Source organism: Limanda limanda, chromosome 21, assembly GCF_963576545.1.
Source record: "Limanda limanda chromosome 21, fLimLim1.1, whole genome shotgun sequence".
NCBI lineage: Eukaryota > Metazoa > Chordata > Actinopteri > Pleuronectiformes > Pleuronectidae > Limanda > Limanda limanda.
This window is the reverse complement of record NC_083656.1, coordinates 11,737,773-12,021,995: the sequence shown is the minus strand read 5'-3', so window position 1 is coordinate 12,021,995 and position 284,223 is coordinate 11,737,773. Positions and strand designations below refer to the sequence as shown.

Genomic DNA, 284,223 nt, shown 5'->3' with positions numbered 1-284,223 from the left:
TGGAATGCCCCATGCCCTGAAACGTCCCCTCCCGGGTTCACTTGTGTGCGTGTGTTTTAATGTTTTATATTCAAAGATCATTCTGCCTGTTGTTTGTCACTGCTCTCGTTTGCAATGGTTATAATGGTTATCAGTTTTTTTTTATGGAACTATTGTGAAATCCCCTCTAGGACTACTCTCACCAAAGCGTATTCTTCTCCACGGGGTGATGCACAACAGTGGTCTGTGTGGAGGCGGTCAGGCGTGCCCCGACACTAATTAGACACAAATAGAGGAAACAGAAAAACCACAGTGCCTTCACTGCTCCACTAAGCAAAGGAACTGACAAGCGTTGCATCTGAGTTCAGTTTAATGTAACCATGAGCAGTATTACATGATTCATCATCATTGATAATGTTAAGAATTACATTTTTAACACAAAGGCTAATATTTGAAATATGCATTAAAAAAATCTAAAATAAAGAGTCAAATAAAATAAATATATTATATCTAAAAATAAATCTTTCAAGTCCATTTTAAAGTGGACTGTTTTGTTTTGTGAGAAGTATACACAAATAAAATGCAAGTTGTAAGACCAATGCAAGAAGACAATATAATAAGTCAGCAGGTCAAATTTTAGATATAATATGGAACAATTCTTTATAAACATGTCTATGCCAACTACACCCATGTTTATAAATAAAAAATGTCAAACAATGTTCAAACCCAGAGAATAGATCACGATTATTCATTGCCGTTTGCTACGTATCGTGAATAAAACTTTATTACATTAACTCATCCGTGAACATGACTTGCTCACTTCACTCGCATGACTTCATTCAAATCATCTTACTAGGTCTTTTGTTATTATTTTGACTCAGAGACCCATAGCGGGGGGGGAAATCACAAGTGAACTGAAATCAAAGTCACCTTTTAGTTTTTAGGTTAGACCTAGGAATAGCCAACAGGCTCTGCTCACAGGACCTGAGGGGCCTGGCACTGCTCTGCCGACAGATATAGGCCATGGGAAGCTTCCACAGCCTAGTCGATTCTCACTGCTCTGGTTGCTTTGGCTGTTAAGAGTCTTTATAGGTGATTATTGTACTGTCAGTTTTTTCACTGCTGAAGCGACGACTTATACTAATTCACCGCTTATTATAATGGTTAAGTAGGTATGGCAACAGGACGACAGACGCTCAGTCAATTCCCCAGTCACCCCTCAGTTCTCTCACTTCGCTCTGCAGAGGTGTTTCTGAATCGCTGAATAAAATGTATTTCCTGTGAACTGTGATGGCCCTTTGTCAGGAGAAACACTGCTTCTTCTTCCCCAGCTCGGGCAGAGCAAATCTACTGTTTGGAGATGTTTTGCAGAGATGGGAGTTGGGCTGTGACTTGATTTTCACATGCTAAACTTAACATTGCCGTGTTAACCACCATTCAGAAGGACTGGCCGCTGCCCTCCTCTCACTAAATACAGCTGGGTTTATCTCACCAAAACCCAGATCATAAGTCACAGGGGTTTTTCAGAATGAGCATTAGGAGTTTCAGCCCTCTCAGCCCTCTTGAGATGCAGCTCAGTGTTGCTAAGCAGATCAACTTGTTTTTATGTGTAACTGATATAAAAAAAACTGTAGAAAAGAGAGGCCGCACAGTGCGCACACACACAATGAACATTTCTGTCAAATGACCACGTTTGCATTGTGCGCTTACTTTCTCAAGGCATAAGTGGGCTGAGACCACAGAAACCTCACCCCACATGCTCTCAGGCTCCCTCCCAGCCAATTTTGTCAGTGATACACGCCTGAAATTATGGCTTAGTGTAATTTTGGGATTGACAACCTTTGACTTGGGGTATTATTTGTGTAAATAGGTTTTGATTGCTTGGCGCCACCAAACATTATGTAGATGCACGCACGTATCTAACATTTCCTAGGTTAGGTCTCAGGATCCCAGCTAACTATTTTTACCTCTTAGACAACAAAATAAGCAGGTATGTGCAGGTTTTGTAAACACTGGTAAACCCGCCGAAAAAATGTAAAAACAACCGAGGACGTGACTCTCTGGCCAAGTTAGAACATTCACCTTCCATCACTGCAGATCAGAGCCAGAGTCGATTTTAAGATCCGTGCCTACTGAAGAGTCAGTCGACCCTGCAGTGAATACCAATTGAAGCCTTTCCCATTACAGACAAAAGCCAGATGTTGGTGGGTGTTGGTGAGTTGGTTCACCAGTGGAAAATGTGCTTCAGTAAGCATTAACGGGTAAAATATGGCAATGAATCCTCACAGGTGAAGGCACTTTGAGTACAGATCAGATTAGATCTAATTTCGCATCCATCAGGAGCTAATTCTCAATACAATAATAAAGTTGATCCAAGGTGCATTGTTGATCTTTTTTTTATTCCCTGGATCATGTTGTTTCTCAAGCACTCATTACCTTGTTGCCAGGTTACTGCCAGGACTGTAGGAAAACACTATATGTAGGTGCACTTACGTAACCCAGAATCTCTAACATTTCTCTTGTTTTTATTTTGGTTGTCTCATCACAAAAAGTATATAGTACCCTGACTAAGCTTTAACATCCTTGTAAACACACTATTGCCCTGCATCCAATAAAGTCAGAAACACTTGACATCTGCAAAAGCTGTTTTCCTCAAGAGGTCAGATGGGTTTTATTGGTGACTTCTGTAATCAAAATATCCTTGAATTTTATGTTCTGCAGTTGAACCATCATGTGAATGAAGTCACTGTACGACTTAGTTCTCAGTAGTTCTCTGTGGTTTACGCTTAGATTAAATGCTGCTTTGTTCCCCTGTCTGTGGTTTGCTTTTCCACTGGAGTCAGTATGCAAACATTGCAGCGAAGTCATTTTCCCCGTTGCGTGGAAGACTTCCCATTGCATCATTCATTACATCATCAAGGAAACCTATTTTTTCTCTTGCTTTGATTAAAATTGGATTTGAATGTTGCGTTTCTTTTATCTTTCAGGTGAAGGATCTGACCAAGTTCTTGGATCCCAGTGGTCTTGGGGTGATCAGCTTTGAAGACTTTCACCGGGGGATTTCTGCAATAAGCAACGGAGGTAAATAATCATGCACTAATTTGCACTGTAAGAGTGTCCAAACTTTACATTTATGCAAACCAGCTTTGTCACACTTAGTAAGGAACCCTCCTCCATTTATTGTTCTTGACCTATTGTCACCTTTTTGTGGACTCAATCGAACTGTTGTCTAAGAGTCTGCAGATTCTTCATTTCATGATTTGTAAAACCTTTTATATAAGCTCACCTGTCGTTAACCTAATTCAAACTGCCTCAGCAGCAGATTCTTCCACCTGCATTTAGTCTCCAGCATCTGGCCCAATCTCTACATTCCCCATGGTGCCAAATATTTTTGTCAACACAGTATGTTCACATTCAATACTCAGCTGAGGTGAAGGATTTTGAAAGGAAATATGAAGACTGACCTAATTCTTTGTAACTAGACTCAATATGCTGTTATTCACTCTTAACCATTTTACTGCCCCCCTGTTCCACTTGGCAAGCTATTCAAAAAGGCTCCAAGTTGTAAGGAAACCTATAACTATTTATCTCTCTACAGTTATTTCACCAGCTTCCTCAGGCCCAATCTCAACTGTCAGTCTCATCCATATCTTGAATTGACTTTGAATTTAGACAATTTTCTATGGTCACAACAGTTAGTGTAGGCTACACAATGGATCTGCAGTTTACAGCACACATTGGCTGTGTTGACAAACTGTACAGGATGTGGTGATGTCACCGCAGTAGTGCATGTTTGCCTCCATCCACCCAGTGTATTGATTTGTGAAACTCTTACCCAAGGCTTTCTGGGTTGCTCAGCTCCAGTTTCTCAGACCATTAATAAGTCATGCACTGGAAAGCATGAGATGCACAGACACGTGGGTTGATTGGCGAGCTTTCGGAGCAGTGGCATAGGGATGGGGTTTTGGACGGAGAGTCCTATTCACCTCAATTATTTACTCTCCTCTCTCTGCCCTGTCCTTTCTGTTTCTCTCCTTCTGGTCACCACAACAACGGTGTGTTGTCAGATTGATGAAACACAAACATGGCACCTATGTACTGGCAAATATTTACTAGTTTGTCACACAAGATTCATTTATATGCTGTATATCCCTTTACATGCTCTGTAACCCATTATACAGAATTGACAATGTGTCAGGACATCTAGAGTATGTTCTGTGCAAATACATTTCCTACTGCTAGTTTCCCAATCGTATATGGAAATAAGGCCCAGACTGTAACTCAGTCTCTCACAAACTGCTGACAGAATTACAGTCTGCTCATAAAGGCAGCAAACACTTTTTTACAGCTAAGCTATCGATCCACTTGGTCCACGTCATTATCTTTACCATTCTGCCTCCACCTCTTCTTTTATCAGTGTATAAAACCTTTTCCACTAGCTCATAAGCCGCTGTCTAGTTTCAATATAAACTCAACGCACTCCACCTTCTCCTTGCTTGTTTCACTTTGGCATCATTTGCTCGTGAAAGGGTACATTTTAATAAAGATGTGCCTGCCAGCTATGGAAATGCCTTGTCCCCTGTAGTGGCTCTGGTATGTCTGAAAGCAAAAAACAGTAGTTGGTCTAGAAAAATGCATGTCCTCTGCTATTTGTGCTGTAGGCCAGGGAGGCTGCAGGTGTGTGGCTCTAACAGAGGCCAGCATCTCCGGCATTTCTCTTAAATGGCTTGCAATGTGTGTCCCAGAGCAACGAGTTAAATAAAACCAAGGGGAACAAAAACCCTTGGGTCTACTGGCAGCTTTGGAGACCACAGTTTGTGTTCCATTCTCTCACTAGGGTGCTATTCACAGCTCTGTTTACTAGATACAGGAGCTGAAGTGGCCGATGGGACTCCATCTTGTTGGTCTGTCTCAGGTTACACTGCTCGTTTGTAGCTGCTTTCAAAGGAAGCCTGTTTTGACACATACATTGTGGTTTCTTGTCGTGTTTATTGTTTTATTTTGCCCATATCCCTCAAATGTTTCTTTCTAAAGGCCTTGAATTGCAGAGTGTAAAAGTTACATAAGGTTTGCTGTCACATCACGCGTAGCTTGCTGACTGTAAATATGTCGGAAGGGCACCTGGGACACAGAGTCTTGATTGTGCTGATTACATACTTAGGTAAACACATTATAGGCAAAGAGGTGTGTTCTACACTGTTAATGGAGTACTATTTGTCTCCAAAATAAAGAGACAAAAGGTTTTTCTTTTCCATCGAGGTCAAATACATATTTTTTATGTTAAGAAAATGTAATATAAATTTGAAAAATATACTTAAACATGGCAATTCATTTTTAAGTTAAAACATATTTATTAAATCAGATCACAGCCTGAAGTGTCCGAGGTCATTTTTAGATTATATTCACAGGCACCTCAGTTAATATGGTGAAGAGAAGTCATCTTAGTCCCATTATAGACCTTTTTTGAGTTTGGCAGACACTTAAAGGAACATTATAGGAGAAAATAAGTTTTCTGTGTCATTATCCTGTAATGTATTGCAGAAAAGAATGCTCAGGAACTCAAGTTAATTGCATAAATGCGTATTTGATTAAGAAAAATGTATGTGAATTTTCAAGCATGCACTATTTACTTGATACTGGAATTTGATTGTTTAAACGAGGTCGCATTTGTAAGTAGAAATTGTAGACCAAGTTTTGTCTGCACAGTTGATCTTGATTCATAAACCCACTGCGACACCCTCACGCATTAATTCTGTCTCATGGCTGTTTATTTGTTCATGGACACTGGTACTATACACTGGGAAATGTAAAAAGCTGGATTTAAGTATACCAAACCATTTTTCGGGAAATCGAAGTGAACATAAGATTGTGTTTATTGTGAGCAACTTCACATGAACTTAGCATACTTTGCAAAAGAATGTGAGAAGTGTATAATTTTAAATACTATGCACGTGGTATACTGGAACTGTAACCGTAAAAAAAGTTAAATGCACTATTCAATTTATAGTGTTTGCATAGACATTGCACACACCAACCTTGTGTTTGTCGAATCTCCTTTGCTGTTTGACTTGTTTGTTGACATTAAACCTGTCTTTCCTCTCATATCTGCAGGTCCAGAGCCACAGCTCTACAATGTAAACTACAGTCCAGGCGATGGAGCCGTGGGCTGTCCAGAGGAATATGATGAGGTGAGGTGCCACTCAGGAGGCTAAGCCCCCCCCCTTTAGTTGTGTATGTGGTCCAGTTGTTTTGTGTTCAGTTCCTGTTGGTGCACACAACAGCCCAGTGTGAAGGTTACACGCTGAACTCCACGTGCACTCTCACTCTTCCCACTGTAATTCAGCGAGTGGCTTGCAGAGCTATCATTACAACTCTGTGGATGTTCCACCAACTGAACACCCTGGTTTGGCTGATGCTAAATAGCATCTGGCACGCTAGGTTTTTGAGTATCCTTTGACAAATATTGGATCAGCTGGAATGTCCTAGGTTTTTAATGTGTGTGTGTGTGTATGCAGACTTTTGTTTTTACAGTTGTGGTTAGCATATTTGGAATTCCTGTCTCTTCTTGTGCTCGCAACTTGTATATTTAACCATCATTGTTGCTGGCCTCTGCAAAACTGAATCGTTTCTGCTATTGTGTGCACTTTAAGCACTGCTGCCCAGTGCTGTGTATTGTACTGTATTAGCACCCTCTCTTGGTTTAGTTGACCAATGCAGGTCTGTGTACTTTGTGCAAATGGAAAACTTTGGCAGCACATGAAGGAAGCCTTTTTTACAAGGTGTTTGACATACAAAAAAATGTCCCTTTCTTAGATTATAATTGATAAAGCACCTTAAAGTTGTGGATGAAGATTCATATGATGGCGTTGCAGTAGGTGTTAAATGCTCTACTTGTTAAATCACATGTTTCCAAATTAGTGAATCAAAATCTAGATCTTCCTCTCCTGTAAATGATGTGCGATTCATTTAAAAAATATGTTGAGACAAGGTTTTTTAAGTAAGTGTTAGACTAATGCCCAACTACAAATCCTGGGTTAATTTTTTTTTACATGATAACCTTTGATAAAGTGCATATTTTGGTTAGGTTCCTTAACTAAGGATTTGTTCCTTACAGTTTGTTTTTTATATCGATAAGGTCTCTTATTTAAATATTAAGTTTCCCAGTTAAGATAAAAAACACAAAAATAAGAAATGGAGCAAGAGAGAGAGAGAAAAATATATCAGTCTGGCTCTAGAGTGTGACGTACCCAGCCTTAAAGTATTTTCTACACAAAATCCTCTTGTTTCTGCTGCTGCTGTTTACTGGAAACCTTGAAAGTGGAATTTTGGGGGAAGTTTGTGCATGTTTGAAGTAGCTGCCACACCTGTGTCCCTTGCCTTGTTTTTCCCTCGGGTTCCTGGCAGAAAAGGGTTCCTCTCTGTCAATGGTTCTGCTGTTCGAGCCGTGTTTGCTTTCAAAACAGGCAAGGTAAGGCTGCGGAGCTGATGCATGGCATATGAGCAAGCAAGCAATGCCCTGTGTGCCCCATTTCAGCCTCGATAAATATTTTCTACAGTTTCTGAAGGTCACATTTCACCTCCCATTTGAATTTTTAAATAGAAATCTTACAGCAGCATCGTGGCATTTCCAGTTATAAGAACCTGTTTTGTTGTTGCTGTACCAGAACTCTTACATGTGCTCTTGCTGCCTCACCAGTTTTACAACATAAGAGCACATTAGTTTTCTGTTGGCACACAGTCAAACAGTCGCGGCAGGTTGTTGTGATGTACAGTGTAGCCCTTGTAGGTTGTGCACCCTGAGACATGTCAACATGGCTTAAAGATTTATCCAGTCACACTGGGCAGGGAAATGAAGCTCCCAGGAGCCAGGAAAGATTAAACCGTTATTCAGCTGATCGTGTGCTGTTTTAACTCTGGGGGGCTAAAGGCTGGCAGTAGTCGATTGAGCATTACAGCTGACTTCTTGTTACTCTTTGGACCTTGTGTCTGTCTCCACCCCTCTGACCACCCAGTGGAGCACAACGAGGTGTTGCAGGATTTTCCATTTTTCCGACATGCACACGCTCTCTCTCGCTCTCTCTCTCACTCTCTGAGAGTAAAAGTGAGGAAGCAGTAGTAGTGAGTTATTAGGAGGTTCTCATGGCAGGCCAGCATTCCTGTCAGTGAGATCAGACACAAAGAATGGTTCTGGACATGGTGGATAGCCCTCTGGGCCTTGGGACTCCTGATGCTTCATATCTAATGGTACGTTATGCTTGCCAATATGACTCACCTGTTTCATCGCTGCTTTATCGCTCTGATACCTGATTATGTGTCTCTAGTTGCTGATAGCTTCAGATGTGTTTTTTTGGCACCATTCAGACTGTGAACATTTGGTTTTTAGTGCTTATTTTAATTGAACTTGTTGCTTAGAGGTGTTGATGCAGCAGGTTTTGCTTTGAACAGCCATCTGAATCACAGCAGATTGTCTCTGAAGTCATTTTATGTGTTGTTTGGCCGTTGGTGATATTGGCATCATGACCGGCTGCTCAGGTTTTATTCAAAACAGACCATCTTTCAAATAGCTCCTGCTTTTCAGTCTCTTTAACCAAACTATAGGTTTGTTAGGTCAGCTTTGTATTTGTCTCATAATTGCTAAATAATCCACCTAATGACATTTATACATATTCTGTAGACGTTGTTGAAAGAAGTTCATAGTCTTGTTTGTTTTTAGAATGAACACTACTTCTGTGTTTGCGCAGTGTCGGTTTCTAAAGCCATGTTATTCTTTTTAATCTGAAAATTCAGGATCTATAGGGTCTTCTCTCCATTTATGACTCACCTGTTTCATCGCTGCTTTATCGCTCTGATACCTGATTATGTGTCTCTAGTTGCTGATAGCTTCAGATGTGTTTTTTTGGCACCATTCAGACTGTGAACATTTGGTTTTTAGTGCTTATTTTAATTGAACTTGTTGCTTAGAGGTGTTGATGCAGCAGGTTTTGCTTTGAACAGCCATCTGAATCACAGCAGATTGTCTCTGAAGTCATTTTATGTGTTGTTTGGCCGTTGGTGATATTGGCATCATGACCGGCTGCTCAGGTTTTATTCAAAACAGACCATCTTTCAAATAGCTCCTGCTTTTCAGTCTCTTTAACCAAACTATAGGTTTGTTAGGTCAGCTTTGTATTTGTCTCATAATTGCTAAATAATCCACCTAATGACATTTATACATATTCTGTAGACGTTGTTGAAAGAAGTTCATAGTCTTGTTTGTTTTTAGAATGAACACTACTTCTGTGTTTGCGCAGTGTCGGTTTCTAAAGCCATGTTATTCTTTTTAATCTGAAAATTCAGGATCTATAGGGTCTTCTCTCCATTTAATCTTGTTCTGTTTCTGCAGCAAAATGAGGTGACAGACAGTGCATACCTGGGCTCGGAGAGCACGTACAGTGAGTGCGAGACCTTCACTGATGAGGACACGGGGGCCCTCGTACCCCCTGAGATGCATGAGGATGTGGAGACGGACAGCGGCATCGAGGCCACGCTGCACGACCCCGAAGATAGCAGAAATAGGTTGGTATAAAATACACCCTCAGCCATACACACAGTGTCTGTTTTAGCAAATGCTCCTATTTCCTTGGACATGTCATCTACTCTGTGGGGATGAGGAGGCTGTCTGTGACCCTGATTGACCAACATCCTACGTCATTAATTGTAATCCACTGGTCATGTGAATCAGATCAAGGGTGTAATGCTGTTGGAAATCGTTGCTGACCACAGAATTTACAATAAATGTGCGTCAAATCACCCGCGAATGGTTAGCCCTTGAGTTGCCCTGTGTTGGCCTTTCACACAGATCACATGGTTTTTCGAATCTTGTGCTGGATCACTCGGGTTCTATTTGGGTCAGCAGACAGGCAGATTAAACAGGAGCAATAGACAGCTATAATGTTACTGACCCACAGTGTTGAATTCTTCTGATAGTGGGTAAAAGTCAGTCAGACACAGAGTTTTACAATGATTCTATTATATACTCCGTGTCACAGTTTGAGGTAACATTTCACACAGTCAGCAATGACGTTCAATGTTGCTGTTTTCTGTGCAGCTGTACAAGGGAAGCTCACTCAGACATAACTTGAAATGTGCACAGCTCAAAAACACGAGAAGCCTTGAACACAAAGTCCTTCCACCATTCCTCACTACTGTCGGTATTTCCAAGTGGATGATCTTTTGTATCGGCTGAAAAGAAGCTGAGATCTGCTCATCTTCCCTGAATCATCAGCTTGTGGCCTCAGCTGCTAATAATCAAAGTGCCGGAAATATTTTGAAAGTGTTCCTTTCTCACTTTGCAGGAAATTAACAGCATGATAAGGTTTTGTGTTTTGTTTCTTAGTTTTGGATTGAAGTTGGTGTTTGCACTGAACAATGCCCAGTTATAATTTTTTATGTCAGTATTACCAACTTGAAGTTACTACTGTCTTGCAACTGGGCCGGTGTGAAGAGTGTCTTTTTCTGTTGTCAGTGGGAATGTGTCGCACGTTTGTAGTTAGTAAATCAATAATGAACTGGATTCAAGTGTTTGAATGGATTTGGTGGAGTGTTAGATTTTATTCATACTGACTTGAATAAAGACTGTACATGTATATTTTGATAAGTTAGAATAACCCTCATAGACGTGATGCTGGACTGAGTGAGCAGCCGGTTTCGATTATAGTTACGGTCTCAAGGGTAAACAGAAGGGCAAGAATTGAGCTGTTTGAAAATTGATTTTTCCAAATCATCATTTTATTACTGCTACAGTGCTGAGAAAATGTTGCTTTAGTATTGTCTGTTTTGGAAAATATACTGTAGAGACACTGGAATTTTAAATACATGGTGAAAGACACAGTACGATCTTTGTTAACTGTTTGTTTTCCAATAAGTGGAATGATGAGCAAAGTGTTGAGGCCAGTAACGAACAGAGAAACCTCTGCCAAGGAGGATATGTTTACACCACTGTCCACGAGTGTGTGCAGTTGGGTGGATGCAGCTTAATTGAATTCAAGTTGTCTGTTGGGCCTTGGTGGGGGTATGCAACCTACTGTGTGCCATTGCAGTTTGAGCAATTTGATCTAAAGTCGGGCAACTGCTGCAGATGAAGCCCATGTATCTGCACGAGTGTTCGTGTTGACATAGCATGTAGGGCAAACACAAGGGAGGAAATGCAGAACAGTGAGACCTTATCTGCTGACTGTGTGACCCGTCTGTCCGGCTCGATGACGGATCGGAGCAGTCTGCCTGACATGGATGTGTTTGGAACTTCCCATTCCATTACTGAATTCCAGGAAGTGTTGAGTTAGCTCTTTTTTTTGTTGTTGTTCTTCCCTTTCTCTGCTCTTTGGAAAAGGGCTGATCTGTTTGTCTCCCTTCGACTCAGTTGTACATCTCATGCTGACTCACCTACTAGAATGGAAGCACAGCTTTTTGTCACTGACCTTATCTGCCAGTGAATATCTTGTCCATCTGTAAATCGAGTCAAGTTCATATAAAAAGTATGGTCATGTTTCTCCAGCTAGAAACGTTTAATTTAATAATTTAAATGTTCAGGTCAAAAACACTATGCTGTTTACAAGAGCCCGGCCAATACATTGGTATCAGTGTTTACGTTTATACATTTTTTTATTTTACAGAGTAAATGGTGCAGAAAAGATGTATTCATGTTTACATTTTACATTAAAAAAAAACAAGTTTAAATGTTTGGTTGTATTTGTTTATATGGTAAGTTTATGGTTAAATTATAAAATATCAAGCCTAAATTACATTTCTTTGATATTGACATCTAAGAAGTCCTTGTACGTATGTATATCTGCAGATATAATGGTATCAGAAATGTTTTACTCCCTATATCATAGTCTGCTTCTCCCTCCAAAAATCCATATTAGTCGGGCTCTAATATTTAGAGGGATTAAACATTCAGTGCAAGTAAATGTCCAAAAAAAGGTAAGATGCTCAACAAGGTTGTTTTTTTGCAGCCTGGTTAGCTAAATGAAACCTGGAGCCACATAAGACATAGTCAGAGTAGGAGAATAAGTACTGGACTAGGGATTAAGAATCTAACAGGATTAGCCTCCCCCACCCTCATCTGTCCTACCCCTGTGTGCCCGCACACATTCGGTCCTTGGAAGGTCAACAGGACTGTCTGTTGGCCGTTGCTTAGCCTCAAATCTGATTAACCCACTCACAGTCAACCCTCTGTGGTACCTGCCTCGATTCTTTTGGGTAAATGCACCACCAGTCATGTGGCACTGCAGATTGGCAACTCATTAGGACCACAGACTTGGCTGTTTTTTTGTTAGTTTTGTTAGATCAGACTCTGGAGAGTGTCATTTTTGTTTTTCAATCGGTGTAACCTGTGAAACTTCAGGATTCCACTCTGGTTGTCTGGGGTTTTGGCTCCAGTTGCTCCGCGGCGTTCACGCCAGGGCAGCGGAGGCCGTTCAAAGATGCGTTCTCGCTCTTCTCCGGCCATTTGTGTGGGGGACCTCAACATGGGGCCAAGTTGTAAGAGCCAGGGTAAAGGGTAAGTGGCTTCAAAACATGGCTTCAACCAGTTCAGGCTAATGTTTAGGGCATGACTGAAACTGCAATGTTGTTTTTGAACGATTTCAGTCTGCTTATTTTTGTGTAATGGTTTGGAATATTGTGTTTTCACAGTGTAAATTAAAGCAATGGTTTAGCTTCAGACAGATTGATGGTGTTCTTTCTCGTAAACAAACACGGGGTTCATCATGGTGTGCTGAGAAAGCAAACTTTTCTGCTGATTTGAACATCCTCATCCTGTGTGTGCTGAAGACATCTAGTATTTCCTGTTGGCCGGCAGGGAAGTGTAGTTTTCCTGTTAAATGAAGATCAAGGCGTTGAAGCTTTTGTTGCTCTATCAATTTCCCACCAAAGACTTCCACATTCACCCGACAGCTTTCTGTTCAGTTGTGTAAGATAACCAGCCAGTTATGCAAGCTGAAGTCATGGCCCTATGTCCCAGCACAGTCAGTCGTGGTTTTGCCTTACCAGCGGGGCACAAGCCATTTTGTTTTCCAAGGCAGCCTTTGGGATTAATGTGAATTAACAGATTACCTCTGAAGACAAGTGATCATTGAACTTGTCCAGATAGTAGGTCTTCCTGGGGGGAGGATTAATTATAGTTGTGGGATTTACAGTTGGCTCCAGTCATTTCCTGGATTCTGGTTCAAACACCCCAACCATCAACCAGCCTTTTTACAGCTTGTTACAATGGTTGTTGCATATTTTTTGAAATGGAGTCAGAAGATGAGACTTGTTTGGTTTGGGTAACTTTGAGGGTTTTTTAAATGGATGGTTCTGTGTCTGTTTATACCCAGTTGGTCGTTCATTTTTATCTCTTCCAAACCTTTTTTTTTTGGCTCGGACCTAAAGTTAAATACGCTGTTGTTGTATACAAAAGTGAACACAGGCACACACTAACACAGCAATCCATTCTTGTTTGTCCCTCAGGTTTTCCCTTAACTCTGAGCATCATAACCACTCTATAGTGACGGTCATCAGTGGAGAGGAGGAGCACTTTGAGGACTTCGGTGAAAGCAATACCTCAGAGCTGCTACTGGAGAGCAGCGTGGAGGGGACCGAGGGGGAATGTGACTCGCCTCTCGCTCAGCCCCTGGAGCAGGTCAATGGCTCCTCACTTCTGTCTCCCAGGTACGAGCCCGACTTCCTTCCACGGGGTCAAGATGTGATGAATAATGACATTTCTACTCCGATTGCTTTGTCATTCAATACTAGTCAGCCCAAAGGTTATTTATTTGACGTGAACATTAATGAAATGTACACCACACTGTGAAATCACAACTTTCTTTTCATCCTCCCCTTCCTGATAAGAGAGTTGACACAGACACATTAGCAGCTGCATTGTCCAGGCCCCAAATGCCTCCCGGTACGTTCTACAGAGAAAATGTTCCTCTTTGAACAAAGACACTTTGTTCAGGTCACACTTTGAAAGAGCTATCTGGAGACGGCCTTCCCACCCTTATCTGCCTCCTTTTCTTGGTGAAGGGCGAGATGCAATCTTCATATTTGCAGGCTTACTCTCACTGTTGCAATGATATATTGAAAATGTAGATAAACTCTGTTCTAAAACGGTGTAAGAGTAAATGTTTGAAGGGTGGAATCTGTTACCAAAGAGTTCTAAGACAGGCAGAAGATGTTTTGTTGCATTGAGTTCAAACTCAAGGGTAATTTTAACTCAGCCTTTGTGCTGCGGCAGTACAGATACGGGTTGTCTGTCAAACACCAAAATACAGCGAACACACTCCTCTTTATAGCACAGTTCATTTGTGGTGAAGCCCTTTTTCCCAGTCACCTTTTTCCTCCCTCCTCCTCCTGCTCCTCTGTTTTCTTCTAAGACTCTAAGCCGGATAATTCATAATTCCCACTTGGGTGATATTTCTGTGATTCTCTTGCCAGTAAGTACTTTAAAGCCAAGTCCTTTTTTAGCCCATTGACAATATGGATATAAGCCGATCATTGAAGTACATCCTTAAGTTTATACCTACTGTTTTGTAGGAGTCACTATTAAAATCACAGGAAGGCTAACATAGCAACAACTACTGGATTATATAGAATATGATGTTTGGATATTAACTTCAATGATCCTCACATGTAGGTTTTTGTTCTGTCACAAATTATTAAATGGACACCAATAAATTCAACAATATAGGCAGAGGTACGATGATGCCATTTGATGCTATATTTATATAAAAGTTGAAGCTTTATGTGACGGATTACATCTTATACAAGTTGAGCAGGAATCTTTTCACTTGTTAAATTGAAAAAACGACATACAAAAAAACTTTCCACCCACGAGCTTCACCCACTCGGTGTGAATGCGTCACGGTTTCGAGTCGCTGTTGGCTCATGTAGCAGCGCTGCCTACACACACCCGCTCATTTACCCATCTACATGTAACAGCGTGAGCGCACACACATGAAGGCTGCCTCTCTTCTGCACAGACACACATCGCTGCAGCCTTTCTTTAACAGTCATTCCCCAGGCTGCCTGTATAAAATGGTTCCGTACTACAGTGCACATGACCATTCAGTGACACTCGCTCAATGTTTGCCATGTAATGCAGCGTTTTCTGCTGACTAAGACAAAACACGGTGCCAGTTTGTTGCATAATTCAGACCTGACCCCCTTCCTGAATGAGCAAGCAGCTGGTAGAGGTGGTGTGAGGAGAGGGTACAAACTCCCAACAATGACCTAAGCATTTTTGTTTTATATTAGTTATTTTGATACATATATAAAATGAAATAGTGAGCATATTGTTGGTTATCTGAGCTCTCGCCAAGGATAAATAGACGAGACTGTTTGGCAGCAGGGGGAAAACATCTTATCAGCTTAGACGAGATCAACACATTCCTTCTAGGATGTTTTGTTTCCTGACACTGTCCTGAAAACACATCACAACCACACTGCACAGTCTGTTTCACGTCTCCCTCCCAGCGAAGGCTTCACACTTTACTCCTTCTAACTCTGCTGTGGATTTCACTAACACTCCCCGCACCTTCAGGCTCTGGTACTAACAACCGTCTCAGGTGATCCGATCATAAGTGGACAGCTCAAAATACAGATGTGAACGCAATGAGGATGCATTTGAGTTCCCATCACTCAGAAGTGGTGTTTGACGCATTTCGCTGTGGGCAAATGCATCCAGAGCCACGTAAGATGAAGCTCCCACTCATCTGAGATCCTCCAACTCGCTACAGTTTCATAATGAACCAGAAGTAGTTTTACACCTCTCAGCTTTTCACATAAACTGAATTATTTGTGGCTACTGCACAGTATCAACACTCATCGCCACAACTTGAATTATCCATTCATCCTTATCCAAGGGCCCAGGGAAGTGCAGTGTCGAATTTGAAGCGATTTGGACACGCGATACACTCAATATTTATAAACTTTGAATAAACAGCGCTCTGTACCAGTGGAGGCTGGGACTCATCAATATAAGTGACGTTGTTGCAACAACAGCTTGTTCACGACAACTGCATCGACGACTGACTCTCCCGTTTTGTGCAGCAGCTGTGGCGCAGCTTCAGGGTTCTGTGGACCCTGTCCTGCAGCCGGTTCTGCCCAATTACAGCACGTCGATTTTAAAGTTTCAGAAAAAAGCTACAGCTAGAATTAACATAGGCCAAGCAAACAACACATTACAAACAGACGTGTGTACAATGGACACTGCCCTAGTTTATTTTCAAATGAGTAAAATATAATGTAATTGTAAAAGCTGTGCCCAGTGCATTGAGTCACTCAGCCCCTCCTGGCGCTGCTCTCTCTCCCTCTCACACTCACACAAACACATTGACAATGGATCTCTCTGAATAGTCAGACTGGCTAAAAATATAATTTGTTAGTTTGAATGACGTACGTGTTTAATTGCACATCGTGCGGTGAAGTGAGACTGAACTGAAACTTGGAGCTTCCCACTTCTCATTGAATCACCTACGAGCGATGTTAGACCAGGTGTGACCAGGACCTCAGAGGTGTCCTTTCCCACCTCAGTGCACCCCCCCCCCCCACACCTTTCTCACCTTCTTGTCCGCCACTCACCACTTCCTCCTCCTCTTCCTCCTTGTTTTCCTCTTTCCAGCGCACCTGCTCCTCTCCCTGACCGCTTTCAGAGCTTCCTCAGGGAGGAAGCGCTGGACTTTTTCTGTAGCCAGTGTCACAAACAAATAAGTCGTCTCGAGGACCTCTCCACCCGCCTCAATTTCCTAGAGATGACTAGGTAACAAATCATTCACAACCCGCAACCATTCCAACCTGTGTGAATGTGTTTGCAGTGCTCTATAGAGGTGTTCTCATAATGCGTGCATGTTGAAGTAGCAACAACATGGTGTGTGTGTGTTTTGTTATGGACTGCACATTCTCACGCTATCACATTGTGGTGTATTTTGTGGGTTGTTTTAGGCCCTTCATACATCACACTGTTTCGCAGTCTGTTTATCATCTGCACCCTGTTTTTGCAGTGTTAGCATTTATTGATGGAAAACCTCACTTAAGGAATTTCAGTGGCTACTTTGCACCTTTTACATGGTGTATGCTGGTTCCTTCCCATTGTTTCCATCTTTATAAATTATGATTTGTCACCCATACATAATAAAGTGTTCATTTTGAGATGAATAGATCATTTATACCTGTTAGTTAGTTTGAAGGATGTTGTAGAAATAATAAATTATGGGTATCCCAGGTAAGTAATGTAGGTATTTTTGGATCTTCATTTCATTACCTTCATACTTTATCCAAGTTGCCAGCTTGTAGTGGAGTAAAGCTTTAAAAAAAAAAAAAAAAAAAAGCTTTTATTGGAACAACTTGCTGATCCAGGATTATTGACCATTAGCTGTATTACTGAATGTTATTAACAGTGAAATCCGATTTCATCTATTTACCACCTTATGTAAATCTGAGCGAGGGCATAGGTCACATCAGAACTTAAAAATATGAGATAACTAGCATAAAAAAAATGAAATCTATCAAACACCAAATTGAGATACAGTTTTCGAAGTTTGTATGATTCAATCTGTCACAGGTCAAACTAATCCTAGATCAGACGTTGTGTGTGTTGGATTGCTGTGATGTGATCATTTTGTAGAGGATGTTTTGTCATAAATCTAGTACCCAGCACAAGAGGGGCTCGGGGTGGATAAGAGGACCATCAGGAGATGGTATCTCTTTCCTCTATCCTTTTTCTCTTCCTGACCATCTTTCCTGTTGTTCTATTTCCCCGATCCAGTGCTGGTAAGAGGCTGTCCAGCAAGAAAGTAGCAAGGTAAAATAAAAAATTGCTCTGATTCCAGTCATACTCACAATATGAATACTTTGAATAAAATGTGAATGCAGTGAGAAAACCACAGTTTATAAAATGTGAACTGGCTCCATGGAGTTAAGTGTTTTTTTCAATCTCCACTTACAGAAATCTCCTCCAGAACAGCTCCATGACTCTGGACACCATGAGCGACTTAACGCGGGACATCCTGGAGCTCGCTGACAATGACATCACAGACAAGGTGACAAAGTGAACCTGCCTATGAATCCCACCGGTTACATACATTCATACATTACAGTTTTCACCTGTTAAATGCAGGAGGATAATTTCACATTGGCTGCAACACATTGTAGTTGAGAACCCTAATAACACCTTTTCATTTGTCTTTCGCTAACCATGAAATGTCTACCTTTCCCAGGTGCTCCTCCTCGAGCGTCGAGTGGCCGAGCTGGAGAAGGAGTCGGAGGCCTCGGGGGAGCAGCACACGCGGCTGCGCCAGGAGAACCTTCATCTAGTGCACCGGGCCAACGCCCTGGAGGAGCAACTGAAGGAGCAGGAGGTCCATGCGGACGAGCAGCTACAGCAAGAGACCCGTCGCCACAAGGAGGCGCTGAGCAAGCTGGAGAGGGAAGGAGGGCTGGAGGAGGAAAACCTGCAGGCCAGGTGGGCACTTGAGAGGCGATCTGAATGTTTGCACTATGTCTTTAGAGGCAAAGAAATTTTTTAAAAACATATTCATTCATTGTACATAAATCAAGTGCCATTCTTTGCCTGTGCCACATGGTTTATTAAATACAATTCTGTCCCTCTGTATGAATACCATACAAAACAATCCTGTCATTATCAGCCATTTTGACGTTTTTAAAATGTAAGTTTCTCCTTTAAATGTGTTAAGGTTTTGCTTGTTGATGTGTTTGATTTAATGATGCCTTGAAAACCCATTTCTGATTGTGATGCCAGAGCTTGACTAACTGGTTGTTGGAGGAGTAAGGCCTCCATACTGCCACCCTCTGGCAATTACCTGCCACTGATCCTAAGCTGTTTTTTTGGGAATATTGTCAACCTTTAACAAACGGTTTCAGATATATCAGTAGTTGCACTGTAGCTAAGATTTATGTTTTTGTATATTAGGCTGCAACAGCTGGATGAGGAGAACAGTGAGCTTCGGTCCTGTGTTCCTTGTCTACGAGCAAACATTGAGAGACTAGAGGAGGTAAGTGCAGTAATATCTCATCTCATGGTTTGTCTTTATTTTAGGCTCCTACTACAGTTGTTCTCATAGGTTACATGGATGGCTCCTCCTCATCCACACCTTCTTTGTTTTTCCAGGAGAAGAGGAAGCTACAGGATGAGACGGAAGCCATGTCCGACAGACTGCAAGATGAGACGGAGTCCCGCAGGAAGATGGGTGACAAGCTGAGCCACGAGCGCCACCAGAGCCACAAGGAGAAGGAGTGCACGCAAGAGGTTGGGCTGGTTCCTCTATTTGCAAAATAAACAACATGCCGGAAAAAATATTCAAATATAGTCTAGTTACACAGTGACTGTGCCTTTGCCCTTTACCCCTCACATTATGATTCCTAATGACTCAACCAACTGACGTCTCCTTGTGTGTCTCTGCCACAGCTAATTGAAGATCTACGTAAACAGCTGGAGCATCTACAGTTGTACAAGTTGGAAGCTGAAGCGAAAAGAGGGCGCACACCTGGTGCAGGGCTGCAGGAGTACCAGTCCCGCACCCGCGAGGCCGAACTGGAGCAAGAGATCAGACGACTCAAACAGGTAATATCCCAAGAATAGAATAGAAAGCCTTCATTGTCATTTAATTGTAGAAAACACAATGACATTAAGAGTGCTAATTGGTTGGTGCATACAAGTTAAAAATAACAGATTCTATACAATATATGACGCAGTTAAAACAATTTTATAGAGAGAAAAGAAATAAATGTAAAGTTCCATCGTCCCATGCCTCTTTACACGTGTTATGTTGTCTCATTATATCACTATTCGGTTTTGACATGGAAGAATGATGTAGCATCTCGCCTTCAATGTTTTGTGACGCGTTCCATTTGCCTCCACCTCTGCAGGACAACCGCAGCCTGAAGGATCAGAATGACGAGTTAAACGGCCAGATCATCAACCTGAGCATCCAGGGAGCCAAGAACCTGATGTCGGCCTCTTTCTCCGACTCCCTGGCAGCTGAGATCAGCTCTGTGTCTCGCTCAGAGGTAGGTTATTAGAAAACAAACAGGATGAACATATCCATGACCGGTTCCCCTTTTATTTGAATAATCTCCACTGATTTCTGTCTTTCTGTTTTCTAGCTGATGGATGCTATCCACAAACAAGAGGAGATCAACTACAGACTCCAGGACTACATCGACAAAATCATCGTGGCCATCATGGAGTGCAACCCCTTCATCCTGGAGGTCAAATAGACTCCACACAGCCTGAGGGCCACTCGGAGTGAGGTCACTGGCTGTTTAAAACATACTGGAAACTTTGCTGAAAGAGAACTACCCGGAGAGGATGTAAAAATATTTGGACGTCGTTTTGGTAGAAATAATACCACAACGCACTCAATTCATCCAGCACCCCCCCACCTCAAAAATGAATAATTTATCAAGTCCATGGCTGTCAGTGGAAAAATAAGCTATTTTGAGTTAAACATCCCTTAAGTCTGTTCTTATTTGTGAGTAAATGCGTTTGCCCTCCTGAAAACACTTGGGTTCTGGTGACTCCCATGTATTTGGCTAGAGGGACCTGATTCGAATGAATGTTTGAGAGGTTAGTGATGAGAGAAGAAATCTACCCTGCCCCCTTCCCCCCCGAACCAGTGTTGATGTTTGATTGAGCTAAAAAACAAACAAACAGGACAATTATACTTAAAGGCCTTAAATGAAAGGTGATACATGAATTAAACACACCATACTCGCCTCAGTTCAGTCAGTGGGCTGAGATCTCCTGATCCAGGCTGAGTCGTGTTTTCTTCACAAAGAGAGGAAGCCGTATGAAGCTCTGATCAGGAGACGAGTAGGTTTGGTGGTTAAAACGTTAAAAGCTTGCTGTGCTGCCTAATAGTCCCTATAACACTGTGTTCTGTCCACCCAAGCTCTTTCCAGTGAACCCAAGCGAGGGAAGTTTCTAGGGGTTGAGGTAGAGAAATCCCCGAGGGTATCGTGTGTGTTTGTTTGAGGTGTTCTGTGTTACTTAAAGGTTTTGAAAAAGCTCGGTGACACGAGAAGCATAACGAGAATGGCCCAGTCGTTCTTGAAACTCTCCCAAATGAAGGAACGCGGTGGTTTTATAATGTGCTTCATCGTCTCATTTATCTTTTACAATGAAACAGGGTCCCGGAGCTCAGGTGGGCTGTGAGCTTCATGTGGAAAATTGACTACGTCTCCCCGTCACTCCCTGGCACAAAAACCTATGTCACTAAATCTATAACGACTGTAACTGACATAATCTTACCACCTCATCACTTTATAAAACTCTGCAAACACTTGAATTTAGCATGAAGGGAAACTGCTGAGTGATTCTGGGAGTTGTAGTTAAAGTTTTCTCAGCCCACCTGATCCCAGTGTTGTCTTGTTGAGTGAAAGCGACGGAGAGCATTCAGGTTACCAATGTTTTTTTTTAATTTTCCGGTCTTTGCTGCACAAGCGGTTTATTGTCAGTAAAAATGTAACGCGTGACTGAAAACTGCTGACATCCTGGAGGTTGTACTTTGCACTAAGTTTTGTTTTTGATTTCTTTATTGTTGATAAAAAAAAATGTTTTATTATGAAGGGATCAAATGTCAAATTGAATATATTTGAGGCTGCGTGAAGATGATAGAATGTTGGACTTGTTGCTACAGACACACCAGAGAAAGTAAGGGGCTGGTGGGTGTGCTGCAGGAGAAAAAGAAAGCCCATCACACTATTCATAATGCCATGTTGGAAATATTAGAGAATACTACAAAAATCTGTTTTCACTCGAATCCTATTTTTACAGTCTTCATATGAGCTTTTTCCCTGACTATCGGCCAGTTTTGTTGTTTTTCGGACCTGATCTGCTTAGTATTGAAAAGACAGGCGGACTTGTGGAGTAATAATCCTTGACGAGAACGTTGACATTAATGCAAAGCAGGTAAAACAAACCTGCTTCTTTATTTCCTCCTCTGCTCAAGCATCATCTGCATATTTGGAGTGACGCCGTGCTTGAGCGGCCTCGATTCTTCTGGACGTTTCTTTCTGACACAGAAACTGGACACTAAGTGTCGGATTCACCCACCAGATATCTTGACGGAGTTATCACCTCGGAGGTGGTTTTTGTCCAAACAGTATGGCGTTCAGCACCAGTATGCTAAAAAAGGAATTCCTATTTTCCACCCTTTTCACCTACGGAATCCTCTCTCACTTCTCCTCTTCACCTGCCACTCCCTTGAGAAAAAATGGCCTTGGATGTAAATTACTTGTACATGTAAAGTTTTTCTACACTCATTCTAGATTCTAGGTATTTTTATAGCCAGAAGAGGAAAGAACATTTCTTCTTCTTGTCTAATGCTGAGAGACAGCTGCCTGTATTCTTCTCTAGCATGTAGCGTGTACAGTATCTGTTTATTTTTCTCTCTCCTTTTAAAATCACCCGCAGATATTTATTCATCATTCGACACAAACACAACTCACGACTCTGATCTGTTCCGCCGAGAATATATTTGTACATTTTTTGAATTTCACAAGGGGAGATCACTAACTCATGGTGAGCTATTCTGTGGGAGAATTTATTGAATTAAGAGACACGTTTTGAAGTGTTATCGTCTCCATCGAATGAAAAGGCTTGAACGTGACCTGCTCTTGAAAGGTCGTTTGTCGAGGTCGTCGCACTCTTCCGTTGCGCTGATGCAGCTTTGACCTCATCAGGGTATTTTTTTTTTTTTTTTGACAAATGGCAGAGTATGCAGTTTCTACTGTTGTCTTCCCAGACGGAGTCAGGCACTGCATGGAAATCGATTTTTATTGTACTTCTCTGATTCCGTTGTTTGACCTATGTTTTGACTGACAAATCATATGCTATAATATCCCATCAGTGGAGTTGTCGGTTGTGAGACTTTGTGATATCTGCACATGACACTGAAAAACCTCATATCCAGGCGCGCTGATTTCAGCTTCCTGCCTTGTAGTGCACTTGGAGGTTCACGTTTAACGCTTCATTTTGTTAGAGTAATGAATCTTTTGTGCTTCTCGAAGAGGAAACACGTGGACACCTGATCACAGCAGACTATATCGCAGTTATTCTTCTCCCTGCTTCATATTTTATTGTCAGCTTTTGACAGATAGTTTGAGGACAACTGGCAGCAGACTAACTTGACATCAGATGAGAGCACAGGCTGATAAAACCATTCCCTTTGAGCAGAGCTGAAGGGGACTGCACTTTAACCAGATCCAGTTTCTCTCTATCGCTTTCAAAAATGACCAAAGACGAGATGTTTGAGCTTAAACTGATCATTTAATCTATCAGGGTCCGTGATCACACTTTTGGTAACACTTGTTCTAATCAATCACAAATTGACAGACACTCAGCTTGCTCTAAAAAAGAAACTTGCCTGCTAGTCCAAACACTGTGCCTCTGTGTCTCAAACTTTGCCTCTAAACTAACCTGATGATGAGCCCGGGGAAAAGCACTGACCACACGACTGTCAGTTCGTTAAATTATAACAATGAAAACCTAAACTGTAAATATGAATTGTCATTTTTCTTTTTTTTTGTGGACTTTTCTTTTCTCTCTCTCTCTCTTACAGTCACTTCCAGTGTCCAAAGAAAGTTTGCTCAAGGCACAAACATCACTACTACAGTAGTGCATGGCTTGGGAAGATAAAAAGAGAATCATTGTAGAAAAGAGAAATTATGAAAGTTAAATTTATTCCTATTTTCGAAAAATAAATGTATAAATTATAAAGGTATTGGTTACAGCTGTATATTATTTTTGAAGTTCCCGATCTAATCCTAATTGTTACTGGGGAAATAGAATTTCAGTCATTGTAAAAAGAGAAAATTTAAAGGTTAACAGTGAAAGTAAGATTAGAAAAATAAATGGAATAAAAGCACTCTGTTTGTTGTGTCGTTTTTTACAAGTCAAGTTTACATTTGACTGTTTGTCTGCTGTGTGCATGGACTGTGTAGATCCTGGAGCTTTTCACATTAAACAAATGAGCAATTTCAACCGTACAATTAATTTGACAGACAATTTCAAATGTACAAGGCAAGATCTCACAGTCATTTCCAGTGATGTTACTATTTCTGATTCATGTGTAAGCAAGCTGACCACCAATCTGATAATGACAGAACTGTTTGAACTACAGTCAGAGCCCGGAGGTGTTCAGCCTCCCTCAGCAGGTTTGTTAAACCTTATCCCTCAACAGATATCTGCCTGCTACCTTTCAGCTCCACCTGCATGAGTACTCAACCACTCCTTGTCCTTTTTATAAATTATTATCAACATTATATTATGTAACCTCCTGCAACAGCTAGATTGAAGGACTGAAGCATACGTGTCTTATATTTGTTACAATGTGAGTACAGGTGTACAATACTTATTTTGTATTTGTTAATTTTTTACTTGTCAATATTCAGTTGGTAACTATTGAGTTACCAACTGAATATTCCATTCCCTTATTGCCAATATATCTTTTACAAAAATATTATTTTGTATTATTAATGATTCAAACCAGGTATTTGTTACCACTTGAGCTAATGAGCTGTTGCATTGTATAAAAACAAGTTAATACAATTTCAATAGGGCCTCACTGTCTGTCAGTGCCCGTCAGTGCCTGTCGGTGCTCGGGCCCTAATTATGGATATGTGCAAAGCAATTGAATTGAGTTGCTGTTGAATACAATATTATTTATAAAATAAATATTTCTGAGAAAGATGGGAATAAAAGTGATTGATATTGGTTGAATTCACAATTTGCATGATTTAGCATAAAATTGTAAAAATATCAGTCATTTCCAAAAATATTATTCAACTATTAAGATTATTGACTGGCTTATGATTCTTTTTTAAAGTTGCATATTATTTGAAGTCATTACCTTATATAAGATTGAACAATTGGGAAACACAACGAACATAACGAAATGTTACAAAAACTTTGTCTTCTTGAACGCCACACAGGGAACTTCTGTACCCGGAACCATTTTACGTCTGCTCTTTCCTCACCACGGACGTATTTTGACGGAGGACGCCAGAGGACCAAGCGACACAGCGGGGACAACATGTCACACCAAGACGTCACAGACGCAACCGAGCATTTTACATCGAAAAGAAAAGTTTGACTCTCACAGCGACTGTAAATAATATAAATATATATATCGTCTGATACAAATGCTAACGACAGGCCCTCAGTTATTCGCCAAGACGTGTAGGAATGTGCTTTTAGATTATTTTCATTGACGAATTATGTTTTAAAACGTTATTACCGTCAGCTACAGGATAAAAGGGAGAGTTCACCTAAAATTATACTGAACGTAATTCTTCATTGCACCAGTGAAGGTCCAAAAGGTAACGATGCTATAAGCAGCTTCATGACAAACATGCTAACGGTTCATCACTATAACTCACAGATTTATCTATGAACTGTTAGTCTCATATGTGTGCTGTGTTTTGAGCTAGCTATTCAATTGTGAGTTATAATAATTTGAGTTATCTATTATTGTTGAATCATGTTTCTTAATTTACAGCTATTTTTGATCAGCTAGTTTCTTCTGTGTGCTGTTTTTAAATGTCCCTTTGCTGTTATTTTCTTCTCCCAGATGGACTCACTCCCCCCTGACACCGAGGTCCGTGTGGTGGTGGCCCAGTGTTTCCGCACACTCGCCACATCCACAGACGACAAAGACATTGTTGCTGCTCTTCAAACGCTCCACTCTCACCTGGACGAGGGATCAGAGAGCAGGACCGGCTCAGCTCAGCGGGCGGAGTTCAGGAGAGCTCACTACACTCGCACCCTCCAGTGCCTGGTCAGCAACATCCAGGCCGACTGGGTGCACAGCCTCCCAGCAGCCCAGCGCACAGACCTGTGGGACGGCCTGTTTCTCCAGGGGCCGCCGGAGCAGGCTCTGTTGGTGCTGATGGAGGGAATAACAGCTCTGAGGTGAGAACTGCTGGAAGAGAGAGACACATATTTGATCATTGGTCGATTCCACAATAACTATGTTGTCCATGCAGTAGGGACGGGAATCGGCAGGGACCTCCCGATACGATACTATCACGATACTTAGGTGGCGATATGATATGTATTGCGATTCTGTGGGTGATTCTGTGGGCTATAGCCCCTGTCAACTGCACACAAACTTAGAGATTAAGAAATGTATGCCACTTAGGCTACTTTTAAACAATAAATAAAAGGTAAATTAAATAGAATGAATAAAAGTTAACTTAAAATATAAACTTTGAAATAAACAAAAAGTAGGCTATTGTTGTTTGCATGTAGGCGATACAAAGCTAGTGGCCAACATGCTCTGGGGTGATGTTGCTCCCTCCCATATATCCCCCCCCCCCCCCACATAAACCAATAAATATGTTTTAAAAAAAAAAAAAAATCGATTTGGGAGGCAGCACAACGTTTTAAAATCGTCATTCACAAGAATCGCGATTTGTAACTGAATCGATTTTTCCCCCCATCCCTACCATGCAGTCCCAGCACCAATCTGGACCACCTGGTTAGCATCACTGAGAAGTTCCTCCAGCGTGGACGCCTCGCCGACCTGCTCTGGTCGCACTGTCTGGAGACGGCTCCCTCTGACTCCCCCCAGCTCCGGGAGACACTGCTGGGGCGCATCGTGGCGCTGCCGGACCTCACGGCCAACAAGCTGCAACGCAACAACAAGCCACTCTTTCTTCCTCAGCAGTACTACCCGCTACTTGCCACAGAGATGCTCACTGCCCTGGAGCGGACCTGCCAGGCTCTGAAAGGTGAGAGAACGCCTTATTGGCGCTTAACAACAATCAGAGATCTTGTAAAGATGCATTGTGTTTGTGGATAAACTGTAACTGTAATTGTTTGTGTGTGACAGATGGCACAGACTGCTCCTTAACTTTCGTGGCTCAGACACTAGGAAAAGTGTGTATCCAGGGGCACAGCGGTGAGTTTTAACTACATAAAGAAAAGTTCTAATCACGGTAATAATATATGTACCAAAAATACAATCTATGAATACAACAAAAAATTTTAACAATTTATCAACTTTACTTACATATTCTGGCAACTCCGAGCATAGTATTTGTCCAAGCCATTTCTTTTTTTACAATTTTTGTGTATTTCATATAATATTATTACATATATATTGGGGGTTTGGAATATGTCACCTTGAGCTCAGGAGAACTGTAATGCAATTTTTTGAGAATTAAGCAGTTAATGTAATAAATAATTATAAGAAATGAGAAATAATCATTAATTGAAGCCAATATTCTTTGAAAGTGTAATAGACAATCTTGATGAAGTTTGATAGGCATAACTAGCATCCATGTTATTAAATTTCATGGATGTTGACACCTGATTATGGTTAAATAATCAGTTTAGTCATACCAAACGATTCCTGTCTCTTGTAGTTTATTGAATGATGGTTTTCTCATCGAAAATATTGGACCTCTGATTATTTATTGCCACACAATCCCTTATGTTCTTCTCTGGTTTGCGTTTTTTTCTCTCCACAGATGTGTTCCTGGCAGTTCTGGCTCCTCGGCTGTCCGCCTGCACACACTCGGACATGGTGTGGCAGAGGGTTTGCTGGAAGCTGCTGGAGAACGTTCCACAGCGATGGATAGAGAGTGTGCTCACCGGACTGGTGCAGGCTGTCAGGGGGTAAGCTGGTTATAGTCTCACTCAGGCTGGGACACTCATGTGTATTTCAACAGCCAGCAGTTCTTCTGGCTTGTACTGATCCAAGTCTCTTTCCTCCTCATTTCAGGCCTGAAGCTTTTGGACGGATAATTGGGAATCTAGTGTTGAAGAATAAAAAGGCTGAGTTCGTCATCACTCATAAATTGCTCTTACTACAGTATAAATATGAGGTAAGATGTTTGCTAACAGCGTGATAAGAAATCATATGTGCATTCTATAAACACAGTATCATGTGACATATAATTGTTCTTTCCCCCAGACTAAAGTCTTGAGAATTGTTTTGGGTTACCTCGCAGCAGACAGAGAGCGAAGGCCACTGCTCATACAGGTGAGTGTACAGTATAGTATGTTCATCAGCTTAATAATATGCATGTATAGAACATTTTTAATGTATATGTGTTTGTTTGTCAGGTGTTGCGGTCGGTGTCCCAGGCCTGGGCTAACCCCAGTGCAGTGAAACACACGCCTCTCGAGCAGCAGATGTATGTGAGCAAGGCCTTACTGCTGAGTGTGAACCTGATGAGAGACTCTGAGCTACTGGAGCTACGTTCAGGTACGCGATCAGGCATCACCTGAAACACAAGATGTAGCAGCAGCAGTAATACGTTCACACAAACAGAAAGAGGTTGTTGCTTCACTGATCTCTCCATTTGCTGCTGCGTGCCTCTTTCCTCAGAACTGCTTCAGTGTATGCTCGGTGGCATGCAGAGCCACCTGGACAGCAATGTGGTGCAAATCCGGCGTGTGGGCATGGTGGTGGGGGAGTGCCTGAGCGCTCGCATGGATATCCATGGAACCAAGCTCAAATTTGAGGTACAGTTGATTTGACATTAGCACAAAACAATGATGTAGCATATAACCAGGGCTGCATTTGAATTAGAAACATCCGCTGCATCAAAGCAAGCACTCCTACTTTCTCCCACAGAATCTAAAGAACCACATAATGTTGCATTATCTTTGCTTTATCCCTCAAACAGTGACATATTCAAAACATTTGATCAGTGACTTGACTGAAATGCCTTTATAAGACCTGTCTCTGACTTTGTGTTCCCTTGTGTTGTAGTACGATCAGGACGAGGAAACTCGTGAGCTGCTTTCTCTAATGACTCCCACCATCACTAGTGACGAACCAGAGCCTCTACCTGTACATGGGTAGGTGTTCTACATCACTGTGACTCAGACATGAACAGAAATTTGCTGCATTCTATTTGGGGAAAGCTCCAGAAAACGTACAGTACAACTAGTAACCTTTAAGTTTTGTCTCATAAATAAGGGGGGGAATTTGAAATTAAACCATCAGTTTAAACATTTTTAAGATTACTCACCTGAAATTCAACTTGTACTGCATCGTGGGAATGATAATTTATAGTTTTAATGTAAATAAAAAAGTAAGAACTATTTTAACTTAATGTTGAGTTTTATAGTGTTGTAAAAAACAGTGTAGACAATCCGAGCATCTAGTAATCTCATTGCTTTAAGATACAATTGGCCAAATCAAATAAAACCATGTCCCTTTTTCTCTTTGGGCTTTGACTTAATGTGATCTGTCATCTGCAGAGTGGATCCTCCAGAAGAGACAAGTGAAGTGACTCCATCTACTCAGAATACATCAGAGCCTCAGTCATCAAAGACAGACCAGGACTCTGACTTGGATAGGTGAGTATAAGTAAAGCAAAACTGTTTAAAGTTTTGGCCGTTTGTTGTTTGTAATGAAGCGATTACTTTGCTGTATTTCTGACCTCGAGTATTTTCTCGTTCAAGTGACGATGAGCTGACTCCCTACGATATGTCTGGAGATCAAGACATGTGTAAAGCGGCGCCGCCACGCTACCTACGAGACTGTCTGGAAAGTACGGCTTCACAGATATTATTTCTTCCACTTAAAGTGATGCAGTGGTTTTAGAATGTTTTGAGACTTATTTCCTCAACTCTCAACCCATCCAGCTTTAATATCATCTGAGGAGCCTGTGCGTGTGGAGCTCAGTCTGAGAGTTGCTGAGAGCCTGGTGAAGAAGAACGCCTTTGCCACCAAAGAGGTGAGACTGCATGACCAAAACCATGACAACACTAAAAGGAACCGTGATTTCACATTGATATTCCTATTTATTTGTTATTCTGTTTCAGATCAGCGTCAAGATGACTAAAGTTCTTCTTCACATTGAGGATAAATACAGCATTAATAGCTTCCTGAGGCTCAGACAGGCAGCGATGGTGGCTCTCGCTGCCACTGACTCTATCCCTGTATGTTCTTCCCCTTCACTCTCAGCACTGTGTAGCTTCCTATCAGAAGTATTTGATCTGAAGTCCATTTTTGAATATCTGTTCTGTCTTGTTGCTAGGTGACGGAGTACTTGACTGCAGAGTTTTATTCCTTAAACTACAGTCTTCGCCAGCGGCTGGATATCTTGGAGGTAAAAGTAACGCCTTCTTTACTTTTAATAACTGGCGTGTACTTTCACCAATCTTTTGATTACTGCTACAAGTGCGTTGTTGTACTTACTCTTGCTTTGGCTTGTTAGGTCCTTGCTCTGGCCGCTCAGGAGCTCTCCAAACCAATCACTGAAAAAAGAGTTCCATCCATAGGCTCTGCTGCCTTCGCTGATCTGACTCCTTACCCCGGTGACAACCCTGTCCACTGGCGACAGGTAGTGGAGCAGCGGATTCAGAGCAAAACCAAACGCCTCAGCAAGGTACTTGGAGTAGACAGACATTGTTATCTGCCTTTCCAGTAACTGAGTGAAGTCTGACCCCTGAGCTTTCCATTGATTCCTCATATTAACTACAGGGTGCCACACAACCTCCTGCTAAGGCCACTCCGAACCGTTATGCACCTGTTGCTGGACACTTCTTTTTTCCTCTACTCAGGAATTATGACAAGTAAGTGTGTTAACTAAGTTGTACATTCATATTTTCATGCTTAAGTATTGGCATTTAAAAAAAATATTAAAATATAATTGTTTTCTGCAAGGCCTCAGGTGACCTTTGACCTGTTGGGCAGTGACCACCTGGTGCTGGGAAGGTTGATCCACACCTTGGGCCTCTTCGTGCATCTGGCAGTCAACGCACCGGTAGTTTTTAACAACTAACAACGATCCATGCTACGATGACCTGTTTAATCATATATAACTAGAGCTTGATATCTATGTATCTCAGCTGGATGAGCTTTAGTCTAGAAATTTTAGCTTTTCGGTTTTCTGAATAGTATGTTATTGCTTTTTATGATCAGTGTATCTGTGGCCTGTATCAGGTTTCATAGTATTAATTGGTAAAGGACAAAATATTGTGATTGTTGTGGGTGATCGTGTTTATCTCAATATATTTATACATTATAATATTACAATAATGTAACCATGTATGTTTTCTCTCATTCAGGTAGCTGCGCAGATGGGTTGTGCTTTGCTTGACTTTGTGTGGGCAGTGCGTTACCATGCTGACCAGTAAGTATCCTGTATAATCATTCTTTCTGTCAATGTACACCAGTAGCCATTAACAACACTGTAGCGTATTAATCCTAATACACTCGAGATGCTGCACTCACATGCTGTTTTATTATCTTATTTCAGTCTGAGCTTAAACCTGAAATGTGTCTGTGTTGAAGGGTGGTTAGACGAGGTGTCCTCTTCGCTGTCTGCTCTGTGTTTCTGAGCATGCCCAGTCAAAACCTGCTGTTGGACCTCAGCGATCAGCTGTTTGAGACCAGGACCTGGCTGGCAGGTAAGAAAAAACTGCTGGTGACAAAGAAATCTGTCTTTTTCTTAATGGAACGTGGATATAGAAATGAGCAGATTATGGGCAATACATTTCATTAGTCTGTATTTATAAAGTAAAAGTATTTTAAAATACATTCGATCTTTCTCAGTTTTTACAGGATGACAATTTTGAAAGTTAGTGTTGAATTCAGAGTTTATATATTAATAAAATGTAGTTTACATGTTACTTAAAATAGATCAACCATAAAACGCATGGTTCTTATAAATGGACTTGCACCTGCATAATGTCATCCTGTCAGGATGTCCACTGAATTACTCATATCCACACACACACGCACGCACGCACGCACGCACGCACGCACGCACGCACGCACGCACGCACACACACACACACACACACACACACACACACACACACACACACACACACACACACACACACACACACACACACACACACACACACACACACAGCTGGACTGAACATTTCTGGGAAGAAGATGAGGAACCAGGATGTCCTGTACGCAGACTCCCTGTGACGTGATTGGCTCATCATCAGCTGGATTTAGTTCCTTTTCAAACCCTCTGAGGATAAAAGTAGTTTCACATTGGTAGGAGGGACATGTAGTATTGTTAACTTTGCAAAGAAAATGACAGAATTAGAGTTTTAGTTCTTGAGATGTAAACATTTTTTGGTTCCCACTATTGATCCTTATTTTAGGGCTTCCACACATTCTTGTAATATAATCTGAACTTTAGCCCTTAAAAGTTTTAGATACATTAAAATATACAATGTAAGGTCTTTAAAAGTTTAGGTAGACTTAAAATATGTAAACATTCATTTGGCGCTACTAATCTCTTTTCCCAAGAGAAATGTTTTGGCGGGAATGCATCTTTTGGATTTGTAGTCTACAAACCCCATGGTCAGAATTGATCGCAGTACAGTACAGTGGGAAAGTCTCAGTAGTTTGAGAGATAACGTGAGATATTGAGTGTATTTCTCTTCTTGGCACCTTCAAATCATCTTCAATTATGGGGAAGTGTAAGTAATTCTGGGACTTTGATATTCCCTCCTATCAGACGGGATTGACATTAGTATTAAATTAACCCTGTTATTTATGTTGTTTGTGTTGACAGACGTGGCCGAAGGAGACCCGGATGCAGACTGCCGCAGTCTGGCTATACAGAGTCTGGTGCTGCTGGATAAAAGCCTGAAGAAGCAGCTTCAAGATCCACAAGCAATTAGTCTGGAATCATGATCACAGCATCAGGAATGAACAATAAAATGTCTCCTTGATGTGGGTGGGGGGGGGTGGACTGTACCTTCCCTCTTTCTATCCCTCTGCCTCACAAAGCTTGCCCAGGCTGTGGAATCAGGACTCCCTGCCCTGCCTCCTCTTCTCTTCTGGAGAAGCTCGTCCTTGGTGGATTTGGTTGGAGCTCCCCCACCAGCTCCTTGAGAGCCGCATTATCTTTTTCGAGCAACTTCCTGCTCACATTGGCACTTGGTTGTCTCCTTTTACAGAGGCTTGTCATGGACTGGTTGTGATATTCTTGTTATTTGGGATGTGGACCAACATTGTTTGAAAGTTAAAAAAAACCCGTCAGTATGAGAAAGTATTGTACTTATATTTTCATTTAATAAATTCAAGAATAGAAATACACCGAGATCTTTTTTATTGGTTACAAGATGTGAACATATTTCTTTTCTTATTATTGGCCATAGTATTGATATATATAAAACACATATTAATAAGGGGTTTGTTGTTCAGTTAGTTTGAATAGTATGTATAATACACATGAACTATCCATAGATATTTGTTACATAAGTAATTTAATTTAATATCAGGTTGCCTTGTAAAAACTGACAATAGGGACAGATGATGAAATGAGCTTGTACGGCGAACCCTGGCTCATAACTTTATTTTGTCTGGTCTTTAATAAGCACTTTCCAGATTTACTTAATATTAATAATGAAAAACAGATGAAATGAAAGCAACAGATGGAGTCATTCCATTTCTGTGGATATAAAATTTGAACACCGCTTTGATCAACCACTGAATTATATTTTATATATTTAGATCTTATAAAACGTACTGAATTAAATCAAGTCCATAAGAATGCATGGTACCCATTTTCTATAAATAAATATATATATATATATTAATCGAAGGTGAGTACTGTGAAAAATATGTTTAACCCTAAAAAAAAATGTTTCAAGTTGGTTTCAATATAAACTCTGAAATGTATACTGTCTTGAGACATTTATATTATTATCTTTGACACTCGACGGTAGTAGTATTAGTAGCAGATACAGATTTTTAATAGAACTTGTCACATTAGGCCATTTCTGATGAGATGACTTCAAATCTAACGTTATTACCTTCGGACACGACTCGGGTTGTGTTCGTCGTTTTCCGTGGCTCCTCCCCCTCCCCAGCCTTCAGGGGTTGTCAGGGGCAACTGGCAGAGACGCTCCACAGAGGCTCCACAGAAACACTGGAAGTTCCTGTCGAGGTTTGAAGCCGCTTCGAGCTCAGGAAAGTGACTCGACGTCGAACTGAGGAGAAGCGACAGCGACGTGAGTCTTCAGAGCGCCTGACACGACACTTCACCTCATTCTGCGGCTGTGGGAGCCAGTAGTGAATGCTAACTCTGGCTAGCTTAGGCTGCTCAGCTAACGCTAGCCGATATAGCTAACCATGTGTCTTATAATGACAATCACAGCGTTCCAAATGCTTGTCACTGTGGTGAATGCACAGCTCCGTTACCGTCGTTATTGTGTAGCTGTTCCCATAAAGTAAAGTAACGTCATCTACGTCCAGGAGCGTTACATATGGTGACATGATGGATTGTGAATCACTGAGTTAACTAGTTGTTGATTACCTTGCATGTAGAACCCTGGTCAACCAGGCTCTAGCCTCATTCAATATCTGCTACACGGCCATTAACCAGAAATCCAACACTGTCCTGATGAATAACTATGTATCACTTTGGAGGTTTCCATCCAGCTGATATCTTCTTATTCCCTTTTCTTCTGTAGAGAGGAGCTCTGGGGACATGGCGGTGTATTTTGATCACCGGATCGAGGCTCCTGAAAGCAGCGCTGTGCCCTCTCATCTGACCTGGCACTCGGCTCTCCCTGTGCTGGCTGTGGCCTCCAGCAGCCCCACCAATGAGGGCAGCGTTGACCTCTACCTGCAGCAGGTATAACACTGGGCGTTAACAAAGAGAGAGTGTTTCTGTTTGGTTTTATTGTCAATTGTATCTGTGAAGATTCTCAGTCGTCCAGGTCATGGTGTCCTCAGGGGATGTGGATGTGTACCTAGGCAACTGGACCTGCTTGTGTTTGTTGAGGATGCTCTCACCTCTCATCCAAGAGGCTTTTTCAGTTCAGTCCTCAGACAGCTCATTACCCACCCACACCCCAACTCATGTGACCCAAATGACAAACAACATTGCAGAGGTGCTCTACCCTAACCCTAACCCCACAGCCATTCATGCCTTGCTGGTGGAGGTTTCAACGTGGGAACAGATCCACATTGGTTACATAAGACCTTGTTCAGACCTGTTTAACATCAGCTCTGATGTGACCTGATCACAAGAGGACAGACCTAAGTACAGTCTGAACGCACCCAAATGCACCTCAATGCGTCCTGAGGTCCGATCACTCAGACCACATCAGGAGGGGGTCTGGGAGGCATGTGATCATGTTTATTTTGCTGTAACGCCTACTAAGCTGATGTCCTGTATTTTTGTGCGTCTCAGTGCCCAGAGCCTCTTTAATGAGAGGTGAAGAAGAATAAAAAGCAAGTCCAGTTACCTATTTCCACTTGTTCTAACCCTAAACCTACTTAAAATCACCGCTGTCAATACGCAGGGAGAGCATGTGGAGATCTGCCACGTAGGACGTCCTCACCAGCCCACAGTGCTGCGCTGGCATCCCACAAAGCCAGTGCTGGCACTGGGTTGGGAGAATGGAGAGGTAATGCTGCTGACACACCCTTCTGGAGATCAGACCGTCCTGCCCAACACACACACAGCCGGCATCACACTGCTGGAGTGGAGCAGCTCCGGCAGCCGCTTGGTGACAGGGGATCAGGTGAGTGTGTTGCAGTGACTGCACAAACAAACACTGTGGAACATTTATCTGTGTCATATCTTAATACTGATAGATGTCTAGCATGTGGATATGCTGGTGGGTCTAATTAATACACACATTAAACATGCATTTTCTCATCATCATTGTGGCACAAGCATTACCAGGGTAATCAAGGAATGTATTAGATTAGACAGATAGCGTTCATCTTCTTCTCATTTATCTTGTAATGCATGACTGTAGTGTAATTGTTCATTGCCAGACTGGAGCTCTCGCGGTCTGGAAGGTCGATGCCAGAGGGAGACTTCAAGGAAACCATTTAGTAAAGCATGAATACAGCAAACCTCTAACGTGCTGCATCTTCAAACCTGCTGCACCTGGAGAGTAAGTCATTAAGTTCTTCATATTAAACCCATATTGAAAACATTGTATAATTGTGTTGCTGATGGTAGGACCTAATTGTTGTTACAGTGATGTGGCAATGCTAGCACGAGCATCAGTGGGTGGAGATGAGAATGCTCTGGACATGTTCAGCTGGAAGGGAGCGGCCCTCAAGATGGGTCCGCAGGAGGGACTTGCGTTCTTCGTCAGCACTGCAGATGGTAAGTGTTTATTGCCACCATGTTTTCTTAAAGACACATTGTGTAGTTACAACATTTTCAGCATCGTTGGATATCATTCTCACACTAGTTTTTCAGTCCAACAAAAAAGTTTTCATTTGTTTGTCTGTATTTTTAGAAGAAAAAATTGTCAAAGGTCACTGTGATTCTGTAAGAATCTCCATTCATGCTACAGATATCTTATTATTTTTAAGTTTACCCCTTTTGCCCCTTGTCTATAGGTAAAGTTCACAGTGTGGATGAACAGTGTAAGACAAGCACACTGCTCAGTGTGGAGGGGGCAATCAAGAAACTGTTCTACCTCAACAAGAGAGAGGCCCTCGCTGTGATCACAGAGACCCTGATGCTTTCACAATACACTCTGGGACCTGAGGGAGGAGCTCAGGAATACATGAAGGTATAATTTCTTTTAATTTTTAACGTTTTTTTTTTACTTATTATTATATAGCACTGGTGAGGGGAAATATATACTGTTGAAAAACTAGAATCTGGAAAAACTGAAGGATTTAGACATTGGGGGCTTATAAATCCCCTCTAGATTTATAGATCTCTAAATTCAACATTAATGATTTCTGTATCCTATCCTATTTCAAATCAGCTATACATAATTTTCTTCCTGATGTCAGACACAGTGAGATGATTCTTTAAATGTTCTGTATCCTGTACTGCAATGTTGAATCTTTTTCTATATATTTATATTTTATGTTTTTTTTCCTCATGACAGGTGAAGTTGAGCAGCAAGAGCGGTCAGAATTTCGACATCGTCTGGACAGAAAACAGCCTCCTCATCACAGTGTCGGGGGAACAGGTCATCAGGTCAGTATACACATACCGTTTGTACACACATACACACTCATCTGTAACTTGAATAGTTTTTCTGCCACTCTGTTTTCGTAGGCTGTGGGACCTGGAGCGGGATGACAACTTTGTTTTGTCACTGGACGAAACGCTGGGGTTTGAGAGAGGAGAGATGATCAACTGCGTTTCATACTGTGCAGCAAAAGGTAAATGTGAAATATTTCTTCTATAGAGCAAAATGCTTACTCCTCTCATACCTGTTTTTTCCAGTTTACTACCACATTCTCAAATATTGGGTAGACTGATAAAGGTGCCTCATCGACTTTGAAACCTCAACACTCAAAAAGTCTCATTGCTTTTGTGTAACATTGCTGCCTTCACAGAAATCCTGGCAGGTGGCACTAGCCATGGGCGCATAGCAATGTGGAGGATGGTGGCACAGCCAGGCAGTAGCAAAGGTGACACCAACGCCCAGTGGAAGCTCCAGACACCCACTGAAATAGAGGGAAATGTCACTCATATTCAGGTACTGTCTGGACCAGCATTTACACAGCAGACGCCTATATCGTGAGAGGATATGTAAATGTATATAATCCTGTTCCCTCATTTCAGTGGGGCTCCAGCCTGAATCTACTGGCTGCCAACAACTCAAACACGGTGCTCATCCTCTGCGAGCATGTGATGTCTGCCCATTTCGGCCAGCAGGTGGCAGCAGTGCAACTTACCCCAACCCAGCTCAGCATCACTCAGTTCAACACAGGATCGCAGCTTGCTCTGCAGTCTGACACACACATCAAGGGAGTGTGTGTGACCAAGGTGATCACAAGGGGGGAAAGGCAGATTTGATATCCACAAGAGTTTGCTCATGAAAACAAATAAGATTCAATCTAATCCTCGTTTTAACTGCATGTGTGTTACACCAACAGGAGTCAGTGACAGTATGGAATGGAAAGCAAGTTACTGTGTATGAGCTTTCGGGGACAGCTCTACGTAATACAGGTACAACACTGGCCAGAAACTCACCCTGCAAACCATCACTTCAGAAACTGTCCGTTATCTCACCTCTTTTCCTTTCCCTTTCTCTTCTTTCTCCACCTCCTCTCTATCCCATTTTCCAGGAGCGTTTCCTTGTGACTCCCATGCGGTAGCTGTACATGGCGAGAACCTGTACACTGTGGAACCGAACAGGGTACAGATCCGCACTCCACAGGTCTGTATTTCCAACTTGGAACTTGGTGGACTTGACACATTTTGAAGTGTGAATGTTGAAAAGGCCTCTTTGAAACTATCAATATCTATCGTCCGAATTAGAATTGATTTTACAAGAATATAAACATAGTGGTATGAATTTGGCTCCTCTCTTCTCTTCAGGGCACTGTGAAGCAATTGTTGACCTTCTCCAAGGCAGAGGGCAACCCTGTGCTGCTCAGTGTGTGCCAGTTTTACCTGGTGGTTGGCACAGACACGGCACACATCCGAGTCTTTGACCTCTCCAGAAGGTATGATGATAATGTGGATGTTGGTTTCGTTAGATAAGACATATCAATCATCAGTTAGCTTCTGTATGTTAAATATGTCAAGATTATTTACAATTTTTCATTGCAAAGTACTTTGTTGTCCAACCATGCCAGTGTCGGTGTATGTTTTCTGTAGAGATGCCAAAGCTCAGTGCGCTGCTAAGAACCTGGCTGACCAGATTGTGGGTTTAGGAGCCCTGAGGTCGGTCAAGTGTAATGCCAACGGCAGCCAAGTCAGCATCCTCATCTCTCAGGTGAGAGACTCACACTCTCTTAATGTGGGTTATGAAAGCTGTCATCAGTATAATTTGACTATGATTGTCACTCTTTCCTCTCAGGTTAATGGGCGACCTGATCACAAAGTATACTTCTATGATGTGGAAATGGACACTGTGACACACTTTGACTTCTTCGTTGGCAGACCGTCCAGTGGTATCTCCCATTGTGAAGACAGTGAAAGGTAACTGAAGCTGCTTGTGTCTGGTGTTGTTGTTGGTATTTGTCTTCTTCCCATGCAGAGCTTTCTGTCTGTGTTCTCAGGCAGCAGCTTCAGGGGACGGAGCTCAGCGGTCGCTGCCCTGTCTCTCACTTCTGGGATGAGAGTGAGCCTCGTCTTTTTGTTTGTGAGACGGTGCCGATCAGCTCCGATTCATCATCCGCTAGTTCCGTCGATATGGTAAAGACCCTGAGATAATCCTGTACAGCTCTGTGAGCAGAGCAAGGAGCTAAAACTGCTGGTAGCTTTGACTTCTCCTGGGTCTCACTCATGCTTATATACAACCCTTTTGAGGAAATTTGAGAACCAGGAGGAATATATATTGCTTCTTTATTCTTTTATCATAGACAAGTAGTCAGAATGTAAATGCTTATCTAATACCAGTGCATTGTCTTCCCTCCGTTAGGCGGACGTATCAGTGGTGACACTCTTCTGTACACAGGAGCACGGGCTACTCCTACAGGACTGCTATCCCAAACCTGCAGGCCTGCAGGCTCTTCTCGCTCTGGATGTTCCCTACTATTATTTCAGCTGCAAGGTGAGCATGGAGAACTCTTCGGTGGGGTCTCTTACACAGCAGGATTTTTCTTAACTTTGGTTTGCCCTCCTAACTGTTCTTATGTGAAACTCTGTGTGTTTGGTCTGACACACCCCAGCTTTTATTTTGGAGGGCTGGTGTCTTTCGACCAGAAGTAAGTATCTGTCCCCTATAGTCCGTTCAGAAAGCTTGAATATTCGTGACTCCCAACTTCCAACAACTGTGATCGTGTTTGCCTTGTGGCTGAGCAGAAGCAGGACAATTCCGGCTCCTCAAAACCAGCAGCACAAGAGCATCCCTGAAATATTTAGAGCTCAATAATCTTTGTCCACTTCCTAAAGCTTGTCTTGATGAAAAGATGATGTTGTGTTAATGTTTGTTTGGCTCTGTGTCCCACCTATTCCCCAAGATTTGTTTTATTGTTGTGATCCCTCTTCACAACGTCTTCTTTTATTACTGGCCCTGAATTCTGTTATGTCCAATATTGAGATCATTATGCTCCAATCCTCAACAGCCTGGTGAGAGGGATCCAGGGTCAACAGAGGTTTCAGACACAACATCAGCTCCACCAAATCAGACCCAGCCATCCAAAGGGGCGCCAGTCCAGTTCCCCCATATGGTTTCTAGGCGAGCTCTCAGGGAATTTGTGGGTTTGGAGACCTGTGAGAAGGCCACCCGGGACGCCATGCTCAACTTCAGCTTCTACCTGACCATTGGCGACATGGACGAAGCCTTCAAGTCAATCAAGCTCATCAAGAGGTAGGGCAAAATGAGTATGTTAACTCTGCAAATAGAGAGGACATGCAGGATGGCATACACACAGTGGACACACCCTCCGATTTGATCCGTGTCATCACATTCCTCAACAGTCCTTTCCACAGGGGTTTTAGTTCAGGGCCAACGGTGAAAGCGCTGTCACTGGAATCCTGATACTTCACAGAATGCTCTTCAGTGCTTTACAGTGGGAGGGCTGTAAAAATGAGGTCTTGACTTATGTTGAGAATAGGGCATTGTCGCCGCTTCACCTCCCATCTTATTCAGCACCTTTTATTGCTCTGCTCAGACCACCACTGTAGTTCTGTATCTTTTTCTTGAAAACGTTTTCTTGATATCTGAGAGGTGATCCTGGGACTAAGCTTTTGATATTTTTTGTGCTCTTATTTCTAAGCAGTTAGATGCGTTTAAACTGAAAGTCTCTTGAGAGACTAAATATGTCCACCATGGCTAACTCCATACCTTAAAAAGGTACAGAATGTAGGAAAAAAAATCCTGGATCTGCCAGTTTATCTGAGTCTGCTCCAAAATGTAAAGCTCCGCCCCTCCACAAAATATCATGGTAATCAGTTGTGTGTTTTGCGTAATCCTACTTACAAATAACAAACACTGATGAAAACATAAGCTCCTTGGAGGACGTAACCAGACACTTGACATGTCAATGCATTAAGATTGCCACACCAATGACTCTGTCTTTGTGAAGGCTAACCAGTTGTATTACCTATCCTTTATTTGATAGCATGTAGGTCCAAACTCACCAGTTTGATTCCAAGCATGATACAATGATCAATTAAGCTCCACCTAAGTCAGACTTTGATTTGTTTATGTAGGTACATGGAATAGATTCTAAACACAGGACATGATTAAGGACTTTTTTTGTGTCTGTGCTGAGGGAAGGAACTCTTCACTGTGTATACATGTGGCTGTTTCTGTGTGTGCTGAGGGGATGTACTTTTCTAACCACACTGACTCACACACACACACACACACACACACACACACACACACACACACACACACACACACACACACACACACACTGCCCATTTGGCCCGAAAGGAGTGCCCTCTCTATTCTTGCGAACTTTGAGTCAAGTCACTAAAAGGATGTGCGTGTCCGTTCCTGTGTGTGTGTGACATAGAGAAACGTACAGCATATGAGATTTAATCAAAGGTGTGATATATTCTTTAGCAAAATACGTGATTCAGATCACTCACCCTGAATTAGGCTCCTGTGATGCTTGTGCAAGTACAATTACGCAAATGGGAAACTGCATCCACCACTGGCCGGATATTCCTAAGGGTTTAATAGGCCTGATGACAGCTTTACTAAGTTCCTCCTTGATGGTTATTTTTACTTACTGCTACATTTCCCCCAAAAAAGGAACAGTATTGTGTTTGATTCTTATATATCTCCACCCACAGGAATATGCGTTTCCTGCAGCGGTAACCTGTATCTGCTGGCACTTCTTTCTATAGGGCAGATTTTTGAATCGACAAAGGTTCTCATACCTAGGTCAGAGACTAGCTGGCGATCCTGCAGCCTAGAGCATTTATTACTTGTCTATTACATGTATTTAAGATCATTTGGGAGACAATGCAGCCATTTCTCCCATGCACCTTAAAGGGTGAGTTCACCCCAATAGCAGGGTTGTAGGTAGAGTTCTTCACAGGTCAAACCTTGTGCCCGAACCGAACCCGACATAAACCCGTCTATCTTTTATTTAAAATGAATGGAGTGGCGAGTGTTGGGAATCCTTTAAAAGAGGCTTTAGAGACTGATTTGTGTGCATCAGTGCTGCTCTATTCACCCTCTTGCCTGGATGTTGTGGATGAAGTAGAAAAGAACATGTTTTACTTCCCTTTATCAAAACCCGATATTCTCAGTGTGAAAGTGCCTTTAACCTCCCAAAGTCAGATACAGGCTGGAATGTCTTTATTCAGTCCAGACCACGCCGTTTCCTCTCATTCATGTTGTCCTTGACTTTAGGTGACACGATTATCTGCCCCTATGACTACAAGCCCTCTCTAACTGTCTTTTTACATTTGGCGGTTGAAAGCAAAACTCTCCCCCTTTCATCAGGAACAAAAACACCAGAGGAAGTGTGCGGGGTGAAGCAGAGATTGATGTATGATGTTGTAGTCATCATATTTGGCTTTGGTTCATGTAAACCTCATGCTCTCAGTTGAAGCCATTTGTCATGGGAAAGTATGTTGTTCACTTCATGTCGCCGTGACAGATATTAGATATTAGTCCCATATTCAATGTAGAATGAAATATATGAAAATGTAGTTGTTATAAAATACGGTATTTGAAACGTTTTTTAATTCGTTAGGATCTATATTGCCATTGTCATTTTCAGGTGTAGTGTTTGACACCAAATCAGGAACGGCAACAATCACTCCATTTGAATATTTACCAATAAATTTATTGAATTTATATGATATATTATTACTTTAATGTGCCTTTATGTTTGGCAACGATGAAGACCCACAGACAGCCTGGAGTTCTTTGCAGAAGTATGATATGTTCACAATAATATCACAACTCATGATAGCACAATTCTTTACACAACTATATCATATTAATTTAAGTATACAGTATGTACCACAAGCGAGCAGTTTCATATGTAAAGCATCATGAATAATTAACGCAAGTGTTTCAAAATGCAGTACATCGCCAAAACATCTGTTGCCGTCAGTTTAACAAATCCTGCTTCTAAATCAATTCACATACATTAATTAGCAATTTCTTTTTTATTTTCCGCCCAATCAAATGGTTTGCCTCTTCTGCTTTTATTTTGTTAGATTTACTTATTTGCAACATCTATTAATAGCATCAATATGTATTAAAACTATAATAACCTTTATAAGGACAAAAACAAATATGAGGTATTCTGGTATTTTCAACATCTTTCATAATATCCAATTTATAATTATGTCGGAGGCCATTTAAGAAGTGCACATATAGCAAAATAGGTCAAGTTCCAGCTTGATCTTTTCACAAGAAGGATGCTTCATAAGACAGTGCCAGTCCAAATTGTTTGTTGAACCACCAGTTAGCTCGGCGAGCATGAATAAATGAAACATCAGTATTTGACTACGTTTGAAAGTTGAGAGTTACTTTATACATTCATTTTCAATCTTCAATCTGCGGATTTTGTGCAGCAAAATAATCTTGGTATCTTTGTTTATGGTGGGAGGAGTTTTCAAAGGTAGTTTTACAATTGTAGATACATGTGAGTCCACAGGAAAGTGAAAAGGCACCAGTTGCAACGTAAAACATTAAACGTTGAGTTCAGTCTTAACTTGTGAGCTCACGCGTCTCAGCAAGGCGACTCCACATAGTCATTGTCTAAACGTGGATGGAAAGGTGACGCCAGTGAGCGACTGATGATTATAACTCGAGGGGCGAGGCAGTCATCGCGGCGGTGTAAAATGTTCCAGATAAGCATGGCCGCAGCCATCGTGGCCAGCAGGCAAGCGGCTATGTCCAAGTAGCAGGAGTAGGACAAGTGGGTGTAGGGTCCGATCCTGTAGAAGGTCACAAGTCCAATCACCAGCACAAAACCTGCACGGGAGCACAGAGAGACAAGGCCTCAGTCAGGGAAAAGGAACTGCCATTCTCATTTGCAACTCATTGTAAGAAGATAAATAAATTAGCTATTTCAAATGTTCCTGTTTAGCGTCATGGTTAACTCGTATTTGTGTCTGTGAAAGGCTCATATCAGCTCTTCTAACAATCCCATTGATTGTGCTCATTACAAAAAGGTAATATTTACCACGTTCACTGTGTGCTAACATGCTAACATTGGTTAATCAGCTCTTAACACAAAGAGTGTGTCTTTATTTTTGCCCAGTATTTGTTCATAAACTGGATTTGTCACCAAATTAAAACTTTGACTTGGTGGTTTTAATTTGACAAAAGGCAACATTATTGTAATTGATCCTGAGGAGTGTCAAAAAATGGTACAACATTTCATGACAGTCCATAGCAGTTATTAAGACATTGAGACATTTCAGACAAAACAAAAAACCGTGAGGCTCATTATGGTGGACATTTAGATCTCCATCCCTGTATCCATGTGGTTCGCAGGTCAGCAGGAGCTCTGCGAGGGGCCTTTGAATTTGAAAATCTGTTTCCTCTTAGGGGAAACTTCTAAAGATCTCAAGATCAAAGTTCTTGATAGCATAAAAATATCAGCGCATAAATATACGCTAGGAAGAGCCTTTGAAAACTCCCGATTTCTTTGATTCACAGAAGTTTAACTCACGCGATGAGGAACTGTTTGCAAGCTATAAATAAGACATCGCTTTCAGTTCATTCTTTCCTTAGGTTATTAGAGGTGTGGATGAAAGGCTACATAGAGCTATACCATTCAAGTCTCCCTTAGTCCTCATTTACCGTATAAAAGTGAAGTCAGGACCCATTCAAGAGTTCAACAATACATGTCTGAAATCTTGCCTAATCCAAAGGGGTATAAATACAGGGACCAAAAATAATCACTGGAAATAGGGATGTTGGTGTTTTAGGATATGAATCAGTCTGTTTCCTGAAGCAGTCAGTGGCACCGGGAGGTGGGGTTGGCAACAGGGTCGGTCGGTCTACCTCTACACTAAGATGGCCGTTATTGTTTAAAGTGAGGATGTGAACAATTGTATCTGTGTATCATTGCGTGTCTACCGCCGTGTTTACCCGTAAGAATGCAACTGTTTGCTTGCTCCGTTAATGTTTAACCTGTCTGGCTCCTTATCCAAGAAATAATGAATAATCTCCTTTTCGGGTTCCAAGCAGGCTGGGCTGTGTGAACCTCTTTTCTGGCAAGGACTTATCTCTCAAACTTCCTTCCCCCTCTTCCTCTTTCCATCCTTCCTTCCTTCCCTCCTCTCCACACCCTAACCTTCGAGGTTGCTGGACATTTGACACAAACTGTCACAGAGAAATCTAAGCAAATTTGATCTAAGGCCAGGTCTTGGAAACTCATTTAACTGCTGTGTTTTCCCACCAGATACGAATGTTTTGGTTTATTCTCAAAGGGCACAAAATTGATTAGGATAAAAAGCACTGCCTCAAATCTGTATTCCTCTCTTCTTACATGAGGATCTCGATTGCCAGACTTGAGGAAAAGTCTGAGCCAGATTTAATGGATCAGAATTGAGGCCCACATTTGCAGTTTCTTGAAATAAAAGTGTTAGATTTACACTGTCAGGACAATTTGGCCTGCTGTTGTAACTTTTTGACATAACAGAGCTGTGTCCATTCACAAAACACATTCCTGAGATGTCTCCAGCAGTGAAATGGGCCATTATTTTGCTTCCAGTCTGGACCTGCCAAAGCTGCTCAGATTATACTGAAAGGAACTGAATATTGTTATTCCACACTCCACTCTGCTCGCAATAGCTGGACATTTTGGCACGTCTGAAAATGAAAACATTCCTGAGAAAGAGGGTGATGGGTAAAAATATCCTCATTCATTCAGGGCTGAGGCTCATTCACTGACTCAGTGGGGGAGCTCTAATGCAGGAATGGGGAATGGAGTACTGAATGATAAAAAGCAATACACCTAACTGTACCTAAGAAATTAGTCCATTTTACTTAAATATGATTTTCTATTTGTGCAAGTTTTTCTTGTAATTATTGGATTATAAAAAGAAGCGAGGCTGCAGCTAAAACACATTTTTGTGTTAATTTTCTCAGTCTAAATAATGAAATTTATAATTTTTGGTTTATATCCAAATACTAAAACAAATTTTTCTGTTTTTCTTTCTAATTTATGACCGACCACCTGCAAAAACAATGAATTTGAATTTGATCCTCACTACACTCTGTTTTTACTGCTAATCTGCAAATGCTAAACTAAGATGGTTAGCATTCCTAAGACTTAGCATGTTAGCATAGTCTCTGTGTGCATATAATTTAGCTTAAAGCACCAACCTGTCAGTAAAGCTGCTATAGTTTATGAAAATATTTCACTATGATTTCATTAAGACTTCTGGTTGTGGTGTTGGTTAAATAGTGATTATTGACAAAGACACTGCTTTAGATACTATAAAATACAAAACTACTCCTTCTTAGATCAGGAGTAAACTTGATGCTTTGTGTGTAAGATCTATTTGCGTTGATATTGAGCGAAAATACATATGATTTTGTTAAACAGCTTTGTTGGTTGTGTTGTTTAAAATTGGGTGAGTCTCGATGCTCACTTCAAGATAGATCAGATGAAAGCCCCCATCCCTGCTGCAGTGTGAGATAATAATGCTATTGGACATTTTATAAACGCAGACATAAAAGCTAAGCCAGTTGATCTGGACAGAGGCAATTCCCGCCCTGCTGTCAGGCCACAGGACATTTCTCTTCTAAAACAAACGACAAACACACAATCACAACACACACACACACCGACATATACAAAAATGCACACGCATAATCCCTCCTGCCACTGCAGACTCAAACACACAGTCCATGTCGAAACTGTCTTTCCCGTCCGTTCCCCCCCCCCTTCTTTTTCCTTCTTCAGCTTGGGGGTTTTGCATAACAGGTAGTCACAGACATTTCCTCGTCCTGAGCAGGGATATCCTGGCGCCTGACAGTCGCTCCCTGGCTCGCTGCAGCTCTGGCCCATGGATTCTGGACTGGGACTAAATTTAGACCCAGAAAAGACCCCCTTCATTCTGCTCTGCCACAATGATAGCGAGCGGCCGAGCGGCCACTGCACACGGCGCAACACACTTCCTCAGAAGGGGCACTGGGACAGGCCCGGCAAGCCAACTCTTTAAAGTGGCACAGTGGGATGGATGTGTGTGTGTGTGCGTGTGTGCTGGGTGTGGAGGAGAGGTTTTGTTACCATGACTGCAGTAAGTCATGTCCCACAAGGAAACCACTCTTTCAGCTTTCGGGTTTCCTGGTTTCCCCCTTTAACGCCCCAAAGTTTGGCTGCTTAAATAGTTAATTGTTTTTTACTATAATTTATAGTCTTTCTTCACCAAATCAAAAATGCTCAGAATCTAATAAAGTTATGACGCATATATTAATAATATTAATTCATGTTTGTATTTGTATACTTTATTCCATTGATTTATATTTTTAAAATGATATCTGGCTTTGGTACATATTCTTGTATCTGAGACTTTTTGCATAGAGTTCTTGCAAAATGTGCACTCTGTTGCTGATCTTTATAATATGAGAGTTAGCTGTGATTTTACCCTCCTCCGTTTGGAATCCTACCAGATTGATGTGCACTTTGCTGTGCAACATCTACATTTCTCTCCATTTCAGAGTGATGCATGAAAAAGAAGCTGCAAGGATACTTAGCGTTTTCCTCAGAAAGATCCTTCTGTGGTGCAAAAACAACTTAAGCAAACAAGCATTGGGAACACTGGTACTCACTGGCTAACTGGAAGAGGGCAGCGATGGCTTCCTCCCACCACTGTGACTCCTGCGTGATGAAAGGCAGCTCCTTCAGGCCGAGGAGGAAGATCAGCTGACCGGCAGTCAGGGCCAACGTCGCCATCAGGTTACATGCTCGCATCATGTCAAACTGCACTTGGGTGACAAGAAGGAGAGTTTCACATGAGTGTCACGTTTCCCGTTACGTGACTGTTGTTGAGCAGCATGAAACTATATTGTCTACATTTATAGGAATAAATATATACATAGATAGACAGAAACTCCTGAAATTCACTCACAGAGTTTCAATTGTTTTAGTTTGACAGTTTGTTCAAGGTGACACAGTCAGGAATACTTTTTGTTATGAATGGTGAGGCGTTTCTCTGCCAGGCAGTGCTGCCAATTGTGCCCAGTACAGTTGGTGAGTGACCGTTAAGCATTTCCCAGTTTTGTTCTTGAATGGAAATGTCTCAATGAAGCTTTGTAAACACTCACTCTGCTTTAAATGTCCTCGAGACTATGCTTAGACTCTAACCCTGCTGGCAAAGATGAATTTGGTATTGTAAATTCTTGGTATTCTCACCTGTGACTTCAGTGTGTTGGTTTTGGCAGATACATTGATCATTGTTATTAACAAGCAACAAAAATAACTAAAACATGACACCAGGCACTTTGCAGTTGGCAAATATTCATTGTCTTTGGAAAGGAGACATAAATAACCGTGTTATTGTTAAACTTTAGGTTTAAATTTAAGTAAAAACTTACATTTGACAGTGCTGCGGGACTCTTGATAGCCTGCAAACTCAGAGCCCCATCCAAGGCTCTCACACTGTCTCTGAGCCCCTTGCCCCTTTCTCCCAGTCTGGAGGTCCCTCTCCCCACCGGTGGGACACATTCTCCAGAGTCCCACGCTCCGCTTGCGTCCGTCCTCCAGGGCTTGGAGGACCCAGCTGGGGGTGAAGGCTGCGACATTATTCAGGACCAGGGACAGCAGGGCCACCGCCACTGCCGCCGCCACCAGCCTCTGCACGGCCATGCGACGCCGAACACCCGCCACCTCGCCTCCTCCCTCGGGTCCCTCCTCCGGACCCTGCTCCTCCTCGGTGTCCTGCCCGCTCCCGTGCCTCTCCTCTGGGGCAGTAGCACCAGCAGTGCTCTGGGCCCCCTGGCTCCTCTCCTCCACCTCCTCCTCCGCCACCACCACCACCTCCTCTGGCGTGTGTCGTTGCAGCTCAGAGGTGTATTCAACCAGAGTGTTCTCTTTAGATTTAGCTAAAGAACATCTCCATTCATCCTCATTCAGGGGCTTTTCGTCGTTGCAGCAGATCCTCAGCCCTCCTCCTCAGAAAGCACTGCTGGTAAGCGAGGATTAATCCAACTTGCACCTTGGTCCATTCCACTGGCTCTGGCTGGATGCAGCTTGACTCTGGGATCTCACCGTTGTTCCCTTGGTTCTTTATCTTCTCTCTCTTTCTTCGGTGCTTTGCTGAATGCACTGACTTCTGTATACAGCTCTAGATTCTCTGTGCAAGCATTAGATAGTTTTTTTCCCCCTTTCAATCACTTCACATTGCTTTCAGAAGAGTATTGATGCCAAGAAAGCAGTGATTCTCCAGACACGACGCTCGGAGCTGACTCGTTAATGGATTTGTTTAAGGTTACCAAGACTGTCTCTGAACAAGAAGAGCCCCTGCTGCCTGACTCGAACAAGAAGTACTGTAATCCACCTCCCTCTGCTTCTTTCTCTCTTCCCCCCTTTCTCTCTCACGCACTGTTTCTCTGCAAATCCTTGAGGTCAGAGTTAAAACGTGGGGGAGTTGCTGTTCGTCACAGTCCGAGACATCAGTTCACACATGCAGCAAGCCTAAAACAGACAGCCCCCTCCTTTAGGATCACTTTAAAATGTGTGTGTGTGTCAGTGTGTTTGTGTGTGAGAATTTACAAAAAAAACTCCTGTTAGACGTCACTGTTGTGTTTTCTTTTGTCTGGAGCCCAGGGGGCGTTCACTAAAGTTCTCTCTCTCGTGTGCAACAAACATATTGGCCACCGCAGTCGGGCAGCAACAGGATGTGTTTCCTGATAGGAAAAGAGGATGGGAAGAGAGGCCAAACGTAGCCCTGTTCCTTCTCTTGTCTTTCCTTTTCTGGCTCTCTAGATCTTGCCGCTCGTTCAGCAGCAGGCTTATTATTTCTCAGTTGTTTTATAGTGTCTCACTCTCATGTTTGCTTTTTTTTTCTGACCATATACAGCAGGATTTTGGCAGACGCTAGCGGTCTTGCTTTCTTTTTCTTCACTTGGCCTTCGTGGCCCCACTTAAAGCAGGGCCCCTAAAGATTTGGGGTATTTCCTGTTGCCTAACTTTAATAAACAGCCCACATCTGTATCGGCCTAAGCAAGGAGGTGGGAGGGGCCACAAATAGAGACCAGATGGCTGTGGAATCTTAAATTTGGAAATGAAGCAAAAAAAAGGGGAGTAGGGGGGGCTGATTTGCGTCAGCAGGACAAAAGAATAAAGGAAAGAGACAGAATAGCACAGCTCTTGTTTTGAGTTAAAGTCCTGCACTTATTCTTGCACCATTATGGTTTTGTCAGTGTTTGTGTGCAGGAGATAGTGGTGGATTTAACTTTAAAATAATACCACAGTACTTAAGGTCTAGTCGGTTAGACATGAGGGTTTTTACATATTTGTGTCACCATTTTCACAGGCCCACTGATTAGGTCTGAAATATAAACTGTTCTTTTCAAATAAGAAATCTTCTGAGATGTACTATACATAGCACATGTGTACAACTGCTTTCACTGGTGAATAATAAAATACCAGTACAATGAGTCACACATCACCCTTGCAAACAAGCCATTTCTCTTCTCTCTGTAGTAAAGCGGTATGGGAAAACATGGCCCGGATGTGTGTGAAAACCTGCCGCCTGGATGTGGCACGTGTGTGTCTTGGGAATATGGGAAATGCCAGGGCAGCAAAAGCACTGAAGGAGGCGGAGGCCGAGCCTGAACCAGAGGCCCAAGTGGCGATGTTGGCCATTCAGCTCGGCATGCTGGTGAGACATTCAAGTATTACAGTATAAAAGATTGAGGGGACATGGCTGACTCACAGTCTGGATGTGATTGTACTGCATTTTTCTTATTACTTTTCTCGGAAAAGATGTCATGTACAGCTGAAAGTAAACCTTCAGCTGTACATGACTGTACATGACATATTTTCCGAGAAAAGTAATAAGATAAATAAAAATGTTGAAAAATAAAAATATAAGACTAAGCCATCTCTTCACTCCAGTCAATAAATTCAATCTCCATATTTTTTCTGTTCTTCATATATCATTTGGCCACATCTTACAATAACATGTCCTCTTTTTAGGTCTCAGCCTTTCACCACACACAGAGCTCGGGGGCTTTCCGCCCTAAAAACATTCATCTTTCCATCATCTTTCCCTTCCTTCCAACAGGAAGATGCAGAGAAGTTGTACAAGTGCTGTCAACGCTACGACCTTCTGAACAATTTCTACCAGGCCTCTGGCCAATGGCAGCAGGCTTTGGACACCGCTGAAAGCAGTGATCGCATCCATCTGCGCACCACTTACTATAATTACGCCAAATACCTGGAGTCCATGGGCAACAAGACTCTGGCCCTCGTATAGTAAGACATCTATTGTGGTTTTATGTTAAAGATATAACAGACATCTGTGACAATCAGTGAACACTGAAAAACAAAGTGTGATCTTTATCGTTTCTGTTGCAGTTATGAGAACTCAGACACACACAGGGCTGAAGTGCCCAGAATGCTTCAGGATGACACATCATCTCTTGAGATTTACGTTAACAAAATGAAAGACAAGTAAGTCTTATACAGTTCACCTCAGACATCTCATACTTCTGTACATAAAGGCACAAAGTTCCATTTAAACATTATCCTATCAATGCAGGAACATCTACAAGTGGTGGGCCCAGTACCTGGAGAGCCAGTCGGACATGGACTCAGCGCTGCATTTTTATGAATGCGCTCAGGATTACCTCTCACTGGTTCGAGTCCACTGCTACATGGGGAACATCCAGAAGGTGACTCACATTTGTAGCCACTTAGTTTACTGAAAATAATTTTATTTGTGGACATTATTATGAATCTTAAAAGTCTAAAGTTTAAAAGTATAGGAAAATATTTTTTTGAAAATACATCTGCGTATGTACTTTTTCTGTGATGATTGTTGGATACTTACTTTACTTAATTTCTTACTTTATTTATTTATTCATTTATTCAATCTTTATTTATACATCCATCCATCTCTAAAGAGGAATTGCAGTGGTAATGATGAAATTTGTTTTTCATACTCAGGGTGCAGATAAAATATAACAAAATTAACAAGAATATAATTTATACAAAAGAATAAAAGTGGTAAAACAAGAGAGATAAATGCTGTAATACTGTAATTACACTATATATCAATGTATTCATACATTAACCACTAGATAAAAGTAGAATCATGATATTACAGTTTGATTACAGGAATGGAGTTTTATCAGAAGGTACGATACAAGTTTCTCTCTCTCTTTCTCCCAGGCGTCTGCGATAGCCAATGACACAGGAGACAGGGCAGCATCGTACCACCTGGCCAGACACTATGAGGGTCATGATGATATCAAACAGGCCGTCCATTTCTACACACGAGCCCAGGCCTACAACAACGCCATACGACTTTGTAAGGTACGGTACTCCACTGTATACTAGAAGCATGTGTCTATGAATCAACAGAGCTTTTTATTGATCATGCGATTCACTGTGCTCACTTGTTGACTTTATTAAATGGTTGGATTGATCGTTCCACCATGGGGCAGTATTGCAGCACATATCTCGGCTGAACAATATGGATGAGTAAAAAAAAGAGGGGAATCTTATTTGTCCTCAATAAACTCTAGTACATCCAGAACTCTGCAGCTGGACTGTTCCCCCACATCTGATCCCGTGAACCCATCACCCCCCCCCCCCCTTCCTACAGGAACTTCACTGGCTCTCCGTACCTCAGTGGATCCGGTTCAAACTCACTCTGATTACTAGAAAAATCCCTAAAACCCCTTTTCAGAACTGCTTTTAATGTTGGATTATGACTTGTATCTTAACATTTACAGCTCCTCACAAATAAAATGTAATGTTGTTATTATCATTGAACAGGAGAATGGTCTGGACGACCAGCTGATGAACCTGGCTCTGCTCAGTAACCCTGAGGACATGATGGAGGCTGCGTGTTACTACGAGGAGAAAGGCAGCCACATGGACCGAGCTGTCACACTCTACCACAAGGTACATCAGATGTATGCAGGCGAAATTATGCCACAAGGGGGAAGTATTGCACCATATATTTAAGATGAACAATATTGTTGATGGATACAATTTTTACACAAAGTATGTGCTTTATTAATTTCTCCCACTGTAGGCTGGTTATGTCTCCAAAGCTCTGGAGTTGGCCTTTGCCACCCAACAGTTCTCTGCACTTCAGCTGATCGCTGAGGATCTGAATGAGAACTCCGACCCGGCTCTCTTGGCGCGGTGCTCTGACTTCTTCATCACACACTCCCAGTATGAGAAGGCTGTGGAGCTACTGGTAGCAGCCAAGAAGGTACCTGTGTGTGCCACGGTTTAACCTTAACAAGGAAGTATCTGTTCATATGTGCTTATGTATGTGTGTGTGTGTTTACGTTTGTATACCCAGTACCCTCAAGCGCTGGAGCTGTGTGTGACCCAGAACTTGACCATCACAGAGGACCTGGCAGAGAGAATGACTGTAACCGATTCCAAAGATTTATCTGATGATGCCCGCAAGGAGGTGCTGGAGAAGATAGCAGACTGCTGCATGCGACAGGGCAATTACCACCTGGCAACTAAGAAATACACACAGGCCGGCAACAAGCCCAAGGTAAATCTGAAATACTGCCATATATTCTGTGCAAGCTCAGAACATCTCCGAGGTGTCAGGGGAGAGTGTGAGGGATGACTCCAGCTCGTCTGTCAGTCTGACGTCATGTTACATCATTAACATCTGCAATAAAGAAGCACACAAACACATGTGAGTTGAATTATGAAACCTTGGAAATATTTTATTTTATTTATTCTGAAACAGGCAATGAGGGCACTCCTGAAGTCGGGCGACACAGAGAAAATAGTCTTCTTTGCCAACGTTTGTCGTCAGAAGGAGATTTTCATCATGGCCGCCAACTACCTCCAGTCTCTGGACTGGCGGAACAATCCAGAGGTCTTGAAGACCATCATCGGTTTCTACACTAAAGGACGAGCACCGGACCTGCTCGCTGGCTTCTATGAAGCCTGTGCTCAGGTATGACAAATACACAAAGAACACAGGATGAGTCTGTTCCTTTTATGGACGTGGTCTTAAATTTGAGAAATTCAGAAAGCATTGATCTGCATTTTACATTTAGCGATATATAATTTATATTACAGTAGTTGCAACACACAACAGTAGTATTTTGTTCTTGGTTTCGAGAGGAAAATGTTTGTTGTGGCTCATGGTGTCAGAATCTTTGTAATGCTCCAAGTTGCATTTTTGAAAACCTGATAAATTTTACTGTATTTACAAAAAGTTTAATACAGAATGAAGAAGTAATAATATAATCTTGTTACTCTTGTGAAGGTGGAGATTGATGATTACCAGAACTATGAGAAGGCTCTGGATGCTTTGACTGAAGCTGCCAAGTGTCTGTTGAAAGCAAAAGACTCTTCAGGTGAACAGCAGGAAGCGAGAGTAGCCGACCTGCAGCACAAGGTCTCGCTAATCAAGAAATTTGTCCATGCACGCAGGTAAGAATCCAGCTCATCCTTCTTCTCTTTTCTATCTTAATGAGTTCCTCTTTCTTCCGTCTGATGGTGTTGTCATGACCTGATGTTTGATTCTGTTCTTTGTCTGCAGGTTGTATCCGGAGAACGCTGATGAGGCCGTGCGGTTGTGTGAAGCGCTGCTGGAGGAGCCAGAGTTGGACCCTGCGGTCAGGATTGGTGATGCGTTTGGTTTTCTGGTGGAACATCACTGTCAGCAAGGCAACTTAGAAGTGGTAACTGTCATTTTATCTTCTTCAGTTATGCTGTAGAATATGAATCACGAATAGTAAAATGAAGAACGTTTTGGTCACATCAGTATCACAGTATTATAAGTATCAAGACTTTGAAAAGATGGTACCAGACACTTTGTCGTTGTTGGTTTCTTCAACATGGCCTTAATCCTTTATTACTGAAACTACACTTTAACACATGTAAGTAGTGAAGTATGACTCTTAACCCTAGTGAGTCCTTCATCACTCATCTCTCTGTCTTCTCCCATCCTTCCCCTCCAGGCGTATCGTAAACTGGAGGAGCTCCAGAAGCGGCTCCCGTCTCAGAACGTGAGGTACTACATTAGCCAGACCAGTTTAGAGGCGCTGCAGAAAGTGATGGGAGTTCCCATAGACGGTGATGACCACACTGTGAAGGAGGAGGATGAAGTGGAGGAGGACCTGAATTTGTCTTAAAAGAGTCTTATATATTATCATTTATATAATGTCTTTCTTTATGTGTGTATGTAGAGTCTGCTTTGACAGGAATGCTTGAGGGGACGTTTAATGTTCTGCAGGTAATTTTTTCTGACGTATCAAAGTACAAACGTACGTTGTGGCTCAGGAACAAGGGAAAAACTCCAAACTACAGGTTCTAACTGTAGAGCTGTAACATGTCTGTGGTCTTTTTATTTAGATTTAATTAAGAGATAATGGACATGTCACCCAACACAAGATTCAGTCCCATGTAGAGATGGTACACGGTTAATGGGCTGTATTTATGTAGCACTTTTCCAGTCTTATTGTCCACTCAAAGCGTTTTACAAAACAAGTCACATTTACCCATTCACACACATTCCTCCAGTGCTTCTACTACAGGTAACCATGACTCTGCACAGTTTGAAAACATGAACATTTTGTATTGTGTAATGCAGCTCTTCTGCTCCACATCAAAGGGTTTAAAGGACTGGTTTGCAGACTGGTGTCAATGAACTATGGCCTTCTTCGAAAAATCAAATGTATTTGTTATGCTTTGTTTTGTCTTATATTTATCCCCCGGTCTAAGTGTGTGGTTTACAGGCATTTTGTCACAATCGATCTTTTTTTAATTTCACTTGATGTATTATTTGTAAATATCCTCTATGTCAAAAATCATATTTCTGTAAAATATTTTGCAGCTATTTTGATAACTTTTACCCAATTTATACCCTGCACGTTATATATTGAAAAAAAATGTTTTTCCATTACAGTGCAATGTAAAGTTCCTACAATAAAACATTTTTAACATTAAATTTCACTGTACGACCTTTTATGTTATATAGTGATTTTCATAGGTCTGTTACACACTTAAAGGACTGAAGAGAAAAAAACATTTCTCTTGTTTTGCACTGACATACCTAAGTAGAAGTTTTAAAAAATAGCCTTGGGACAAACGGGGGACCCGGTAGTATTTTCTCTCTTTTAAGGGGTCCATGGCCTGAAGTTGTCCCAACTGTGGAAACAAGAGGGCGCTATAGGCCTTTTAGTAGATGAAGATAGGTGTTACTCTTTACATTCATTGAGTCTGTGAAACCTTTAGTGTAAAAACGTATGTGTTGACCCAATATTTCATGTCAAAGTATACTCTGTCCATTCAATTCATTTTACACAAGAAAAGCTGAAGCTGGGCCTTGTTTTTTCTTTATCAGCTTGGAAAAATAAATGGAAAAATCAATTCCTACACAATCTGTATTGTTGTGATACAGCGGAAGACAACAGCGTAAACTAAGTTTCTAACTGTCAACATTTTGAGTCCTCGACAGGATTAGTTTAGTGTGAAGCTGGTGGGGAAAGCAGATGGTTTGTACTGTAGCATTTTGTGTTGCTGTTGTTTCAATAAATAAACTGAAATGTTTTGTATGAAATGAAGTACGAAGGCAGACCAGCTTTGTAAAACTAAATAAAGATGGACACTCAGGACCAGCAGCCTAATTCAAAAGAACTTCAAGAGAAAGTTTGAGTTAAATCTGTTGTCTTCATAATGTGCACTTTGGTGAAATTGTATTAACGTGAAGGTTTCTGATCTGTGCCTTGCTCTCAGCAGATTTTTGTATTTCTAATTAAAACACATGAGATTTTACACATGAACAGACATATGTTACTTTGCACTTAGGTTGAGGCAGTTTTGTTTAACAGATGAAGCAACTCAATGTGTTCAGGAGGACGTCTCACTTGGAGAATTAGAACCTTGTTCACCTGATCTCAGCGGCTGTGAGGCTCCTGGATCTTTTACAGCTGTGAGGTCAGAAACACATCGTTAGTCCATTCTCCTCTGAACAGACACTTTTATTACAAACCACCAACACTGCAGGGAACAGTCCTGAAAACAATCTTCAGCACAAAATGTACACTATCTAATCTACAGAGGGTTTACTAGAGTCCTGCAATGGGTCAGGTTCCTGTGGGGAGCCTCGTATCCATTGTAATAAATATGGGCAGTAGTGTAGACAAGGCCTTATCGAACATTTGTGGCAAATTTGAAGAAATTCCCTCGAGGCATTCCTGAGATATCGTGTTCACAAGATGGGGACGAACAGATGAACAGCCTGAAAACATAGCGCTTCTCTGACTGTCGCCGGTGTGGACCAGTACAAAGTGGACCAAAGGTGTTGGGGGAGTTTTATAAAACTGGACATGTTAGTAGTGTCAGCTGCTGGGCAAACATGAGGTGATGTCCTCATAAAGCATGTTAGTATAAAAAGAAATCAGAATAGAAATAGAAGTTTGACTTACCAGGTGAGATACCTTGGGCTGAAATAAAAATAAAAAAACAAATTATTTCAGTTATTACAGTAAAAACACAAACAGGTGTCATGTTTTTCCCTGTGTTTTTACGCTGTGTGCAGAGCTTTTTGTAAACAGTCTATGGTGCAGAGGGAAGTTAGAAAACTTTGTGTGAACTGTTGGGACATGGTTTTTGTGGATGGTTTTCGGCCTTCATGGGTAGTCATGGGCCTGAAACTTATTAATTATTATAGCAAATTATTGCACAACAGAACCCTGCAGCTCTTGAAACAGATATTGGTGTGTGAGGAACTGAAGTTTGTTTCGTGAGGTTTGATCTGAATGAGCATTAATTAGAAAGTCTGAAATCAAAACACCAGAAGAATATTGGACAAAGCTTCTGTGTTGGTCTCTCACCTTTCTTCTTCCTGTACACGATGAGTCCAATGACAGCGATGACGACAGCGAGAGCGATCACTGCAGCGATGATGATGATGATGGTGGTCACGCTGATGGGCTTCTCTGTTGAGCGGAATAAAAAAAGTATCACAACCTGAACAGATGAAGCAGGTTGGACGACAAGAATCTCCCTGAATCTTCCTGAGACACAACGAACACACACAGACACTGCTGTTGTTTTCTACTTTCAGTTTTCATCTGTACATAATGACTGTATCTGTGCTTATTCACACTGGTTTGACTTCAACTTAACTTCCAGTAACTAAATCATTTCATCGACTCATCTTCTACAACAGAGCAGCAGACGAGTCTTAACAGTGACTAAAATGTTTACATGTTGAGATCATAGACTAATGGAAATAAACACAGACGACACGTCTCCACTTCCTCCCACTTTCCAGAAATGGAGCTAAAATATCCTGAGACACTGTTGCAGACACATTACAATTAACATAATTGTTCAGGGTCACATGATGATGAAGGTAGGGCACATGCACTGGTTAAACACTGATCTAAATTTATTCATATACATTGATGAAAGAAAACTTCTCCTGCTACACATCAGCAAACATGACCTGCAGGACTGTTACTGTAGATGAAATGTGTGTTTCCCAGCGTCACCACTGGTTCCAGTCTCACCTCTGTTGGACTCGACTGAGTCTTTGTCCAGTTTGGTGACGATGTAGTCCTTCACACCAGAGATCTGGAACACACAGTCGTACCTCCTCCAGTCTTCAGGGGAGATGGATGAAACCTTCAGATCAGCGCTCATCTGGAAGGTCCCGTCATGGTTGGGGAGAACCTCTCCGCTGTACACGTCCTCATGAAGATCCTCCCCATCTTTCCTCCAGAACAAAATGGCACTGTCGGGGAAGAAACCTGTAGCGTGGCAGGTGACTGGAGAGGAGGGAGACTTCTGGAGGAGAGAAATCCTGGGAAGCTCTGGGGAGGAAAAAGAAAGACAGTTTATGGTTTATTATAATGTATTGCACACTTATACAAATATAATTTCTGTTCGATTCCATTTATTTTGCATTAGTCATGTCTGTTAATATACAAGACAAGTGAACAAACTGTGAGATGTGAGTGAGAGTGAGGGCTGAGCTGCTGCAAAGACACTGGGGTGGACGATATGACATTAAAGTTATATCACAGTATTTATCAAGTACACTTCCTGTAGTGGACAGGTCCTGATCACTTCTGATTAATGTTGGTATTTTCTGATAAAGTGCAAAGTGATTGCAGGTCGGTCGGGAAGTGAGGAGGGAGGCAATCCGGCTGGGTCTCAATTCAGGGACGGCTTCCTTCAGAGGACCCGGTCTAATCCATTCATCAGTGACTCCAAGTGAACTGGGCTATGCTATTATGTCACATTCACAGAAACATGAGGTAACTTCGACCTTGACCTTTGACCTCCAGGCATCGTTGAGTCCATGTGACAGTTTGTACCGAATCTGAATCTGATATTATGATATCATGTTCAAAAAAACATAAACATACCTTGTGCTGCTACCGTGACCTTGACCTTTTGACCCTTGTCCAACAAAATGTATTCAGATCATTTGTGAGTCAAAGTGAATGTTTGTCCTAAATTTGAGGAAATTCCCTCAAGGCATTCTGGAGACATCGTGTTCAAAGCAATGGGACGGACGGACCACCCGAGAGCATGATGCTTGCAGCCAGAGAGAGAGAGAGAGAGAGAGAGAGAGAGAGAGAGAGGAACATTCAGTTGATGGAGGTTCTGTGTTCTGTCACCTGTTCTCAGCAGAGAGCTCCTCCCCTGCTCCAGGAACATCTTCAGCCAGGAAGGACACTCCTGGGTGTAGTAGTACTTAATAAATGCGAGATTAGCTTTATCCTGATCCCACTCCAGTTTGGTGATAAAACTCTTTGGTGTTGGAGCGATCCACGTCTCTGTCTGCAGGTCCAATGATATGAAGTCTTCTCCATCATAACCAAACTGCATAAAACCTTTAACATCTCCAGTCTCATCGTTCCATTCACATCCAGACATCCGCTGGTAAATGTGAAGACCTGAGAGAGAGACAGAGATCTGAGCTGTTATCACATCTCCACCACACACACACAGAGAGAGAAACACAAGTTTGAGTTCTTGTGAGAATTTCGCTCGACATGCTCCGCGGCGCTCACAAGCCCCCGCCGCGCCCCTCCCTCCTCCTCCTCCCCCTCCTCCTCATGCAGTGCTGAGCGCCAAACGGCTTCAGCCACTTCTTCTCTGACCTGCAGCATCAGACAAACAGTAATGACGGTGTGTGTGCAATCCCCCGAAGTTGTTTGGTGATAAATTAACCACAACATTAGCGCCGCTGAAAACATTATGTCGCAACTGGTCCGACGTTTCCTAAAAAATAAACAAAAAAAGAAAACCGTGATTTCAAAGCCTTGTCCAGCTTTTAACTGACGTTTGTCATGTTTAATGAAGAGAGAGAGAGAGGGAGAGGGATACAGACAGACAGACAGACAGACAGACAGACAGACAGACAGACAGACAGACAGACAGACAGACAGACAGACAGACAGACAGACAGACAGACAGACAGACAGACAGACAGACAGACAGACAGACAGACAGACAGACAGACAGACAGACAGACAGACAGACAGACAGACAGACAGACAGACAGACAGACAGACAGACAGACAGACAGACAGACAGACAGACAGACAGACAGACAGACAGACAGACAGACAGACAGACAGACAGACAGACAGACAGACAGACAGACAGACAGACAGACAGACAGACAGACAGACAGACAGACAGACAGACAGACAGACAGACAGACAGACAGACAGACAGACAGACAGACAGACAGACAGACAGACAGACAGACAGACAGACAGACAGACAGACAGACAGACAGACAGACAGACAGACAGACAGACAGACAGACAGACAGACAGACAGACAGACAGACAGACAGACAGACAGACAGACAGACAGACAGACAGACAGACAGACAGACAGACAGACAGACAGACAGACAGACAGACAGACAGACAGACAGACAGACAGACAGACAGACAGACAGACAGACAGACAGACAGACAGACAGACAGACAGACAGACAGACAGACAGACAGACAGACAGACAGACAGACAGACAGACAGACAGACAGACAGACAGACAGACAGACAGACAGACAGACAGACAGACAGACAGACAGACAGACAGACAGACAGACAGGCAGACAGGCAGGCAGGCAGGCAGGCAGGCAGGCAAACAGGCAGGCAGGCAGGCAGACAATTTAAAGGCAGTTTTACTGTTCTACAAATTAGACAAGTTCACTAGTTTTGTTTCATTTGAAATCGTAATTATTGAAATAAAGTCTTAAGTCTTAGTCTTAAGATGAGCTACATGACAGTCTAGAGAGGTATATTGTGGTATATTATTAGTGTAATGCTGCTTATGCTTCAACTCTGTCAGAAAACAGTAAAAAAAAATGTATGTGTACTGTGTTGCCAGCTTTATAGAGATTATGTAAATCACTCTTGATTATTATACACAACACTGATTTATCTCATTTACAAAATTTGCAGCATAATGCCAACAAAAGAGAGATTCCAAAAGCAGAAAGACAGGGAACTGCAGCAAGCAGCTCAGGGTAGCAGCTCTCTTTTATCTTGGATCAGGCCATTAACTAGTAAAACAAATGAGGGATTGAGTAAGTTAGTTAGTTTATTAACAAAAATAAATATATAAGTTGAAAATATCCTACTGTGTTTTTTTATTTATTTATTATTATTATTTTTAATTTCATAAATAATTTTGGTGAGTCTGCGCAGACACACACACACACACTGGAACCTCCCTTAGTGGAGTACAAACCTCCACCAAGGCCCAACAGTCACTCATAAACATCAGTCCTCTAAACGTCTTTTATTTGTTTCATCGTGATTAGCGAGTTTCTCTCTGAAAATCGTGGAAAACGTTGAAAACCCTAAAGAGATAAAAGCTAATCCTGGATCAGCCCCTGATCTGCTCCTGAGTTTCATGAGTTCTTCTCTGACCAACAACACATCTTTCCACTGAGTTTATTGATACAAACTCATTCACAGTTGTTGATCTTTATTATTTTCTGCTGATCAGGTCATAAGTTAAATTTTTCAGCACTACAGTATATAAATGTCTTCTGGCTCTGACTCTGTGTTTGGATGAATCTAATCTAACGTGTAATTCTCTGCTATGTTTATTACTTTGTGGCCACACTGTGGTAAACACAGGGACGTTCACCTGTTGTTCTACTGTTTATTTTATATATTTAAGGTTCAAACTTATCATTCTTGTTGATCTTGTATTTTTAAAAATAATCAATTACTTGTTTAAACTGAAGAAAATATCAGAAAGTAGTGAAATGTATGTGACTGTTTTTAATTCATCAAAAAGTACGAAAAGCAACAAACTAATATTTAAGAAACAAACACATTAATTAGTAAATATTTGGTTCAAATCTAATTCATGAAATGTCTGTGTATATGTGTGTGAGTGTGTCAGTGTGATGTGTGTGTGTGTGCGTGCGTTTGTGTGAGTGTTCATTTGATTGTGTGTGTGTGTTCATGTGTGTGAATGAGTGTGTGTGAGTGAGATTGTATGTGTGTTGTATTATTATTAGAGAGTGAAATGTAAACAAACCTTGAGTTTGGTTGAAGCGTTCCTTTAAGATTTCCATGTTGACTTTGAAGTCCTGCTGTGAACCAAAAGCAAGCAGAGTGTGCCTCTCCCAGTACTGTTTATCAGTTGCCTTTAACATCCAGTCCTGTTTGGGTTCTACTTTCTTTGTGTTGCTGTCATAGTATCCGATCGGAACTTCATTAACCAAACCAACACCCACAAACTCTGGAAGGTTTTGGACTTGAGAGGACCCAGTGAGGAAATCCTTCAGAGAGTGAATCCCTGCAAGAAAAAGTTCAAGTCATGACTTTAGTTTTCAGACTGTTTTATAAATCACTAACAACAACTTCAGCTGTTGTGAGGTAAACAAACACAAAAACACATTCATAGATAAAATGTCTGCTCCAGAGTCCAGACACTTTTTACTTTGAATATTCAATTACCAGTTACTCGATGATACTTTTATTCTTAGAGTCTTTAAAAAATTGATTTCTCTCTCTTTATATATATTTAGTTATCCCCATAAACACATATATATTTATACTGTACCCAGTTAACAAAACAAAGTGGGACATTGTTACAGGAAGGGTTTGAATATTTTTTAAATGTATAGACTCAGACAATATTTGACAACAATAACAATATGACAACATGTTCATTAGGTTGTCAAAAACATTGCTGATTCAGATCAATCGACTGAAAATAATTCATCTGTGTGTTTGGCACTGATTCCTAAGATGTCAAAGTCAAATACTTATGACAAAGACATGTAATTGAGACTTGTTTAAATGCTGAACATAAGCTTCATTTTAAATAACTTGGAATCTAATAATGCATCCAAACAGAACTTGAATTCAGAAAATTAACGTGTGGTTTTTTAAATATTTTTTTTAAATGTGAAGATAAATGCACATCTTCTTTGTTTATCTGTAAAATTACACTTGGTGCATGTGTGCAAACATAAAGGCTGAAACCTTCATATCTGTGACAGACTCACATCAAGCAGTCCGGCTACAGTGCAGATGTTATCACATTAGAAGGTATTAACAGACATCCGTCATTTATTCATCATGGAGGCAGCCTCGTCCTGATTCTTTGTCTCCCTGCTTCTTTTCACCGACATCATTTACATTAGAGATGAATTTGTGTTTTGTGTTTATAACAATGTGTGTTGATTGTATTGGAGTAGACTAGAATATGCGTCACTAGCATGAACTTTCAAATCATGACTTTGAAACGTTATTAAACTTCAAATCGACTAAATACAATAAAACAAAGTAGAAACGTGGACTTTAACTCACTTGCCTTCGCGCTGTGTGCTCCTGTCAGTAGAAGCAGGGAAAGTACAGTGAACATGGTGAGCGGTGGTGTATTCCTCTTTGCTGGGCTGAAGGTAAATGAGCTCCTTTCTCCACATAGAGACGGAAACCAGGTGAGTCGAGGACAAACTGTGAGGCGGGGACATCCTCTGAGCCAATCGGAATTTAGGATTAGCCTCTGCGTAGGATTCAGACTAAAAGTGTACGTAAGCAGAAAAGACGGAAATGGCGTACGCAAAGTAAAATCCTTGTCAAGACACTGTCTAGTCAAAGTTCCTGTTTCAAATGCTGAATCTTAAGTTTCATTATGATGTTATCAATGCTGTGATCAGATGATCTGCCTGTCCATGTGTGCTGTTCATGTTTTTTTGTAAAGTCCCTCTGAGTGTTTTGCGGAACTTGGGGGGCCTTCATAACTGCCATTTCCTGAGAGACTCATTGCACTCTCAAGCAGACAGCCTTGCTCTCAGTGTGATTGTGTCCGGAGCTTCTTTATTAAAGACAGGCTAACTGTTTGTTTGATTCACTCTTTATTCCTGATGACGACGTAAAATTGCCATAACAAGTGCTAGTAGTAGCAGTGGAAGTAGCAATAGTATTAGACGTAATGCACTGACATACATAAACAGAAGTTTAAAAAATAAATAGCATTGGGACAAAGGGGGGGTCCCCATAATATTTTCTCTCTTGTAATGGGTGCATGGCCTGAAGTTTCCCCAACTGTGGAAACAAGAGGGCACCAGAGGTCTTTTTAGTGCAACATTCCCTATACACACCCCATAAAAGTTAGATTTTACATCTTCATGCCAAAAGTGCATAGTTGCACAAACTGTGGCAGCAAGGGGGCGCTATAGGCCTTTTTAGTAGATGAAGATAGGTGTTACTCTTTACATTCATTGAGTCTGTGAAACCTTTGGTGTAATAACAACTGTGTTGACCTAATATTGCATGTTAAAGTATAGTCTGTTCAATTAATTCCTTTTACACAAAAAAAGCTGAAGCTGGGCCTTGTTTACTTTTTTCTCTATCAGCTTGGAAAAATCACATTTAGACTTTAACACAGCAGTCACAGTTTCCTACACAGTCTGTATTGTTTTGATACAGCGGAAGACAGCAGTGTAAACTAACTTTTTAACTGTCAACATGTTGAGTCCTCAACAGGATTAGTTTAGTGTGAAGCTGGTGGGGAAAGCGGATGGTTTGTACTGTAGCATTTTGTGTTGCTGTTGTTTCAATAAATAAACTGTAATGTTTGGCATGAAATGAACTACGAAGGCAGACCAGCTTTGTTTGTGTTTTTGAAACCATGGCAACATACTGTTGGTGGATACAGTGAGGGCCACCGGCAGCACACACTGAATAAAGATGGACACTCAGGACCAGCAGCCTAATTCAAAAGAACTTCAAGAGAGACTTCAAGCTCTGACCGAAGAAAATGTGAGTTAAATATGTTGTCGTCATAATGTGCACTTTTTACTTCCGAAATTTTGGCCACATATTTTGTTCGTGGCCAAACACTTTTGGCGCTTATAAACAGGAAATAAACTTGTAATAAATGGCTTCAAACAATAGCTGTAGGCAGATGAAAGTTTATATATATTTGATATATTTGTATTTGTCAGAAACTATAGCGCCACCTGTAGGCTGCTTGAGGTGGAGGCTGCTGTATAAACCAAAATGAAAAATAGATACAGATAAAAAGACACAGCACTAAAACACAGCCACATAATATATAACATGTCTTAATATGACTTTTTAAAATATCCTTGTGTTTATTATAAACTATTTATCATTTCATATACTGCTTAGACATGCTTAATAGGTGGCTTAAAGTAAATTGTGAATTAAGATGGGCACTGATTTTTAAAAGGGAACTGCACCATTATCACTTCACCTCCTCTCAGTTCCAGCTACGTGAGAAGAATGAACGCCTCTTTGCCAAAGTGGGCTACCTGGAGAGCAGACTGGGCCACCTGGCTGGCTCCAACACAGACCTGTCCTGCAGGCTGGTCCGGAGTGAAGAGGAAAAACTAAAGGTAGAGAATACGAACTATGTGTTCTGCATTAATTAAAGATTCAATGTTCGGTTAAGCGCCGGAGGGAGCTGTCTTCCCTCATCTCGTTCTTTCAGATATCGAAGGAGCTGGTGGAGGAAAAGATTCAGACCAACAGGATGAGAGAGCGATTTGAGGAGGAGGCGTTTGAGCTGAAAAACAAGGTGAGAGTTGGTTTAAAGTGTAGAAATGAATTCAAAAGTGGGTAAACTAATGTTTCACCCTGTTTATACAGCATAAACTCTGAAATAAAAATCAAACTAACCAGAAGAATTAACACTTCAGTGTGAAGACGTACCTTAAAATTTCATTTTATTTGATTGTTTAATACCTATACTGCAGCCAGCCTCCAGGGGGCGATTGAGACACTTTGGCTTCACTTCTGGGGAGTCGTAATGTCAGCCATCTTTGATACAGTCTATGGTTAACACCCCTGCTGCACTTTCTTTGCCGTCTTTAGATATTGAACCAAAACAGCGTGATAACAGAGCTGGAGCTGCAGCGAGACAAACTGTCCAGGGGACTTCAGTCGGCTGACGCTCGTCTGACGGCCGGAGAGAGAAGCGGCCGAGACCTGACGGAGGACTTCGCCGCTCTGAGGAAGAGCTACCAGGTTCTGGCCCAGGCCCACGACAAAGAGCTGAGCCAGGGCGAGGAGCTGAGTGTGGAGCTGCTGGCTCTGGCCCAGGCCCAGGACGCCCTCCGCAGGCAGATGGAGGAGCAGCAGCGGAATGTCACGACCAGCACGCAGGGGCTCCATGGAGAGCTGGACAGGGTGCGGGCCTTGATCAGCCGCATGTCACAGAACAGAGTCAAGGTGAGACAGTGGACTGGTGGAAAGGATGGTGTCCAACAGTTCAGGTGGAATCTCTTGCTTCACCTATTCTACCATTACTAACAATAACTCCTTCATTTCGTTTTGTCATCACTGCTCCCAATAAGACATTTTCTTATTTACAAATACTTAAAACATTGATGCAGTTTTCCATTATGTTACAAACAGTTTCTTTAATAAATTTTATAAATATTATGATTTTGCTGATGCATTCAGTTACACGTTGTATCTATTGTACTTCTGTCCGTCCTGCGAGAGGGATCCTCACATGTGTGTCTCTCTGAAGTTACTACGTGTTTTCGTCTTCTGTTAATAAGGTTTCTTTTGGTAGTTTTTACTCAGTCTTGTTGAGGGTAAAGTAAAGGAGATGACTTTTTGAGAACTAAAGACACATTGTGATTTGTGAATATGGGCCATACAAATAGAATTTGATTGGGCTTTTATTATGAAGAGGTCTGTTTTATTATGAGGAGCTCTATTAGCAGTATTGAAAACTTGTTAATGCTTTTTTTAGGTCAAATCTCCAATTCTATGTTATTTTCTTAACAGACTGAAGATTTGGCAGCGTTGGACAAGGAACAAAAAACTATGAAAGAAACTGTGAGTATTTCAGTATCAAAGTCACTATGATTGCTTTTGGCCAACCGTGACCAGCTCCACATGTTTTACAGGTACCAGTACCTAACCACAGTCCCAGTAACTGCTTCTCCCTGTTTTTTCTCTGTTGTCACGTAGCTTCTTGGCAACCAGGATGAAATGAAAGAGATGCTGGAGAAGCTGAAAGATGGTTACATGGAGCAGCAGAGGAACCTGGAGGAGAAACTGTGAGGCCCCACCGATGTTTGTCATTTACTCGTGCACAAGCTTAATTAAGAGGAAACATCCTCATCTTTCATGTCTCCAGTCATCAAACAGCCAAACCCATGTTGGGATTGGTTTTACCCACATGCCTCTGCTCTGCGGTCCCCTCTTTGATTTTTTGTTTTGAGCTGTGGTTCGATTCCCTGTGTGTGATGTGGTCTCTCTACTTCCTCCTGTGATGTGGTCGTCTGTGGCATCGGTCGCCGCTCTCTTGTGGTCTCGCCTGTGTCTGGTCATCAGGGCGGCCGTGAGCAAAGAGCACCAGGAGAGCAGGGGGGTGATCCGTGACAGCCGGGTGAAACTGTCTGAGCAGAATGCGGTGAGCATGAACGGTTCCAGATTCTGACTGACAGGACGCTGGTAAAGCTGCTGCAGATACTATCACTCATTTTGCTTCCATTCAAACACATACTGGCCTTTCAATCGTGAACATTTGGGTCCCGATGGTAAATGATGCAGGACAATTACTTCACTTATCCTTTCTTATGGTAAATCACTGAAAATCTCCTTAACCCACAGGTCATACTCGGAATAAACAAGAATAAAATTAAAAGTATTATGATGTTTGTCACATTATATAGACACGTACATGTTTTAATCACTATTATCCTTTCATAGCTACTTAGCTTGACGTCATATTCAGACTTTGCTCTGTAACATGTAAACAGGAATACGAATGGAATAGTAAGTCATGTAATCATTGTAATCAGGTAAATAGTCCTAATATTGCTGTCTGTAGACACTGTTCAACATTCAGCTTCTAAATTACTCTTAATACTAATTTCAATAGGAGGTTAAAACAGTGTAAATGTGTTCAAATTGAAATGTCTGTATAACTTTCCCCCCCAAGGCCCTGATGTGCTCTCAGAGCCAAGCGAAGGAGGCAGAAGAAGAAAACTCAAAGCTGCAGCTTCAGGTCAAAGAGCTGAACGAGGAGTTCCGGTCCCGGCTGGTGTGCTATGTGCAGGACTTGGCGGTGAGCAGTGAACACAACATGGCGACATGACAAGTCCCAGGACAAGTCCCTCATCTTACTGTATCACTCGTCTTGAATCCAGGACTACATTGATGGAGTCGGAGATGGGAAACCTCCCTCAGAGGGAACTAAGATGAGGGTGTTTGTGGAAAACCTGCTGCAGGATGTGCGTTCCTCCTACCGGGCCAGAGAGGAGCAGCTGGCTTCTGCTGCTCGCTCCTACAAGAAGAGACTGCAGAAGGTCACTAAGACCCATCATGCACTGCTCATCGCATACAGGTAACACGCAGTCTGTTTGTTTGTCAACAACTAGTTCGGTAATCAGTCAAAACTTATAGAAGGATCCATTTATCATTGGTTTTGGTCTTTTAATGAGATTTGTTGACACTAGAAAACACAGAAAATCACCAGACTCTGTAGATTTTGCTTTTAGGGTTCAGAGGGAGCAGGTGTTGGGCAAACCAGAGTGCGGACTTGACCCCGGACTTCCAGAGGCCAGTTTCAGCCTGGAGCTCACTGAGCTGAGGGAGGAAAGCGAGAGCGAGCTGCAGCGTGTCCGTCAGGACAAGGCGCGGCTGGAGGCTCAGCTGCAGGCGGCCCTGGAGCAGGTAGAGAGAAAGAAAGATGGCTGCTTTGAAGTGGATCGATGTGCTTTTGTTTTGTCTGCTGAATGTTTGTATTTGGGTCTGTGGGGATTCTTCTTTGTGTCCTATTATAAAGCCAAATAGCAGGCGGTGAACTGTAATACAGAAACATAAGGGATGATTGTTGTAGAGGTGGATTTCAGATCATGTTACAGCATCGATGGATGTAATGTTTGTTGATGTTAAATATTATTTGATTGTCACTTTATTTTACATTTTCTTTTAAAGAAGTTGTTAGATTTTAGTTTCAGTTTCAGTTAACAGAAGGTCAACGGTACAAGGAACTATGTTGGACAGCTCAGCAGAAAGGGCAATGTGGCAAGAGAGAGAAAAAACTCATTTAAAAAAAAAAAAATTAAGAAGAGCTAATTTTAACGCAAAGCAGAAAATCTTATTCAATTCAATATATGTTAAACAAATTGCCGAGAAGGTTCTCAGGCAAGAAAAACATTGATTGGTACAGATTTAGTTTATTAGTTTACATTGACTTTGACATTTCTGTGTTTGTGATGATTCACTCTGTCTTTCCTGTTTCCAGGTGGCCGCCCTAAAGATGCCTGCTCAGAATTCCAGATGTCTGGAGTGAGTGACATTTTTGCACTTTATCATATGACAAAATAAAAAGAGAACAGCTGTGGGGTGTGTGAAAAATATGCAAACTGTCACTTTATCAGGCCGGTGAAAGTGGAGCAGACATGTGAGGAACCCTGGACGGTCGTGAGGACACAGCTAAAGGAGATCACAGACTCTACGCTGGTAAACAAGCCTCTCTGCCATTTCAATTTCAGATTTTAACATTTGTAAAATAGTGAAAATCTTACAATCTTTTTTATGATAATGGTGATTTGAAGCTTTTCTCTCTAACAGGTAAGCTTTGAGAAGGAGCGAGCTCTTCTCATCACCAGGGCGACAGTTGCAGAGGCGCAGGTGTCTGAGTTGCAGGACTACGTCAACAACCACCTGGGCAGGTCAGGAGGTCACTGATAGGGATAGTTCACGGAAAAATGAAAATTCACTCATCATCTACTCGCTACTGTGCCAATGGGGGGGGAGGGGGGGGGTTTAGAGTCCACAAAACAATTTAGAAGTTTTAGGGGTGAACCAGTTTCCAACCCCTCCATTCGCATAGTGTTGAGTTGATAATGAGTGAAGTTTCATTTTTCGGTGAACTATCCCTTTAACGTGTAAGTCATGTAATGTTTCATTTTATAAGAGCATTGTACTGAACATTGATGCAACCTGCAGGTATAAGGAGGAGATCACACATCTCCAAAGACTGCATGGCAAACAGGAGGGAGGGCGATCCCAGAGTGCTAATTCATCTCTCCACTAAGGAAACTGGAAATCCCATCTTCAGATAATTCAGATTGCACAGTTTTAAGTTGTAGATCTCACATCTATATCATCTGTAGTTTTAAACATGTATTCCCCTGATATCACATGAATCAAAAGCAGTTTCACTAATTCTGTTTCCATATGAATCCATCTGGATAACCGGTTTCAAGTGTCTAAACATGGGGTGTGACTCCCTGCTGCGTTCACACACCATCACTAGGTGGTGCTGCTCATTCTGCTGCTTTTCTCCATGAAAGGCCCCCAAAGAAATCCGGCCTTGTGAAAAAAATGCCTGGAATGTTTGTAAAGCTTATGTCAATTTCACGAGCTCGGGAGAAGAAAGCGCGGTGACAGCGAGGGGTCACCCTGGTGAGAATAATGTCATTACATGTTACCCAGACACGTACACGCCTGTGAATGCTCTCCCCATCAATGCCCGGCTGAGAACTGCGGCGCACAGCAAGCCAGGCTCTTTACAGAGGGAGGGTTCATATTTATAACCTTCAGTGTTTGTGTGAATAGGCAACTATCCCCTTTAAACCCCTTTAACTGTGAAAGGGTCTCTCTTTTTTTTTTTAATAGCGTGTTTTGGTTGCCTGGTTTCATGCTATGTACAACATCTGATATAACTTTAAAAATAGAAAGGACTTTTAAATGTAGCATTATTTAAAAAGTTTCAGAGTGTCAGAAAGTTTGAGTCAAAGTTGGGTCGAAAGCAGAAGTAGTCGGGGGAATGATGGGAAAAGTGGAGGAGATGGAGAGGGTCATAGGCATGTCACCCCAATCCCCTTTTCAGGGGGCATGCCAGCCATTGGGAGGGGGGGTAACAGGGGTGTGAAAGTCTGAGAGGAATGGGAAGTGGGATTTTGTAAGTAATGTATTACACTCCCAGGGCCCTGGGAAAAGGGGTGGGGGGGTGTTCGGCTTGGGCACCGTGCCAACATAGTCACTGTGCCAGAGCGCTGGGTGCTGGAGACCACTCCTCTCACCGGCGGATCTGTGGGAAAATTAAAACCAGGTTGTTCTCTGCTGCCAAGCCAAACAAACACAAGAGGAGAGAGGTGATGTGTCTGCAGAGGCCTCTGCAAACCAAATGAAATCCAACAAAAAAGCAAACATTTTCAATTAAAAAAGTAGTAAACGTTTGTCTGAAGCGCAACTGGTCTCCAAGGCAATGTGCCAAGTATTTTTTTTCTCAACATTTTTGAAGAATTTGACTCCTTGGACTGTGACCAGCTATTAATTGAACACACTATGCACTCAGTATTATGGTAAAAATAATAAACATAATAAAGAGTAGAGTAATATATCTGAATTATGTTGAAAGGATGGTTACAGATCTTACTCATATATTCTGGAATTAGCCAACAAATCTTAGATGTGTTCAAAAAGAGATTGGAAAAAAAGTTTTGGTTGTAGATTTTGATTTAGATCCAAACACATACATACTGAGTTAAAGTTCTGTTATAGAATTCAGAATGTGATGGATAGAAATCATGATGTGACTCGTCCAATGCATTGTATGTCTGTGTTATTTCTCTATGTCTCAGACGTGAGAAGAGCCCCCAGCAGGATTATATCCTTCATGTAATTAGCAGTTTGTTTTTCATGAGTCTGCTAGGTTCAACCAGTTTATCAACTTGTCTGTTCCCGTCCCACTGAGAGTGGAGAACTGGTTTTTCTACCATAAGCACACAACCCACTAAAAAGAACAAACAGACATAAAATCTGATTTACACCCAACGAAACCTGGACTGACAGACTCACACATCACTGTTTGACACCAGAGCGTGTTTGCAACTTTAATAACAGATTGAATTGTTCCATAACTCATGTCATGAATCAGTTTTTTCTCTAATCCTCTCAAAACTGTATTAACTTATATACTGTTTGTACAACCAGAGAATACTGTGTAAGAGTTTTGTGTCATTGTTCTTTATTTCTGTCTGGAAGATGGCACATTAATATCAAATATAAAAATGCTATTAAATGGTTTTCATGTGATGTACACAACAATTCAAACTTCATCGACGTTCCCACTGATCAACCTTTTAATCTAAGGAAGTGTTTATTTCAGGAGTATTTCATTCTTCCTCTAATATTGTACAGATGTAGTTCAGCAGGACATTAGCATTCTGGTTCATGTGAACTCATCAGTTCTGCTGATCCTCAAGACCATGACCTCATCAACATTACAACTGCGTGTAAACTTGCTTGTTCAGTTTTCTCCGCTCTCGTCTGTTTTGTTGTCACTTTCGGGCCCAGATTTTTTTGTCAGCAGCACAGTGGGAAGAGGGCTGGATGAATGTGTCGTTCTGCGGATGGGAAGCAGGGTGGACCGGTGCGGAGGAAGTACCTCACATGGGCCGCGATGGGCCGCTCGTCAAGAGGCCCTTTGTTTTAGGAGGTTAATGCCTAATTGATACAGGCTTAATGAGAACGGGCCTGTGTGTGCAGAGGGTGTGAGCCGGGGGCTGGGCGGCCCTGTCGTAATTGGAACGGACAAGCCTTGTGTGGAGGAGTGCACGGGGAGAGGATTTATGGGAACACAAGGAGAGGAGAGAGAAAGAGAGAGACAGAGAGCGAAAGAGAGAGAGAGAGAGCGAGAGAGAGAGAGAGAGAGAGAGAGAGAGAGAGAGAGAGAGTGGGAACCAGGAAGAAAAGGTGACAGGGAGTGGGAGGAATGTGGAGGCAGTGGGAGAGGAATCCGATGTGGTCGTCAGAGTATTGCAAGATCGTGCGAAAAAAAGAAGAACTGACAATGGAAAAGTGAGCAAAGAGTGTAACCAGGACGTTCCCATGCATGTCTGCTGAACGCTCCTCCCACGGCACTGATATGTGTTGAGATACTTTTTCCACTTGTTGCATCTAGTATGAAATATATACTCCACACAGGTTAATAAATGCATGTTTTTTAGTTTTCTAAAAAAGGCAACGCTAACTGTCTGCAACTCTCTGCCGCACAAGACACCTGTCTGTTCTTTTCTGATGAGCTGTCTTTTCACCCCCTCTCTCAGTCTGACAGCCTCAGACTATTCATGCAAGAGTCCCCAGCAACCCTCCAGACAAGCTTTCAGCACAGAGGCTGGAGAGGCATTAAGAGGGAGGAGGGCCGGGGCAGCGGAGGCGAGCACAGAAGAAACGTGCACTTCAGAAAACCTTGAAGAATCAGGCCTGAAAGCTGTGGAGACTGTGGGTGGCTGCGAGAAGGGGAGAAGGGGAACGAAAAGAAAGAATAAAAAAAATAAAGGGGATCAGTGTGCATAATTATGAAGATGAGAGGGGGAAACAATGAAAAAATGGAATCTCGGGGTATGAGGGTTTACAGAGTGGGTTGCTAAAAAAGTAAAAAAAAGGATAGAAAATGGAGCTTGGAGAATATAGGGTGAGAAAAGAGGGGAGGAAGAGTTACAGTAAGGGAGAGAAGAACAGGGGAGGGAGGCAGCGTGGTGAACAGGAGCGAGTGGAAATGAGGCTGAGAGGGAGTGAGAGGGAAGGAGAGAGGGACAGACCCTCTGCTTTCCCACACTCGGCCGGTTCCCACAGTGGACCCGGCTAATCCCTGTCTTAATTGGGGGAGAATTCCAGCGCACATGTTCCCCCTGGAATGAGCGAATAGACTGAGCGACAGGGAGAGGAGAGCAGAGGGAGCTTCTGACACATCACACAGAGCTGGGCGGCCGGGCCTCATGCACCATGCGCCAGTGCACTTTGTCAGAAGATAAACACGCAGCACGACTGTCAGCACGTCTGATGCATAAATGGCCTCCTGAGTTCCTCTTTCACCAGATCCAGCCTGAGAAGAGCTCTCAGCAGACACTCAGTCACATTCCACCGAGACCAGAGTCCTGTTTGCAACTGGAAGGTTTCATCTGATTCATGAGGAAGAAGGACAAAATACTCTATAAAACACTACAAGACTGATAAAGGCTCAGTTCACCTAAATAAATAAAAAACTTTTTACCACTAGTGCTAAAAGGCCTTGAATAATTTATGTGCTTAGGTTTTAAACTATTCATCTCCAGCTGAATAGCTTTTTGTTTATGGTGCTTAAAGAATTGGAAATGACATTAAAATGGAATTTCACCTGAAAGATGTTGCTTTAAAATCTGTTGACAGATCATTTTGAATGGTGACAGTCTGAGTTATACTTTGTATTCTAATGTTTTTGAAGCATCGGAGTGAATTCCACATTGAGGTCACAGCAGAAGCTGAGGTGGACATTTCAAAAGCTCAGAACTATAACTTGAAATAACTCCACCTCGAATAAATAATAAAATATTGTTGTGACTGCATCTGTAACTGCTCTATGGGTATCTTAGTTTTTAAATTTTCTAATTCAAAACTGGCCAAAGACAGAGACAAACACCATATCAGGATATTTTCCTTGTAACGTATAACTTTCATCTGATTTTCGTCAAGGTGCACCATAAATTATTTCTATACATTATATTGTTATTCAGCTTGAAACTCTTTAGCACATGGAGAATTGTGTGATTCACTTCCAGACACATTAAGTCAATGACTGAATAGATCAAACAGGTCCTCACTTCTTCTGAAAGTAATTCTGGGAAATGTAGGAAGTCAATCGATTATGTAGAGATGTTACCAAATGATAATCATTAACAACTGGCACTCGGTATATCCTTGTTTTAACTTTTATTTATTCTTGTAACATAGGTTGTATTGAAAGGTTTTTGTGTCTCCTAACCTGATGTTAACGTTTGGTTTTACTTTAATCATTCATATGTTTATTTACTATATATATTGTAAGTTGTCCTTGGCAAAGGTGCCGTGAGATCAAGTCCCAACTGTCCCTGTATCAAACCACATTTAGATCTGGACCCAAAGAGACGTATCTTTCTTTTGATACTAACAAATGAATCCCTGCAAGAGATTCGTAATGAACTTGGCACAGACTATGATCTCGTCTTCACATATTTTGCTGCACAGTTCACCGGGAGTATCTGTTGACAAATCTTGGCCTGAAGCTGCAAACTGAGGGAGAAACATGCGAAGAGATACTAGTAACCTAACAAAACCAGCGTGAGTGGCAGTTTCGTTCCTGCCTCCCTCTTTCCTTAATAAACATCTCGGAACAATGAGCCCAGTGCAAAATGTCTCTGAGGAGGAAACTTGACACAACCTCTCTGAGGAGAAAGATAACAGGCAAAAGGAAGAAAAGAACAAACCATGTCGAGGAGGGGAGGCTGGGCCGGGCCTCAGTCCTGCAGGATTAGATCTGAGACACAGAGAGGTGGGTGGTAGGTAGTGAGGGAAGAAATGAGGTTTCTCTCCTTTGTGCAGACGATCAGACGGGTTTTGCGAGTAAACCATAATCCTGCTGGTTAATTGGCAGGCTCGGAGAACTTCTCCCAAAAACAATTCTACTTCCTAGTAAGACTCAGGCTGGGGTTTGGTATCCAGAGGGATGAGGTCACCACAGGAGGAACAGAACTGTGTCGGAGGAGGAGGAGGAGGAGGAGGAGGAGGAGGAGGAGGAGGAGGAGGAGGAGGAGGAGGAGGAGGAGGAGGAGGAGGAGGAGGAGGAGGAGGAGGAGGAGGAGGAGGAGGAAGAGATGAGGATTGAGGCACTGGAGGAATTGTAAGGCAATGCAAGTTACCCATTGAGATATTCAGGTCTCAGGTCTTTTAGCGTGTGCACTCGGCTGCTGTGAGGGTTTCCCAACAAACTGAACATGCACCAACATTGACCTCTATGGAGGCTTGGTTAATGTACATCTTATCTTATCATACACAGCTTTTCTTTAGCTGTGGTGAGTGAAGACCTGCAGCGGGACTCAGAACCCCATTGTTGTTGTGAACATGCCCTTGTCACATCATTTAGTCAGATGAGTCCCAGTTGCCTATTTATTCCACCTTTATTAATACTTATAGGTTGTGTGTCCAAATCCCCCCAAAAATTCGACACTGCACTTCCTTGGGCCCTTAACAATATACACGTATGAAGCCGATATGAACAGTTCTTGAGACATTTGAGCCACAAACACACAGACAGAGGTTTCTTTAATTACTAGAACGATTAACGAATACAGTATTTCAACATTCAGCCAAACTTTGTGCATGGATGGTCTGTTGGTTTGTCACTTTAAAGTTTAAACCATTCTGAAGTATCAGAACCACTAATGAATGAATTATGATAACACTTTTGTCGAGATCCAGAGAATGAATCCTGCTCTCTCTGATAATTGCCTGACTTTTTCCTATTCACGTCCATGTGAGCCGCGGTGAATGTCCCTAAGAAGCCTTCTTACAGTGGTTTCTGTGGTTGTACCCCCTGCGGGCGACGTCAGCCCCAGGACACGGTGAGGAGGTGGCAGCTGTACTGAGCTCAAACCCAGGGGTAGCGGCAGCGGGCCTTCGTTTCAAGGGGGCCGCAATTCATTCCCTCTGTCTGTCCTGACAATACTTTTTTCTGGCGGGAAAGCACCAAAGACGCTAGTTTGACCCAACTTGAGTTTCTTTGCGGGGACCCCCTCCCTGAGAAAAGTGTCGCCCGCCTGCACACTCATGCACCATGTCCACCGAGTCTTGATTGATTTTCAGTGCGCATTTTGGAAGGGATTACAGCCATCTGCAGGCTCTTGAGGAACAAAGGGTGCTCGGCGCTCTCCTCCCCTCACTACTTCAGAGGGATAACATGGCCAGATAAACATGCTCTCGCCCCACTCCACACTTGTTCTCTATTCTACCTTGACCTCTCGACCCACCCAAACTGCCCACTCCACTTTATGGCTGACCACGGCTGTTTCTCTCCCTGGCCCCTGAATGGCGATCGCTCCCGGCAGTCCGTGCACCACAGAGAGCTTTGGCCTTACACGACTTTCGTCACCGAGGAGGGTCAGGTAGTAGCTAGGCATGAAGCGTGTGATTTGACTGGCATTCCCCCGGCACAGCGGGTTGTGGTGCGTTCTCAAACCCGAACATTCGCTTTCCATTTGGGAATCATCCGAATCGCCAGCTGTGCGAGGGTGTTATGGGAACCAGGAATTGTCAGCTGGGTGAGTGGGATGCCACAGTGTGGTCATGCTGCCTGTCAGCTGGTGCTGAGCTGATGGAGCGGCAGCAGGATGAGCAGCCACTGACATTTGGTAGCAGGGAGTTGGATTACCAGCTTTTGTTTATGGGGGAAATAAACGCTCATGAAATGCACAGCTGTTTCTCCATCACTTCACACTTCTTATATGTGAAGAAGCTGCAGAGGAATTCCCTCGTATTGTCTTTTCCATCTGTGGCACTTACAATTATATGGAGCCAAGTACACCAGAGCAACTGAAAGATATGTTAGAAAACACAAAGAGCTGTTCAGATAAAGTTTGGATATTTCACAGGAACCTTGGGTCAGAAACCTGCATTTGCAATTTTGCAAACTCGCACCCGTCTGGATCTACAAAGCTCCGTACTGGACCCGACCCGATTATCTCTGGAGAGATCCAGACCCTCCTGTTAACATATGACCCGACCCTTCACCTGGGAACAAACACGTGCTACATACACAGTCCCTCACATCCACTGGGTCATCCTGGCCTCCTTGTCCCCCTGTTGTGGTGGTTGAGTTGTGTTCCTGGAAAAGTGTCTGTCAATTGTAGCTTGTGGCTATTAAACACACTGTGGAAAGGGCGGTGTTGTGGGCTTTCACAATAAAACAAAATCCTTGCAGTCGACTCAGTCTTCATAAAAGCTGATTTAGATGTTAAAAATACAGCACGATCATTTCAATTTCTGATTTCTCCCCCAAACTTTTTTGCCGGTTACCCGTCGCCCCAGTGCAGGACTCTATACGTTAGTTCAGTATGTTTTGTGAGGGGCAATTAGATACCTAATTATCAAAGCACCGGTGTAAAACATTATTCTTGTTCAATCACCACAGAGGAGAAAGATTTCTGGAAATGAAAAGCATGAGAAAAGCTTCTGCCATTCAGTCATTCACAGGCTTCAAGTATCTTTTGGCACAAGGTGAGAGATTTGAGATGAGGGTCAAGTGTGTGTCAGAGCCTCACAACCACTGTTGTTGGTCCCACAACAGAGCAGCACCCAGCAGCTGTGGACCAGGATGTGGGAAAGTTTCCGTGATGCACCCCATGAAAAGAGAGATCCAGTAGAGAGAGAGAGAGTGGGAGAGAGTGGGAGGTGGGAGAGAGTGGGAGGTGGGAGAGAAATCCGACCACAGAACAGGTTTAAACAATTACGTTTACAGGATGTCAACAGTATAAAACAAAGCTAATGGATGTTCTTGACTTGGTCAACAGTTACCTAACCAGCTGTTGTTGGTGGAAACTTAACCTCCTTGGCAGAAGAAACTACTTCCCACAATTTAAACTGTTTACCAGAAGCAGTGCAGTCAGGCTCACCATGAAACCTATGACGCATCACTGATGCATAATTCCAAGTTATTACTGGTTTATATAACAAAAAAGGAGAAAAATAAACAAGAAAATTTAAAGATTGACAGTTTTCCCTGTGTTTTTCCTGCTCTGTGTCTGTCTGCTGCAGTTGCATCTTCATGAGGACAAACTCATGAAGTGTGTGAGTTAAATAGATCATTTTATTTACAGCAAAAACATTATAACTGTTAATTGCCCCTCACATGTGCATATTGGATAACAGGGAGATTTGCTGCTGCTGTAAAAACAAGGCCTGTGTGCTGTAGGTGGGGTTTTGTTGTGCCGGACTCCAGGGGAGGGTCCAGGAGCAATTTGCCCCTGCGTGCGCTCTCATCTCTGGAGCTTTGTCTCTGGCTGCCTCCCCTCAAACTCCCCCAGGGAGTGACGGAAGTCCACACCCGGCGACCCTGTCCCATCGCTTTGGATTCCACTTTCCTGAGGGTTTCCCGCTTTGCTGCAGCCGGACCTCACCTCAGCCGCACAGCGGGACAGAATAAAGAGAGGAGTGGGGTTGGGGGTTGGAGGAGGGTTTATTGTGTGTGCAGCTTTCTACAACAACAACAATGAAACCCGCTCAGTGTTAAGGGAGTGCATGCTTCATTACCTGTGTGCAGCATAATCAGACGATGGAATTCATCACAATAATGTGTTTTCAGCTCCTTGAAAACACACATTCTACATGGAAAAAGTTATTTAAAACTTTTCTGTGCTCCCAAAGCTTGATGTGGATTGTTGGCACACTCAAAAAGTCATAATTGTAATAGCTTTAATTCAGCTTGTGCAGAATCAAACTGTGTCATTGTGGCCACACAGACATTACTACTGCAGTTTCCCAGGGTTCATGCTGGGGTCACAGAGAAGGGGCAACAATTCAGGAAGCCAAGCTTTTTCTAAATGTCACATGATGTATTGGTCGAGGGAGTAGAATTTGAGTGCTCTTTGTTTTGGCTTATCAGGCCCGCAGCAGTAACCTCAGATGGACATGAAGGGAGGAGGGGGCCTGGTTAGTGTGTGTGCAGGGTCGAGCGGCTCGGGGCCCCCCAACTCCGGGGATGTTTCAAAGGAGCACTGAGGCAGTAAATAGCCAGGGAGGTTGGAGGTTCGCTCACATGAACTAGTGATGCAGTGGCAGAACCAGTGTCGGGGTTTCTATGGGAGAAAGCTGCATGGCCAGACATGGGAAGCATGTCGAGCTTTTGTGATTCTTTTCCATTTAACCCCAAACTTCTTGTTAATTCCCACAGCTGCTCTTTTTCAAATGGATTTACTGCGTGTAGTAAATCTGAGATCGCACCGAGGTGCTCTGCAGTACATGTTGTGCAGAACTTTTTAAGATGGAGAAACAGGTGCTGAGTTTATCGTTCAGACATGAATTCCAGAGAATGTCTGCGTTATTGGGTCTGGACATTTTTTTCCGAAGTTTGCCTTTCACATATTGAGAACGCAACAGGAGATTGTCCAGCGTTGACAATGACAGGAACATGTCTGGTACATTCAGGTGAGGGGGGGTGCCTGGGTGGATCATGCAGGTGGAAGATCATGATGTGTGCTGCAGAAATCCATCCACACTGGTGTCGGACCTCATATCTTGCCGTTTTATTACTTTGATAATAATCGGAAATATCTCCTGGATGTGGATGTTTCCGTCTTATCTACCAAACAGATGACACGTAACAGACATGTGACGGTATAGATGAAATGCTAGTCGAGGTAGGAAACAAAAGTTTGCTCCAGGCTGCAGGCGTGCGGCCTGAGTTGAGTGGAAAACAGATCTGGTTTGATTGTGTCCTCATGCACACGTGGTCAGGACAAAGTGAGCGACTGTGTGGCACCTCAGTCCAGCCGAGGCCGCCACGCCGCTCCCTTAATCGCAATTTATTGCTTCCTGAATCCTGCAAATGGGAGCTGAGGACAACAGAATTCCAGACGCTGTTTTCTACCTCCTTCCCTGTCCGAGTGCCCTCAGGGTCCTAAACACTCCTTAAATCTCTCCGCCGTTAAGGCCCCCTCGCTTTCTCCGGCGTCTCCATTTGTTCCCGGCTTTCAGGCGTCTTGATTCATGAGCACTTGAAGAGACTTATGTCTGAGAAAAGTTTACCGTGGTCGAAACCTTTGGAGCCACATACTCTAATGTAGATTAAAGTGTGTGATGCGTTAGGTGAGAGGACAAAGGGGCATGAAATGAGCCTGTTGAATTAAAAGTTCAAAGTGAATAAATGTGAAGCTTTAAGAAGAAAGTAAAAAACATCCGTAAACATCAGGTGTGTTTTCTCACGTAAAATTTTTAATAAAACAGACAAACATAGAAATAATCCACAATTCGGAAACAAAGTTTTTTTTCCAAAGGCATTTTTCGTGCCGTTGTTTCTAGAATTTCTTATAAACATATTTACATTCACATTTATATACATATAAATTCACATGACAAAAATGACAAACAGTAAAATGGCAGTGTACGCTCTTAAGACATTTCAGCTCATCGTGGTCATTTGGTATGAACCCCTTCCTCTTGTTGACATAGTGCACATCAGAAATGAAATCGTTTAACAGAAGTTATATAAATGCAAATGGAGCATTGGGTAGAAATACATCTTTCCACTGAGATTATTTGAGTCTTTCTTGCACATGACATCAGATTTGTCTTCTAAAAGTCAGTTTGTTGGATCGTTTTCAAACAGGAGAGAGCAGCCAAGACTGCATCTTCCCTTCAGAAACAAAATCTCTGAGTTGGCCCGAAAAAATGAAAAGTGCACATGGAGCTGTGGAACCTGCTCAGGTCGCCTCAGCCGTGTGTCACTGGTGTACGTGCTCAGATCGTCTGTACATATATTAAATTCTCAATCGCTCCGCTATTGCTACATATAGTTGCTTCTCTTATTTGGTTTTCAGTGCTTGCAGCATCACACTTTCCAGATCATTCCCTTTCTTTAATCAGTGCAAATATTCTCTTAACATTAAATTTTCTTTTTTTTATAATCTCCTTAATAATAGTAACACTGAGAATGACCCCATTGGAGGGGGAGTAATAAAAAACCCACATCACTGTCCTCTGATTGGATTTTTTCTGAATAGAAAAAACCCTGCGGTAAAAAGGCAGCCATTTTGAAACTGTAGACCAGCGCCTGCGGTTCATCCTCACCAGGATATCAACTACAAGGCAGGAAACTTTCTGTCAAACTTCTCATAAATGTTCCTGAGTTTCTGAGCAATGAGTCTGACGAGGCCTGAATTAATGGCTTAACGTAATTTATCCCCAATGTAACGTTTTTTCAAAGACTTTCTCTGAAGCCGCATCACTGTTCATACAACTTCCCAATACCAAATGCTTATAATCTCCATTTCCCACCATGTCACCGCTCCACTGGGTCTTCTGGACCTGGGGACTGTGTATTGCACTGAAACAGGGTTTTGAAAAGTCCATTTCGCTCCTCAGCCCTTTGGGAATATCCGTCGGTGGCTCCGCGGCAACGTCGGCAACGGTCGCGCCTCGTGGCTTCTTCCGAAACGTGGAACAGGGCTGACTTTGGCCTGGCTTCGAGTCCAGCATGGTTCTGTCTCATAGACTAAGCTACCACACCAGGTTGAGCTCAGTCTACAGCCAGTTCACAGGGTATCTGCTGGGCTGCTTTGGCTATCGTGTACGCCCGCTGGAAGTCCTTGTACCGGGGGGCGCAGCCCAGCCAGGCCTCGCCGAAGTGGACGCGCCCGGTGAAGAGGAAGCTGCCGCGGCCCGGTTTGACGCCGCACTGCATCAGAGTCCTGATCTCGCCCTTGCTGGTCAGGCGGCTGTTCCCAGTGAACAGGGCGTACTTCTGGCGAAACACGCGAGTGGCGCTGACCTTGATCACCGCCGCACGCAAGTTGTCGTCTTCCATCACCGACCAGATGTTACCACGCACCACTGTGGATAGAAAAAAAACAATCAGGTTACTTTCTAGGTAAATTCCTGTGGTCATCTCCCAGCATGCACCTCTGACTAACGTTATTACGAGTGTTTGTGCCGTCTAGAAAATGTCGCATAGACCTGTTTCAGTTAGAGACATGGTTTTCTGTGGGATACAGACGATAAAACTGTCCCAGGGCCCGGGCCGGCTCACTAATCCCTCTAACTTTTGTTGCCAGCTGAACTTCTCCCCACTTCCAATACAGCTCAATCAGAGGCCTGCAGATAAGTCCACTGCTCGTTCTCAGGGGAGACGCAGGGATTTCACTTTTAGAATCTGACTCCAAATCATTTCGTTCTGCGGCTTTAGCGCGGGGACTACTTGACTTGTTTGGTGGTCCGGTTTAATATGTTAATCCTGTTTGTATTTGGACGTTTGGTTTGCTGTGTTTTTTTTTTACCGAGGTGAGAAATGCAACTCACCAAAGTCACTGGTGCAAACGGCCATCAGAATCTCCGTGTTGTTGCAGGGTCTGCAGGCTTCTGGGGAGAAAACAGAAAATCAGTTAGTGACCTCGCAACACTCTGGACAACACCTACATGCTGATACTTCTACTGAGGCTCTGGAAAGCAGAGGCGGCGTTTCCAGTTCACATGCACAGGAATGTGAGATGTGAATCCCGACCTCGAACTCCGTGCAACAAAGGAGGGACCAACCACAGAGTCCTAACAGACAGCTGCTACTTTTACAGTTGGCAGAGGAGGAACCGGCCGAGTTTGAAGGTGGGAGGCTCGTCCACTGCAGACGATTTAAAGGCCAAATGAAACCCCCCCCCCCCCCCCTTTAAGCCTTTCAGGGTGTCTACAGTCACACCTCATCAAAGCCTTCACACGGGGGCCGAGGAGAGGGAGCGGGAGAGGACATCAAAGATTTCAAGAAGGAGCACAATCCCACTTCCCAGAAAATTCCTTGCCGCCCCCCTTTCACCTAAGTGCCTGATAAATTTTCTTTTTTTTTTTTTAAATGGAGTGCAACTTCCTGAAATTCACAGCAGGTTTTACAGATGGCCACAAAAGGATTTAAAAAAAAAAACCAACAACCCAGTGAAGTTCTCACTGTCTGCTGTGACTGAATTGTGGTGAGAGAGAGAGAGAAAAAAAAGTCCTGGAATTTTTTAAGTTCTCCTTGTGGTTCTTTGGAGGCCCCTAGCCCACCCCACACATTCTCCTCTTTAGTGAAAACCTCTTGATAAATGAGATTCCTTCCTCTCGAGTCCACAGCAAACCCCCTTCCAAACCTAATCACTGTGTGTGTGTGTGTGTGACACAGAGAGATGTGGGGGGGGGGGGGGGGGGGGGTGAGCTGCCACAGACAAGTCTCCCCACAGAGAGGCAGCTCAACAAAAGAGGGGAGCATCTCAGCTGGGCAGAGGCCTCCCCGTCGCCTAGGAGACGGCAGTAATCCCAGAATACTCATGCGGCACCCATTCAAAGGGCTCTGGACTCTGGAGAAAGCCCCACATACTGAGCTTTTGTCCCCCCTCCCCCCCCTCCTCTCCTTCTCCACACTCCACAGCTCCCCTTCTCCTGCTCCTAACCAGCACGCCTCTGGGGGAAAGTTTGGCCACTTCCTCTCTCCGTGGCCGTGGAAAGTCCAAGCAGCCCACAGAGGCCTGCTACGAATTATGAATTATCTACAGGGAGGATTATACGGTGTATAATATAAATCGCTTGTGGTGCAAAACTTTTAGGGGGGAAGAAAAGGTTGCGACCAGAGTTTGGTCAATTTTAAAAGTTTTGGATTTAATTTAAGTTTATGAAATGAGGAGAGGGTAACCTACATAAAAGTGGCCAAAACTTATCCTGTACTTCCTTGTTTTATTTCATTGAATATTAAAAAAAATGTCACCATGCCTCCTTAGATTTGACCCCAAGAGGCCTCACTCCAACCAACATGGCTGACGAATTATGAATTATCTACAGGGAGGATTATTCTGTGTATAATATAAATCGCTCGTGGTGCAAAACTTTTAATGGCCACACATTTTCAGGAGGGAAGAAAAAGGTTGTGACCACAGTTTGGTGGATTTTAAAAGTTTGGGATTTACTTTAAGTTTATGAGATGAGGAGAGAGTAACCTACATAAATGTGGCCAAAACTTCTCCTGTACTTCCGTGTTTTATTTCATTGAATATTAGACTAAATGTCACCATGCCTCCTTAGATTTGACCCTAAGAGGCCTCATTCCAACCAACATGGCTGACTCATGCACCATTGCCTCACCTTCACTGCTGATGATGTTGGTGTCCAGCGACAGCCGAGCGGTCCAGTCCCCCCTCAGCTCGTAGCGGAACGAGGCGGTCCTGCGGCTGATGTCCTGGTGGGGCGTGGCCTGCAGGTACAGTGCCACCCTCTCCCCGGGCAGCCGGCTGAAGCACCTCACCCTGGGCGGGGGTGAGGACTCCAGGCGGTCCCCCACCAGCAGCTCCAGCACTCCGTCCCTCTCCAGGTAGAGCTGGGCCCCGTGGAACTGCTCCGAGGGCTTGACGCAGGCCGTGATGAGGCCCGAGCTGCTGCCGCCGGGCCCCACCGCCACCGAGGGCAGCCGGGGCGAGAGGCTGAGGCGCAGGGCACCTTTGGGATACAGCCAGTCCAGGGTGCCCTCGGAGCAGTGGAGGGAGATCTGCTCCACGCTGCCCTGCTGCTGGGACAAACCACTGTGGGGAGGAAGGAAGATGGAGATGAGTAAAGGTCGGACTAACACCATCAGTGGAAACTTTGCTGAAGCACAGAAACTACAAACACACATCATTGCATTGATTGGTAGAACAGGTATAACAAAGATAACATTTATCATAGAGACATAGAGAAGTACAAATCCAGCTTCAGCAGAACTTCGGCAGTTTAGGGCCTATTCAGAGAAGGCGCCACCTACTGGCAGGTGTGTCAAAGCACTGGCCTTTAACTTAATCTTAACTCAGTCATTTTTTAATGTTTTCTGCACGTTTTTTCTCCAATGCACCATGCAGAGGCTGCACCTCACAGCCGCATGCACATGGTGTGTTTCCTGCAAGTGTCCCTGTTAATCCCTGAGTCTCCTGCCTGTCTGGACCCTGCCTCCCTCCTGCAGACTGCCCGCAGGCGCAGCCGCTGCACCGCGGAGCTGCGCAAACATTTTAATTGCGCGCTAATGGCAAGTCCCGACATGTTGCATGCAGACGTCGTGCATTGTCTTTTAGAAATACACAAGCAAACAAACACACGCTGGAGTATCCCCCAGCCTCATGCCTGCATCGTCTCCCCATTTAGCCAAATGCAAATGCAAAAAAAAACCCCAGCACAAATGGAATTAGAAATACTTGCCTTCCTCTCCAGCTGCATTGGTCCTCCGAATAGTTCGAAAGAGAACCGTGAAAAATGGCAAAAAGTAAAATCCAAATTGCGTTAATCCAAATCCCCACACGGCCCATTTTCAACGGCGCTGGATGCAAAATTTAAAAAATAAAAGTCAGAGGGAGACTATTCCGATCCTCAAATGTCAAGTCCTAGAAAAAACTTTATAAAACGACTCTTTCTCTATGTGTGGCCAGCTCCATGCTCCTGTTTCCCTCCGCCTGCTGTGTGAGATCAGAACACACCAGCTTCTCTCTCTGCTGCTCCGGGCTGCTGTGCGTCAAACAGCGCACCAGCTCCGGAGTTTATTCCCCCTAGGAAAAACTTCAGCGACCAATCAGAGCGCCCGGAGATAAACTTTAAACCACTCACACGGAGGAGGGGGGGGGAGGGACGCGAGACAAACCAATGTTGCCATTCACTATTGTGTTGGGCATGTCTGCTCAGAAATGACTAATTAACTTAACTCAGAACTAGAGTTTAAAGATCCGAGCCTCACTCCAGACTCTGCATGTTCTAAGATATCAGAACATATCTAGTTATCTGAATCTGATGGAGTTTTCCTCCAACTAAAAAAACTCCTTATTTCTTTATTTTAAGATTCAGGATGGAAACAGACACTTGATGTAGAGTCCAGTCTCACTTGAGGCTTTAGATTTCCACTATGCACTGGTGTAAACTGGGTCAGGATTAGTTTCTAAACTGGTTGTGATGTCAAGAAAATACTTACTTGACCAATAAGGTTTCGTGGAGACCCACTGCTAATACCAATATTCAGACACAAAACAATTCTAATCACGATATATTGACTGATGTATGCTTAAAAAAACCTTGTCAATTAATCAATTAGTTTTATAATTCATCATTAATAATCATGAATTAATTATTTTAAAAAATGCACAAATACTAAAATTTTGCAACATAGGGGGGAAACAAACACATATATGCAGATTAGGATCACATTGCTTGATTTATTATATTTTTATAATATTTATCAGCCAACCCATATATTGTTCAGGCTTTACAAAGGCACAGGGTTCAGTATTTTGTCCAAACCCGACCAAGCCCAAGAGAAAACTAACTGAGCCGGACCCCAACCCAATTTTATAAATGTTGTCCGAACCCAACAAGTCCTGACGTGTCCCGACGGGTTGAGTATCACTGTTTAATATATTCATATGTTAACTTGGCTGATAAACTCAAATTGTAGGTCAGGACATATGTTCACCCTTCAGCAGGTGAATATATGAAATCTGCCTTCTGGAAAGAAGAGGGATGAAAAAAAGAGAAGTATGTTTTAGTTGAGAAAAGCACCAATTACAAGTGTGATTGCTGCTTAGTCATGCAGAGAAATCTTGGTTTTCCAAATATTCTTTAACTTTTCTTTCTGGCACTCTCTGTTTAAATCATGTTGGTTTGATTTTAAAAACCACGTAAGCGATTCTTCATAATTCTCGTTAACTGTAGTTGCCTTTTTTTGTTTTTACATCCCAATTCCACTGAGCTTGCTTATAAAAAACTTGTTCATGGATGTGATCAGTTCACTGCTCCACATCAGCCTCATTCCACAATAGTTTATTTTTCAAACACTAGCTTCATGTATTTCACAAGCTCCAGAAATGTTGGAGAATGCTTTTTTTATGTTCATGAGACGACAAAAGAAGAAGAACCATAAAGCAGTGGTCACAGTTTAAAACCCCTAACCTGATTGTCAGACATGATGATAGCGATGATGATGATGATGAAGATTCCGTCTCCTCTGGCTGCCGTGCCCTCTGCCCTTTCTCCCGCTGAGCCTCTCTTTCATGTCGCGGTATTTATAACCAAATCAAATATTCTTTTGTGGCAGCACTGCCATGCATCTCCCCGAGTCAGTGACTTCCAGTGTGTGTGTGGTTTTGCATGGGTGTGTGTGTGTGTGTGAGTCCAGGCCCCTGCGATGGAGTTATGACAAGACCTCAGACCGACACAAAGGCACATGTGCAGAATTCCAGCTGCTTTATTGTCTGGAGCAGCACTGAGTATTGTTTTCTGCAGAGCTGGAGGTGGTGGTGGTTCTTTCTTCAACTTAAACATGAATATATAAATGGACAAACTTAGTTATGGACTTCAGAGATGTGTCAGCGCATCCCTGTGTGCACAGTGGAGTCAAATGCACTTTTACACACTTTGTCGAACCCGTCAGCGTGCATGGATTCACACGTGTCCGTTAAAACAATAGCACACACTCCTTCTGACTGTGGCCTGACCTGAGCTACAGTCCAACCCGGCCTGGATCCTATTTACTGACTGCATGTGGTTGTAACAGTGCACGGGACACCTCCTGTTTCAAACACAAGGAGATTATAGTGGTTATTCTCAGAGTTTTCAACACCAAAAAACAATTAGAGTACGAGAGACAGTCATATACAGAGTGAAGTCAACGACTGTGTCATTGCAAAGTTGATGCTTTATTGGTGCAGGACATGTTGAGTTATATTTTTGTCTTTTCACCCCTGTACTACTGCAGTTTCCTTATAACATGCATCAGTCAACCCTCAGTGCCTCGGCTCTTGCTTTTGCATTTTAACCAACACCCAGTGTAAAGGGCTCATATCGCTCCAATTCTTACCTCCTGCATTTTTGTCTCGCAGTTAGATTAAGAATGGATTTTAAGAGTGTTTTAATAACTTTTCAAACTCAGCATGGTCTGCTCCCCGGACATATTACAGAGCTACTCACTCAATCCTAGGATCTTAAGGCTGGTGACCAAAGCTGCATTTAAAAAACAGGAACTTTGCCCCGCGAACAGGGAACCTCTGCAGGAACTCAAAGGTCTCAGTAAAGTTATGAGTAAATCTTTTTATCCTTCCAAAGTCCCAGGTTGGGAAGTTACTGAGTGTCCAGGCTTGTACCATCAGGTCCAGAGGCTTAAGTGAAGCCTGTAAAAGCCTGCTTTTGAACTGGCTTTAATTAATGTTGTCTGTTTTTGATATTGCTATCATATGTGCCATCTTTCTTATTTATGTTTTGTTCTGTGATGTCATGTATTTTCAAAGCACTCTCTTTTTCTTCTTCTTCTTCCTCTCCATGGTTTTCTATGATGAAATAACTGTATCTGTTTATTGAAAAGTAATTTATTCTATCCTTAGAATCATCTACCTTGTGAGTGTCCCAGGTCTTTCACACCAGACTCTGCACATGAGAATAAATCACATCAATGTGTAAACCTGCATACAAACTGTTCCTGCTAAAGTTCAGTGTGAGTGTGTGAACCATCGGACCTGGTCGTTCCTACGTTTCCATCTTTGACCTCATACTTGAAGCACTGAGTCAGATTCCCGTAAACTCTCTCTTTCTCTGTTTTTCTTTAATTTCTCACCGGCCCGTCAATGAGAGCGTCTTCAAATGGAGCTGTTGTACGCATACGAGAGTTTGCATGCATGTTTGTGGCTGTGTCTATTTACTTGTTATATATATACCCCTCTGTGTGTGTGTGTGTCTGTGTGTCTGTGTAAACACAGAGAGGATGTAGTGACAGTGTGGTGTCACTGATATTTATGGGACCTTGACATTGTGTGTCTCTCTCGCTGCCTCTTCTCGCCGCTTCACACACAGAGAGACTCTTTTCAAACTTTTTCACACATACCAACAATGTCTGTTTACATGGTTTTATACAAGGGAGGGGAATCCAGCAATGTTTGAGATGCTAATTTTACTTTGATTAAAGAGAGTCATTGTATGATCTATTCAATGTTGGGAGAATTTTACGGTTGTGTGGGCTGCAAATATCATGCAAATTTCATAGAATGGAATATATTTCACTCCTTTTAACCAAGGCATTCTGATAATACCATGATAAAAACTTGAAGTAGAACAAGAAGCTTATAAATATTCAAAACGCTTCAGCTTTTTTCAAAGATTTGGATACAAAAAAGGAAAATACGTTTTGGTGGAAAAATAAAAAGACATTAATAAGTGTTAATGCACGGCAAAGATTAAAAAAAAAGCACCTTCACGGTTAATGCACGGCAAAGATTTAAAAAAAAGCACCTTCACATTGCGGCATGCTGGTCTTCATCAGATTTGCCACTCTGTTGCACCTTACCTGATGAAAATTCATTAAAATATCTACAACGCTAATTATACAGCAGTATTATTCCATTTTTCTTTAACTGCTATAATTACACAAAATCTTTGTACATAGCTTTTACCTGGCATGTTTAGGTGTGCATTGTCAATGTGGAATTTTGATAAAGTTCTGTACCCCTACGTCCACTTTCTTGGAAAGGTTGTAGTGTAATATGCTGGCTTAATTGTGTAGTTTAATTGCGCAGGGGCTCCATGCAGATAGGTACAAAATTGACCAGAGGATCGATGAACGCCACCAGTTTCATAAATACCTCACAGAGCTCATAATAAGAGAGTTAACTCAGCCTTCAGCTGGCGTCGGACTGTGTTTAGATTCTCAGTTTTAATAACATAAGTTTGGTGTGGCAGCTGCTCTATCTATCATCTGTGCGTCCCAGCTGAAACACCAGAGCACGACCTGACCTGGGTTGAGAAGTCGCGACGCCCTCGTTCCCAGACTCCTCTGCAGCTTCCCATGGCACCTCGGCGCTAATCCGGCCGATCTGACATCGCTGCTGTTTGTTTTCCTGCACAGTGTCATCTATCTGCTTGTAATGAGATCTGAGACCTTGACGGGACACTCTGATCGTCGGCCTCGTCGTTCGGGGAGGCAGAGAAGAGGCTCTTCCCGCCACGTGGATTGTGTTGCGTCTTAATGTTTCGTCTGGTTGGTTTGAGGACAGTCATGGGAAATGATGAAGTGGCTGTGGAATCAGTATCTCTAAACCTTGAATGAAGAATTTACTGGGGAAAAAACAGTTTTCATTTAGTCCTCAAGCTGAGAACAAGGAAAAAGAAAACATACTTTGGATTATTTGGATAACTGCATCATATCAAGATTAGAGCTCAGATGGCTCTAAATCCTTAGCATTCTTTCCACAATACCTATAATCACACTGTAACTTCAAGGTCCTGAAAGCATGTTAGGCTGTGAAAAGTAGTTTTTGCTGTGTGTTGAGTCAGTGGGAGAACTGTGATCGACACTTTCCCGCCTCCCCATGCAGGTGAAGAGGCTGGGGACCAGAAGCTTTGAGAAGAACCAACGCTACAGTCTCGGAAAAAAGAAAACAACAAAAAAAAAACTGCTGCATATTTACCCTGCGAGCCCCCATGAGAGCTTCATGTGAAAACTGACACCTGCTCTCTCATTGCACTTTCTTAGGATCCTGGTTGTGTATGTGTTTGTTTGTATGACAGTAAATTTCGCCCTGCGGCCTCTCATCTCACTTTGTGTAGCTTGTGTGTGTGTGTGTGTGTGTGTGTGTGTGTGTGTGTTGGTGTAAAGCCCAGTTGGAAACCAAATAGTAGAGGGCCCTATACCAGATAAACAGAGTCAGAGGGGCTTGATAGCAAACGCAGCTGGAAACACGCGGAGACACCCTGAGAATGCTCTCTAATGCTTCTCTAAACATGTAATAGATCACTTAGCTGCACTGTCACAATACTCTCATACGAGCCCTGTGTGCTTTAATCTTCTCCGTCGAGATCTCACATCAATTTTGCAGGAAAATATCTCCAGTGGGTCGTTTCACAGAGCTGATTTATCTCAAGATTTATTAGGAGCGACACAAGTCAAGAGAGATCTGTTTATGGCAGCTGGGGTCGAGCCTCAGGCTGCGTCTATACGACTGGAGCTGCTTTCAGACACACACTGGACCCTCTTTCTTTCTATGGACTTTAACCGCTTGGCCTCCTAGGATAAAGTCTGAAGAAATCCAGGAGCATTCGATGTGTGAAAACAGGGGGGGGACTAAAATAAAACAAATGTCTCCCGGTGAAAAAGAGGTGACACTGATGTAGAAGACATAGAGGAAGATGGCAAGAGAGTTTATGGTGATAAGACCCGACGGCGGTGTCTGTCTGCTGCTCCGCCCCTCACCTGGATAATAGAGAGGATTTGCTACCGTTGTGAACACTACCCTCTGCATTGTGCCACTGTGAAAGACAGACTGTGGGTGGACTTTGTAGCCAATTCCCCAGATTTGACCTGCAGGTCATGTCTGGAAACGGCTTGTGTTTTACAACATTTACAACTGAAAACAATCTATGTTCACACAAGCACTTTGGCTCAGAATCAGTTCAAATGCCACATGTAACTGTAAACAGGAAGGATTTGGTTATTAGTTGCAGAATTGTTGCGGATTACTCGAATAATAGCTTTTCTCCAACGCAGACAAATCATCGTAAAATGCAGAATTCAACTGCACAATTCTGATGTCAGTTGTTTTCTTCTGAAAGGGTTCATGTGATAGGAGCCTGACCAATCAGCGAAGGCTATGCTGTTACTGAAAAGACACAATATGCAAGCGGTCGTGTGAGTCTATGTCATCGTGTCCAAACATCTTGTTTGTCCAGATCTCAAATGCAGCACGGGATTTTCTAAACTAAAATAGGGCCACCACAGTTCCAGACGAATCCCTTTTAGAGATTCTGCAACTCCAGAGTAGTTCGGACACCAGACATGTCCTTAGCTGAGTTGGTGCGTTTTCAAATAAAAACTTAGTAGTGTGGATGTAGCTTCAGTTTATACATGCTCTGCAGTAATCTCTCACACGTTCACAATAACTCTCTTCTCCTTTATCTAACTGTGAGTTACACATGCACACTTGGTCCTGTTTTAGTTTCTTGTTTTATCCAGTCTGGTTTTGTCGTCATTGTTGGTGAGTCTTTAGAGGCACTTTGAAACAAATCAGTTTCTTTAAAAGTGCATTTAAGATATTCTTTATGGCTCCACACTGGTGCAATTCACTTTTTCTTTTGTATTCAGCAGCTCCAAATATAACCTAATTATAGTGTCTGGGGTCAGAGGTCACAGCTGGGTGCCCTCTGGACTTTTCACTCACAAAATGGAGGGAAGCGGCTGCAGGTGTCTGAAATGAACCTCTCTGTGTATTGTGCCCAAATATGTGAAGTCATTTAAATTAGATATGCTGACTTGCCCGTTCAAATATGGTAAATATGCAACATGCAATGTGTTAATAATAGACACTGTGACATTTAACACAACTTAAAAACGTATATTAAACTACAGATTTGGTATAAGTATATAACCTAAATGCATTTACTCAGTGGTACTCAAACATTTAACATAGGTAAAAGTACAATTAAAGAGATAAACATGTACACACAATGTACGTGTAAGTAGAAGCAAAAGTACCACATTAACTTTTCCACTTGAAAAAAAGTATTTATGACTTGCCTTTAAGTATACTTAAAAAGTCAAAGTACTTGCAGAGTGTGGCCTATTTCCATAATGCAAAGGTCTACTTCATCAGGCTGAGTCTCAGCAGGCTCTAATCTGCCTGCTCTGATTGGATCAGTGAACTAATTCTGCCCTCATCATTGATTAAACTTAAAATATTTAAAAAACCAATGTGAACATGTCACACAATTGATTGTAAAGATGTAATGGAGTAGAAAGTACCCTCCACCATGTTTCACAGGTAAATATCTATTTACCTGTATATATATATTTACTTTGCAGAATTTTCTTTCAAACCCTTTGATCAGCTTATATTAAACGACCCAACAGTGTGTAAACTTAATGTTACTTACACCATCTCTTCTTCTTACAACAACTGACTACAAATTACACTTTTATGCATTTGTTTTAAAATTCCAATAATGTAATACATAACAATTTATGTATTTTAGTTTTTATATTTCTATCTATACCGTTGTGTTTTAACTTAACTACGATTTTGCAGAGTTTTTACTTGCAATGGAGGGTTTTGCTTTTATGTCATTATTTACTTCTACAACCATTTGTGTTTTCTGAGGCGAGCAGCAATCTGTTTCAACCCTGATATTGTTTATTGATGCATCCTCACATCCTGATTAAGATGGCAACGTCTCTCTGCCAACCATCGTCTCCATCTGCAGACACACAGTCTCCCTTCGCTCCTTTATTTACGCAGTCCGTCAAAATTCATTTCCACTGTTTATGAACCTCACAGCTCCTCCAAATTGTTTCCCACTCTCTCTCTCTCTCCTCTCCTCTCTTTCTCCCACGGAGCACTGGTGTGATAATCATCCTTGAAGCCTGATAATTATCGTATCTCTCCCCGACTCAGCAGTTAGATCCCATCTCTTATCTCTGCGTACAAAGTTAATGATGGTGCCATTGAAGTGAGGCCGACTTTACACAGCGACAGTGTCAACAGTGCAGCCAACCTTGATGTGCTTTGCATTGATTCTCACATTCCTCCGGGCTCGAGAGCACACAAGGGAATAGATAAGCTCGTGGTTAAACTGGCCGCTCTCTTTTTAAGTGGTTCTTCACACAACGCTGCAACTGCTAACTCTGAAGATTCTGCTTTTTTTTTCTTACAGTCAGACAAGGATGAAAGAGCCGATTGAAAACACGTCGCAGCGGCCGCAGAATGCAGAGGAGGTTTCCTGTGGTACGTGAGCTTTTAGGGTAAATTTAGTCGACCAAAGCCACCACGGAGTTAGATTGCAGCCAGATTGCAGCAGGCATGTGTCGCGCTGTTTTTATGGATGCTGCATTTCCTCATTAGACTGTGGTGATGTGGCAAAATGAGTCCGCATGTGAATGCTTTGGTCGGCCTTGTTGGTTTTTTTGGGAAGGGAAACCCACTTTAGTGATTTAGAGAACGACCCCCCCCCCCTTTCACTTCCCATTTATGACTCTCATTAGGTGCAATTAACTGCGTCTCCCTCTTCCACCACTCGTAACCCAGATGAGGGTATCGTCCTCAGCAGCCCAGCGGTGTTGTCCTGGGCCTGGTGGATTTTGATGTTGGAGTCCAGCTGGGGGGGGTCGGTCAGAGGTTCTCCGCTGTCCGTCTTGTTTGCCGGACCCCCACCCCCACACACTGCTTCTAATTGGCTGTATCAATTTGGAGGGAAACTCAACAAGGAGCAGGATCCCTCCAAAATTGACAATAGGTATAGTGTTTTACATACGTCCATAGGAAAGACAGATGTGGTCCCTCTCGACCACATCCACATTAGAATACCCTTATTTAGGTTCAATGGGAGAGGATACAATGGGACTTTATTTTGGCGGTCAAGCAAATGCATAATTTTTGGCGGCTGAGACGAGGTCGTGATCTTAAGGTTGCTGCGATGGATAGTTTTGATGCTGTGGAGTGGGTAGATTTTAATTCAAGTAGCATTACCAGCATTAGAGCCTGCATATCTGTGTGAGAAGTTTTCAAATTTAAGACATTCTGATCCTGAATATTTGACATTCTACAGTGTTACCGCTTGACACTGTGGTGAATTTCTTTCTTATAGCTGACAAAATGACTTGATTAATTCATTTATTAATCAAGAAGTATCAAGATGCAGGGAGGTCCTAAAATAAAATGCTCCTGGGATCTCCCTGCATCAAGGATAAATAAAAGATAATAATTTTGTAATTTATTTCAGCATTATGGAGGGAATGGAAACTTAAAATATATTATTTTCAATATCTATATAGATATAAATGATATACTGCATCACTCCCAACTGTGATGAAGTTGTTTCTTAAGATAACAAAACATTTACTTGACCAAGAAGGGATCTCCCTGCCTCCAGGATATGTCAAAGATAACACATTTAATTTTCAGAAAATAAATTACAATAAATAAATAAAACCAAAATACATCTATTAAATGTATCACATAAATACTGTTCATTTACAGACAAAAAGCAAATACCTTTAATTAGCAGCTGGTTAGCTTAGCTTAGCATTAACAGTTGAAATAGGGGAAGACGCTTTTATGACTCTGTCCAAAAGTATGAAAACCTAAAAAGTTTACAAAAAAGTTTTTTTCCAAAGCATTTTCCCTTTTTAAACCAAGCTTAACTAAGCCAAGCTTGTTATCCATTTTATCTTGCCTAATTATTTACCAAAATGCTCCTTTAATGGCGCGATATGTAAGTTCTCTCTGCTGATATCTACTAAACTTGACTCTCTCTTGCTTCTCTTACTTTGAAAACGAACATGCACAAGTCACAGTTTAAAGGAGAAACATTAGAAACTCATGCTTGAAAATGTTTCAAAGTCAAAAGGCAAAACAATAGATGGTCTTTTTTTTCTTTTGTTGCCTGACTGCACTCGATCTCCTCCTCTTCCTCCTTCGTCCTCCTCCACCTCTGCACTGCATTCCGCTCCATCAATTGAGTTTGGTCAGCCTTGTCCATCCTGGGCTGTGCAGAATATAATTAGTCTGCCTACACACACACACATAGAGACTTTAAACTTTAAACCCCCTATACAATGGCCCCCTCGCACAATAGACACATGCCAATACTATGACCCCCTTGGCTATAACCCCCATGCACAAAAAACTCCCTGTCCATCCCCAGCCCCTCCTCCCTCCTACCCCCTGCTCACTCAGCAGAATAATGAGACTGATCACGTTTTTTACATATCGCATTTCACATCATATCATGGAAATAACAAAGAGCTTAACAGGTGCTGAATCTCAGCTGTTATGGTGTAGATCTGAAATCTGGCCGGTGGTCAGGCTTACGCTCCTAAATGTCTCCACGTATTAAGTTTCCAGTGATAAAGTTAATAACGTGTTACGGTTTCAAAGCTGGATGATGTAACCAAAGATGGAGCTGAGCTATACCATTAAAAGTTAGGGCATGAAGTCATCGCTTGAGGCATTTTCGAGGATTTAAGACTGCTGCATGGTCCACGACAATTGCAATGATTTTCATTTGCAAAAGTTGCACAACGATGATTCTCAAGGGATAATAACAAGCGGTTTAATGATCATTCCTGCAGCCTTAGCTGTAATCCAAGAATCTTTACATCTCGGCCCCCAGATGACAATTAAACTCTGTGAATAGACTCAGTGGGACCATAATTGCACATGCACCAAATCCCAAACCCCACAGCGTCTTTCATGTCCAACCATCTCTCACCAACTCCATTCAGTCTCCTTGGTGACCTGCAGCTCGTCCCTGAATCCCCTTTTGATCTGTTTTTTTTGTGTGTGGGTTTTTGGGAGAAATGCCTTCGCTCCCTCAGCACCTGCAACTCAGTGTCCTGCGGCCCATCAGTGGAACCTGTCTGTTTAAAAAACGGATGCATCTGTTGCAAATGAGGTGGCCTTTGTCTTGGTGAGAGAAACCCTTGAGGGGACCGCCAAAATTTGGTGTCTCCTTGGCTCCACCATTGAAAGAGCCCCCAACCCCCCAGCTTCTCTGACCCAACCACACACCCACACCTCCTACTTCAGGGGTATCATATCACCTACCCCTTGGGGTATAGTGGTGTGCGAGGTTGGATGTTCTCATGATAACAGGTGTATTTGAATGTATACAACAGGTGGGATAAATGCTAAAAAAGTCTGGCCGTTGTTTTCTAGGAGTTTAGTATTGTGTTTTATATCCCACAGTGCAATTCATTAACATTCAGCTATATTTATTACCTCTGCTAAGGAGGTTATGTTTCTATCAACATGTTTATGGCAAGTTAACAGGATTACAGAAACCTGCTGGATGGATTACCACGAAACTTGGTGGGAGGATGCGGTTTGGGCCAGGGATTAAATTCTAGGTGCGGATCTGACTGGTTCAGGGGACAGATTCAGGGGGAAAAAATGTACTTACTTTAACTTTTTCCTTTATCTCTCAGAGATTAATTCATGCATCCTGATGAAAAAAATCAGGCACGAAATAGATCTCTGGATCTGGTGAATTTCAATGTGGTTTCATAAGAGGACTTTTGGGCCTTGGCGGAGATACTCAGTCTACTTTTAATCATTTCGTTTCAGGCTTTTACGGCAGGTTTGTGGTAGTGAGCGGTAGATTTAGTTTTCATGTCCATAAGTAACTCTACAAAAAATACCAGAGGCAATAAATATTTATTTCCCTGCTCCATTTGGTTGTTTGCCTTCATTTCCTTCATCTGACCCTGTGACTGGTGAACAGAGGAAGCTGATAGAGGGGAAACAAGGAGGACAGACAAAACCGGGTCTGTCCTCTGACTGAGTGGCTATTCAATGGAGGTTGTTTCTTTCTGCAGTGAACTGTGTCGTCCTGCAGACGAGCGAGAAAGCAAGGGAGAAGGTGGGAACAAGGGGAACTTGCTGAATAACTAGAGCACGGAGTCCTGAATTGCCTTGCACATTCATGCATGCACACATATGCATGAGTGCAGAGACTTTTCCTCTCTATGACATACTCTGCACACACACACACACACACACACACACACACACACACACACACACACACACACACACACAGACATTCATACACAGGGTCCAAGCTCAAGGATTTTGGGCCTATCTGCACATGTATGCTGGCTAATCAGGGCCTCTCCACAGACAGAAAGCAAAGGGTCACTCAGGGTGAGATGTTTGTGATGGAAATTTGGACGGCAGGCGTAGGAAAACAAAGCTACAGACAAGGCGTCCCAGAGACGACATACTTTACACATGAGATAACACACACTGAGGAGATGCAAAAAAAAAAAAAAAAACGTTAAATAGGATAACAAAGCCTTTCTCATTCATATGACTAATGAAGATCGCATTGCAGACATGAAATTATAAAGGGATGGTTGGAAAAAATGTTGCATTAAAATGTTAATTCTGAGAGCTGGTGTAGAAGAATGAAAACTTAGAAATAGCTTTACAAACACACCTTTTTTGACCACTTGTGAATTATTTAAAATTGGCTGTTTCCCAGAATACTTCATGTTACTCCAACTTACTCCATGAAGCATTAAGGACACTGATTTGTCCCCTGACTGCGTAAGATTCCAGTGGTGAAGGTGTCACGTCACCCTCTTCATTCCGTCACCACTGGAGCTCAGGACATACAGACCTGGCTTTAACTGGGCACACAGAGCATGGATCAGGGGCATCCGATGGAACCGCTGCGCCTCACTGAGAAATCACACAAAGATGGGATTTAATGGCCCTTCGATTGAGCGGTTCTGAAAAGCCAACCTCTGACCCCCAGCCTTGACCCCAGGCAAACCCGCCCATCCTCCAGGGTCCAGTGCTTGTCACTGGTCATTTGTCAAACACTGATCTGATTAACGTCCAATTTGGGTTCTGCCGACTACACACTTCTCAGATCAAGACAAGCAGCTTTCAGCAACTTTACATGACAACAAATAGCCGGATTGTTGTGGGGAGAGAAAAGCGACGAGTATTTGTTCCATTCGGGGTCGGCAGACAGAAAAAACCTGGAAAAGACTGCACCCTTGGAATGTCAGAATGGATGGTTTGTGTTAACACTAGTGAAGAAAGTGCACTGTCGTCATCTTATCTAATGAATCACAGAATAAAAATAAAGTGGATTATGGGAAACAAGGGAGGAGAGTCAAAAGAATCATCCAAACTAAACATGTCCTATGTTGATCTCAATCCAAATCTAATGATCAACAGTATCCAGACACAGGAATCCTCTGTGTTCATCCCAGTGCTCATATTAGTCCAAAAAAGTGCATTTTCCAAAACCCAGTCGTACACTCTGTCATTTTGTCTGAGTGTGAAGTTTTAGGAGTAAAATGTATTTTTATAGTCTACGCGGTCTCCTCAATTCCTCAATTCATTAGCAAATCTGGTTTGGAGCGAGTCTGGTTTTGGACACAGTCATCCACAAGTCTTTATGAAACAGTTGGTGTTCAAAATGCTTATGGTTGTGGGGAATGCTTCCTGGAAGATGAGAGCTGGTGAGACATGGGTGCCCGCTGGATAACTTTTGGCATGGGTTCCCACTGTCAGTCCTCCTGCAGCGTGTCTGGCTCTTCAATCATTTTTTTTTTCACGACTACAGAGCAGTTCACTACCTCCCCCTCTGGAAAAGTTTAACTAAGTTCCACTGACCAGAAGGTCGGTAGTTCAACACCCGACTCCTCCAGTCTCCTGACGACTAGACGGGCAGAAAGATCCTGTAATACTCACCGAAGAATCCTTGAACAAGACACTAAACCCCCCAAATGCTCCCGATAGATGTGGATGGTGTGTGATAGTGCCGTGTGCAGAAGTGCTGTGTGAATGTATGAGTAGGTAAATGGTTGATAAGATTAGAAAAAGCACTATAACAGTTGGTTTATGATCAGTGTCAGCTGCAAGTTTCCTCTGACTCTTTTGAATCAGTCCTGAAGACTTTCTTTCTTTCCAGGGCCTTATTAAATCATTATGTATTTATTAAATACAAAATAATACGATGTTATCAAATATTCTCAACAACTCTATTTCATTTATTTTTAAATGCTTCCTTTATATTGTCAGAATTTAAGAGGATGCCTTTTATATTTTCTGTTTAGCATTTAGAATTCCCTTGCTGTGGAATGTTCTATACAAATAAACTTGCCTTGCCTAGAATGAATGTGTAACTGGGTCTTTGAGATGGGTTCATGCTTGTAAACTCAATCAGCAAACATAAGTCATCCCTTTTAAATAGCTACAAAATGTCAAATATACATTCATGCGCTTTAGGTCTCTAGCTACTGGATGTATATTTATGGACTTTGCCAAAAATGGATGCAGAGCAATGCAGTACAAACACACTATGTGAAAGTCTGTAGCTTGAGGCTGTAACAAACCTCTTATCGCGAGCATCATCTTCAAAACAAACACACACAGAACTACACACACACATACACACACACACATACATACACACACACACACACACACACACGATTAGCCCATAGCTCATTATATGTCTGCCACAGCTCCTTTGGATAGTGCTGGTTTGGGAGGGGGCTTGGGTTGGGTTGGTGACCCTGGAGAGTTTGACCTGAGGGGACACCGGGGAGTTGCCCTGTCGGGGGAGTATGAGTGAGGAGAGGACAGGGGGGGGATGGGGCATGAGGGAGGGAAAGTCACTTCTTGGTGCCCCTGCTGGTTCCCTTCTCTGTGAAGATCCCCACTGATTTCTTTTAAATAGAAAAATACACTGATTAGTCTTCAGCACAGTAAACTCCTCCAGAACAATTGCTTTTAAAATGACAATGTGGGAGGGAAAAACAAAGCTCATTATAATTATAAACAAGAGTCAATCTTGTTTTCTTGCAGCCTGCAGTTTATAACAATCAGTGAACAAGCAGTTTCCATCTGGGGGAAGTTGTGAGTTTTAGTAGAGTGATACTTTTTCATATATATGGAGATGCAGCGGTGGAGGAGGGAAGGATGATTTTCCCTCCGCATCCCTAAACAAGTCGGAGGCTGGAGTTTTGATTTCCCTCCAAAAACTCTATTGTAAAAACTTCTCCCCCTCAACTTATACGAGCTACTCAGCGGACGCCTCCACCCCCAGCCGTCACACATCAATCCACGGTGTTGTGTGTGTGTGTGTGGGTTTGTGTGTTTTGGGATGTGGGGGGTGTCTCAGCCAGAGTGCTGTTAACCCCCCAGGGTGTAGAGGATTTCTGGACTAACACTGCAAGCTTCAAAAACAAACTCTTTGATTTTGGTTTAGTCAAGGCCTCAAACTGACAGACGTGTCATTTGAGTCGCGTTCTTCTGTGTAAAGTGGCTTAATGCACATGTGCGGTTTTTCACTGTTGCATTGTACAGACTATCTTCACATCCTGTTATTACTTTGCCCAGGCTTTGTTCGGTTGTATTTTAAAATCCACATTTCATTGGCTCCCTGTATGAGAGCACGTGCCTGTAGTGTATGAATAAAACCCATGGATGCATCTTTTAGGAGGTAAATTTAGTTTTTCTACTACTTCCCCCCCTTTGTCAGAAAGCTTAGTCAGGCCTAGTGTATATGACCTTTGAGCCCTTGGGTTTTGCTGGCCTTTCTCTTGCCTTTAGGGTAGCATCAGGCTATACCTCATTTAACTCTCAACCATTTAGACACCAGTGATTCAGAATTATGGAATGTGCATACACATCACTTCTTAAACCCTGACTGGGACGCACGCTCGGGTGATGACAAATTGTTTATAGATGCACTTATATAACATTATTGAAGATTTATTAAATAAGTTCCTGGCCAAACAAAATAACACTCTTAACTGTACAATATTTACTGTGATATATTCATCTATATGCTATATATTCAACTGTTTATATGCTATATTTCTCTGTCTGTGCAATATCAAGGGTTCATGTGCAATCCATTCACTGTACATATTCTCACAGTACATGTATTTTCCTGTTTTTACACTGTTTATATTAGTTTAACTCTGTTCATATTATTTATATTTCTTACACATAAGTACTGCATGTTACTTATTACTTACTGATACCTATTTTGACTCTTGCTGCTGTAATATTGCAAATTTTCACATTGTGGGACTAATAAAGGATTATCTTAGTGATGATGAGCAAAGATCTTTAACCCCCTGTCAGACCATACAGGTGGATGCTGGGCTGGTTGAGAGGTTGAATCGACAGGCAGCCATACTGACGCAAGGCAGCATAGGCATTGACAGGCAAAGGGAGAGGTGGGGATCTTTGCAGCTTAAATCGAGCGCCAAATTGGGAGGGAGTCTACAATAGAGGATTATGGAGATTGAGCCATGTCAAATGAAATGTCATTCAATTTTTCCTGGGATTCATTTCTTCATGGTGAACATTTTTGCCTGGTGCATTCAAGTGTTTAGAAAAAAGTGTCTCTGCTCAGGTCAGGCAAAGATTTCTTTAAGCAGTGTTCATTGTAAAAGGAGAAAAGATAGAGACTGGTCGGAGGTTTCATTTTATAAGGTACATTTAAGAATGCGGATCAACCTGGATGAGAACAGTGAGCATCTTTGAAAACCTTTTGTACATTTCACTTTAAGTACATCTGTTCCAATACAATAGTAGATTAAATGCCAGTGTATGTAAAGTGGGAATTGTGATTGACAGCTGGGCATGTGTGTGCACGTGTGCAGTTTTCTTTGGAGTGAGTGATAGTTCATTAAAGAGTGTGTTGTCAGGCATCTACGTCCTGTTGTCCTCCATTTCCGTCTTGTTACAGTTAAAACACGGGAACTATTCTTTTTACGTTTTTGTACATGAAGCATTCAGAGCCTCTTCAACAATCTGCAGTAAGTCCATGAGCCTGCCCCCTTCTTAAAAATGAGCGAACCCACCAAACAAACGGCAACCATTGTGGATAAATACTGCTTTTGTTTCACCCATTTGAACCCGAGGTATCACTTAACGCCGAGGGGAGTGTGTCCACCCTTTTTCACTTTTCAGGGTCTTTGGCGCTGAATAGCGGGGACCACTGCCAAATGGGAAAAGGACTACACTGGCAGAAAGAAAGACCAGAATCAATCAGGAAGTGGCAGCTTTTCAGCTGTGCCAGAGGAGCCGGGCAACTTCCTGGTCCTGTTGCCAAGGGGACTGGAAGCTCAGCCAGCTGGTGCAGCGGGCAGCAGTTTGGAATTGATGGAGTGGGGGGGCGGCTGGCGAGTGGCGGCGGATGGCAGTTGGGATGTTGGGCAGGAGGAGTGGGCAGAAAACTGGTGAGAGAGGGAGAGGAAGTTTAAATGTAAGCAATCAACCAACAGCATTGAACCCTCACAATGTGAGTGTGTGATGCTCTTCTCTTTCCACCGCCTCTGGTTTCTTCACACAATGTTTCATTGAAGGATTTTGTATTATTTATGATATTTTCTTGTGGCATTTTCATGTTTTTTTCCTCTGAATTAGTTAAGATCATGGCGACTGTATCTATCAGACGTTTGAAGAAGAGCGTTGCACTTGAACTGTCACCAGAACAAATACATCCTCCAACAGGAGCTCCTGGCTGCGTGAATTTTCTCCTTTTTTCCAACACAACCAGACTTATGTTAAATCCATAATGACAAAGGATGCAATTATAATAGACTGAGCTGAAAACCCTTATTCTTTTTAAAATTTGTTCTATCTTAAGTTTGAAAAATGCTAAATAGTTAATTTATTAAGTGTTTGATAGAAAGTGAGATAGTTTCTCATCTTGCACATATTTCTCTAAAATCATCTTTGAATGTAAAGCTTTTAAAGGGATGGGACTGGGGGCTGTTGAGTGTATGACTGGGTGTTCTGGGGGGGATCAGGGGACCAGACTGGTGGAGATATAGGTAAACACAGCTGGGGACACACAGGGCTGGTGGGTCTGCAGCTCAGTGGCCCCCTTCACTCATTTATCAGTGTGTTTGCTCAGGGGATGTGCCTTAATCTTCACATGCCGATCTCAGAGCGGAGCCTTCACAGAGCCCCAACAGGCCCGGGGATGAAAGCGACCCTGACCACTGTCGCAGCCCTGCTAATTCCCCCACGGCCAAACTTGAATGTTATTATTAAAGGCCTCGGGGTCATCGATGGATCTGCCTGCGTGATGCTGAATCTCTCTGTGGGTGGGATGGCCCTGATAATATATACTAAACTCTTGATCATAATCTGATGTTTCTCTGAGCAAGCCTCCGACTGATGAACAGGTCATTGTAATGGGGTGTCAGGCCAAACAAGTGTTATCAGTGACACAGAAAATATTTACAATAGGCCGACTTACATTTCAGATGAACACAGGGAGATAAATCCTGATTGTCAGGGGTTCATTTGATGCATCTAAGACTAGTGCTTAAAAGAGTTTCTGCATTCCTCAAAACAATCTATCTTTCGATCTACCTATCTATCTATCTATCTATCTATCTATCTATCTATCTATCTATCTATCTATCTATCTATCTATCTATCTATCTATCTATCTATCTATCTATCTATCTATCTATCTATCTATCTATCTATCTATCTATCTATCTATCTATCTATCTATCTATCTATCTATCTATCTATCTAGCTATCTATCTATCTATCTATCTATCTATCTATCTATCTATCTATCTATCTATCTATCTATCTTTCTTTTTTCTATCTATCTATTCTAGAGGTTTAATACTCTGGTTATAGAGCACCACCTGCTGGTTATTACTAAATGTTGAGCTTCTCTAATGATGGTGTTGAATGCTGCAGCTTGCTATAAGTATGAGCAGTAACTCAAACTTTAAAGATATAATATAGAGAGCAGGTTAAAATGTATTATAAGCGTGCAATTCTGTTCACAAAGTGAAATTACAATTAAATCTAAATATTTTAATGTATGTAGGGTATATGTATTATTTTTACATATTTTTCAAGTACAGTTACATTTATGCAGGATGACTCCTAAATACTACTTTTCTGAAACACGCTTTGTATATTCTATAAAATAGAAAATTAAAGCCCTCAAAAAGCCAATTAATTTGCCTGAATAATGTTAATAAACAGGGATGTGTTGTTGTTGTAGATTCGTGCAGTAGTGAGGCCTCACCTGGTCTGTGCATGAAGAGGAAGTCAACCTGAGAAGCTAAACTTGAACGAGGACATCCAGAGGGGGACAGAGAGACAGCTCACCTTCAAAGTAAATGTTCAGGAGGCTGGAGGTGTGGTTTGATTAATGTGTAATGAGTGACCCTTACTCCTTGTTCACCGTTGATCACCGAATATAAACTAGAAGGTTTTGCATAAATTTTCAGAATTATATTAAATTAAATGTGTCCCACACTGTGATTCTTGTAAGGCGTCAGAAGCCAAGGTTGGAAACTACTGGGTTATTCTCTTACAATAGGTTTTTAAAGCATGGTAAATCATATAGTTTCTAAAATCCAAAAATATAAAAGTAACTTTTAAGTAAGGCTGTCAATTACATGTAGTAAAGTAGAAAATGTAATGGTTTTCTCTGAAATGTGTATCAAAAGCACCATAGAATGACACAGACACACACAAAATAATTTGTCCATCTTCTTAACCCTTTGATACACAAGCTATGCAAACCCCTTCTAAGGCAAAACATGGGTCAAACATGACCCGTATTGACCTACAATGTTATTTTATGCACGGCTGAGTGTTTCTTTGATATATTTTTAGAAATCAATTTATTTCATCATTTAACATTCAAAGTATTCATTAAATATCTTATTTTTGTTTACCACAAATCATTATTTTCATTTTATCTTTCTCAATTTATGAACTAAAATATTTTTTGTATTTTTACATCAAGTTTACACATGGGTCAAAAATGACCCAGGTATGCAAGTGTGATAAAAAAAAGACATACTGTAATAATGATTTTGTTAAAAAATATTATTTTAGCAATGATTTGGACCAACGAATAACACATTTAAAATTTTAAATGTTTATTTGTCACTTTGTCTAACTTAGTAAAGCATACACCATAAACGGACAACTTTTCTGCCGTTAAAAAGCAGCACGAAAACGGACAACTTTTCTGCCGCTAAAAAGAGGCACGAAAACGGACAACTTTTCCGTTAAAAAGCAGCATGAAAACGGACAACTTTTCCGTTAAAAAGCGGCATGAAAACGTACAACTTTTCTGCCGTTAAAAAGCAGCACGAAAAACGGACAACTTTTCTGCCGTTAAAAAGCAGCACGAAAACGGACTACTTTTCTGCCGCTAAAAAGAGGCACGAAAACGGACAACTTTTCCGTTAAAAAGCAGCATGAAAACAAACAACTTTTCTGCCGTTAAAAAGCAGCACGAAAACTGACAACTTTTCTGCCATTAAAATGCGACATGAAAATGTTGAACTTTTCTGCCGTTAAAAAGCGGCACGAAAACAGACAACTTTTCTGCCTTTAAAATGCGGCACGAAAACGGACAACTTTTCTGCCGTTAAAAAGCGGCATGAAAACAGACAAATTTTCTGCCGTTAAAAAGCGGCACGAAAATGGGCAACTTTTCTGCCGTTAAAATGCGGCACGAAAATGTTCCATTTTTCTGCCGTTAAAATGCGGCACGAAAATGTTTAACTTTTCTGCCGTTAAAATGCGGCACGAAAACGGACAACTTTTCTGCCGTTAAAAAGCAGTACGAAAACGGGCATGTTTTCTGCCGTTAAAAAGCGGCATACAAACCTATCTAGGAGAGCTTTATTTCTAGACACGCCCACAACTCCAGCTTGACCCTGTGGCACACAGTCTAGGTCATCAGCATCAGAGATGACAGACTCAGAATCAGGATTAAAAATGGCTTCATCTTCATCCTGTTCTTCATTTAGCATCTCTATGACCTGTTCAGCTGTAAATATGGAATGACTGTGACGAGCCATACTAACACTGTGGCCAGTATACTGTTCTATTTCAAGTTGTATTTTGTTGACCTAGCTGACATTAGCTAAATTAAATCAATAAATTAAATCAAATTAAATTAAAAGAATCCCGCACAGAAGTCCACCGCCCACTTTTTTTTTATATTTCATTTTTTTCATATTTTCAATTTACATTGAACATGTAGGATATTATGCAATGAATACAAATCCCTCGATCTTTGCTGCTTAATTTCCAAGCAGTCTGCTGCTGACGGTTTCCATGTGATGTCCTGAGGCTGCCCCCTGCTGGCTGCTGGGTTCCTCTGCTGCTCTTGCTTGGTTTGTGCAGCTTGTGATTAACTAAAGTTGTCCATAAAAGAAAATCTCTTGTTTATTATTTGTATTTATCACATTTATTTATTGGTTAATTTCATGCCCACTGACTCAGTTTAAACACGCAATCTGTTTGTCTTCATCCTCTGTTTGTGCAGCCAGTATTTATTTTGTGAAATAAGAGAAACTGTCATGCCTTAAAATGGAGTTTGGTCAGAGAACTGGTGTTGTTTGTTAAACCTGCACGTTAAGGGAAAGTCACAGCCACTTTCTAATTTTCTGCAACTTTTGGTAAGAATTTGAGCATGTTAAAGCCCTCAAAAAGCCAATTCTTTTGCCTGAATGATATAATAATCCTTACAATTTCAATAGGACCTCACTGTCTGTCAGTGCCAGTCAGTGCTCGGGCCTAATTATATTTAGTGCATGATAAAAGTCAAACGATTAAATAAAGTCCTATCGGCTTCCGTAAAGGTCGCGTAAGCGTTTGACGTCAGCATAACAACAACCTGTCATGACAGCTCGTTCGGAGGAAAGAAATAATTCGTTCAGCTCTGATATGAGACTATTTACGACCCAGTCCACCCGCATGTAAGAGCTCCTCTGTCAGGTAAGGACTGGACTCCGTGAATCTCACAAAAAAACACTCACTTACCGGCTAACTGCTAAGATGGAAGCCAGTGTTGGCTGGGTAGCACACAAGCTAACCTAGTGTTAGCCACTCTGTGTTTTACGGTTGCCTAGCGGCGTTGAGGTAAACGTTGAGATAAATCCCTCAAATATTTTACTCTGGTCAGTTATAGCTAAACTTTTTCACCATCTGCTGGTTGCATTTATACATGTGTGACTGAATATTGGGTTGATATCATGCGTATTAGCGTCCTGCCCGGCGACGCGTTTATCGTCAATGTAGCTGAACGTGCTAGCTCAGCTAACTAGCTAACAGCTGAGAACCGAGCTCCTGTTTGATGTTAGCTGAAGTTAACGGCGTTGTCAGTCGTGTTTCTGTGCTCGCTGCCACAGTTGATCACAAATGTACGTGTGTGGGTTTATTTATTGTTGCTTGTTCACAACCTTTAGCTTCCATTGGGTGTCTGTGGTATAGCGTTACAGGACTGTGGGGAGGCAGGGTGAGCTGCCCGGGGATGTTAGCTAGCTGCGCTGCTCGTACATTCAACGCCGATGTCCGTCACATGAATAGTTAATTGCTGTGCCCACATCACCGTGTTGCTCAGCGGTGAGAGCACCGTCAGCACCGTCAGCTCAGTGAACGGATGCCCGCCTGCATCGAGAGCCGCACGCGATCTCCCCCCCAGGACGGGCACTGCAGCAGCGGCACGCCTGTGAACGTGGACGCTAACATTACATGCACTGTGTCTCCGGTGCAGTGTGTGAGATCCAGGAGGGACCGGGCATTCTCGGACCAGTCGGTTAGTCAGCCGAAGAGACGGGGAACAGGATCGGGAAGCAGGGCGAGGCGGGCCCCGCGGAGCCGGCGGAGAAAATGGCCGGCAGCCCGGAGAAGAGTTCCACCGCGCAGGAGCTGAAGGAGCAGGGGAACCGGCTGTTCCTCTGCCGCAAGTACCAGGAGGCTGCGACCTGCTACAGCAAAGCGATCGTGAGTAACTGTCATTGTAGAAGAAAGAGCATCACAATGAATTGACTCTTCATGAAAATTCGTTTTTAGAAAAACCAAATGGGTGATTTTCCCCTCTGAATGTCTAGTGCCATGATTTCACTGTGCATGTGCATTGTCCTGTCTCCTAGAACCGGAATCCATCCGTGGCAGTGTACTACACCAACAGGGCTCTCTGCCACGTGAAGCTGCAGCAGCATGACAAGGCTCTGGCAGATTGTAAGCACGCCCTGGAGCTGGACAGCCAGTCGGTCAAGGCCCACTTCTTCCTGGGCCAGTGTCACCTAGAGCTGGAGAACTATGATGAAGCCATCGGTAACCTGCAGAAAGGTAATAACAGCCTCCTAAAGCACGATGAATCCTCTCATACAGTTTTGCAATAGGGTGTGAAAGCAGCTTGCTCATGTTTTACTATTCTACTTCCTCATTTATGTTCAAGTTCATAAGTTTACTTCAATGCTACTTCACATTCTTCCATTCCTGCTGTTGTGCTGACTCTAGAATAAGCTGATACGATCTTTGTTGATTGTCATAATCCTATTGATTATACAGTTACTCTTAGATCAAGTCTGCAGGGGTATATTATATTAAGCTTTGTCAGGGTTTCTATCCCTGTAAATCTAATATTCTATATTGTTACATATAGAAATGGGTTTTCTTGCTGACTTGTCATCTATTCACCAGAGATGACAGAGGAATCTCGAGGAAAAAGCCCACTGATGCTGTAATGCCGTTTCTCCTTGACAGCTTATAACCTGGCCAAAGAACAGAGGCTGAATTTTGGAGACGACATCCCCAGTGCCTTGCGCATTGCCAAGAAGAAACGCTGGAACAACATTGAGGAGAAGCGCATCAACCAGGAGAATGAGCTGCATGCTTACTTGACCAAGCTCATACTGGCTGAGAAGGAAAGGTGAGGCTGGGGAGGAGGGTAGGAGTCACATATCCAGCATTGTAATTTTTTGTGTCTGATAATGAGCTCCTGGCGATTACTGCTACTCACTGAAATTAATCAGTGGTTATTATTTTGTTGAGGAGGGGGGTGTAATTTTTTTAATAACTTTGTGCTTTTGTGCAGAGAACAAGAAGAATACAAAGAAAAAGAGGACGACAATCAAAATGGGGGCGATGCTTCCAAGATTGCATCAAAACACGTATGTTTTTGAATACGTTTGCGGACTTAACTTGGCTGTGATGCTTTTGAGTAAACCTTCATTATGCACTTAATATGAAATGTGACCTACTTAGGACAAGTATCTAATGGACATGGAAGAGCTCTTCTCTCAAGTGGATGAAAAAAGAAAAGTAAGGATGATATTTAATCTTTCAAATTGTATTTATTCACCCAGTCATTCAGGTTATCTCATCATGCATTGGGCAAAAAATGCAAGTTAACATCCCGCATATGTCACCAGTCCATTACAAGGCACGTTTTGATCACATCCAACCACACAAATGCACGTTTGCTCACAGTACACCTACTGTACTTCACACCATCTCCTCTGATCGTTGACATAGCAACAACAGAAATAGACTCACACGAACGTTCAGAATTGCGAACACCTTTATGATCTGTTTCGCTTTGTGTGAACATTCTCCCTGGACCTTTCCTGTGCCATCATTCAAGCTTCATGCTACACTCGTCACTACATCTGCACCCATATTATAGAAGGATGTTACTATGTGTTTTTAATTTCCACTTGAAGCTGTTCCTGCAGTAACTGGTTCTCCAGGCTTGTAGTGATAAATGATCAATTCTATAGATATATGTCGACACAACTGAGGTAGTTGTCATGTATTGTTGTATTGATGTTTCTCTTCTGGACGTGTTAGAAGGCGTGAGAAAGCTACGTTTAAGCGTAGATGGGTAACTGGAAAATACAGATGAAAGACAAATACTGTCATTATTCTAATATATGTGCCTTTAACAGTTTGATATTTTTAGTATGAGCAGTGTTTTTTTACTGAAGCGTTTAATCCAATCATGGAGTGGCTGATTTTGTTCTAGGAGAAAAACAAACCTTGATGTGGATTTGATTGCGAGGCAGTACTTTGTCATTAAACTGTAAAGATCTTTGTAAGAGCAGTGAACGACAGGATCATGTATCGTTTAACATTATCACATCAGTGTGACTCTTGCTGTGTTTTGTTGTTTGTTCAGAAGCGGGATATCCCAGATTACCTGTGTGGGAAGATCAGCTTTGAGCTGATGAGAGAGCCCTGCATCACTCCCAGTGGAATCACCTACGATCGCAAGGACATTGAAGAGCACCTACAGGTAAAACAACAGCTACTTGTCTTATCACTGCAGATTTAATTTTCTTGAGGCAAAAACACAGAACATGATGCTCAGAAATTCATGAATTCTACAATAAACAACCAAATAAACTGTTAAAATAATCATTAATACTAGCTGCAGTTCATCTGGCACCTCTTTGGGTACTTTGTTCAAAAACACTGTACTCAATAAAATCATTAATTTTACTTCCATCAAGGAGGTTGCTTTTTCAGGACATCTGGGCTATTTGATTATACAAATCAGGAATGTGTATTTTCAATACACATTCCTGTAATTGGGGAAATCGGGGGTAGCTTATTTTTTCCTCGGGCTCAGACGGGTGTACACAGAAAACCACGGCCTGAGCCGGACTCAAGTTTTGTGAGTTCATATTGTATTTGTTTATTAACCCTATTTCACTTGCAGCATGTTGAAGATAAAATGAAACAAAAAAAATGCCCATCTTTTAAATTAAACCAAAGTAAACACATTATCATATTGTGTGATTGTCCCAAAATACATAGACTGTTTCTTAGGACTATATATTATTTATGAAACTCGGCTACTAATGCTAACACTCTCATTTAACTTGCTCTCCCTATAGCGAGTGGGTCATTTTGACCCTGTCACAAGGAGTCCTCTGACCCAGGACCAGCTGATCCCTAACCTGGCAATGAAGGAAGTCATCGATGCCTTTATCCAGGAGAACGGCTGGGTGGAGGACTACTGAAGTGCACCCCCCCCTCCCATTACTCCCATAATGCCCCGAAACTCCAAACAAAGCCTGGACAACTCGAGACTTAAGAGAATCACCCCTTGCCTCGACATAAACTTTACACAAGCAGGAAAAGCCACGCGATGGACTACCAGATGGGAGCCATACATCTTGCTCTGCCTTCCCTCCTCCTCATCCTCCTCTTCCTCCTTCTCCGCCCCCTCCTCCTCACATTTTATCTTTGCTGTAAAACATCCTGCTCTGACTCTCTTAGGCTCGGCGGTCATGGCCTGCTGCTCCCTTTAAAAAGCCCCTTTCCATTCAGATATTCTCTACACTTTCTCCTTTCCTCCCTGTCGTGCTGTTTCTAGTATTACAAGCCTGACTCCTTTCTACACAAAACAAGGGGCCATGTTCTCAGGTCTCCACCTGCTCCCTCTCTGTCCCTCTCTTTCTCTGAGTGCCACAATCCTTGGTAAGCATCAGCATTGCACACCAGTGTTTCAAAGAACCCACCAATTTACAAACTGTTACACTTTGGTGGCAGATTTAATTCAAACATTGGCCTTTTATTTGGCGTTTACTCCTGTATTTCATAGGCGGTTATTTTTTTTCTTTTGAGAACGGAGCATTTGCCGAAGTGGTTACTGGAATGCCAAAACTCTATTCTCAACAAGGGTGACTAGTTTGTATGCAAGTTTTACACAATGATCATTTAATAATTAGTCAATAGTAAGTTTGTCACTGAGTATTTTAACCCGTTGTGAGTTATTTGGCATGAGTGTGGCGCTCCATGTCGCCATACTGTAAGACTTTCCATACATTTTTCTTTTTTTTTTCCAATCATCAAACCCCCATTACAGACAATTGAATTAAGTTGAATGTATGCAAAGTTTACTCTATAGGTTTGACCTACAGTAATTCAAGATGTTTCTTACCAGGACAATGTGAGGTTTCCATGAAAAAAAGGCCTCGAAATGGACAATGGAAATGACTGCTGCATACGAAGAAAAAAAAAAAAAAATGTTTTAACGTTGCTGGATAATTGTTGAAAGTGTTTGAATTTGGATAGATGACGTGAGCTGTAACGGGCTGAAGCTCAAATCTGCGTCGGAGAATGGTCTGTGCTGTCTGTGTCGTTCATAGAAACAAAATCCTGTGCTCGGACGTCGTGTTTGGCTTGTGCTGTCTGCCTGGAACGTGTGTGTGGCCGCTTTCCTCATGCATGAAGTGAATTTTCATTTTCTTTTTGCAAAAAACAGAATAGGGCGGCTGTCACTTCCTTCGCCTTTTTTTTTGCTGTTATTTTGATGCACCTTCTCCTCCCAGTGTCCCAGTTGTAAAAGGCGATGGTTGCATCGGCTCATGTGAACCAGTCGTCGTTGTGAAACTAACTTTTTCAGTTGGTGAAAATCATGTTACGAGGTTTTCACTAGAATTGCTGTACCAACCTCCTCTGTGTTAGACATGCTGGAAGAGTTACGACCATCTTGATCTCGTCCATACCTCAGTCCCATCCTCTTAGTTTACAGGTTGTTCTGCTGAATGTGTGTCCGTGGTGAGTTAGGCCTGTCGGTGGGTTGTGTTAAGGTGCAGGCAGTGTAAATAATATGCTTGTGTATCTCAGATTTTATTTCTTTACTATATAAGGTCCTTTTTTTTTCTCTTGAGAAATCCTATAGAGCTTGAGAAACTGTATTAAATGTAGATATGTTGATAACATAAATGCCTGGTTCTGTTTTCATTTGTCCAAATTAAGTTTCTCATTAAAGAGATACCAAGTATGATGCTCGTTGGAATCAAATCTCTTACATATCGTTTTTTCTTGCAGCACAATTAATAACACCAGCCCTTCAATAAATTCTCATTTTGGTCAATTTAATGTGTTGTTTTTCAAATCTCAGACAACTGACATGACATGTTTGAGTCCATAGTTTGGTACAAACAAGTCTCATTTGATCAAGGATGATTCAGTTTTGCTGCATTAGGCATTTCTCCATGTTTCTTCCTGCCCTGTTATATCATTTTGACCCGTGTCTGCTGTTGAGGCAGCGAACAGCCAACCACCCTCATACTGTGTGTTAAAGCTAAAATGTTTCTATTGAAATCTCAAATTTTGTCTTTCAGATCTGCACTAAAGCAGACTCTAACTGTCCTAGCTGAGCCTGTAACTGAATAAATCAGTCAGTATGATATACTGTTTTGGTGTATATATATATAATACTATGCGTTTTCTGCTGTGAAATTTCCCACTGAAGTATCTGCATTAAATAAAAAAAACTAACTAGTCAGGTTTGATCCTAAAAATGAACATCCTTTCATACTGTGGTTCAGGTAGCCAGTCAGATTGACCCTTAGCCTCAGCGTGCCCTCAGGCTCGGCTTTTAACATTATTGTGATTAAAAAACCTGATGACGCCAGGGTTCAACCGAAGATTATTATTTTCAACATAACAACCATTCTGAGGGAGCTTAAACGAGATGGTTACCTCTCTCCTCTCTCCCCCTCTCTTCACCTTGACCCCTCTCTCTCTTCTCTTCCCTCTTTGCCACCCACCTGACCTCTCTTCCCCTTTTTTCTCCACTCACCCCGACGGATCGAAGCAGATGAGCGCCCACACTCACTTTGTTTTTTTATCTCCACAGTTCTTGCTCATTCTGTGAACTGTTGGGTTTCTCTACCATTTCTTTTTTTATCATTTGTTCTTTTTTTTGCCATGTATTTTGTGAAGCACTTTGTAACCTTGTTCATATAAGTGCTATACAAATAAAGTTATTATTATTATTATTCATTATTGAATCTGTTGAAAACCTTTTAGGTTAACCAATTTTCTTATCGCACTTGTTTTTGTTATCGTCCACTCCCTCAAATCACAGAAATGTCCTTTTCTAAGACAAAGTTTTCTCCTTGAACTTCATCTATTTAAATGGATAAATGGGCTGTAGTTGCTATATCGTTTTTTCTTCTTAACCCCTCTAGTAAAACACCAATTCATTGCACTTATTTGACACTTATCATCCACACACTGAAACCCCAGTGTCTTGCCCAATGAATCACTGTATGTGGACTGGAGGAGCTAGGAATGGAACTACCAACCCTCTGGTTAGTGGATGACCAGCTTTACCTCCTGTAAGATAGTTAACTTAATTATGTTTATTATGATTTACTGTCCTGCTTTTTATGGACTATCTTATGTGATCTTAAAAAAAGTGGAAAATATGAAAACACAAACACAAAACATGCAAAAAAATGAAAGAAAGCAAATAAATATTGACATAGACACAAGGTGAAGGGTTTTTGAGGTTTAGTCAGAGTGAGTACAACTCAACTCTATAACTGATACTATAACTTAACTGGTCGACAACCGAGTACACAATGTCCCGACACACAATATGGGCCGTGTCTGTCTGTGTTGAATGAAAAGTGTCTCCAGGTTTGTCTATAGTAACCAGGACCAGGGATGAGGTTTCTGGTGAAGTGTTATTTAAAGCTTGATATCAGAAAGAAACATCTCTGCACTTTTCTGTCACGTGACATGTATACACACACACACACGTACTGTAGGTGCAATGTGTCTACATCAGTCACACGCACAGGACAGAGTCACGCAGGCTTCACACACCGGGCCTATTGTCAGAGCAGCCATCGCAGAGCTGTCGTCACTGCCCTGTGCTAGGAGGGAAGAGGACTGTGCACGGAGTGGGACTGAGTGAGCACCGTCGAGCGACAACAAAACAACACAAACATGGTAAGAAAAGATGTTTTTACTCTTGTAACTTTGGACTTCATGTGTTCTTTGATGAGACTGAAGGGTTGTGACCTCGGGGTGGTTGTTGGATAATGGCTGATTCTGGATGTTCTGTGTGTGTTTGCAGAAGTTTGCTGTGGTTTCTCTCTGTGTCTTTGGATTGTCTATCGGTCTCAGCTCAGGAACACAAGGTAAGGAATCAAGAAATAAAGGGTCTTCAGTTTTCTTTCTTTCTTTCTGTTTTCTTTCCTTCCTTCCTTCCTTCCTTCCTTCCTTCCTTCCTTCCTTCCTTCCTTCCTTCCTTCCTTCCTTCCTTCCTTCCTTCCTTCCTTCCCACTTTCTTTATTCTTTATTTTGTTCTGTCTTTCTTTTTATTTCAATTTTCCTTCCTCCCTTCCTCCCTTCTTTTATTTTTTCCTTCCTTTCGTCCTCCAACCCCTCCCTGCTTTCTTTCATTCTTTTTTCTTTCAATTTTCCTTCCTCCCTTCTTGCTTTCATTCTGTCCTTTCCTTTTTTCTCAAATGTTTTCCTTCCTTCCTTCCTTCCTTCCTTCCTTTCTTCCTTCCCGCTTACTTTCATTCTTTATTTTGTCCTGTCTTTCTTATTTCTTTCAATTTTCCTTCCTCCCTTCCTCCCTTCTTTTATTTTTTCCTTCCTTTCTTCCTCCAACCCCTCCCTGCTTTCTTTCATTCTTTATTTCAATCTGTCTTTCTTTGTTCTTTCAATTTTCCTTCCTCCCTTCCTTCCTGCTTTCATTCTGTCCTTTCCTTCTTTCTCAAATGTTTTCCTTCCTTCCTTCCTTCCTTCCTTCCTTCCTTCCTTCCTTCCTTCCTTCCTTCCTTCCTTCCTTCCTTCCTTCCTTCCTTCCTTCCTTCCTTCCTTCCTTCCTTCCTTCCTTCCTTCCTTCCTTCCTTCCTTCCTTCCTTCCTTCCTTCCTTCCTTCCTTCATTACTTCCTTCTTTCTTCCATTTTGTCCTTCCTTCCTTCCTCCATCACAGCTTTCATTCTTTCCTTGCTACCTCCCTCCCTTCCTTCCTTCCTCCCTTCCCTTCTATTTTCTCACACTGCTCAACCTTTGACCTCTTATCCTTTCCTTCTTGTCTTGGTCCTACAGTGGGTCTGAGTGAGAAGGTCCTGGTGTTCCCCTATGAGACGGACTTCAGCTTCGTGGCCCTGCTCCCTCAGAAGGAGATGGGCCTGAGGGCCCTCACCCTCTGCATGCGTGTGGCCACCGAGCTGCCTGACGAGCGGCAGGTCATCCTGTTCGCCTACCGCACGGCCGACTACGACGAGCTCAACGTGTGGCGCGAGAGGGACGGCCGCATCTCCTTCTACATGAGCGGCGATGGCGTCCTGTTCCACCTGCCGCCGCTCACCACCTTCCGCACCAGCCTCTGCCTCACCTGGGAGTCGCGCACAGGCCTCACAGCCTTCTGGGTGGACGGCAAGCGGAGCACCTACCAGGTCTACAAGCCCGGACACACCATCCGGCCACAGGGCACCGTCCTCCTGGGGCAGGACCAGGACAAGCACCTGGGGGGTCTGGAGGCCGTGCAGAGCTTCGTAGGGGAGGTGACCGATCTGAACATGTGGGACTTCGTGCTCTCCAGGAGCATGATCCAGGCCTGGCACTACGGCCACAAGGTGCCCAAGGGGAACGTCTTCGACTGGGCCACCATCGAGTACGAGCTGAACGGGAACGTGATGGTGGTGGATGATGACTGACTCGGGGGGGAGCCGGTCGCAGAGAGGGACGAGGCTTTGCAGACAGGTTCTGGACTGAGGCTGATATGTGGGGTCGTCTTTCTTAGATTCTGTGTCGTTTGACGTTTTTCCTTCAACTGTTCCTTGTTCCTAAATACAGCAGAAAGCGGTGGTGTATGGGACATTATATCATAAATATAACAAAATCGATTTAACGCCTTAATGCAACACTCAAACATTTAGCAGCAGGGGAACTCAGATTATGATCTCTTCTATCGATCCTCTTTTTATTTCAGAGCTTCATCCTTCGATTGAAAGAAAAACCAATGAGAACATGTTGATGTGCCGGATGTATCCATGGGGTGGCAGTCTGCGCCAGTTCAGTCAAACAGAAACTTGTGTCAGACAGAGCTTCATCATGCACGTGCACCCACTGATGTCATGTGGCCACAAATAGCTGATGAGAAAAGCATGTTTAACTGCGACAATTATAATAAATGATAGCGTCAAGAATTTGTAGATAATGTCAATTTAAACATTTGCAAACGTCTAATAAATAAGATTTCAGCTTCTTTTACCACCGATGCTGTTGTGCATCTAACAGAAAATCACTACTGACTTGAGACGACATATTTAAATTATTAATTTGGGTTAAAATTTCTTATATTTTAGCAGAAACAAGCATATTTCGAAAACCTTCCATCAAGCATGAAATATTTGTCAGCGTTTGTTTTTGCAGGTCCTTTGCTCGGTGATATTTATGACATGATAATATGAATGAGACAATAAAAGCAGTGAACTGCAGGATGCGTTATTTCTGCGGCAGACTTAATGATTTAACTGCACCGAGAGACAAACAGCAATTATCATGTTTGAAATCCATTGCCATACAGTTGCCCTTGGTTATGGCGCCCGCTCATGAATTTTCCATGTTTTAACTGATGTAAAAATGCTGTCGGGTCTGAAATAAAATCTTGCCATGTGCATAACTAATAATGTTTGTAATTAAAGAGAACATTTTGTCTTTGAACTCTGGCGGCTTCCTTTTTCACAAAATCGTATTTTTTTCTGACACATTAAAGAAGTAATAATTTGTATGCACATTTCACACAGGGGAGTAATTAGATTAATCTTATTATTCTAATTTAATTGTAGATTTTTTTTAAAGAACAGAAGCTTCCACTCGTCCATCAATCACATTTGTACTGAGAGAGCATGAATTCACTTTGACTTATCCAGCTGTTTGTGCACAACGTCATTTACATTGATTTTGTCAAGTCCGTACAAAAACCTACCCCCTAATTTCTTTCTTTCTTTCTGTCTTCCTTTCTTCCTTCCTTCCTTCTTATTTCTTTCGGTCTTTCTGTTTTCATTCCTTCCTTGCTTCCTTCTTCATTTCTTCCTGCACCGTCCTTCCACTCTTTCTTTCCTTCCTTCCTTCCTTCCTTCCTTCCTTCCTTCCTTCCTTCCTTCCTTCCTTCCTTCCTTCCTTCCTTCCTTCCTTCCTTCCTTCCTTCCTTCCTTCCTTCCTTCCTTCCTTCCTTCCTTCCTTCCTTCCTTCCTTCCTTCCTTCCTTCCTTCCTTCCTTCCTTCCTTCCTTCCTTCCTTCCTTCTTGCCTTTCTTCCTTCCTTCCTTGCTTCCTTGCTTCCTTGCTTCATTTGTCCCTGCTTCCACTCTTTCTCTCATTCTCTCGTTCCTTCCTTCCTTCCTTCCTTCCTTCCTTCCTTCCTTCCTTCCTTCCTTCCTTCCTTCCTTCCTTCCTTCCTTCCTTCCTTCCTTCCTTCCTTCCTTCCTTCCTTCCTTCCTTCCTTCCTTCCTTCCTTCCTTCCTTCCTTCCTTCCTTCCTTCCTTCCTTCCTTCCTTCCTTCCGCCTCCCTGCCTTCTCTCGTTGTTTCTGTCTTCCTTTCGTCCTTCCTTCCCTCTTATTTCTTTCAGTCTTTCTGTTTTCATTCCTTCCTTGCTTCCTTCCTTCATTTCTTCATGCACCCTCCTTCCACTCTTTCCTTCCTTCCTTCCTTCCTTCCTTCCTTCCTTCCTTCCTTCCTTCCTTCCTTCCTTCCTTCCTTCCTTCCTTGCTTTCTTCCTTCATTTCTTCCTGCACCCTGCTTCCACTCTTTCTCTCTTTCTTTCTTTCTTTCCTTCCTTCCTTTCTTCCTTACTTCCCCGTCCCTTCTCTCGTTCTTTCTGTCTTCCTTTCGTCCTTCCTTCCCTCTTATTTCTTTCGGTCTTGATGTTTTCCTTCCTTCCTTCCTTCCTTCCTTCCTTCCTTCCTTCCTTCCTTCCTTCCTTCCTTCCTTCCTTCCTTCCTTCCTTCCTTCCTTCCTTCCTTCCTTCCTTCCTTCCTTCCTTCCTTCCTTCCTTCCTTCCTTCCTTCCTTCCTTCCTTCCTTCCTTCCTTCCTTCCTTCCTTCCTTCCTTCCTTCCTTCCTTCCTTCCTTCCTTCTCCCTGCCTTCTCTCGTTCTTTCTTTCGTCCTTTCGTTCTTCCTTACTTTCTTTCGGTCTTTCTATTTTCCTTCCTTCATTTCTTTCCGTCTTTCTTTCTTTCTTCCTTTCTTCTGTCTCAGTTTTTTTCTCTGTATCACTCCGCTGTAGGTGACCATGAAATAAAGCTACATAATAAAGTGGATGTGTTACATATTACTTGCAGGAGTCCAGTCATATTGCTTCTTTAACAAAGGCCCCTCAGAAGGAGCCCAAGGTCGGATCTTCTCCATCCAAGTGTAACACAGTAACCCTAAGTTCCAGTGTGCCGTCTCTGTTCGTCTCCATGGCTCCGTGCATTCATCCTCCCTGCCCGCACCACCACGCTGACCTCCTTGCAGAGACGAGGGAGGAAGTTTCCAGCAGCATGCAGCCCATGCAGGCTCCCTTGAGGGTGGGAAAGTGCTGTGTTTTCAAAGTGTGTGTGTGTGAGTGTGTGTGTTTATTCTGACCAAATCACCCGTCGGCTCTCTCGCAGCAGCTAAATAAGGAGAAGGCAGGGCCAATGAGTTCTGACTGCGGGTCAGCAGCCAAATGTTCCACCTTCTTGAATGTTGCAATGCATCAATCGCAGTGCCCACTCACTGTGTGGTAACACCTTTGTGGACCATCTGCCCAGGCCTGGCTTCTTAGCCCTCTGGTACACACACACACACACACACACACATACACACACACACACACGGTCTGTTATTTTCTTCTTTTTGCATCTCTGCCCAAAAGGGGTTCAAATATCCTTGCAAACATTTATACAATGAAAGTTTTTAAGTCACTGAGTCCGTTAAGAGTTTCAGTCATTCTAATTCAAAGACCATGAAAAGTTGTGTTTTTCTTAAACATTAATAAAGACTAACTTCCCTTAGGAAGTCAATAGTGGATCTATATATATTGTTATTTCATAAACAGTTGTAATCCCTGATTATTGACTCTTTTTTGCAGACTCTGAGGCCCCACCCTCCTCTGTTTCTGCTCCAGAGAAGATCTTAAGCCCTTAACAGAAGGACACAATCAGTAGCCTCTTAACAGAGTGGATAATTATTCCCTCTGTGTCCCAGTATTGCATGTTTTATCCGACCGAGCAAACACTTGCAGGGCTCCTTGTCTTGCTCGCGGCAAGGGCCGCCAGTGTGTGGGGGGCCTGTGTGGATCTGCATATTGGCCCATGGTGGTTTAGGCTGTCTGAGGTAAGGCGGTGCCACTGACTGCAGCATGTCCGTGCGTGTGGAGCTGGTGAAAACGTTTTCCACCCGAGAGGAGATAGACGGCAAGAGGGAGGCCCGCGTGAGCCGGGCGAGGGGAGACAGAAGGAGGGCCGTTCTGGATTCCTTCGAGCAACTCCAAATAGATTTCCAGGCAAAACATATTTGCATACGCGAGACAGTGCTACGAGCTATCTGACTGAGCTGTGGCATGTGTGCATTGAACAGATGGGTAATTTTTTTAGAGCTTTCTTGCAGAAATTTCAGCCCATTAAAATATGTTCTTGAGCATTACTCAGTCTGCTTTTGTTCATGAAGCTCACAAAGGATCATCGGGGTGAAGTTATACTCTTGTTAATCAGATTTAATGCAAGATCACAGATGAATCAAGAACAATATAGAACATCTTTGTATTTATAAATTTCTGGCAATGAGTTAATTGACAGCTAAGACATGCTTAGACAAGGGAAGAGTGAAGACCTATTTTTTATTATTTCACTGCACATTTCTACAAACAGAAGGATGTCGTACAATATATCATTAGTGATAAAAATAGTTAATTAAAGTGAAACCAAGAGTTAAAATCAGATTAGGGGACACAAACACTTATTACTGCAACATATGTTACACAAGAATAGTTAAAAGTAAAACCGAGGTTAAAATTAGGGCAGAGACCCCCAATAGTCAATGTGAACACAATAGGGACTAAAAGTTAAACCAAAGGTTAAAATCAGATAAGTGAGTCATTGGTGGACTCATTTGAAGTTATGTTTTGAGTTGTGATTTCTAGAAAATCCCAGGAATCTCTAGAAGTTCCCTGTCAGAGGAACAATCTTTTGTTTGCTGTACGTTTTATGGATTTCTTTTGTGGTTTAGGTCTATTTTGTTTATTTCATTTTAATGTTTTTCACTTAGAAATAAATGACACTGTCTTGGACTTTGGGTCATAGACTTAAGTCGGAGAAAGATTATCTAAATTCACTGCATATTTGTGTTATAATACTGAGCCCCTACGACTTTGCCAGCATTACATGAATTGTATAAGTGGTTAGATACACTTTTGAGTGGGCATCAAGACTATAGCGCTATACAAAATACAGAGCATTCCGTCGCCCTGTAAGATTTCTCACTAAGCCACGCATATATTTTCCCACAGTTTAGTTTCCAATAGTTCTCTATGTCTTTTGTAAAAAGTAAAAATTGCACTTAACAGTTAATCATGTTTGGTTTAATTCATCTTTTCTTCATAAATGTTCACCAGCAGCCTATGACCTGGATGTCAGGTTACTCCTTCACCCTACTGTTCTCTCTCTCTCTCTTTCTCTCTCAGAGGCTGTAATCTTCCAGTATGGTCACTCGTCCTGCCCCTCTGGGCTGCATGAAAAATTCACCAGGCCTTCCCATTAGAGTCAGTCTGAATCAGGGAGCAGGCGCTGCAATGGCCGACTCTCACTCAACTCTCAGGGACGCAAATGCTATGTTTTTAAAAAACATATAAATCACAGCAGACGCAGATTTGTTTGCTGCAGGTCAGCTCGAGCACACACACCGTCTGCACTGAACATACATGTGCACACACACACACGAGGGTCTGCAGTCCTGAACTGTTAAAAACAGATGGACTATAACCTTTTCAGTGCGGGCTTTTCACGCTGATGGTGCGAGACCTGACCTTTACTGTGTGGGACAGTGAGAGCGGTTCGAACCTCCAGGCCGGACGACAAACACAGCACTGTCTCTGTCTGATCACACTGTTCTGCAGCTCCTGTGTCAGGAAGAGTAATACTGAAGCACTGTGTGTGTGTGTGTGTGTGTGTGTGTGTGTGTGTGTGTGTGTGTGTGTGTGTGTGTGAGAGAGAGAGAGTGAGTGTGTGTGTGTGTGCAAGCAGGAGTTGGACAGAATAAGAGGGACACTTAGGCACAAACGGAAATTAAAAGTTTGTTGAATTACATTTTATGCTAAACAAATATATTAATTACATGATTAAGACACTGACAGGACATTAGAGAGGCGCTATACAGATTGACCATGTGAAGTCAATGCACCACGGGTAAGATTTGACTGTCTATTAGAACAGGTCTTAAATGTTTTGTCTGAATGCATCTTGCATGGGAAATTGTTTCATTTTCAGAAGCCTTCTTTCACCTTTTTAAAGGGATCGCAATTTTTGTGGGACGTGTAGGCTGGCGTATTTTGGAGGTTTACTTACACGATGGAATCAGTGTCTTGTGGGTTCTCAAAACTTTGATGAGGTGCAATGCAAAAAAACACTGGAGGACCCCAATGGGATTTTATTTAATTCATCATGAGTGTCTTAAATAATGAATTAAGGCAGATAGAGACATTTTCACTGGTTCCATCTGTAATTGAAGATAAACTTCTTTTTCTTTGATTTATATATTTATCCTCTGCTAAGGAGGTTTTTGTCAGTGTTTGAGAGTATGCAGGATTATGCAAAAACTGTCAACTATTTGGAGGGGTGGTACATGATCTAAGAAAGAACCGAATACATCCTGGAGCGTATCCAGATCAGTGGGAAGGATCCAGGAATTTTTTTTCAACTTTCTTTAAAATCGTGTGACATTTCTTCACATTTTTACTGAATAATTCATAGGTTCTTTATGAGACTAAAATCAAGTAAATTTAAGGGACTGATTGATAAGTGTGTGCAATTTTGTGCAGCTTGATTGAATAAGTAAACAATTGGGCCTTGGTGGAGTTGTGTGCTTTACACTAAACTGATTGATCAAAAAGTAATAAATATGTGATATTTAAATGATGATTAAAATAACTGACAATGATTGACACTGAAATGAAAAGAAAAGACCTTCACTGTAACAGCATGCTTTCTATGAGCAGCATATTTCACAGAAGTACCACAGAGCAGCCAGTGCTCCCACATCCACCGCCCCAGTGCTGATCGCTCCTCCACCCCAAAGGAGCGCCGCATCAGAGCGTAAACCGCAGTGAGAGCCTCTGTGGTTGAATGCATTGTGGCTTTTAGCAGCGAATTCCCCTCCGTCGCCTCTGGGCTGGCCTCTCCTGTGAACATATGAGCCGTGCCACAGCGTGTGGTACTGGGAGTTGGTCCAGGGCCTCCTGATTAAATATTACAGCCCCCTAAATGGATGGAGATTAGCCTCTGTGGGAATGTTAGTTAATTTACCCCCCGGCCAGATGTGTGCGTGTATAAGCAAGAGAGCGTGTGTGTGTGTGGGTTGATATGAAAGGAATAGCGGGGAGTAAAGGGGTTGTCGTACATGTGCCCCAGTGTAATGGATTGCATGTTTCCATCAGTAGGTCAGTGGAGGATGTGCTGTGGTTTCAAGGGGTTAAATATTCTGAAGCAGCTCCGACACAGTGGAGTGTAGCTGAGCCGAGAGATTTTCAGTTATAGTCTGTTAAATTTAAAAGTGAGCTAAATGAATAGTGAGATCATTTCTTTTTTTTGTTTGTTTATCAGCAGGAAGACTCAAAAACTACCTAACAGAAGGAACACATAACATTTTGGCGTTAATCTGAAAAAATGTGTTTTTCTAACTTTTTTGAACTTAACGAAATAGACAGGGAATAATTCATAGATCTTAAAGAAAAACAAAGTTACATTTACGCGACTGACATCTTAGAGTGTCTGTAAGTCTTATTGAAAGTCAGGGGACTGTTGGGCCTTGGTGGAATTATGTGCACTCTAATGTGTGCCATTCCACTTTGTGATGACACAATAAACCACGTTATTTAAAGGAGAGCCAACAATTATCCCTCTTTTTTGGGAGGGGGCTGCAGGCTGTGGCTCAGGGGGTAGAGCGGGTCAGCCTCTAACCACAAGGTCACCAAAGTGTCCTTGGGCAAGATACTGAACCCTAAAATTACTCCTGATCCAATGTGTGATAGAGAAAATGCGCTGTGCATAGATACACTGTGGATATGGTTATCAAGACTAGAAAAGTATTTTATAAATCCAGAATTTACTTATTTTTGATATTCTTGATGTCTTTTTGTTAAAGAAATGTCTCTTTTCCCCAAAAGCAGTTTAACGTATTTCACATTGCAGAAACATGTAGTTTATATAGTAAATCATGACGTGAAAAATGAAAGTCAATGTTGAAAGACATAGCATTTAAATGGATTTATGAAGGAATATTCACCTTTATGCAGTCCTCTATCTTTTCTCAGCCACACAAGTCATTCCTTTCATTTATGCTCAACATCTCGACCAGATAGCAGCACACACTCGCCTTTGTAAATGTTTGTGGGTTTAAATTGTCCGATTCAGGGTTGTGTTTAATTTGTCGGACCGAGTTGTGTCCCAGCAACTAAAACGCACAAAAAGATCACAAAATTAAGTTGGAAATTCTTCCTGGCTGCCACGTTTTAGCCAACCTGCTCTGAAATGATCTGACACAAAAATGTCTCTGCTCCACATCCGTCCTGTTTGACTGTAGGTGTTAGTCGCGGTGAAGAAGTGATTTAATTCACACATATGGAATAAATGACCTTTTAATTGCAGGCTGTTTTCTGTGATCTATTATGCCATCTCGACATTCGCTCTGAATTATTGATCGCTTGGTTTTGTAGTTCACCGCGTTTAAAATGCTTTTAAGGACGTGAGTGCGTGTTTTGAGGTCTTTGCATGAAAACCCTGAACTTTATTATTTATAAACACACGTAACCTGTATGGAAAGAGAGGGGTGGGGGTCTATTTAATCACCCATTCCGTTCTTTCACCTGTTTTTTCCCTCTTGTGCGTCTGCTTGCTGGGCCTCGACAGCCTGATAAACATTTGTTTTTCCTCCACAGCAGCGTGCATCAGATGTATCACTCCGAGGCCTCAATTCTCTTTTCCGTTTTCCTCCCATAATGGACGTACACATCCATCAAACACACACCGCACATGTGTGCAGCACCCACAGACAATAGCTGCTCGACGTAAACACACCGCACGTGCACGCACAGGCAGCGAAAACACCATCTCACACATGCACGAACACACACACAAGCACTCTGCGCCACTGGGCAGGGACTAGCCTGAAAGATTGAAAGCAATTAAAACTATCATCTGCAGTGGCTCAGGGCAGGCCCGTGGCTGCGAGGGGGGAGCTGCCACTGTGCATCAGGCTCTCTGTCTCAGCAACGCGCCGAGACATAAGAGGGAGAGTCGCAGCTCTCCCCGAAAAAACACACAGGCACTGCCACGGCTCTCCCCCCCCCACCACCACCACCACCTCCGTAAAGCGCACCCATGTACGCTCGCACAGGGCTTTGTCATACAACTGCCATGACACTTGATCCCGCCGCTGATCTTTCACCTGCTCCGGTGGTTTAAAGCATCTTCTTCAAGATGGAGGCCCAGAAAAGGAAGCGTCCCGCGCCGGTGCAGCTCTCGGTAAAGTTCCACGAGGAGCTGTCTTTAAAACGCTGACAGTATCGAGGAGATTCAGCGCAGGTAGATCACGTAATGGGTTGGCCTGAAGCACGGGGAGCCAACGTGTCTCCAGAGGTGAAGACACACGAACTGCGAAGCCACGAAAAAGTTTAAGTCACGATTGCAATGATATGAAAAGGTTGTGCAAGACGCCTTCGGTGCCTGGATAAATGCTTGTTTTTTTTTAACGTGCATGTCTTAGGCAAAAGAGTCAGAAGAGCCTTGGGTCCTTGTGTTGGCCAACAGAGGAAATAGTTATTGTTCCAGTAAAATACTCGTGTGGTTTGGGATGTTTCATGCACAGAGACACACACCTCATCAGTCTGATCTCATTAAGTGCGAGTGCAGTAACTCCGAGCTGTTTGGGCCAAACTTCAGCAGTTTACCTGCGTTCAGATCCCTGGGAATGGTGGCTGTCTGCCTCTGTCGGGACTGGCCCTTAACAAGTCTCCTCAGGACAACCACACCACCATTATCATCCACTGCTACTCTTTCTCTCTCTCTCTCTCTCGCTCTCTTTCTCCTTCCCTCAGTCTCCGATCAGCTCTCAACCTGTCACTCTCACTTAGCGTCGACATTAGCACCGGTGGTTTCCTCTTCCTGGTTCTCCTCACTCCTCCCCGCCACCATCTCCCCTCGGTGCGTTTGAATACATATCTCCGATATTCTGCCCCTACTTAATTTGACAGGCCCCTGTTTTGTCAGTCTGACAGGCCCATAGCGAGACACTAATAGGCCACGGAGACCACCAGCAAAGGCACCAGCCAGGGAGGCCCCTGCGGTGCCAGTCCCCATCACCCTCCATGTCTCTCGGGGCGATCCGGGCAAGAGAGAGGGGGTCAAGGGTGGGTGGTCAGGCATCGGTGCTGTCACACCAGGCCACAGCAGACTGGACCAGGCCTCAGCGCTGACACCCATCACTGCGCTTCTGCAACAGACACACACACACACCAAACTCTCAAACACACAAAAACACACACACACTAAAGAGGGTAAAAAGAGCAGCCAGTGGGGGTATCCAAGGATCTAATGACTGTGCCTGCCACTCACAGCCGTCGTCTCAGAGATGGCTGCTGAGCGAGGGAATTAACTCCACGCTGTTTGTTTGGTGATGGACCCACTGTGCAGCAGCTGGGATGGAGATGTGTGTGCAGAGATATCTGTGTGTGTGTGTGTGTGTGTGTGTGTGTGTGTGTGTGTGTGTGTGTGTGTGTGTGTGTGTGTGTGTGTCTCCCTTTAGGCCACCTGTCTGACCGATTGTGACCTGCTAAACTCTGATCATGGTTAATTGGTGGCCGGTGGTGCTGAGGAAGGAGGAGGAATCAAATCTGAGACGGTGCCCATTGTTCTTTTGTTTGCTTTCCAGACAGGTGGAGGATGAATCACGACACTGAGGTGACCACTTGCTCATGACCTCATTTTTCAACTCTACGGATATTTATCAAACTCATATACACATTTTGTACTTTTCTTAGCACTGCTAGCTGGTTGGCTACAGTGAGGTCAAGGCTTAGCTGTCATTTTTTTTTATCCTCCAGTCCTCGGTCCAGTCTAAAAAAGGTTTGTGAACATCACATGAAATGCCATGAAACTCTGTACAAACACTGATGTTCCCTGAAGATGAGGGGAATCCCTGACAGGGACGTGCACACACATTTAAGGGGGGCAGGGCCTCAAGTTAGATTAGGGGCTGCTGTCATAAGAACTAATAAAAAACAGTTTTGAAAAAAGTTTAATTAATACAGTAGCAAATCTCTTAGTGATCAATTTATTTTATTACCCCTACACCCACGTAAATATTCAATTCCCAAAAGATTTCTATTAAATTCTCAATTCAGAGTATGATCTTCTTTAGTATTCACTGTCCCTTCATCACAAGAACAGACAACAACAACTGATGGCACCAGGTGGGGGGCACATCGTGAATTTCATTGCAATATTCCAGAAAAACAATTTTTTTAAATATCATTAACTGAGAAATACATTAGTTATTAGCATAAAAATTCATGAAGAATTTTCAGAAATATTCCTGGAAAACATTTGAAAAAATTTCAGAGAATATACTAGAAAGATTACCAGAAGATCAATATCAAAAATTACAATAAATGTATAAACAAATTTAAAAAAAAGAATCCCCAAAATAAAAAAAAAAATCCTAGAAATGTTTAGTACATTTTTACAAATTTCATTGGAAACCCATTTCAGGAATTTATTCGAATTTTGGGTGGTTCAGAATTTTTCCAGTAATTTTAAGAGTTTTTTTTTCACTTGAGGCCCTGTCCCCCCATTGTGTTTGTGCCTGTTCCTGCCAGGCTATAGACTTTTTGGTCTTGTTTAAGCTGCTGGAACGTGACCTTTTTTTTAAATTTTGCACTAAAACTCTGAAACTTTGAGCCTTTCATTGATCTCAAAGCTCGGTGTTCTCAGGACACATCAGAAACCAAGTGCTTGCAAAATTAAAACATGAACTTCTACAAATCCATATAAATCCTGGCATAACTGCCATAGCGACGATCATCTTAAATAATTTCAAGACTGGTAAGTGGTGAGATTGTGTTCTCATCGAGAAACATTATAAATTCTACAACATTACTACCGAAATTAAAAAAATTAAATGTCACTTTTGCTGAATTTTAAATGTTCTGTGGTTTTCGGTTAAATGTGGCGTCAATGGCATAAAGAAAAAGACGTCCTGCAGGATTTTGTCAGTCAGTTAAGATCATCCTACATTTCTTCTTCTCTTTGACTGTTGGCAGGCTACAGTGAAAAAGGGAGAGAAAGAAAGAGAGAAGGACAGAAAGAGAGAGATCCCGAGATGCAGAAGACGTCAGTGATGTGATGAGAGGGGGTCGGTCGCAGCGGTGGGTTAGGGGGGGGGACTCCCGGGGTCTTCCGTGTAGTGAATTATTAAGGTTTACTAATACTTCATAAATCCCCTCTTTGTCCTGTCCATTACCGTCCTGTCACATCCTCTCGCCACCGCAAGACTGACTCACTTGCTTCACCCAGATGACAGAAGTTAAACTGTCTTCCAGAGGAGGTGGAGGAGGTGGTGGGTGGCTGAGGGTTGGTGGGTGGAGGTGAAGGGAGGGAGGGGACGAGGAGAGGAGCAGGCCCTGGGGCCCTGGATGGCTTGGGTGAGGGTAAGCGTCAGTTCATGTTTGCTTGTGTGTGTGTGTGTGTGTGTGTGTGTGTGTGTGTGTGTGTGTGTGTGTGTGTGTCTGTGTGTGCTGTATGTGTGTGTGTGTTTCTGCTTGTGTTTGTGTGAAATCTTGTGTATTTTCCTTCTAATACTAAGTAAACTGTACATGTTTACACGTGCACTTTAAGACGGTGAGTGAGTGGATCTAAAGAAAAAGTCAGTGAGGATCATTTCACAGATTCGTGCTTCCTCATTAACTCCCAACGCATCCACACCACCAGCTCGCTCCCTGTCCTCCCCGTCCCCTCCTCCATCTCTCCTCCTCCTCCTCCATCTCTCCTCCTCCTCCCAAAACAGCAAACCTTGCCTCAGTGCGTGCCTGGCGGACTATCTCCGCGGTCTCGACAGCCGAGCTGGTCGTTGCCCCGAGCGCTGAGGAGCTGTCGCCTCTCGTTAGTGTCGCTGTGGCGACCCAGAGTCCTGCCTGCCTGCTCCTTGATTAGAGAGTGAGGTGGATGGAGTGTGTGTGGCTGCGTCTACATCAGTGTGTGTGTGTGTGTGTGTGTGTGTGTGTGTGTGTGTGTGTGTGTGTGTGTGTGTGTGTGTGTGTGTGTGTGTGTGTGTGTGTGTGTTTAGTTCTGTACTCACCCTCCCTCCTGCCCGCAGAGCTGCTTTTAAAGATCAGTGATTTGGTCAATTGGCCTGGCAACTCCAATCCCACGGAAGGTCATTGATGACTCAATGGACCAGTCACTGAGGCAGGCTGTCATGTCACTCTGCGTGTTCATGTGTGTGTGTGTGTGTGTGTTTGTGTGTAGTTTGTGTGTGTGTTACCAAGCCCCTGACAAAATCAATGAGGACAAAATCTATAAAGATGTGATCAGGATGTCCAAATTCCAAATGATCACCCAGGCTTGTTCTAATCCAAAACTCACACTTGAATTGTTACGCTAGTGTTATTATGAGATCGGGTGAACTCATGGATCACTTGCAGGTTTACATACAGCAGTCGGCTGTGGAACAACATGTGAACCACTCAGATATAACATGATATTTTTGTTTGCTTTATTTGTCCCTATGCTGTTTTTAGTGACGGAGCTCTTCTTTCTTTTCCTTCTTTTCTGTTGCAGTACCTTGGATTATACTGATGAATGGTTTATTGCCCTTTGAAGCACTTGTAACCACATTTGAATGAAATGCTGCCTAACATGGCGTGTCCTGATCATAAGCTGTGTGTCAGTTCAGGGACTGCATCTTTCGGAGGATGTAGTTTACCTGGCCCACGAAGACCACAGAAGGCCGAACCCAAATAAGATGGCTGGTCAATAAAGGCCTTCAGTGATTGGCATCACCAGCTCATCCTGCCCTTATTGCTGATGGCTTTTTTAACAGGTGTCTTGTCGCTTGCCAGTGTCGTTTCCTCTTTGAAAACTGATTCGTCACTGAAGCGCAATAAATCAAATCATAAATAAATCAAAAAAAAGGAAGGAAGCATTTTGAGGAGTCTTCAAAATGGGTCAGTCTGTGATGCATTTGGTATTGCAATGCAGCCTTCAAAGGATGCAGCCCATGGTTCACAGATACAGAGTGTAGCCATGAAGATGGATGACATGACTGTTCCCAAGGGTTAGGGTTAGGGTTAGGATTGAGTTAGGGTTAGGGTTAGGGGGTTAGGCTTGATAGGAAAGCTGCTATCATGCGCACTTGGAGCCAGAGTCTACGCATTAACTCAATTAACCAATTGTGAGTCATTTCACCTTGTATTTAGAGCATACAATACCAAATAAAAACTAACCTTAAAGGGGAAATTTGTTCAAGATGCCTTGACTTCACTTAGGGTTAACCCCTAACCCTAACCCTAACCCCTAACCCCCAAAAAGCCATGCTCTATAATGCTTTGTGTTCCATTTCCTGCACTAGAAATTAGAAAGGTGTGTGTGTGTGTTTGATTCTGATAAAACAATGCTTTGCCTGCCGACTCTTCCTGTAACACTAAAGCTGTGATGGATGGTGACTGACCTTGTGAACAACTTTGGACCGGCAACTGTCTGCCTGTCTGTTGCAGGATCACCAGGTCAGTGAGTCGCAAGACCCTGAGGGAGCCATAAATACTGTGTGTTATTTCACTTCCTATATGCCCTGCCCTGGGCACAGCTGTCCATCTCTGGACAATTTCTCTGCCCAAAGGGAGGACTGACTGACTGACTCCACGGACCTTGTACATGACCTGCCCATCTGTCTGGGCCTGTCTTTCATTCACCCCCTGGAAAACAGAACCAGACAACTTAGTTCATTTTGGTTTAAAAATACAGACTGGATGGTTGAGGTTTGATGTGAGATAGAGAAAGTAATGGTTCCCTTCACAGATCAATATTATTTGTCCCAAAAAATCCAAATAAGTTACAATATAACATTTAATAACACATATACATATACATTTTTCTACTTGAATTTTCATCCATTTAGGGTTAGGGTTAGGGTTAGGTACAGTGTCGCTGCATGGCAATGTTGGTTGCAGCTTGGTCGGCCCACCAGTTTTCCCAGACAGCATTGACTGTATATAAAGATGGACGACACATCTCCACTTCCTCCTATTGTACAACAATTAAGCTTACATATCCCACATAATGGTATTGAAGTCATTTGAAAAAGGCATCAGTGCAGTAGTGATCAAAGTGTGGAGCCACAAAACTGAGGTCCAGCCAATGAATGCTCTAAAACCAATCGCGAGTCGGGGTCAACTGTCGAATAATGAGGATTATATAGCATTTATATAGCATCAAATAACTAATTCAAACCACACTTAGAAATATGAGCAATTGACTCGACTGTCCCATCCACTAACACGGAGGAGATGGTAATCTAAGTTCTAAAATAAACCTTACTGTTTAGTGGGTTGCGTTATACTTTCACTTTGGTTGGTTTAAAAATGCTAATCTTCTTGCAAAGACTGTCAAGTTTGAAAAACCCTGGACTACATTCATGACAATATTTGTTTAATGTCCAAAGCCACTGTAATTTTAAGAACTTGCATGTGTCTACAGCTTAGTTTAAGGCATTGTTACCTTCCTAATTATCGTAGATCAGACTCAAAAATGCTTTATTGATCCCGGATGATATTTGATAAAGGATAAGTTACAGGGCTGAAACACATGAGATTAAAATGAGGGGAAGATCAGAGATTCCGTCCATTAAAAAAAAGCACACGTGCAGGAATGTGATTGGACACGGACTTTAGACTCAGGCACAATTCCATCTCCACACTTTTCCAAATCTTGCTACAAAGTCTCTTCACCAACACAGAAAGATATGAGCCGTTCTCCATCGGCCTTCCTCTGTGTATCACAGCTCCACATCATGGAAGGAGAGAGGACGAGAGTCTGCAAGCAGCAGTGAGAACAACAGCCAGCGAGAGGGAAACGACTTCCCTCTAGCTATGGCTTCCCAACTTGTTTATTTGCTAACTGGGTGGGGGGTGGGGGGTGAGGGCGAACATATGGTTTGCTAAAACATGGACTTGTAGTTGGGAGGCCGAGGCACCCCGAGGGATGGAGCTGACGGGCTTTGGTCCCTGTCTCCCTCGATTCCTCCCGCATGGGCAGCCAGAGCTGAACAGCCGTCCTCCAGGAGTTAGCAGCCTCTCACTCCCGCTCTCTCTCTCTCTCTCTCTCTCTCTTCCTGCTGCCACCTACACCCAGTCAAAGCCAGAGATGGTGAGGAGGGGGGGGGGAGTGAGGGTCCCCACCGGCTTTGGGGTGTACATGGGGGCTGGGGGCTGGGGGGGGGGCCTTGCTGCAGCTGGGGAAACTGACTGACACCATCCTCTGTTCCCTCGTCCCTAGAGTGAGTGGTGCTGCTCTGAGCCCTGTTGCTGAGGGAATAAAAGCCCAGATCCCAGCAAACATGCTGGTCCATGAGGTCCCGACACATATGGACGTTCGCCGTGCGTCCCGCTCCGGACCCGTGTGACACGTAACCGATACTTTGCACTTTGGGAATTTGTCTGAACTCAACGTGAAGAAGATGAGGAAGGGAGGTCGGACGCAGCTTTGGGTTTTTAGGAGGGTTGTCAATGACCTACCAGCTACTGCAGCTATCGTATACAGATCACTGCACTGCGACACACACACACACACACACACACACACACACACACACACACACACACACACACACACACACACACACACACACACACACACACACACACACACACACCCTCGAGGTCTATGTGTTTACGGACACACTCACTCACTCACTCACTGGGATCAAGGCGCTAATGCACACACATGGTCTCACACACCCTGCATTGATGAGCAAACATATGCACACACTCACAGACGCTCCCTGTGGGTCAGTGACTTAATATGCACATACTTACACACACACACACTGGGTCAGTTGTTGATAGACTCGCACACGCACACGCACGCACACGCCCCGCAGGTCAGCGGCGTGATGGACAGCAGGCCTGATGTGCTCTGACAGAATCGGCTGCTTCCTTTCATTTCCACTTGCGTTTCCCCCCCCCGTCAGGTGACACCCACAGGTGCCCTGCATGGTGAGAGAGCGAGCCCACCTCCTGTGGGTGTGTCTGGGGGGCAGCTGGTGAAAAACCGGGGGGGTCGCAGACAGAGAGGATGAGCGGGATAAAAAAAGCTGGGTGACCGAGGCACCAGCTGCTTCCTGTCAGCGATCCCAGGGCCCGGGCGTGGGTGTGAACTCCACCTCTCGTCACACTGGCAGGATGTGTGAGTGATAAGCAGTGCATGTGAGGCATCAGCCGCATCCCATTCCGAGCGAATGCCTCCGACAGACACACGGCAACGAACCCCTCTCACCTACTGCTTCTGCCTCGGAGACGCAGCCGCATCGGATGTTTGGACGTCGGAGAAGGGCGGAGATATCTCCAGAGAAAACCCCGGAGAGACATACGTCCAGTCACGGCTGAACGTTGACATCTGCCCTTTTCAGATATCAAGGCAGCTCACTTTGAAGGCTGCATTTTCACCTTGGAAAACAGCCAGTGTCTGTCCAGCCCTCGTCTCTATAATTGTGTGAGTGTGTTCATTGAAGTGTGAAGCCTGGAAATGTCTCACTGTGTGCTCCCAGCACTGGTCCCTGACATATACTACGGGGACAGTTCACCTCTGCAAAGGAGGCACTTGGCTGAGTAGTCAGGACTTTTGGATGAAGAGAAGAAGTCTGACATAGCTTTAAAGACAACAATAAACATTTAAAGAAATTCTTCGTCAATTTCGGTAACACGAACGATGAGAAGATTGATGCAAGTTGTGAATCTGATGCTTCAGTGAGCAGGAGTCTGGCTGCACCTCAAAGCTCACATGTGGGGCACTACATGTGTGGGACAATTTCTTCAGTGAGTTTGTGTAGTCATGAGGATGCCAGCCAACCAGCAGAGACTCACTGTGTTCATTCAGATACCAAGTACCCATCAATATCTGACCTCTTGTGAGACAGTGTAGTTCTAGGGAATAAAGAATTGGGGAACCAGGGAAGATCAACTTTTCTTTCAATCTCTGGCAAAAGTTCCTTTCTGGAGTGGAGTGGAGTGGTAGGAGTTGTGTTGCCTCTGGAAATGATATAACCAGGATCAGCCTGGCTTCACCAATTGGCACATGAACAACACACCAATGTCTCCAGTGTGTCTTTTATGTGCATTTTCTGCTCTTTACTTTTCGGAATATGCAGAATCTGTTGGCGAGGGACGAAATTTTGGGGCCAGAAGCCGTCTGGTTTCTGTTTCCGACTGGACCAATCAAGTTTGAGCAGGCCTTATGCTTTATCTGATGTTATATGCAGACAACTGTTGTCGTCTGGAACTAAAACACCTATAAATAGTACTGTTTATGTTTTGTGGGGAGCAACATTCTACTAGTCAGGCTGTAAAATGTGAACGGCGAACGCATGAAAGAGTCTTGGCCTAGATTGGCCTAGATTTTTATTTTTTTCGGTGTAGATAGTGGAGACTATCTACACCAAAAAAAATAAAAATATTTGCCTTTGACCCCAGAGTCTAATTTGTCATCAGACGATGGCCGACGGGCTCGTAGATTACTATAACCCTAACCACGAAGGTGTTAAAGGACCTGTGACTATAAACCATTAAATTAAAATGCATAGACATGACATGCGTGATGTGGCTATTTAAACATAATCCCACCATAACACAAAACTGCGATTAGCTGTCGCCTGGAAGTAACTCGAAGATATTTGCGTTAAGTTAAGTTAAAAGTTTCTCAACTTTCTCAACAAGCCTTCTCTCATTCACTTCAGCTCTCATCGCTGTTATTATCCCTGATTTTTGCAATTGTAGTTGTGTTTGTCACACACACACACATACGTTGGGCATCACTAACGCCTTAACAAATTAAGGACAAATTTAATCGTTCAAATTTGAGAGACGTCCAACGGCTCCGAGCTTCACCTGTCCTGCTGAAGTGTCCTTGAGCGTAAATACTGCAGCTCCACTTTGCTCCGGGACTCCTCGAGTGCCTTGAAGGGAAAGCCAAAAAAAACCCTCAATTAAACGGAGCACATGCAGTGTATGGAAAGTATATTCCTGCAACAATGACGTAAGACACTCATTAGCAGGTTAAAGACTATTAGGAATATTGGGATAATCTGAAAACATACTGGGTGCTGAAGAAAAAAACCAAAGGAAGTCACCAGAGGCGTGGGCTTGTGCCGTCACCGGGGCTGTGTGCTGGCGGAGGCTGCTGCTGGAGCCGGGCTCCTTTGAAATCGAGGGGGGGAGAGAGGGGAGGAGGAGGGGTGTGGTGAATAATTGATAGTGGCTGAGAGCGATATGAGTTTAGTTAATGTGCCCAGCAGCGCCGGCTAAGAGAGGAGCTGTTAGCGATTCCACCTCAGGCCTAAAAGTCAGGCGGTGGAAAGGGCCTGGGCTAGAGGTCACCACTGAGTCATCTATCTTCCTATATGTACAACTCTCTGCTACATACAGCACAACTTCTTCGGTGGTTAATGCATATATGTGTGTGTTGAAAAATGTCTCTTAATGTGCATGGGTTTGTCCGTGTGTCAATGTGTGTGTGTGTGTGTGTGTTTGGAGGCATGTGCACAGCTGGATCTCCCTGGTAGCAGTGTTGTTTCCGCCCTCAGGTTCCTTCCTCTGAGTGGTAATAGAGTGCTCCTGTCAGCCTCCCCAGATGCCGCTCCATAAGGACCCGCAACTCCCTCAACTCGCCAGGAGAGTTGTGCGTTCACACGACGAGACTCTGCCGCTTCAAATGTGTTACTTTTCCCCGTGAACTAACAGACGTGTGCCCGCTGATATGTGTTCGCTTGTCCCCATTTGTTTGTTTGTTTGCTGGTTGATTTGTGTGTGTGTGTCAGCAGGATTACGCACACACTCCCGAACAGATTTCCATGGAACTTGGTGGAAGTATGTGAAAGTGTCAGGGGGGTGGATCCAGGAATTTATTTCTTAAGCATTGCGAGATAGGACCTTTTTTTAAAACATTTTCATTGAGAGGATAATCCGTGAATTGCATTATGGGAGGTGTAGCATTTAATATTTGAATATCTGCATCTGTTGCATTTTTAAATTCTTTTTAAGGATCTGATACCTTAGATTTATAGAAGTGCAATGCAAAATCACTGGAGTAAATTGATAAGCTGATATAATTTATATGATTAATAATCAACATCATTTATTATTTATTATCTGGATCCATCTGAATTTTGAAGATTAACTTCTTTTTTGGTGTTTTATATCATTACCTCCACCAAGGAGGTTATTGACTCTCTTCAATTTCCATTGTGCATTATATTATATATTGTGTAAGAATCACACAATGTCAAAATCAAAAATAGTGATTTTGAGTTTACTTTGTTCGGATCACACTACAGACCCTTACCTGGTCTCATGTTAAATATTTAAAATACAGTGATCACTCAATAGCTATGCGGATGTAATGTAATGCAATTTGATTCAGGGGAAACATCACATATTACTCTACTTATTTTGTATTTAAAAAACTTAATATTACCAGTGGATCTGAAAAGATATTTTATACGAAACGTCCCTTATATTATATATTTTCTTTTTCCAGTGCTCCACTGTAGTTACTAGATATCATATTATAAAATGTAAACAAAAATCTCAAGGATGACATTTGAATCATCAAATATGGCAAATAACTAGAAATCTAGAATTTAGAATTTGCAATCAAGAAATTATACAAACATATTTCACACTTTCTGATTTTTAATCTGTGCATTTTGGATATCTTGTCATTTAAAACCCAATTGAAAAACAGTTGGATTTAAAGATGTGTCATTTTCAAAACCCCCAATCTTTTGTCAAACCAGAAAGGACAAAGAGGATGAAGGAGGTGTCAGCGCTGAAGTTGGTCAACACTTAACACATTTACACTTAACAGAGCAAACTGACACGTCTGAGTCCCAAGTGTCTCTGCAGTTGGAGAGAAAAACAGCCTCTTACTCCCTGGGAAAAAACTGACAACATCTCCCATGTGCCTTCGCTTTCAGAAGAAGAGGATCCTTCTCCTCCTCCTCCTCCTCTTCTCGCTCCTCCATGTCACAGTGCGCTCCTGTCGTTCCTCCTGATTTACCAGACATCCTCTTTCCCCTGCTGTCACATTTGGTACAGATGGTTAGGCTCTATGGAGTGGCCTGTCAGTCCCCATTCGGCCGCCTCCGTGTGACAGGGGGCCTGATGGTTCGTGAAGGGCCCCCGACTTCCCCCAGCACACGGACCCTTCTCTAAAGGGGGGGCACGCATGCGCACTCCCCACCGCGCCACAGGAGAGAAATGAAGAAGGAGTCGGAGTTCACCCAAAGCCCGCCATGGGCTAGGAAAGCCAGAGATGGAAGGAGGACAGAGGGAAGAGATTGACAGGTGGAGGTTTGATATGGGAGGAGACGGAGGAAGAGGAGGAGATGAGGAGTAGGTGGGAGAGAAAGAGTTAAAAAGAAAGTGAGTCTGAACTGTCAGTCATGGCCTGTGGATGTGGTCTTTTTAATCCATTCAGTGCCCTTTACCATTAATCACTTCCATCAGAGAGACGTTGATCCAGATACCCCCCCCCCCCCCCCCCTCTCACCCCAAACACACTTCAGCACCCCGGCTGTTGTTGTGGACACAGGTGAAGTTAGGCTGAGATCTCCCAGCCGTCCCCAAACACACCTCTATACCTGCACCATGCTGAGTCACACACACACTGGCAGACAAAAATGTGGCAACAAATTCCAGTTTTTCTAATACTGTTACCAAACAAGCAAAATCATCCAACTCAATAACTGAAATATTGATTGAAATCAGGAGGTTTAAAAATCAATGATGAGCAGGATTATGAATTTGAGGAGACAGGTTTTCGGTGTGTGAAGGATTTTAAAACTTGGAACAAACAATATCCAACACTAATCAGCTATATTATAAAATTGTTGTAAATCTGTGTGGTGTATATTATAGGACCTTAACTCTATCCCAACGATGCTCTATAATATTTTCTAATGTGCCATAAATGTAAATTACAACGACAGAGGAGAGAAGAGCAAACTGTGAATTAATCGGATAATGATGATCTTCTTCTTGAGAATTATTTAAATACTTTATTTACTTCTACCACTCGCTGCTGGAAATCGTACTGTTATATTATGAAATATTTGATCTTTGTCAAGTGAAAGTTGATTGAAAATATGAAATCATGAATAACATTTTAGATGTTTCTTTTTGTTTTTCCTCTCCTGTTTTTGTTCTTCTTGTTTTCCTTTTTCTTGTTTTTTTTTGTCTGGTTCTTCTTTTTCTTTAATGAAAGATTTTTAAGAGAGAAAAAGAGAGAAACTCCAGTTTCATCTACTCCTCACCTGGATACTATTTAATGCCGGATAAACAAAAAGCATGAAGTTAATTAATGAGTTAAAGTATGTAAATGTGTAGTTTCAGTGCAAAACATTTGGTTTTTAAATAAAAGAAAACATGTCTCTCATAATGAATGAACTAACAGGGACAAATGCCACCTCCACCCTCCGTTATACAAAGAGAAGCCATCGCCATCCAAACCTTTGCCAATTTTGTGTAAGTTGTTATATTGCATCCTGGCTGCAAGGTAGAGAGAGTCTGACAATCCAGCGAGGGGTGGTGGAGGGTGCAGGGTGGAGGGTGGAGGGGGAGCTGCTGTATTGTAGTGCCTCCGGGCACTGCTCCCAGTCAATATATATCTCCACACACTCGCTCCTGCGCTCCCCATTTGAGCGCTGCCCTCTCCGAGCCGCTGCAGAGGAGGAGTGACAGCCACACACACTGGGACAAGCTCTAGGTACGGACCAATGCATCCCTGCTGCACTTTCAAGTAGCTCATGGCACGAGAGCAGGTCAGTTTGTTAAGATTAAATTGTATTGTTATACAAAAAGAGTTTGAGAAGAGGCCTGTTACATGATGTTTTAACTGAAAAGAATACTTTAAAAGCTTGTTGTAAACTGCAGAGCTTTTATTTTGTAGTATTAGAATAAGAAAAAGCACAAGGTTTGAATTGTAAACTATTTTTTTAAAGATGTAATTATGTTGATTTATATATCTATGTATCTATAATGTTATTGAGAGTAATTTATATATTATACATACTTTTGAATTCAGAATTTTCCAATTTTAATCTTCTATACAAAATCACTAATTTGGCATATTTACACGTTATTGTATAATGTAGTTTTGATCCCTGTTATATATTTTTTAATCTGAATTAATCTGATCTTGATATATTACATTATTTTTGTCACATTGCTTCATCTGTTGTTTTTCTTTAAAGATAAATGCCAATAAGAAAACAAAATTTCATAAATAAGAATATTCACCAAATATTAGACAATCTGTTAACAATTGTTTGATTGTAATATCAGATGAAATTCAGGCAAATACAAAGTTAAATGACAATAAAACTGCAATTTCTAAAATCATGTTTCTTCTTTTGCAGATCTCTTTTCCAGAGGGAGACCAACACACAACAAATCCTCCTGATTTTAGGTAAAGTATTTCTTCTTTTTTATATATTTAATTATTTTAATAACCCAAAAGCTGTAAAACCTTGCATCCACCCTCCTTGCGTGTTTTCACTGTTCAGTGTTTATCTGTCCCAGAGGTCGTCCGTGGTGTGGTCGCTGTCCCATGTATCTTGTCAAAGCTTTTACTGTGGTGAACCTCCTTAATTGCAACAATAGATGTTCAAGCGGTGGAGCTTGTTTGATCACTGGCCCTAAAAGCTTAAAACAAGACCGCAGGGTTGAGATATGGGGCAGCGGCGAGGGGAGGGAGGGAGGGAGGGCGAGCAAAGTGCACAGTCAGTGGAGAGTGGGGCGGGTAGCGGTGGCCAGGAGAGGCTAAAAACGACTACTGTAAAAATGATTTTTATTGATCGGCTCGTAGCAGCAGCTGTTAGGCTCCATTATGAGCTCAAAGCCCAGGTCAGGGGCCCCAGGGGCGGACAAGGGAGCCAATCAAATGGTCCGCCACTAACGGGCCAACGCCGAGGGTCCAGTTGGGAGAGCGGTTGGCAGCGGCCTGCCATCCTCCGTTAGACTCACTGTGTCTTTGTGCCATGGCTTTTAATGAAGAGGCTCTAACATGACGGCCTCTCCATCACCTGTGTCTGCTTCACTGACCCCCCCCCCATTACATTCATTTCCTTGATGCGAGACACGGATCAGAGCAGCCGGGGAAGTTTAAAATTTGTATTTTAGCGTGGGACCCTGAACTCCACACACACACTTTCATCTTTGAGCAACCCGAGGAAAAAAGACAAAAATAAAAGCCTCACAGCAAAGTGAGTGTTTTAAGTTGAGGAGCAAACTCGTCTTCACATCTTCTCTCACCGCAGGCTTCTCCCACCGGCCTGGCTCCGAGAAGGAAAAGTTTTCTTTTTCAATTTAACTAAAGAAAAAAAAATGTTTGTGCGGTATTTAAATTCGTTTTCTAGGAGTGAAAGAGAGGGATATAAATTAAAGTTATTGTTGTGGAATTCCCGGCTCTTAAAATGAAGAATGAAGATGAGGAGGAGAATATTTTTTAGTTTTTAAACAAGAAGAGGATAAATCTGAATATATGCATAAAAAAAAGGGAGTTCACTTGACAACACTAAATATGAGGTGGACACATTTCACGAATAGATTAAAATAAATTAAGATATTATTATAAATCAAACAAAAAAAGTAAGAGTGTTTTTTAGCTCCTCTTATAATACATGTCAAGTAATCAACTAGTACAATAATCAAAGACTTTTATATATCTTATTTAAAACTTGAACATAATATAATTACAGTGAAATCACTCACAATCAATGCTAATATTGCTTATTGATAAATAAACTGTGAGCCAACTCCAAATGCAGACGAATAATCTGAGTACAGGAGATCAGTTGAACTTATGCACCATGTCCTGACCCAGATCCCAGTCCTGGCACTAATGACGCCCTATAGGCACGATGCCAGCCTCTCATTAGGAACCAGGCCCCAAAACCCCCCCCCCCCCCAAACTCCTCTCTCCTCCTATACCCGCCTCAATGCAACCCGCAGCCTGGCCCTGCACCGCCTGTAGCCGGCCTCCGAGGGGCTCCGACCCCTAAACTCGAGCAGGACCCCGTGAGAGTGTCGCAAAAGGGCCCCCCCCTGCACAGGTGCAGAGTCCCCTGTGACGTCCTCTTTCAGCCCCCCCCCCCCCGCCCCCAGCCCTGGGCCCTGCTATAGCGCCTGGTGCTGCACTGGAACTAATGAGTAGTGGCAGGTATAGTGAGAACGGAGCAGCGCGGGCCTCCCTGCAGTTAGGCTAGTGGCGACCCTCGGCCGAGGCAGACAACAAATGTGCTCTCATAAAACACATATGTGCATAATGATGCACGGCACCCTTCAGTGCACACACAACTTTGTCTCGGTTGTTGAGATTCTCGCACAGAGCGTCGGTTCTGCAAGCTGTCTCCTTTTTCTGAGAGTGAAATCAGGAAGTGAAGAATATGTGACACGCAGGCGAAAGATGAAATGTCTAAGATTTCGATCGGTGTTTGATTTGTTGATGTTCTGCAGTTGTATTCATACAAATCGGTCTTTTTTTCACAGATTCCGCTTCACCTCAATCAAGAAAATGCTCGTTTTCATCCCGTCGCTCCTGCAAAACTGAAGAAAAACTGAAATGTACCCTGGCACCACAGATACACAACCCTAAAAATCTATCTTGAAGTGCCATCATTTGAATACAATCCAGAAATCCTTGTTAATATCAAAACTCAGTCATGTCCAAGGACGACGCGTGCAAAGTGACGTCCGCCAGCAAACACAAGGAGCGCAAGCCCAAGAAGCCGCACTACATTCCACGGCCATGGGGCAAACCCTACAACTACAAATGCTTCCAGTGTCCCTTCACCTGCATGGAGAAGTCTCACCTGTACAACCACATGAAGTACAGCCTGTGCAAGAACTCCCTGTCCCTGCTCATAGAGTCGGACTGGCCCTATAAGAAGGGCAACATCCTGCACCCGGACCAGCTCCGGCCCTTTCAGCAGGCGCACGGCCTCCAGGCTCCCGGGAAAGAAGAGCTGGAGCAGGCCACGCGGGCCGCGGAGAGACAGAGGCTGCGGAGGAATGCGGAGGAGGAAGGGGAGGACAGGGAAAACCAGGGACTAGAGGAGGAAGAGGAGGGAGCAGAGAGTGCCGGGCTGGCGAAGGAGAGCTCGAGTAACAGCAGGAGCAGAGGAGATGCTACAGAGTTGGCAGCCAAGAAAACCAAACAGCCAGAGTCAGACCTTCTGATGGCCGACATGCTCTCCCTAGAAGATCAGCTTCTACGAGCTCGCTCCATGGAAGTAGAGGCCCAGCTTAAACACTACAAGTTATCCAAGGCGTGTCTCACAGCTCCCGGGCTGCTCTCGGAGCAGTGGCGGCTGCTAGCGTCCAGCCACACGAAGGCCAAATCGGACGGACCTCATCCCAGAGTGAGCAGCTCCATTCCCTGTTACCCTCCTCCCCCGAACCTGGTGGATTACCAGGATCCCACTGGACTCAATCTGTCACTGCTCGGGGTGGGCTACCCCATCAGCCCCAGCCTCTTCTCCTACATGAACTCAGCCATTTCCAGCCCTGCCGCGGGTATGACAGCCCAGACCCACGCGCAGCTCGCCCAGCTTCCCTTCCTGGCGTCGGCGGCCCAGCTGATGCACCCGGCCTCCGGCACGCACGCGGACAGGGCTCTCATCCCCCCTCGCCTCTACTACCCGTTCCTGTACGAGCACGCGTTCGGAGCGGCGTCCGGTCAGAGCGACGCCAGCAAGACGCTCAAGGCGCCCACAAACATTCTCGAAACAAATCCCCTGTCTGGCTTCCAGCCTAAAGTCAATCTGTGGAAAGTGCCAGCTCTGCGGCCTGGCACCACTGCCGGCTCCCCGACCGGCTGGGTGTCACCTCAGAGAGACTCCCTCGACCAGGGCTACAGGCCGGGGGATAAAGTGCAGGCTGCAGCCAAGGAGGGCAAAGCGAGCTGGGGTCTGAAGAGGACGGGGGCCCCACTGGGGAACCACGAGGCCCCGGTGGAGAAGAAGCCGGCAGTGGGCTTTACTCTGGACCTCCTGAAGAATATTCAGACTGCTTCAACTCTGAACATGGCAGCGGACAAACGTCCTTTCCACAACAGGTAAACATTTTCTTAAATAATCCTTTTCTTATTTCATGTTAATTATTGTTAAATGAGTATCATAATTAGTTCAGCCATAATATCTGCAGAGACTCTACGTCTTTTCTGTATAACTTCAATCGATGTCTTGTTGGAAAATGTCTAAATTACTCCAATCCTCAGTTTACAGGAAGCTCAGCTTCAGACCCGGCCCACCGAGCTGTGGTACAACGAACCTCTCCCCAGTCCCAAAAGTGAAACGTCCTCTATCTCAACATGTGGAAGACCCATCAGCCGAGACTCCACCGCTGCCCAGACTACAGGAGACGATCCCTCGGAGTCAGTGGGTGCTCTGCTGAGTGACCTCTCCAAGGCCCTGCAGGAGTACCAGGAGGCCGAACGCAAAATCTCCCACCTGGAGAAGGAGGACCTTCCTGCCCAGCGCCACCTCTGGGATCACCTGAGCAAAATCCGCAGCGAGCTCTCCCACATACACACGGCGCTGGAGCGGAGTGCGCGCCAGAGCGACGGGCCCCTCGACCTCTCAGTCAAGAGGGACTCAACGAATCCGGCCGTCGACCAGGTCTCGAGAGAGGACGGCAGTCTGAAGGGCAACAGCACAGAGACGGAGGAGGACGAGGACGAGGAGCTGGAGGAGAGCAAGGAAGAAGAGGAGGCTGAGAGCGAGAGGAAGGCGATGAAGGCCTCGCTGGAGAGCCGCAAGCAGTCGTTGGACATGTTGATCAAGATGAGTCAGGCATCGGTGGTGAACACGGAGGTTCTCTCCCCGGGTGGACTCTGCATCCGGCCCAGTCCGACCGAGGCGCTGTGGCCGAGCAGAACCACAAAGTGTGAGGCAGACTCCAGCGTCCTGCTCTGCCCCGACGGCCGCTCAGTGGTGTTCACCGACATCCCGGCCTCGGCCAAAACCTCAAAGAGACCCCCGTCCATTCAGCGGCTGGAAGCTCAGTGTCCTCCGAGTCCTCTGACCGCTACTGACAACTGAAGCCGTCTTCCTCCGACTGTAATATAACTGATTCTGTCCACAAACGCAGTTATTGTTCCCAGCATGCCTTTGAGTTTCACTGGCTGGACGGTCACTATTATTCTCAGTTTACCTTCACAAAAAAACCTCAAACATTTTGCACCTTATAAGAAAAATGAATGATAATTTGGAAGAGAAGGATTTTAATGCACTAGGAACATTGATTGTTATGACAATATTCTCCAGAAATAAATTTTTAAAGGTAAGATCAGCACTTAGTTATTCCCATCAGGACGATTTACACGATTAAGTCCATTAAGATGATGCTGAGAGACAATCCTTTGAAGGGGTTTGTAAATACTGTATTTACCATACATGTAAGTAAAACGTTTTAAAAGTGTAAATGGTTTTATATGGATGATGTCATGTTGAGCTGAATTAAAAAAGTAAATGTATTATACACACACCGTATTTCTTTGAATAAAATGAGAAAAAAAACATCAGTGTGTCAGTCTTTTTATGAAGGACGAACAATGAAAGAAAATTGGAAAACCCAAAAAATAATAACATGATAATAGATTTTGATCAGATTGTGTGAAGTGAAATTATTTAGTTGGAATATGAATTTGTGCCTTTTAAAAAGCCAGTGAGGTTAAATCTTATCACTTCCTTTATCATTTAGAGTTTATGTAATAAAGAAACAGATCCACAGTGGCAGCTCCTCTTCACTCTCCTCTATCTGCCCTGACAGAGTCGACGATGCTAAAGGTGAACTAGCTCCTCCAGCTAAGTCACCGTCAGTGAATTTACCTGTGTCTCTGCTGCCGAATCCTGAACCCCTGCAAAGGTCAGGGACCCCGGGGCCCGAGTACCTGTCTGCCCCCGGGAGGGGCACCCAGCGCTGGGTGGTACGTCCCCTGGTCCCGTCACCTCTCCCTCACACGGTCGAGATGCAGCTGCAAAGGTCAGCTGCCAGGACCAGAAGAGCCTCCACAGGACAATGAGCCTGAAGACGTCAAAGCACCTCTTACTTTATTTCTTAGATTTCGATTTGATACCTGAGAAATATCCGAATTATTACAAATAATCATACAAATAAGCCTCTGTTCTAACAATAATTTTCAAATAAATATTTAGAATTAAAGGTGTTTTACATATAATACACAAACACACATCCTTGTCTTACTGTATCAATGGGGACTTATATAACCTGGTCCCTCAAAACCGTAACTTTAACCCTCAAGTGAGGCACAGCAGTGTGGTCCCTACTAAGCTTACGGACCCCTAAAGTACAGTGGCTCCCGGTTTTCAAGCGATACAAACAAGTTCACTCAAACCCACACACACACAGTTTAAGGCATTCTATACATAAATCAACTATGTGCAACATCGCAAATATTTACCTATGTAATATTTAGTAAAAATGTCTGTATAAATATTTATTTCCTTGATTTTGTCAAAAAGACAAATCTTGTAGATCCTCCAGTGCTTTATAAGAGCAAGATTTAATTCTTAAGTTTTCTATGATGAGTTCAGCGTCAGCCATGAATTCATGATGAATGTCTCATTAGAATCTTAAAGTTGCTAATTAGTTTATGAGCAAAACACGAGGCAGGACAGCAGCATGGCTTTGTGCAGTAGCTGAGGTGAAGCCAGGCCCTGCTGATAGCGCCCTCCTGTGGACAAAAGATTTAAAACCACAAATTTACTGTCGGCAGCATTGATATGAGTCTAAAACAAAAACCTCAAACAAAGACAGAAAGATAAATGAAATGGAGACTCAAGTAAACTAAAAGTATCTCAGATTCGCAGGTATAATAACAAAAAAAAAGCAACTGCAGGATTTCCAAACACTTCATTTATTTGACGTTATACATTCAAATGAAAATAAAAAATATTCATATATATATATTTCATATAGAGCTAGTGAGCAAGGTACAAGTTTAAAACAAAACACAGAAGTCGTCTGTGTGGCATATATATATATACAAGGCGTGGTTTGAATACTATACAGTGTGTATCCATAGCTGCACGGGTTTTATGGATGTTTATATTCTTCACTCAGTTGAGGCACGACTAGATTTCAGTGGGAGGTCAGGGACTGGGCCAAGTGCTTCAAGACTGCCGCTTACAGTAAAAACATTTCAATCTCAACACCTAAGCAGTAGGACTTGCAAAGCCAAGCTTAATAAGTGTCAAAGAGCTCCACACTAAAGCATGAAAGTAGGAAAATGAGGCAACGTGATCATTCTGCAGTTCTGTACAGTCATGCAAAGTCCCAACTGGTTTTTATATGAGATGACATCCTCTCACATCATGAGTCGAAACTGAGCAAACACAAATTCAGGTTTAAAGAAACTTTAAAAATAAAAAAAATGAAATCCAGTATCACTAACAAGTCACGGCTGTTCACTACAGAAGTCAGGATGTTTGGTTGCACTGCAATAAATCGACTCAATGCCACTACACCGATTTGAGACAAAAAAAAAAGCTTCCTCAAGTAGTCAAGTGATAAGTGCAATCCCTACCCCCCCTCTCCCCCTTCACACACAGACACTCCATCTTTTTGTTTCCTATAAAACTCTCATACACAAGCAAGTTAAGCATCACATTGTTTCTCCACTACCAGTCAAACCATAGTTATAATACAGCAGATGCCCCCAACGATCAACAGCAAACCATACTCTGACATATATCCAGTAGTTATGTACAACACAACTGGTGCAACTTTCAACACATTTAAAATCATTAGATATAGAAAATGTAACAATAATAAAATACAGCAGATACTTAATTCTTATTGGGAAATATATATTATTACTTATACTGTGTACTGCTGGCTGTTTTGGCATTTTGGAGGATCAATAAAAATGTTGTCGTGAATCCCTCTCACAGCTTATTTGACACGTCTCCAGTTTGGACAGATTATACATCTATATATTCTTTAAAGAGATCTAACACAGGATTTATTCAATAAAACTGTTTTATATTAATTAAAAAAAAATCAATCAAACTAATGACAAAGGCATGGAAGCAGCAGGTCCCTGTTCAGAATTGACCTTTGTGAAGAATTGTCTCTATTTCCTAGGAGAGTCTTCAGCTGATGCTGCTCTTTCAGACCAGAAACCAAGACAAGGAAAGAGAGACTTCAGATTCTTGATGTTCAAATCTTTTTGGAATCTTTTGCCTCAAAAAGCTTCATGCGCTCCTGCACAGTAAGTCCCTCTTTCAGGCTCTGTGGAGGACACAGAGAGGAAAGTGAATCATCTTTAACAGATGGTGAAGGCACACGTGGGTAAAAGAAAGGTATTAAAAAAACACAAAAACACTTGGACAACACCACACACTTGTGTTTTAAGAACCTGTTGAACCCACAGATTACTCTGCTCTGGATGACAAACTGTACTTTAGGTCAAACAGTGAGACGCACAGGGAAAGGTGGTTAGGAAGGAATACGGTCATGCCACACAAGAGCGCAACACAAATTCAAACACAGATTCAAAGACTCACAAACACAAGGAGTCACCAGGAAGATGACATAATCCTCTGACACCCACCAAACCTATTTACCTTATCTCGTAATATTTCCTTCAGTGATAAAGAAGAAGATCATTCATCTTTATAAACTGTCTATGATCTAACCTGGAAATAGCTGCTTCCTTCCTTTCCAGTTTACATGCTAAGCTAACTGGCTATGCATTGACATTTACAAAAGAGGTTTTGATTTTCTCATCCAATTCCTGGTAAAAATCCCTAAAAGTTTATTTTCCAACCAATTGGAAATACTGTGCAGAGGAGGAAATAAACCATGCAGGTTTTTTACCTGACACACAAAGAACTGTTGGTAATATTCAACTGAGGAGGGTGGGGGGGGGGGGGGGGGGCTCTACAGTCAGCTTTGGTGGTGCAGGCTGGGACAAAGTTGGGGGAGGATAGGGGAGATCATGCGAGGGGGGGTTAGGACATGCTTTGCTCTACGTCATGCTATACCTACAGCACGTCTTGGAGTGGGAACTGGGGGGGGAATCAACCCGCAATGGGAGTGTCAGCTATCCATTGAGACCTGTTCAGTGACAGACTGATGGACAGAACAGACAGATGACAGACTGATGGGACTTTTCACTGACAGCGTCCTGATCAACAATTGTGGAACACACTTCTACAACAATGTGTGACAAGTCTGCACAACACAACCTGGATACACAATGTCACACAGCAAACTGACATGGTAGCTTTAGAGTGTGTGGGTGTGTGTTTGAATTTGAAATATTATGCCATTAACCAGCAAAAGAACAACTCACCTTTGACCTTATGCCTCTCAGTTGCCTGGAGGCTGCTGATTTTCCTTTTTTTATGATATCTGGATTACTCTTTGATTTCATGATATCTAAAAAACAAAACAAATTAATGTTACTATCATCAATTACCTCAAGAATTAACTCTGTTACTGTATATATTTTTATTCTGTTTTATTGTATTTTGTTATATATTGTTGTTTTTATATTGTTGTTTTATGTTAAGTGCACCAATGACACCAAGGCAATTTCCTGTATGTGCAAATATACTTGGCAAATAAAAGAATTCTGATTCTGATTCTGATAAGTGTCATTTCTAGTTACACAAGTTATTTTCTGTGTCAGAAGTTTCATGACATCGCTCATAAATGGTCTAATTTCTAAATAAAATACTAAACTTTGGTATGAGAAATGAATTCAGAGTTATTTCAACCAGTGCTATAATAATAATAATAATTAAAAAAAAATTGTTTACTCTCTGTACCGTATCCAGATGTGACTGTTCCATCGACCGTCTTCTCGCCTAAAGCTTCCGTGGCAATGAGCAGTTTCTCCTTCAGCTTGCTGATGTCACAGTCAGCCTTTGCTTTCACTATGCTGAGCTCTGTATAGATGCCCTTATATTTGTCTGTGGCATATTTCTTGTCCTGGTGTAATGAAAGTTGATGTTAGAGTCCGATTTTTTTTACTTGGTTAAAAGACAAACGGGTAGAGGTAACATGGCTTCAGTAAATACATTTGGTTTTTTTACCCTTAAAGCAGACTGCAGCTCATCTTTCAAAGAGTGGATTTCCTGTTTAAGATACTGGATCTCGGACTCCTTAATACGTAGCAACACCTACAAGATGGAGAAAGAAACCCAATTAGATTAAAGAGATTAAAGAGCAAGTCAATGGTATTTGTGTGTGTGTGTGTGTGTGTGTGTGTGTGTGTGTGTGTGTGTGTGTGTGTGTCTGTGTGTGTGTGTGTGTGTGTGTGTGTGTGTGTGTGTATGTGTGTGTACAAACCTCTAGTTCATACACATCTTTGCCTTGGGTAAGTGGTGACAGCGCCATTTCACCGCTGTAACAGGAGCGCATCCGGATGATCTCCGCACTCATTCGATTATTCAATTCCTGCCAAACAAACACACATTACTCTGCATCTCTATGGACAGTGATGGTTTTCATATGTGTATTTATTTACATGTATGTGTATTCAAACCTGGTTGTGAGCATTCAGCTCCTGGTTCTCTCTCTGACACTGCCTGAGGGCCTGCCTCTCGGCCTCCAGCGCCTGGTTCAGGTGAGCGTTCTCCAGACACTTCTGAGAGTACTGCTCGGACAACACCTCCAGCTCTCTCTGGATGGACTGCAGCTCCTCCCTGGACAATCACAGCATCAGAAGATCAGCTGGAGTCTGACATTTACATGTGTTTATAGTTTTTCTCAGTATAAAAGAGGATGGATCATTTCATAATGTAAAAGATTTCCCCAAAAGCCATTTCTAATGTAGACATAAGATCAAGTTTTTGCAGTTTCCCTCACAGCAACACAGACTAAACAGGCTGTATGGTTTGTTTGATTGTTCACCTAAACCTTAAATACTTACTGACAAATTCTATCATTTTTATTGTTTGACTTTCAACTTTACCTCTAAATGCCTGAATCTTTTATACTTTGTATTCAAAGAAAAAGTTAAGACTACATGTTTGCTCTTTTCACACTGTGCTTCTCATTTAAATTTAAATAATAGTTGTCAAAAAAACCTACTCGTATTGTAAGCGAAGCTCATCGATGTCAGAGTTCAGTCCACTCACTGGGGAGCGCTGGTTCTTCTCCAGTTCCTCCTTGTGTGCATTTTTCATTGCTTCAATAGCTGCAGTGACGATCGATCACCCACATTAAGTTAGTGTATGACAGCGTTGTTTCAACCACAGAAATTATGGGTGGTAGTAGATTTCATTTCTTTACCAGCAATTGTCGCAGCAGTTTCCTCAGCCAAGAGTCTCTCTCGCTCTTCCATGAGTTGGGAGATCTCCCTCTGATGCTGCCTCTGGATGTCTTCTATCACCTTGTGGTGGGTATCTTCCATTGCAGCAAACCCACGTTCACACGTGGCCTACAAATCCAAAGGGTCCGGATTCTTTCATCACATAATTCATTGTGCACACAATACTCCAACTGCATTCTACTTTGTGACTATAGATTCAGTGCAACATATATTACTGTACTAGATCACTACATGGTGTGTCATGCAAAATCAGTGACAGGAGCCATGCAAGCTTTTTTATGACCCAGCTATGTTAAAGGTAGCAAGTTAAAGCAGTTAAATTCTAATGCAGCGAGGCTGCACTTTGGTCAGTTATAGAGAAGACGTCCCTCCAGCTTTGAATATGGGAAATGGTGTGTCAGTAATGCCCAAATGAAGAGGCTATTTAGGAAGTACATTTTTTTGGATATTTCATTGTCTGAGTGTGCTTAATTGTGGACAACCTGTAATTGATTCCTTTGCTTCATAATGTAAAACTTCTAAGGATGTCCCATAGTATTTCACTGGTCTAAACAGATCCACATTGTTGGCAACTTCTCCACTTAAAGTAATCAAAGACCATCAAGACATCACATAATATATTTCCAAATATAGAGTTTTATATTTAGAGCCCAGGCAATATATGGATTTTCTCCAATACAATGGCCAATATATATATATTAAAGGTTAAGTTGTTTATATCAAACCCTCATATTAAGTGAAATTATTTAAAAAGTGATTATAATTAAGGAATGGTATTTTACAGTTAATTACCTTTATTATAAATAACTACATATAAGAGGAAATAAAATACAACTAAATATATAGAATTTGATTTAACGCATTTATTGTTAAATATACTCTACCTATATTAAGGCTCAGAGTCAGATATTTACAAATCTTTCAGTCTAGAACAAAAAGGGGAACTGAAAGGACAATTCGTAGAACCGCACAGCTAACGTGTCTTAAAGGCTAAATATGTATATTGCAGGAGAGATAACGAAAAAAGCAAGAAGGACATCACTAAGAGCTCTGATTACAATTATTTTAGAGTTTGCACACATATGAATTTAGGTTTGCGGTTATTCTGAAATCACACCATTTCCCAACTCCAAATGATTATTGAATATTAGTTGATTGACGAACAAAAGCAACAGGTTAATTAAAAATAAAACTCTATTTATCTACTAGTCTATCACTGACACAAAAAAATAAAATTTACAAAATATTGAAAGAGCAAAAACCTTAAGACTTTCAAAGTCTCTCTGGTATTTCTCTCTCAGGCTGGCCACATCTCCTTCGAGGTGCTTGTTCTCCAGTTCGTCCCTCATGGAGTTCATCTGAGTCTCCAGCTCCTGGATCCGGTCCTTGAGAACCACCATTGAGTCCACCTCGGACATACTTTGAGCATCTTCCCCCTTCCCCTGCTCCTCCTCTTCCATTGGCATTATGGCCTCATCACAGGGTAGTGAGTGTGAAACCTCAGGACCCTTTTTGACCTGCAGGTGCTCTTTGAGACACTGAATGTTTTCAACATACTGGGAATGTAACTTTTCAATCTCCTCTGTGTGGATGTGTTGGAGCTCACAGATCCTCTGTTCAAACTGCTCCTCCAGTTTCTTCACATGACCCTGTTGCTGCTCTTTCATGGTATCCATGTCCACCAGCAGAACCTCTAACTTTTGTTGGCTGTCGGCCAATGTCTCAATGAGGGCCAGCTCTGTTGAAGCACAGCCTTGCTCTGCTCGCTGTAGCTCTTCCTTGTGCATCTGATTCATGTTTTCAGTGTCCTTCCGGTAGTGTTCCTCCAGGAGGGCCAGTTGCTCCTGCTGCTGGGAGAGCTGATTCACACGTTTGCTGATCTCACTCCTCAGGGTTTGGTTCTCCATTTCAATAGTTGCCACTGTCTGCGTGAAACTCAGGCGCTCCTCCTGTAAGGATGCTTCAAACTTTTCTTGGATTGCACTGACATTGTGAGCATGCTGCTGGACAAGAGCATCCATGTTCTGACCCGTCTGTTTGCACCAACCCAAGTCTTGTTCATGCATTGCCCGTAACCTACATGCCACATAGGCCACCTGAGCCTGAATAAGGGCTTCACGCATACAAAGAGAGGTACTAGAGAAATTCTCCGAGGTTTGCTGCCCAAAAAGAGCCCGGATCATTTTAGCCAGCCCTGGATGGGTTTCACCACCTTCCATCTCTTGAGCGTACTTATGGAGGATTGCTGCTTGTCGCTGAAGCTCATTGGCCAGATTTTCATGTGCATTTTGCAGCGTATCAATAGAGTCAAGACCACAAGAGGGCATTTCTTCAGCCAAGTGTCGGTCTACAATTTTCTCAGCCAAGTCTCTCGCTGCTTCCATTTCAATCTGCTCCATGTAAGGAGCAAGCTCGGGGGGTTGAACGTCAGCTAACCTTTGTTTATTAAAGCCAAAGTTATTTTTGACTTCTTTTATTACATTTTTCAAATCAGGCGTTTTGGAAGCTTCAATAATCGCTTTCAGAGCCATTTCCCTTTGATTTAGGTTTGTGTGAGCTTCAGTCAACTCCCTTTTTAGTATTTTGAATTTCTCTTCATAGCAAAGCTTAAGGTTTTGAATAGAGTAGACTAGTTCTGCTTTAATGAAGGTGTTAAAGATTGTGGCATCATTTACATCAGCTGACGCACTGCCCTCTTTGCATTTTGCAACATCTGCTTCAGTTTTCTCCAACTCCTGCCGGAACGCACTCTCTAACATCAGCTTCCTGGTCAAGACATCAGCATAAACTATAGCCAAACAATCTTTGTCACTCTTTTTAATGTTGTCGATGTCTTCCCATATCTCTGCCAGAGCATGTAGAATGTCAGACTTTGACGTTTGTATCAATAAAGCCATTTTATTCAAAATTACTGCCTCAAAAGACAAGGTTTTGGCAAAGAGCTGAAGAGCTTCTCTATCTCGAGTCTCTGGAGTTTGATTCTGATGGACAGCTGGTGTTTGTTCTTCCAACGTCTTTTGTCCTTGTTGGATGTAAAGTGATGCATTGAACAAATCGCTCTCTATCTCCGACAATGAATGCAGCTGCGAACCAGTGGAAGTATGAGAACCAGTGAGAATAACACTGACTTTCTCTCGACTCTTTTCAACGCACATCAGGGCCTTGGCATAATGCTTATTGGCAAGACAACTACTCTGTATCCCACAACTCAACTCTTTCTCTGGCTGATGGTCTGTTTCGGTCATCTGTACATCAATCTTGGACATGTCGTCTACTTGGGTGGATTGCTGCTCCTCTAGATTATGCGTGAGGTTCCTTAGCTTGTCCTCAGTGGCAAGAAGTTTAGTTTCGAGGGCATGTATGATGGAGATAAACTTCTCTGGGTCACTGGTATGCGGCATATCAGAGGAGATATTTCCTCCAGTTAAACCGATGTCTTGACTTACATCTTGGTCATCTTTTTGTCCTGTCTCCACTTGACCACTACTTGCTTGGCCCGTGACCAGGCCATCTAAGCTTATGTATTTTTGGCACTGAATACTGGAAAAACGTATCCTTGATCTCTTAGCTAGGGACTCCTGATCATCTGGGGCGTTCTCTGACTTGGATGTATTGTTAAAGGAAAGAGAAAGTTCTGTGTTTGGTGATATGGAGGCTGATGTTTTGACCCTTCCCTTTTTCCTCAGCTCTGGGGTCTTATGTCTTTCCATTTGTAGGTCAGCGTAGCCCAACTGCAGAGCATTGAGATGCTGTTCGAGCTCCGCGATACGGTCCTCTGCGACCACGAGCTTGGCTTGCAGATCCTTTTCAGCACTACAGGGCTCAACCTTTTCTAAGAGGCTCCGACTCATTTGACAGAGAAAATCTTCCTTTGCTTGCAACTTCTGTTCCGTTTCCTCCAAGCTGCTGCCAAGTACTGTCATTTTAATAAGTGCCTCTTTTAGGTCCTCTTCCTTGCGTTCCACTAGCCTTTCATACATCTCCTTAGTCTGCCGGATCTCTTCCTCCTTTTCTCTAAGGAACTGACTCATTTTCTTAAACTCCTGAGTAGCCCTATCATATGACTGCTCCAGCGTGTAGTACTCAGCCTCTTCAGTTTCCAGACATTTGCGAAGCTTATTCACCTCACGGTCAGCTTCTGCAATCTGGTTGATAAGCTCCTGACAACGGCAAGTGAGGTGGCTCTTCTCTTCCTCCAGCCTCCGCACGCTCTCCCTCAGTGACTCAACCATGTCAATCTTATGAGTCAGTTCCTCTTGTAACTTCAACATTTCCTCACTGCATTCTTTGCCTGCGGAGGAGCGCCTCCCTCTCAACAGAGCCTCTACCTGCTGCTCGGCCTCAAGCAGATTGTCCTCCATCTCTTTCTGGGTGATTTCAGCCTGAGTTAATTTTCTGCAGAGATTCTGTCTTTCCCTCTCATGACTCTCTTGCATGCTATGCTGCTCCTTCCTCAGACGCTCCTCCTTCAAAGCTTGGCCTTCCTCAGTAGCAATTAGTCGAGCAGTCACCTCTTGAAGCCTCTCCTGCAACCTCTGTACCTCTCTGATGTGGTCTCGTTGCAGGGCCTGCTGGTGCTCGAGGTGCCTGAGGGCCTGGTTCCTCTCTAAGAGGCAGGCCTCTACTTCACGGAGTTTGTCCTCACTGTCCTTTAGCTGGGCACGTAGGGTGGCCTCACTATTTCCATTTTCTACTTCTTGTTCCTTTGAACGCTCCTGCTCTAACTTGAGCTCATTGCGCATTCGGGCCACAGCCTCTTCACTGGCCAAGATTTCAGCCATTGCACATGCTAGTTTACCCTGCAGAGCCTGAATATCAGCCTCGTGGCGGTCTACAGCGTCCTGGGCATCGGTGTAGCTTCTCTTTAATGTCCGAATCTGCTGCTGAGCAAGGTCCTGCTTGCGCTTTTGGGCCTCCAATTCGCTCTGCAAATCTTGATTAAGCTTGTGCAAGCGTTGCCATGGCACTCTGTGCGGCGAAGAGGAGGGGGGTGTTGCACTCTTGAAAAAGATTGATGAGACATTTCATTAATGACATCACCATATTTCCCCCACTAAATACGGAGAGCCACATCTCGGAGGTTACCAGGAAAACAAGTTTTGTTTTTCTCCTTTCTTAATAAGCAGCTCTTTTGTTCAGTGCTTTTCTTCACGCTTCCACTGTGCTTTTTCAGAGGTGACTTGCAAACAGAAAGGTGTTCATGAAAACACCTCCCCAAAGAAATAAACAAACAAACAAACAAAAACCTTCAATGGGTGACTAACACAGAATAACTATTATGTGAACCAAAATAAAGGAAATTAGTAAATGTATGCAGTTCTGAAAAACCAAACAGCATGCAGATGTCAAGCTTGGAAAGGACACACACAAAGCACAGGTGAACAGAGAGAAAAAGCACAGCGCAAGGCCTATTGATTACTTTTCTTACCTTAGCATATCAGATCAAATCAATTGTTTTCCCAGGAGATGTGAAACTCCGTAAAAACAGTTAGCGAAAACTCATGCCAAGAAAAACCACAACCATGCGTTAACAGTTTCAGTTTCAGAAAGCACCCACACCTGTTAGTTAAATGCTATAAGTAACAGTAAACACACACCAATCTGTCATGAGTCACAACAAATATAAAATCTATTGAGTACTGTGGCACAGTTGATAACATTACTGCACCACACGTTTCACCAGCACATATAGTATAAGACCTTACAAACCTTGCAGTAACATTCTGTACATTGTTAAGATTTCTTTGTCGATACTTGTGTTGCTATGCTGTTTGTATATGGTAACATTTTTAAAACCTACTTATCCTGTGTGGTGGATGGTGAGTGTAGTACCTGCAGTACATAGCCATCTCTGGCACTGTGTTCTCTCCCTAGCGCATCATCCAGCTGCTCTTTTAAAAGGTTGTTCTGCTTCTGTAGTTGGTCCAGCTCCTTTTGCTTCTGTCCCAACTGAACAAAGACAGACAGATAATATAAGAATAAACAGCACAACTTGGTCTGATAATATAATGTACATGTCCACAGGCAGTACACAAACCTCTTTGTCTAGCAGTGCAGTGAGCTCATCAGCAGGCAACCTTTCAGAGTCAGCAGAGTTTGCTGGAGCCGTGGCGATGGGCACTTGCTTCTCTTCCCTCAAAGGTGTCGTCTCCACCTGATGCCATCGCTGCTCAATCTCTTTATGGACACCTGAGGTTCTGTTGCCCTTCTTATCCTCACTTGCAGGATTCATGGCTGTAGGGTGGTCCACTTCCATTGTCCCTTGCACTTGGCTTTCAGAAGTTGATGGCTGTACTGTTGGCGTTGTATTAAGTGTGGAAGTCATGGTAACAGTAACAGTATTTGGCATGTGGGTTGGACTAGTAGTGCTGTGTGGAGGGGCGCCCCTCCTGACATTCCCCTTCTCTGCTTCTTCTGTCATAGAGGGTGGATGAGCCCCTGATACTGAGGAGGTAGAGACCGGAGAGGACGCTAAAGAGGAAGCTGAAGAGGAGGGAGAGCAATAAGAGGAGGTTGTGGAGAACGATGAGCTGAGATCAACGGTGTCGGCTCGCTCCTTCACAGGCTTTTCTGTCTGCTCCATCTTGAACTCAGACCAGTCGTAAGTCTTGGAGCGGCCCTCTGGTCTGCGTTCACGAACTCGGCTTTTACGCAGCTCAGAGGGAGGGACAGAGACGTGGTTGCCAGCTGGCTGTCTGTGGACATCAGACCTTGGGGCCTCAAGAACAGGGCTTGGCTCACGGGTGGCCTGTGGACAGGGCTCCAACATCACTTGGGCTTTTATCTTCTCATCAGGGAGAGATCTGAATGAACAAAAATGCAGCACATAAAAAAGATATATAGGCAGGCTTCAACATAAGCTGACAATTAGTTTTTATAGTTGCACCAACTCAAGCTATAATACTATTACACAAACCTTTGCTGGACAAGACAAGAATGCAGATAATTCCAGCAGTGCAGTATCAATTGCCAGTGCATTTCACAGGGTTTCTGCAGGTTTCACCAAGACTTATAAAGTAACCGTTTATACCACATGGAATTAAATCTAATACAAATTTCACAATCAAACCCAGCAAGGTAAGAAAATATGCTTGAAAACTAGCAGGGACTACAATTGCCTATTTTTAACCATATTGGATATGTACTTCCATGCTGTATACGCAATACTCAAATGCTTATTGTGAGATGATGAGCCTTTAAGCGACTATAAGTAGCAGTAGTGACAGCCTTTGCTGTAGGTTTGATGATGCTGACTGAAACTCCACAGAAAGAATTGAACAGCCTTTACAAACACTACTGCCTACAGCAAGCGAGAGAAAATACTTTTGCTAATTAAAATGATACCTTCTAAAGCTTTTTTTTATTAGTTATTTTTTAACACCTTTTTCAACACCTGCAGAGACCCTGATTGACAGACAAAAAAACAATCATTGAATGCATCAAAAGTCAAAGCATTAGCATATGAACATTTATAAGGCACACGTTGCACTGGGCTGAAAGCAGCTTTGGTGTTCACTCATGATCCGTCGTAAGCCTGATGGCAGACACCAGCCTTAAGCTACTACGTTATTACCATTTATATAACGGCTAAACGTGAAGAATGTGTTCGCAGTACACAGCGTGCTGATTGGAACTTTCGATGTAGAGGGGCCGAGCATTTTTTTAAAAAGTGACCTGACGAAAGGATCTATTTTTACCGTGTTGCGTGGAGGTGTCGGGAAGGGGAAAATGAGAAGGGACTGGAGCTCAAGAATGAGCAAGAGATGTCCGCGAGGTGTCTGTGCAGAAATACCAAAAATAACACGCATTCTCCCCTGGGAGAGAGCTGCCTCGGAGACACTGGCAGAATAAAACGTGTGACTATATTATATGTGACGAGCATTCTGAAAGGTAATACTCCTCTTAAAAACACTGAAATAAATGATTGGGTAGTTAAAAGTATCCTTAGGTGAACTGTTGTTCTGGAGCAATTCCAGAAGAGCTTAATGATTGTATCCCAGGTCCTCTCTCCATCTACTCAAGCTCTTTTCTTTCTCCATTTCAGTTATGATTCTTCTGTTGTATCGTGACCATTTCCAAAAGTTACTGAGTGAACAGTCACATTACGGCGATGATCAAAATCAGTCTCTGCTGCTGATCGAGGCAGGGCCGGTGGATTATTCTCGTATGTTGATGTGATTGCAGCGTGTGTCACTACGGTGGCACAACCGACACGGAGACATTACTCAACAATCACATGACATAGAGTAGGACGACAAACATGTTGGGACGGACATTGCTGAGCAGTTACATCACTGTGTGAGGAGGGGGGAGATATTCAACACACAAGCACTCCAACCTGGGCTTCAGAACGGATAGTTTCAGAGAGATGTTTTTCCTGGCAGCAGGTTGAACATACCCAGTGAGGGAGGAAGAGAAAGAAGGGAAGAGGGGGTGAGGGGGACAGATGGATTCAAATAAAATAAGTGAGAAAAAGGAGCTGTTGTTATCTGCCAGAGGTTGAAGCGTTAATCCTCTTTGGGGCTTACCGGGTGACGTCGGGGGCAATAGTGGGTCGCACATTCTTCATAATGGCCTGAATCCAGTTGCGACGGATTCCAGAGGTCATGGCTGACAGGGTGCACGCTCCCTCTGTGCACTGGAAGCAGACAGGGAGGACATTAGTGGGACTGACAGGGATGGCGACAACATGTCGATTAAAATACCTTTTGGTTACACGTCAAAGAAAATGTCAGCATGTCTTTGTTCAAGCTTTAGATAACGGTAGGAAGGTATGCAGCCATAGACAATGCAAGCTCCTCTTACTGAAAACAAAGGTGGGTAGAAAAACACACTTTACATTCACTGATGTACTTAAGTAACCTCTTAATAATAACCACATGTGAGAGTAGTGTTAATGCAGTACATGTTGAACTGAGTCGAGAGTATTTTGTAAAACTTTCCTCTATTTTACTATCCAAATTCTCATACCCCACTCTGAATGCTGTTTAATGAGCAGATTAATAAATGTTGAAAAATGAAAGTGAAATGAGGTAAACATGCCTGGCTTCACTTCTCCTCTGATTTACTCTGTTGTATTCAGCAAGGAACATTTTTATATCAAAAATAATTCTAAACAGAGTTTGGTGAATTTGTTACAGTGGCAACAGATCTGGTTCGGGAAGCCAGGGATCATGAGGGATAACCGGTCAGTTGTGATTCAGTCCAGCGAGAGGGACTATGCAGTCTAAGATATGTTGAAGCAATTGATAGGCATTGTTTTCCATATATGACACAACTTCACAAACTTGTCTGTTTGGACATGGAGTTCAAAATAATTGCTACTACCTTTAAACTGAGGTATCCTGCACTCTTTGGCCTTAAAACTCAGCTTTACTGTGTGTGAAGTACACTTAGCTGTATATACAGTGACCTCTAGTGGCACTTGTCTGATTTCTGCAAGATCACACTTAATGCATTGAAGTCTCTAAGCACACAGTGATCAGGTTTGAGACACCAAGTACCTCATCTGGGTGTTCAACTCTACACTGAAGCTCAGCCACTGAGAGAACAACAGCACTATCCAGTCTGACCACGGGGAGAGCAGATATAAATACTGGAGTTATTAATCCCATGTTGTTCTCAGCCAAAGAGACAACGATCCCCTCGTCTACTCTATTTCTGACTTCCTCCAGAAAAGAGCTGTGGAAGCTGCTTCGGGCTAATGTAAACAAAAGAAATGACCTTGTAGTTCCTCTTCTCCTCACATAGGATTAGCAATCGCGTCGGTCCTGCTACATATATAAATCTATATGTAGCAGGAACAAAACCCCTGCTGACATCAAATGAATAATGAGTGCATTGCCAGCCACAGCACATCCAGTAATTTGCCAGGAACAAGTGCTAAAAAAGTTTAATAGCCAAAGGATTATATGAAGAAAGACCATCGGCTTCACCACAGGATCAATATAACTACAGGGTTGTTGTGAAGATGTTTTAATGAGCAAATGTGGACAGGACAGGGCCCTTAAATGCAGGAGGTTAGGTAAACATATTGTGAAGGATGAGGGGCACACAGGGTCAGAGAGACACACGGCGCTAGCAACGGCTGGAGCAGATTTAGATCACCATGATGTCAGTCTTGCGTGGAGACATGACAAGTCAGGCGACATTCCTCGTCCCAAACAAAGAATCATTTCAAAATGAGAAATGGTCAAACCTGATACCTCAAGTTCAGCTGCATGCACTAAGGCTGCTTATAGCCTAGCAGGAGACGACAGACAGGAACAGTGCAGACAATGGGTTTCATCTTCACCGGTGATTAATGATGCGCGACAATCGATGACACGAACAATCAACACTCACCTGGATTTGGAAGCCGTAGTTTCTCTGGACCGGGAACTCTTTGACGTCGCAGCATGTGGAAAGGTCGATCTCCCCATCCAGTTCGGAAGCCTATGGAATAAAAAAAAACATCATCAACATAAAACATTTATATATTATTTCACATATAATCAAACAGCTTCACAGTGGCTTGGTAAAGCCTTACCTCCTCAGCTATCGAGTCCTTGTAGTACCTCAGACTCTGGTCTGTTAGTACAAACCAATGTTTCTTCCACTAAAGGAAAACCAAAAAAACATTAATTGGATTCCACGACTTCTCGTTGTGTGTCATGAGACATGAGACAGTTCTTTAAATTCTGCGAATGAAAAATATTTACCATTCCGTCTTCATACAGCTTTGTCATCCATCCTTTTTTAAAGTTCAGCAGATCTGGCTGTTAAAGAGACAAACCAGAGTGATGTGACATTAAGTACAGCAACTAGACTATTTAAAATTAAACTTTTAAAACAATGTGTTATTATCACTATTAATGGAAAATTCAGATACCAGTTGAACCTCTTAATAATTCATTTGTCAGCACATAAACAAAGAGAAAATCAGGACAGAAAAGCAGGATTCGCCAAAAGGTTTTTTCCCTCCATTAGAAGTCAATATAAAAGGGGCTATTCTTCACTGATGCAATTATGTGCATTTGTTTACACCCCTGCAGCTTAGGAAGTGCATGTCCTGATACGTGGCTCCGGCTAAAGAGACCGACTGGCGGGAGCTGGACTTTTCCTGTGAAACACAAACTGCTGCACATTGACACCAAGCTCAGGTCTGTTTATAGACTCTAAAGTAAACCATTCGTCCCAAAGCTGCCTCCTGCTCACTCAACAATACCTTTCTTTTGGTGAGCTTCATCAGGTGTGGTGTCACCGCCTGGCAGAGAGTCATTCTGATAGCTAACTGCCCTCACTTCATGTGCTGACAATCTGTTTCTCTCCGTCTCTCCCGCAAACACACACACGACTGACACTGCTTCTGTGCTGGCTATTTATAATCAGCAGTAGCAGTGACGGCAGTGGTGTGTACATGAATGCGATTGCGTGTGTCTCTGTGTGTGTATGTGTGTGTGAGTGGGTTCAGGCAGCTGCAGCTTGGACAGGGAGACCAACCACACACTGACTGGATCACCCCCGCAGTGCCCTCTGAACAGACCTCAGATCAGCAGCAGTTTGTCAGACTGGAAGGAGTCAGACCCCAGGAAGATACCAGTACTACCTTCAGCAACCAGGCAGCATTGCTATATGTAAAAATATATTTGTGTGTGTGTGCGCGTGCTTGAGTGTGGAGTCACAATGGTGTTTGGTGTGTCGTTTATCTGAAGTTAAATCATAGTATGTCAGTAATATCACATTCTGTACTACAAGAATGTGCCTCCCAGCTTTTTTTACTCTTCGTGAAAACATGAAATGAAAAATTATTTTTTGTTGTTACAAGTTCTTAATAACTATCTTTTCTTATATACCAAATTTTGTCATAATCTGCCACATTCTGACTGGACTCAGTGTTCTTATTTCCCATCTTGTTTTGAGATTATTATTATAAATATGTCTGTTTTGATTTTACCCCATATTTGGTTTTTTTTTGCTGTGTCTCTGGCACCAGCTGTGATAAAGACATTTATACCTTCTCAACTGAAACCTGAAGCTTAAGCAGTCTCTACTACAGTGTTTCAGAATTGGCTTGAGATACTATTGAATGCAGTAAACTGGCTAAATCCTTGTAATTGGATCTAAAAGTGATTTTGTACTGTTTATGAGATCTGTATACTTTAATATTAGTACTCACTGTCATTGAAGACTCTGTGACTCTGCGGTCCAGTGACTTTGCTCTTCTTAAGTTGGAGAAAGTGGGACTGGTCAAACTTGGAGCTGAATGGTCTGTTCCTGCATCCAGTGAAATCTCCTATAAATTTAAAATTTTAAATTGTAATTAACTCTAATTATATCACCAATATCAAGTATATAAAGCGTATATAACTGATTATAAAATACACATTCAAATCAGTAAATCCTATACATCTTTTTTGATTTAGTTGTTCCAGTGAATGAGGATAATAGCATACATGTTTGTTGGCTAGAAAGCGTCTCTCGCTGCGACCTTGTCTCTGGATTAGCGCGGTGTTAGAGGAGGGCTCACTGGAGCTGCTGGTTTCCATATGTTCAACATGCTGACCCTCCCGAAACCTCCCGATGATTTGTGGACGCCTAAGAGACACAAAGATTTTCTTTTCAAAGTCGTACTCTATACACAGCTCATGTTACACTCAACATAAAAGTCTGAGAATGATAAAAATACTGAGCAAACAAAACACGTCAATCTTAATCGTAAAATAAACTTATTCATAAGAAACATAATGCTGCAAAACGGTGGCAGAGTCAGAATAAAAACAAGACCAAAGCATAATATGAAAGCAACTTTGAGTCAAAATTCAATCTCATAAAACCAGCAGTTTAAATTTATTGTGTGCAGAGCGTAATGTTGTATTCACAAGTAGAAAGTTTGACATCATTCTCGACTCAAAGTCCCTTTTTGCAATCAACAATGTGCAACATGAGGTAGAGGTATATCCCAAAAGAGAACAATCCAGAGATACACCAACAAATTAAAAGTAGTGTTATGCGATGAGATATTAAACTTGAGAAGAAAAGGAAAATATCTAGGATGTTGATTAAAACAATCTGCAGAAGTAGCAGCAATGGAAACACAGTCTGCATTACCTTAAGGCAATGCACTTGTTATTGTAAATGTAAATGTATTTGTGAAGTCAGACCAAGATAGAAAAACGAGAAACTGTATGTATAACCAACCAGTACAAACCATTGGTGTGGTGTGTTTCAAGTGTGCACAGTATATGTGGAAACTCAGGTATTTATGTGGAAGAGTGTATGATTGTGTGTGCTTCCAGGCTAAGATGAAATGATAGAAAGCAGGAATCAGCGGTGACCAGCAGGGAACAGCATTGGGACAGGGATGGAAGGGTTGGTTGAGCATTAGCTCTGAAAGGTCGGTTCAGGAGCCCCTGGAAAAGATTGAAAGAACAAAACAGACTAGCAAAAGTAGCAAGAGCAAAAGGTAGAGATCAATAGAAAAGAAAGAATCACATGCATTTAAATCCCCAAATCATTAATGGCAAACCGCTCTGAGGCCAGGGTGGACAGCTAAAGATTCTCAAGATATGGCTCAAGGACAGCTGCCACAGGCTGACAACTATGATGCATGCTTTCAGCAATGCATAAGCTTCATTAATGATTATTAATCATGTTTGCTTTCATTGTCTAGTATTATTTCGCAGTGTGTCGAGCAAGACACTTATCCATAACCGCTCACCTGCGCTCCTCCCCGAACAGCCGAGCCACCTCCTCTCTACCAGGACTCCTTGTCCGTGCTCTCAGCTCTTGGCGCTTTTTGTCTGAACGGAAGGCTTCCCGGTAGCTCAGTCTGCGAGCCCGTGGCACGTCCGACAGCGTTGTATACTCCCTGCCAGAGCAGCCCACTCTGCCTCCTCCGTTACCGACGTTACTAGTGCTCCCTCCACCACCAACGCATCCCTCCCAGGTGGGCGAGGTGACGCTGGGATCGGAGTCCAGCGAGCTCTGGGAGGAACTGATGGTGGAGTAGCTGGGGGAGACGAGGGCACCTGGAGAAGGGAGGGGGTCTTGGGAGGGTTGACAGGGGGAAGATTGAGGTTCTGACTCAGAGTTGTACCTGGGACTTGGAGCTCCTAAAGAGGAGGATGATGCCGAAGAGGACAGGGGCAGGTGCTGAGGCGGCTGTGGGGACTGGGAGTGCTGTGCAGAATATGGAGAAGGCTCCGACTTGGTCTTTTCCAAGGAAAAGTAGCCGCTCTCCACACGTACTTTGCGCCCAGTGTTCATGGTGCCACCATCTGAAACAAAAACACAGTGAGACTGATGTGAATCAACGAAAACAAGCACATTATGGGATGCTTCGGAATTCATATGCCCCTTTCTTAGTGCTCACCGTCTTGAGTTGTGATACTGGAGTCTGGTTGGCTCTGGCTCAGCTGGCTGAGACAGGAGGCACTGCGGCTGCAGGGGATGGTGGCCCGGCTCCAGCGACTCTCCTCCTGCCACAGTGTCGCACGGCTCATTGGGACGCGCTCGGCACCGGCAATGCTGCTGGGCAGGCACGAGATGCTGCCGCCACCGCTGCTGCTGCTGGTCACTGTCACCTTGGCTGGGCCTGGCTCCTGGGGAGGAGTTCGGGTTGGGAGGAGTGGATAGGAAGAGGTGAGGGCAAAATGGGAGGTAAGGTCACACAGAGACTACAACAAGGAATATGAGAAGGAAAGAGATCAAAAGAGAAATTAAACACTAAGTAGTTAATTCCAAATAATTAAATACACCCAATTATTATAATTATAATTATGTGCTTCAGTAAATATCTACACTCCACTGCAGGGCTGTGAAATCATGTGCCAGTAACACAACCACCAAATCATTATAACAGGTTTTTTCTCACCGAGTTGTTGCTCTATCTCTGTGAAAATCTCAGCACACTGATCTCTCTTGTTTGGAGCAATCTCTTAATGTTGAGTGGCACATGATTTTACACCATAAATCTGTTGATGTGTTTGCTTTTCTGTGCTCGTTGGATTTTCTGTGCATATGTTAAGTAAATCCAATATTACAGTGACGGAGCAAAAGAAAATCACTTCCATCAATGTAAAAGAGAGAAGGATGTGTGGGTTAGAGAAAGTGATGGGCAGACAAATAACAAAGAGTCTGTTCAAGACAAACACAATTGTAATGAGAACAAAAAACAAGCAACAGGGGTGATTTTTGCCGAGCTGGAATATAATGGAATAGAATTGCTTAGATTAAAATTGTAGAGATCATTTTTACATGACTTCTGAATGCACAATCAAAATCAATCTGGCGTAATCACAGTTTGACACCAACAGTTGAGTCTTTGCGGTGATCAGCAGACCAACAAAATCATTCAGAAGAGAGAGCATGATTTCTAGAAGCAAAGCGACCCTCAAACAACTCATCATCCTGCCTTTTTCAATCACCGCAAGCATTCTGCCGTGCTAAGAATCACTCTTTGAGTATCAGATTGAAGAAGGAAAGTTGTTTTTATTCACCCTTTACCTGGATTGATTGGGGGGGTGTTAATATAAATATATTTTATTAGGGCTGGGATTTGAGCCACTGAGGGCAAAGCAGGATAAAAGAGTTTGGCTGATCTGAACTCACTGGGTGTCCATTCATGTCTCCAGTGGAAAAACACTGGCTTGGAGTTACTCGACCCTGCCAATAACAAAACATTTTTGATGTTTAACGTTTACTATGTAGTGCAGATTATCATCAATAGAGGAAGAACAAAAATCAGTTTTGACATATTCATAGTTTCTGTATTGTCTGAAGGGCCAAATTCATGCAAATGTGTGATACAAAGCACTTTTACAAGACGTCAAGAGTTCTGTTGCCTCAGAGCCAAGACAAGAATCTGAAAGTGCAAAGTCCATCCAGCCTCCTTTCGTATACAGCGTGGGGCAAGACTAGTTGTCACCGTTTTCCTGTCACGTAATTCTTTTTGTGCCCAGAGTAAGGTGCTTCAATTAAGTGGCACCACCCAGAAGGTAAACAAGTTACTGTGCTGACAGCCATCTCCGAGCAGATGTCTACGGTAAAAGTAGGAGGAGAGCTTCATTCATCCCTCATATACCTGTGATAATCTTCAGCATATTCTTCATGCCAAAAAAAACAAACAGCCCAGGCAACAACAGCTGCTTTCAAACCGGCTCTGAACTGCGGACATTTCATCTGAAATTTTCCGAAAGGGCTGTTTGTGGCAAAGCAGGAGAAAGTTGCTCTGAACATTTAAAGTAAAAAGTAAATGAAAAAGTAGTCCTGAAAATGTCTGTGTGAGGTCATGTGAGAAAAGAGAAAAGTCTGGAAATTAAAGTCAACATGCCGACTCGCTGGACACAAAACTGAAAAAAACTAAAAGAATAAAAATATCTCAGGATGAAAAAGATGAGCCATGAATGTAGAAGGAGTCAACTCGGAAAGACAACGAGATGCGAGAGCTTTCGGTGATAAGGGACAACACCATTGTTGATGTACTGTGAACAAAAACACATGATTTCCGCTGCAGAAATTAAACGTCAGGTCCTGCTTCCTGCATGCTCTACACCAAGCTGCATTCTTCCTATGTGAAAGGACAACCATGAAAATGTCTAGACTCAGCTTTTCAGATTTTTGTTCTAAAAACTGCAAATGATGGAAAATGAAATGACAAAAGCAGTCAGCAATTACATGGTTTGGCCTTGACTTGATGACAGCAGATGAATTTCTGCTCTGCAGCGACTCTCGCCTCATATTGTGTAAAGCAGATTATCAATAATTTATGTGATACAAGATAATATTTTTTCCATCTGGGCTCGACAGTGCTGACACAGTGAAGGTCATCACTGTGCCACCACTTCCGCTCTGAAAACCAGCTCAGTAAAGGTCACAGTCGGATTCAGGGCAACATCATTAGAGGAACGAGACAATGAACTTCAGAGAGAGTTGTTACTTGTTTGTGCCACAAATTTGGCCTCTTATCAAAAAGGAGGTACACGGTGGGTGGTCTGTATAATATATAATATGCCTACATTTCACCTTGTCATTAAATCCATTATCATGGTAAGAAAGCTGTACATACATACAGTCCTGTTTCTTTTATTTCTACTTACTAGGGAGAACTCTGAGTGTAGCGAATGGGAGCTTACACCAAAACATGCATTTGTATTCCCCATGGTAACATTGTGTTTCGTCACCTTGCTCTCAGACTGCTGACTTTATTTTTTTAATTGTGTGTATTTTGTTTAATTAAATTTACAGTCATTATTTCTGAATTCATTCTTATACTAAATTGCTCTACAAAGGAATATTTTCCCGGGCTGGCCTCCTCTACAGTATTTGTCAATATGCAAGGTCAGCTCACTGCACTTGTGGGGGATTCAGTGGCCAAGTCCCAAAGTATTGCTTTGTAAACTCTCAGACTCAAACATGGATTTTGTTCAGTGAAGAAGGGCTCAGGCCATTGTGGTGTGAAATTGGAAAAAAATTGTAGGATCCCGCACGGACATTCTGAGCCATTTTGACAGAACTGTAATGTTAAAAACAGGCACCAGCTCTGAAATTTAAAAGGAAACTCCTCTATGAGGGTATTGTTTTTAATTAATGTTCACAATTTTACACTAGAAATTAAGCGTTTCCTCTTTAATTACAGAGACTGTGAAGGCCCACCATAGTCTAATTAGTATGAATCAGTCCTTTTACACACTCATAATGACATTTATGGTCTATAAATTTGTGTTTTGCTCCAATGCTTCGTGGTAGAACTTTGTGTATCACTCTTTGCCTCACTATCTCCCTCCCATATCCATCTTTCTTCCTCCCCCTTTGAATATACAGCCCCTGGGAGATATCCTGCCACATCGATGGGCCATCAAAGTGGAGACAGCGATCTTATCAGTCGCTCAGGCCATGTGATGCATTGGAGCGAAATACATGCCCTCTTGCCTACTGCCACAAAAACTGTAAGAGACACGGAAATGTGTCTACTCCATCTACTGCCATTATCCCTAAAAGGCCATCACAAAGGCCTGGAAGGTGTAACAGCAGCTGACACTGCAACAAAGCCATCCAATCAAATGCTACCACTGTAATAGTTTTGCTTCGGTATACCAATGAAGCCTGCAATTAATTTAGACAAGCATGAGGCATGTAGTACGTTCATCTATCAAGACAAAAACATCCTGTGACTCGAGAATAGAAATATGAATTACATAATCTATTGAGCATGTCTCTAGCAGGAAAACAATATGTCATCTCTGAGGGGTAAACAGCTGGTGCAGTTTGACTGGAATGAAAAGCCTGCACACAGCATACTTCCATGACACAAGTCGTCCTTGAATATACGGTATGTATATCCTCTTTCTTTGTTGCTGGCAGCAGCCCATTTGTCACATGTGGATCGTTTATAACCGTATCTTGAACGGTGTTGATAGGGCCTCAATGTGGGACCATTACATCATCACAGGAGCCAAAAATGGCCCCTTTATATGTTATAGGTTAAATAAATAATTTACTTTAAAACTGAGCGAGATTTGTGTCAGAACTATTACACAATATGACAAATTCCTCAACGTAAGAATCTTCATCTGTATTCTCACTGAAGTTGTCGGACCATCCTCTCTTTGCTATCTGCAGTTTGTCCGTGCATAAGAGGCATTACAAGAAATTATCCGTAGCAAAACCATCTCTCTTAACAACTTCTTTTCCCCTACACCTGGATTCAGTTGCCTCTTTTTGCATTGTTCAGGTTGAGCAATACAAAAAAAACCTTCACCATGGATAGTGTGAGGCGCTGTGTTACCTGCTGTGTGGGGGGATCGACCTTTCGTTTCTTCTTCTGGTTCTGCTTGTTGGTCCTGGGGTACACAGTCAGAGCCTCCTGCCACCTACGAATAGTGAGTCATTCAAAATGTTGTTCTCGGAAACAGTAAGCAGACTGTTCAAATCACGCTTCCACTGTAGATGCAATATATGAGCAGGCCAAGTTCTAATCAGCAAAAAAATAAACAATTACAGTTTATTTGCCATGACAAGCATGTCCATGATGTAAAACTATTTGTATAATAAACAAAAAACATTGAAGTGATTTGTTGAAATTTGACGAAAGTGCACATTCCAACTCTGATGAGGAGCAAAATGACAACATAAATTCACATCTTTTATGAACTTTTCATATCAGAAAACAAACACAGAACCCAATGTGTCAGTGAAAAGCTCAAATCTGAAGATTTGTATTGTCCTACCGAAAAATATGTTCAAAGGTTCACAAAGTCCTCGTCAACAAATCTCCTGATGACTGAAATAAACATGGATTTGCTGAATAAATCTCGACTTCATGATTTACTTAAGACTGAAGGGTGCAGAGTTTTAGTCAATAAAGAACTGACTAAAATTTGTAAATAATAGATTTAGAACCTATCTTCATGTAACTTTGTCAAATAAAGAAAGTCCTGGCTCTTTAATGGTTACAATAATCAAGTCGGTGACTGTTGAACAGAACACTCATGTGTTATCAAAATTTCTACTCCAAACACTTTCTAAAGAGACACAAACTTGAAACATCTATAAATTAACTGAGTGCCCACACAGCACAGTTTTCACTCTGTAGAATCAGGGGCTTAATAAAACCAGTAAAACAGGCAAAATAAAACTTTTATATTAGAAAACATCCTTGTTTTCTGTTAATGACATCCTCGAAGTGACAAATATGATTGTGTAACGGCCCAGAACCAACACATTGGGGGAGAGATGACAGGTGAGTGGGAGGTGTACAGTGAGCAGATAGCATAATGGAGAAGGGGGGTGCAGTGCGTCACAGCTCCCTAAGAATAGCCATAATATTACGTATGTTACATCCAGGGATGGAGAGTGGTGCTGAATCACCCTTTACATGTGCAGCAGGGGAGGACAAGGTACAGGGGGAAACTATATTATTGAGGCTTGCAGGTTGTGTATTGGGATCTGTGTGCAGGCAGATGGGGATTTGTGAACGCAGTTCAAGAATGTGCACTGTCACTGCAGAGTGGCTTGCCACACTCTGGAGAGCAGAGCTCAGAGGAGACAGCAGGGGGCAGAGCGGTTTTGGCTGCAGCAGCAGTTGCACACAACTACTGTCCCTCGTCCAAGTCTCTGTCATCCCTATCCACTCAGCTAAACAGAGAGAGCAACACAAAACATACTGCACATCTGAAGCCACAGTTAAACCCGTGTATAGATATCATTGTCCTACATGAACAGATCCCATTCCTGGTTGTTACGTCTTACCCGTTGATGATTTCTTTACATTCCGCACGTATGAAGTGCTCTTTGTCAGAGGTCAGGATGCACAGCGAGTTCTTCTGGCCCGTCCTCGCCTCACCATTGATGACGTCACTGCACTGGTTCATGTTGATTGTACCCTGGGGTAGAGTGCTGGGCTGGGGGACACAACACAGACACGTGGAGAAAGTGTTAAAGCGGGGGAAGTAAGCAGACGTGCCCACTTATCCCTCCAGATGGACTTCCTGTCTTCTCACACAACCCACCCCAGCATCAATTTCCATGCCAAGCCTGGCACACCACACGCTGATATAACAGGCTGGGAACAGGCAAATGTTCTTGTTAGAGCTCACTGTGACATTTTGGTTTCTTTAGATGCATATTGCAGCATTTATAAGAGAATAATTACATAATTGATTCAGCTTTTTGCTTCAGTACCTCTATTTGTAAGGGAGAACTTCCCTCTAGTAATAATTAGGGTGATTTTAGGACAGTGGAACTGGGTGGTTGCTCACGATTCGGGTGGGCTCAGCAAGTCGACGGTTGCCACTAAATCCAGACTAAAGTGGATAATTAACACTATAATGATGATGTGCTTTTTGTAGCTGTAAAAAAGAATTTAGAAAGTAAAAAATGTGGACTCTACCCTTGCATTTAGTTTAGTCTAGTTTTTCCATCTAGTTTATTTCATACCAAGTAAACTTTTTTTCAACATTGATGATTAAATCTAGCCTGCGTGCATCATAGAGCTGGTTGTAAAGGCCAAGTTGTCCATTGTACCACGAGAAAGAACCTGAAAGGACCTAAGAGCAAGCGTGTCTGCTCCGTTTATAAACCGTGCAAGTTCATGGGTTCACCGTGCGGTTTTAAGTTTAATCTGTCTGATGCCTGGCTGTAAGGTGTAAGATCAACGACACACAATGAAATGAATGCCATCTGTCAGCCATAAATAACATTACCGCAGGACTTCCACAATAATACTACTTTGTGCACAGTGATAACGTTTATAGGCGCAGGTTTATGTAAGCACACAGGGGCTGTGTGTGTGTGTGCATGGCTTATTTACAATGACTGGAGACAATGTCGCTCCATCTGAACCTGTTGTGCTAGTTTTTGTTAGATTATGTTTTTTGACTGCATCAATCAGTATCGCACAAGGTTAAAACGTGCGCACAGATAACCATTATAAATATAACAAGCTTTGAAAATTTTGCTTGGTCTGACCTCCACATGACTTAACCTGAAAAATTCAAAAAACCTTGATAACCTCATGTTGACTGAAGGAATTGAATTTGTTCAGGTGAATGAGTAGCGAGCAGCCGAGCACCCTGGGCATGGGAAGCTGTTAGAACAGACCTTGGGTCGTACCTTCTCTGCACTAAACATACAGGCGGAATTATAGACACCAAAAAACCACAGTGATTCCAAGCTAGATTCCAGTTAGCCACAGATGATAAATTACAGCTCTTGAATGAATCGGAATATATTAGGAGATAGAGCTGGAAACTAAATTAAAAGGGATCACTTTCAACTTAGCCTGGAACCAAATACATCTAACTCAAGGATCCAATTTGTACAAATGTAACTATAGCCTGTCAGTAACACGGCAATTTAAGCCTCTAATGTGGACAGAGAAGTCAATAGTTAACAGGCTGTGGTTATCCCACCCTGAGGGCCGATGAGAGGCCTTGTTTACTTGGTCACTGTTAAATGTCACGTTCATTCTCAGCTCGGTTGCCACTGTGTATATTGTAAAAGGGTGGCAGTGTCAGAATTTGGCACAGCAAATTGGATAGTAGGTTTGATCTAAGTACACTATGAGTCAGAGAAATAATTAGAGACCTGAACATCGAGGCAGCGTGGTATGACCTTTACAACTTCACTTGTACTCTGGTAAAGCATAAGCGCCACAGACGCTATGACTCGGTCGGCCATTATGTTTTGGTTCAACTTCTTATGCCGGGGGCTTAAAAACGGTCCATCACCAAAAGGGCTCTCGACACTGGGGTGAGAGGCCAGGGCAACAGCCGGGCTTGACAGAAAGACAGAGCAATAAGACGTTGGGACAGCTGGGCGAGGGCCCGGGCCTGTTTCAGACTGGACTGAGAGACTGGCATCAGCTTGACCTGAGAACCCTGTCACTATCAGACATGGAGAAATGACGGTGGTTTGTTGAGAGAAGAAAGATTAAGTCTCAGGATGGATGTCAAGGGGGACAGAAGTGCAACAGAAAAAAGGGAGGAAGGGGGAAGGGGAGGCTATGACATTTGGACTGCACAGCGATCTGTCTGTGTAAACAGATCTAGAGTACACCACACGTGTCCTTGAGCTGGAGTCAGAAGAGGATAAACGGCAAAATATTTCAAATTCTGGAAACAGTTGTACAAGCAGCTTAAGCCCCCCTGTTTCATAATCACGGCATCGGATTCGCCGGGATGCAGAAAATAAATCGGAGACTGACAACAGCTCTGATTATAAATCTATTTTCATAACGCTGTTCACCTCTCAGAGAGATTTGAGTGCTTATGTGAAGTGGGTGATGGCTGTGTGGGAGCAGAGTATATGTTTTACTCTGGAGCTGCACGGGACTCCTGTCACACGTGTGTCCCTGTCAGCTGAGCAACCATACACGCCCCTGCTTTGGGCCAGCCACTGCAGCTCAAGCCCCCAGACCCAGGCCCCCTGAACCCACACCTCTCTGTCACCTAGCCTAGACCCAGTCCCCTCTCCCTGGGCCACCACCCTCCACAATGGGCCCTTTGTGAAGCAGCACCAGTTCACACAATGTGGGATTGTCAGCCACCACAGTCCACCGAGCCACTCCTCCCCTGAACCCTCAACAAGGAAATGACCGAGAGACAAGAGGCACAAACAAGTGTCCTTTTGTGATCAGAGCATGGAAATTATGAAGCCAGCATAAACTTATTATTGTCTCTGAAGTTGTTCAGACAATAGCATGAATGCCGTCTCGATGGGAGTCATTGAACATTGAGTCTCAAGGGGAGACGAGACAAATCAAACAGAGATTTGGTTTCTCTGCACCAGTCTGTGATGACTGGAGGCACAGGAGGGTATTTTATATCAGCAGCAATATTAATTTAGCTGGATATGTGAAAATATGAAATACGACTCATAAACAAGTTTAGCTGAAAATATTCTCCTAACAAGAATACTATGGTGTGGTGGCAAACATTAACTTAAAATATGATTGAACACTGCATTAAGTGCATATTTGGGTATTTATTTATTAATCACAAATATTTAATGATTAATTAAACATTGATCTCCTGTACTATTTTGTTGTACTTTATTGTAATGATGTCAAACGTTAAGACAGCGTTTATATCACAAGACCGTTTGCTTAAATGCTTTCTTACATAAATTATTTTGTAGACTTTGCAATATGCAAAAGAAGTGAAGGAGGCTATTTGCACTTTATCCTCTCAGGATAAACAAGAACTGCCCAAGCTAATGAAGACCATTCACAAAATCATGCTTGGATGCTTTTAAACTTAATGCTTCTTTTCAAGTTCCACACTGCATTACTATGTATGGACACCCCACTTGTGATCTCTGTCCAAATGTTGTGTAGCATTACTGAAGTGTTCATTAGGAAGCAGCATCTCTGTTTAGAAAACGGTAATTATTAAGCTCCATGCATGTATGCCTTTGCAACCTTGGCTTTCTTTACTCTTGGATTCTGCAGCTTAGCAAAACATCCCATTCTCCCTCATGACACAGCAGGAGAAATATTTGCTTCTTTTGGCAGCTGGCTGAGGCTCTAGATTTTTATTTTTGGTCGTGAAGCAAATTCTCTCCCTCTGCCATCAACATTTTTGGGGGTTTGATCGACTCATTTCTAGTCATGGAAAGCAAAAGTGCAGTTAAAGGGACTTTAAGAAGAGCGTGAGGGAATGAAATGGCATTTAACGATGTGATTGAGGGGAATATTGCAACATCTTTTTCAATACATCCAATCGCTCATTGGTTTTCTCTCAGTATTAAGAAACGCCTGGTTAGATAAGAGCACCTGTACGTCAATCCGAAACATCTGGTTTTTGGTATTAGGTGCCGGTTTGTCTGCCAACTTGTGTGGTGACAAATTCAAATGCCACTGCTTCACTCGGAAACTTACACAACTTTTCTTGAGGCGTGTAACAGCAAGATTCTCAAGCCCCAACTTTCCAATCTCTTCACCCTGCATCCAGGTCATTAAAGACACCGAAGCCAAAAGGAAAGCTGATGAAGTGGCATCGCTTCATCCTGACTCATGGATATGGCCTAGGATCAGGTCTTTTCAGGGTCCAACATCCTCTGCTCATTCCTGATAACAGCAATTATGCAATAAATCTTTCCTTAGCAACTTAGGACAACAGAGGTAAACACGCATTTTTGATACTGGTGAGCATGCCGACAGCCAGCTGCGGGGAAATATCCTCAGGTGCCAGACGGATGGAGTCACCTGTAGTCTTGCTACATAGGGATATCAACTACAGTCTGGTCTTTCCTTCCTAAGTCCACAATAATCATACAAACACAGATCTATATAGCAATCAGTCTAGGAACTAGAGTTGACAGATTGGCCGTGGACAAGATTACAATCATCACTGCCCCAGAGTCCTCACGCTCCTTTAATCTTACCCTAGTATCAAGACATTTTTTAAGCCAGTACAATCACACATGATATTTACCTTAGCCTTAGCTGTAATACCTTCCTCAAGCCCTGCCTGTACTTAAGACAAACATATAGCTCTACAAAAAAATCAAGCTACACCATAAGGTGGATATCTGACATCACTGTTGCAAGGCTGAGTGCAGTCCTTCAGGCATTTTCAAACACACCTCACCCCACTGGTATGTATTCAAGACTTTCAAATGAATACTACAGCAAAGGCCTCAGATCTGCGCCAACCCTGGTTACACAGCAGCAACACGACAGTGAAGGCAAACTGCAGGATTAGCATATTAACACTACAGTGTTGAAATAATTACTAAAATCTTCACACCACACATTTCACATTTGTAGTGGGTATTTCAGAGAGAACTGTGGGTGGTAGCAGTAGTGCTATTCTCATGGAGAATGGAGAGAGCGTGTGGGTGGTTTAATGCTGTGTCAGGAGGCCAGCAATTGACAACTGCAGAGGAGGAGGAGGAGGAAGAGGAAGAAGAGGGAGAGTTGGAGGATGAAGACATTTTTTTTTTTTTTTCTCTGCTAGGATGACAGAATTCTTTTCAACAGAGGGCGAGGATTGATCAGTCAACTGTACCGGAACAGCACAAACCAGATCTTTGGCTGCTACAGGGTACAATAATGAAGTACATGTGTGTGGGCACCAATTGAAATCGCCTGTTTACAGTGTTTTATATATTTTTTTTACACATACAAGCATTGCAATTACATTCCCCAAGGAAGCTGTTTTTTCAACCTTGTTCCTTAGATTGTTTGTTGGTTTGTTTGTAAGCACATTTACGCAAAATCTACAGCATGGATTACTTCAAAACTTGGAAGGACACAGTATTGGGCAGGAAAGAACTCACTATATCTGAATCAGAGGACGGAATTCAATTTCTTTAACATTGTGAGATAAGGTGTTTTTCCAACATTTTCCTTCATCTCTTAGAGAACAAGTCATGGATCTTGTTGACAAAAAACAGTCATCTTTAGGGGATGAGTGTGTGCAATTTGGTGTTGATACAAAAAATTAAAATTAAAAAATCAGGATCTAGTGAATTTAAAAGTGGTTTCATATGGGAATGTTGGGCCTTGGCAGAGGTATGCCTTCCTCTGACATTCATTGTTGACAATAGTGTGAATGTCATGTCTGAAATAACAATGACATCATAATGAATTGCGGGAAAAGAACGGCAGAGTATGAGAAATCTGTCAGTTTACATCTGAGTGGTGACGGAGTCGATGTGCCGGCTGCAGAAACAGGTGCTGCACTCGAGTTGTGTCATGTTGCGCTGGCTGTTCAGGCTCAGACTGTCTGAGCAGAGTTATTGTGTGTGTGTGTGTATGTGTTTGTGTGTGGTTTCCCAGGCTGGTAACTTTTGTCCTCTCTTTGCTCCCTCTCTCCCTCCCTCTGATATTCGTCAAAGCTGCTTCTTTCTTCTTCTTGCGCGCTGGTCAATGCCTTGTAATATGGACCACTCTCATTTCAGTGTTTCAACTTTTAAACTTCTCTCTTCCACTTCTTATTTTCTTCACTGTTTCCCATCTTTGATGAATGCATGTTTTGTCTACTTTGTCTACATACTTTTGTGTGCTTATCAGTTCCTTTCCAGACAGAACTGACAGTGATAACTGATCACTGTGAGTTTATTTGTTGTTATCACCTGCCAAAGCATCACTGAAATGAGATGATATGAGAAACATCAGAGACATAAGACAAGCGTACGAGCTGAGGTGACAAACTAAATATGAAAGCAGTTTTTTCACATGCTTCTGTCAGTGAAATAGACCTCAGAAGCTGGAAGGAATTACTTATCCAAATCTCTCAGTGGCAAAATGCACAAAAGCATGTCACAGAGATGCCACAATTAGTTTCTAAATAAAGCACAGCTATTTTCACCAACACAGGTTATTTTAATGCAATGGCTACTCTTGCAAGGGCCAATAATGATTACAGCTTGGTGCTGTGAACGCTGGAATGGTTTTAATTAGCAACAACACTTTCCGAGTATTGTTCACCTTAATGTTCTCTTCAAAATAGTGCCAGTCACTCACTTGTAGAGCAGTAAATCCTAGAGTTAAACCTCTACAATTAGCTTTCAGTCTCAACTACAAAAGCAAAAAGAGTAAGAGTAGTTCTAAAATAACAAGGTTGCCTGGCACAGCAGCATTTGGATCACTGCAGTGTCCCATACAGTGCACTGACAAAGCACATTGAAAAGTAGGCCAAGGTCAAACTGCACCCAGTATATGCTGTGGCTATCGTAAAGTTCTGGCTCTCAGTGAAAACTATTCCAAAAAGCTCATGAAATTACAATTTAGAAGGAGTTATTCTCTGCAACTCTGTCTACAATTTGTGAGGAAATTACATAAGACCTGCAGTAAGGTTTCAAATACGTCTCTGATAGAGACTGCAAATCTGCCAAAGCCTTGCTAAGTCAATGCAAATTAGCCCATCAGGCAGAAGGGAAGGGAAAAAAGGGGAGGATAGGAAAAAAAAGTTCTTTTGGGAAAACATCTAATATCTCAATGCAGCTGGCTGGCTGTTTTTCCACAGGACTGAAGGGCTTCTTCTTACAGTAAATGCCCAGCTATTCAAAAGAGCCAACACCAACGCAGTACTTCTACCCAAAATTAAACCTGATTCCTAGTCATGCTGAGGATATGTTTCATGATCTTATCATTCTGCAAAGAAAACCATGCATTCGAGAATGCATCACATATGCCCAAACAATCACTTTTCAAATATAACACTTTATAAATTACAAACATAAGAGTTAAATGAGAAAATGTACTATCAAATAAGACTAAGAATATGAAAAATGTTAATTCAAGGGTTAGTTCTATACATGGGTCAGTATTCTCCGACCATATTAATGAAACTGAAAGTGTACATCATGTGACCATTCACGTGCACTTGGCATGTGGTGCTATTGTAAAACAGGAAGCAGATTGTCTACTCTGCAGTTGGTTGCTTAGTAACAGAAACTACTACAAACGAGATACGGCAACGGTAAAAAGAGTACGACGGGACCTATGTTGAGGTGGAACATATACTACACGTTTTATATACACCACTGAAAGTCGAGGCATGACTGATAAGGACCAATCAGGCAGTGAATGTGGGTGACCTCTTCCATATTACAACACAGCCGCAGAGTTTTCAAACTCAGATGGGGCCGGCAGCGTTTTTCAATTTTCTCCATCATAGGCACTTGAAAACTCTGGAGTAGTGTGGACTGCAGTTGTTAATGTCGCAAGTGATGCTTTTAAAAACTAAAACATGGCAATTTGGATGTAGTATAATCTATCAGTTGTAACTGAACAGTATGAACTCTGGATCTTAGACGTGTGTACGTTTTATCTGAATATAATATGTTCACTCGTGTAGGAACACAGCAATTCATCATTTATTTATTGGTTAATTTCAGAAGGACTGTTGTTTATTTAGTAGAGGGGGCATTTTTGCCGCTTTCTCTTTTAAGCCGGAGAGAAAGCTGGAGGAGAGCAACACTAAGCCGATTAGGTGTTGAGGCTGGAGGTGGGCCAGTCCATGGTGGCTTGAAATGGGAAGTTTGGGCCAGGTCCTGGTAAAGCTGGAGTGGGTTATTAAAGAGCAAGTGGTTCACCCAACAGCAATTAGCAACAAGCCAACATACTCGAGTTGTAGGTAGTGTGGATTTTACTAGCAAGACTTAACCATGAAATAAAACCCAAAGCTGTAAAATGTTGAAATGTATGTAAATGTTTCTGTAAATATGTCATGAAATGTATGTCTTACCCTTGCTAGTCACCAGACACAATTTTCAGGCTGCACTTTCTATCTCTCACCTAAAATACCTTGGCTGCAGAATCCTGACCTCAACAGATGGTTGGATTGGCAGGTCGCCAGGCTGAGGTGAAGGGTTAAAGGTCATCCTATACACCTGCACCTGTTGCAGCTCTGAAAGACAGTTGACTGCAGCTGTGGCTACCACAGGCCATGGCAGAGGCTTAATAGACACCCGCTCTCAGGCCAGGTTACAACTCGATTTAATCTAAATGAGACGTTCTACTACAGAGATCTAATAGCCTTACTACAGAGAGCTAACTAATCAATGCTGCCAACCATCCCTTCAACCTTAAAACCACACCAACCTGCTTGGGAGCAGGATTCTAGTTTAGTTTAGCGGTTGTCTGTGTTTAAAGAATTGTACAGCCAAATGTAATTTTAAATGGAAAATAGTTCCTCCTTCTATACAGATGTGTGAAAATGAGAGTAAATCATAATAGCTGCAATTTCACATTCCTGCTGTCTCAGTGCCCCACACCACACACTGTGCTCTGCATATGCAGACACCTACCCACCTACCCCACTGTTTTATTAGCGGCCCTGTCTCGGAGCTGGCTAACCCCTCGCCCTGATGCTTTAAATGAAACCTTTTGTCAGTGTCCTGGTTTAGTGTTTAGAACAAACTGAGCGAGCAGTCCGTCAGGCCATGTTTGGCTTTATAGGCAAGGGAGGGTTTGGGGGAGAGAAGTTACACAATACTGCTGGCTGCTCTCTCCAACACAAATGATTTATTGGCCAGAGAGAGCTGGAATGAAAGACAGAGATGCGAGAGAGTGGCAGAGTGAGAGAAAGTGAGGCGGTAGAAGGAAGGAAGGGTGAATCGGATTGAGTAATGGGAAAGTGAGGACCGTGGAAGTGAGAGTGGACACTGGTTAAGCCAGAGCCTCCTGGAGCCAGCCTTTCTCTGCACGGTGAATGGCTGGAAATCACTAAAAAGAACGAAAAATGAAGGAGGGCACAAAGAGAAGGATGGTTAAAAGACATCCTTAAAAAGGAGCCTTTTAGAGACTTCTCACCATGGTGCAACAGTGGACAGCCATCAAGAATTCTGCTCAACTCCACCTCGCAATCATATTCCCCACCGAGAGAAATTTGAAAGCGAGTTCAAGTTCACAACTAACTGGAATCCCACTGATACTTTTCAAGCAACCATTATGCCTTAATGCTGCTGAGAGACCTAGTACCCGGTGTTAAATGATCCTGTCCACAGTCTCACGCAGCAGTGAGCACAAATATAACAGAGTAGAAGGCTGAACCAGAGACTTTAGACCAGAGAAACTCCAAGCACATAAAAGAATCCTGAACAGAAAAGTGTGGAATTCCAAATATGGCAATTGTATGGCATGTATCCCAACCCTCCCACCAATAAGCCAATTGGCTGTTTTATAGCAGCCAAACTGGGACACATTTTAATATTGTTGTTGCACTGACACAAGTGCACAGTTGAGGTTCGTGACGGTTTAAACTAAACCTTAAACTTAAGTTAAGGTAGGATAAGGTAAGGAAAGCTTTATTGTCCCAAAGGGAAACTTGTCTATGGTTCCAAGCCACTGCATTACATATAGTACAATAGAGCACATATATATCACACATAAACACATAAGTAAAGTTTAAATGTGCTATACTTCTAAACTAAAGGCTATGATGTACAATTTCACTCCTATTACTTTTGTTTGGAAACCTGATGGAAGATGGGCTGAATGAGTTCAGATTTAAAAAGCATTATAGCGATTCAGTCCACAATTTGGCATCCTGAACCCTATTAACCAAACCAACCTCCATAAACAACTTCTCTTCAAACCCCTAGAGGGGCAGCTTAGATTCTTTATCTGTGCGTGAGTGTGCACGCTGGGGGACAATACAACTTTACTTATTGTAATTAGATTTTAAGTGCCATTTGAGAGACATTATTTTTAGACTCATTAAGCTTTTTGGCTGTTGAACACACACTCACACAATAAATTGCAAATAGGGGGTGGGGGAGAGGTCAGCCAGAAAAAGAGAAAAATGTCTTCCTGTCCTTCACATTTGATCTGTAAGAGTTTACAACAGGAACAAAACCACAAGCTGAGATTCAAATCAGCTGGATTCACGTTTCGGGGCAATTTTCTGAGTGTGTACGATATATAAAGTGACAGGTTTAACATATTTTTAAAGATTAAGACAAAAAAAGTGACCAAGTCAGGCTCAGGAACTTAATGTTTAGAGAGGATTCTTGGTCCTGACAGAGTTACTGTTATTTTTCCTTAAGGTATTGAAGCATTCCAACAGTGAGTAAGTGGAGAGTAGATAAGATTTTTATCTTAGCCACATCCGGAAAGGTGTAGCGATTAAAGCTAAGGCAAAAACTAAAGACCACACTGGAAATATCTAGTAAACATGTATTCCATAAGGTCTTTGATTGTATATAGCTTAATCATAGCCTCATCTGAATGGTTAACTAATTTTTCCTCAGCACTCATATTAAAACAAACATGCATATTGGGTCAATTGGAGGAGAGCAAAGGTCCCTTATCAGCTATAAGTGTGATACGTGTGAGCTGTTGGATAAGAGCCACTGCCCACACAGGGCCATTTGATCACATTTTCATAATACCAAATTAAATTCTGATCTTATTTTCAAGAAACTATAGCAAAGATCACGGTCTCGTGTGTCAGGTCAATCAACCTTCAGGGGATCAAACTAAAAGTGTGACCTGGTTAGAGAAGACAAGACCTTGCCAAGTACCTTTGACATATAGAAAACTAAATATAGTCCTGTCTTAAGTTACAACAAGGCTACAAATGATAACCCAATCTGTTTTCGGATGATGCGAGAGAGACACTTCTACATCAAAGTGTCTGTTGTCCTGATAAAACTCTATTTCCAGGAAGGGGTGGGTGTGGTGCTGTATTTTTAGGAAAGTGTGCTCTCGTAAAACAACCTTTTAACAAATCTTGTGCTCTTGAGCATGGCTTATACCACAGAGGATGGTCTTTAACAATCTAAAGAAAGACATTTTTGCAGAATCATTAACCCTGCCCAAAGATGTCCTGCATCACTGCCAGAATCGTTTACAGTGTCCTGGGAAGAATGTAGACAGTAGGGATGTCTCAGGGTGGAAATGTTCCCGCAGGGTGATAAACACGACAACACTGGTGTTACCTATTACAGTGGACAGTTAACGAGAAAAGATGTGTCAGCTCAACATCTGTAAAGTGTTTACTTTGATCTTTAATGCTGGATCTGGCTGCAGGCAATGGCCTACTTGAAGGTGTATGTACATATTAGAAGTGTTACCTCCAGATGTTACCGCCACCTTCATCAGACAAAGTGTGCAGATTGCCTTATTATCATCATGTTTGTTTGGGTCATTTAGGTTGAATTCAAAATGCTGCCAAATGCGTTGACACCCAATCCTGAGCTTGGTCAGTTAGCTCTCCTCTCACCACCTGATCTGCTCTGTTACCCTGATGAGACACTATCCACTGGAAAGTGGCCATTTTTTATTTGATGAACAAGGGCACTCACTGATGAGTGAAGATGGAAATGAAAACAAAATGTAAGCGGTAGCAAGTGTTGCTTACGCTGTGGCTCACCGTAGTTTCACTCTTCCAGCCAACAGCAGAGACAACCATGACAAGATCTAGAGTTAGGAATTTGGAACTGGGATAACATTGTTATCCATTTCTGTGCACAAAAACCCAAACAAGGGAATATTCTTCATAAATACAGCACTGGCCCGACAGCCTTGGGATGTGGGGTTGCCATTGGGTTGAGTGGCAGACAGTGTTGCAGACCCTGATGATTACAAGCTGTATGAATGGCTGTTCCCATGGTTTTGTGGCTTTGTGCAATAGGAACAGTGACCCCACTGTAATCCATGGCTGTTTACATTCCAGCAGATCAGTTCCTACTGGAACCATGGGGAAGGAAGGGCAGGGGTTAAAGAAGACTCTCACGCACCATATCTCTACTACACCAACACACGCCTCACCCAAGACCAACACTAAGTAAACAATCTACAATGACACAATATGGAAGGCTTACACCATCTTATCAACCTGAGCAGTGAGCAGCATCTCATTTGAGCCGTTTTAAGACATGAACTCCAGAGAATGTCCAGGAAATTGGGTTCGGCCAATTTTCGGAGTTTGTCTTTTACAATTCCCTACCATTCACTTGCAAACGTATGTTGTGTGATTTGCAAATAAAAATTTCAGGAAAATGTCTGCAGTTCATTGCATGTCTGAAGGTTAATTATTCACTCATCTTCCTCTAAATCATGTGCTCTGCTTCCCTATTCACCATTCAATCCTACATCTAGTAATATAACCCTAACTCATATGCATTTACTTCTCTCTTCACTCATGATTTGACATGGGTGAAAGATTGGGGGTCCCTGATAAGTAACCTCATTTGATGGGGTGGGGTGGTCGGTCTCCACTTGCATGCAGAGGGCCTGGAGGCAACAACACAGCTCAGAGGCCTTGTCCACTCATGCATCCCCTGGAAAGCCCTCCTCATTCCCAATCCAAACACAAGACAAAAGCTCCTCAAAACTGGCTGGAAATAGCCCTTAATTTCATGTTTCACCGGGGTAGAATAGGGAGAGGGTTTATGCGTGTTTCAGCCTGTCAAAAGGTCTCACAAGTCTGAGGGCAAACACAGGGCTGAGGTGGTATATGCTCACATCTGAGAGATTGAGGAGGGGCAGCAGAATAGCGGGCCCCGGGTTTGAGGAATGCACGAATGTGTAGCAAATGAAAGGACGATTGACCAAAATTAGTTCTTGGATAGTGCTTCGGGGCAGTGGTCCACTATTTGAATTCCAGTAAACACAGGAAATTATTTGAGCTAAGATAAAAATGAGAATGACTTCAACAGCTGAAATGTCATGAGAACACCATGTTCTTGTTGGACTAACAGTGGAGTGAGATGAGAGGAGTGAACTTCAGCCAATACAGTGTAAAAGCAAATGCAAGTGGAGTGTCTCTGAATGGGTCTTTTGTGTTCTGCAACTCAATAGGTAGCCTCGTTTTTATCTGCAGGTATACTGTGCTGGTTCAGTCTGAACTCAAAGACATTAACTGAGCAGCATGAGAACACAAAGTGCAAAGTCTGCGCCGAGCACCAGCTAAGAAATGAAATGAGGAAACACTTGCAACAATAATACAAAAAATGAAAAAAGCTAATCTAAGTATTAAAACAAGTTAGGCTTTGCTTCAGTGCAGGCTCAGAGAACACAACAGAGACTGAGACACAGTAAAGAAGAAAAAAGAATCAGCCGAGATCACATAATGAGGGGATGAAAGGTAGGTAGGTAGGTAGGTAGGTAGGTGTGTGTGTTTGTGTGTGTGTGTGTGTGTGTGTGTGTGTGTGTGTGTGTGTGTGTGTGTGTGTGTGTGTGTGTGTGTGTGTGTGTGTGTGTGTGTGTGTGTGTGTGTGTGTGTGTGTGTGTGTGTGTGTGTGTGTGTAACTGTGTGTCAGCAAGAAGAGCTTACAATTAGGTCAAAGTATTGTCAGTAGGCGCTAGGTGTTGCGTGGGACATTTAGGACCTCAGAGCGAAGCGGTTATTAGAGTGTGGGTGTGATTATTTTAACTCGCACTGATGTCATCTAAGTGCATTGTGGAGCTGGATAGTTCTTTACACCCACATGCCCAGCCACAAAGTGATAATGGATTTTGAGAGGGTAGGTGTGTTTCACACATAACTTAAACAATTTACACAGCATAGTATGGTTTGACTTATTGTTCATGTTCGTTTTTCTTTATCGCTAAATCATTTCCAAGTCTAGTATCAACAAAGGACCGCTAAACCTGAACCCAGTTAAAAACGAAGGGTTCTCCTTGCAACACCTGTTCTTGACAAGGCCTCAACATTCAAGCCCCCTCGGCCCCAGGTGCATTCACTCTCTCCCTCACGCACACACACACACACTCAAACAGAAACATGTGCAGCTCAGCACAAACTCAAACTCTGTCCAACCCAGCCTTGCACATTTGTTTGGATGCTGTGTGTGATGTTTTGTATTTTTCCAGCTACTGTAGGAAGGCGCTCCGCTCGCCATATGACTGAGCTTAGCGACAACCTCAGCCCACACACTTGTGTTCTGCTTCCAGAGGGTTCTGTCCTGTGTCCCTAAAGTCTGAGCAGAGACCGCCAGAGCTCTCCACAAAACAGAGAAAAACTCTGTTCCATGCTACACAAGCCATGGTCAACTGTTGCCGAACAAAGGGACAAAACACGTTGCCTTGGCAACATTCCCTGAAATAACCGTGCTGGGTGTCTCTAGGAAAATCTCGCTTGTACATTCAGCTAATTCTGGAGACTGAACTGACAGTGGATTTTGTGAATTTATCTTAAAGGATACTGTGCTAAAATACTGTGAACTTGCTTAGATACATTTCAACTTTAGGCATGTGCCAAGAACGACCCACTGAAGCTGTACTAACACATTAGCCTTGCATGGCCGAACATGCTCTATTCAGGCCAATATTTTCAGCTATTCGCCATCTCTATCCTTCCATTCAGTGACAGAACACATTTTCTCTTCATCTTGCTCCCACTGCAGCCAGGTTATCTTCTTTTTGCCACTTGTCTCTTGCTTGATGGCAGTGGTGTGTCGTGTTGGGTGTTCACCGTAGGTGGGCAACACCAAATCAATTGCTCAGAGAACTGTGATCTCTACCTGGCTTTTTCTAATCCATTTGATTCCCCCAGAGCTATGCCACATCCTGCAGGTTGGGACCACAGCCCATCTGGGTTCGGTTAGAGCCAAGATACAAGAGCCATAAAACTCGGCCGAGAGGAAAACAGAGGGGCGCCTCCTCATCTACAGCCCTAACCAGTGTTCTTCGATGGGAGCTCTGATGTGGTCAGGCACAATGTTACACTAGCGAAAGCAGGCAGTTTTTAGGGTTGACCTGATGTCACTCACAATAAAGCTTTAAACTGGTCCTAATGTCAGTCTCTTTCATGTATTGAATGTTGATTGGGGCCATTTGAAACTTTCTGAAACATGAAATTGAACGGCCCGTTTTAAATGTAATATGCATACGATTAAGTGAAGCAGCCGAATATTTGTGTCTGATATGTATGCAAATTAGCCAAGTTTGTGCAGCTTTTTGTTCAACATAAATCGCATTATTCTAATTTGGATTGTAAAACAATTGAGGGTCTATATTTAGTGGCACTTGATATTTCCAGCTCTAGACCCTGCTACCCCCCTCTCCTTTTGATCCTCCATTCAGAATGGAGATGAAAAGATGAAGAGTGGCATCCAGAGAGAGCGTTGAATGAAAGGAGGACATCCGCCGCTTTCCTTTGTCTCTTCCTGTAAACACATCATCCATCTTTCTCATGTCATCCTCCAGCAGCGCCTCACGAATACCATTTTTTGGCTCCAGTTTGAAGATGACATTAAAGACAGTACAGTATTTACTTCCATATGTTGTGGATAAAATGCCAGGATAAGAAAGATCTCCACTGCTCTTGGATGCAAAAGTAGCCCAGCCAATTAACAAGTGCCAGATTTCTATTGAGTGAATGCAATTACAGTGAAGGGCATAGAAAAAGATCTACACAGCAACCCAGCCTCTGCTGCTCCTGTTGCATAAAGTGCCTCTTCTCTCACAACACACACCACGTCACAATCGGAATCAGGCTCAGAAAAAGAACTTGTAATGATCCCTGCAGGGTACATTTCTATTTGGAAAGCAGCAAAGGGGTCAAAGAAGCGACGGAGCAAGTGTTGTTTCAACGACTTGTGCTTTCACCTCATTTCAAAGCACATCCCACGCTTAGAAAAAAAAGCTGTCCAACACTGCTTTAGGTCAATCAATATACAGTGTGCCTACATGGTGCACTGCATATAGAACTGAAAAGCTATACGTTTGTGAACAAGTGACCTACAAAAGAAATGTGTTGAAAGTAAAGGCATTTAGTCAACATATTGTTTTTCTAAATAAATCTAAATATAGTTTTTACCTGCGCAGATTAAGATCACTAAAGATTTTAATCTCACTGCGTTTCAGTGGATTTTCCAGTTTTTCCCCTCAGAACAGGAAGTTGCCACGGGGCTTTTGCACAATGTGTTAGCCACTTAAACAAACACACACAGCTCGGCACATGACTTTTAGTATCAACACCAAGTGGTGTCACTTCATTCCTTTTGACACCGCAGTGCTAGTTGGCTTAGTGTTGAACACATTCACTAAACACTGTTGAATGCAAGAAAGCACGGGTGTTAACGGTGTGATGACTGCATGGTCAACTGGCAGGGAGCCCGTTACTCTCTCCATGAAGGTCTCAGATTGAAACCCTAGGAACTAAATAATTGTACTTACAGTTAAACTATTGGCCGACAGGTCTTTGGGGATTAAAAAGGCATCTTCATTGTTTCTAAACGATAAAGAAACTTTGACTGAGCTCAAACCATTTTATAGAGGTAGTTATATAGCATAGGATATTTTTTTGCTCTAATAGACCACAGCAACAGCTATTATTTGATATCAGACCGTTATTTAAACATCTGGTTAAATGTCCAGGTTTATTGTGTTTAGAAACATCAAAGCAAACAAAATATAACAACGAAGCCTTGACTCACCATTTCGTCCAGAGCATAGCGAAGTAAGCCATGCTCGTAGAGGATGAAGAACCTCCTTTGCCATTTCTGTAAAAAAAAAGTAAAGAAACAAGAGAAATTCTTTAATTAATGACATGGTCACTAAAGTGTGGATACCTCTAACAAAAGTTTTGAAAGGACAGTCAAGTTCGGGTCAGGTTTGGTCGCATCAGCTGGGCTGCATTCTTGACTTTTGACAATGCACATATAACGATAGTAGCCCATCGAAATATTTTTCCCAATTCACTCTTTATGCAAGTATTTCCCTCATTTTTAAAAGATGCAGGACTGTACTATGACTCACAAGGTTTTTAAGCTAGGTGGACAACGGATTCTTGAGTTCACTGGATAACATATTTTCATTCAGTTCAGAATTCAAAATGTATACATCTGAAAAAAAGATGGAGCCCTGCAGACTGAAGAAGATTAAACTTATCATATTTCTGGAACTACAGGGTCAGATTTAACATAGAGGGGAGTCATTCCATCTCTTGCTATTTTGTGCAATTGACATGTTAACAGCATCCAGTGATCTTTTCCATCATGGGCTCCATCAGCTCTCTGCATCCCCCCCTCTATTCGTAATGCACCATTTTGTCTCAGTATTAAATTACCTGAGCTCCAATTCCAACAGAGCCCAATTCATGAAATATTGAGAAGTGCTTTGTAACCTAAAAGGCACTGGAAGGTCTCAGTGCTGATAACGCTCAGAGGGGATGTTAAAACCAGAATGTAGTCGTATGAAACTAAAATTAAATTACATCATTCAGCCATCAGGCTTGTACAGGCAACCTGTCACACTACAGTGGTCCTAAAACATGACTCATCCAAACGCATCAGCACTTTTTCTCTGTCATTTGTTTGTCGGTCAGTCAGAACCTGACCAACATTGCTCACCTCAGCACAACGTACAGGCCAGCAATTATACCCCCACAGTGAAAGGCTGGTGGTAAGAATAGGCAGAGCACATGAGTTGTGATGTCAAAGCAGCAGCAGACTGTTGACAGTAGTTGAGCTGAAGGATCCAGAGGTGCTTTTTTTTTTTTTAACCCCATATGGAATCCATCAGTGCTGCTGTGAGAACTGGGACTTTTCCCCTTCTCCTCCCCCACATTCTCCCTACTCCTCTTCGGGATGCACCACCACAGTATAATCCTGGAGCTGATAAAAGAAGTTGTGCGACCGAGCAAGGCTCCCGTTACATGATGCTTGGGGAGTAGGACTTATGAAACAAAGTCAATATAAGACTCATTATTGTCTGAAAAAGGGGCGTATTTAGAGCCACAGGAAACTGCTGAGTCCGCGAAACAGCTACAGGAGCTGCAACACAGACCTCCTGTTTGTCAGATGAATTAAACTTCATCTTTCTGATTTGTGTTTAACGCAAAATTATCTTACGGACGAGTAAACAAAGCTGTTCCCCTTTTATGGCTATACGACATTGTATTCATACATTTCGTGAACCAAATGTTCCTACATTAGAAGGAAGCCAAAAACAATGCTCACTTGTGATTGTAATTAATTATGAGCCCAGCAAAGGTAAACACTTATGAAACCACTTACTCGAGATCTGTGTAAGGGATTGTCAAAGTTTGTTCCCTCAGGTGCCAGCAGCAGCCATCCTCCATATATGGGTTTGGCCTGTTGAGGGGAAAACACAATCACAGTGTTGAAAGCAAATTCATAAACAGAGACATTGACATACCGTCTAACATTTCAATCATGCACATCTTTAATTCCTTGTAGATACAAGCTAGTCCCAAAGTTTATACTACTAATTCTGGCCCAATATCTACCAGCAGTGAACTACCACACACGCATTTTTTGTTCAACTGCAGGGAAGTGTGTGTTAGTCACTAGCTGCTTCGAGTGGACTGCAGGCTACATTCTCCAGCTGGCTGTATTCCAGAGCACCATGCTGCCCTGGAAAAAAAAAAGGAAAGGCTAACACACATGATTTTCCCTCTGATCCTCTAAGTGGGTGGAGGGGGCAGCAAGAGGCAGTATTTAGCAGGAAAAACAGTGGATGAGAAGCAGGAGAGAAAAGTGGCACAGAGCCTGAGAGCTTTTGTGGTTACGGATTTGCAATTCAAACTTGTCCTGAGAAATACAAGTTGGCCTGACAGTCGTTCTTAAATAGTTCTGGTGCATACTTGAACCATAGCCACACTAGTAGTCAGCAATTGTTTGCAGGGCTAAAAAAAAATAAAAGCCACTCTGCCTTACCACAGTGTGGTTGTGTGTGAAGGGGGGGGCACACATTTTAGAAAGCGTTTACACTCATTTCTTACCTGCACCCAAACAGCTTAACAAATTAAGTCCCTTACGTAATTCACCACCACACTTTACCAATTCTGTGCACAGTAGCCTACAAATTAAGTCAAGCATTTACAGCCGTCTGGCACCTCCGCATTCCTCTATTGCTGGTTTTGATTACAGTCATAACTTCATCCCATGTAAAGCCAAGTATAATCCACCATAAAATCCTCTTTCACTTTGATTACAGGAGGTACAGTGCATTTCGCAGCCGACTGACTCCGTAAACAAAATGACATAACAGGCATTTTCAAATCGTGAGTCCCAGCTTTGACCTTGAACAGTTAAGAGTTGGAGCAGATGTGCAAGAGAAACAACGTTCAGTCAATGTTAGACATTTGAAAACAGTGAAAAGCGAAGGCGCACGTGAACAGTACTTTAAAGATGAGACCACAGCAAGATATTTGATAATGGGAGGTTTCTAGAAAGCTTGAGAGGGAATACAAGTTGATAGTGGGACACTGGCTGCTTCCATTCCATAGTAACATTAACCCAAGGAGAAACATTGAGACTCAGCAGAGTTTACAGCAACGTCCCATCTCTCCTCACATGACCTGACAGCCGTCCTAATGGGGGGGGGCCTCTTAAGCGAGAGAAATAGATGAGGTGAATGTAGGTCATTTTTTACCCTTCGTGTCCTCTGTGGTTAAAACAGAGTAACTTGTGCGTGTTCATGTGTGTTCTCATCTGTGTGTTCATTTCGCAATGGCCCCATACCTCTTATTCCCTCCCATCATAAACGATGAGTGTAATACTGCACCGATGGAGTGGTGAGTTGGTGGGGAGGGCTAAGGGCGAAGGGCTGACAACAGTTCTGGCTCAGAATAGTCACAGAGCATCGGTATCTTCTCGTAGCAGGACTTGAAAACAATGAACGACACAACCTGCATGCCGTCAGTCGTCGGGCCCCGACAGCCAAATGATAACCTTCCACTAAGTGCAGTCAACACAGGAGAAGCATGAACGCCAGTGGGTCAGAAATTCCAGTCAGAAGGACAAAAACCCTCAAGACTATTTCCATCCCCACACGGAAGCCACAGATCATGGCGGAGTACATTACAGGAGAACGCGGAGCCATGTCCTGACCCTGCTATGTTGAAGATATCCCCAGCTGGAGAGGTGTCGGTCAGATAAACTGTCGGGACACAGATGACACCTAACCTGTCCTGTTAAACAGCTCAGCGGAAGGAATGATCGTGATACAGGCTGACATTCTTTATCAGTGCCACTATTCACAACCTGCCAATATCAACAGCCCCACACTGCAAGTTCATAAAACATGTGCAAACACACTAAACTCACAACACTGGAGAAAACATCATCAACTTGGCAACACATCTGCGGCCAATAGAAAAACCTGCTGCAAATACGCCAAACACGACCAGATACTCCCAACAGAAGTGTTTCCAGGGGACACTATAAACATGGCTGAGACACGCTTGTTGTTGCCATGGTTTATGACTCGTGAAGTTACAAGTTGAAGTTGGCTTTCACTGTGTTGTTGGAAAATGATTAGTTTAACATTGTTGATTGCATGATTCAGATGTTTTTTGCAGATTTATCACCTACCTCACACATATTATTATCTCACCAATTGGTCATCTGACGAAATACACTAAATAAATTGAGAAACTAAATAACTAACGTTGTGTTTTTCAGATCAACGACGCCAAGGTGAAGACAAATCCCCTTGATCTAAAAAGGACAAAGTTAGCATGCTATATTAACCAGCTACCATGACATTAGTGTGTTTCTCATTTAGTTAAGTGTATTTAATCCAATCACTTGATTTGGCAGGTTAGAGTGTCCCAACCATGGTCATCTAATTTTTGGGTCCCCTGGAAACACGTATGTTGTGTAGCAAGTATTTGGTTGTGTTGTGGGATTTGGACGGGTCGAGTATTTGGTTTTGTTGGAAGAAATTGCTATTGTTGGGAGTAATTGCTCGTGTTGTGAGTATATGCTAGGATTGACAGTATTTGGAAGTGTTGGGAGTATTTGCAGCACATTTTCTGAGTAGACCTGTTGTATATCTTTCTTCTTAAGATACATCTCTCTATAGAAAGCTTTCATCGCATGATGGCTATGACTTTTATTATCTGTATCTACTATACTATACCTTTTACTCTGCGACTTTCATACTGTTTTTTGTAAAGCACTTTGTTACTTGTATTGAAAAGTGCTTATTATTACTAGTATGACTAGTGCCTGTATTTGTGACAGAGGCAATAATGTGGGAAAGAATGGGATACAAAAACAAAACACAAGCATTATTGCAAGTTTTGACATGACAGCAAGATTTGAAATGCTTTCACAGGAACAACGTTAACCCAAATAACATGAAGTGACAGCAGGGTCCTGTGCTGCAGGGCTTGGGGCTGGGTGGAGGCCTATATCTGCATGAATTAAGGTCAATAAGCCCCCTTGAGCTGGAAACTAATTATGTCCAATTAACCCAACCTTTGCACTTGGCGGTCTGTTGACATGACTAACCCCTTTGAAACGTGCACATCAAACTGAAACTCACACACACAACAATAAACAGGCAAGCCCACAAGTATGTATGAGACATAAGAATATATGAAAATCACCTGGTTGAAGTCCTCATCGTTGAGCAGATGGGATTCTCTGGGCTTGAAGCAGTTCTGGCATTTGCTCTTGTTGAATATGTTGGCTTGAAATTTCCGGCAGGGATTGTCTTTGAGTGACATGATTGATTTGTACAAAATTTTAAATAAACAAATAAGCTGACAAAAAAAAATAAAAATCCAATTAATCTGGATCCGGATGGAGAAATGTGAAGCAGAGTAAAAAGTCAAAGTCGTGCGCGGTGCACCTGCACCCGGCGCCCTGAGGAGGTGACTGACCTCCGGGTTAAGTGATATCTATGTCGGTCATGGCTGGAGCTGACCTGCGAACTTTGTCTCGTAGCACACGGGCTCCAGGAGCACAAGTTGTCGGCCAAAGTTGAGGACAGATGTGCGCAGGCGGTGCTTCTCCTTCTCCTGCTCCTGCTGCTCCTCCTTCACCCACGACCTCCGGCGGGGCGGCGGCGGCGCCTCACAGGTGACAGACCGGGCCTGGAGCTCGCTGCGAGGGTCCCGGGTGCCTCCATCGGGCGGACTGGCTCAAACCGAGGGAGGGAGGGAGAGTCCACCTCGGCCCCCTCCTCCTCTTCTTCCTCCTCCTCCTCCTCCTCCGCCTCCTCTCTCCGTATGTGTGTTTCTATCTAACAAGTGAAACCTACTTCCCGCGGCTAATGTCTCCCGTCAAGGCCGAGTCCCGTTGTCCAACTTCAGCGACGCCATGGCTCGGTTGTCCCCCCGGTGGTTCCGCAGCGCCTCTGCCCGGGAATGGTTCGCAGTCTGCGGGTCGGTGTGTTTTCGTCGAGACCGTCGCTCGGCTCCGAGCTGAGTGGTGGTGGTGGTGGGGGGCGGTGATTGACAGCCACCCGCGGCCAATCAGGTGCAGCAACGCGCCCACAAACGGAGCCCGTCGTCCAATCAGAAAGCCTGGAAGGAGATCCAGTACTTTCGCCCAGGCTAGGTGGGCTTTAAAGAGCCCGTGACAACAAATACTAACTTCCATGTTTTCAATAACAGGCCCAGCTCACGATTCTCATCACTGGTGTTTTTGTGGTGTGTCCAAAATCCACAAGAAAACAGAAAGTTAACTACATGTCAGAAAACTTCAGCCCCCCCTCCCTCCCCCCATTCCAATATTTTACAGTAAAAAACTGGTTGTGTAACATTCATAACTGTCCAGGAAGATTTGTAAGCACGACCGATCAACAACAATTCATGTGATGTGACTGTGTGAAATGATCTTGGTCCCCACAACATAAGGAACACTGAGGCCTCACAAAAAGAAAAAGAAAGAGAGAAGGATTATTTGAACATCAAATTATGGAAATAAAGATATACAAAATACAAATTATAGAGCATTTCGTTTTCCAGTCGCATTAAAGGTCACACATAGTAGTTTTGGAGGTATGTGTAATAGTTAATAGTGTGTAATGCACTTTATACAGGTATGTTATTGTAAAATTGTATATCATTTATTTTAATTCTGCCTTATTTGTGAAGGTTCCTGGTTATTATAAGTACCTCTCTCCCCCCCCCCCCCCCCCCCTCTCTCTCTCTCTCTCTCTCTCTCTCTCTCTCTCTCTCTCTCTCTCTCTCTCTCTCTCTCTCTCTCTTTTACACAGGTTTGCACGGCTATCATTTGGTCCATACATTGTATATAGCATAACCAAAACCTTATCCTTAACCTTAAGCATAATCAGTTCATACCTAATCCTAACCCTAACCTAACCCCAATTCACATCTGATCTTTTACCGTAACCAGGACCTCAGAATTTGAGTGATGTATCATTAGGAGCAGGCTTTTGTCCCCATGAGATCTACTGGTATCAACAAGGCCAGTTTTGATGCTGGTAAGGGCCTGACAAGAACACAAAAATGAGGACACACACCCCTTGTCCACTTTGGTGTGTGTGTACCTGCATAAGTCCTGTACAACACAAAAAAAAATTCCTTTATAAATTAATATTAATGTGACAAACAATGGCAATAATCTAACAAAAGGCCATACAGCAACTTCAAGTACTGCTTCTCATACATTTCATGATGATTTAATATGCTTACATAATCCATTCTCTCTTGTCAATGGGGCTGATATAACAATGCAAAGTAGAGGATCGTGTTGAAGGCTATTTTTACCACTTTCAGTACCGCTGGTACTGCTGCAGCTGCTGCATCAAAGTTAAAGAAAAAAGACGTCTCAAAGATACTGCTCAAATAGCAGCTTAAGCAATCCTAGTAATAGAGTAATCCTGGTGCTGTGCTGTGGTTCCAGAGCACCACCTGTTGGTTTTAAATTTCCACAGGCTGGGTCCCAGACTGGGTCCAAACGGGGAGAAAATGAAGCCTACAATAACGTCTGAGACAAATCATGTGTTGGTGATAGATAGCAGGTGGAGTTGAGTCAGAGTATTTTGCAATTCTTCAGTCCTGCAGCTGGTGTTAGGTGTGCATAAAAGATATGAAGTGTTTCTTAATACCGTGACGTTGTTTGTCAGTGTATCCGTACAACACCTGTTCTCTTACCAGAACTGACGCACATTAGAACGTTATAGTCAGTACATGTATTCCATAAAGTTATCATGCGACTAAGTACAGTCATGGACAAAAACAAGATGTTTTCTAAAAAAAAATTCTTCTGTAGCAGGTGAGCAGGGACGTGCCAGACATTTTTAGGGACAGGTGCTCAAGTGAAAAGTGGGGCACCCCTCTTAAATGTATTTTCAAAAATAAAGTTATATACACTATCTTTTAATACACTTTAAGCATCAAATTACCCATGCACACGTGACGAGTCTGTATAAAAGTGAAAAGAACAATATTTTAGACTCCACACTAATGATCCAGACTGTGAGATACTCTTTGGAGATGCAACAAAAACGTAGAATTATACACAAAACTACGTGCTCAAGACACTGAGTGCATGCATACACAAACTCATTCATACATACAATGAAAAGACACTTATTTAATCAACCTTTAAGAAGTGCAGATATTTATTTAGATCGTTTGAGGTGGTGTGAACAAGCATCAATGTTAAGGTAGCAGATACAGTTTACCACAGCCAAGTCAGGGTGAAACATAAAGCAAAAAAACATCTTAATTCATTTAAGAGTCAAAAAAAGCAAATTTGTGTTAATCTAGTGACACAAAAATAGAGTTCTCACATATTTGCTCGATTGTGACTTCCATTGTCGATTGTGACAATGGAAATTGTAAGACCAACTTGACAAATGACATCAGTTAGTAACACACAAATAAATAATTTAAAAAAAAATTTGCTCAAATAACATTAAAAGTTATATAAACACAATAGAAAACTATAAAGAAAAACTATAAATTTGTATGTCACTAATAGATGTAATTAATTTAAGTTGGTAAATAATTTTTATTTCTTCTTTGTTCAGAGTATTAAGAGAGTAACAAAACATATATCACATACCAAGTAACAATGTGAAGTGTGCAGGTTAGATCCATTCTGTAGTCATTAAACACTGTGATTCATGTATCATGGGAAGCTTTATTCACAAAGAGCTGGACCAAAGGCTTTTGATTGGAAAACCCATATCTTTAACCAATCTGTACATGAATCTGTCTGAATTTACACTGCTTAAAAACTCTCAAACTGTGTGTTATATAGTCAGCGATTCTCTATTTTTTCGAAAAGCAGGCAGGAAAGTGCTATTATTGTACATTTTAGGGATCCTAACCTTTAGCATACCTCACCTACAATCTTGTAAATATGTTCATAGATATTTTAGGAATAATTCAAACATTAGTTTTCCTCAAAAACTTTGTGTCGATGAGGTCAGTCCAAGGTTCTGCACAATTGTTCCTCAGCAACAAACCGTGGGCGGATTTTAGGGATCTAGCGCCCTCATCAGGGCCGTGAAAACATACAAGCAGCACCTTTTTTGTTTTGGCTAATATGATCACTTGGTAAAGGTTAGATAAGGTTAAGGTATGACTTCAACCATCGGTCTGAAACATGTTGCAAAGCTTAAAAAATACATTATTTTTTGCCAAGCTACATGAACATCACACAACATTCTCCATTTGTGAAGAATGTGCAAAAGATTATTTTCAGCTGAATCGTCCAATATGAACGTAATTCCTGGGGAGACAGGGCTGACGTGGGAAAAACAAATCAGGGCAGTATATCACTGAAGCCAAGGTTAGAGTTAAGTTGAGTTCCAGTGTTCATATCTGCGTTGAGGTTATTGGACTTTAACCGTCATTCATCACAATGACCTCCACGGACTCGCTGGGTTGCCGCTGCAAGCCTGTGATTTGTGCTGTTCTAATGTTCGTGAATAAATGTCCAATAAATAAAGACGTGCGTTAGGCAGCAATCAGAAAAGATTTGCACTCTTCTTCATGTCATTACGTTTCCAGAGTGGAAGTGTGTAGAACTCTCGGATCTCCATACCAAAGATATCATAGAAAGAACCCGGGGAAAGGTGGCACTGCAGGAAAGAAAGAAGAGAGCATGGAAGAATGAAGTTAAACTTTATTGTACTATGAGAAAAGAAGCATGTACAGCATGCATGCATGGGAAATGTTTGCATTTTAATCCTTCCCTCTCATTTCTCCTGTTTTGTCTTTCCAATAATTTGTTTCTTTCTTTTTGCTTCTCACTTCCTTTTGTTTCTTCTTTTTGCTTTCAGCATATTCCTCTTTGTTCTCTCTCTCTTTCTTTTCTTTCTCCTCTTTCTTATTCCTTTTTCTTTTTCTCCTTTTGAAATGTTTCTTGTCTCTTTTTCTTTCTTTATATTTCATTCTTCGCTTTACTTTCTGTTCTTTCTTTCTTCTTTCTCTTGTTCTCGAAATAAAAACATATTTTAAATTGCTACGTGTGGACTGTATTTCTTATTCTAAAATAACAATTTCAAATGAAAAACTGTGCTTCACTTCACAGATGCTTTTCTCATATTTCACTTTACCTCCAGTCTCGTTCTGTCGACGTCCCTCGGCAGCTTCACTCGTCTTCTGTTGGTCACTGCAAGCATTTCATATGGGTAGACCTTGACAAAACAAAGACTGGTTAAGAACGCCGATCACAAACAAACGAGACACTGAAACACAATCTTTTGAAGACGTGTACAAGCTATTGAAATAGAGATGGAGTTAGAACATCATGTTCCAAGCAACTATGCATCTATTGTAAAACCACTGCACAGTTAGCAGCGGTTAGTGCTTTAAGCTTAAAGCTTAGAGCTGAAAACACTTTCAAGGACCTGCAGGCATCACATATTGGTGCATTCAACACTATTCTACAGCTGCTAAACAAGCTTGTGTTTGAATTCTGTCCTGAGCTCCACTGAAGTTTATTTTCAAGTATTTAGGAACTCCACCATAGAGGTTATGTTTTCACCCCTGTTGCTTGTTTGTTGATATAACAAATACATTTATTTAACATTGCGAGATGGGACATTTTTCAACATTTTCACTGATTTCTCAGGAAGTCATACATGGAAGTGTGTTAAATTTGGTGCAGCTAATCGAATTTAAACAGTTGGGCCTTGGCGAAGGTCTAAGCTCTACTGAGTGTCATTCTAGTTTTTTTTGTTCTGACATGACAAAATCTGAATTTAATGATGGCAAAAACATGAATATACAAATAATACTTGCTTTTGGTTCCAACAAATTAGGCATGGACATTCCTCTGTCCAGTCTGGCTAATGGATGTGGACTGTCATAGATGAGCTACAGAATGAAGCAAACACATGCAGTCGCCAAATTCATCACTTCAGAGCTCAGAGCTGCAAATATGTTAGTAAAGCATATTTATAGAGTCAGTTAGGCAAATCAATAAAGGTATAAATGCAACTTTAAGCTGACCCTGAGTTCACTGTTTATTTAAACATGCATATTGGGCTGGGCAATAAATAATTGATTTATCAATAAATGTATTTTTCTTTATTAATTTATAATATATAAATATAGTGCTTATGTACAGTGTAAGCATGGTGAGGAGAATTAACTTGTCTACCTGAGATTTGCTTCACAACCTTCACTCAGGAGCAAAAATCTTTAAACCTTAAAGAGATAATAATGTGACATGTATCATGATAATTATCAATATCGAATAATGGGAATTTTGGCCATACTGCCCAGCCCGACATGAAGATGCAGACAGTGAGGTAAGGTCAATTGCAAACATGGGAAGTTACCAGGGATTCAAGATCACATAAAAAACTCCATTCAGTGCCCATTCACATACCTTGAAATCTGAAAGGCAAGGGAAGAAAGCAGAAGCAACACATGATTAATTTTCATGAACTGATTTAATATTGAAGTGATATGATAAATAACAGAGACATGAACATACTAACCTCTGAATCTGTCATCACTGTAGTGGGAGAAATCCGCTGACCGAGGCTTAATCAAGCAAACACATGAAAACATTAAGTTCATTCCATTTCTTTTTCTTTTTCCTCGTAAATTTTCTTCAAAAATCCCGATACCAACATTAACAACTCAGATATTTGTGTAGTTCAGAGTCAAACTTTATAAAGGAGGAAAATAATTACTCATATGTACAATATATGACAAATTGGTTATAGGTAAGTGATGCTGCTCCTACCGGATGGAGGCCGCTGCGACCGTATCCGGGCAAAGATAAAGCTTGGGAAGTGGGTGAATTTGGATCTATGAGAGAGTGAAACAGCAGAAACTGGAGATTAATTAACCATGAGAGTTATCCCACTCAGTCTCAGCTCTTTGCCCAGATTAGATCAGACTTACTGAGTGAACGTAAACACACCAGCTATAAGCACCTTGTCAAGATCTGTTCTTAGGCTTTTGCTAATAGTTCTGTAAAACGGTCTTCTCAGTACTGCTCTATTTTTAAACTTACTTTTCCCATAAAACCTTTATTTTACATGTTGTTATTCTTCCATTCTTTAGTTCACACAAGGGTACGTTCAAACTGTTCAACTAATAATTTGCTGTCAGCTTAGATGCATTGAGTGCTGACTCTGAGTTTGACCTCATATGACTCTTATGGCCTCAGACACGGGAGGGTTTAGATCCTGCTCAGGGATTTAAATAGACTTTGGGTGTTCTGTTGTCTGCTTGGTCTAATCAACCAGAACTAACTTGCTGCATCAAACTGTGTTTAAATGTGCAAATCAAATTAATCGTTAAATTAGCTCCTAACTTCATCTGCAGAGTTTTCATAATTATCTTTTACTTGCTGTACAAGTATCAGTATCAGTGAAAGTATAAGTATTAGTAGAAAAACACAAATATTTTAAAACGCAACATGTCTAGTTTAAAATTTGTCAGTTACAATTTTATTGTTAACTGAACGATGAAAAAGTCAAACTGTACCTTGCTGTTTGTAAATTGGAGGCCTCCTGTACATGTGAAAGCCTTCATCTGCACAATGAAAATAAATATTTATATTATATATTTAATCCTTATATTTATCACTGAAAGCAGACAAAAGAAATAAGCTGATCATGCAGAAAGGGGAAGAAAAGGAGTGGAGAAAATGTCTTTCTGTCTGAGGCAGAAACGGTTCTCTGACACTTTGACCACTAGAGGGCAGAGACTCGGTGCCACCCCTCTCTGTGTGTTTGCATATTGTTGTTATTCTCAAATTCACTCAAAGTGATCTAATGTAGTTAACTGAATAAAGTAGTAGGTCTCCCATTAAATATTAGTGTCTGGGTTTAAGAGGCAGCAGAGGGTTACTGTAACAGCAGAGTGGAGGAAGAGGGTTGCAGGAAAGGTCAGGGGTCAGGTGGAAGGTGGGGGTCTTACCTTTGGTTTGAGGGAGAAAGTGGGGACATAAAGGGGAAGGGGAGCAGGTTTCATTGTTGCCAGAGAATAAAGAGGGAGAAACCATCAATGCTGGAGTGGAAGTGAAAGGACGAGGAGGAGGAGGAAGAAGAAGCGTCGTGGGGACAGAGACAAAAGTAAGCATTGGACATTGAATCTCTTCACAAAAGGTGATGTGAAGACTGAGGTGATTTACGTCCGAGCGCTCCCCTTACCTGGCCTGTGGAAGTGCTGTGGCGATCTGGACAGACCTGGAGTGTAGCTGTGTCGTTGGTACGTGGTGTAAACTCCAAAAGATCCGTGGCTTGTGGATTTCGGAATGTTCCTCCTCATTTCAAAGCCCTCCTTGAGAGCAGAAGGAAAACCAAATAGTGAGGAATACAAGTGTGGCCTATTATGTGTAAAGTTGATAGAGAAATCATTTACCTCTGTGGTTTCAGATACATTTCCTGTTGACTAAATGAGAAAGGCAGAAGAAGAGATATTTATGTATGAATTAACTCAATAACACATCAATATACATATTGTAAGTTCAGGTAAAAACCTTGTAGCTCCAAACTTGACAAATACTTTCTTTAACTCTGCGAGGTATGATGGAGAAAATCATCTTTAGGGGACAGATATCTATGAGTGTGTGCAATCTGGTGCAGATCGAAATCCAGATCGGGTGCCATTCTAATTTGAGTATGCATTTTTGCATCAAAGTTGGGGGGGGAGCGGCAGACACAGAATTTGAAAGATCACAGAGTTTTGAGTTACGAGGTTTTCACATGAGGACGTACGTAAGGTAGGGAACAAAAGGATTCGATCATAAGGGTACAGTAGATCTGACTTATTATTCCAAGTTGGCTTCTGGTAACCTGGCAGTGATCATTAAAAAAGTCAGCAACAACAAATAATACAATATTGCTACCTCCATTGTAAATGTACATTGGACAAATTCTTAGAAATGTGACTTATGCAAATCCTGACAAACTAACACTATTGCTGTAAAAACACATGTGTCCATTTTTATTAAAGGATGTGATGCATTTTGGGCTTAACACAGTTAATTATGAGAACAATTGAGGAAGTCCTCACTTGGTTTGACCAAAAAACAGCAAAACAGCAAAACAATGACACACAAACATGTCACTGGATATGACTCGGAGCATTGAATGAAGTTACCTCTGTAGGGTTTGACCTGTCCTGTCTGCTGACTTTGTTGTCCACAGCAGGTGGGTTGTTGTTCACAGACTTATAGGATATCATATCAGGATACTCTATATCATGTATAGCCTTGACTCTGGGAATTGCCGCTAAGTCTCGGTAGTCAATGATCTCATTATCTACTTTTGCCTGGGGAGCAGGACAGGGAGAGGAGATGGAGAAGGAAAGGAAGAGGAAGAGGGAGGGGATGAGGAGGACACAGAGGACGGGAGATACGAGGATCAGAAAGTGCAAGTAAGGTCAGGTGAAAGGTCAGAGGTTGCTCATTATGTCATTTCAAGGAAGAATGAAACTTTAATCCCACAGCACCATGTTGGTCTGACTTTGGCACGTGAAATAAACAGATCTACTGTAGGAACTTATCCTGATTTACTATAAATTGATCGTCTTTGGCGATCTACAAAAATCTTGTGTGACTTGATGGGGTAAAGTTCATTCCATTCAATAAACCAACAGGGTGGGGATCAGACGAGAGCGGGTGGAGGAAGGACGGGCTACTGGCAGCACCAATTATTTTTTTTTCTAATTAGTGTCAATCTGAATTGTCAGCGCATTCAAATTGGTGAAGCAAATAAATCTAAACTCTTCTTCAATGTGTGGTTGTTTTTCTCAGCGTATGAATAAATTGATTCAACATTCAACCACAATTGAAATCACGTTTTTTTTCTCTCACAAGCAAGATGACACTAGTTCCGATCAGTCAAGGTAAAAGTGATTTTCAGATTATTTTTTTTTAACTGCTTTTTTAATATTCTTCAAATTAACTATTTTGCTAGTTGTATGCATATTCAGTTACAGTCAAAGAGTAATATCTGGCAAGAGAGACACTTTGTCCATGCGACCCCCCTGTATGAACAAAGGGATAAATGACACGTGAATAAGCCCAAAGGGGAAGTGTGCACCATGGAAGATGCTGAGCAGATGTTGGCGGCAGAACTTACGCAGATCGTTCGACCAGGACTCCCCGGGGTGCACGAGCCCGGCCTGGAGCACGAGCTTTCAGAGGAGGATCTAGTGTGCTACGGACAAGAAAAATTTAGTTAGTTAGTTTGATTTATAGGATGATTAAAAGGAGACATTTCTCTGCTCATAACCAAGTTCATAAGTTCGATGTAGGCTCATCTTCCTCATACTGACTATTGCTGCAGCCCCTCTTTTCAGCCTCTGTCTGAAACGCCAGGTTTTAGCTTCTGTCTCTTTAAGACCCTCCTCCCAGTAAAGCCCAGTGTGCTCTGACTGGCCAGCTGGCCCACTCTGTTGTGATTGGTCACCCTGTTCTAGCGCATATAGGAAATTATTAATTTTTTATTTTATTAATTTTATTTTTTAATTTGGCATTCGCTCTCGCTTTACCTCGCTTTTCTGCTTCAGCTTAGATTCCTGTAATGCAACATATTCACATGCACAGACAACTTTGTGCTTGCATTATATCAAGAGCAGTTTTCTATTCACCCCTGTAGTGTGCAGAACAGCCCCAGTACAATATATTGTTCTGTGTTGTATTTCTGCTATTTGCACAATGACACCGGTCAGGTGTGGCTGTAACAGTACTTAGTAGGGAAAGAGAACACTAGTGCACATTAAATAGTGCAGGTTCTAGCAGAGTGCAAGGCCAGAGATGAAAACAGCCAAGCATGCAGCACTGTCAACAAACAAAGCTCAGACTTCCTTTTAAAAGGTTATGTGCAAAATGCATTTTCTATTGCACATAACATACTGTTGCTTGTCTTAGTTATTCTTGAAAGCTGAAAGGCAAAGTGTTCTTGTTGCATGTGAAACAAGCGCGTGTGGTTAATCCCAGACTCTGAGATTACAGCCGGCCTCACTCAGTGCACACCGCAGACTAGCTCACAATAATAACCTTCAGTTCACGTGAAGGGAAAAAGAAATCAAGGCCCGGTGCTTTTGCTCTGCTGACCTGGGAGGGAAGAGAATGTGTGAAGACATGACACCAAACAGCTAAAACTCTTTATCGTCTTACACAGAAATTTGTAAATGAGATATTAATGGTTTATTTTGGGTAAACTGTAGCAGTGGTATCATGTAGCTGCCTCTAACATATGAAAAGGCTTCTGAAACATTAAAATACAGTTGAGTGTTAAGTTTAGGAGAACTCACCCTGTAACTGTCCTCCGTCCTGCTGTTGTCTCTGCAGTCCGGGTGCCACACTGTCGACCCTGTGAACCATTCGCAATTAGCTGCTGCAGCCAAAGTGTCACGGTTTATTAAGAGTCTATAAAGCAGCGGGACATGTGTATCTCCACAGAGTGATTAGGATCTATCACCGACCTTGCAGAAACATCTCTTCTCCCTCTGTGAACATCTTGTCACATCGGCTGCATCTCGCACAACTCGGGTGATAGTGTTTGTCTCCTGCCTGCAGCAGATAACCAGACAGGTAAAAGCATCACATATCATCACATACACAACCTGCACAGAGGGACTCTTCGACGAAACTTACCTCCAGAACTTTTCCTGTTATAAACTTATGACATGCCTCACATTGTATCCCAAACTTAATCTGGTAGTCCCTCTCACAGTAAGGCATCCCATCTCTGGAAGACAAAAGATTTAATGTTTAAAAAAACATCATCTTATTCATATATCAGCTGCTCATAGACTTCAGCTGTATTCCAGATGTCATGGTGTATTTTCTGCTACAATTGCACGGTATAGAGACAGTATCATGAATATGAGAAGGTGTGCATGAGAGATTTGCATTTACTTGCTGATGTATTCTCCGCTCAGCACTTTCCTGCAGGATTTGCACTTAAAGCAGCCGAGGTGCCACTGGCCGCCCAGAGCTAACAGAGCCTGGCCGTTCTTGATGTCTCTGCCGCAGCCGGTGCAGTCTGAAAACACACACATACTCAGTGAGGGTTAACACATCTGAGCATGCTCTTGTCTTGTAATCCTTAAAGAAAATCATGCTTCTAAAGAAAGAAAATCATAATAAATGTTAAATACATTAGATATTAGACAGACTGGTAGGACAAATTCAGCATCTCATTCCCTACAAATGCAGTGTGTGCCTTTTCCTACTTATTTTCTGTACAATCCTGCAGAGAAATCCTCTTAATCCCCTATTGATCCCTGCTGTATCTGCTTTATGATGAATTAGGTCAAGTTGAGTTGGTTGTCGCTTTCTACTGAGTCTCCTAATCCATACAGAGTTGTTGTCACTGTCCAGATTTATAAAGTATAACCAGATTTGAAAGGTAAAAATCAGCGGCAAGTTGTGCACTGTATGCAAATCTGGGACATTGAATTTATGCAAAGATATCCGCAAGATTTCTGATGAGGCTTTTTTGTGATTTCTGCAGTAAAGAGGAATTCCCTTTATCACAGACTTTTTTTTTTTTTTTCAATAAAAGCACACTAACTCCCATACTTGCTTGAAAATATGAAAGGATGCACTCACTGCTAGAGTACTTCACGTCGGTCGGAGCAGGAGACACAGGTTGAATGCAGCGCTGACAGAGGCAGTCTTTTCCACTGAAGGTGACACAGTCCCCAGCGGGAAAGGGCTGCCTGACAAACAGAGGCAGAGACAGAGGTACATCCCACAATTCCTTTCTCTCTCCAAATATGATTCAAAATATTGAATGTTTTTTAATTTTTTCCAGTTACTTGCAAATGGTGCACACAAAGCAGGCTGGGTGATAAGTCTTCCCCAAGACAGTAACCACCTCCCCCTCCACGAACTCCCCACAGTTGCTGCAGAGCGTGCCGTGGAGCCTCTGGAAGTCCAGCGGACAGAGGAATTCGCCGCTCTTCATGAAGAAGCCGCTCTGGGCCAAGTCACAGCCACACACTGCATAGATCACAGAGAGAGAAATTAACAGAGGGAGATCAATATTGAAAAATGATGACCAACCAAGCAGATGAATACTGGAATGGATATGTTTGCATTTGGCCTTTATGCTTTTTAAAAACTCTTTACAATTCAAACTTTTCATGCTTCAATATGTAGCCATGTTTTCATTAGTATTCCACACAATAAACACCATCTATCGTAGCATAATTTGGATATATATTACTAAAGTTTTGTTTTGAAATCTAATGTTTGACCATTTAAACGCAGTAATTCACTCAAAAAGTATTCTTTGGTTTTCTCTACAGGCCTTTACTAGCATTTGGCCAAGGTTCTCATATGTTTTTACCATATGATACACTTACTATGTAGAAATCATTAATATATCAGCCAAGGAGGTTATGTTTTCATTTGCATTTGCTTGTTTGTTGGCAGGTTTATGCAGAAACTACTGGACATGTTACCATGAAAGTTGGTGGAATGGTGTGGTATGTGTCAGGAAGGGTGCATGTCCAGATCAGGGGGGCGATTCAACATCCGTAAATAGGGTCTTTTTTCCACTGATTTTGCAGAGAATCATTTATGGATCTTAAAGAAAAAAATCTGGTTTATTTAAGTGACTGATTTTCTATTTGTGTGATTTTGTTTTTTGTGCATTTTAATTGAATGTAAAGGGAGTTGTTGGACTTTGGCCGAGATTTAAATGTTCAACTAAGTTCCAGTTTAGTGATTTATTTGGGTCAGTTTAAATCGGTACCTTTTTGCAGGCTATTGTTACAAGAGATGTTAAATATAGATACGTACGTAATCCATCAAAGGGATGGATTTATGTGTTTGGAGTCATTTGATAGGACCAAACCCGTTTCCGGCACAACAATATGCTCCGAGGTGCCAAGGACAGTTTTATGTTGCTCTATTCCTGTCCTGCGTTGACACACTCACAATGGATGTGGACGCTCTATTTGAATAGCTCTATTTTAAAGTCTGAATACAACAAGCACAAACCACTTCCACTTCCCAACAACCTTAAAACTGAGATTGACAACTGTTTGACTCATACGTCCATAGAGCAAGGCACGTTCTGCCCTCGGACTCACATCCTCAGGTCACCCCACTGGTAAAATACCTCTCTGCTCTGAAAGTCTCTTTGTTTCCTCTGCGCTGAAAACACCGTCACCATGTAGTTAAAGGGCTCCAACACGAGAAGCTTGTCAGTGTCGATTAGCGGGAACAATAGGCTGTTGAGGAAATATGTTTTTCCATCAAGCCCTGTAACTATGGAGAATGAGTGTTTGTCAACCCGGGAGTTTTTCTCTACCGACCATTGTGGAGGTAGAATGATGTGTAACTAATTGAATTTGACGGCACAAATAAACGAGAAGGGGATTCTGTTCAATTTTAAAAACGAACCTGCTGAAAACAAGCTGTTTGTATGCAACCATGCAAAGGTCTTGTTATTTAACTCATTTTAATGTAAACCCAGAGTGGGACAGCTTTGTTTTACCTCCATGTTTTCATCCCTGCCCATTTGTTGTTTTGTTTATATTTGGATGATGCAGAAATGACTGGACGGATACCACGAAATTATTTGGAAAGATGCGGCATGGCTCAGAGTTTCAGTTGTTGATGAAAAGAATTTCACTGATATTTATGAGTGTGTGCAATTTGGTGCAGATCCAAATAAAAATCTGAATCTGGTGATTTTAAATGTGGTTAAAAAAAACTATTGGGCCTTGGCAGAGTATGAACTCTTTCTTTTCCCAAGAAATAATTTGGGGGAAAAAGTCAGGAATTGAATCAATATATATATTAGATTTTTCCACACAGCACATGAGGAAGTGTTTTCATTAGACCACCGCTGAGCTTGATAACATATAAACTCTTTTCTGAGAGAGGTGTCCTTGCACGACACCTGCTTTCAACTTATCTCTGGTATACTCACCCTTGCAGGTGAAGCACTTTATGTGTAAGTGAGTATTCTGGACCCGCAGCACCTCCCCTTTGCACGGTTGCCCACACCTGAAGCACTGGATCTCCCGCTTCCCCGCTGGAGAACTTGGGTGGCAGCCATCCGGAGTGTGCAGCACTGCAGGATCACAAGGGAAACAGTTAAGTCAAATGAATAATCACTGATAGAAAACCTCGTGGTGGAATGACAGGGATCAAATCAGGGGATTACCAAAGTCAATAACACTGGGTAATACAATTTACTGCACAAAATTTCATGATAATCCATCTGATAGTTATTAAGATATTTTGGTCTGGACCAAAAAGAAAACACATTTCTCTCTGTGTCCACACAGCATAGGTTTAACATCCTACTGGGTCCTTTCAGTGCTTACATAACTGAACATAATGTGCAGGCTAGCTTTGTTTTGGCACAGAAACACACACACACACACGTACACAAATAAAATACCTTCACACAGTGTCACAGTCATGCATAGATGTTTTAATCCAAGTGATTACAACCTCACAAAAAAACAGACGAGAGCTCAAAAATAAAGTTTTAACACAATCAACAGGGATAAAGTAGTCCCTTGCATGTGTGTGTGTATGTGTGTGTCCAACCACTGTGTCGTATACACTGTATCGTGTGGTTTTAGAGACACAAAGCTCAACCTCTCTCTTTCTCCTTCAGTCTCGTTGCAGCAGAAGTGGTGGATGCCTGTGCAATCTAATCACGGCCCACTTGAAAGGTCCTGAATGTGATTAGCAGCGGAGAGAGAGGAAAGAATGTGCCACGGTGTGAGCTCTCCGTCTCCCGTGTGTGTCTGTGTGTGTGTGTGTGTGTGTGTGTGTGTGTGTGTGTGTGCACCCAGCGTACAAATACCCAAGCTCATGGAAGAATTTTAACTTTTCTTTTTTTCCATACACATTGAGCTACAGAAAAGTCCAAAGAATTATCAGGATTTATCACTTATGAGGCAAATAACAGCTGTATAAATAATAACATGATGTGGATGAATGTCCTCTTAACTTTTTAAGATTTGAAAACTCGTAAAAGTTGGAAGAGAAAATGTTTTTCGGGGCTGTTCTGGTTACCTAACTCCGCCTCGTGAACACCAAGAAAATTGAGTCACGCACCGTTGGTATGTGGCCCCGAGTCTGCCCCACTACAGGAGATTTGTTACTATAGTAACAAGCATGTAGTAGCACACCAGATAAAGAGAGCATGCCTCCCTAATATAGCTGAAGACACGTGAAAAACCAGTGTGGACATTAGGCAGTGTAGTGTTTCCTGATAACCTTCCACCATGAGCCATCTGACTGCGATGTAAACTGTAGTTAGTGATGACTTTGTATGAGACTGAGGCCGATAATCCCCAGAACAACAGCTAAAAGCTTCTGAACAGCCTGGTGAGTTCAATAAAGGCCTCACATGTAGTGCAACATTACACTTTTAACTGTATCCTGAAGAAACAAGCTGAGCTGCTCACAGAGACACAGAAATAATGTATAGATAATAATGAAGGACAATCAAATAATACCGACACATTAATTAAAATTAATGAAAAAATTGATGAGGTTTTCCCAGACAAGGGAACAGTTGATCTTTGTTTAACCTTTACTGCTCTCTTTGAACGTACCTGTCCAGTGGCTTAAGAAGTTAAACGCTGTGAACAATTGTACATGGCATTTTATTACTGTCAGTGGAAATCGTGTACACGGCTGTATGTTGTAACGTGATCAATCAATCCAACCTTATGTACATGGCACCTTTCATGCAGGTAAGTGCAGTTCAAAGTGCTTCACATATGATTGACATTATGATAATAAGACAGACAGAAGAAAAAAAAGATTAGAACCAATTTGAGACTAATGCCCAAAATGGAGATAAAAAGGAATAAATACAAAAATAAAAAAATATTATATAAAATAATAAAATGGTTGATAATAGTTAGGAATAAAAACTAAAATAGAAAAGAAAAGAAAAAAACAACAGTAACAGAAGCTGGCTCTTATACATATTTCTCTCCTTGGTTTGTTTCCTCCAAGTGTAAAAGTCAAATATCAACCTGGCCTGCACCCTAACGTTACCCTTCAAATGTTATTGTTAGAATACTTTCTTGAAAATTTGCAATAATTTGATTGGTTATTTTATTTGAATTTATATTCTAGCATTTTTTCTATTCTCTGTACTTGTGATTTTTTATGATTAGATGGGTTGTGATTGTAATTATATTAATAATTATCGTTTTATCATAATTATGTATGTATATAGATGTATTTAGTTTCTGTTCTTTTGTTCAAACAGCTATGTGAAGTCCTCAGATGAAAAGATTCCAAAATGTCTCCCTGTCTGTCTTGGTCTCTCCCAGAATGTGAAGCTGATATCGTGTCAAGTATTAGCAAATGGTCGATTTAGAAAGAAGGCAGAGGGTGAGAAACCTGAGACATGCAACTAATCGCACACAAAGCGCTATCTCCAGCCAGAGAGAGTGTGTGTGTGTGTGTCATGATGTATGATGTATTATCAACAAGAAACTATAATTTGCTCATCTTTATCTTATATGTTTTGGAACAGCATTATGTTTTTGTCCTCTGATTCAAATCACATATCTTAACGCTACAGGCAAAAAACAGCTCTGTAACAATGAGGTGTAAAATAAATGGAAATGTTCATATGAACTACTTCCATTCAGTGGCAGCAGAGTAATTTCATTACAGGTGACGTCACTGAAGTGAATGACCTTTTCCATACTCTTATGTCCTTTATTATCATTGTGCAAGTGCAAATAACTTTGTCCTGACTCGGGGAATAGCCACAGCAATTGAATCCACTAAGATCATCTGTTTGTTCCCTGTAAGAGCAAAATAGAATAATTGAGGCAAACACAGCTTAATTACAGAGGTATTCCTAAAATCACATGCTGGTATAAGCATGATGCTCTGCGATAGGCTGCGACAGCTGTTAGTGCACTTTTCCCTACTTGGCAAACGCAGTTAATTTAAATGTCTATATGTAGTTGTCAGATTTGAGAATATTTGGTTTGTGAGGCCAAATAGATTACACATATTAAAAGAACTGTCTATAAATGTATAATTAATGTAGTTTTTACTTTCCGAATACACACACTAGAGTGATTACCCAGCCAAATCTCAGATTTATCATGTAATAAAAATGTAGAGTGGAAAGAAGATAATAAAGTTCTGTATACCATCAGACCGCTGTGGCTCAATTTGTGTGAGTCGAGAGCACTTCAAGTCATAGCTAAAAACATTTAAAACAAACAAAAGAGTGAAATGAGAAAGTTCGTCAAATAATGCCGTATATTTATCATCACAAAGATCAAGCTCCAAAAGTTTTAGCACTTTGCTGACAAATCCAAAGTATATGAAAATAAACAAATATATGTATATACTGAATAACATACACAGTAACACCCACACAGATCCTCTCTCATCCTCATACACACACACACACACACACATACTTAGTATAAATCTACCTTTCTCTTTCATGTCAGTGGCTCTCTGCTCTTCAGTGGGAGAACTCAGGGCAGCGGATCAGAGTGAGGAGAGGAGCTAACTGGGCTGCTGGTGCAAAGGAGAGGGGGGTGGTCCAAAAACACAGAGGGCAGGAGGGATTGTGTGTGTGTGTGTGTGCATCCGTGTGTGTGTGTGTGTGTGTGTGGTTGTGGTGGGGGCTCCCCTCAGAGGACAGTAGGAGTGGCGTGTATTTATTTATATTCAAACACTTCAGACACAGGGTAGAAGGCAGGTTTAGACATGTCATTCCTCATTATGACAAAAGTCAATCAGTTCTTATTACAGTAGATGTATTTTTATCATGATGAGACTTTGACAGCAAAATAAACTGCAACCTCCATACGCAGCTTATGATCTTTTATGAAATGAACAGTTCCTTGAGTTGCAGTATCTGGGAAATGAATGTAAACTCTTCATGTTTGCGTGCAGGGTTGGTGTCGAAAGATGGTGTCAGAGGTTTGTCATAGTGATCAATATAATTCATATGTCACAATTCACCCACTGAGATTCAAGATGTTTTTGTCTCATATCTACAAAAAACCTCTAATCTCCAATTTACAGCACAAAATCATGTATATATCGATAAATGCAGGCAATTTCTAAATGATAACAGTCATTAAAACCACATGAAGAAGAGGAGCATTCCTTACTTGACACCTCTGCAGGGATACCGGCCAGCTTCTCACACAGGATGTAGTCGTTGGGGTTGATGAAGGGCAGCTGCTCCATCATGGACTGTTTGGGGATGAGGTAGAGCACCTCGGCAATTTCCCCGTCCTCGATTATCGACATGCGCCGGACGGAGTTCTTCCTCTTGACCCGGTCCAGGACGACCATGTCGTTGTGGCTGGAGCCGCAGATCCGGCCCAGGCTGCTGAGGTTGAGGAGGCTCGGCATGCTGATGCTGTCCAGACTTTCAGCCAAACAGTTCAGGCTACACACCGATCCCAGGTGAGAAACCATAAACGCAAACCTGGAGATGTGAAGGGTCTTAAGTTGCTCTCTAAGACTTTGTGACTGACTCAGCGTGTGTGTGTGTTTGTGTGTGTTTGTGTGTGTGTGTGTGTGTTGTCCATCAGGCAGTCCGAGACTAACTCCTAACACACGCCCCTTAAGAAGATTAAGTCAGGTATATTTTTAGGGTTTATCTTCACAGTAAAGAGAGGATCTGAGCTCTTGGAAGTCTCGATCAGGTAACCTTCTGGCCTCCATTCCTGTGACTTTGAAAATTATGTCATGACAGGGGATGCAGATCCTTTTGGTAATCTAGTGACTTGGGCAATTCTTAAGGAAGATTATAGACTGTACCTGGGTATTTTATCATCCAGTTATGTTTTGTGGTGGAAGTCTGAAAATAAAGAGCAAACCACGAAATTGCCTTTGTGTATTTATAAAGAAGAAGCTTTTGCAAAGGGATCGACCCAGAGCTCTGCACAGCTCACTGTCACAGAGTCGCTAAGAAGCAAAGTGACTTATAATGAGAGAAATGACCTTGGATGAAGCAGGAGGTTGCGCTACATGTCATAGGAGGGGGAGAAACACAAGATAAGATCTTACTGGGACGAACAATTTGTACCAAAGAGATATTTGAAACAAGCTGGCAGACAAAGTTAATGTGAGGGGGAGATTTCCTGGACAGTATACATATATAGTCTCTACAGGTCAGACATGATCTGCTTCAGCTTTGGCCGGATTGTGACTGAGCTTCAGCACCAGATGGACACAAAATGATTCATTTTCAAAAGCCCTTCATCACCGCTGATGTTTTACATGGAGATTGATGTTGTTCTCAGTCATCTACTGTTATTCAGCACTGACTGAAGTCTCTATAGAACAAGGGCCTCATTTAATCTGGCACAGAGTTGGGGTCATGACGTTGGCACCCAGAACATGGATCCTCTGAGAACTCACTGTGCTTACGTATTTGAGGACTGCAGCCTTATTCAAGGTGCTCTCTATTTTTTTTTAGACTGCAAAGCAAAATTATCTTAGATTTTTTCCCATTGAGATTTGATATGTCCTCTGTTAGAGTCCTGGACAAGATGGGTAGCAAAGCTAAGTGAAAACATGGAAACACACACAGAGGTGATAATGTATTCTATGTGGAAATTTGATGAAGTTGACTGACAGCCAAAGCTGAGGCAGATAAAACATTACTAAGAAGAGGCTGATGTCTTTTTGTGTCACAAACTGAGGGAAGTCAACAACAACAGTCTCACACCGACTACATGGACTATAGTTAATCCACTGCAAATAAATGTGTGGTGAGCTCCACCTACTGGTTCTAGTGAGTCTAACATGTTTGAGACTAAATTTACCCAAGAACCATGAATTATCTTACAATGTCGTGTAACATTGAAGAAAGTCAAAAACAAATCCTGGATCTGCCCCCTGATCTTCACCAAAAACAAATGTGTTCTTACCCGACCTATACCGCCTGCTACCACCAGGTTTCGTGGTCATCTGTCCTGTAGTTTACAAGAGGTAAAAATACAGTAAGATCCGTGCAGTAAGGTGTAGCAATTAAGTTGTAGCTTGGTGATGAGAAGTTAAATTTGAATGTGTTTCAGTATCAAATGAATAAAAACATTTCAAAAAGGGATAGTTTGAATTTTCTTTGTGACTTTATTCCAGACTTTGCCACATTATTTAAGAGTCATCAGGAGATGATGTATCTGTACAAAACATGAATGAGCAGATCAGCTGGTGCCATCACAGTCCACTGAAGTCAGAATATTTCCTTCAGAGATTAAGAACAGCTGATTCAAAACCATATACACAAATAAAGGTACATGCAATATGATTTCATATAATTGCAGATGAGAATATTCAAGAAAACAGTTAAGCATGCTAAATCAGAAAGTTAGCCCACATCCTGTGAGCTGCCTCATGGTTTTACGGTCACTCCAGTATGTCTGTATAGTGTTTATTTAGTGTATAGTATAGTATAGTATGTATAGTGTGTAGGTATCAAGTATTCAGGAATCCTGTAATTCATGCCAGTGATAACATTGTAATCCCTATTTATCCAGTCTATATACGTGTTGTGCCTTTTGTTTGCTTATTGTTGAAAAGTTGAGCCAACACTGAAAAGTCAAACTCGTGGCCATGAATATTACAAAAAGTACTTAATTTCAAAAATGCTAAATATCAAAAGCCATCAATTCCCTACCTAAAATAAACGATAAGAGAATTCATTATAAAGAACTAAAATACTGCATATTTACAAGAGCATACAAACACTACTTGAGTTTATATACTGTTTGGCAGAGACTTGATTTTAGCCTTTTATTCCCTCAACTGTTCCAGAACCCACAGTATGTAGAACAAAATCTGTTTTCAGTTTTCAGTGAGGTGTACAATGAACCCAATCTTGTCTGAAAACTGGAACTGGTACAGAAATATAGTTTTAAAAAGGTTTCCACTTGGTGTTTAGTGTCAACACGAAGTACTCATGAGTTGATTGAATTAGATCTGAGCGCCTCATCGTCCTCATCGTTGTTTGGCTCTTCCTCTCCCTGGGTGAGTGGCTCTCTGTCCGAGTCGCTCTCTGCCTGCACTGACTTCTTAGTCGTCTTGTTCAGGGTCCCGCCCTGAAGAAAAAACAAACCTCAGCTGAACACACTGTGCATCGTGATAGAGTCAACACACACACACACAAAGCACAAAGCACATATTACACAGCTCAGACGCAGTTTACATTCCGTCTCACCTGTCTGTGGTCGACAACGTTCAGCACAACTGAGGTGACTATGCAGCTGATGGTGTTGGCTAACATGAAGATCATCATCCTCTGCCAACGCCACAATGGAATCTTTGTTTCACTGGGCAACAAAATCAACAAAGCAGCGCAGGTAAATACATTTGGTCAGTGCAGTGCAATGAGACCGTGATCTGGAAGATGACCTACCTAGACTTGGAGCCTAAAATCTGTCCGACAACCAGATTGGACACCCCGATCCCGACCATCTGTATGGAGGTGGCCAGGCCCATGGCTGTTCCCAGGGTCGCCTGAGGTACAACGAGGGGAATGGATGGCCACATGCTCGACTGCAATACAGCACAGAAAGGAAAAAGGTCAGACAAGACACATCGATTGTATCAAATCATTAGTAGACAACAAAACTTCTTGTTGTGAATGCACTGGAATCAGATCAGTGCTCTCTATCAGCAAATAAAAAAAGTCCAGTTATAGGAATCAGTATAGAGAAGGGAAAAATGGTGTCGGAACATCTCTAATTCTTTTTGATAGAGGAAAATAAAATCAGTGTTATGTTGAGTCTGTCTGATCTGAGCTCACAGCAGCGAAGGAGTAGGTGATGCCCAGCCATATGGTGCAGACCAGAGGAGGCACGAAGCTGAAGGCCAGGAGTCCGAACACAGGCAGCGTGAGGACGGCACAGGCCACCGCAAAGATGCCGCGCAGACCCACAAAATCCTAGAACACACACAGACACACACAAGAAGGTCATGTTACTCCTACTCACCTACTTATTCTACAGTGATTCAACTTTGGAACAGGACACTTACTATGAGAATGCCCACGATGGCTGAGAGGACCAGTGAGCTGTCATAAACTGCCCCCGCGATATAGGCCGCCTCCTTCTGACTGTAGCCATCGTACTTATCCTGGATGAACTTACTGGACAGGAAAAACACAGCAGTGAGGACTTTGTCTTCCGAGTTCTCTCAGTTATATACCCTGGTGATATTCATATGTTCAGTCTGTACGCAGTTCACTCTCATGCACAGCAGAGCCCAAGTAACAAGTACAAAGACTGGAGAGTGAAAGTGCAGCTCTTGAGTGTGAGAGAACTACAGCTGCAGCTTAAGGTCAGGCTGTCTGCATGGACGGTAAAAACTTTATGGATGATATCACAATTGTGCGAGGGAGAGAGTGAGCATGTATGTATGTACGTATGTATATATTCACACATATTCAGTTGTTGTGTGTTACCTGGCATCTGCAATGAACGGAAAGATGCCGTTGTAGAAGAACATGATGGTGAGAACCAGCAGCCAGTATCTCAGCGACAGGAGCCTAACATCCTGAATTCTCTACAGACAGAGAAACAAATAAATTAGTCATTACAATGGCTTCGGAATGTACTGCATGCACACAACTACACAGAAATAGTTTTGAATATAAAAGAACAAACTTTTTTAATTGTATTCTTACTGTGCAACATTCATTTCTTGCTCATTTCCCTGTCATGGGACTATTAAAGGATTATCTTATTACATCTAAGTGACATTGGAATCAGGTTATTAACAAAAGATACTATGCGTACCACTTTGCGAGACTGCTCTTGAATAGCTCCATCGAGACCTAGCTGCTTCATCCCAACCTTGTCCAGCGTACTGACAACAATTGCTGATATAAAGCCCAGCACACATAACAGCGTACCTGGAAAACAAGGGGGCCGTGTGGCAAATGAAAAAAATACTCTTTAATGACATTTTATCATCATTAAGTCATGCCATACACCTTCGGTTGGACTTACCCCCCCAGAGGGTCCACTGCATGCCGTATTTTTCCTCAAAGTTCTGTGTGAGGAAGAAGTTCAGGACTGAACCCAGGCGCGAGAAGGCCAAGGTCAGACCGAAGGCCAAGGCCAGCTCCTTCCCTTTGAACCAGAAGGCTGTGATGCGGTTCTGAACGACTGAAATGAGGAAAAGAGTGGACAGAAGAAAGGTTACGAACATTCTTCAGAGGTGTCACTGCAAAGAGGTTTGACTGATGTGAGGCGGCCATACTGGTCAGAGATCCGTTGCCTGATCCAAACAGCAGGCGGCCTGTGAGCATGAGAGGCAGCAGATAGGGCGTCCCTCTGAAGTGGGAACCCAGGGCAAACAGGGACGATCCCAGAACACACAGGAAAGAGAAGAGAAACACGCCGACTGCACGGAGGAGGACAGAGGAATCAGTTCAGCACTGCCCCTTTGTTCATTAGGCTTTTGTTTGTATACACTGATTTGCAAAAAAAGTTATAAATTTACATACAGCGGTTTCCTAATTTGTCAATCATGAACCCAGCGATGATCACCACTACTGCATTCCTGTTGATAGAGCAAACAAAAATAACGGAATCTCTCCTCTGACAAGCCATTCATCAGCTTATGTGCAGTTCAATGTTCGTGTGTACATACGTCCAGGCATAGATAGCATAGAGAAGATTGTACTGCTGAGGGTTCATCCCCAGTCCCACCACACAGTCCACTGTCCCATTGATCACAGTCGCATTGGAACATGTCAGGTTCTGTCAAATAAAGAAGAAAGGCGAAGATAAGTTAGCGTCTGGCTCACAACAGATTGAGGGCAGATGTTGAAATTGGACCACAAATGTACATGTGAGGAAATGACTTGATACTCATTGTAACTTCAAGCTGTTATTTTACCCCTTGGAACTGATCCTGCAGAACGCTGGGGATGTCGAAGCAGAAGTAGGAGCCAAACGTCAGCAGACAGTTGAAGAACAGCACACCGAAGCGATAATACGCTGGAAAAAGTAGCAGAGGATGGGATGACTGGTTTTCTTGGCTTATCTCGCGTAACTCACTACAATAATAATAAGTCAAAACAAGAGTATTTCAGCATTTCATCGTACAAGAAATTTTCCAGACATTTATATTTTGTACCAAACATTATCTAACGGAATTCAATTTAACATCACCATCCAAAAATGTGTATATTCACAAAAAATGAAACAAATGTTTTAAATTTCTCTGAAACTCCCAAAACAAAAGAGGCCCACCTAAAAATACTAAATGGGGCGTAACCATTCAGTGACTTGTGAAGACAGAGATTTGATGCTGATAACAAATGTGTTTTTATGATAGAAACTCAAGCACAACTTGAAACCTTCTTCCAAAAAGGAATTTATTTATGGACTCATCGTGGACAATGGACTACATTGGTAAACACTGGTTTACACAAAAAGCATAAGCCCTTTAATTTAAACTTAACTATTCTTTTATTATTTATTATTCATTTATTGATTTAGTTCACGTCTGTTTTGTCTCTTGCTTATCGCTTTATCTATACAGCTGCATCTGATCATATCAGATTGTTTGTACATTTGAGAATTGTTCATTTAAAAAAAAACCCAGAATGAATGAAAGTGGAGAAGTCAGTTATTATTGTTATTTATTGTTGTTGTCCCTATTGTCTCCTGTTTATGTGTAGGTCCTGTGTAAACTTATGGTTTGTTAAATTACAATTAAACAAGTGAATTGCAAAAACACAAAATGTGGCATAAGGTTGAAGTAACTTCCCAGTTAGTCACATGAAATCTTTTTCACCGACACAGGGAAACTCAAACTGCTGAGCTGGTCAATCTCAGTGACCCAGTTGTTTCCTCAGAGAGGAATGTGGAGGTTTAGCTTAGCTTAGCACAAGTCTGTCACTAAAGTTGCTGTTTTAGAGATAAAACTACGCAGAAGCCAAACGTACCTTTCTCTGCCGGCTGCGCCATTGTGAGGGAAACCACTGCTCGATATAAAAGAATGGGTCAAATCACATCGTCCAGTGTTGTTTACATGAGCTGAATATCTGTGTGAGGCTGCTCAGTCTACCCACAATCCTCCGCTGCTTCCGCCCACCGCAGATCTATACACTACATGGAGTCATCTGCTGCTGCGCGATGATGATGTAGAAATCTGCGCAAAAAGCGAGAGGCAGACATGCTTTGTGAAAACTTTATTTACAAAAATATAAATGAGTAAAATGGGCATTTCATACACTGCAGATAGATATTTTATACCCACACACATTGTAACTGTCAGCAAAACCGGCCAGTTTATGCAGACTGTTTTATTCTTTTATTTTAGGGTTGGGCTATATATTGTTCTTATGTTCAACTACGGTTTGGGTTATTTTCGTTGTCTTTTATACGTAGCGACTCCCCTCGCATAGTTACCTGCAGCAAAGGAGCGGACGGTTTTATTCGACACACCTGATCCCTCGTTTCCGCCCCAGTGCAATAAAATCCCTGCCGTCAGCCCGGCACAGATAGGAAACCAAACCGGACGCCAGCTTTGCGGCATTTCTCGGACCGAAAGAACCATCCAAACAACTTTAGCTTAACACCCCTCGCCAAGCGGAACGAGGTAAGGAAGCTGGTCCCATTTACTTTGCTGCGGGTAGTGCGGAAGGGAGTCGCTGTCACGTTAACGAGTCAGATGTCTCACGTGGCGATTTGTTTGTTCATTGTATTTTAACGTTCGTGTTTGGTTTTAATGATTAAAATCTTTGTAACTTGTAACTGTCATTACAGTTTTACGGTGTCACTACGGCAAACCAGATGTGAGAATAAAGAGCCGTGTACATCAGTTCAAGAGACTCAGCGTTTGTGTGGAGAAGCGGGGGGGCCGTTACAGTAAAACTCGAGGCTACAACGAAACGTCTTCCTGACTCGTGTCGTCACCCGAAGACACAAAACTTACAAATCGACCGTCAGACAAGACCGGACAACGCATCAAAGGCGCACGCACGAGAGAATATATGCAAATTTAATGAAGCATTTACATATGTAAATACAAAAATGTTGTGAACTTTCCTGCTTTCTTGAAGTCAAAACTGATCACTAAATAATGATGATGATTTTAACGACCAATGGTAATTGTGTGTGTCATGTTGCAATTAACATTATTTATTGTTGTCTATGAGGAGCGTAAACACTGTTTAAATTGCCTAGTATAATTTTCTAAGCATACTTACAGCGCATCCTCTTTTGTTTGTGCCCATCTTACTTAGGATATTTAGGTTGCATCTGTTTTTGTGCTAAAACTCTGAGTATTCAACTGTTTTGCAAATGTCTGGTATAAGAAATAGCAGTTACTAAATTAAAGCGACTACTTGCAGAGGTTCTATTCAGGCACACTGCATATCACACCTAAAGATTAAGGTCCGAAGGTCAAATTAACAACGCAAGCAAAATAAAATGTCACTTAAAGCAGCAGCAACAAGTAAATCAGTTCCCATGCATCAAGACAGACCAGGCTCGCGGCAAAGAATAATTCCTGAGAACATCCGAGAGCTGCATAAAAATACTTTCTATTCGGCCTATGAGTCCTGGAAATTGTCAGCAAGAGAAGTTCGGACTGAAATGAAAAACTACTGCTCTCCAGATGACCTCGATAAAATCCAACGAAAAATTTGCACAAACCATGATGTGGTGAGCCATCATTATGAGGCACTTGTATGCAGCCAAACCACCACCCCAGATATCGTTGGTAAAATGGACACCTGCTCTGCTCTGACTGAAGAAATTCTTGCTCTTGTGAGTAAACGCAGAGACATCATCGATGGCAACTATAATGAACGAGTCGAGAAGGAGAGAGTGAGAATAGTGCTGAGTAAGGAAGATCATGGCTCCATATTTGGACTTACAAATACTGAAACCGCATTTTCAGAAACATCACGGAACTCAGACCAATCAAATGCAATTTCAACAAGCTCTAGTAAACGACAAGACGCAGAAGCAGAGCTCGCAGCCAAGCAAGCGGAGGTAAAGGCAACAAAAGACATTCTATCCCAGGAATCCAAGCTCAGAAGACTGGAAGATGAATGGAAACTTGAAGAGGCGGCCATGTTGACCGAATTGGAGCGGAAAAGGACAGAGAGACAATCAAAGCTAGAAGAGGAAAGGAGGAACCTGCAGCAGCTTAAGGCAGAGAAGGAAGTCCAGGTAGCAGCTGCTAGAGTAAGAGCATATAACAGTTTCGAAGATGTCCGCCAAGATGGGATGAACCATGAATCAGTCGCTGCTCACCAGGAGACCAGATATGAAGCTCGGCTAAATTCAAATGGTTCACCATCTCAACCTCGACTAGCACCTTTGCGAGCAACAACATCTGAAGATACAGTCTCTCTGGCCCAAGCAATAGCAAGCGCACTAAGCATAAATCGCTTGCCTGTACCGGAGCCAGAAACGTTTAATGGCGATCCTTTGAAGTTCACTGATTGGAAGATGTCTTTTACAACCCTTATCGATCAGAAACCTCTCTCACCAAGCGAGAAGATGTATTATCTAAAGATCTACCTCGTCGGAGAAGCCCGCAGAGCAGTGGAAGGGTTCTTCTATAGGAACTCTGAGGACGCATATACAGGTGCCTGGAAAGTCCTACATGAGAGATACGGAAACCCATTCCTTGTTCAAAAGGCCTTCAGAGACAAGCTCGCCAGATGGCCCAAAATCAGTGCGACTGATCCGTTAGCACTGAGAGATTTTACAGACTTTCTCCAAGGCTGCGCAGAGGCAATCCCACACGTTAAAGGTTTGACCATCTTGAATGATTGCGAAGAAAACCACAAGCTACTTCAAAAACTACCTGATTGGATTGTACAAAAGTGGGGCCGAATCGTCGACGATAACCTGTATAAAGCGGGGGATTACCCTGATTTCAAAAGTTTCACAGCGTTCCTGAACAAAGAGGCCCGGATATCTTGCAACCCTATCACGTCCCCACATTGGATGAACTTTAATCCCACAGTCGAGAAGGAAGCCAGATCCCTCAATTCAACTGCCCAATTAAAGTACGCCACCCGAGATGCACCTGAAACGGCCAATTATAGGGGAAGACCCCCATGTGTGCTCTGCCAAGATGAAACGCATGGCATCGTCAGGTGCCCTTCTTTCGCTGCGAAATCTTTGGAAGATAAAAGGGCATTCATCCACGAAAACCGCCTCTGTTTTGGTTGCCTAAGGAAGGGACACATCAATAAAGACTGTAGAGGGCGACATACATGTAATACCTGTGGTCGTAGGCATCCCACTTGCCTGCATGAGGAGTAGTTAAAAGGACATAACACTCCTAGATATTTAGCTGAAAGGGCCATTAAATGCTCTAGAAATCCTGTATAGCACAGTCGGTTAAAATGTTTATATCAGGATTTGGTGGGAGTGTAACTGTCAGCAAAACCGGCCAGTTTATGCAGACTGTTTTATTCTTTTATTTTAGGGTTGGGCTATATATTGTTCTTATGTTCAACTACGGTTTGGGTTATTTTCGTTGTCTTTTATACGTAGCGACTCCCCTCGCATAGTTACCTGCAGCAAAGGAGCGGACGGTTTTATTCGACACACCTGATCCCTCGTTTCCGCCCCAGTGCAATAAAATCCCTGCCGTCAGCCCGGCACAGATAGGAAACCAAACCGGACGCCAGCTTTGCGGCATTTCTCGGACCGAAAGAACCATCCAAACAACTTTAGCTTAACACCCCTCGCCAAGCGGAACGAGGTAAGGAAGCTGGTCCCATTTACTTTGCTGCGGGTAGTGCGGAAGGGAGTCGCTGTCACGTTAACGAGTCAGATGTCTCACGTGGCGATTTGTTTGTTCATTGTATTTTAACGTTCGTGTTTGGTTTTAATGATTAAAATCTTTGTAACTTGTAACTGTCATTACAGTTTTACGGTGTCACTACGGCAAACCAGATGTGAGAATAAAGAGCCGTGTACATCAGTTCAAGAGACTCAGCGTTTGTGTGGAGAAGCGGGGGGGCCGTTACACACATATTATGTTTATAGACACACATTACTTTACTTTATATACATTCTACTGATAGTTCACTTTACTTTACACACAGTCTTGGGAGCATTCATCTTACTTTATTTACAGTCTATTTGTCTTTACATACAATAACATTTGTTAGGAACCAGGGTCTGTCTGTTCCTTTATCATCTCCCAAAACTGACTTTTTACCGACTAATGTCTAAGTGATGGTTTATCATATTATTATTAGTAGTATTATAGCAGGAGTAGAAGTATCAGTATTATATCACTTGTTGCCTTTAGTGTTTGGGTTTTTATTTTGTCCTCTTATTAAACCACTTTATAACGACTGTTAAGAGGTTGGTATAAATACAGGCTGCGCGTTTCGGAAAGCGCGTCCCTCGGCGGACACCATCGAACACACCGGCGATGTAAACAAAGCAGTTACAAACCGGTGTAAACATCCTCTGGTCGCTTGTTGATGATTTGAAATGTCTGTTCTGCGCAGAGCAGACGCTTGGGAAATATCTGCATCCGAAGAGGAAACCGACATCGAGACGAAGCCTCAGTTAAACCACGATGAGATCCGTCAAACCACAACAACCAGCTCTCAGTGCGGAGATCATCCTCCGAGTTCAGACCTCAAACGCAAAACCTCACCAGCAACTAGAAGCGGCTCAGACCGATCCTCTGCTTCTCTGCCTCATCCTGGCTCCGACACACCGGGTCCGGCGAGGAAACGCCGCAGCAGGGAGGAGGTGGAGGCGGACAGGGAGAGAGCCAGGGAGAGGAGGGAGGCGAGGGAGAGCCAGAGAGCATCCAGAGCCCAGGAGAAGGACGAGAGGAGGCAGGAGCAGCAGCAGAGGAGGGAGGCTGCGGAGAACCTGAGGAGTCTGAGGCCGGAGAACTGCCTCAAGAGTCTCACTGTCTGCATTGATCCAGGTAGAGTCCCACTGTCTGCACAGATCAATATAGAGTCTGCAAAGATCCATATAGAGTCCCACTGTCTGCATAGATCCAGGTAGAGTCCCACTGTCTGCATAGATTCATATAGAGTCTGCATAGATCCAGCTAGAGTCCCACTGTCTGCATAGATCCATGTAGAGTCTGCATAGATCCAGCTAGAGTCCCACTGTCTGCATAGATCCATATAGATTCTGCATATATTCAGATAGAGTCCCACTGTCTGCACAGATCCAGGTAGAGTCTGTATAGTCCTACTTTGACAATAACCTAAATGGTCCACCTACAGGGGTGGACTGGCCATCGGGCATACCGGGCATAATCCCGGTGGGCCGTTGACCCAATGTGGGCCGGTCTGGTCCGCTATGTTGTTGTTTTGTTTTTTTTCTCTTCTTCCTCTCTAAATTCCCTCCAATTGGGCCGGCCAATTGGCTACAGAGGGCTAGCAGTGTGTTGCCAGCATCGACACATATTATTGGTCTATTGTTTGTCATTGTCAATCAATCATGGGCTGACAGGCTCAGAGAGCCCTGACAGTGCTGTCAATCACAACACAAACCAGGGTGGGGCGGGACCTCATTGCATTGGCGGTGGGAGTCGCGGGACGGGACCTCATTGCATTGGCGGTGGGAGTCGCGGGACGGGCTGCTGCTGAAACAGAAACTTAAAATGGATAATAAGAGTAAAAAACGCATCGGGGAAAAAAAGCAGAAGTCTCTGGAGGTGGAGGCTGCTAAATGTGCCAAACTGACGGACCTATGTGGTGCCGGGTTCACCAGCCCAGCAGCAGCAGGTGCGCCGGGAGACGAGCGAGGAGGACTCGACAATGATGAGCGAGTGGAGGCAGACATGTGAGCGCGCATTTTCAATTTTCAATACATTCTCCAAACTGGCTCGTTACTTGAGCAGCGGAGGTTGGCGTCGCACGCCTCTACCGACGGCGCACCTCTCTCTCTCTCTCTCTCACTCGCTGCCCCCTCCCTCCTGAGATGTGCAGGTCCCGGTGGCGTGTTTGCCGTCGGGGGGGGGGCAGCGCGAGAGGTTGGTCTATCCCTCCGCAGGTTCACCTTCAGAAATCTTGTTACGACTTTTACTTCCTCTAGAATAGGATAAGAGATAGTGTCTTATTTTGTGTGCCTATAGTATAGTGGTTATACTGTGGTTTATTAATGTTCTTGGGCAGACACAAGAGGCACTTGTTTATAGTTAAATAGAAGTTCAGATGCACTGGTCCATTACTATTTGAACCTCAGCATCTAGGGTTCAAAATTGGTAAAATTATACATTATATGCATATTGTTGTTGTAATTTTTCAGTCAGTTGAGATAAATCTTGAGGAGAAACATTTTGGGTTGTTTTGTGTCTGTATAGACCTACTATAAAAAGCAATTTGCATTTTTAATTTTAGTTCTTGTACTTTTGATACTTAAGTACATTTCAACACCAGATACTTTAAATACTTAAGTACTTTTAATATGAGCTACTTTAAATTGACGTAACTTATGTCTTCTAAATGTCTTAATGGCAGATGTGCTCGGCTAATTATGTGGGCCGGTCTGAGCCAAAAAATGCCCGGGCCGTTTTGTTCTCCCAGTCCAGCCCTGTCCACCTACCTCTATGAATCAGTGTGTTTTTTCCCCAGCTCTCCTGCAGCACGATGGCTCAGACCTCCTGCTGGGAACCCTGGCAGCCTACGAGTGGAGGTTCAGCCTTGAGAGCCAGCAACTTCCTAACAGCATCACATGGACCAGAGACGCACCTCAGGCGAGCACCTAATCATTTTCTCAACAGACATTTGGATTAAATGGGATTTGTTTGGTATTTCTACAAACACATTCTTATATATTTCCAGTTTCTTCAGTGTGATCATTAGAGTTTTGTCTTCAGCAGGGCGGAGGCAGCTTGGGTTCGCTGGAGGAGGATCAGACAGTGTTGTTGCTGGGTCTGACTGACTTCCTGGACATGGTGATCTCTGTGAAGAAAGTGAGCAGCTGTTTCTGTCACATTGCAGCCCATACCAATGGACTCTAATGATTTGGCCTTATTGTTGCATGTTTTTAATGGTGCTCATGCTCCTTGGGCTCTGCTCCGGTTGGCCCTGCAGATGCTCAACAGTGGAGGGGAAGAAACCGGGGTGGGGTCTTTTCTCTGTCTTCTTTTGGAGCGTCTCAACCGTGATGCCAGGAAGGTGGTCACTCTCTTAGTGACAGACTCTCAGCAGGATTTCAGGTCAGTGTGTCTGTGACTGCAATGGAGAGACGGACAGATGCTTAATAACTTGTGTGCTTATTTATCACCTTCAATAAGAAGCGTATTGTTTACACCCTTGTCAATGAAAGAAAGAACCCATGCTCACTTTCTTAAATATTACGATATAGGCAATAGTTACATTCGTAGATATATTTAAGGGACGGATATTTATGATTTGATAAAATGATAAAAATCTGAATGTGGTGGATTTAAAGGTGGTTTTATATGAGGGAGGTCTTTTTTTCAGCCACTATTCTGTTGTAGCATTCATTTAAACACTCTGACCTGCCTTATTGTTTTACTCACCAACAGGACAGATACATATGGTGTGCCCTCTGGCCTGGGAATAGAAAGCATGGACGTCGAGGAGGTCTGTTCACTTTAAATATGGTTTCAACTGTGAAACACTCTCCCTTCGTGTGAGAATTCTTGCTTTCTACAGAAGATGTGAGATTTCTTTCTATGCATCTTTCCAGGTTCTCGTTTACCTACAGCTCTGCAAGAATATCTCAGTGGTCTTCATGGATGGCTGGCAGGAGGTCACTAACCATGTGTTTGCCGTCACCAAGTCCTTATCTAAACGCCCTTACAAGTATGCACCTGATGGAGTTGATGTCACATTAGTTTAGTTTAAATCGAATGTTCTCTTTTGCTGATGAGATATCATCCATTGTCCTGACAGACTCCTGACCGAGCAAACAGAGTTGCCCTTCTGCGTGGATGGATCATGGGCCAGCGGAGTTCGGGTAGAGAGGGACGGCTCGGGTCTGATTCAAGTCTGGAGCAAACAGATCCAGCAGCTGAACAGAGTTAGCCCTGGTGTGGCCTCCACTGTGACAGCAGCCTATCCGTCTCCTCAGCTGCTGCTGCAGGTAGACCCGAGCGCTCCTCAGTTTGATCCTACAAGAATCAATACACACAACATTTACTTTGCCTGAAATTCACATGTTGCTGTTTTTTAGGCATACCAGACTGTGGGGTCAGAGGAGGAGAGGAAGGGGCTGCTGGCTGGTCTCATAGTAAAAGGTGGAGGTAAAGATAGACGACTTGGACCAGAGGTGTCAGCCAGAGTGTACAGGTGCTTCACAGCTCAGAACCCCCAGCTGGTCCTGGACTAATTGTCCACTTGAGCATGACATGGATGCAAGGATCTAATCAAATCTGGTTTCTAATCGCACTTTCTCCCCACGTGGCTGCTAGTACGTAAATGTTGATGTTTACAAGCTAAAACCATGGCTTAAAAATCATGTTCTCCTCCAGTTAAATAATATTTATACTTATGCAGATTCAAAAAATCGATTTTAAGGTTATATATTTTGTAAATTAAAGAATGATATGATGTGTATTAAGTTAATACAGTATTCTGATCAATTATGTATAAATGTAAGCTGTGATGTTAGAGTGACACCTGTACACTGCATATTATGTTACTGTGTACAAATCAGTGAATTAAAATGAGCTGCACACAGTTTTCCTTTTTCCATGTATTTTATTTTATAGAGTAAGAAAGTTCATAAACAAAGCATAAACTGTAAAAACACAGTAGCAAATGATCTTGTAAGCAATAACACAACCACTGTTGACATTCAAGCCAAGTGCTGGTTACAGAGTACAAGCGCAAAAAAAGTCATTTCATGGTATCAAAAAGCAACTCCGCTCCCCCTGGAGTCCATCCCCGAGAACGAGAGTGTGAACATTCGCAAGATTTTCAGTGTGTGTGTGTGTCAATCAGAGAAGTACATTTGGCTCTTATAAGCCCCCGGATCCCCAGATAGAATTTTGCTAAAAATGAGAATGAATGACCCCAATGTCACTCTAAAATGTCAATTTGACTTAAAGTCTCACTCTCTTTTCTCCTTTCATGGACAAAGTTATGTAAATGGTATAAAATTTCTAGTTATAAAAGAGAAGCAACAATTCGCTCACGTCAAATCAAATATTGGCTAAAAGATAAGATCGCTCTTTTCTTCATGATCTATGTCAGGAGACTGATGGCAATAGTAGAATAGCTGTGTGCCAAACAACTGGAAGTAGGTTTTGACCTCAACTCATGTCCAGCGGCATCGTTTGCATTGGTAATCCTCAGGCTCTGAACAGCAGCTATCATAGTCGCTGCTGGGAGGAGTTGGAGGGCAGTGGCAAGTGCAGGGTTGAGTTCGATGGGACGTCTGACAGGTGCACTGGTATGAGGCCGCTTCGGGGAATGGACTGGTGCAGGAACTCCGGGAGGTGCAGGCACTCAGGGGCGATACCGGGCTGGGGCAGGGGCTCAAAGGCAGGCTTGTCTCACCGTGGAATTCCTCAGGCAAGTTCCTGTGCTGCTCCGAGGCCTCAGGGCTGCTGCTGAGGGTGAAGACCCAGCCCAGCTGTACGTGGAGGAGCGTGCGCAGACCTGGGGGCAGCTCCAGCGCACTGAGTACGTCTGGGCAACGGGGCAACATTTGGTGGAGCCGGGCGCAGCACAGGTACTGCAGGGAGGTGGGTGTATGACAGGCACGGATCAACTTCATACTGCTCTTGGCTGCTGTGGAGCACACCATCGGGTAAAACTTGTTGTTCGGGAGCCTTCTGGTAGCAACACCTGTCGTAGCAGAAGAGACGACAATGAAAGCGAGAGTAAAAAGCTGTTTTCTCACAAGTGCTGCTTTCATTATTGGGAACCATGTACCTATGCAGTGCCGATTCTTGTAGAAGGTCAGGGTACCATGCCAAGTGTCAAGGTGCACTCCAATGATGGAGCCTTGCCCAAACTGAGAGGAGAAGTCCACTTTGTCCCCTTTGTGCTGGAGGAGACCTGGGAATAGATATAGAGAGAAAATTGACTTTCACTTTCCTCAATGTTTGATTATTTAGGACCACCTCCTCCACAGACTTCTCGGATAACTCAATGTGTCCAACTCGGACTCTCTAACCTGTGTAGGAGAGCCCCCAGCTGTCTTCATCATGGCCCAGCAGGCTGCCAAAGTTGTACTTGAACTTCTCCAGGTTGACCTCTTTTGTTCCAATTCCCACCATCTACAACAAGCAAACCACAGAAAGTAAAACCTCAAAGGACAACAACAGGAGTTCTAGCTCACCACTAGGTCTTGTGATTGCAGTGATACTCAGCATTCATCTTTTCAAACACTGCTAATTTGTCATCAGTATGATTAAAAGAACTACTCCGCACCATATCGGTTCCATACACAGGAGAGGTCATCTTGACTTCCCAGAAGTGTTGGCCATCTGTCAGCTCCTTGGTGCCGCGGATGGCAGCTGTGCCACAGCTGTAGTCAGAGTGGAAGCTCACTTTCCTGTTGTCACCGCTGAGAAGGGCTCCGGAGGACTTGAAGTGCTCGTCCCATTCCCAGTCAAAACCTGAAAGCACAGCAGACATGCGTGCTACTGTCATGAAACGTTCATGTCTCCTATTTCACACTCTCAAATGAATCCACTACTTTAGTTTATGAGAAAATTACTTCAAATATTCCATTTAGCATTAGCTGCTAACATGCTAAACTTAGACGGAAAACATTATACCCTTTAAGCAGTAAGCATGGCTATAGACACTTCGTCTGGCGATCCTGTTTGAAACTCGGATATCTTCGTTATGTTTTGCGCAACTAAACACATGACCAGAATCTGTGGAATTTACCTTGAGTCCAGCATGGTATCAAGAATGAGTCGACAGAGTCAGCAGCTAACACACCGGGGGGGGGGGGCAGATAGGCCTTGGGACAATCAACAAAGTATTTCCAGAGGTAATAAAATCAGCTAAATGTATCTTTTGTGCAACAATATGTTTTTTACCGTTAGTGTCTTTTTAACCTTGTGTTGTAATTTCTGTGATGTGATTTACTAAAAGCCAAATATAATATGTATAAAAAAAGGAACTTTCATATTAATACAAAGGCCATATTGTGACACAAGTGTTGTTTCATGTGGTGAATCTCAACATTTCTAAGATTTGGCTCACTCTGATCCTCCTCCCCACAGAGGCAGTCACTGATGGCAGCTATTCCCTGGCTTAGCTCTTCCTGTGGCTGACACTGGCAGAAGGACTCCCCTATCGACGCCGCTGTGCTGGGTAAGGCCACCACGTCAGAGACAGCCTGGGAACTCACAGCATGGTAATCCACTTTAGCCTCCATGTCGCTGATCTGGTGGAGACAAACAGTACAAACAGCATCACGTAAGTCCAGGGACGTGGTCATGGTCCAGAAATGATGGTTCGGTCGAATGGAAAGGAAAAAAGCTTTTCGGATTATATTTACTGTTTTATCCATTTCACTGTCAGGTGCAATTTTGTAAAAAAAAAAAAAAAAAAGAAAAGAAGACAGGTTGCTAAACCAGGACAGGGAAATAATAATCTTGCTGTATTGCACAGTAATCCCAAAAGCGAAATGAGAGCCAGCACCCATATGCCATGTTTCAAACCATGTCAACTAAAACCTGTTCATGCTTCCTATTGGTGAGAGAAGTCATGTGAACCTGAAAGTAAAATTAGACCCTTTCCAAAAATACCATCCTTCCCATGGATGATGTGACCATGTCTTACACATGGCCATTTCAGACAGGCCACAGTCCCAGTGGAAAACTACTGGTACTCATGTAGAAATAGTATCTTTACACAGCCACGGCTCCTCTTTGATTTTCTGCAAAGAAAAAGTATGTTTCTCATCCACTAACAGTCAACAAGTACTACTTGTGTCTCATTCTCCATTTATTTGCATTTCTATCTGAATTTCCCACATTTCACACCCCCTCCTTTTAAATTCCCACTTCTCTATTCATGCTTCCATCTTTTGTTCTACCCTTACACCCTTGCTGCCTCACCTCCGTCGAGATCTGGTCTTCCCACTCATCTCTGTCCATCATCTGGATCTTTGCCATGGCATCTGTCTCTCGCCGTGTTTCGCTCCTGGCCCAAGGCCGAGCCCGGCCATTTCTTCCTCGTCTCAGCATGGCAGCTCTGTGAAGGGAGACCCACAAACCCTGTGACCAGCTGGTAGGAATCGGTACAGATTCATTTATGATAGATACTTATTCATATTCAATCACACATTTTCCCAAACTAGCAGTCTATATTCAAAGAAGAGAGACACAAATAACTTTATGTTTCAGACGGAGGGAGAATTCAGGGGGGAATTCTCATTGCTCTAATTCAACTGAATATGAGTTGAACTGCAAAATTACCTCACTTACAAATTGAAAACATCTGAAACCAGTGAGTATAAATTTTGTTTGCATGATTTCATTTTCAAAGATGAGGTTTGACTGATAACATTTGGGTGCAGTGTGCTTTCTCCCCCAAAAATGACTCAAAAATTCTCACTGTGTTTCCCAAGTGACTTACAAACTTGTTGGACAGCTAAAACAAGAGTAACAAATATTCACTTAGGCACTTTTCCCTCAGTTCAGTATGTTTGGGTTCTTGATCAGTCCTTACAGTCAATAGGAACCTGCAGGATATCATTTAGAGAGAAATGTCTCCTTCCGACTGATCTTTGTGTGGTAGCTCGCCTATTTCTATCCGTCCCATATGTCACAGTTGGCAACAGGAAGGGTTTCCACGCACTTGTTTAACCTTTAAACCCAACTCTCTGCTATGCCAGACTGGTAGCTTTGTCGGCCGCATACACACAAGACACAGACAATGTCGTTCAAACTAGTGACTGCTATGTTTATCAAGTAGAAGAAATAGATTTGAATACATGCCTGTCCTAATATTGACTGTGACACTGGACTACAGAATTATATGGCAGTTTACATACCTGTTATTTTCGGTTCTGGTAATGGTGGAAGTGGATCAAAAATCCTGTGATAATAATTAAAAGATTTTGGAGAAGTCCTGTTAAGTCGGTTCCATCAGGACAACCAACAGAAAGTGACACGCTGCATGTCCGTCATGAAGACTTCTCTAATAAACACTGAGCAGTCAGTGAGGCTGATGCATTCCACTGAAAAGAACACGATTTGTCTGGTAATGTAAACACAAGCATTATTCTTAGTTGCTGTTGTCACACTCTCCTCTTGGGCTCATTGACCCGAAAAAGAGAGACAAACACAGACCGAGAATATGTTTGCTTTTGAAAACACATGTCTGTGTCGAACTCTTTCGCAGCCGTCAGTAATCATTACAATCAATAACCTTGGATTGGTTTTGATTTTCTGAAAAGTAAGAAAAGTAAGAAAATAATTGTTTTAATCCACATGTAGCAGTAAAAAGCTTTAAAATACAAAGTGCATTAGATTTATTCTATAGTATAAGAATCATTCGTTGCCCCATGAAGACTTGTTGTTTTCCCAACGCCCCTGGACCTAACATGACGTCTCGGTTAATGTCAGTGCCGAACGCAGGAGCTGGTGACTGCTTTTCAAGCAGGTGCAGGGGATACACGCCAACAATTTAGATTAGTTAGTCTGGAGGTAGTCTCACTTTAATTGGTCTTTACCCTACATACTGTTAATGCATCATGCAAACCAGTCAGGTCAAATTACAGTACCTCTATCAGCCAGTGTGCGAGCGTGACAGTGATCTGGATGGGTTCTGTTTAAGATGCTGAAATTATTGAGAATGATTCTGGTGCTAATCATTGGATGTGACCTGTAACAGAATCTGATCTTCTATTCAATACACAAAACAGTGAAATCTGCAATCTGCTCTACATAGTATCATACATCCATACATAGTATCTCCCAAATATCTCCACCAAATACCTTAATATGCAGCTTCTTTCATCTAAAATCCATTCATCTACAGTGCAGCAGGGATTTTTCTTTTTTCTGTATGCTCTTACCTTACAGCAGTCTTCCTGTACATTGTCTTGCAATGGCTCATTTGAAAGTCGGTGTGCCACTATAACTATAAGTGACTGTGTGACAGTTTGCACACTGTCCCACTTCTCCTAGCGAGACGTAAACATTACCTCTCCACGCCCTCGTCTCCTGCTTATTGGATAGGGCCTGCAAGGAGGAGGGTTTTATGGTAATGTACTTAGTTACCTTCACCTAACTGGGGTAACAATATAATCTGAACTTTGACCTATGTGAAAATCATGTGCTGGGTTCTGTGGTAATAACACAGGGGACTGACATGCTCTAAAACTTGGTATTTGGTTATATTTACCATTTACTTTACCTAAAATACTAATGTTATTTAATGTATAATGTATGTTGTTAGTTATCATTTTTTGCTGCTGTTAGTGTAAAGTGTCTTGATTTCCAGTATATTTGGGAGAATAAAATATCTATACATATACCTATATCTATATTCATATCTTTGTCTATATATATATATATATATATACCTTTACTTGTATATATCTACATCTATATCTAAATATCAACATTGTCATCTACATCTTAATCTGCATCTACATCTACATCTACATGTAGATCTATGTCAACATCTTTATTCACATCTTTGTGCTTTGTTAGACGTGTGTACTATCACATGTGATTATAACCAACAAGTAAACCAGCCATGCTAATTCTGATTATGATATTTCGTGGGGTGTTCGAACGCACCATATTGTGCCTCGGCAGCCTATTGGTGGCGCTGCGCAAGAGGCGGGACGTAGATGCGAGCAGTGCAACACAATTGGAGAAACAGATGAGCACCCTATGACGTCACCAGGAAGTGGCTCAATCCGGTGCTGCGTGTGCATGTTGTAGTCCCAAGTCTAAAACATGGAACAAAACAACGGTAGGTGGAAAACAACAATTCTACAAAATTATCAAGACGCTTCAGTCTGACGTGTAGCTTGTTAATGTTTACATTAGCTGTGTGTGTGTTATATGCTAAAAGATGGCAGCTAACACAACCCGCTGCGTGTAGGGTGACAGCTTGTATAACTTGTTAGCAGAAGCTAACTGGAAATAAGCTCAAATTGTACATGATAAACTTTGTCAGCTGCTAAAACGCCACTGAGATAAATAGCGAATGTAATAAGAAGCTGTTACATCGTGACCTCTGACCCACTTCCTGTGTTGAACCCGTGACCCGGGTCCCGACCTGTTCCTGATAACATCCACTGTTCTGATCGCCATGTGCAGATGAGAGAGAACCCTGATGTGTTTGGTGCACTCACCATGTTTCTCTGTTCCTGCAGCAGAAGGGAATCTGGCCCAGGTTCGACACGTTGTGTTGGTCCTGTCCGGGAAAGGAGGTGTGGGAAAGAGCACCATCACCACAGAGCTGGCCCTGGCTCTCAGACATGCTGGCAAGAAGGTGTGCGACATGCAGAGAGGCCATACAATATGTACACTGTGTATTGTGTATTAAAGTCCATTCATTATTTCCCACTCAAGGGATAGTTCACTGAAAAATGAAAATTCACTCATTATCTACTCCCCACTACGCCGATGGAGGTGGTGGTTGAAGCGTATGAAGAAGTTGTGACCATTTAGTTTGATTGTTTTGGAAACAACACAAGTGTTTTGTGGACTCAAACACTTCACCCACCTCGCCATCATTTTCATTTTTGAGTGAACTATCCCTTTAAGCAGCTGCAGTCACTGTCATTCTGCTATGAGTGTTTTTACAGTTTTGTATAATTATGCACACTCTTACTGACTTCATCATCCTCATCATCATCATCATCATCATCATCATCCTCATCCTCCTCAGGTCGGCATCCTGGACGTTGACCTCTGTGGGCCCAGTATCCCGCGCATGCTGGGTGTGGGCCGGCCTGATGTGCACCAGTGTGACTCGGGCTGGGTGCCGGTCTACACCGACGCCCAGAAGAGCCTCGCCCTCATGTCCATCGGCTTCCTCCTGGACGACCCAGATGAAGCAGTGGTGTGGAGGGGCCCCAAGAAAACAGGTGTGATATTCTACTGTTGTTAATAGAGCGACCGACTTATCAAGGGGCTGAGGAAATACACTGATATATCACTTTAACAGACATATTGGTAGTTGTCTTATGTTTGCAGCTTTTTTTGTTTTAGGATATTTACACGATAGACTTTTGACTCTTGGAAGATTTGCCTCTACTTAAGCCCCGTGCCGCCTGCCTTGTACTTAAACTTGATCTCGTCCTCATTGGCTCAATGGTTAACATCTCTGACCTTCCTTCCTGCAGCTTTGATCGCCCAGTTCGTGTCAGACGTGGCGTGGGGGGAGCTGGACGTGCTGCTGGTGGACACGCCCCCTGGGACGTCTGACGAGCATTTGGCCGTACTGGAGAACCTTAAGAAACACAGAGTGGATGGAGCCATTTTGGTCACAACACCGCAGGTACGCACAAATTGACCCGTGTAGAGAGAACCTTGTCTATTTACTGACAGTGCATCGTCATGTTTAAATGCTGATGTTACAAAAACAGTTGAGTGTCATCACATATTTCCTGTGTTTATAACTAGTTTATAATTATCCAGATTCCTGACATTGAGTGTTAATTGCCGTTGCTGGTCTTGTTTGCTTCAGGCTGTATCGACAGGGGACGTGAGGAGAGAGATCACCTTCTGTAAGAAGACGGGCGTACGAATCCTGGGCATCGTAGAGAACATGAGTGGCTTTGTTTGTCCCCACTGCTCCGTAAGTAAACTCTCATACCATCGATTGGGCAGATCAGACATGAAATACTAATATCTGGTTATGAACCTGGAGTCACAGTCACATGTGTTTCCAAAGCCGTCTTCAGACATAAAGAAAATATTTTTTCCCTTTACACGAATAACGCAGCAGGAGATTGTTCGGGGCAGATACATTCTCACATGGGCTCATTTTCTGGGCATTTCACCAGGGGGCGCTGGCAGGAAACTTTTCATAAAACGTCCAGAGCAACTGACTCAGACATCTGCTTTTGTCTGAAAGAAGCTCAAGTATATAAAGATGATGTAAGAGCCATTATGCAGTGTGTGTGTATAGTTAAATATTTATGTTGGTTTTATAGTTTCTTATATTATCCAGGTTTGTAGTTTAAGTTTTGTACAGTTAAATTATATTTTGTATATTGTGGTTTCTATATTTCATTTGTTTTGCGCACTGTTTGCGTTTTTACAAATCCACTTCCCTCTAGGTCCGTTTTAAATATGTAATTTACTAGAATACATTTTTTTTGTTTAGATTTGTGCATCAAGTTTAATTACTATTCTCTTTTTCCAGGAATGCAGCAATATTTTCTCGAAGGGTGGTGGTGAAGAACTGGCCAAACTGACAGGATCAGTCTTCCTCGGTAAGAACAGCAAGATAGAATTACATGTAATATCAGGTTGCGGCCACAGGGTGTCACAACACACATCGAGTGTGCATCACTCCTCTGCCTCCATTCATCACTGCTGTGCTGCCAAAATGGTCGATGTTGATTTCAGTGGAGTGGCAGCAGGTTTGAAAGAGGAATAATAACTCAAAGATACGCATAAATCCATAATTCTCAGTCAAAGCAATAGATTTTTTTTAACGGTCTCCCTCAATGGTTATCCGCTTTGTGTGGAGATCAATCTCTGGAGTAATGATGCGGCTAATTCAGCTCAGCCTGGGGCGGTGGGACGGCATCTGCCACTGCTGCATAGCTGTAGCCAGCAAAGGAAACTGTACCATGTCCTTGTGGTCCTTTAGACGGTGTTAGATGTTCCCTATTGATGCTCATTAATTATGGCATCACGTAACGATGCTAATCATTTCTCAGTGACGTATCAGATGTGTTATCTAGAAACTACAGCGGTGGCGTCATTTGGATAATACATAAGCTCAGTAATCAACACTCGTCTTCTCCATTTCAGGTGCCGTGCCCTTGGATCCTCTGCTCAGCAGCAGCATAGAGGAAGGCAAAGATTTCACACAGTCATTCCCCGACAGCGCCACCTTCAGTGCCATCAGCAGCATCACACAGACTCTGCTCGGCAGTCTCCAAGCTTGAGACAGGGGGTTTAAATATCTGGATCGCGCTCACGTCAGTACATAGGCTCTGTAATTTGTACAATGTTATGCAGAGTTGTGTTATGCTATTTTTCTATTTTGCGTTCTTCCTGTACAGTTAAATAAAAAAAAAAGTCTACCTGCCCTGTGTAGTTCTCTTTCAGTTGCTGCATTAACCAGCTGTCACAGGAGATTAATATAGTACAAAAGCAATTTTGAGGAAGTGCTTCAGTAATAAATCTCATGCTGCTGGTACAGTACTTAAATGTGTTAGTGAGATGTGCAATACTAGGAACTATATTTTTGGAAGCCAGTCAAATCTAAGTTGGAATCTTCTTTAATTCGATCGTGAAAACATTCACATCCGACACATCAGGATAACTTCAATACCAGTGGTAATACAGGGTTGGAGATTGGTGCTTCAGGAAAACGCAGCAGCTCCATCTTCAGAAAACTCACTCCAGATCAAACCTGAACAATCGTTACGTGAATTCAGGCCAAACTCATTAATCTCACCAAATTTCTGCTGCTACATTTGATACCATCAAGTCGTCTTGCATCATTTACACACGTGATTTAGTTTTTTAGCAGGAACTACACGTGAAACTAGCTTCTTGATCTGGAATAAATCTTCTGAAAGTAGCCTGCTCGTCAGCGTCGTATCCAACAGCAACAGAACACTGAAACCCATGCAGGACTTTGAATGGCTGGAATGTGGAAGAGATGGAAGTACAGCCACAGATGAGGGGAGGGGGGGTGAAGAAGATGGAGAGAAGATGACTTTTTTTGGGAAATTACACTTGTGAGACCCAACATGGGACGCACACACCTTTAATGCAAACAGCAGTACTACAGGAAAAACACTGAAGTTTGAGAACGGTTGCGTAATGATTAGAATACAGCTACACATAAAACTCCCACTCCACCAGCAACATACTAAAGGCAATCTTAATTATTTAACCAAGAATTACATCCAGAGGAATTCCAACCACTTATCACAATTAACCCACAGTGCATTAAATCTATCTATATAGATATTCATTTGTCTGTATATATATATGTATAATATATCCTGGGGATTAAAGACTTTTGCTGCATTAAACAGTTCAACGAACAATTTCTTATATAAATAAAATCAGTGGAAAAAAAAATCTTAAGTCCATACACATTTCTCTTTACAAATAGATCCTCAAGATTAATGCAGATATTGTGACAACTCCCAAGTCGATATGGGAGGAGAAAAGCTGTGAGGCCCTTTGGTCAGCGCTCTAAGACCTGGAGGCCGAGCTGCCTCAGCCGGCCTCGTGGCCTGAAATAAGTGGAGGGAAAAAAGGAATCTTCTTCATCAATTTGTTTTTGAAACAAACACACACACACACGCACACACAAGACAGACAAATCACTACATTGCGCATTTACAAGTTGACTATCAAATTGGGACGACTGTACATGTTGTTGAGATAAGACCATATTTACGGAGCCGTGTATTCGTTTTCCCCCACTTTCACTTCTTTCCTCTTGTGTGGCAGAATTTTTTTTACAATTATTTTGCCTCATTTGACTCTTTCTCCAGCAGCAACATAAAGGACAGATCTTTTAGTGGAGATGTGTGGGTGTTTATTTCGTGGAGAGAATGAGGGCAACGATGAGCCCGTAGAGACCCAAGACCTCTGCGAAAATCAGGATGAGGATCATGCCCACAAAAAGCCTTGGCTGCTGAGCTGTGCCTCGGACGCCTGCGTCGCCCACGATGCCGATTGCGAAGCCTGCCGCCAGCCCACTGAGGCCCACGCTCAACCCAGCTCCCAGATGAAGGAAACTCCTGGAGACACACAGAGGTCAAGTAAAATGGATTAACAATTTGGACAACAGGGTTAGGCTTAGACAGTTTTAACTCAACATGTGAAAGTCAGAGCTCATTCATTATTTGTCTCCTCACTCATGTGGTAAAAGCTGCTCAGTTGATCACACCTCTTTGCCATAAAACCTTCTGTCAAAAAGTGTTCTGACCGCATTTGAAGTATTAACATGGGAAGAGCACATAGCCGGTATACAAGGATGGACGACATGATTGTTTCCCAGAAGCCAAAGTGCCTCCATTGCCACCAGGTGACAGGCTGCAGTACAGGTCATACACCTGGCCCTCCTCGATGTATACTTTATGTAAGTGCACTTTACTCACGTTGTTAAACTGCAGAGTAGACCAGTGTTGATTATGAGAATGTGGTGTCCACGTGCATTGGTGTGACCAGAGTGAAATTGCAGTCATTTACGTGTTTAACCACGTGGCTGTGTTCATTGTGATGAACAACTATGTAATTCAGGACAACAGTGTGGTTGTTTAAGAGTTTATGATTAATGGAGCTATATCAAAGCTAGTGCAACACAGAGCATGCTTGTATGTGTTGATATTAAATGACAATAACACCACTTGTGACTTAAAGAAATCTGGAAAAGTGCCACATCACCATTGCTTTAGAGCTCAAATTTGCTTCTGAATGCAAAATTTGTCTGTAGTATGTGTGGACAATTCAAATAAAATGTATAAAACACAAAAAGGGTCAAACTTGAACCTATTAATTCAACTCACTTGTAGAGGGTGACCTTCTCTGAGATGTTGTTGGCAATCAGCACTGCTACTACCAGGCCGTAGATGGCTATGATACCCGCCATGACCACAGGGATGATGGACTTCATGATGAGCTCCGGCCTCATCACGGACATGGCGGCAATTCCCGTACCGCTCTTAGCTGTGCCATAGGCTGCTCCCAAGGCTGGTGGGGAAGAGAAACAGAATGCAACTTCAGTTAATCATGAGGCCAAAAAACAAGGCAGAAGTGAAATAAGGAATGAAGCAACAACAGAAAAAAAACGTTTCTGTTCCCTCTAAAAACCCAATGTGGCTTGACTTGGGAAATTTTTTTTTTTAAAGTTTGGAAATACCAGATCACGTTCTCTCCGACTGAAAGAGAAACTATGCAAACTAAAATAAACAAAACTGCAGTGCCAGTTTGTGCCTAATCTCATTAAACTGCATTAGCTAATTTCATTTTACAATTGAACCTGCTGCAGGGCTACAAATGGCTCTGAATGAAAAAGCCCATTAGGCCTCAGCACACGAAAGACTGCTGACGTCAGAAGAGAAGTGGGATTGACGTCTCCGGAGTCAGATCTAGTACTGGAGAGAGACCATGGAAGGACTAGCAGAACACAATGGTGCAACATCTGCTGTGTTCTATATCCGGTTCGCACTAGTCTCATGAGTAACACTGCAATGTGAGGGAGAAGGAGGGGAGCAAAGCGCTTCGTCAGCATGTTCGCTTTGTAGCCTGTGACGCCGAGGAGAAAATCTAGTGCCTCCTACGTCACACAGGCGCACAAAGAGGAGAGTGACAGAGAAAATCAATAATCCATCTTCTCCATTATTAGAAACTATGTGAACAAATATAGAACAGCAGCCATCAATCAATAACTGGTTGTAATTCTGCACAGCAACATAAACATTTGAACAGCTTCCAGGTGAATGAGAATCTCGAGCAACGCCCAACGACGACTGTCAGAGCAAGGCAGTGTGTCACGAATCAGACGTGTTGGACTAGATATCCCCCTGCCAGAGGGACGCGTGTGCGCTTGTGTGTTTAAATGTGATAAAGGGGAAAGCTTGGAGATTACACTGACCACAGCATATAATATATTGGTCCGCACATGTCTATTAAATGGGTCATCATTTTGGCAGTACTTCCACTATGAAGCCCATGCGGTATATTCTCAGAGAGTCGGGAGACGTTTCCCCCGCTTTCAGTTTTGTAGATGCTGCGTTGATGCTAAATATAGCCTCAGTCCTCTGCAGGTCCTCCATCGCACTGGCGAAACATTTTGTGTCTAGCTGTTACTATGTCACTTGTGAATGGCCGTTAAAGTGGCTGCATACAACAACCACTAAATCATACATAATAGGATCAAATCATGTAACGCAATAAGCAAACAATTTGCATAACTGTTTGATTCTGACGTGTAGGTTTCTTGTCTTTTTATAACCAACAAACAACGATTAAGTCGGAAATGGCTCTCGAGATATCATCTTAGAAGACTTGTCCACACAGCCTGAGGTCCCCTGCCCTGTGTATCTTTATTTTTTGGGAGAATGTGTTGAGGTAGCCTGACATCGTTCTGGTTAATTCCAAGTCCAGCTGAGAGGCCTCGTCGATGTAAAGGCAAAATAGACGATAATGCATCAGTCTTCAAATGTGGGCATGGTGGTCGGCCATGTCCACAACTACATATCAATTTATCACTCAACTGAGTTCTAAAGCATTCATTCACTGTATATGCATTTTTCACAACATTTAGCCTGAGTGAAGCCAAACAACCATGATAGCAACCATCACTTCCATACAGGGTTAGTTGCATACAGCTGTTAAAATATGCTTTATAATGTTATCGAAACATTTCTACTGAATATAACCCTTGACCATCAAACCAGAACGATTGTCATTTTTTTTCTTTTCTTTTACTAAATTCCAACATCTTTGCTCAAGGCCTAAATTGTCAAATCCAAAATGATATGGTACATCACATCAAGCAAACTGACATCGGCACAAGGAAGAATAAAAATAAACCTTTGCAATTCAATATAAAAAACTGGCTTAGATCCAAAAACACACCTCGTCATTAAGCAACAATTCTTTAGAACAATATTCTAGCAACATCCAAGGTTTCCACTGAACAGCTGTTGTAGTCATTCGTCCATCCATTCTTAATAAAATACCTACAGGAAAGGTATCCTGGGACTCCATTCTTCTTGTGTAATCTTGGCCTCACTGATGTGTGACAGGTGATTGCTGACAGAGACTCTTACAACGACATTCTGTCCTGACGATTATAGGTTTGATGTTGTGAAAGGGCGGCATCTGCAGTAGTGTGGAGGCACAACCTCTGGGTTTTAATCCTAATCCCTCAGCTTAGGTAAAGAGCTTTTTACCCCCTTTTTCTTTGTCCCTTCCCAGCAGAATATTTGATGTATGGGATGCCCTTGTGACGCCATGTGATGTCAGAGCAGGCGGTGCCTCCAGCTTGGGAGGGGTCTGTGCGCGAAATGCCCAAGCAACAGAAAGGCGACTGATCGGCCGTGGGAAGTGAGTGAATGAGGAAGCACTGGATTTAAGGAACAAACGACAAAAATCAGGAAACTCTCATAGATAAAACCATTTCCAGTCTTACAAAATAGCAAGTTAGTTGTATGTGTAAAACATGAGGCTGGATACAGGAATAAGGAGACACACCGACAAATCTCATGGATGTCGAACAAATGCTGCCGTCACAGAGTTAAACTCTTCAAGTAACTGAAAGCATTATAAAAATAACTGTTCAAAAAGATTACTTCAAATGTCCAGTATCGTATTAATCTGCAATGTCTGGAAAAGCTTACACACATTTATCAGGTCAATTATCCAGGATCTATGGCTCCTATATACTTTAACTGTTCTTGGAAGAGAAGGTTAACAGACGAACTCCAGCACAGCTATCATGGAAGTGTTGAAGGGTTATCACACCTTGTGAGTGTCACCTGCTCTGAACCAGGGATCACTACAAGGCCCCAGAGGGTAAAACAATGCTGCATCACCTGACACCAGAGGATCACAGCAACTTACAGTCTGTTCCAGAAAACAGACCCATTTCTTTAAATTACCCTTCTCTCATTATCAGGATAAGGAACGTTAAGTGTGTCATTGATTGACTGACAGCAGTAATCTCTAAATCGCTGTCATATTCCCTGGGCTTGTGTCAGGCTGATGTTACAGGAGCACAAGCTACAACTGCGTGTCGGAGACTCCACTACACACCGTAACATCGATCCTAGCAAGCTGAAGCCTGAATCATCAAATGTCCCCATCCATCCCACCACTACCACCACATCCCTTCTTTGTGCCAGCATGATCCCTTCCTTACTAGCTAATTCCCCAGCTGTCACTCCTTCACCACCGCAGACCAGTACTATTGACCTCAGGGGACGCCGTCACCGTCATGCTGCCCTTGCCCATCGCTAGACAGTAAAACAGAGCTGACAAGAACAGGGCTGGCTTTGGCATCCAACTGCCGGGTACTGTTGAATAAAATAAAATCTTATAGTTTTATCATTGAAGATTTGAGTTGAAATATAAAACAAATCTATGACAATTTCTAGCCAGTAAAGGGGCCAATTTATCAATTCTATTCACAAATTTGTGAGGTTGTCTTGGACAATATAATCCTTATAAAAGATGCTGATAACAGTGTTGCACAAGTGTGGTTTTGTGCTGGTCTTAATAAAAGAAAACTAAAAAGATTTTGTTAAATGTCAAAATGCCACTGAGGAGCCTGCAGTTGGCATGCTGATTGCAAAAATGCCAAATAGAGCAGTTTGAATTTCTGAATGTCCATCTTTCAACCATTCATCCAGCTAAGGACTTTCCAGGAGTCTGGCGGCGCTATGAATCATCTGCACTCATGTGATGCACTTCAGAATGCTGGACATACCAGATACTGAGTTGTGCAATTGTCTTTATTCCAGATGAAAACTGAATGAGATTTGCTCATTGATTGTACTGTAAAGTTTCAAATCAACAATGTGATTCCTAATACTTACAAATAAAATTGAAAAGACGTTGCATATTGCATTTAGCAGTGTAATTGAAATCTTCATATTGAAATATTCTAATTGGCATATAGCACATTTATTTGTGATAGTGTGTGACAACATTGCCAATACACTTAAATAAGCGTTTGCATCTATGAATTTGTGACCAAACACAAGATAAGGTGGGGACAGGAGCCAAGATCACATTATGTCACGAAAAAGCTCTTTATAAACACAGTATATTTCAAGGTCTAATAATGTTGCTCGATGAAAACCTAAGTATAATTCTGCAGCCAGTTCTGCCAAAAGGCCTCGAGATACAGTGGGTCAAACTGTAAAACTGTCATTTAGTAGCGCATTGATTTCCCATTGTAACGGCATCGATCCCACCAGTGAACCCAGTCAGATGGAAGCTTTTCCTGGGTTGCAGTTCACAAATGGCACATGATGTGAGGCCTACCTTGAAATAAAGGAAGACTAAGAATAAAACTAGGAAACGGAACCATAAACCCAGTATGGCTTATTATGAAAGAAGCCAGTCTCAAAGTGCAAGTTCAGTGCCACATCAGAGTTACTATTTATGAACACTGATAGCAACAGTGATGTTAAATCTTTTTTTGTCTGTAAAATGAGCCACAAATTGATCACTTTGGCGTTTTTATTAATAATACTCCAGACCAGTAGCAAGAGGGCAATTCCAAGTCAGAAGTCTCATCATGTGATAGTCATGTGACCTTGTGTCATTCCTTTGAGCAATAAGGAAGTTGACTAGCTGATCCTGGTTTCCAGTTTTCATTAAGGATGTAAAAATATACAGTTTTAATTATCAAATGACTCAATGTCGCATCACTGATTTGACAAGATAATCAATTATTGCAGAATAGCAGAACAGTTAACGCAGAACGATGTCAACTCAAGTCATCACATGGTTTCTACATTAACAGTCCATTACATACAAAATATCGCATGAAAGCCAAACGATTTTTGATGTTAACACCATTAACCCTGCATGCAGAAGTGTGATTGGTATTTTGCAGAAAATGTGGGCATTCAGCCCAAATCATCTGCTGAGAGCATCAAGCTAACACGCAGCTAGCCGCGGGGGGGTAAAAGAGGCATTTCGACAGCGTGAAGCTTTCAGATTCCGCGGTAATCACAACATGACAGAACGATCCGATCGTTTCGACTGAGTCACTGTTTTATCATTTCCGTTCAAACACAGCATTGAGCCTTTGCACAAGGGATTTACGCTACAGTCGAAGCTAACGAATGTAGTCGTCATCAGCTAGCCAGCTAGCCTGGAGTGGTCTTCGCTGCCTGGCAGTGAGGTAGCACGACTGACAACCATTATCGAACTAACATTAAATAAACACTAGCTAATAACAAGTGAACCGCAAGTCGCTAGCATCGCCAGCTAGGTCTGAATCAATGACAGCTCTAGATAAGCACCGCGACGTTAACCTTAGCAGAGCTAGCGGGTGGCGTTCGGCTCCATTGGAGAGACCGTGGCTGACAAGTCGAGGATGAGCAGCCGTGAGGATGGGCACAGGGTTTTCCCACACAGCGACATTTTGTATCTAACACACAGACATGAGAGATGGTTGGTGTTGTGATAATTACCGCTGAACACCATGGCTGCAGAGGCGCCCATCACTGCGAAGAACGGAGAGTACTCGGGGGATTCGGTCGCCATTCTTCCTCGTTCGGTATAAAAAAGGATATGTAAACTAAATGTAGAAAAGATGAACTGTTAATGGCGGGTCCGAGGAGACTTGCACTTGGCGTAAAAAGGATTCGAAGGCCACAGTCTTGAGATGCGGAGGGAAACCGTGTGACGCCGCCGTACAGTGTAAACGAACGAGTCACGACTCTCCCGATAAATACCCGGCGCAGCGGCACAAAATGGCGAAGCGGAAAAAGTCACCTGACCGGCCGTACGGTGGAAACCTATCATCGGCTGCGTGTGTGTGCGGGGAGGAGACAGCACCACGGGGCTCGGTGATCATAACTACGCGCACATCGCACTTATAAAACAATAGGCGTGTACAAGGGGAGTGTTTTTTAATATTTGTGTTCATATTTCCTCCTTTTTAGTTTCTGAAGGTCACCCCTGTCAGACATCCAGTTGGTATGCTCCGCTGCAGGCTCTCCCTTTGACACTGAGGCATTCACCCTTCAGAGGATTGGGATAAATAAGACAAATCTAAAGAGAGGAAATGTGTTTGTCTTCATTCATAAGAAAATCAAGACACGGGATTCTTTCAAATGTGGAAATGCATTTAGTTAAAAATTCAGATTATGTGTGATTTATGATATAAGAGAGTTGATTCAAGTGAAATCCCCCAATGTTAAAACTCCTGGTTTTGCTTATTGCATTTCTGCATATTTGCACCAGGACTCTACCATGCAGCATGTGGTGCTTCACAGTCAGCTGTGATGTGATGCAGCAGTGAGTGAGAGAATTTGAGCCTCAGTGTGTACGGTTGAATGTGTGTGTGTGTGTGTCTGTGTGTGTGTGCGTGTGTGTGTGTGTGTGTGTGTGTGTGTGTGTGTGTGTGTGCGTGCGTGTGCGTGTGCGTGTGTGTGTGTGTGTGCGTGTGTGTGTTTGGTGGGGGTGGGGAGCCGAGAATCCAACCCCCCCATCCCACTGTACAGCTCCCAGCTAGTGGGGTGGGAGATCCACACAGAGAGCTATAGGACACTGTGGAGGAGAGGGGGGGGGGAGAAGCGTGCATGCAGACAGGGAGAGCTTGTGCCATCCCCATGCCTCCTCCTCCTCCTCCTCTTCCTCCTCCATCCATCCTGCCTGCTCTCTCTCTCTCTCTCTCTCTCTGCATCACCCAGGCCAGTCAGGACCAGGGAAGGACCCCTCCCCCATATCACTGTAAAGCCTCTTCAGTCAAGATGCAGTTTCTACACCAGCATCACAGGCCTCCATCCTTTCAGACACGTTACTCAGGCCAGCATCTCTCTCCAGCTGCCAAATGCAAGGTTGTATTATGCAATAAGAATGGATAATTTTGAAGCAGTGATGGTGATGGTGTGTGTGTGTGTGTGTGTGTGTGTGTGTGTGTGTGTGTGTGTGTGTGTGTGTGCCTGCGGTGATGCTCTCAAAACAAAAAGGTCAGAAACTAATAAGTGATTTTCACTTCATTTTCTCTTTCCCTTCTGACTGGACGTGTATTGATCCAGGACTCCTTTGGAAGGATATGAATGCAGCCTTTGATGCTGGGCTGCGATTGTCCTATATGGGACATGCACTCAACAGACATTTGCAACCAGCTCATTTGCAGTAATAACATAGCCTGTGCACCCACACCTTGTTGTTTCCTGTTGGTTTTGGGTGGGTGGGTAAAACTATTAGGTGGATGCCCTTGTCCTTGTGTGGTTATTAAATCAATGAGTTGTAATAACTGGAGGATATAAGAGCAGACCACATTTTAAAGGCTGGTTTTTCTGATGTCGTTTGAGGAAGGAAAATGGGGAACTATGATGAATGCTCAGCAGAACATGATTCAATCAATATAGGGGAGATGTCCTGTATAGAATAATTTATTGAAGAGAACAATGTAGATCTGACAAACAATAATGTGGTTCCTTAATTTATCAGTGGATCTGAAAAATATGATCCGAACAGATTAATTTTTGACACACTCTGTACAGAAAATAACAGGATTTATGAAGAAGGGATGTCACAGAGCTAAGATACTCTCAGGGTTGACGTTACTGTTTCTTTCTAAGTGTATTGAAATAATTAATTTTCCAGTCATTTAAACAAATAAAAAATATTGTGGGAAATCTTCAATCCTATATTAAAAACCCAGCTTTGCTTTACTATCATGAATTCTGCAGGACATCTAGGATTCAGTCCTTAAGGCAGGTTAGTGACATGATTCCAGTGACTGAAAGATACACCCTTCTCTACATTGCAATATTCAGTCAGTGAATGCAGGCAATATGTCGGGCTCCTCCTTACGTCTTAATCCCCCTGTCCACAGCCCCCTTGTTGTCCATGGGGTGGGGGCTGGTCAGGCACACGCCCACCTCAGCGTCACGTTAAACACTTAAGCATCTTACTCCTTGAGGCTGGAAAGCATGGTTTTCAGGAGATGCGCCAGACCAACACCCAAAGGAGCAGCTAAATATAGGAGTGCATGTGCGATAAGCCGAGTGTGAATCCTGAATGAACAGCACAGCCTTGGCAAGATGGAGTCAATGCCACTTACTGTACTGCTACAGGGAATTACTACAGCACTTTGCGATCCAAGATACTTAATTTCTTTACATGCATCCGGCCGAGCCACACCCACTGCAAATGAATTGGCTATAGGGCTTTGATGTATCAGCATAGACACAGATTTATAACAAATGCAGCGTGTGTGACGTGGGTGTTGTTAAGTAATCACTTGGATGTATTGAGTTCTGTAAGACAGCTGGCCACTAAGAGCAGGCGGCTTTTATAGATGTACCTGTTGGTGCATTTGACTCATTTCTGCTTAATATTTTCCACTCATGCAGCTCAGTGTCAGCTTCCACAAAGTAAGAGACATGCACCAGACGTTCAAACTAAAATAGTCAGGGTCTGCTCAAGAGTGTGAGTAATGCAGTAGTCACAGAGTGTTTTTAACCCATATAAGTCATGTGACATTTGCCACATTGTCATTTCTTTCATCTAATAAATTGGATCTTAAATCTTTCTGAATCTCAAAAATGATGTCTAATTTAAAAACAAACAAATAAAAACATTTTAAAATTAAATTAAAATTTCTGTATTAAGATATACATAGTCCAGTCATTTTGGGACCACATATGCCAACTGTAACTACTTGGAGTGGAGCAAAACACAAGAAGATGGGGATTAGAGGGTTAGAGGGTAGGATTCATGGTCAGCTGACCTGAAAAGGCATCTGGCACATTTCTGTAACAGTCACAAGAAATGTTACCCTCTCTCTGCAGCGACAGAGATGTGGTAGAAGCGGGAGAAAGAATAAGTCAACAGTGAGACAATGAAACACAGATGGAGTCACTCTGCTGAAAGCGTATTGCTGTATTTTCACATGTAGAACACATCGACTGATGTTTCACCGGAGCACATATTTGAACACAGAGATACAAATAGGCTGTATAACTCCAACAGTGCACAGATTTGGACTTTTGTTACTATTCGCACAAGGGAAGAGGACGGAGATAACAGGGAAAAGGGTAAAAAGAGGAGAAGGATGAGCAAACTGCATTTATCTTAACTGCTTGTAAACCAATAACACCTTGACTTTTAAAAAGACTGTTACTCTATACAAAGGAGAGACTGACACTCATCCGAACGAAAACTTTCACGTATGGTGCAAAATGGCAACACTCAAACTCACCACTGATATCCACGAACATGTACCACGTTAATTTGTTTAAAAGATCTCCCACATAGTGATGGTAAATCAACGTGTGGGGAAATGCAACCCGACTTGGCAAAGCTGCCCTGGTACAACTTTAGTACATCTAATTGTTTCAACATTTAAAAACACTTATCATCAAATTTACTGACTTGACTTTTTTCTCATAAACCTCAATTGATCAACATGTTCTGGTTAATGATATATTCTTAAGGACTGAGAGATAGCTGAAAGTGAATTTGGCAGAAAGACCTAAACCACAGAACAAACAGTACTGAAGTCAGAAATGAAAATATTGTTGCTCAGCATCAACATGAATACACAGCCGACATTAAAAAAACGTCTAGATAAACCTTTATCTAGAGTTGATCTAAACACCTCCTTCATATGACTGCACACAAAACAATTAGTTTACAATAATACAAATCTGTAAATACAAAAATAAACACAAAACCAAACAAATATATCACATTTTTTTTCACATGTGGAATTTGGATTAGCTGCGATAATAAATAAAAAATAGTTAATCATTTATGAATTTGTAGGACGGCTGTAGTTCTGTTTACATATATGGGTTTTCCACCTCAAATACTGCTGGACATTATCAGGACTTATGCACCTATGTGTCCATGTATGTGATATGTATGGATCAACATGAATGTGTATTGCGTGTGTGTGTGTGCAGCATTATGAAGCCATGGCATCCTGGAAACCCCAAACTTCCAGCAGTGCAACTTGGAAGGTCTCTGCACACAGGGGCGGGTTGTCAAAGGTGGCGCAGCTGCCGGAGCGCCCGTGGTTCAGTTCTGAGTCAATGTAAAGAGCGTTGCCTTCACCTCCCCCTGGTCAAACATAATAGCACAGAACATGTGGAAGTTAAAAGCAACGGAGAACAATGCTGCATTTCTGCTAATGATCTAAACCTAACACAACCAAGTACATTGTTACATAAACATGAAAGAAAAGCTAAAATCCAACATTTACTGCATTTTAAATGTTTTAGTCGACAATGGAAAAATCTTCAACTCAACTATGTAACTTAGGACGTTTTCACCCGCGAAAGTACGAACCGAGTTCATACATTTGTCCCAATGTAAACATTTGATCCAGTTATTGTTGGTTACACATTGCAATTGAAGAAGTGGACAAAAGACATTTGAATAAAATATGTACGATATGTCCTGTTATCATAACCTACTTGGGCTGCATCTACCTGACATTAATTGGTTTAAAGACGGGCCTCTGACCGTGTGGCCACTTCTCCAGTTTGAATGGACAATATATATGGTTTTAATATATAATATAATAGCAATATAATAAATATCATTATGATATTGCTACCAGCACCAGCAATTTCCGGACCAGTACTCAATACTAGTTTGAATTGGCCAAATACATGTCCTCATCGTTCAAACATTATACTGCAGAGGGGAAGGCTGCAAGCTATCCTGCGAGTTGGGGCATTCCCTTATCCTGCATCTACTTCTTCTATTCTTTAATGCTGTCTCTATTTCTTGAAATTGGTCCTAAAGTCAGAACTATCCAATCCTATTTCCCACGGCAAACCACTTAAAACCATGGTTAAGTTGGATCAAAACTGAGACCATCTCTTTTGGTCGGACTCACTTATGGTCTGTGGGAAAGCCTTCAGCTGTTATTTTGTTTTGGAGTAAACACTGAAGTCTGAAAGTCCCGACCAAACAAGTTGTGTGTGGAAGCACCCATTATCTAAATTCAGCCAGTTACCATCATAAAATGTTAAATAGGCAGTAATAAGATGCTTTAACAATCCACTCACCTATGATGATGGAGTCAAAGTTTCCGGCCATGAACATGGAAGTATTCCTGGAGTTAAGGTTGAAGTGGCGAGCGGAGAGGAAGGGCGACAGTTCTCCTACAGCTTTCTCTGGCTGCTGTAAGGTGTGGTTCTCAGAGTTCTGGCCCTCAGCGGACGCCGTGTCGTCTTCACCCTGGACCTTGATGGAGGAGGCCAGCTCCGGGTGGCGGATCACCACCCACTCGTAGCGCTCAATATCCGGCTTCAGCTAACAAGGGAAACAAAGTGGTGACTTCTTCTGCACGGCAGACATCATCAAATTACACTCCAGGGCACCACACATTCATCTAGAAAGGTGCTCAGGGAGTGTGTTCCTCTGCCAAGGCCCTATCTTTCTCGACATGTTAAAAACAAGTTAAACAAAATAAATTCTGGATCTGTTCATTTGTCTGGATCTACTGCAAATTTACTAGGTTCTTCCTTGGATCATAATCCACCTCTCCACAAAATGTAATGGAAATCGGATTATGTTGTTTTTGCATAATCCTAACACTGATGAAAACGTAACTTTCTTGGCGGAGGTTATAAAATAGTATTACGAATGCATTCGCAAAATAAATACTTATTATCTTAAGAGTATCAGAAGAGGTACTAGTGTGATAACCTAGCTTCTATTTTATCAATAGAAAGAATATATGCCAGTAAATCCCTCCACGCCCTCTCCAACCCTCCACCGCACATCTGAGGGACATGAGTCCCTGCTGACAGCCTCTTGTGTGTGTCAGGTGTGGTGTCAGGTGAAACCCCGGTCAGATACAGACTGGATCAGATTACCGGAGTTTCCGATGTGTGTGTTTGTTTAAGAATTAGTGAGTGAGATGATGGTATTTCCTGGTGTGCAAGCTCAGACGGCCCACTGCTGTGCATCCACACAAATAGACAAGTAACTAAAGGAGATCCAGTCTCACCCAAAACTAAAGCTCAAAGTGGCAGGTTCAAAAGCAGATCAAACTTAATGTGAGGCTGTTTGTACAGAGGGAGACGAGGACAAGTCATTAGCTGAACTGTGACCCACAAGGCAGGCTTTTCAAATGGCAGCCTTGGATGCTGCTTGAGGCCAGGGCCACTACCTCAAGAACACAGTTAACCATAGTGGATGGTACCCTCTGGTGGTTAAAAAGTGTTACTGCTCAGTAAAAAGACATCTTCACTCCAATTGATCTCTAAGAGCATCCGGAAGTTCAGCTAAAAGGGGCAAGGATTTATTTTCTGCTGAATGCAAGCTCGTAAATAAGGATAGTAAAATTAACTGACCCTAAAGACGAAGCATTCCCCTGTGCCAAAGAAACTCAATTTGTTGCCTCCTCTCTTCCGCTCCTCCCAGTCTGTGGATAGGAAGGCTCCACATACCTGTAAGAAGAAAAATAATTATCATGTGTAACACCAATCTGTTGGACTTGCTCATGTGCATAGGCTTTATTTTCTAAGATACCTTAAATTCATACGATTAGCAGGTTTGTGGAGGTTTGATCCACGTTGACAGAGGACGAGAAATATTTTGAAAATCAGAAAGCTTCTCTGGACCTTTTTACTTATTAAATGAAAAACACTGACTGACTGCGTGTAGGTCACTACCAAAGGGCTTGTATTACACTGCACACACACAACAGCTAGATTTTATAGGGTGGATTTTACTGGTCGAACATGACAACCATTTACTAACTGTTTCCCCATTTAACTGTCACACCTGAAACAGGAAGTGTCAGAGACAGAAACAAGTCCATGATAGTGACACCAACACTATTTAGTTTTGACTCAGTAATTCAGTAATTCTGTCCCAACAAAGGTTGAGAACATGTAGACATTCAATTTAACTCTGCATTTTGCTGTCTGTAATAACTACGGACAAAAACCTTAATATGAAGATGGCTTATTGATCCGAGCTGCATCAATATTCACAGAATTATCTGGTGTGATGACATCAAGGTGTTATCATATCACACGTCAGTGTCTCTGTTATAAATAATAATAATGTATGTATTACTCACGTCTCCATCGGTGGTCCGAATGAGGAGCAAGGTGGGTTCGTAGCCTTCACAATGTGAGTAGAATCTGGAGGGAAATGTGAGCGTTTAATTCATTGCAACTCAGTGAAAGCAATTCCTCAAACTGACTGCGAAGACAAAACCTATTTAACTTCTGTAAAATAAGGCAGTGGCTAAGAGGAAGATGAAATAAACACGTGTTATCTTATACTATATGTGTTACACTGGCACTTTGATTAGTACAGTTTGTACACTTTAAATTGCTTCCAGTATGTATGTGAGTGTACCTACTAATTTTTCCCCAAAGCAAATCAAAAGATCTTTATTAAGTTGTGTCTGTCTAATATAAACAGACAATGAAAAAAGCGCAGAAGTCTCTGCAAATTTTCCTTATTTATGGTTTCGTTTCCAAGTTACAACCTTTTTTGCTTTTGGTGCTTGTTGTTTTGGTTCACAGCTTCAAATTCAAAACAGGGCCTGAGATGTTGGTTGAGAGCAGTAGCCAAAAGCTGCATTGATTGTATTGAGGTAAGCATTTGAGAGAGTACCTGTTCAGGCTGCAACCATGGGTGGAGGTGGTGAAGACGAGTTGTGGTTGACACAGAGCAAAGCGCTCAGGGATCCACGACCAGATGTCTCGCATTTCCTTGGCGCTGACGATCTCAGAGGAGAAGGTGTCTGGGTTAAGGGCCAGCTGCACGTTCCGCCTGGAGACGCCACAAACGTAAACACAGGGAGATGAAGAGGCAGCGAATGAGAGAAAGATCCAATGGTTGGTGACGCAGAAACCTTCGATAATCATTTGAAGCACATGATGGTGTGAATGTATTTATGGCAGACATCTGAGAGTCTACTGACACTAACCATACTGCTTCTGAGAGTTAGGGACTATTTGGCAAAATTGGAAATAGATCTGGAGAGGAGCATAGAGAAGAAGACCCACCTAAAACTGTAAATGAACCAAAGCAGTGAGCACAGGAGTGGAGCGCAGACGAGACAAGATGGTGGATGGAAAAGTGCGGAACAGACCAAACAAAATGGAAACAGAAACATGATGTTAAACAGGGATGCAAGGGAAACTTCAACCATTCTTCAAAGCATGCAGGCATAAGAAGCTTAAAAGAAAAAATATTATTGCAAACAATGAAAATGAAAATGAAACTGCTCATCCCATAATTTATCATAATCACCCATAGTAGAAAATAGTCTAAATGGTCTAAATCAATAGTCCAGGAACTGTGACTTGCTTTTAATTAAGTTCAATGTCATTCACATGAGTCATTTTAGACATATGGGTATAAACTTCAACTAATGATTTTGTCTTATATAGATGACTAAAATTCTTTGACGTGTATGGTGGTATGATTCAGTTTACATGTGATGGATTCAATGTCACTGATGTAAATGCACTAGATGCAGCCTGGTTTCTAAATAAAGTTTATTGACAGATGGTCCCAATTCACTGTGTAAATATAACCATTATTGACTATACCGCTTCTGTTTGACAGTGATTCCTTTCGTCTGCAAGGACTTTTCATTTGTGAGCTGCAGCAGAGTGATCTCCTTGCGGCTAAACAGGCGGATGGAGAAGGCTTTTTCGAGCAGCTTCTCAGGTGTGACGGTGGAGGCAATGCCCTTGACGAAAGCCTGAATGTCCGCCCTGACTTTGCTTGAATCCGGCTCGCTGCTCTGGCCCCCTTGGGCTCCGGCTTTGTGCTTACAGTAGAACTTGAGCAAGGCTATAGCCACACGGTAGAGAACCTTGTAGCCCTCCACTAGGTAGACGTCCAGCACCCGGACGACATGGCTGAAAGGCAGGTCTCCGAGCACCCAGCGTTGCCAGTCTGAGTAGACTTCCAGCACATCCTGGGCTGTGGCTATAACTAACTTGTGGGCGGCTGTGCAGTACTTGTTGGCCAGGTCACCAAACGTCATGCTTCCCGACTCGTAGGCCAGGAAAGTCTGGTCGAGCAGCCGCTTGCCGGGCTCGTTGCAGGCCAGCATGCGGCTGACGTGCTCAAAACACTGAGCCTCGTCCATGCTGAAGTGCAGGAGCAAAGAAGTAACAGCCGGAAGTGACGGGCAGTGGGAGATATCTGGAAACTGTCCAGCCAAGCAGTTGATGATCTTATGAGCTGATGCTACTGCCTCTGGCTTCAGGCAGTACCTTGGCAAAGGAATACCATCCACAAAGTCTGGTAGTGGCATGTGGGAGGAAGGTTTCTTAGTGGCTGAGTTTCCCATGATGTCACGATACACTGCTGCATCAGGGGTGACTGTACGACAGGGAATATCTTTGATAAGCTGCTGGTAGACTTGTGCTCGTAGTTTGTGGTTTTTGGCCCAGTAACCCTGGCGAGCCATCTGCTTGAACTCTTTCAGGTCTTTGCAGTCTACCTTGGTGGGCCCGCCACTATTGGCCAGATCCCCCATTTGGTCCCAGTCCACAAAGCTGCCATAGTCTTCTTCAGCCATGATGCTGGAAACTTGCTGGACTGTGAAGAGAGAGCAGTCACGCTGGGGTTTTAAAAAAAACCTTCTGTCCTCCACACAGCAGATAACTAGTTTATTCCTCTTCACTGCCCATGCTGGTTACTGAAAAACACAAAGGGGGAAATTACAAAATGAATGTGTATTATCATAATTGCATTGTCATTATTCATGAGGCTTGTTAAAATGCTAGAAATAATTTACTTTTACATTTTTATTCCATTGAAGGTGATTTGAAAGGATTCAGGAAAAGATGCGACACAGAGCGGACACAGTAAATCTCTACTGTAAAATGACATTAGCCAATTTCACTTATCAGATCAACGATTTAGTAAAGATCTTCAGATCTGAAAAAAGCATCTTGCATTTCATACATTTCAAGTGAAAACTTAATCAAATACATCCGTAGCCTGAATGGAATGCATGGCAAGACTTTCTTAGTGTTGCCTTATGACAGGCACAAAACGACTTCAGATGACCTCTGATGCAAAAATATTTCTCGAACAGATTAAATTATCCATGCAGAGTTAGATACTAAAGAAAGCGCCACTATTATGCAGTAATTATGTAATTTCCTGCAAGTGCTTATCCACAAGATACATGGAGAAGCATTTCCTGTGACTATTTGCTGTGTTTAATTCACATAGAGTGGTAGTCGTACAATCATTAAACAATTCCACATGTTTCTCGACAAGTCACGAGAAGACGCACGTCCAAAGATCATTTGCTATATACTGAAAATAGTCATAAAATCCTCAGACCATTACACAATGCCCTCCTAGTCACATGGAAGAGGGCACGTACAAATTCATGCGTGCACGGTGAATCTACAGCGAGACTGCCTTTCCTTCTTAGAGAGTATGTTAATATACATGTATATTCTATCATTCACAGTGGATGTAACTGACCTGAGGCAGATTCGATTCAGAGCAGACAAAAGAAACTGAGCAGGCCACCCCAACATCTCAGATAACTTACTAAATTAAGCCAGTATATATAATGATATATTAACTTCTTATATACTCGGCCCATCAGTAACACAAACAGGCATAGTGAAGTAATTTAAAATGCTGTTGAGCAAATTGCAAAACTCAACTACCAAAGTTACCATATCCAGTCCTTAAACCTCAGTGCATGATATTTTAAACTAGGTCAACTTATCCCATGGAGACAATTTGCAGCACTGCTCAGCCGATCTGTGGATCTCTGCTCCCATAGAGCAGCACAGCAGAGTCACATCCCAGCAGCAGCAGCTGTGCATCCAAGTGGAAGCCTACAAACATGGCACCTCAAAGGTAATGCAAGTTCATCCTAAAATGAGTTTAGCCTACTTAGCTAATTTGGCGAATGCATACGTATTTAGGTCTTCACTATAGTAAACTGACAGTATAGGTGCACCAATAGACTGTAGGAGTATATATCAGCTCTCATGAAGATGTATCATTCATTTAAAATATAGCATTGGTACTGGCCGGATAATTAAACTGACTACAATTGTTTTTATATTCATATCATATTGTATGCTATCTCTCCACTCTGTGTGTGTAAGTGTGTGTATGTAAATACACAATTTGTATAATTGTTGGTTTTAATCAAACATCACTAATATATGCAGAAATACAGTAAACATCCTTTGCTTTCATCCTGTATTGTTCTCTACTTACAATATCCCATCTGTGGTCAAAGGTGTAGATCATCTACATATGCTCTGCATTTTATTAGATTATTTATATGATTATATCTGAGCCAGGTCCTGCTCGGTTCTGGACAATCTGCTGCTGGACATGGACCTTATCTCAAAGTGAATATCATCTCTTGTGTTTTCCTGGTGCCTCTGCAGACAGGACAGCTTCAGGTCAGGCAGCAGCAGCAGCAGCTGACTGAAGGATGACAGTTTGACTTCTGATGAGCAGATGCAGACATTAGCACACAGGAGGCTAACGCGTCGCCTCAGGTAACAGGGCAGTGTTTGCAGGTGCAGCCGAGTCAACACACACCGAACTGGCTTCACATGCAAGCGGATCTGCTTAACCTGTCCTTTCAGTCCATTAACACATTAACGAGCAGCCCAGATGACAGCGGCTGAAACAGCATTCGGCACTAAATCTGTCAAGTTAGCATTGCTAACGTTAGCTAGCCGCGGGGCTGCTCCTGTCAGTGAGCGACAGGGGCTAACGAGACCTCCGGCAGAAAACCAGAGGACCAGGCACACATGAAAACACACTGAGAGGACACGACAGGTAAATTAACAGTAACACACAGCCAAGCTAGCAGTGCTACACCAGCTAGCATACCCGTTACCAACCACACGTTAATGTAGGACGTGTACTGCGGGAGTTAGTTACAGATTTCAGCTTTAATAATGAGACATTATGCATTTTAAAACACAGAGACCACATCCGGGGACCACAGGACACGACCTCCACTGCAGCTCCACCGCAGACTGACAGGGGGGAGAGCAGCGGTCCTCACACACAGCGAGGGATTCTCTTACCTGGACGCGAGATGTCTTGAGACGTGAAGCCGCACTCATGTTGGAAGATCTCGAGCATGCGCACTGGCTTCAGATCCGAGTCCAGCTGCATCCACGGACCCTGGAGACCACGCCCATCACCACGCCCAGCACGGGAGAGGATCCAGATGTGATCCTCACCCGCACCCGTACCCTCGAACAACTCACATCTGGATTCAAAGTGCACTGAAGCTTCGAAGTACTCCATCAAATGTATCTAAATGAAAAGTTGGTAAATCCCTTCAGATTGAACTATGAGATAAATTGGCCAGTTTATAGTTGGATGGATTTTGTTTAGACATTTTTACATGAGAGGTGCACAATTCAGTTGTGTTGTTTCATTTTGTGTTGTTCACAGTTAAGGTTCGTATCAAACAAAGGTATCCCTGTGAAATATGCAGCTGTATTCGTTGTGATATCTCACTGTAAAGATAGGCAGCAATTAAAACATTTATAATTTTGTAAAAAGCCTCTGGCGGCCAATAAAAAGGAAAATAAATTTACAACCAATTGAAAGGGAACAGTCTAGGTCACCGTAAATCATTTCGAGAAGCCTACCTGTTACCATTATAAAAATAGAGTATTTTTCAAAGTTCACCCTTTCAAAATAACAGACACAAGATAGCAAACTCCCTCTCTGATGCCTTCCTGCAGAGGCCTTCCAAACTCTGTAATATGTCATACACAATATCAAAGATATCAAAAGATGTATCAAACACAAATTCCACTGATATATACCCAGTGGTGGGAAGTAACAAAGTAGAAATACTTCGTTACTGTACTTAAGTAGATTTTTCACATATCTGTACTTTACTTGAGTATTTATTTTCCTGACGACTTTTAACTTTTACTCGCTACATTTGAGCACAAATATCTGTACTTTCTACTTCTTACATTCTCAAAACTGGCTCGTTTTGAGAATGTAGCGGAGGTTGGCAGAACGTGCAGCTTTACGCACGGCGCACCTCTCTTGCGCTCTCTCTCTCTCGCCTTCTCGCTCCTGCAGGAGCTCGGTTCAGGCTTTATTATTAGGGCCCGAGCACTGACAGGCACTGACAGACGTGAGGCCCTATTGAAATTGTAAGGATTATTATTCAGGCAAATTAATTTTCTTTTTGAGGGCTTTTATTAGGTGACTTTACATAATTTTTTGAAGGTATTCCTTTTTCGATTCACATTCGTTTTCCCTTTCCTGCTTTGTGTCAACATCTGCACATAAATACATAGCTCGAAGCAGCAAGTGGTTAACTTGTCTTAAAGAAAATATTTGGAAGTACTTGGTTAAAACAAAAACTGTTGGCAAATAGACTATCATTGGTTGGCCGTGTCTACTTAGTCTTACACGTCCACGTAAACAAAACAAACAGATTTAAAACAAGTCGAGATGGAAAAACAAACAACACAACCAATTATATAAGCAAACGCAAAAACAACTTTCAGCCAACACAACCAAAAACAAACACTGTGTCGTGGACTACTGCATATTCACGCACACAATTCATTTTTTTAATGGACCTCCCAAATGGAACCCTGGATAATCAGGCCCAGTTTTCCACTCACTATAATGCCAATATAATTTTTGCAAAGATATTATATATCTATATATTGCCAATTCCAATCCTTAGTCGCCCTTTGTGCTGACTCAACACAACTTAGAAGCTGTTGAGTCTTTGTATATGTATTGTACAAACTGGCTAATGTGTACAACTTCAAGCAGGGTTGTGTCTTCACTTTGTCGTCCCTACAGGCAAGATACCCTACAGGTGTATTGTCACCCTGCTGGAAACTAATGCAAACACAAACGCAGAACCATTCAGTGAAGATAGTCTAATGATAAATAAACAGGCTTACATGTAGATGAGTGGACAAGCTGGCGGGCAGGATTACAGGCAGGTAAACATCCAGGCAGTAACAAAATACAGCTAATAGACTCAAAAGGTTCATTTGGTCTATTAGTGGCAGGTCTATTAGTGTTCTTAGGTAGAATCAAGAGGCACTTGTTTATTCTGTTGTGTTGATTCTTTGTTGTCGCTAGAAGTTCAGATGCACTTGTCCAATACTATTTTAACTTCAGCATCTTGGGTTCAAAATTTGTAAAATTATACATTATATATATAGTGTTGTTATAATTTTTTAGTCAGTTGAAATAAAATTTGGTACTTTTACTTTTGATACTTAAGTACATTTCAACACCAGATACTTTTGATACTTAAGTACATTTAATATGAGCAACTCTAAGACTTTTACTCAAGTCATTTTCTGACGGTTGACTTTTACTTTAACCGGAGTCACTTTAAAGTAAGATATCTGTACTTTTACTCAAGTATGGCTTTCAAGTACTTTATACACCACTGTATATACCAGGCTTACAGCGTTCATACAAATGAATTTAGACAAATCTGAGAGCTAATTTCCAATGCAAATCAAATAATTAAACAGCTGAGCATTTTAAATCTTCTTTTTGTATATGGAGGAATCCGATGATAAAATACGTTTTGATTTTAAAAGAGATTTTATAAAACTCTGACCATGTGACGTTTTAAACAAAAGGTAGATGAGGATCTGTCATGTTTGATGGTTATGGAAATGGGACTCGTTACACAATGTTCATACTCTATGTGTTAATATCAGCTTCTTATTCCACCTACAGACATCCACAGTGAGATATCAGAGCACCACACAATATCAAAACCACCAGAAGTATGTTCATGTCTTATTTTACACTGAAGTTATCTAGCCCATTCCTTTCTTAGGCTTTCCTCTATAAGGTTATGCTACACTGCTGTGACCGTGGAGAGACTGCACGGCAGATCACAGCATCCGATTTGTCTTGTTTACTTGCAGTCTCGCTCTCTCAATCGAGTGATGGTACTGGGACAGGACAGTAAGTGCTGAAGCAAGGGCAACAAGGTCGCCTTTGTCCAGCTGCTCAAAGCAGCCACCAAAACAACTGCCCAACACATGACACTTATTATTGATAATTGAATCGTGGAGCCGCCATTGCCTTCCAGTAAAATGTTGTTTTTCCTGAACACGCCTGATGTTTTTCATGTCCTCGTCTGGGATAGTTGAGGAGAATCAAGCCTTGGCTGCAAAGTGGAAGTGGAAGAAGACGAGTTCTACTGAGCCAAAATGGCGACCGCAACCAATTCAGTGTACATCACACAACCTGTCTTGATGCATTTGGCACAGAAGTGTGCAGGAAGGACGGCAGCTGCTGTGTCACATGAGGTTGAGCGTACTAATGCTGCTGGAACACCAAATCACTATGAGGATTTCATACTCATGCAGAACCTGAAAACGGATCAAGATGTATGCTCGCAAAGTACAGGCTGACATTTTGTGTATAAGTGTGTGCATATTTGACTGTGATGATGAAATTCGAGTGAGCATGAGGGAACGTCAGCGCGTGTGTGTGTGTGACAGAGAGACAGATGGGTGTAAAGCCAGTAAGCCTTGAGGTCCTAGCTTATGAAGGTTTATGCTCATCAAATCCTTCCGCTCCCACTCACTGCGTGACATCAGTACAGTGACCAACCATCAGCCCGGCCTCGGCTTCCCTCCCTACCCTCCTGAGCTCACATGTACTCACCCGTACTCACACATGCGCACACTTGTGCACGTATGCACTGAGGTGTACACACACCTATTTACACACACGTATCGGTAAGACAGCAATTATTGTATAATAGGACCAGGACCTGGAACACAGGGTTAGTCTGGTGAGCATCATGTTCGCCTGTCAGTAATGTGCAAGTAGGAGCAGGGATTCATTCTTATAAATCTACAAGAAGTCCTTAGTTAAAATGTGGGCATGCAAAGTGAGTGTGGATTTTTTTTTTTGTGGTGGGTGTAGGGATAGAGTGGGTCGTCCATGGACCATAAAATGTGTGAAATCCATTTCTTTATTTTATCATTTCGTTGGAAAATGGTGAAGTGAATCTTGCTTACGAACAAACAAAACAAACGGACAGGGGTGAAAACATAAGCTCTTTGGTGAAGGTAATCAATGCAAACTCCAAGATGAATGAATGACGATTTTCATAATCAATTAATCAGTCAAACACCAATTACATTTTTTTTAAATTCCTGTCCAAGTTTGTCAAATGTGAGAAATTGAAGGGGGTTCTGTATTTCACTGTAAATCAAGTATTCAGAAAAATTAAGGAAAACATCTGATACGGTGTCTTATCTTAAATTATAAGATTAATTAATTCCTAAATTAAGAGATTAATCAAAAATGTAATTTCTTGACCAAATTACATTTGATTGCAGCTCTAGGATCAATTAAAGCTCCCATCCACAAATGTTAGTTGAGCAACCAGCAGGTAGAAGGAGCGACATCAGGTGATCTGATCAGATCTTTCCTCTCGTGCTCGACTTGGCTTCCTCCCTGGAAAACCTGCGCTCATCTGGCTTACCTCAAATGACTTAGTCAGTCAACCAGGGGTCAGTGTTATGGCTGCCTTACTTGTTGTGGCAAGAGACGCGGTGGGATACAAATCTTTAAATCAGCAGCTGATTGTATGGGTCTATTTTGAAAGAAATGGACGCGTTCCCTCTTTGAATGATCTATATGTCAGCTGACTGAGGCTAATCCAAGTCCCCAAGTCACATAGTGCCCTGGTCTCCTGCCTCTCCATGTAAATGGGATGTTGTCAGTTAGTTAAGAGGTGTTGAAATGTTCAGCCTGCTGTTTGCAACTGTGATCTGTGTCCTTGGTCGACACAATCGCCCTTTTTAGAGGCAAACTTCAAATAGAGTAGATATAATAATCAAGCTTTTTCTGTATATTTCAGAATACAGTTCACTTGGTTTGAGGAATGGTCCGTCACCTGAAGACAGTCTTGACCGGGACGTAAGCAGCTCTGAACAATACTTCCTTGTGGCAAGTATTCGTTGTAACAATAAAAATTCTTGCTCCTCACTTACAAATCCCTTACTCATGAAGCCCCATCGTATAATGAAGAGCTCGCAGCATCCTATTATCCCAATAGATCACATCATACCCTAAATACAGACTTTCAGTTATGCTGCTACATGCTTGGACTGCTGGGGGAACTCCCATCATGCACTGAGCTCTCTCTCTCTCTCTCTCTCTCTCTCTCTCTCTCTCTCTCTCTCTCTCTCTCTCTCTCTCTCTCTCTCTCTCTCTGCAGATATCCCTGACTCCAGAGCTGACACTGTTTACAATATTTTAAACAAAGTACTTGCTAATATAATAGTAGGAACTGTTGGGTTTCTCTGTAACGTCACTAATAAGTGTGTTGAGACAATGTATGATGTTCTGGCCTACAACAACAACAACATCTTGGTACTATGGCGCCCTCTTCAGGCGTTTACACTTTTGACCCAAAAAATATACTTTCCTCTTCATGCATGATTGATTGAATACATTTTTGAGTAATGAAACAAATCATATTACCCATGGAGAGTCAATGATACGTATCTTTGCTTTAAAATTTGTTATATAACTTTCAGCTTCTCTCGTTATGAACTAGAACGAAACCTCCAAATAAATCAATCAACTCCAGTTTGAAGTATCTGTTATAACTCCTTAAGTCCTTATAACATCTTATTCCGTAATTGATATTTATACACTTTCCTCTGGGTTTTTCTTTAAGTCTATTGTCTGCATTACACTGTCATTAAACTGTGTTGTGTATCCAAAGCCAAAGATCTGCACCATTTGAGCTATTTAAATGAGCTCCCCTCTCGAGTATAGATCCAAACACAAGGCTTAAGTCTAGCCAGCGCGACTGAAAGAAACTGCGTCACCCAATAGCGTGGGCTCCATTGTGTACGTGAAAGGCCCAAGCAGCACTCGGGTATTGTTTTCTTTTTAAGGGGAGTCAGGTTACCTTGACAACGGCAGGATGCCTAACCAAATGCGCTGGGACAGAGAAAAGACAAGGCCGGAGAAGGAGGGAAAAGAGAACGAAAAGAGAGACAATTAAAAGAGGCAGGATACCTCCCGGTCACCAACTTTATCTTCACAGAGTTTGTGTGTTTTGACAACAGGCCTGGTGGCTGCCAGTGGGTTGGGATGGCGAGCCAAGGAGGTGAGGATGCGTGTGTTTCTGTGTGTGTGTGTGTGTGTGTGTGTGTGTGTGTGTGTGTGTGTGTGTGTGTGTGTGTGTGTGTGTGTGTGTGTGTGTGTGTGTGTGTATGTGTGTGTGTGTGTGTGTTTGTGCTGGTTTGCTTTTGAAACATCTGTGTATCTGTCCCACACTGATGCAGAACAACAGTTATAGTTTCCTTATTTATTTACTCTGTGTTAATTTAATGTTTTATTTATTTGTACGACATTTCTTGGGGGAAATTGTTTATGTGGACCAAAAAACCTGAATGAATGAATTAATAAATTATAAAAAAAAGTGCAAGATGCAACCATACATGTATTGATAATGTGCTTGTCTTGACAGTGGAATCCAACAACCTGTAAACAGAGGGCCATGCGTGTTGCACTACGGCCACGCAGGTAAGACTCATGATGAAGACGACACAATGGATAATAACTGAACAGAAGAAGTACAGTAGAGATGATCAGTAGAAAGTAACTTCATAATCGCTTCTTCCTATTGTGTAGACTTGGGTCATTTATCACCTGGAGCAGATATGAGGCCAAATATCTGGTTTATTATTATTCGTCCTGTGCTTTTTACAGCCATACTTCTTCTCTCTTGAAAATACCCTCCAGCACATGCGTCTGTTGTCGTGATGAGTGCTCTGACAACTTTGACAGAAAGAGGACTGAATGGAAATCATTTGTCTGGATGTGAATGTGGAGCTTTACAGGCTCCATGGGAGCAGTGAAGCTGTTAGTGTATGTGCTTGTGCCCGACTCCACCGTGTTTGTCTAGTTGGGGGCTGGTGCGTTTACAGGCCTGATGAAAGTGAAGTGATCGCTCTCTCTGCCCTTGTTAAACTGACGGTGTGCGCCCAAGTGAGCAGTGAGTGGACACACGCTTCACTTATTTGTTTTGACACACTTTGGTCATGGAAAAGTTAAATTCCCCACATCTTAGTGTGTTTGGTGAGGGGCTGGAGTCAGGCTGTAAGTTTTTTATTGCATTAGTTCTGCTCTGAAAATCAATTCTGTGAAGTTCAAACAATATTTAACTGGTTGGTTATGACACAAATTATTCAGAAGTGACATTTTATGTCCAATATGTGGCTAACAAATGTACTAAATGTACTAAGAACTATAACATTGACAATATGTGAAGTTGTTTTCTAGATTATCTATCTTTATTAGAATATGAGCCATAAAATTGGGCAGAGTTATGATTATATTGTCTATCTATCTATCTATCTATCTATCTATCTATCTATCTATCTATCTATCTATCTATCTATCTATCTATCTATCTATCTATCTATCTATCTATCTATCTATCTATCTATCTATCTATCTATCTATCTATCTATCTATCTATCTATCTATCTATCTATCTATCTATCTATCTATCTATCTATCTATCTATCTATCTATCTATCTATCTATCTATCTATCTATCTATCTATCTATCTATCTATCTATCTATCTATCTATCTATCTATCTATCTATCTATCTATCTATCTATCTATCTATCTATCTATCTATCTATCTATCTATCTATCTATCTATCTATCTATCTATCTATCTATCTATCTATCTATCTATCTAGCTATCTATCTATCTATCTATCTATCTAGAAAGATTGTGGTAATCCTTCTATTTGCAAGGGTGTATGTGGGGAGACTTTAGTTTGATAAGCACTTACTTAAGGTAAGGGATACATTTTCAAATGACCAATAATTGTTGAGAAATGGCTTATTGTAAGGGATCAATAGCTAAGAAGTTGATTAAGGTATGAATGGTTTAAATAGTTTCAAAATGTTAAAATTAGTTAAATAAACAAATATGAGAGAAGACAGGTGTTTCAGTGCAGGGATGCTTGAGTTCATGTTGTGGAGGTCACGTCAGACCGAATAGGGAAACAGACTGACAACCACTGATGTTCTGAAAGCTGTTTGCTGTATCATTGAGAAGGCTTCACTGTGTATTGTGCCCTCTAGTGGTTGCCTGGTGCTCTGTCTGTGCCTGTCAGCTCTCACACTGCTGCTGCAGAGCCTCTGGGTGCCACATGAGATGACCAAGGATGAACCTGCTGGGAGGTCACCAGAGGATCAGGGTAACACACTCACACACACACACACACACACACACACACACACACACACACACACACACACACACACACACACACACACACACACACACACACACAAAGACACACACACACACACACACACACACACACACACACACACACACACACACACACACACACACACACACATAAACACATACAAATCATTGTAAATTTAAAGTTGATGAATATTTTTTCTGCATTGTGGAGATCATGTTGAAGTTTGATCTTAAACTCACATCTCCACTGCATTAAAGGTCAGCAGTCTACATTACTACCCTCAATCGCAAAGGTGTCAAGCTTTTCCCGAAAATAAATAGCGTATTGTACATCCCTAACCACAAGTGTGGGACATTTCTAGGCATTTTTGCTATTAATAAAGTGCCTATAGTGTGTGTCGAGCTTTTCCCAAAAATAAATTCCTACGGTGTAAGTGTAAGAGTTCAAACCGATGTGTGTTTGTGTTTTATGTGAAAAGACCACAGAGCTCTATAGTTACAATTCAAATACTTTCTTTAAAAAAATGATGACTGATTTCCATCTTTATCCGTCATAAACATATATTTTTCTTGTGGAAAATGTGTCTCTGTATAAAAATGATCCAGTGACATTACTGCCCGACACCGAATATGGAAAGTACAAGTGACCATAATCACTGCTTCATTTGCAGGACCCAGAGTTAAGAAAACAGTGTTAAATAACACTGCTATTTCATGATATACAGAACAAGATTTCCTATTTAGGAGATTTTCTATATGACTTAATACACTGTGTTTATATGTTTATACCAAAACATTGGAATGAGGGGAGCGTGATCCTGCATATACAGTATGTGTTGTATATAGTTACATATACTGTTTTGGTATGTACTCGGCCTAACAAACCGACTAACTGTACTTTGCACAATCCAGTCTCTAGTGTTTTTACAACCTAGTGCACAATCCCTTCCCTGGTGCTTATAGCAGTTTTTACATTGAATTTTGTTTCCTAATCTTATTTGTTTAATATTTATTCTTGTACAAATACACAACATCAAATTCCTACTATGTGTAAACCTGCTTTGCAATAAAACCCGATTCTGATTCTCCGCAGGTCAGCGTGGTCTCGGCGTTCGGAGACTGGCTCTGCGTTTGGAGGCTCTGAGCACTCAGGTGCAGAGGCTGAGCAGAGAGAGAGATGTGACCCAGCTGAGCAGAGAGGACCTCAGTGTGATACTGCAGAGGTCCTCAACAGCACCTCACTGTTTACTGATCTATACAATTACAGTGTTGGTTAGAGGTCGAATAAATGTGTGTGCTTTGCAGCTTCAGACAGGACCAGCAAGGCCTGGCCCGCTTGGTGGAGAAGGAGCTCATGCGAGTGGCCCAGAAGCTCGATCTGCTCGGCCGCAGTCACGAGCATCACCATCGCTCGAACACTCCAGCGCCGCATGATGACCTCAGAGCACAGAGAGGTAAAGACAAGGCTTTTATCACATGTAGTTAATCTCCATTGATGGGTTTTACTTATCTTATCTTGGGGAGGTTTTATTGGTTTGACTTGTCTGGGAGGAGTCAAACCATCAGAGAGGTTACATTTCACTGGTGTTTGTTTGTTAGGGAGCAGGATTAGGCAAAAACTACAGGACGGATTATCATTTCAATTGGTGGATGGAAGCAGGATAAGATAGGAAATAAGAATAGATTCTGGTGTGGCTCAGGATCATGGGGCAGATTTAGGAATTGTAATTTTTTACATTGTAAGATTGAGCATTTTTCCACATTTTCATTGATTGCTCAGAGAATTATGTGTCTATGTGTCTGTCTGCATGATGAATGGACACCATGATGCTTTATAATAAAAGGATAAGGGACTGTTTTCTCTGGATTTGGATGTAAAGACACAGGTTTATATTTATGAATTTAAATAGATAAGACTTGTATGAGGCTATTTCACACAATTCTAGTGTTTCGCTCTCATTTGACAGTTTACCTCACCAGAAGCACCTCATTGTCCAAATTAAAACAGCATTTTCATGGTTTGCTCCAGTTATAACATGCGTCAATGTTGTGGCTACACCAAATAAATACCCTCTCCCTGTACGCACCTTCGATAATTGGACAGGCTCGGAGCCAAACGCACAGTTGGTAGACTCAATAGAGGTTAACCACACAGTGAAATTAACAAGCTGTGATGGTGGAGGGTGTGTGGGGGGTTAAAGGGGAGTGGGTGCAGGTGGTTATGGGGGATGGAGTCCTCGAATAGAGATTTAACAAGTCCCAAAAGTTTACATCTACACTGCGACCCTCCTGTGAGGTGTCAGGTGAGAGGTGGGTTACAGTCAGAGGGTGTCTCACACACACACACACACACACACACACACACACACACACACACACACACACACACACACACACACACACACACACACACACACACACACACACACACCCATGCCACCCGCATGCACGCCATCACACACTTCCTCCATCGCCAGCCTGCTCACCCCTCATCCTCCTCCCTCTCACATTACCTCACACCATAAAATGGGCCTGAATTACCCAGGAGTCCTTTCACCAACTTGTCTGTTCGTACTCTTGTTTTTGCAGAGGGAGGACTTTTTCTTTTTCTTTTCCTATTTTGCCGCGCTCCTATAGCATATCACCGTTTGCGGGCTTTCACACCTCAGCTATTCCTGCAGGTTTTCTTATCTCTTTTTTCCCTCTCTCTTTTTATTTTAACTAGGTTGTTTTACACCGTTCAGAGCTGTGTATGTTGGCAAACGCTCGCATTGTAAAAGGGGAATGTTTGGTAGGAGGCAGGTGGGTCAGGTGTGCGTGTGTGTTCAGCAGTTGATTGACATTTGCAAGAGATGGTGGGAGGGCTTTACGGGAAATGGCCCGTAACACACTCTGCCCTCAATGCCTCTGTATGTCTTTCTGGTGGCTGCTGTTCACTGTGTGCGTTACAGTTGAGAGATTGTATATAAGAGTCATTACCTACTATCCTTCATTACCCAGAGTCGACTCTACAATGTTCTTTTTGTTACTAAAGCCGGGACTGTGGCGTAATGACGCATCTACGGCCTCTGAAAATAAAACTGATTGACGGCTCATATCTCGCCCACAGGGCCCAGTGAGTGTGAGGTGCCAATGGATGCTGCGTATCCGGTCTGTGCCGAAAAAGTGGAGGTGAGAAAGTGAAAATATTTGTGGTAGCATAAACTTAATGGCTACATGTCTGCTTACTGTATTCAACCTCCTTTTTTCAAATTTGAACAATACATGTGTATTACAATTTTTAGAATGATTTTTCTTTAATGTGTTCTGGAGTCTTTTAAAGTCTATGGTGCAGAGTAAAGTTAGAACACTTTTTATTCATCCCATCTGGTTTATCTGCAATGATGATTTTATGGTCAATGTTTTTCATAAAATTAAACTGTATTTGTTGTATTACTGTTGACTGTTGTGGTTTATATATAAGTTTGAAGGATTTCAGAGGTTTGTTTAACAATCAACACCATATTCAGACCCAAGTTCACAATTTTTCAAAATAAAAGCTCTGTAATTGAGGGCAATTTCAAGCATTTCAACAACGAAACATACATTGTGCTTTTACTTCGAGAGCAACTTCTACATAGAATCACTCCTGTGTAGAAGGGAAAAAATCCAATCATAAGAATGCTTTGGCAGCGATTTTGACTTGAGGTTTGACCCAGTTTGGAACCACTGCTGTAGCACTTTACTTCCCCAGGCCATTAATAATACACATGTCAAGTGTGAAGTCTATAAGATGACATACAGACAGACAGACATTTCTGGAATTAGTAAGCAGACGATTAAGTTTGATCTGGATACAGAAATACATTTTAATAAAATAAAGCATGTGTGTAATATTGCTGTATGCATGACTGTTTTCGTATCATTATAAATCTGTCTGGTAGTTCCTGCAGGTACGCTGGCAGTCAGACCCCTGCTATGCTTTTTATGGGGTGGATGGCACCACCTGCTCCATCTTGACTTACCTCAGCCAAATAGAAGATTTTTGTCCTCCGCGCTTTGGAAGGAACCACTCGGCGCTGCCATGGCACAGGAAACCTCCCTCCAATCCAGAGAAGGTACAATCATACCAAGTTCATATCACTCTCACTATACCGTGGTCAAGTCTACAAAAACAGATCAGATTTTATAAACCTTTAATCGTAGGTCATACATGGCACAAAGCACCTTTCTCTGGAATGCTATTCTATATACAATAAAAGTGCATTATGTTATAAAGTTATTTTTATTTTGTATTTTTTGTTTCACATTCTGATTGTACACAGGTAGTGATACGTACGTCTCTGAGCCAACTGTACGAGGTCATCGGCAACAGCAGCAGTGGACCTGCGTTAAACTTCATGAGGTCCAGAGTGGAGAGGATGTCTGAGCGCTGGACTCATGCTGGTGTGAGGATGAGGCAAAGCAGCAACAGGACGGTTGCAAGTCGGGTGAGGGTATAAACAGCCGGCCGTTCTGTTGAGCGTCATTTAGTTTTAATTAAATAAAAAGCTAGTTCACTTTGTAAAAAATATGGCCGAATATAGATGCTAAACATCTTTGAATTTTTATGCAACTTTACTCATGTTCTATGTGATACACTATTTTGGAACTAGATTTTGACAGAACCTTGAGCTAACCCTAACCCTACCCCTCTGGAAAAGACGATCAATGGTTTGACATTAGACATACTTTGAAATAAGTACTTTTAAAACTAAAGTAAACAAATGTCAATCTGAAATGTAAAACTAGGTTCAGGAAGTTTTCATGTTTCAATATGTCAATTTAAGGAAGAAAGAAGAGTTTAGAAGTTGTAATAAGAGCTATGAAAGAACAGAAATGAGTAGCCTCTTCTCTAAATACCTTTAGTCTTATCTTTGAAACGTTCCATCATGTAGGTGCTGCTGTATCCCGGTGCCCTGGCTGGGAGCGCTGGTCAGCGTTTTGAAGCCATGGTGGAGAGAGGGGGTCCTTTGGGCGAGCTGGTCCAATGGGCGGACCTCAGCGCTTGTCTGACAATCCTGGGCCACAATGTTACCCTCAGTACATCCCAGCGCCAACTCCACAGGTGACGACTACCACTGGACCCCCCTGCTGCTGATTGTTGAATGTTGAATTGTTAAATGTTTTTACTGCAACGTTTAGGGAGGTAAATTAGTGTTACGATGTGTGTCTAGCCTGATAGGTGCTGCTCCAGGCCGAGGCAGTTGTCCAATCCAGAGGCCGCTACCCTTTGACCTCGTCTACACCGACTACCATGGTCTGGCTCACCTTCAGGGAGCCATGGGACTGGCTTTCCAGCATTACCAGTATATATCCACAATTACCAACATACACACTCATGCTTCTAATAGATCAGTGCTGCTCTACTTAGATAATACTTTTATATTTAAGATTAATTTATAATCACTATTATTAAGAATTTAAATGTTAAGGTAAATCAAGTTTTAGAAACACTATCCTCCACCTTCATTCTTAATATCATAACTAAATAAGCAACCAATATTACTCTCTTTGTAGCTTGTATTAGTCGGATATTGTTTTAATGTAAAGCAGACACAGTGTGAGTTCACTGCATTCAACTTAAAAAGATTAGATAATAAATATTTTGTCATGATAATATTATCTATGTTATCAGTACATTCAGGGCAATTCAGGTTAGTGGTATAATCACATGATGACGGCAGCATTACACACCAAAAGTTGTTTGTGGTCATGTGATCATTGATGAGTTGATAAATCAAATGTATCAAAGGTTTCTTTTGATATTTACTTGTTTCTCGAATCACTCTATAGGTGCCGCTTCAGAATCCTGGACTCTTTTGGCACCGAACCAGCATTTAACCTGGAGAGTTACGCAAATAGCCACGAATACAAAACATTGTGGGGCAGATGGGGTCTGCGGCCTCTGCAGTTCATGACCATGTTCCGTGAGTCTCTCTCTCTGTGTGTGTATGTGCATACTCTGATTATGCTGACGTGGTGCCAGCAACATGTTATTTTCTTTATACAGTGCAAACACGTGACCCGGTGTCTGTGCGGGAGTAGCTGCGATAGGAGACAGTTAACATATATAAATACATAACTTGCTGCCACAGTGTTGGTTCTTTCACACACTCCCCTCTCAGCATCCTCAGAGCGAGAGGATTTATAGCCGAGGTTAAATAAACCCGGTGCCCAGACAGAGCTCTCATTCCAACACCTCTCCCTGTCGTCCGTCCCGCCCCGCCGGGGGATGGAGACAAGCTGGACGCTTCGGGCCGAGAGCCGCTCTCCATCCCTCAGCTTGAAGCACTGTTTATTTGTCCTGCTGAAGAAGAGGAGGAGGAGGAGGAGAAAGAGTTGGCTGTTAGCTGATGGTGGGGAAAGGGCAGGAAGAGAGGAAGACAGCAGAGCAGAAACAAAGACAGAGAATGAAGAGGATTAAGGGAAAGAGAAATGATTAGAGAAAAGCAAATGTAGTTACTGCTCTTGTAGAACAGGGGAGAGGAAGATTGTAGACTGAAGGATTCCACTAAACACACAAAACACTGAAATCAAAGACACTTTTCATTGCATAATGTTGATTATATTGAGTTGTTGCACATCTCTGCTAATCTGATAAGTGAGTGTGTGAACATAGACAGGTGTTAGAGATGAGGGGATCTGAGCCAGGAGAAGAATCTGAGCTGCTGTAAGTGTCAAGGAGACGAGAACTGGCAACAAAGAAGTTAAACAAAGTAGTTAGTGACAGGAGAGGATGACACACACACACCCACACACACACACACACGCAAACTAAAGCACACACCTTTGCTGGCACATTCCTAGTTAAAGTAAATACTCATCTCTCACACCTTCCTCAGTGTGTCCTAGGGCAGCGGGGGGGCAGGCAGTGGCCTATCCAAACAGCCCCGAACCTAAACCATCTCGAAATCTAAAGGAAAGCTAATTTACTTTAACAGCTGATTTATACGGCACTGTGTGTTTTTCATCTCTCACATATTTTTAATCTTAGCTGTTATTCATTCACGACCTTGGATCCAACACCGTCTGTCCGTTTCCCACATGTTTCTCTTTTGTGTTGTCTTTGACAACCCACAGCGTGTAGAAAAAATTGCATTCATGAGATAATGCATTAATGAAGTAATGAGATCATTTTCATTTTTCATGAGAAAAATAATCTCATCCAACATAAAAAAAACTGCATTTTTTTTGTCATTATAACAAAAAATGATCCTGTTTATTCCCGAAAAAACAGGGCAATTTTCTTTCTCATGAAAACATGAAATGATCTTGTAAATTCAGAAAAACAGTCAAGTGAATGCAATATGCTTCCATAGATCTGTGCACCATTTTTGATCAAGATTAGTCCTACGGAATTTCACCTTCAACATATTCAACACATTCACCCACACATAAAGTAGTACTTATACAATATAGTCATAAATAGACTTAAAGGCAGTTTAGTTTAATATCAAAAATATTTTTTCCCGAACTTCCGTATTGAATAAAAATTGTGTGATTGGAGACTTCAGTTCTGTATGTATGTTGAGACCACTGTCACTCTTAAATCTTTTTAAATAATTAACCTGCTCTATTTTTCTGTCAGCTCACACTCCTGATAACTCCTTCCTGGGCTTTGTGAGTGAGGAGGCAGCGAGGGCGGATGTGAGAGAGGAGGAGCTGGAGCCTGAGACCTACAGGAAGGACAGGATAGCAGTCGTCTATGGAAAACAGGACTACATGTGGCAGGTACCATCACCTCAGGGGTAACATGTACTGTGTGTATGCACTGCACTGTAGAAAGATGGGTAGCAGGCAGGAATCATCAAATACTCTGTGTCCAGGGTAAATTGGAGTATGTGGAGGTGATAAGCGAGGAGCTGGAGACCCACGCCACGGTCTACCAGCCTCCAGGACACTCATCTAATCTGCCCGGCTTCATCACCAACCACGGCCTGCTGAGTCAGGAACACTTCCTACGACTTCTCCGCAGAGCCAAGGTCAGATTCATCTCAGAATAGAGAAGCCAGGGAATCTGACTCACATCTATTATATGATCTTGTGGGAGATTTTGTGAGATTTGTCTTCCCTCTGCTGCCCCCGTCATTCTCTGCAGGTGTTTGTAGGTCTTGGTTTTCCTTATGAGGGTCCAGCTCCTATTGAGGCCATAGCTCTGGGCTGCGTCTTTCTTCAGCCAAAATTTGACCCTCCACACTCATCAGACAACAATGACTTCTACAAGGGCAAACCCACTACAAGACAGGTAACTTCTCAAAGTGAAAAAAACCCCCAGATAGGAATCAAAAATATATGTTTTTCAATCCCTTTTAGCACTGATTTATTAAAAATCAAACACAATAAATATTTTTGCATCGCAGATCTCCTCCCAGCACCCTTATGCCGAGGAGTTCATTGGTCGACCTCATGTGTGGACCGTGGACATGGCCAACAGGACCGATGTACGGGAGGCACTCAAAGCTATTTTAAGCACCGAGGTAGTTTCCAGATAAGGTAAAACATAATTTTAGCTGCAGTGACATTGAATTAAGGTGTTTTTGTATTTGTGTTTTTTCAGGTCAAGCCTTTCACCCCTCGAGAGTTCACCTGTGAGGGGATGCTGGAGAGGGTTCGTGGTTATATCACCCATCAGGTGCAGAGACGCAGGGGGAGCTGGCATCACATGATCGGCTGCTCCCACACCACACTACACTCTAAAATCCGCCTGATTTAACAGAGTGATACATGACTCAGACATGTTTTATGCAATCTGTAATGAAGTGTGTGGAAAAAAAACATATTGTAGCAGCAATATCATCCACTAGTGACTTATCAATGTCGAGATTGTTTCAAATGCTTTTATGCAACACTGGCCACTGATAAAAGAGAAACCACCGCTTGGTTCAAAGGTGCGTTATTGTTAATTGTCTTTCACGTTGTTTTTATGAAATCCCTCCAGGACTTCTGCAGTAAATCTGTCCCTACATGGCCCCCGGAGAGCGCTCTGAGGATGCACCTGGGTCCCCTCGGCCAATCGTGCGTTAGTGTGTGTCGACGCTCCTCCCTGGTGTGCGAGCCTGCTCTGTTTCACCACCTCAACGGTCCCTCTGCGTTTACCAGGTGAAGGATCATTAGATTTACACTCCAGATACATGATACTGAACAAAAGTAAAATGTTAAATGTTGTCATTGAACAAACCAATGAATAGGATTGGCAAAACAAATAAAATTGAGAACTATAGAATAGAACTTATCATATCATAGCATCAAAACCCTGCTAGAAACAGTCGCTAAACTTTACAGCTATGGAGTGGACATGAAAATGAAGGCTAAGTTTGAAGATGGGTGTGGTCTGAGCATGGGTGTCAGAGGTAGACCGGCTGGAAGTAGGGACTAGGACCACTGGCACCCTGCTTTACGGCTCTGTACATTCACATTAGGTTAACTACAGACCATCTTCCGATCAGCCACAGCCCTGGTCAATAAGTGTGTAAGAGTGACAGTCTCTTGTTCTTTGTATCACTATTTTCCACTTTCATAGGCTTGGACTTGGCTGCGCTAGCATGGGGCAGGAAGTCAACCATCTTTTTCCCGCCTACAACCCTTGGGGCCGACACTGTGGTCTCCAGCAGGAGCCTCTACTGTTCAGTTGTGCCGGCGCCGACCCCTCGCACCGCAGACTGTGTCCCTGCAGAGCTCACCTGCCTGGACAGGTGGCGCTGTGCCATGACTGCATCTAAACACTGGGAAAGTAGCTGGAAGAGAAGAGGAGAGGATAATATGACGTGAGACAAACACCAAAGAGCCACCTGGAGTACATGTTGTATAGTTAAAGATTTGACCTCAACCATAGACTGTATATTGGCTGGCTGCACTATAGGTCATAACACCACTTTCTTCATGTTAGTGGATGGAACATTGATCAAACTAAATCGTCCAATTCATGTAAAATACATTGTTTCTCAAGGATGTCTTTTGCCATTTTAGGTAGAAGATATGTTCAAGTGTTCATTTGACGGCCAGCAACCATGAGACATGATTGACAGTTGAGACTGACCTGCCATTGGTCGAGCACATGTAGCAATGGGAGGATCCATCCTCCCATCGCTACTGTACAAACTCTGGCTACAAATGATCATACTTGGCTTCATTTCTGGATAGTGGGAGGAAGTGCAGACGTGTTGTAAATCTTAATTTACAGTCTATGATCTCAACCAAAGAAAAAGCTAACTGTCCTGCCAATGCTAAGTTGTGTGGTCTTGTTGACCTACATAGGCTGAAGATGAAGTATTATCTCAGAGTATTTATATCAATATGCACATGAGTTGAAACTCAGGGCCCCACAGAATCATCTCAGTCTGCATCACTGACATTTAGTCTTTTAGAACATAACGCATCACAAAACAAATTAAGCAGTTGCTGACATTAACGATTATCAATTTTCTTAATTATCTGAGAGAGGTTGTGCCAAGTTATGAATGTCACTGAATTTGTCCGGTTCAATTCTTTTTGTTTTTGTAACGACCGTCATTACTCAGGAACCATAAAATGAAAGACTGTCATTAGTTGAAATGTCAAGGGACAAGGATTGAAGGCCTGGTGTTGCACTGTGTTGAAAAAAACCCAAATGCCTCTTGTGGTTGTTGTAGCTTTTCCTCGATCCCTTGAGCAAATAAAATGGCGGCAACCTGCTCTCGAGGGAAATATTGTTAAGGTGTGGTGAAACGGAGGGAAGCGGCACCAAAGACCTAAAATAGCAGCTCAGCTCTCAGAGTTTAACTTCTCGTCTCCTGCTCCACATCACACAACGGCACAGTGCAATTCAATGTTATGCTGAATAAGTATCCAATCAGTCATCCGTTTACAGTAAGTGGTCAGTGTTGCATGGGATTAAAGCTCCTCAGTGTATCGCCGGTTGCTGATATTAGTCTGCCCCTCGGAGGAGCGCGGGTGACAGCCTAAGTGATGAGGCTCATTATCTGAGTGAATCATGGATAACCTTTGGAGGCCTCCGGGAGGTCACAGCCATAAGACGATGATTATACTGTCATATACACCAATGGTTCCCAACCGTCTTTGACTTAGGAAAACCCCTCAGCTCTGTTTAAATCCGCCAGTAAAGGCAGACCTCATTGTTTGTCTTTCAAACACATATTTTGCATCATTTAAACTTGGGGGGAAAAAAGTCATCGAGGGCAGGATTAATTATGTTTTCACAACTTGTTTTTTTTTACCAGAAATTACATTTAGAAAAGATTTTGATCATAAACGATGACTAATTTTTGCCCATGCATGGGCTCCAAAATGATTCCCTCACTGCTTCATGACTTTGAGATTTGCCGAGACCCCCCCTGAGACGTGCACCCCAGGTTGATATGATGGAAACTTTACAGTGATTTGGGGGGGTTTTACACTTTTTCATGTCAGAAGCCTCAAATGGTTACGCAGACTTTCCCCATCATCTATCCCTGCAAACAGCTTGTGAAATGATAACAAGTAAAGGCCAAACCACATCCCACAATCAGTGGTGTAAGTGCTACACGTATACGGCACAGCTGTTAGCAAAGATGGCTCCAGCAAAGGCAATGAGCTGCTTTGAAAAAAAAAAAAAACTGGATCGATGTGAGGTTTTTCTTGGAAACGACACACTCATGAATGTTAATTGGCAGAAAAAAGGGTATTTTCTACACCGATACGCTCCATGTGACCACAACGTTATTGTCACTCAGGGATCCGACTGCTCACGGCTGCGACAACACAACTGCTCGACAAACTGATTGACGACTAAATGGTCCGCGAAAAAACAACTCTGAATTTTGATCGAGAAATTTGTTTGGCCCCGTCATTTGTGACTTTGGCCTCATTAGGTGAACAGGCCAAAGATGATGTAAAATTAACTTGTGTTTGAAATAAAGGAAAAATAAAAGTTGTTTTTGACACGGTGGGAAGTCCCTGAAAGCGTGTGTTTTTGGAAAGTGATGAGTCATGTTAATTAATATCAGTTACATGTGCGGTGGCGTATAAAAGCTGTCACTCACTTCCCAGGGGGCTGATAGCAGAGGGTCAAACTAAGGGTTGAAAAACAGCACCGGGTGTGTACGCAGCAAATGTGCAAATGTGGACAGACAAAGATTTTAGTGTTCCACATGACTGCCTACTGACCTCATGCTGGATGGGACTGTCTGACAGAGTCCATATGACGGTCATGAGATGGTGATCTGCTTTGAGACAACAGTGATGTGGATCATATCTGTGTAGAACATAGAGATCTGGGTTGTGTGGCTATTAATGCTTATTGTCCAACTAATGGTAAAGGCACTGTATGAAGATTTACCATTTTGTCTGTAAATGCACATAACCATAAAGATTAAGATGTAGGCCTGCAAGAATAGGTTAGGTTAGGCAAGGTTAGGGTACGGTAGGCTAGACAAGGTTAGGGTAGATTAAGCCAGGCAAGATTAATGTAGGCTAGGCAAGGTTAGGGTAGTCTAGGTCAGGTTAAGCTAGACATATCATAATGCACTCGCTTGTGAATATCTGGTTACTATAAAACAAGTTGGGTGCCCTCATTTTTACACAGACTTGTTTTTAAATGTCTCTTTGCTGCAGATAATGCATTTACTTATTTCCACTCCAAAAATCAACAAAGTATTTTATTGGGTCACGGCTGTATGGCAAAACAATATGCTGATATTAATTAAGCATGTATGTTTATGATATTCCCATGTGGAACCAAGGAGGGGATTAGGGGTTCTGTCGCTACCCTGGGATATTAATACTCTTAAGCTCTCTTAAAACGAATTACATGATGTTGAGTATTAGCGGATGATATGAGAGATATGCAAGTCTGTTGTATATATCATCTTAACCCATTGATATTTGTTGAGGTAATTTATTCTGGACCAACAGGACATTGTCTTCTATTGAGCTGCTGACATGTCCAAATATACAGTCAAATAATAAATAATGACCACGTGTAGGCTGTGACATCTGCACTGCGAAATAACGATAAAGACAGTTAGAAAATAAGAAATGATGGATGGAGGACAAAATAAAAAACCCAGGAGAAACCAGGAGAGGAAACACGAACCAGCGACGGGGTCAGCCAGACATCATCGTGGAATGTTTGTGCTCGCGCAGAGGTTCAATAATGTTTATATGAGTGCTTTTTAATTTTACATGAGAGATGGGAACTCTTTTCTGGCACACGGGAACTCTTTCTCCTATACCTTTTAACTGTGGAATGTGGTGGCAAATCAAACTTCGCTGCCAAGAATAACGGCACAGATCTCATAGTAGAAAGCAACACCGGAGTTTCACTTTAACTCAAACGTCCAACTCAGAACTGAGATTTAGCGTTTTATTCAGAATTTATTTCTATGTGTCCCATGTTACTAAATTACGCACAAGCTGGTGATGACAAAGCAAAAAAGGTAGGACAAAGTTTACATTCATCGCAAAATGATAGGTGCTCAATATTAACTACAAGTGACACAGGCCGAGAGATGTTATCGTCATAACTCACCCACGTCTTTCTTTTCCTTTTCTTGAAATGTTACCTTCAGGATTTGTAATTGTTGCTGAGTTATATTTGCATGATCGTGTGCAATGAATCACACTGTTTACACTGCAGTTGTGTTTCCCACGTTTCATGTTAACATCAAACTCAATATACCGTCGGCAGAGTTAATGATGTTGTAGACTTTTCCATAAGGGAAAAGGCTTCACTCTGCTTGTACTTTTAATACTTTAGGAATATATGAAAAAGCAAGGACTTCTTTACGTTTAGTGAAAACATTTATGTGGTACTTTTTTCTTCTACATGAGTTAATTAGTGTATATTTATTTGTTCATTTACAAGGAAAATGTTTAAGTACCTCATCCATCAGTGCTCTTTTTCTAATTGTATTAGGTTTCCTTCTTCCTTCTTGAACACCTCTTTACATCCCTGCTCCTGCTTCTCGTGTCTCATTACCACATGTTTATCCACCTTAAATCCACTTGTGTCAGCTTTGAACTCAAAATAGTTTGAGGTGGGTTTTGTGCCTAATGTACCACTTTCGATTATTATTTTAAAATTTCTGGAGTGTCGGTAACAAGGAGAATGAAAAAAAGTCCTGGTTTAAAGAATTTATTTTGCCAATGATTTACTGACCACCTTTAAATGCAGATGGGTGAGAACCGCAAATAAAAAAAAGCAGCTTAAAGCCACTAAAAGATTGTTATTAAATCAAGTTCAGCCCCAAACCTCCACCTCTCCAAATTTGTTCATTTGCAACAGCCAGCTGTGCCCTAAAGGGGGCAGTGTGGTCAAGCTAAACCCGCCAGTATTGGTAACAGTCACAACCCTGAGAAACCTGCACAGTGCAATGAATGACTGAAACATATTTTTTAAAGAGAGAGAAAATGTGTTAATGCATGCTAGACAATAGAGAGAGAGACTGTAGATGTACATGTTTTTGGACAAATGGAAACTCTCCCACTCATCTCTACAGGTAGCTTTCAGTTTATTCCAGCAAACACACTTGCAAAAGCAGGGAGGGAAGTGAACGGCTTTACTACCATAAGAAAGCAGCTGCTTTTATTGAAACCTGTTATTGGCGTGCCAAGATTACACTGAACAACAACAACCCTCCTCCCTGGAAGCCAATAAAATGCTGACAACAAACACTTGGCTTGCCTACAGCGCCGTTAGAAGCCACAGAGGTTGGCCTTAATGATACTTGGTAACGATTACAGACCATTAAACCAGATGAGGAAAAGAGGAACAGAGCGACAAAGAGAGAGAGAGGGTTAGGGGGCGAGGGGTGGTAGAGGGGAATAAACGGATCCGATCAGAAGTTGTTTCCAGACACAATGTGACAAGCTGACTCATGGTCATGCAGCCGCAGAGAGACACACGACTTTGGTGTGTGTATACTGTGGAAGTTGACATGCGGAGAGATTGATAAAACAGAGGAAAAAGAGCTCTTCCTGATGTGCTGTTGCATCCATCAACAAACACACACCGCAGGCTGCAGAGCTGTTGTATACGCTTGAGCGGTCTGGGCATGGCACGGGCCTCTCGGTGATTTTCCCCAAACGTCTCGTGTCAGCTTTCCGGCGATTTTACCACACCTGAGTAACTCGGAGGCAGACCGGATCCGGTTCATCTCTCCTGTGCCTCCGCCACTGTGTAGGTGTGTGTGTGTGTGTGTGTGTGTGTGTGTGTGTGTGTGTGTGTGTGTGTGTGTGTGTGTGTGTCCAAAATGCTGCTAAACCCGTTGTCTTTATGTATGAATTCCTATGAAAGCGTTTTGTGACCTCTGGGGGGACAGGAGAGGTCGTCCAACTTGGCGGAGAATCTCTGCCAAGGCAACCACAACAAGATAAAATGTGATTTCTAAAAGTTCTTGAAAAACATGCTGCAAAAGGTACAAAATCATTTTGCAGGAATCATTCTGCCTTTATGCAGCTGACCAGTTTTTCCTTTGAAAGGAAATGCTTCTCCTCTGTGCTGGTGTTTCTTTAAATTCCAGACCCCAATTCCCACATCTCTTCTCTCCATTCCCCCCCTCTTAGGTCTCCAGAGGAGAAAGCTGTGAAGAAACACAGAGCTACCAGCTAACGCCGACTAGCCGCAAGAAAGCCCTTGTCATCTTTCATCCTACACCTCTGAATTGCCTTCATTTTCTTGGGGCCCATAAATTGGCTCTTATTGTCCCATAAATGGCTCCTTTTGGGCTGGATTTATAGTTAGGGGTGGCAATGGGGTGTGCGGGGGGGTATAAAACCCACCTTTTGATGTCCCCTCTGCTTTAACAGGCCGAGCAGACACGCCTGCACATATGCTGCACGGAGCTTTCTGCCACACATCGCTGCAGCGTGCACACCGGCACATTAAAACATATTAAACAGCATTTCTGCTTTCGGTCAGAGTCATGGGATGTAACAGCCGAGCAGGGTGGTACACGTTAAGCTGTGCAACTTCCTCAGCTGTAATTAAAGTCGGCCGTGCAGGGGGGTCTCCACAAGTCTTGTTTTGCTACATCCTTGATCCTGACCTTTTAAAAGCAGATGGTTCAGCTTTTTCTTTTATCACACGAGGAAATAGGTTAGGACAGTTTATTTCTGGGTGGTGTTTTATCTGTAGCTTGTAGTAATAAATGGCCATTAGGCATTTGGTCGCAACAATATTTATTACCCCACCAAAAAAAAAGAAACATTTTGGGGAAAAAAATCTCATGATAAAAAAAATCTTCAGAGACACTAAATCCAGTAACTGGAAGATAATTTTGTTTCTCCTCTCACTTTGGCTCTGCTGTTAACGCTGGAAGACAGATCGAGTAGTTAAACACAGCCAGGAGGCAGCAGGACCAAAACAGATGGGTGAAATTAAAGCAAAATCCCTCAATAAAACATTGAAGTGTTCATCCAGCGCACACGGCCAACACTGCTGCAGCCAGTGGGGGCGTTTGAACTTATTGGTGAATCTGGAATCTGGGCAGCATCCACAGGCCAGTAGTGGGGAAAACATGGTTATGGTGGTGGCTCACCATCGTGAAATATAATGCACCAGTGTTCAGAGGCAAGAGGCAAAGCACTGCTTGAAATTTGAACAAGGCCGCAAGTTCATGAGTAACACTTCACGTCCAAGGCTGTTTGAGCCCACTGTGACTCACAGTGTTCTGGGTCAGAAGCAAACCTCAACATGTGGCTTTGTGAACGCCGACTTCATGCAAACTTAAGTTTGTCCTTTTTTCGGATGTTGTCTTTAACTAGCCACAGGTCAAAAAGGCAGTGAGTGGAGAAATACTGTCACCAGGCCAGCACAGACATCATGGCAGAGAGTGATAGATACCTGTCATCTTTTCATACTGCGGCTGGTTCGTCAATGAGGAGCAGCTGGGAGCGCAGTTGACAAAAACAGAGGCGGAGCAAAGGGGAGAAACTCAATGGTGACACCTGCTTGGCAGGTGTGGAATAACAGGAGATGTTATCCCGAAAATAATCATTTAGTTTGCCACAGTTTTCTCATTTCCACCGTTGTCTGCACAACCATTGATGTGTCCAGTTCTTCTGTCATTCACTTACACCTCCATTCTAAATTTTAAGTATTTGTTCATTTTTTACTTTTTCTGCCAGCTTCTCTGTCTTTCTCTCTGAAAGGCAGATGAGTCAGGTGATAGTGACACAGCCAGCTGTATGCCAGTTAC

General features: G+C 42.4%; 19 protein-coding genes across 31 annotated transcripts in view; 10 read left to right on the top strand and 9 right to left on the bottom strand.

Annotated features, from left to right (window-relative positions):
- Positions 1-23,885, top strand: part of rab11fip3 (RAB11 family interacting protein 3 (class II)) — a 30,315-nt gene extending 6,430 nt beyond the window's left edge. The window contains exons 2-13 of the mRNA XM_061094587.1: positions 2,967-3,060; positions 6,091-6,167; positions 9,362-9,534; positions 13,471-13,671; positions 17,765-17,800; positions 17,945-18,038; positions 18,216-18,460; positions 18,929-19,010; positions 19,127-19,264; positions 19,424-19,579; positions 19,885-20,025; positions 20,122-23,885. Of these exons, the coding sequence (XP_060950570.1) occupies positions 2,967-3,060; positions 6,091-6,167; positions 9,362-9,534; positions 13,471-13,671; positions 17,765-17,800; positions 17,945-18,038; positions 18,216-18,460; positions 18,929-19,010; positions 19,127-19,264; positions 19,424-19,579; positions 19,885-20,025; positions 20,122-20,235 (1,551 nt within the window). The 3' untranslated portion in view covers positions 20,236-23,885. The remainder of the gene's footprint in view (positions 1-2,966; positions 3,061-6,090; positions 6,168-9,361; positions 9,535-13,470; positions 13,672-17,764; positions 17,801-17,944; positions 18,039-18,215; positions 18,461-18,928; positions 19,011-19,126; positions 19,265-19,423; positions 19,580-19,884; positions 20,026-20,121) is intronic.
- A 1,153-nt stretch (positions 23,886-25,038) lies between these two features.
- telo2 (TEL2, telomere maintenance 2, homolog (S. cerevisiae)) lies at positions 25,039-33,007 on the top strand. The gene is made up of 21 exons (XM_061094990.1): positions 25,039-25,338; positions 25,590-25,930; positions 26,474-26,751; positions 26,853-26,921; positions 27,493-27,640; positions 27,747-27,849; positions 27,939-28,007; positions 28,091-28,232; positions 28,356-28,492; positions 28,743-28,831; positions 29,237-29,335; positions 29,441-29,529; positions 29,624-29,715; positions 29,804-29,920; positions 30,019-30,090; positions 30,199-30,369; positions 30,465-30,556; positions 30,648-30,747; positions 31,052-31,116; positions 31,278-31,393; positions 32,527-33,007. The coding sequence occupies exons 2-21, from the start codon at positions 25,590-25,592 to the stop codon at positions 32,646-32,648; spliced, it is 2,511 nt and encodes an 836-aa protein (XP_060950973.1). The 5' UTR covers positions 25,039-25,338; the 3' UTR covers positions 32,649-33,007.
- Positions 33,008-34,449: 1,442 nt separating this feature from the next.
- ift140 (intraflagellar transport 140 homolog (Chlamydomonas)) lies at positions 34,450-55,851 on the top strand. 3 transcript variants are annotated; one of them, XM_061095582.1, is made up of 30 exons: positions 34,450-34,596; positions 35,270-35,491; positions 35,751-35,872; positions 35,960-36,090; positions 36,330-36,505; positions 36,833-36,924; positions 37,006-37,112; positions 37,290-37,432; positions 37,519-37,722; positions 37,833-37,905; positions 38,025-38,116; positions 38,278-38,405; positions 38,560-38,677; positions 38,762-38,883; positions 38,964-39,099; positions 39,326-39,457; positions 39,972-40,001; positions 40,041-40,216; positions 50,493-50,670; positions 51,076-51,266; positions 51,369-51,464; positions 51,553-51,685; positions 52,185-52,328; positions 52,794-52,922; positions 53,056-53,238; positions 53,332-53,535; positions 53,740-53,952; positions 54,268-54,434; positions 54,544-54,685; positions 54,965-55,851. In XM_061095582.1, the coding sequence occupies exons 1-30, from the start codon at positions 34,450-34,452 to the stop codon at positions 55,136-55,138; spliced, it is 4,305 nt and encodes a 1,434-aa protein (XP_060951565.1). In that variant the 3' UTR covers positions 55,139-55,851. The 3 variants fall into 3 exon arrangements, with proteins under 3 accessions (XP_060951565.1, XP_060951564.1, XP_060951563.1); XM_061095581.1 differs by adding an exon at positions 39,576-39,611 and having other exon boundaries at positions 39,972-40,216; XM_061095580.1 differs by having other exon boundaries at positions 39,972-40,216.
- tmem204 (transmembrane protein 204) lies at positions 42,638-49,507 on the bottom strand. Its single transcript, XM_061095584.1, has 3 exons — positions 48,383-49,507; positions 47,618-47,773; positions 42,638-43,801 (listed from the first exon to the last, which is right to left on the bottom strand). The coding sequence occupies exons 1-3, from the start codon at positions 48,651-48,653 to the stop codon at positions 43,557-43,559; spliced, it is 672 nt and encodes a 223-aa protein (XP_060951567.1). The 5' UTR covers positions 48,654-49,507; the 3' UTR covers positions 42,638-43,556.
- A 936-nt stretch (positions 55,852-56,787) lies between the features above and the next one.
- Positions 56,788-63,897, bottom strand: LOC133028388 (major histocompatibility complex class I-related gene protein-like). Its single transcript, XM_061095583.1, has 7 exons — positions 63,819-63,897; positions 62,539-62,799; positions 59,639-59,917; positions 58,523-58,825; positions 57,842-57,946; positions 57,434-57,451; positions 56,788-56,935 (listed from the first exon to the last, which is right to left on the bottom strand). The coding sequence occupies exons 1-7, from the start codon at positions 63,871-63,873 to the stop codon at positions 56,856-56,858; spliced, it is 1,101 nt and encodes a 366-aa protein (XP_060951566.1). The 5' UTR covers positions 63,874-63,897; the 3' UTR covers positions 56,788-56,855.
- A 1,304-nt stretch (positions 63,898-65,201) lies between these two features.
- Positions 65,202-70,539, top strand: ccdc78 (coiled-coil domain containing 78). The gene is made up of 14 exons (XM_061094375.1): positions 65,202-65,273; positions 65,741-65,872; positions 65,968-66,054; positions 66,351-66,707; positions 67,275-67,325; positions 67,461-67,549; positions 67,827-67,905; positions 68,437-68,562; positions 68,645-68,841; positions 68,996-69,170; positions 69,745-69,788; positions 69,881-69,962; positions 70,074-70,174; positions 70,452-70,539. The coding sequence occupies exons 1-14, from the start codon at positions 65,202-65,204 to the stop codon at positions 70,537-70,539; spliced, it is 1,680 nt and encodes a 559-aa protein (XP_060950358.1).
- Positions 70,540-81,208: 10,669 nt separating this feature from the next.
- Positions 81,209-86,484, bottom strand: metrn (meteorin, glial cell differentiation regulator). Its single transcript, XM_061094692.1, has 4 exons — positions 86,193-86,484; positions 85,113-85,546; positions 83,313-83,372; positions 81,209-82,847 (listed from the first exon to the last, which is right to left on the bottom strand). The coding sequence occupies exons 1-4, from the start codon at positions 86,297-86,299 to the stop codon at positions 82,534-82,536; spliced, it is 915 nt and encodes a 304-aa protein (XP_060950675.1). The 5' UTR covers positions 86,300-86,484; the 3' UTR covers positions 81,209-82,533.
- A 21,677-nt stretch (positions 86,485-108,161) lies between these two features.
- stub1 (STIP1 homology and U-Box containing protein 1) lies at positions 108,162-115,080 on the top strand. Its single transcript, XM_061094432.1, has 8 exons — positions 108,162-108,274; positions 109,053-109,282; positions 109,432-109,630; positions 110,048-110,213; positions 110,379-110,454; positions 110,549-110,605; positions 111,462-111,578; positions 112,183-115,080. The coding sequence occupies exons 2-8, from the start codon at positions 109,169-109,171 to the stop codon at positions 112,306-112,308; spliced, it is 855 nt and encodes a 284-aa protein (XP_060950415.1). The 5' UTR covers positions 108,162-108,274; positions 109,053-109,168; the 3' UTR covers positions 112,309-115,080.
- A 958-nt stretch (positions 115,081-116,038) lies between these two features.
- On the top strand, positions 116,039-117,766 carry crp1 (C-reactive protein 1). Its single transcript, XM_061095450.1, has 3 exons — positions 116,039-116,065; positions 116,169-116,232; positions 117,156-117,766. Exons 1-3 carry the CDS (start codon positions 116,039-116,041, stop codon positions 117,764-117,766), a joined length of 702 nt encoding a protein of 233 aa, XP_060951433.1.
- Positions 117,767-143,272: 25,506 nt separating this feature from the next.
- On the top strand, positions 143,273-145,651 carry prr35 (proline rich 35). The gene is made up of 2 exons (XM_061094355.1): positions 143,273-144,666; positions 144,829-145,651. The coding sequence occupies exons 1-2, from the start codon at positions 143,273-143,275 to the stop codon at positions 145,649-145,651; spliced, it is 2,217 nt and encodes a 738-aa protein (XP_060950338.1).
- Positions 145,652-147,473: 1,822 nt separating this feature from the next.
- Positions 147,474-194,992, bottom strand: si:ch73-103b11.2 (myosin phosphatase Rho-interacting protein). 7 transcript variants are annotated; one of them, XR_009683285.1, is made up of 26 exons: positions 194,160-194,992; positions 190,816-190,893; positions 189,235-189,300; positions 172,147-172,298; positions 170,684-170,768; positions 167,509-167,562; positions 166,271-166,499; positions 165,617-166,175; positions 164,352-164,493; positions 164,075-164,191; positions 162,618-162,674; positions 162,446-162,514; positions 162,262-162,351; positions 160,446-160,555; positions 157,955-158,720; positions 157,750-157,866; positions 153,180-156,917; positions 151,878-152,025; positions 151,677-151,782; positions 151,129-151,288; positions 150,933-151,040; positions 150,677-150,763; positions 150,401-150,572; positions 149,932-150,017; positions 149,625-149,708; positions 148,794-148,865 (listed from the first exon to the last, which is right to left on the bottom strand). XR_009683285.1 is itself a non-coding variant. In XM_061095091.1 (25 exons), the coding sequence occupies exons 1-25, from the start codon at positions 194,277-194,279 to the stop codon at positions 148,794-148,796; spliced, it is 7,488 nt and encodes a 2,495-aa protein (XP_060951074.1). In that variant the 5' UTR covers positions 194,280-194,992; the 3' UTR covers positions 147,474-148,793. The 7 variants fall into 7 exon arrangements, 6 of the variants coding, with proteins under 6 accessions (XP_060951074.1, XP_060951075.1, XP_060951078.1 ...); XM_061095091.1 differs by lacking the exon at positions 149,625-149,708 and having other exon boundaries at positions 147,474-148,865; XM_061095092.1 differs by lacking the exon at positions 149,625-149,708 and having other exon boundaries at positions 147,474-148,865; positions 150,410-150,572.
- A 3,500-nt stretch (positions 194,993-198,492) lies between these two features.
- Positions 198,493-213,417, bottom strand: LOC133027879 (actin-binding LIM protein 1-like). The gene is made up of 20 exons (XM_061095027.1): positions 213,105-213,417; positions 208,904-209,047; positions 206,778-206,961; positions 206,569-206,678; positions 205,873-205,999; positions 205,609-205,702; positions 205,437-205,524; positions 205,266-205,324; positions 204,089-204,166; positions 203,106-203,276; positions 202,365-202,394; positions 202,154-202,283; positions 201,921-202,010; positions 201,486-201,533; positions 200,737-200,801; positions 200,486-200,531; positions 200,374-200,381; positions 199,782-199,856; positions 199,094-199,174; positions 198,493-198,616 (listed from the first exon to the last, which is right to left on the bottom strand). Exons 1-20 carry the CDS (start codon positions 213,415-213,417, stop codon positions 198,503-198,505), a joined length of 2,055 nt encoding a protein of 684 aa, XP_060951010.1. The 3' UTR covers positions 198,493-198,502.
- Positions 213,418-215,056: 1,639 nt separating this feature from the next.
- Positions 215,057-220,025, bottom strand: mfsd1l (major facilitator superfamily domain containing 1-like). The gene is made up of 13 exons (XM_061094622.1): positions 219,908-220,025; positions 218,854-218,954; positions 218,605-218,714; positions 218,459-218,514; positions 218,212-218,355; positions 217,959-218,117; positions 217,746-217,861; positions 217,412-217,512; positions 216,985-217,096; positions 216,755-216,892; positions 216,365-216,504; positions 216,167-216,278; positions 215,057-216,047 (listed from the first exon to the last, which is right to left on the bottom strand). Exons 1-13 carry the CDS (start codon positions 219,927-219,929, stop codon positions 215,907-215,909), a joined length of 1,452 nt encoding a protein of 483 aa, XP_060950605.1. The 5' UTR covers positions 219,930-220,025; the 3' UTR covers positions 215,057-215,906.
- A 4,412-nt stretch (positions 220,026-224,437) lies between these two features.
- On the top strand, positions 224,438-228,370 carry LOC133028089 (probable crossover junction endonuclease EME2). Its single transcript, XM_061095286.1, has 8 exons — positions 224,438-224,889; positions 226,553-226,674; positions 226,798-226,893; positions 227,015-227,139; positions 227,473-227,530; positions 227,637-227,752; positions 227,843-228,032; positions 228,123-228,370. Exons 1-8 carry the CDS (start codon positions 224,439-224,441, stop codon positions 228,276-228,278), a joined length of 1,314 nt encoding a protein of 437 aa, XP_060951269.1. The 5' UTR covers position 224,438; the 3' UTR covers positions 228,279-228,370.
- Positions 228,371-228,629: 259 nt separating this feature from the next.
- Positions 228,630-234,060, bottom strand: LOC133027734 (SPRY domain-containing SOCS box protein 3-like). 3 transcript variants are annotated; one of them, XM_061094825.1, is made up of 8 exons: positions 233,940-234,060; positions 231,976-232,111; positions 231,116-231,299; positions 230,795-230,839; positions 230,330-230,517; positions 230,073-230,175; positions 229,829-229,954; positions 228,630-229,741 (listed from the first exon to the last, which is right to left on the bottom strand). In XM_061094825.1, the coding sequence occupies exons 1-8, from the start codon at positions 233,978-233,980 to the stop codon at positions 229,209-229,211; spliced, it is 1,356 nt and encodes a 451-aa protein (XP_060950808.1). In that variant the 5' UTR covers positions 233,981-234,060; the 3' UTR covers positions 228,630-229,208. The 3 variants fall into 3 exon arrangements, with proteins under 3 accessions (XP_060950808.1, XP_060950810.1, XP_060950809.1); XM_061094827.1 differs by lacking the exon at positions 233,940-234,060 and adding an exon at positions 232,914-233,321; XM_061094826.1 differs by lacking the exon at positions 230,795-230,839 and having other exon boundaries at positions 233,940-234,059.
- A 717-nt stretch (positions 234,061-234,777) lies between these two features.
- nubp2 (nucleotide binding protein 2 (MinD homolog, E. coli)) lies at positions 234,778-238,145 on the top strand. Of its 2 annotated transcripts, none has more exons than XM_061094829.1 (7): positions 234,778-234,847; positions 235,257-235,372; positions 235,772-235,970; positions 236,229-236,383; positions 236,573-236,683; positions 237,254-237,323; positions 237,871-238,145. In XM_061094829.1, the coding sequence occupies exons 1-7, from the start codon at positions 234,832-234,834 to the stop codon at positions 238,005-238,007; spliced, it is 804 nt and encodes a 267-aa protein (XP_060950812.1). In that variant the 5' UTR covers positions 234,778-234,831; the 3' UTR covers positions 238,008-238,145. The 2 variants fall into 2 exon arrangements, with proteins under 2 accessions (XP_060950812.1, XP_060950811.1); XM_061094828.1 differs by having other exon boundaries at positions 235,254-235,372.
- Positions 238,146-238,327: 182 nt separating this feature from the next.
- atp6v0cb (ATPase H+ transporting V0 subunit cb) lies at positions 238,328-246,512 on the bottom strand. Its single transcript, XM_061094471.1, has 3 exons — positions 246,243-246,512; positions 240,597-240,780; positions 238,328-239,828 (listed from the first exon to the last, which is right to left on the bottom strand). Exons 1-3 carry the CDS (start codon positions 246,313-246,315, stop codon positions 239,624-239,626), a joined length of 462 nt encoding a protein of 153 aa, XP_060950454.1. The 5' UTR covers positions 246,316-246,512; the 3' UTR covers positions 238,328-239,623.
- Positions 246,513-249,653: 3,141 nt separating this feature from the next.
- On the bottom strand, positions 249,654-258,876 carry tbc1d24 (TBC1 domain family, member 24). 2 transcript variants are annotated; one of them, XM_061094903.1, is made up of 7 exons: positions 258,816-258,876; positions 255,324-256,426; positions 254,380-254,538; positions 253,835-253,898; positions 253,101-253,196; positions 251,808-252,054; positions 249,654-250,851 (listed from the first exon to the last, which is right to left on the bottom strand). In XM_061094903.1, the coding sequence occupies exons 2-7, from the start codon at positions 256,304-256,306 to the stop codon at positions 250,697-250,699; spliced, it is 1,704 nt and encodes a 567-aa protein (XP_060950886.1). In that variant the 5' UTR covers positions 256,307-256,426; positions 258,816-258,876; the 3' UTR covers positions 249,654-250,696. The 2 variants fall into 2 exon arrangements, with proteins under 2 accessions (XP_060950886.1, XP_060950887.1); XM_061094904.1 differs by having other exon boundaries at positions 255,324-256,326; positions 258,816-258,853.
- Positions 258,877-265,288: 6,412 nt separating this feature from the next.
- LOC133028270 (alpha-1,6-mannosylglycoprotein 6-beta-N-acetylglucosaminyltransferase B-like) lies at positions 265,289-276,768 on the top strand. Its single transcript, XM_061095467.1, has 17 exons — positions 265,289-265,314; positions 266,896-267,011; positions 268,122-268,251; positions 268,334-268,482; positions 270,138-270,199; positions 270,952-271,125; positions 271,333-271,503; positions 271,945-272,114; positions 272,224-272,355; positions 272,843-272,976; positions 274,638-274,780; positions 274,876-275,031; positions 275,148-275,294; positions 275,410-275,526; positions 275,607-275,681; positions 275,988-276,148; positions 276,570-276,768. Exons 1-17 carry the CDS (start codon positions 265,289-265,291, stop codon positions 276,766-276,768), a joined length of 2,262 nt encoding a protein of 753 aa, XP_060951450.1.
- Positions 276,769-284,223: the final 7,455 nt, after the last annotated feature.

Coding starts and splice junctions, on each gene's coding strand:
- telo2 (XM_061094990.1), top strand. CDS start 25,590: ATGGACTCACTCCCCCCTGACACCGAGGTCCGTGTGGTGGTGGCCCAG. Junction 26,752..26,852: donor GACCTGCCAGGCTCTGAAAG/GTGAGAGAACGC, acceptor TGTGTGTGACAG/ATGGCACAGACTGCTCCTTA. Junction 30,748..31,051: donor ATCTGGCAGTCAACGCACCG/GTAGTTTTTAAC, acceptor TCTCTCATTCAG/GTAGCTGCGCAGATGGGTTG.
- ift140 (XM_061095581.1), top strand. CDS start 34,450: ATGGCGGTGTATTTTGATCACCGGATCGAGGCTCCTGAAAGCAGCGCT. Junction 38,406..38,559: donor GTCTTTGACCTCTCCAGAAG/GTATGATGATAA, acceptor TGTTTTCTGTAG/AGATGCCAAAGCTCAGTGCG. Junction 50,671..51,075: donor CCATTCAGCTCGGCATGCTG/GTGAGACATTCA, acceptor TCCTTCCAACAG/GAAGATGCAGAGAAGTTGTA.
- tmem204 (XM_061095584.1), bottom strand. CDS start 48,653: ATGGCCGTGCAGAGGCTGGTGGCGGCGGCAGTGGCGGTGGCCCTGCTG. Junction 47,774..48,382: donor GTCCCGCAGCACTGTCAAAT/GTAAGTTTTTAC, acceptor TTGTCACCCAAG/TGCAGTTTGACATGATGCGA. Junction 43,802..47,617: donor TGCCCTCTTCCAGTTAGCCA/GTGAGTACCAGT, acceptor GCTCCCGTGCAG/GTTTTGTGCTGGTGATTGGA.
- LOC133028388 (XM_061095583.1), bottom strand. CDS start 63,873: ATGTTCACTGTACTTTCCCTGCTTCTACTGACAGGAGCACACAGCGCG. Junction 59,918..62,538: donor ACGCTTCAACCAAACTCAAG/GTTTGTTTACAT, acceptor TCTCTCTCTCAG/GTCTTCACATTTACCAGCGG. Junction 58,826..59,638: donor GAGCTCTCTGCTGAGAACAG/GTGACAGAACAC, acceptor TTTCCTCCCCAG/AGCTTCCCAGGATTTCTCTC.
- ccdc78 (XM_061094375.1), top strand. CDS start 65,202: ATGGACACTCAGGACCAGCAGCCTAATTCAAAAGAACTTCAAGAGAGA. Junction 66,708..67,274: donor TGTCACAGAACAGAGTCAAG/GTGAGACAGTGG, acceptor TTTTCTTAACAG/ACTGAAGATTTGGCAGCGTT. Junction 67,906..68,436: donor AACTGTCTGAGCAGAATGCG/GTGAGCATGAAC, acceptor TTCCCCCCCAAG/GCCCTGATGTGCTCTCAGAG.
- metrn (XM_061094692.1), bottom strand. CDS start 86,299: ATGGGCCGTGTGGGGATTTGGATTAACGCAATTTGGATTTTACTTTTT. Junction 85,547..86,192: donor CAATGCAGCTGGAGAGGAAG/GCAAGTATTTCT, acceptor TCCTCCCCACAG/TGGTTTGTCCCAGCAGCAGG. Junction 83,373..85,112: donor CAACATCATCAGCAGTGAAG/GTGAGGCAATGG, acceptor TTTTCTCCCCAG/AAGCCTGCAGACCCTGCAAC.
- stub1 (XM_061094432.1), top strand. CDS start 109,169: ATGGCCGGCAGCCCGGAGAAGAGTTCCACCGCGCAGGAGCTGAAGGAG. Junction 109,631..110,047: donor CATCGGTAACCTGCAGAAAG/GTAATAACAGCC, acceptor TCTCCTTGACAG/CTTATAACCTGGCCAAAGAA. Junction 110,214..110,378: donor ATACTGGCTGAGAAGGAAAG/GTGAGGCTGGGG, acceptor GCTTTTGTGCAG/AGAACAAGAAGAATACAAAG.
- crp1 (XM_061095450.1), top strand. CDS start 116,039: ATGGTAAGAAAAGATGTTTTTACTCTT. Junction 116,066..116,168: donor GAAAAGATGTTTTTACTCTT/GTAACTTTGGAC, acceptor GTGTGTTTGCAG/AAGTTTGCTGTGGTTTCTCT. Junction 116,233..117,155: donor TCTCAGCTCAGGAACACAAG/GTAAGGAATCAA, acceptor TTGGTCCTACAG/TGGGTCTGAGTGAGAAGGTC.
- prr35 (XM_061094355.1), top strand. CDS start 143,273: ATGTCCAAGGACGACGCGTGCAAAGTGACGTCCGCCAGCAAACACAAG. Junction 144,667..144,828: donor AAACGTCCTTTCCACAACAG/GTAAACATTTTC, acceptor TCCAATCCTCAG/TTTACAGGAAGCTCAGCTTC.
- si:ch73-103b11.2 (XM_061095091.1), bottom strand. CDS start 194,279: ATGTCACTCAAAGACAATCCCTGCCGGAAATTTCAAGCCAACATATTC. Junction 167,563..170,683: donor TCGATCCCCCCACACAGCAG/GTAACACAGCGC, acceptor TGTTATTGGCAG/GGTCGAGTAACTCCAAGCCA. Junction 151,289..151,676: donor GAGCTTCGCTTACAATACGA/GTAGGTTTTTTT, acceptor GTGATTGTCCAG/GGAGGAGCTGCAGTCCATCC.
- LOC133027879 (XM_061095027.1), bottom strand. CDS start 213,417: ATGGTTTCTCACCTGGGATCGGTGTGTAGCCTGAACTGTTTGGCTGAA. Junction 209,048..213,104: donor TATCCCTGCAGAGGTGTCAA/GTAAGGAATGCT, acceptor GTGATCCTGCAG/TGCTGCACACTCCGGATGGC. Junction 202,284..202,364: donor ATGTATCTGAAACCACAGAG/GTAAATGATTTC, acceptor TCTGCTCTCAAG/GAGGGCTTTGAAATGAGGAG.
- mfsd1l (XM_061094622.1), bottom strand. CDS start 219,929: ATGGCGCAGCCGGCAGAGAAAG. Junction 218,515..218,604: donor TATGCTATCTATGCCTGGAC/GTATGTACACAC, acceptor CTCTATCAACAG/GAATGCAGTAGTGGTGATCA. Junction 216,505..216,754: donor TCACCTACTCCTTCGCTGCT/GTGAGCTCAGAT, acceptor GCTGTATTGCAG/TCGAGCATGTGGCCATCCAT.
- LOC133028089 (XM_061095286.1), top strand. CDS start 224,439: ATGTCTGTTCTGCGCAGAGCAGACGCTTGGGAAATATCTGCATCCGAA. Junction 227,531..227,636: donor AAAGCATGGACGTCGAGGAG/GTCTGTTCACTT, acceptor GCATCTTTCCAG/GTTCTCGTTTACCTACAGCT. Junction 228,033..228,122: donor CTCCTCAGCTGCTGCTGCAG/GTAGACCCGAGC, acceptor GCTGTTTTTTAG/GCATACCAGACTGTGGGGTC.
- LOC133027734 (XM_061094825.1), bottom strand. CDS start 233,980: ATGAGCCATTGCAAGACAATGTACAGGAAGACTGCTGTAAG. Junction 231,300..231,975: donor AAGACCAGATCTCGACGGAG/GTGAGGCAGCAA, acceptor TGTCTCCACCAG/ATCAGCGACATGGAGGCTAA. Junction 230,840..231,115: donor CTGTGGGGAGGAGGATCAGA/GTGAGCCAAATC, acceptor CCGGTGTGTTAG/CTGCTGACTCTGTCGACTCA.
- nubp2 (XM_061094828.1), top strand. Junction 236,384..236,572: donor TTTTGGTCACAACACCGCAG/GTACGCACAAAT, acceptor TGTTTGCTTCAG/GCTGTATCGACAGGGGACGT. Junction 236,684..237,253: donor TTGTTTGTCCCCACTGCTCC/GTAAGTAAACTC, acceptor CTCTTTTTCCAG/GAATGCAGCAATATTTTCTC.
- atp6v0cb (XM_061094471.1), bottom strand. CDS start 246,315: ATGGCGACCGAATCCCCCGAGTACTCTCCGTTCTTCGCAGTGATGGGC. Junction 240,781..246,242: donor TGCAGCCATGGTGTTCAGCG/GTAATTATCACA, acceptor CTTCCCCACCAG/CCTTGGGAGCAGCCTATGGC. Junction 239,829..240,596: donor GAGAAGGTCACCCTCTACAA/GTGAGTTGAATT, acceptor GTGTGTCTCCAG/GAGTTTCCTTCATCTGGGAG.
- tbc1d24 (XM_061094903.1), bottom strand. CDS start 256,306: ATGGCTGAAGAAGACTATGGCAGCTTTGTGGACTGGGACCAAATGGGG. Junction 253,197..253,834: donor TTCGGACCACCGATGGAGAC/GTGAGTAATACA, acceptor TTCTTCTTACAG/GTATGTGGAGCCTTCCTATC. Junction 250,852..251,807: donor CTTTGACTCCATCATCATAG/GTGAGTGGATTG, acceptor ATGTTTGACCAG/GGGGAGGTGAAGGCAACGCT.
- LOC133028270 (XM_061095467.1), top strand. CDS start 265,289: ATGCGTGTTGCACTACGGCCACGCAG. Junction 268,483..270,137: donor TGACCTCAGAGCACAGAGAG/GTAAAGACAAGG, acceptor TCTCGCCCACAG/GGCCCAGTGAGTGTGAGGTG. Junction 271,126..271,332: donor CTCCCTCCAATCCAGAGAAG/GTACAATCATAC, acceptor GATTGTACACAG/GTAGTGATACGTACGTCTCT.